The 202060-nt window shown below is 39.3% G+C and overlaps 1 protein-coding gene and 2 long non-coding RNA genes across 6 annotated transcripts; 2 read left to right on the forward strand and 1 right to left on the reverse strand.

The window, feature by feature from the left end:
* Positions 1–7312: 7312 nt before the first annotated feature.
* FBXW7 (F-box and WD repeat domain containing 7) lies at positions 7313–187393 on the reverse strand. 4 transcript variants are annotated; one of them, XM_048303624.1, is made up of 12 exons: positions 187070–187393; positions 108332–108889; positions 37810–37892; positions 34617–34758; positions 27300–27434; positions 22909–23032; positions 20945–21081; positions 19200–19313; positions 15942–16123; positions 14653–14878; positions 10401–10611; positions 7313–9365 (listed from the first exon to the last, which is right to left on the reverse strand). In XM_048303624.1, exons 2-12 carry the CDS (start codon positions 108818–108820, stop codon positions 9097–9099), a joined length of 2112 nt encoding a protein of 703 aa, XP_048159581.1. In that variant the 5' UTR covers positions 108821–108889; positions 187070–187393; the 3' UTR covers positions 7313–9096. The 4 variants fall into 4 exon arrangements, with proteins under 4 accessions (XP_048159581.1, XP_048159582.1, XP_048159583.1 ...); XM_048303625.1 differs by lacking the exons at positions 108332–108889; positions 187070–187393 and adding an exon at positions 40361–40535; XM_048303626.1 differs by lacking the exons at positions 7313–9365; positions 10401–10611; positions 14653–14878; ... (6 more) ...; positions 37810–37892; positions 187070–187393 and adding exons at positions 86670–86800; positions 140324–140588.
* LOC125325947 lies at positions 12939–20541 on the forward strand. The gene is made up of 3 exons (XR_007203624.1): positions 12939–13053; positions 13802–13921; positions 15351–20541. It is a non-coding gene; the product is annotated as an uncharacterized LOC125325947 (long non-coding RNA).
* LOC125325948 lies at positions 40405–47535 on the forward strand. Its single transcript, XR_007203625.1, has 2 exons — positions 40405–40492; positions 41737–47535. It is a non-coding gene; the product is annotated as an uncharacterized LOC125325948 (long non-coding RNA).
* Positions 187394–202060: the final 14667 nt, after the last annotated feature.

The raw sequence follows: 202060 nt of genomic DNA on the forward strand, positions 1-202060 counted from the left end.
TATCTTTCTCACTGAGTAAGCACAGCCATACACTCTGTGAGTATGGCATACACAGTTTGGGCTGTGTATTGATGGGAATACAGGGAGAGGAGGTTACCTGCAATTGTTAACAGTGCCATTAAGATGAAATGAAACAAGGAGATAAAAGATATGGGAATTTGGGTTTGAGTTTTATTGGTTTGGCTTGTTTTTCTGTGGGTTTTGGTTGGTTGGTTTGGCTGCTTTTTGTTCTGCAAAGACGAGGATGTCTTATCCGTGACTTTGTTGCTCTGGACACTGTGTCCTTCTTAATAGTTGCTTCTCCTTTTGAGTAATGTTGGTTTAACACAATGCAGAAGCCAAGGCTCAGATAAGTGCTGGATGTCTGGGGCTTTTTCCAGTGGCATATATTGTGTCACTAGAACAGTAAAATCTCAGCAGCACCAGGATAGTGTACCTGGTCCACAGTCACAGCCTATGCTGGCTCGGGAGCTTTTATTGCTTGCGCTGTCAGTGCACATTAAGAGTTAGTGAGCAACGTGCACTAGATTGTTTTAGACATGGGCTGTATATTATTCCTAACATCCCCTGACAGACCATGCTATCCCAGCTGTGCTGTGTTGGTAGCACCGGAAGGAATATCAGCCACCGTTATTGAGTTTGGAATATAGGTTCATTTACAGCCTCAAATTCTTATTTGTTATACAGAGCTTTATAAAATGGGCATCTGTGATGATGACCAGTTTCTGTCCAGAGGTGAATCTTCTAAAAGTTTGTTAACAAAAGTAACTTCCAAATACTGCACAGATTTAGAAAATCATGTGTTACCTATGTTTCCTAATGAGGAATGCTTTCAAGATTGCCTTTACACACTAGGTTTCCTTAGGAGTAATAAAACATAATTTTAAAATAAAATACTATATTTTGTCAGAAAGCAGAAGAGAGAATGCTTGATGAGTATTGAATTAGTATTAGCATTAGAGCAATGCTTCTTGCTCAGTTGTTTGTGAAATTTGTGGTAGACTAGTCTGTGCTTAAGAGGGCATGATCCTATTGCTGTTGGGCCATTTGAGTTATTTGTGGACCATGGATAGACAAACATTAGATGCAGACAAATAAATTAATTTTTCTGAGTGGTCTATATTTGCTTCTCATCTGGCTTATGTATCTGCTGTATATCTTGTATATACAGAGGGGTGTGAAAAAGACTCCAGCTTGCCAACTCAGATCTTGGAATGAGGGAAGAGAGGAGAGCTGGCTCTGACTGTTCAAAACAGAGATGTTCATGAACGGAGAATGATGAGGAAGATAAAAAATCTGGAAAATAGGGACATGAATGGTAAAACATGAAAAGAAAAACAGAGGGAACAGGACAAAGGAGGAAAGGAAACATAAGGAAATTGAAGTGAGATTGTCAAAGAAAAGGGAAAATAAGAGGAGTAAAATAGAGGAAAACAGAAAAATTATCTAGTTGTCAAGTCTTTTTTTAAATATGTAAAACTCTAAGTATTCCAAGAAGAGAATGCGTATGTATAGAAATGAATATGTAGTTTGAGCTTTTTTAAATTTAGGCTGTAGTCTTGAATTTTTCAAATCAAACTGGAGACCTGTGGGCTTAGTGGAGCCATATCCCATTTAATTGTAGTACAAGATGAACACATTAGTGGTATCTCACACAGGGCATTCCTCCTTCTTATTGCTCCTCTGCCCTGGGTTGTCCCTATTGTGCCATGTGGCCAACAGTGATAAATAGTGAGTTCTCAAGAGCTGATTCTGCTCAGAAATGGCTGCCTGTAAGCAGGTGAATCCACACATACCAGTTTCTGGGTTTGAAATCTAAAAGTGTGTGTGAGACTGAAGAGTGGACACAAGGAACATCATGTTACTGTGTTGTTTTGCATTACATTGGAGTATTTGAATTGTTGCAGTAGTCAGCAGAATGGTAAAGAGCATCCAGTGCATGCCTAAAGTGTGTGCTGAGTGGGCAGTAGAAACACAAAGAGAAAGATGTTTCTGTAAAACTTGTTTATTTGGGAAAATGTGTATGATTGTTAATTGAAATGCTCACTTCTGTCTACTACAGGAGGAACACCAAAGCAGACAAAGAGCAGCAAACAGGCACATTTTTGGAGCCCTATCTAGTCTACAGCTTTTGAATTCTTCCTTTTTCCAAAGTTTAATGTGAACATTTAAAATCAGCTCTGAAATGTATCAGGAAACTTCAAAGAAAAGGGCAGTTTGAAAAGAGAGGGGAATGTAGTACTCAGATCTGTATATCAGGGTAAAGGAAACATGATTTATACTCTTTCTGTATCTGTAAAGCTGTGGTATTTCTAGAAATTCATTTCAAACTGAAGAGCTCAAAATAGAACTCCAGTTTAGGGAGAGCGGTACTGCTCAGTTTACTGCACTGATATTTACAGCCATAATCTGAATCTTTCTGTCCCTTAGAAACCATCAATCCTCTCGAAGGTGTGAGCATCTTCTCACTCTGTCAGATTTGAATATTTAATCTAGAGAATGAACTTGAGTTTAAATGCGACTCCTTTGGCAATGGAAACTGCCTTTGAAGTTTTTGGATCTTCTACATTCCACATTTCCTGTTTTAAATTAAAAGAACAAAGCACTCTCAAATAATGCACTGTAAGCACCCTGCATCTCAGACATGAGGAACCAGACAGAAGGAGGAAGTCTGGGGGCATTTCATTCATCTTCCCATCAAACAATCTGCCCCAGGTAAGAGCAGTTCAGGTGAGTCAGAGCTAGCAGGGTTGGTTGTATCCTCAATTACAGGGCAGCCCAACTAACGGCTTCATTAAAAATCTTACTCTTGTGCTGTGTTGTAGACAATGATGAAATACGCCACAGTAGCCATGGTAGGATGTAAAATTATGATCTCTTGGAAAGCCTCCCCTCCCCACCCCACCCTGCCCCCCAAAAGCCCCAAATTGTTGTCATCTGCCCTTCTCTGAATTCCATAGGTCACTTCTGATCCAGCTTACATAGACCTTCCAAGGTTTGTCACTGTCCTTAGACCATGACTTCTCCCAGCTTCCAGGAGACAACACTTAGGATCCTGCTTAAACTGTGGAACTTCTTAGGATGTGCCTATTTTTCAGGAGTTGAGATAAACTTGAAATTTACCTAATTGCACCAGGTCTAGAACATTTTTTTCAGTCTAGACTCAGGCTGGGGATGATTCATGAGGTTCATGATGGATCTCTCACTCTGGGATGAAGGATGTCTTCTCATCTTCATGTACTACACCCTGGAGCATTCGGTCTTAGACTCGAGGTTGTGCTGCCCCTGTGCATTAAGTGGCAAAATGTACAGGGTAGATTCCAGCAGCATAGAGGACAGAAAGCTCAGCTTATCTTTCACCAACACCATTGCTACCACGTTAAGGCTGGACAAGATCAGCTTGTCTGTAGGGATCAGGGAGTTGAAGCTGTATCTAAGCAAGGCAGAGGTGAGGACAAAGGAGAGCTGAAGGATGCCTTTGGCCAAGTCTCAGTTGTCTCGTACAGTCTGTAATTTAGAACCACTGCTGAATTGGCAACCACTGTGATTAATGATTTCTGCCATCTCTACTTCTTGGGGAGATTCTGTCCTAGCTTAGTTAAAGATTTTATAAGACTCTCCTGTCTCAGCTGGGCTAGAGCAGCGCACTGCACATGGGCATAAAGCCATTGGTTCTTAGGCAACTGCAGTCTCACAGAGTGCTGCAGCATTTCCCCCGGCAGCTCGTGCTCCTGGTAGCACAATGCACCACTTCTTTGCCCTGAAGTACCACTGCAGCTGCTGGGCCAGTGGGCAACTTGAACAGGAAGCAAGAGCTTGGACTGCTGACTTTTTGGTGATCTGGTTTGTAAGACTCTCTCTCTCAGAAGGAACCTGGAACGGCTTTTATGTTAAGACATCTGTTGTATTTATAAACCTGCACTGATGCTTGAAGAGTTGTTTGAAAAATTGTATATGCCATTTTTAGATGAAGTTTGAGAATCCTGGTGGACATTATATAGATCAGACACTTCATGTATAATCATAAACATCGTGTATCATCATAAAATGCTAAACATCATTCCACGGGTATGTGTATCTTTGCACAGTGACAGGAATCAAGGTTATAGACAGAATGGCAGGAAATGGAAAGAAAATAGTATTCCCACTGTTATTAAAGATTCAGTGGTCAGTACAGCTTGGATATTACCCTTTAAGTAATAAAGAGTTTGTCAGAATGACAGAAGTAATTACTGGCAAGTTTTTCTTTATTATTACTACTGTTATTATTATTTGGCTCTTCTGTTCAATTGCACAACTTCATTGTTTCTTTTTCTGAATGATCAGGTGTTCACTTACTGGTAGAAAATTTTGACCAGACTGATTGTAAGAGATTAGCATTTCTTTTTAACCGGATTCCACAAGCTGATCAGAAGGACCTCTCCATAGGAATGCTGGAAGAATTGAAGGCAGCTGAGCTTTTTGCTTTGGCAAAATCTTGTAAGTGGTATCAGGTGGATTCTGTTGGGATGGGAGCTGGTTGCTGATTACAAGTGAGGAGCCAGGGGAGCTGTGGGAGAGGATCTGTTGATGGTTATGTCCACATCACTAATTAGTGCTGTGCAGTAGGAGCAGAAATATAATGCTAATTACAAAATTCTGGTCCTGAAAACCTCATGTCCACATGAATGTATTTTTGAGGTGTTGGACTAGTTCTGGTTTGGTTCCACATGCTCCTCCAGTGGCTTGAGTGCCTGGAGTGTGCTCCTGGAGAGCTGCTCCAGATTTAGTTACACCCTGAAGGAATCCTGTTAGGGGTCTCCAAGGCAGCACTGTGTTCTATTGGGAAAGCTGCTGATCTGAACTACAAACTGGTGTAGACATAGCTGTTAAATGTCTGGTCCTATCTCCTGAGTAAGCAAATTGAGACCACAGGAACAGGCTCTTGGAAGAAGTGGCAATACTAGTTCTGAGTTACTGTTGGCTAAAATCAAGGTCCACTGAGAATTATTATGTTACAAAAAAAATCTTAATATTGTTGACTTGGTTTCATATACAGGAGAAAATAAGGAAGCTCTTTCTAGGGCTAAAACTAAAATGGGAATCAGCATGAAAAGAAGAGAGTAGAAGTGCCAGGAACACCACTGCAGTTATGTCTCTAGGATAGCTGCAGTATTTTGACATAGCCTACGATGACTAAGCCACTGGATTTAAAAAGAGCCTGTGTACTGAGAGCATAAAGATGTTATAGTCTTATACAAGTATTCTTAAATGTTTTTATTTAAAAAAAACCCCAAACACTCCACCCACCTTAAAATCAAAGTCTAATTACACAGAATGAAGATGTCTCCTAAGCAGTCTCACTTGGAGCATGTGCTGCCAAATAAGAATAATTCATATGAAGTGAGCTATATTACGGTAAGTCAGCAAAAGGGGGGTGATAAGGGGGGTGTAAAGAGAAACTGCTCAGTTTCCTACATGTAACATGTTTACTAAAGGCCCATCTTTGAAATCCTGTCACTTTAATCACAAAATTTCTGCTTATTGAGCTGTGTTGTTCAGATGCCTCATAAGCAACTCCTACAAACCTGAACAGATTTCACAAAATTCGAAGTCTTTAAAGTCCTAACACAATTAACTTTGTAAAGTTTTTTTACTGAATGGGAAAGCTTTCTTAAAAGTATTTTTAAGTACTGTGTTGGTTTTTGTATTTAATGTGACAGTCAATCATATCTTGACTTTGCAGCCAATAGTTTATTTGAACCTAAATCTGTGATGAAGAAATCTGAAAATATGGTTTGCTTAACAAGTTCAAGTTAGTCTGCATTAATTTGAACGTTTAGATACTGCTGGAACTGCACCATCAACAGGAGAGCCTCTCAATTCTGGTTAAGCACATTTTCCTCCTGGTCTATTGGCTGCCTAAAATGTACTTGAACTGACTGTACACCTTGAACCGATTTGGATTTGTTAGTTTCCTTCTTCTGTCGTTTCCTTCTTCCATCCAGATTTGTACTCCTGCCCTCCAGCACAACATTACTCAGATACCTCTCATCCTCCCGCACCATCAGGCCAGCGCCTTCGCTCTTTGAAAACACGTAGTTGCAATTTCTACAAGTCATGGAAGAAAATTACATAATCTTAAAAGCTATTGCTCTGCTCACTGCATTAAATATTCATATTTCTACCCTTCTATTTCCATCTCCTCTCACAAGTACTTCAGCCCACACGGGTGCACCTTCTGCAATTGGGGAGCTCAGTCCTGGCCTGCACTCTCAGCAGAACCCAGCAAAGTCCTGGCAATCTTTCACTGCCATTTTAGGAAAGGATTGACTTTTTAATTGTTTTTACATAAATAAGACACAATCATACCTTTTATATTGTCAGTGCTTGCTGCAAGCTTTTTTTCTTAAGCACCAACCCAAGGAACAGATTTTTACAATTTGGAGCTGCTCAGTCACTTCGGATGGCTTTTTAATCTCGAGAGGCCAGATGGAAGCATGATCCTTCACCATTGCATGTTTTGCATAATGCAGGGATTGGAATTAAATTTTGTTTGCACATAGTCATAGATGTGTAAGTATATAAATGTTTTTCTTCCATCTATGCATTTTCTCTTCTAGTGTTTTGGTTTGGTTTTTTTTTTTTTTAAAGACAGCTTTCTACAGGGGAAAACTGTCACAAACAAGCAAATGCTATGCCCTGACAGAAAAGCTTACGCAGAAGAAAACAATGATTTTGGTCAAGGAGATTTGAGACAGAACCTGACACTCAAGTGCTAAGTTTCTGAGAGAGATGATGACTTACCTTGGTTTCAGGGCACTGATAAAACTGCTGTTGGACTGATGTGGAATGATGGGGGTTTTTAAACCATTTCTTCTGAAGCTTTATTTCAAGCTCTCCTACAATCCTAACTTTGATTTTAGTTGTATTTATGGATTTATTCTTTGCTGTCAACTGCAATCAACTGATTGAAATCCATAAATAATAAACATCAGGTTTCAATTTAAGATGCAGTAACGAGATGCTATTGGAAGAAGTTTTACGCACTTTAGCAGCTTTTTATAGCTGACTTCCCCCAGAGCAAGGTCCTGACACATTCCTCGTGAGAGGGAGCGAATGTCTTTCCTGCATGTTTGTCCAGACCCATGTGACAAATCCTACCTGGCAACTGAAAGAGAGGACACTCACACACCTGCTTACATAAAATGTCCCAAGCCATATTTTAGCATCTTACCAGTAAGATGAGCAACTCAACCTGCTTTACCCCTCATAGGATACCTAATATTAAATTAACAGCTAGAAAATAAAAAATTAAAAAAGAAAGACATACTAACATGAAAAAACACATTTTATTGCACTTAAGTTATAAGAAAATAAAATTTCTAAGTGAATCAAACCATAGACACAATCCCTTTAAAGGTTGTTTTCCTCCATCATGTCAGGTTGTTACATAACTAAAATTAACCAACTGGAATCTGATTGTTTTAAATCAGACTATAAATAAAACAAAAACAAAAACAAAAAAAGGAGGAAAAAAGATCGCCTAGGATACAGTGTTAAACCACTTTCACAGTTCAGCTTGAGTTGTGGCTCTTGGAGAATGAGGCAAACCATTTGACTCTTTCGTTTCTCATTTTGTTTGCATGTGACATCTTTACAAAAACGTAAGTTTTTGCTCTGTCAGTTCCTCCCAGCAATAACTGTAACAGTTGTTTTTTTCTCAAATACTGTAAAACACTAAGACTGACCAGCAACTTTATTTTAATTTTTGTATTTTATAATATTTTTAAAAAATTTTGTCAGTTTTTTTTTTAATGTATGTTCATTCCATTCACCACAGCCCTCACAAAGAAAAATTTCCCCACAGAACAGGCTGCAATAGCTTTGTTCCAAGGAATGTGTTTTAATTTTTGCCCAGAAAAAAGAAAATAAGCTTTGCACACACACTCAATTCTTTATTTGCAGGCAAACTTCACTCTTAATTGTCTGAAACTCTTCCACTCTCAGCCTCTTAGAGGCACAGTTGGCTCAAGTTTCAGTGGCAAAAAGTCTTTTTCTGTAACCAAACTAGAGCAAATTTGGAATTCAGTCTGGGACTAAAACGTCACAGCAGAAAAAAAAATAAAAAAAAATAATTTGCTTTTCTTTCTTTCATTTAGCAGCATAAATAAGTTTGGCCACTGGGAATACAGTACAGGGGTGGGACAACAATCCCGTAATTGAAGACCTACTTCTAGCACCAGCATTGCGAATTAAATCCATCAGAGGACTCTCAAAACCCAGGACAACTTGCCACCTCAGAGCAACTTATGCATTGAAGAGTGTAGATGGAAGCAACAGTAAATAGATTAAACAGAGGCTAATACTGTGATTGACATTGGCAATGATTGGCAAAAAAAAAAAAAAGAGGAATAAAGAAAAAAAAGAAAAAGCTCTGATAAAACTGTACAAAACAATTCACAGTAATATTTTAGCTTTTCCACACCAGGAATGGACTCTTTGTTTTTGTTTTTGTTTGTTTTTCTCATTGCAGATGCTCTCTAGTTTTTGAAAGTCAACCAGTGACTGCTCGTGGAGGTTGGAAGGGACCTTGGAGGGAGTCCGGTCCAACCGCCTGCTTGGAGCGGGGCTAAGGGACAGCGCGTTGCTCGGAGGGGCTGCCGGGACCCAGGGTGACCCAGGGGTGCACAAGCAGGCTCGCCTGTGCAGCTTATTTCAAGATCTTTGTGGTAAAATAACTTGTTAACAAGAACTGTAACATTTTTTTTTTCCACTCCAAATTGCTCAAGGAGCTTTTAGAGGAAAGTAAAGAAATTAATTGCACCTGGTTTCATTTCAAAAGTTGGATTTTTGCAAAGCTGCCCCGGTCAAAAGTGTAGCCTTTTTATGTGATGAGACAGCAAAAGCCTCTCTTGTCAGTTATAGTTTGTCATCTTTGTCTTCTCCTTCGTAGTCTGTAGGTCTTTAGGATCTGTTGCCCCAAGGCAACATCCTGCACCACCAAGGACAAGGGATTTTTTTCCTTTTTCTTTTTTTTCTTTTTTCTTTTTTTTTCAGGGGGGAGGGAAAGGAGAACATCGTCTACACGTTTGGACAAATTCATCTTTCTGCCCTTCACTTCATATCGACGTCAAAGTCCAACACCAGCAGCTTTGTTTCCTCAGTCCCGTTGCGGCTCCCAACTGCACACACCAGCTTTGTGTTAGAAGCTCTGATTCGCCACACGACGCCTCCACTTCCCCCACTCTCCAATGTGACTAGATTTCGGATAAATTCACCCGTTTTCAAGTCCCAAAGTTTTACAGTCCCATCGTCTGAGCTGGTAATTACAAAGTTCTTGTTGAACTGTAAACAGGTCACAGCACTCTGATGCTTGTTGGGACCTGTAAGAGTAAACAAAAACATTTCTATTTGTAATTAATTAGAAAGCAATGTCAGACAGTGCTGCATCTACAATAAATACCTTGCTATTTGCATACAGTTCTTTCCATCTACTAGAACTATTAGAGAACTATCTGTTTTAACTCCTGGGTTTGTACATTAAAAGGTACAGAAGCCTTGCCATGCTTTCAAAAAGTGAAGGCAGGTATAAAAAAATTCCCCACTATTTTCTTTGTCTCAGTGATCTTGTTGTGCTGTGTATCAGCAGAAAGGCAAACATACACTTGGGCATCCATGAAAATTAATTTAACCATCCACAATGAGGCGACCGCTGTAAGAATTTGTCTCCAAGTCCCTTTGAAGTGTTATTATGAGATTACTCCATCAGTAAATATTGACAGTTATATGCTGACATATAAATATATATGTTAAAGCAGCAGTCTGCTTTACAGGCAAATTTAATTTTCTGCTCCAGCCAGCACTGCTGCATATGATATATGAGAATGATATAAGACCTTTTTTGTGGGGAGAAACACAACCATGTGTTTGTGTGCATGATGCCTGAGTGGCAGCTGTCAACATGAAGGAAAAAAAAATTTTTTTACCAAAATAAAGACAACATCTTCCACTTGCATCTCTTGATTTATTGCAACAGACAGTGTACTTTGCCTCCTGATCCAATTAATCTGTAGGCTTTGAAACATTCAAGTGACCCTTAAATAAATACATTGACTGTCTATTTTGAGATGTAATTTTCTACATATTTCTGTGGCTTATTAGGCTAATATACCCATAGCAAATTGCCATCAGTCCAGACCATCTGCCTTTCATAATAGGCAAGTGATTTGAATAGATTAGATTAAATACATTTTGTTCTTCTAGTTCAGAAAAAGATCATACAGCTGTTATCAGAAAAATATTTAAGTTGTAAGTGGTCGGCACTTGTTTCTTTGTATGTATTTATTTTTTTTAATGCAGAACCTGCAGCACAGATCACTGTAGGCTGCTTGATTTACATGAAGGTAGTTTAAGCTTACCTTGCAATGTCTGTAAACATTGTCCTGTTTTAATGTCCCAGATTTTGACTGTAGAATCAGCATTCCCAGACACAAGTATATTGTCCTTGAGTTCCATTCCACTTGTGAGTGACTGGTGGCCTGTTAGAGTGTGAATGCAGTTGCCTGTCTCCACATCCCAAACTCGGATGGAAGTGTCAAGAGATCCGCTCACCACATGGATACCATCAAACTACAAGAAAGGTACATCTATTACAAACAGTTATATTAGCATCTTACAAAGAAGGCTATTAAGCATTTAATTGACTAAATGCAAGGTTAGATACTATATATATTCAGAATCTGCAGTTCAAAGTAAGAACTCAGTAGAGATGGCCACGTTTGATACTAGAGCAGGTGATTCATTGTCAGTGCAATTCTCTGTTGTAGACACGGGCTCTTGAGGGACATGGTTTGAAAAGAGACTCTGAGCCCCTGGTCTTTGAAATGTAATACATCTCCTTTAAACACAGCAGATCCTGACTATCCTGCAGCATGCAACAATAAGATACTTTTCCTGAAAAAGATGTTAACAAGCCAACCTTGCTTTTTACAAGTCAGAGGGACTTTAAGCAGGAGAATGACAACAATGTTATTCCAGAATCATCTACACGAAAGTCACAACATAGGGAAATGGAAGGAAATGTAATTGAAAAATGTGGGGTTTAGCTATTTTGTTACCCTAATTGTGTACAGTAAGGAAGTGTAACTTTCCAGTCATTTTAGGGAAAGCATACAGGCTAAGATATGAGATTCTTTTGACCATGTAGAGAACAGAAAGGTGGAAAATAACTTGAGCTATACTGACAATGACATAAGAGTCCAGAATTCTCAAAAAAGGAAAAAAGCAGTGGAATAAAACCAGTGGGCTTCAAGAAGGAATACTTAAAAAACCCGAGACTTCCTTCCCATGAGGATTTTATGTATCTGTTCTCTGAGGGGAAGAAGAGTTCAGGACAGTTGGCACTTTCTTAAAGACACAAACTATCCTGTGTGAAAGAAAGATGGGAAGTATTGTAAATTACTGAGACCCACTTGGCTAAACCACAAGGAATTGTACAAAAAGTAGAAACTAGATCAATAGATGTGTATAAAAGAGCACACTGGGACAAAACCAGAAAGGCAGGGCAAAACACAAGATAAAACTAGCAAGAGCCATTTCACTATTGTGTAAAAAAGTCCCAACCAAAAACAAAACAAAAGAACCACACCAAGAGGAAGGCCAAAAAAACCTCATTTATCCTCGGTGGGAAGGAAACACTGACTGAGGCCAGCTATTTAACTTTTTTGTTTCAGTCCTCAGCCATCCAAGTGTAGGCTCACAGCACTAACGCCAATGACAAATGAGTACAAGCTTTTGCTAGAATGGGGGAACAAAATCACATAAGGCAAGTTGTTTTAAGACAATCTCAGAGACATCTGCTACTATCTTTGAGAACCCATGGAAGACAGACAAGTTTCAGATGGCAAATACAGTTCCTTCCTTTATTGAAGGTGATCAAGGCATCAAAGGAGATGATAGGATAGGGGAATTATGGATCAACCAGTCTAACTTCAGTTTCCACAAGGACCTTTTAAGCCCTGAGTAATGTGGTGAGTAGCAGCAAGCACAGATTTGTGGGAAAATTATCTTAACCAATATGATTTTTTTTTCCTGTAATGGAGTAAAAAGCCATGTGAAACACCAAATGTCTTGGTTGTATTTTTACAAAGAGGGAGACAAACTTGTGGCGGGGACACTATTAATATTCAGAACTTTGTTCACAGTACTATTAGAGATACCAGAAAGTTTCAAAGAGGTCTGGCATTCACTATTTTCATTAGGTTTTGAGTGACATTTGAAACAGTAGAACTGACCAAAGGCAAAGAGTGTAGAAGTGAAAAGTGTGGAGATCTGAACTTGGCAGGGAATGAATGAAGGTACAGCTGCAGCCTGGGAGAAGGAAGGCTGGGCAGGAATCTTGGTTATATTTAAGGCAATCTGACACTCCTTGTCCATGTGGACTAACTGGTACCTGATAAGGCAAGGAACAAACCCAGTTAAGGGAACTCCACTATCTGGAGCCGCTGCTTTTTATAAGACCTGCAGAAAATTAGTATCTGAGATCTCTGCAGTCAGACATGGTTGAGCATGGCACCTAGATTCAAAAGAATGGAGAGTGACTGGCACACAGACTGCTTATCTGCTGCATGCACTGCATTCCTGGTGAAAATACACTAAAAAAGACCCTCTGGTATCTGAATGGAAGTCATAAAAAATAACTTTTCACTTCTAGCAAGCATTGATAAGACTTTGACTGGACCTGGTTTGGGTCCCCTGCTTTCAAAAGAGGATGGAAAATAATCTGTCTTCAGATAAACAGACAAGGAATGCCAAGTAGCCCAAAAGACTTGGGAACACTAGAGAATATTTTTCTATCCTAAAAAGAACTAAACCTGACTGATGTGACAAATTTTGAATTCCTTTCCCCCTTTCCCACAAACTAATCGTATTCCATGTTCATACAGTATTCAGAAAGAGAGCTTTAAGGCTGGGCATCAAGACAAATTGACGGTGCTGCAGTGAAACAGACAATGATTTGGATCAGTGAGTTATCCATGAACCTTGAGAATCTGTGGATTACTTCAAAGGCAGGTAAGAGAGTAAGAAAACGCAACAAGTTCAGTGGTCTTCAACTGCTGCACATAAGGATCTCTGGAAAATATTAGGTCTACACATAGGGAAACATTATGATATAACAGAACCTGCCATGGAGCAGGGATAGGGAGGACTGGCTTATTTCATCTCATTCTTCTATTTGTGGAAGTTCTGCTGTTTGGGGCTACTTCAGGCTGAAGGGCAGGAGACACCATGCAATTTTAAAGAATCTTTCTGTTCCAAACCTGTAAACACCTGTAGCCTCTAGCTTGCCCTCCCTGATCCCCTTCCCATTTGTTTCAGAACATATCAATGTGTAACATAACCCAATTCTTTGATCCATTATTACTACAGTATCAGAGCAAGACATAAATATTCGTACGCCAAAACAAGAGCCACCGGTGAAGATAAGGTAGAATAACTTAAACTGCCCCATGTGAAATACAATCCTCAATATTTTTGAGAGAGCAGTAGGTAGTACACCATTTTTAACTTACTTGCTGCTTGTCTAGAGAACACTCCTCAGCATATGAATGTAAGAGAAGGGCTGGAGTTTTTGATAAATTTTGCTACATATTTTTCGGAAAGGAAACCAATTAGAAACTTTGTTCATATTTAATATATTATGGTGAGATATGAAATACTTTACGAAAAATGTCTCTAGCACTGAGCCACAAACCAGAGCAGTTACATGCTGAATGCCATTTCCCAATTTTGAACTGTCTTTGTTGATTTCTTTTTCAAGTCCTGCCAGATTGTGGTGTGAACAGGCACAAGCATGAAATTAATTTCTTTCGCTTTTCAATGCCTGGAAGTGATGCTTTGACTCTATGAATGAACAAGATGATGTTTTGGGTTAGTAAAGGTAAGAAGACCCAAGACATGAGGTCTGTGTGTATCTTCACCAGCTTTGTGGGTGACTGGTGGGCAATAGAGAGATGCCACACAGTAGCACCATAATAACCTGCACCTACATTAACATGTTGCTGTTGAAAAAGCCTCACAGTTGTATATCTGGCCTGTACTCAGAGAAGAGGAAGTAAAAAGCTAGAGATTTACATAGGATCATTAAAATTTTAGATTCAGCTTTACTGTGAATTATAGTTTGGAATTGGAAGATGGGACTAGAAAATGAGGATAAACAGATCTCCATAAATCAGAACATTAATCCAATAGGGTTTTTGGCACATTGTCAATTGCTATATTCTCTGATTTATTTAAAACAGTAAGTTTGGAATTTCTTGGGGAAGGCAAAAACATAGCTCCAAAATACATGCAAGATTAAAAAAAAAGAAAATTCTGAACCAAACAACCCATTAATCCACAAAACAATGTAACTTGATAGTGTAGAGATTTGGGCTTTATTGTACTGGGTCCTTTATAAAAAATGCTACTGAAAAAAAAATTTCAGTTTCTAACTTAAGACAACATATACCTAGTGTAACAAAATGAAAAAGGGGTTTATCACAGATGCCTCTGTATTCCTGTGGTCTGTATAATTCTGTACTAGGTACCCACAACTTAATAAACAAGGTGAAATAAACTGACTTTAAATGTTACTTAAGGAAACTAAAGCAGCAGATAAAAATCACATACCTGTAATGAGTAGACTCTGTTAGTATGCCCTTGCAGTGTGTGCAGACAGGTCTCTGTCTCTGGATCCCACACTTTGACCATAAAATCATATGCACCACTTACAACCCTTCTGCCATCATATTGAACGCACCGAACTGCAGCGACGTGGCCCATCAGAACGTGTAAACACTGGCCCGTCTCTATGTCCCACACTCTCAGCGTAGCGTCTCGAGACCCACTGACCACTCTGCAGGAACGAGAAAACCCCTCTTGTACTTAGCAATGGACGTAAAAATACTACAACAATTTGGCTAAACTTGGCTACGAATGGCTTCTGAGTTTTAATTTGGGACATTAGATGGCATTGGTGTGCCAGCCGCCAAAGTGCTGGCTTGGTGTGATGTTTGATTAGGGTCTCAAATGACTGAGGTGCTCTTCTTCCTTGCTCTACTCACCTCCTCAGGATCTATTTGATACAATTAGCAATCAGTATTTTAAAAGCCACTTCATTCCTGACCAGCAAAACAATGCCATAAGAAATTCTGTGGACTGTTGTATCTACCTATGAAAGCTTAGGAACATGGTGAGCTCCAGCCAGTGCTATGGGCTTTCTGTTTTAATAACTGAGCTAACTAATTGTAACAAATAAACAAAGATCTTTAGAAATTTCACTTTTTGTAAAGTAACAGTTGTTCTGCTTGATTTTTTTTTTTTTCCAGTTTATACTTCTATAAGCTTTTTTGGGCAATAACAGAAATGAAATGGAGTGAACAATAATGGAATTTATATAGAAAAACCTCATCATTCTTCAAAAAAGAAGAAATGCAACCAACAGTCTCTGTCAACAGCTCCATACCACAGCCAAGTAACAGAGCTCTGCCAATGTTTGTTGAATCAAGACATGATTTACTGTTGCAAAAATTATGTTATAATCAGTTAAAATTTAAATAAAATACCGCAGTGACAATACTTAAAAGGTTATTTAGTAAAATGAGTAAAAGTTTGTAGCACTGACAAAAGAAGAAATTATTCAGTGTGGGAGACTGGATCACGATGTAAAAAAGAATTAGCTTTGCAATAACGCAGACTGTGACTTTTTGAAGTACATGACTCAAGTTTCAGTTCTTCATTTAGTATTCTTATGCTTCTGCTTCTATTAATCATCTCCTCCCTTATGTTGGTTTATGTTTTGCCTGGTCTGTGTTTCACTCAGTGCTGGATGGGGTCCCCAGGTTTCAGGAGCACTTTCTGTGAGCACAAGAGTGTAAAAGAAGGCCAGGCTGTGGCTGTAGCTCTGTGCAAAGCCTCACCTTTTCTCATGGAGATGCATGCAGCGCACGGTGGAGGTGTGTCCATACAAGGTGTGGATGCATTCCCCGGTCTCAGCATTCCAGACTTTCAACGTTCTGTCTGTAGAGCCACTGATGATGATATTGTCCCTCATCTGTGATGACCACACTCCACCTGTATGTCCAACCAGTGTTCTCAAACACTGAAAAGGAACATTTTCCTTAGTTACCCTTTTGACAGAGGGGAATGGAAACTTTAAGATAAAGCAGTCTTGGAGGTAACAGCCGGCTCTCATAGCAAGAGCCAGAAGACCCCTGGAGACTTCTTCCTGATTGAACAAAAAACCTCCCCTTTTTAAAAGATACTCATCAAATTTCTCTCAATTGTTGGTACTTCAACTATAAAGAATTTTTCTTGTAATCTTCCCCTTTACAAACTAAGCTGTCTTTCCAAATTTCTCAATACAAGGACATGTTTTGCAGCCTTGAGTCATTTCCCTGGCACTTTCCCTAGTCACTGCAGGATTTCCAATAGCTTTTTGAAGTGTACTAGAAGTGGAAAGAGCACACACTTGGTAGTTTTATCACCAATCTATAAACCATATATTTTTGTTGTATTTTTCTGTTTGTTTATCCAAGAAACACTGCACTCTCTAAGCCACAGCTACAGCATCACTCCTGAAAAATCATGTTTCAGACCTTCTTCAGACTTTACTGTTGCCCAGGAGAGAATCCCACACTACATAAGCACAGCCTCCCTTCTTTGATCCCAAACGTACAACATGATTTCTCACCATGTACAGACAGTGTTTGCTCACACCTTCTTCTATAAAACCCCTGTCGGCCCAGAACAATGGCTTGTCTCTGTCTCCCAGCCTGTTTTCCTTACAAGTAATGACTATATATGCTTTCCCACCAGGCAGCAATAAATGCTAATTAGCACAGACAAGGAAAGATCCTTGCAAGACTCCTCTAGAAACATACTCCATGAAGATTCTGCATTTACTTTAACAACATGATCTCTATAATTACCCATTTTCTAACCCATTTAAATATGTGCCATGTTGATTTTTGCATTGTTCTATTTTCTTCAGTCCTGTCGTGGGGATACAGTCTTTTAGTGCACACAGCCATCTACTTCTGCACTATTATTTTTATCAGTCAAACCTGTAACTGCACGAGAAAAGAGGTCAAGGCAGTTTGAGGATCTCTTTTGCTGTAATCTAATGCTAAGTGGCATTAATTGCTGTGGCCTTCCTTTAACTGTTAGTTGACTCCTCTTGACGCAGTCCAGTATTTTTTATCTGAGATAATGTATCCTAAATACCCAGTCTTTCATTGATGCATTTTAGCTTTCTAACTGTCCTGTCCTGGCTCTTCTCCTTGTGATCATACCTTTTGAAAATGCACTAATTTTAAGCCAAAGGTTACTTTAGAAAAAAAACTAAAAAACAAAAACCATCAAATACAGATTATCTTGATCAACTCTAATAAGAAAAACCATAACTTTGGTAGTTGTTAACATGTGAGTTTCTGCTGAAATGTTTTATTATCACTGCATGCTGTATTTTTATCACATGAATTTTATTCCAAAATATTTTTTCTGCATCAGTGACAGTATAGTAATTCCTGTTGTTAATACCTGCTCTTCCTAGCATCCTTGAAAATGGCTTGCTTTTTTGTTGTACATAGATTTTCTGTTCTTTAACAATTTTTAAACCAATCTTCTGCAATTACTGGCTCCTAGCTTAATTCACTGCTATCAAATCCATCTTTTTCAGTTCAAGGCCAATGTTCACTTCTACAGTTCTCTTTTTTCTTATTTCATTCAATGTGCTCATATTTTAAGAAATCATCGTGTTAAAGCAGTAAGAACACAGAATCCTTATTTTGGGCTTTACATCTGTCAAGGGAATTACTTAATCATGTTCATTTGCACAAACCAACCTTTAGGGTTTCTTTATTTTATTAATTCTTCAGCATCAATAAGCATGAGGGCTGATACAGCATGCTCCCATCTTTCAGACACAATTTCTGGTTCTCTTAAAGGTTTGGGGTAAATGGTCACACTAGGTTTTGTAATTACTTCCAAAAAATTACTGAGCAGTAATTGTTAAGTCATGCCACTGTGCTCAATTTTATATATTTAAGGGAACGTTTGCTTTTGGGAGTGTGGTATGTACAAAGGAAGTATTTTTCATTTGTGTTTAGGTTGCCCTTTTCAATTAAAATAGATGTAAATTTCATTATGGGATCCTTCATTAGACAGTTTGTTGTAGAGAAGCCAACAGCAGCAGGGTGAGGGTGCCTATGGCTCTTAATTTTATTCTTACCCACAGTAGGATTAACAATCCCTTCAAGGATCTTCTGGGCATGCAGTGACAAATGCTGAATACATCCAGCTTCAACATTATGAAGCAGATACGTTTTACATCTTAAACATGCTATCCTCAGCAGCTGTCCTGTTGTTTTCTATACCATTAAAACCAAGCTAAGTGCACACAATACCAGTTTAAAAGGAAAAAGTACTGTTTCCTCAAGGCCTTTTCGACATCCTTGGTCAGCCAGTCATCTCAAAAAAAAACCTGTGGGCTGAGTAGCTGTGATGTTCTAACATGACTGAAATGTTCAGTACTGTCTTTTTGATTGCACATATTGTTTTGCTTCTCTAAGCCAGAATTAAATTATTGAAGCTTATTAAATTCCTGCCTGAGCTGGATCTAATTTAATAGGAAATATTTAAACCTAAAGCAACTTAATTTTTTTTTTTTTTGTGGCTCAGCAATATAGTAGCTTGGAAAGAAAAACAAACTCTGTACTTGAAATCTGAGCCAGTAAAATGAACACTCCATTTCAAAAACTTGAAAACAATAGAAAGAATGCTAGAAGACAAGTGAGAAAGGGAGATCCAGAGGGGTAAAAGCAGCCTAAGTTAAGCTTTAAGGAAGATAAAGTAATGTTTCTGTCCAAAATCTTTAAAATCCATGTCACAAATGACTCCACAAGAATAGCAGAATTGCCAAGAGAACAAGGATATATGCCAGTGGTAACATGAGCAGCATTGCAATTTCACATCAAGGTGACTTTTTTGAACTGGAGGAATTTCTGTGTGGGAAAAGGCAACCCACATGTTTATCTGGTACATCTTCCAAGTCCTGCCCCAGAGGCCCTAAAGGGCACCCTGCAGCACGGTCTGATGGCACAGCAGCATTTTTGCTGTGCCAGTGCTCTCTGCCTGTGGCTCATTTCCCAAGGAATCAAGTGGAGCAGCCACCTCACCTTGCCTGTCACCGCTGACCACACTTTGAGCGTGTTGTCGTCGGAGCCGCTCACGATGCGGTTCCCGCAGAACTGCAGGCACGTGATCACGTGGTCATCGTGGCCCTTGAGCACCTGGCAACCAAGAACACAAAGCAACAGTCACAATTTAATGCAGGAGATTAGAGAGAAGCAGGAGAAACAAAGTGCTCTTCTGATTCATAAATTACAAAGTGCTAGAGTTGCTTCAGTAATAATAAGACCCCTTAATCCCGTGTGTCAAGTCCAATTTACCACCAGCTGGGACCAAAGAAGGTGTTTTCCTCCTTCCATGGAGTGATGCTGCATTGCTTAGCAGGCACACTACAGCTACTGCAAGCCTCCTAACAGCACCAGGAAAAATCACTAACAAAAGTGGGCTGAATTAGTAACTGGACATTGCTCAATTCCTCTGCAGTTACTCCATCTCTTTATTTTTCAGTTGAGTTACTGCTACCTTTTGGTTCAATCTTGAATAAAAAGGATGGGCTGATTGTTTGCTGAGTATTTGTATTTCAGTGGTGAACGCTGACTACATCTATTTTTTTTCCCTTACCAGCCAAGCATTGTATTGTGTTAAATGCCAGGCAGCACCAAAGTCAAAAACTAGAAAACCATTAACTCAATTAAATACAAACAAAAGCACCAATTTCATGTGCTGGGAATGTGGACTGGAATGTTGCTTTATAGAGGTGGGATTGTCAATGCTTGATTTTGGAAAAACTGTAATTCTGTATACAGCAAAAAAAAAAATCCTTAGCAGAATACATAGGATGAAGAATTTTTTATTTAGGATATCCGAACACTTTCCAAGATGTTCATTGAAATGAAATGGCATTTGGATAATGCCAGAGGCTGTAATTTTAATAATAATTCCAAGGTAACTTGATGTGGCATATCAAGGCAAGAAATACAGAACCGTTGCCAGAGATGTACATAAGTCATGGCCAAATAAACAGCAGGATACAGCCATAGGTTTTCCATGGGTATTCTTTTGTTCTTATTTTATTTTGTTGTTTTTAATTAAGAAAGCAGGTAAATTGCCTTAAAACCTTAAAAAGCCATGAGTATGGGTTTTCTTCACATTTCTGGCTGCTTGTTCATTATCAGGTTTGATTAGAGAGTTGCTATTTTTATTTACAAAAGGTTTGAAATATTGCTTCATATCTTCATATTGGAAAGGATGTAGTGATAAATATAAACGTCATTAAAATAATTTTAACATTCAGAAAACCCCCCCAAATCCTAACACAGAATGAAGTTATTGTCTTGTGCTGCTCAATTTAGAAGAATACATTTAAAAATAAAGCATGAATTGATCACAGAACAGTTGTGGAGTATTTTTATGTTGCAACATGACCCAGCTCTACCAATACATACATATACACTTATAGATATACAATATATGTGTCTGTATGTTTAAATATTAGTATTTCCAATCAAGTCTCTGCAATTATCTGTCTCAAAGAGACTGGCATATTTATAAGAATTCATTAAATTGTACAGAAATTATTAGAAGAGCAGTGAAAGAATTCTGCAGTATGGATCATAACACATTCCCAATATGGGGGTCAGATTATAATTTAAAGCGAAAATACAAATTATTTTTCTGGAGCAGTTCACTGCTTTTTGTGCATGGATAGACTTGTTTGTCCAAAGGAAAGAACCCAAGCCACGAGCTGATCCTGCTTTGTTCACGGCCCCGTGCACAGAGCTCAGAACCTCACCTTGGGCGATTTCAGCTCTCCTCGCCGCCAGTTGGTATCAATCCTGTGCTGTCTGATGTAGGCGCTTTTCCACGGACTGTGTATAAAGCCTGGTTTTATTACTTTCCTCCTTTTGATATGTAATGGTTCATCAATCCCTAAAATGGAATTTTAAAAATGGGGGGGAGGGGAAGAGATGAGGCCACCCCACAAAAAACACTTTCCCTCCCAAACCTTTACTGTGACCCCTGACATTAAAATACGGCAGAAATGTAACAACCGCCTGCATGCCAACATTTGTGTGTCAGTGACACCACCCTGCTCCTCCAAGATTTATACTCTGTCTGTCCTTGTCAGTTCAGCATAATCATTACCATAATCATGACTGAGAATGCTCTAGCTCATTTTGCCTTGCTGGCAACCTCCTAGCTTGAGTTTGGATCCCCCTTTCTGAGGCAATGCAGCAGAATATTGCCTTTTACAAATGGGTATTGTCCAAAAACCTCCTTAACCACTCCTATACTTATTCAGGAACAGTTCAAGAAGTCAACCTTTCTGTCAGTGGTTCTCCACTCTGGTCACCCATCTTTAAGTTCACTGTGACTCCTGGTATTAGTGAGCTTTTAATTACTTTCTTGATCTGAAAGGCTCAGTGCTTTTGGTATTGTCCTCTCTTGGCTGGAATTTAAGTATAGCTATGCCCTTTCTGACTTGACACTTAAGCAGCAGTGCTTTGTTTTAGCCTTGCTACTACAGATACAGCTTTTTTTACAATTCTCTCACCCTGCTCTCTTTTCTATGCAGCTCCTCTCTCCCCTGCATTTCATTACTGGCCGGAGTCTTGTCTCTTACCAGTATGTGGATTTCACTCTTCTGACTTTAGCCCCATCTCTGCCTTCAAGTCTTGAATTAAGGGCTCCTTCATGTTACTGAGCAGCTCAGAGGCTAAGCAGGCTGCAATACTGGTCTGCTTGCCTGTGCTCTCCTGCCTGGATGTATTTATTCTTACTTGTAAACTCACAAACGTAAGCTCATTCCCCTCTCAACCTTCTCCTTTTTTCTCACTCTGTCCTTTTAATGCATTTTCACTGAAATTTTTAAGAGGAGAATCTTTAGAGAAGATCCAGGAGGTTAGACACCTGCTTTCCATCACAAAAGAAAACAAATTAGTTTAGGTGCCCTTACAAATAGCCAGCTACAATTGACATTGTCATGTTTTTTGAAGCCTTTGCATCAACCTCTCACAAGTCTTTGTCTCCATACTCCAAGGCAGTCTGGACAGGGTCCTGTGTCCAAGACAATACTGCTCTGGGATCACATGTATGTGGTCTTACCCCCCCAAAGAGACTCCTTGTTCCTATAATTCTCCTTAAAAATAAAAGCTTACACTCTTCATGTGCACAAATACTTTCATGGGAGCCTTTTTTTGCCTATTCATATCAGTGCTGGACCACCATATCTTCTTGAATTGGCATGAGCAGGATAATATCCATGTGGCTAACGGACTGTGTGTCCCTCTCCAAGCAATCCTTCTCCCACTACCGCATGCCATCTCTGTGTTAATTATCCTACAAGTGATGTGAAATTACAGCAGCCCTTCTACCAACCACTGAAACAGTTTTTCCTCCATGTTACAAACTGCCAGACTATACTCCTATCATTTTTACATCTCAGCTGTTATTTCTTTTGGTTGCATTTTGAATAAACATAATCCTCAAAAAGCAAACCCAACTGTATTCTAAAACCATGCAACTGGTATACTTTATAAATAAGATACTCAAGCCTAAACTCTAGCACTCCATGGATTATTTCTATTTCCTGCTTTCAACAGAGATACATACCATGTAGCCCAAAGCATAACTAGCACTAAATCTAAAGTCACACGAATTGCCTTCGTAAAACTTTAAGCTTATTATGTAAATGAACTGCACTTTTTATGACAGCAACACTTCGACCATTACATCCATCATTTTGCTCAGCCTTACCCTCCTCTTTGCATTTCTCTCTCCAGAGAAGATTATCTTCAGCCAGAATTCTCCAGTAACGGCATGTCTGGGCTGCCTGCAGAAGGTCCCTGGGTTCCAGGAATGACAGCACATACAGTGCCAGCTGTAAAAAATAAGAAGAAAGTGTATTTTCTGCACTGCTTTTGAAGAGAAAAGTGAAACAACTCCATTTACTATCACACATCAGGGGCTGAAATACAGAAAATTGGAACGATAAATTATTAAACAATCTCTGAAACTTAAGAGACTCCAGTTTATTCCTGTGGGCATGTGGAAATGTAACAATCATCTTAAGTAACTAAATCCTTACAGATCATATCACAAAACGATTCTTGCATTTGCAAGAAAATAGATGTCAGCTGAAATACTTATTACATTTTTTAAAAATGTAATCCACATTACTTTGAATCATTAGAATTATTACCAAAGTAATTATGTCTATGTTCTTTTAGCTAACAATTATACCAAAAGTTATTTTGAGAGTTGAACTAAGAAGTACAGTGCTCGCCATGTGAGCAAATAGGGATGTGCATTGTGATGGGTAACATCACTCAGAAAGCCCAAATATAGAAAAGTAAATGCTACATTCACCAGGGCTCAGAAACACTCTGCAGCCGTAGGGAAGGCAGTACAGGTATCGCTCATTTTCTGTTCAGAATGCAAACACACTCCTGGGTGGAGTTACAAGGAGCTTTATGGATTGGGATGCAGTAGGATCAAGATATGTAACTTGAGTACAGTGTGCTATCAAAACCACATAGCAAATCCTAATGAGCCTCAGAAAGTAAATACGAGATGAGCTTTCCATGTGACAAACTAAAGTTGGGAAAATTCAGACCTTGTCTGACTGAGCTAAGCCATATAGCTTAGCCCCACAATAAAGCCCCCAAAATCTCCACCTATATCTTCAGATGTACTGAAGGCTTAAATAGAGACATGTAAAACACAATCCAAAACACAAGGACAGCTATCATTAAGGGCTTCTACTTGACAGCAACAATGCAACTCCCTAGGCATGGAAAATAAGTGTAAGATGCAGGGAAGTCACAGGAAATGCACAGAGTCCCAAAAAACTCTGCAGAAAGAACAGTATTGATAAACAGTGATGCAGAGAACTACTAACGTGCTCACACACTGGGGTCTTTGTCAGTAACTAACAGGATGCAGAAGCTGTCAAGGAAATCAGATCATCCACTTTTACTTCTGCTTGCCATGTATTTTGTTTAGGACTTTCAATTTAATTTTTAGCTGAAGTTATGAGATAGGTAGATAGATAGACATAAACAGAATCTGCCCTTCAAAGCAGCAAAGACTGAAATTTACTGAGGAAGTCATAACTGCAGGCTGTTGGCCTCAGGAGATTTTTGACCTTATTTTGTGAGAAATATTTACTTATTTATTGTTTTTTATTAATCTAGACAAGCCAGTGACTGAGCAGGAAATAAATAATCAGCATGTCACGACTGTTTGCATTTTGGTGGCACACACACCTTGTTTTCAAGTCATCACCTGCAGCTCACAGGGAGCACACAGGACTCCACATTTGAGGGACCTGTGCCTTAAATGATGTGTTAGGATCCTGTAGGCACCCCAGGCCACAAATCTGAAGAATTTTCTTCTGTCCTCACTCAGGCAGTCAGCATTTGAGATCTGTTGTAAGGCTCTCTATTACAGGAGCAACAAGTCCTTTTAGACTTTCTGTCTTAATTCCTGGCACGTGAAATTACTGAAGAAGTGTTGTTTCCTAGCACACATCACATAGACCTGCATGTGACAAAACTCAAACATGACACAGATCCTTTCCATTTTTTGCTGAATGTTCCTCAGTTGATAGCAGTTTGTTTAAATATTACTTGTCCTATATATACAGACACAGACATTTGCTAAGCTGGTGTTAATTAAACCTATGAGCCAAATGATTCTAAACCAGGTTAAATATGGATAACATTTATTTTAGATTACATTTATCTAAATAGTCATCAATGGTCAACACAGCCTGCAGCTGACTTTAAGATTAGTAGTGGATAAAAGATGACATCCCTTTGTCTCAGCTCATGGATCTAGTTATAAGAAAATTCCAGGTAGCAAAGATCTGACCTTTGCCTGAACTGGATTTAGGACTACTCTCTTGCAGTGTTAATAGCACCCAATAGTAAGTGGTCTCTTGCCTTTTTTTTCATTTACACACACAGAACCAACAAAATTTCTATGGCTGATTTCAGCAAAACTCTTTTATCTATTGGTTTCTTGACCTCATTTTCATAAATAATTCAAATAATTATTTCTAAAGTCCCAGCAAGAAAACAGGAGTATTTATTTCATATTAATTGTTTGACTGCATGTTTTCTCGGGAGGAAAGCAAACATTTCTTTGGTTATTTGGCTATTAAATTACTATCTTTGAATATCAGAAAATGGTTTTGAAGCAAAGCCCTCCTGTCCACATCATCTTCTTGTTCTGGTTTGGTAATAAAATCAGTGCACTGCATCCAACAGCACTGGAGATAAGTACAGATGTTAACGTGGAGTGACAACCCAAGGGAGCGTGTTTTCACAGGATGCTGGCTCCTCTAGGGAAGCCTCTTCACGGAATTACTGACCCCGACAACTCACTCGTGCCCCCACAGCTCAGTGCGTCACCCCCCGTGCAGCCAGCACTCAGCAGCTGGGGACAGCACTGCTGGGGACATCTGGGTGAGGGAAGAGCAGAGGAGATGGTGGAGTCAGCTCAGTGGCTTTTTTTAACTCGGGTAATTTTGGTGACAGTGACTCGGGGTTAGGAAGCAAAAATTATTCAAGCCAACTCCACTGGTGAAGTCAGCCTGTCATGAAGCTAAGCATTGCAATATTCTGGTTCAAGAGGCAGGAAACCCACTAGAAATAAACAAATTAAACATCAGTAGTTTACAATGGAGTCAAGAAATCTAAGTGAGGAAGTTTTACTGCTAAGTACTGTATCTTTTCTGAGAAGAAATTGTGAAAACTGAAATTATAGCATGATCTTTAGTTACAGTAAGTAACTAGATCACTGGTTGTACTTGAATGAGTATTGCCACAAAACCATGCAAAGAGAAATTGTCTTTGAGTTCCTGTTATCAATTCTCTATTAAATTTCCAGACTGAATAGATGCAGAAGTGGCAAAGTATCTTCTGTCTCTTCCAAATATAAAGTCTTTGTTGCCTTCCTCTGCCTCTGATGCTTTGGGCAGCTTCTCTAGAAACAGGGCAACCATGCAGAGGTGCTGCTGAACTCTTCTCCTCCCCCAGTGTCCTTTCCACTCCCTGAGAAGGTTGCTGCAGAAAGTGCTTCCCTAAATACTAATCTCATGTCCTGTGTACTAAGTTAATACTTGCTGCATAAATTGATTCCAACCCTTATAAATGCCAGCCAGCAAGGGAAGGCTGGGACACTTCCAGACTTGTGAAGATATGACAGTGTATTAAAGGAAAGAAGGGTTTTGTACAACTAAGTATTCGAAAATAGGATATATGCCAGAAAAGATGTCAAAGAACAGAGACATGAAACAGTCTTCAGGTAATAAAACCATGTCAAAGATAGCAACCAAATACAAACACCAGAATGACTTAAAAGAACTTGCTTTGCAAAGTGTTAGGAACTGAGACTTACCTCCCTAAAATCAATCAAGGTGAGAACTACTATTTATAAGCCAACTAAAATACATTTATTCAATAACTGCAGCAAACTGGCTTTATAACCCTGGATATCCACCCTCACATTCAGGTTGTGATGACATCACAAATTACTCTTGTGTGGACCGAAATCTAAATCTCAGTTTCTCTTTAACTGGATACAACATGATCTGATTTTCAGTGAAGGATTTACTGTAAGGTGTCTGCTTAATTACAGTTTGGCTTTATCCTTAATAAGAAGTGCTTTTCTGGGTTTACTTTTGGTTTATTTGGTGGAGATTTTAGGGTTTCGTTTGTCTAAAATAAATTCAAAAATAACATTAACAAAACACTCACCATGTAGAGCATTAAAAATAATGCTTACACTAACAGAATAATGTGCAGAGAGGTCTTACATCCAGAGGAAATTTTTGTGTGTGTGTGCCCTAACAGAATTAGCTCTCAAAAAAAAAAAAAGAGCACAATTGGCCCAATTAAGATACAGAGATATTTTTAGAGCTATTGGGATTTTGTTTAAAGGGGCCATCTGTATTTCCAAGTATCTCAATGCTGTCAAGAGATAGAGGTATGTCAATCTGAAATTACAGTAGCCATGTTATGGCAGTGTTCCAAACGGTGAACCTCTAACACGAGCTTACATCATTACAAAATTAGCACGGAAGTTTTCTAAAGATGGCAGCCAATGCACTGCAGGATCCAGTATTATCCTATAATTCTCACCTCTTTTGGGAGCAAGGAAATGAAGTCTCTTTGAAACTGGGGCTCTATCACTTGCATCATGTGTTTTACTTGGGTTGGTTCACAACTATCGATGAGCTCATCTAAAGCAAGTAACTTCTCTGGTCCGCTCCAGCTCTGCAAGGGAAGAAGAAGAAAGAAACAGTGAGCTTAGTTTAACAAACTGGTTTGGTTTATATCAGTAAGTGCCATTGCTGTGCCAATAAGGCAAATGAAGTTTCCTCACCGAACTATATACAAGCATATAAAAAGGCAGGAGATAAATGCTCATGCTAATGACACAAAAACGAGGAGTTAATCAACACAAAATATTCAAAATTACTACACTAATTCATAAGCTAAGAAAGGATTTGTTATACGCACACATACAGATTGGCAATTAAATAGATAATAATATTTAGTAATAATAATTAAATTAATTAAGCTTCTTTTGAAGTTGATGAAATCTACACACACGTTACAGACAACGGAGGGGTTGCAATAGAATGAACTCCTTTTCCCTATTGTGCATTCAAGTGAGATGATAGCTTTTAACCTTCATGTTTCATCTGGTAGACCAAAATCTTGAAATGAGAGGAAAGGAAAGTAAAAAACTTTCTCCAAAAGTACATTAGCTTACTGTCTGCTTATTACTACAGTATGTCCCTAAGTGACAATGTTGTAATTTCAGAATCCTGGCTATAAACCAATGCAGATTTTGTAAGTATCAATTTACACTTGAATAAACAGGGGATTTTGATTGGTAATTTTCTTACTCCACATTTTTACTAACGGGCACTATAAAATTTGAAGATTTTAATACAGCACTCAACTGGGAGCATAGCAGATTAGGAGCATCATTTGTAGAAAAAAAATAATAACTTAATATACTGCAGATCCAAAAATCATGTCTTAAACTCATCTGTGCTCATCAAAGAGCTTTGATTTGTTATGTGAAAACAATTTAAAAAAAAAATTACAGAAAAAAACAACAGCCACTGCTAGCTGATTTAGCAACAGAATTAGAGCACAAATAAAGCCTTAGAGAGAAAATGACACATCACAGTTTTTGAGAGCAGATTCACGTTCCTATTCTCAAATGTCTTCTAGAGTAACATTTACAAGTAAATTAGCATATACAAATGATATTACAGTTGCGGCAAGAGGCTAACTGAAATAAAAAAAAAAAGGCAAGATACATGGCAGATTAATACAGAAATCTTAATTGTAAGGTAGCTCAGGACCTTTACTAATGCTCTAAATTTCAGTTCCCTGGATTTGACTCTGACAATTCACTCCAGTCTCCACAATACTACAATGTTTGTGTACTGTGCAGTTTCTGCAGAACAATGAGGCAAGTGAAGAAGAAGGTGGAATTTCTGAAAGTGAATGCAAAGCCAGATAAACACCCAGCTTTACTCAAGGTAGAAAGATCACTGTGTTGCATCATTTCTCCCTAATTAAAACATCAAAATAACCAAATGTCAGTAGAAGTATCATTTACCCAAACAATGGCCCAGGAGACTTTCAGGTGACCCGAGTCTCTCAGGGCAGTGGAGGCAGCTCCGAGCTGAGTGAGCACCCTCCCATGGGACTGCTGTGGGAGCAGCCATGCACAGCAGCTGCCTCACCCCACTGCCACACTTTCACCCTGCAGCAAATGTGCACCAGGTACTGGACAGCCTGCCGTAATGGAGGAGGAAGTTCCTGACCTGAGCCTTTCCACACACCGTGTGGTAAAATTGGTAAATGGTTTAAGCTGGCAAGAAAACATTCCCCATCCACCTGTGTGCACATAGAGTGTCACACAGGAGATGAGGGTTTCCATGTCTCATACCCAATACCTTAGAATATCAAAAAGAAACAAGAATGTCTCAGCCAAAGTTGCAGCAGTGCTGTTGTAAACGGCATTTATTATAAATTTCTTTCAATAGAAACATTTGCATCACAGAGCAGTTCTTCATAAATCATGCACTGAAGAACTGTTTATCTCACCAACTTTCCAACTGCTGTTTGTTTCATTAACCCACAGCTTAGCTGGTGTTAGGTACAAACGTGTGCAATCTTTAATCTCATCTGTCAGCCGTGTTTGAATTTAGGAGAATTAAAAAGAGGGAAAGTAATACCTGTGCTACTTCCTCATAATAAAAACTTCCAAGGTCAGTCTACTCTCAATTTATAAGCAGCTACATTTACTAGAACAACTCTACCTGATGAGCACGGTTTGCTGTTGTGGCAAATGTTGCTAGCAGTTACCAAAATGTTATTGATTAATAATGTCACTGTATGCTATCTTAATCTGTAACTCTCTTACACTTAGTTGGGTTTTAAAACTTAATACAGATCTGGACAGAAAAGGGAAAAGATTCAAGAATGGGAAAGAGTTGTTAATGACTAAAAGCAGCACCCTCTTTTATCTGTCCATCATCATTAGGGGATGGATACAGGCAGCTTCCTACGGATCTTTTTAAGCAATCAACTGCTACAAAATGTTGTCTCTAGGACACTGTCCCCTCAGTTTTTCACTTAAGCAAATAAACCTCCAGCTACAGTTGGTAAGAGGTCTCTGAGGGAAATGTCTGGCATGGAAAATTGGGAGGAAGCTTTGCCAGATGAACACAACTGTTTGCATTAACGAAGACAAGACTAGCAAATTCTGTTTCTGGGCCCTGTAGCTTGATCCATTTGCACGAAAACTGCATGTAGCTCATTAGGCAGAAAGGATAAGGAGTAACTTGGTGGCTTTGATGAGAAACAACAGTGAGCAAATGTTGCAGAAGAGAAAGAAACAGTTTGCAAAGTTTCAAACCTTGCAGATAACCAGAGACTTTTGAGACAGGTGGCATTGTGACCAGACACCTTGGATTTCTACCACCCAATTCCCTTTCAAATTGAAGAACCTTGGAAATAAGATACTTTATCTTTAAAATGTTTTTGCTTAATTGTCTTCCTGTGCTCTCTTTGTCTTCAAAACTGAAATTTAATTTTAATGTAAAATTAAACGAAAGCTTTTATTATGGGCAGAGGTTCCCCTAGAAAAGGTAACTCCAGGATTCATTCACATAGCCCTTGGGAAGCCAGCAGAGCTGACTGACACTGCTCTTTTAATGACTTCAGAATCCTAAAGAAACATACACACTCTTTCCTCCCATTCCTCAGGGAGGTGTTGATTTGTCAGTCAAGGTCTTTTGGCTTTTCATACCATTTCCTCATCCAGTAAAGCAGCTGCTGCAACGATGGCACTTCCTACCTGAGAACTATCCCTTCTTTTCCCCCTTCACTACTGTGTGCAAATGTCATCCCTTTCTTACAATCAATATAAACATCTTTGCTGCTTCTACAACTTCCACCTCATACCTTCTGTCTAACCTGCCACCTGTTTTTTTATCATCTGTTTCTGCACCTCTCCTCTTCTATGACCTGCACTTTTCTATTGCTCAGCTATCATCTGCTACCTTCAATTTGTACAATTACAGCTTGTAGCAATTATATCCTTTTGCGATAATAGCTATATTAAGGACAATCTATTTTAAAGGGTTTAACTTCAAGGTACTGTTCTCCATTACTAAGTTCTGTTAATGGAGGTCTGTCATTACTGAGACCTGCAGAAGGGCTCTTCTTGGAGCCTGCTTCTGTCCAGCCCTTGGATCAGTTATCAAAAATCCTGCCATCCCCCACCTCGAGGGTATCTCAGTCTGGACAAAAATAGCACATAAGCACTGAAAGAAACACCATCTACATCAGCAAGTAGCTTGTCACATCAGGAAGGATTCAGGAGCAGCTGGTGCTGAAGTCCTCTCATTAACCCATATCAGAGTCCCAGTTCCCAGTGTGGTCCCCTGAACATTTGCAGCACGTGTGATAGACCTTGTCTAGAGGAGCTGTGACTGGTTCAGACCCTACATCCCTGCTAGAGGTTGGATAACGTAGCTTCTCCTGAAACCAGTTGAATTTGTATGTAACAAATCTGCCACGAGAGCCAAACCAGTGGGAAATAAGCAGGGAAGGGCAGGAGACCTGCTGCAAGTCTGCACTCCTCCTCTGAAACAAACCAGTAATGGTGACACAGCCAAGAGGGGGCATGAAGCTGGAGTGCAGATCTCTCCAAAGCTGCATGTAGTGGTTGCACAGAAACGCCAGCCCCTGACCTAGTCCCACCACAAGACACAGAGCAGAAAATGCTGCAATGCTGGTTATGATAAAATCTTTACTGCCTGCTTCACATAAGAGTTGGACTACCCAGTACATGTATTCATTCCTGAGCATCTCTGGAAAAATAAGAAATGGAGAATGGTAAGTAATTTGAATTTAGGTGGCTAAGCCAATTATTTATGTAAAAAAAAGGAACAGTGCTCTCGCCAGCCAGATATGGCAAAAGCATTTTGGACACTATCTAAACTGCTGTGAAAAAAATGCTTCCAATTTTAGGTAAAATGATAGCATTCACTAGTTATTCAAAGTGATTGCCTATATTAGTGTGTATGGAACAACTTTTCAAAATCAGTTTTCCATGAAAATTCCATTTCTTAACAAATTATTTAAATGAAAAAAACCAACACCCTACATATATGAAGTAGGAAGAATGGAGAGCTTAGTAATTTATAAAGCAAATACCAGCTCTGACTGAACTTAGCATCCAGCTGACTTTTTTTTTTCCTTACGGCAAGCAATTTGGTGACTTAAAACTTCTTGTAAAGGAAGAAATTTTGTAAAGATACACTGGGGCACTGGGTTTTAAAAACTCTAAGAGTGGAATTTAAAAAGACCTGAAGTCAAGAGCCACTGCAAAGCAGATAAAACAAACAGGCCTTTAAGAAATTAACTGGTTTGAATCTAATAAAATGCCTTTCTACTCTTTTTTCCAGACTTCACTGAAATCCATATACAACTTTATTTTTAAAGGGAAAGTGGAACTACACAACTGTTTCTCCCTCCTGCATTATTTTGTTACTTTCAAAATAATAGGCTTAGATCAACTATAAAACATAACAACAGGAAGTTCACATAAAAAGTAAAGTTAAAAAAACCCTTATAGATGTTCTTAAGTTTTCTTAATGTTTGCAGAGTGGTCTTGATTTTATCTGAAAAGATAACACAGGAGAAGGACTGAAGGCCAACATACAGGTGAGAGTCCTCTAAACAACTCAGTATCACTGGTCACTGCCAGCTTCTGTGCCAAAGAACGGTTTTACCTGAAACAGTACATATGTCCCCCTAACATGCCTTTAGAGATTTAGCTTTAAAATTAATTGGAAGTATATTTTTATATAAGATAAGAGTGCTATTAAGCTGGCCTAGCAAGTGCACAGTACAAGAAGAAAGCTCTCTCATTCCTATTTCTCTACAGGAAAAACTTTGTATTGCAAGAATGATGCTGCATGTGCCATTTAATCCTGCCCTTTGGGCAGAGCTACCTCCCCTATGAATGTGCTTTTATCATTTGGCTGTTTAGGACTTGCCCCTTTCATGAAACTCATGTGAAAAATAAGCACATAGAAAACGAGGAGGCAAGCAGATGTAACACTGAGATACAACCACATGACTCTGAAAGCTTTTCATTCTAAAGTAAGGGACTCCCATTTGTGAATACAATAAAAACTACTAGTGACAGATGTGATCAATAAGTGCTGCTCAATGATCTCCAGTTAGGAGAGAGAGGCCTCCCTCTCTCTCCCAATAGTATAGATCAACATTCAGGCATTTAGTGCTGCAACTAAGTATTTTGACAAGTTGAAAGTATCTAAACATGTAAGTATTAAACTACGTTCTCTGCATTACACACTGCACACATTTGTCTACATAGGCAAAATTTTCATGGGCTTGCAGACTACTATCCTAACCAAACAGCTGATAGCATTGCTCTTCCTGTCATGTGTGTCTGCACCACTGTCTCAAACACTTCAGACTTCCATAATCTTTTTAAAAAATATGTAACTATTGCTAACTATCAATCTTATGTAAAAATACGTTACACATTGTCAGTAACAAAATAGCTGTTGTTAGTAGAAATATTTTAACATTACAAAATGTTAAAATACAATGCAGTATTACATTACCATATGTATATGTAGTACCATTCAAATATGATTCTTAGGGGTTAAAAAGACATATTTCTATGAACAGTCTCAAAAAAGATACACCACAGTAATTAAATGTGAATATTTTTAAGAAATTGAATGATGTGTACAAGAATCTTAATTTCAAGCTTCCACTGGTTTAAGCAGATCATAAACGTGTAAAAATAAGGAGGAAAGACGTTCTACATTATTATTTTAACGTTCAGAACTGACAGTGATTGAGATCAATGGTATTATGTGGCAGCATGAATCAAGCCACTTCTGCCTGCAAAATTGTATGCTAGCTACCTGTATCTACAACATTGCTCTTCTATCTTTGCCTGTTACAGTAACTGAAACAATGCCTATATCTGTTAGTTGCTCCTTTTGAAAATGCTTTTAGAAGAAATGGTTTATTAATCAAGACAGGAAGACATAATATTTCCATTTTTCAAATCAATGACTAAGACTCATCTGCTTCTTAAATTACAGAACAAAATGTACAGTTAAGATCCCCATGGTACAGGTTGTGGACCAGAAGCAGAGGCCTGCCCCAAGCTGTGCTTGTATTAACATACACAAAATTGGCTCAGGTGCTCCCCGACTGGTGTCCAGGCAGATTTCAGTTTCAACCTGTGCAAGTGGTCCATAGCACTGTCCTTCACATCTTTTCTTTTGTCTACTTAAGTTATTTTTAGGCGTTGCTGAAGGGATTTTAAAAGATACGAAAAGCCTCTTCTCTCCTTCCCTCCCTTCAACTCTGTACACATGTGCTGGCTGACATGTTCAGTACACAGAGATCAGTAAAAATACACATTGAGTTTCCTTTTAATCTATTTTTGATAAACTTTTCTTTCTATTCTTAGAAGACACCAGACTTGTGACAAATCTAGTGCTATAACTGCACTGAAGAAAACCATGCACCAGTTTACTAGTCTCAAGTGAAAACGGCTTGAGGCCATGGAGGAAGCCATTACACATTGGACAGACTTTGCAGAAAATGTGAAAGCATTAAACAGGAAGGGCTATATTATTAAGAAAAAAGTGAAAGCTGTTATTTTTTATCAGTCTCTGCAGTAACTTGCTGAAACAGGGAACAAGTATTCCTTAAAGTTGATGCCCATTTGTTATTGCAAGAGAGCAAAAACTCAATGGCAGAGACATTCTGGGATGTATAAGGAGGACCAACTCTCCTGAAGCACTCCCTTACATAAACCATGGAGGCAGAGCTGCTCCAGGTATTTATTTCTGCAAGCATGGTTACCTGGAACATTTTCAGCCATTCCTGAAGGCCCGATGGCGGCTGCACGGATGTGATGCGGCGCCGCTGCTGTCCCTGGCCATTGGCTGCCCGCAGGTCCCCAAACGTCGTAGGTGTGGCGGAACATGGCACCAGCCCCGTGGTACTGCCATACAAACAAAAAGTGACAGCCATACGTAAAACATCAAGGAAAATTCACGAGTCTGTTGCAGAACAAAAAATCTAGTACATAATTTGCAACTGTTACCTTAACTCTTTAGCTTCATGTAAAAGCATTAATGTGAAGAATTTTTCTGCTGGTCACTCAAGAGATCGGTCCCTCACTTGGATAAACCTGCCTGCTTCTACCACTGCAGTGATAGCCCCCCAGCAAGGGGAGAAATAGGGATCACATTTCAAGGCTGAAAAATTATCACTCTGTTAACTGGCCAGCAAGCTGCGTGTAAAGATGCAGGTTTACATATTCCCTTCCTTGTCAGAGTATTTCCTTTCCTTCTGGGCCACACTGGTGCCTTCTGACTGGGGATGTAGGAAGCCACATCTCAGAGTTCCACCTGTATGTGAAATGTGCTAGTACTGCTTCATCTCCAAACAGAAAGGAAATAAGTATCTATTTTTAGGTTTTAATATATTTTGTTGACAAAGAGCTAGTAATATCAAGCAGTTCTGGTGGCTTAGTGGTCTGGAACTGGGCTTTGAAATACTCTATACAGTCTTTTAAAGTTTGTGTGTTGATGGAGCGACACAGGAATTAAGGGGGAGAGTGTGAAGTGAAAAGGGAAAAGGAGCCAAAGGTGCTCTCTGAATCACAGTTTGATTTTTTCACTCTGACATGTTAAAAACCAGCTCATTCATATGGAATGGAGCTTTTAAAAGAGCCGGGATTAAGCTACTATTGTGGGAGTCTAAAGAAATACAGCTGACTGTGTTTTCTGGTTTGGGTTTTTTTTTTGTTTGTTTGGTTGGTTGTTTTTTCGTTTTTGAGTTTTGCGGTTTTTTACATAATGTAAAGTACTTCGTTCACAGAATATCAAAGCCGTATTCCCTAGCAGGAAATATGGAACCCCAGTAGTATTTGCACAAGCATGAACACTTTAAATACAGTGTGAGACTCCAAAAAACCCTCTGCTCTTTTGTAGGATAAACCCAGCTTTTTAGTAGGCATGAGCTTAGTGGGTTTACTGATTTTTCAGTGGCTACAGGAATAGCTTTAAATGATGCAAGGCAAGTTCATTTTAATATTTACCTCATTATGCTCTACAAACATTTCACTCTACTCTTCCTTGTTCTGAAGGACAATCATAGCATGTCCTAACATTTACCCAAAGCGGTCAAGAAAAGTAAAGATTGGTTTGAGCACACCTACTTTTAACTGTTTATTTTGCTGAGTAATAACAGAAACTGGTATAAAAATACTGTTTCAGAGATGAAGGATCCTCTTAACGGCATTTGTTTACTGGCTTTACCTGTTATATGCAAACAGGTCAGTCAGCTGGTCAATTTTAGAGTGCCTGATCCTAGGGAAAATGGAAACAGGCACAAGAACTGCATCATTTGCCTACATTTTATTTAGATAAAACCAAATCAAAGAGTTTAAGAGAGGAGGATCAGATGTCTTTTAAGGATTTTTTATGACAATAACTATTCAAAATCCAAGTAATGCCAGTTAAAGGTATTGTTAAAACAAAATGTGATTTTACAGCTTACTCATTCTAATCACCTGCACAGAGATCCAGCACAAGGCCTATCGTTCAAGGTCCAAAATAAGGCACTTGAAATTAGCTTTCATTGGTTCTGAGCAGCATGTAGCCTTGACCTTGCCCCAGTAGAACAGTTATACTTTACTTTCTTCAGCTGTAAACTGGCTCTCAGTCAAAAACAAGTTATTCAAAACAGGATCTAAAAGCTTCTTTCCTTTGACTTGAGATTAAACCACAAGATACTTGTTTGTGCTTCATTTTTCCTCTATGTTTTCACTCCCCTGAAACAATGAGTCAGGTCTCTGTGGAAGCTGGACAAGTCCACCAGTTCCTCTGAATCTGACAGTTACACTTGACAAAAAAGTGTACTTTCTTTGTTGCTGAACCGCTTGCTCTTCTGGGAGTGCAGAGAACAGCGTGTCACCTGAAGAACTGGTGGCCAACAAGAGAGTCCTTCCATTAGACTGACTCAGAAATCAGAAGATACCCCCTTGAGGCTTGGGGGGATGTGGAAGCTGCAACAAGTTCCTCTCAGCAACAACACATTGCCTCCTTTACTCTGCTGCAGCATTTACACATCTGAAAAGCAACCCTAAGACCTGTTGCCTAACTTTTCACTCATCACCTGATAAACCTCTTAAAGGAGGAGAAATAAAATATAAACTACTTTTGAAGAGCCATCAGTGACTAAACAGTACTGTAGCATGTTCAAAAGAAGCACCAGAGAGCCTGGGCAGGCAAATGCAGTGCTTATGGGAGGGACGATGCTTATAGTGGGGAAAAAACGTAAAATAGTGTAAATTCAAACAGGATGGGAAGCAGTGTGACATCCAAGCACAATTGTTATGGCAACTACATAGTAAGAATGTAGTTGTAAGGTGTGCATCCACAGCCCTGCTCCACTACTGCTGCTCGTGGTTAGGAGTGCTTTACCCCCACACAGCACCTGACAGGAACAGCAGCAGATATTTGTGCTTCCTGGTACCATACAGGAGTAGCAAGGAAGGGGACCAGAACCCATAATACTTTCAGGTTGTAGATAGCAAGTACGTATGCGTTCCCGTTAAGATCAGATGGTCTGCTCTGCCTACATGAATTTCCATTCTCTCATTCCTGTTACCATAGCAAAGTGATACATTTGATCACAATTTTAATAGTCTTAGGGTTTATGGTTATGTCCCTTTTTAAAATCTGATTGATTTTATTCCCAAGAATGCTCCAGCCCTCAAAAAGTCTCTTAAGTAAATGGGCATGCTATATTTAGAATGAAACACAAACCTCAACCAAAGAAATGCAAGTCTGGCTACTTCATTAAAACTCATCTACAGTTCACATAATTTAAATTAGCAAAGCAGTATACAAATGCTGATACCACCTCTTCTTTGCTTTACAGTGCTTTAACATTAAGAGGAGCTTAATTAATCAGGCTCGGCAATTGGAAAGACAGGATATACGCAGGAATCAGAATCCAGTGATCTGTCATTGCATTTAATTACCTTGTGTATTCTGAGACTTTGCAGGGTTTCTTTCCCAGAGAGAAAGAACGGACCTCGGAGCCATGGTCCAACTTTCTCTTCATCTGTAAGGTGAGGGAAAAAGAGTAATAACATGGATTTAGTTACACGACCAACCTTACTTATGTGTACTTCTATAAAATCAACACATTTTTACCTTCTACTTTTATACCAAATTTCAAAAAGCTGACACAAAATGATTTAAAGCAACATTTTATTTTCTAAATTCAACAATATTTGATACATGTTTTATAGGGTGCATATACATATTATTGCTCTTTTAGGGCCCAAAATCTATTGGAATTACATTCTTTTAATTCCCAGATTTCAAATGTGAAAAAGTGTGCAGAACTGTGTTAGTTTATTTACTAAACTGTTCTTTCTCTGTCCTCCTGGGAGAGGAGGGAAGGAACTAAACCAAAGCCCTTGATTTTTTTGTGTTCAGGTTAATTGCTAAGTCTCTCATTGAAATGGTTAAATTTTAGGTAGCCTGTCTGCATTATAAACTATATTTATCTTGGGGCCTAAAAAAAAAAAAAAAAAAAAAATCAACTGTATCTTTTCCTTTGTCTATACTTTTATTTTAAAATTGTACATTGAAAACATTTATAAAACTACAATAAAACTGACTGACGGATTAACCAGTATTTTTTCAAGAACAGTAAGGATGAAAAATGCTACACCCCAGTCTTGAATGTCACCCCCAATTAGATATGATCAAAACCAAATAACAAGCAGGGCAGCTGCTAAAAGGGGAAGCCAGACTGCAAAAATTACCAAAGAGATGGAAACCAATGAAAGCCATTTTATCCAGGCAGACAAATAGAGATTACTTTCTACATATTTGGGTAATCTTTAACCACAGACTTTTGGGCTAAATGAGACATACATGTGCCAAATGCAACTTCTGAGTTTTTGTTGGTTTTCCTTTTTTTTTTTGAGATGTGATACACCACAACAGTTTAGCCAGCTGAAGAATGTTTACTGCTGTTTACAACTGTGAGCTGCAAAATACATAAACTACTGGTATTACCCTTCAGACTTTAGTATAGCCATTTGCTTCCTTTTTCCAAAATTTTGCATTTAAGACATAGTCTAAAAGTTGGCATCTTTCTTACACAACTGATTTGATCTTTTTTAATGTTGTAATATAATATAGTTATTTAACCATTTATTGTATCAGCCTGCCTACCTACCTAAAACAAAACACCCCAAGCCCAACAGCATTCTCTAAAGCTTATAGTCCATATACTTGTGTTGTGATTGTGGTTTTTATACCTTTAAAATACCCTCATGGCTTTACCTAAAAACAGCCACTGAAGATCTTGTGTTCTGCTTCATCAGTGGTTACACATGAAAGCTAAGGCTCCTTTTTACGGGAACAGCTACAACACAATCAGAAGAGCTTGCCTTGTAGCTGTGTTTTCTTGCCCGTGCCTCACATGGGACACTCCACAGCATTTCACCAGACAAGCACTGAGCCAGAACCGCCCTGAATGCTGCCGAATCACAAGCCTCACCCTCGCTGCTTCCCCACGCCCCAGGAGGAGCAGCCCCCCGTGTTTCCCCCAAGAAAACCAGGTGCAAGGATCACTGAAAAATAATGGATACCATCTTTTATTGCTGTGCTACATGGGTGAGCCATTAAAATTACCGGAAGCATAAGTAAGATGTTTGAGAACACATTTCAGGATTTGATGATAGACTTTTCAGAAAGGATTTTTCTTGTTCAAGGAAAATTTTTATTTCCAGCTTGCCTTTCTGAGAGGTTATCATCATCATATTCCTCTTCTGCTTCTCATAAGAGGGAGATGCAGTTTTGCAAAAGCACACCTTAAAAATAAAAAGTAGGAAGCCTACAGTAGAATAACCAGCTCTGGTGATTTATTCTTTTGCCTTAGCGAAGAAACCAATATGCATTATGTTGCCCAAAAATTATTTCACCTGTTTCTTTTGACTGGGGGTTTTTCAGGTATTTTAGGCAACTTTCACATGGGATCCACCACGCAGACTGACTTTCAGTATCTCAGAAGGTGCTAAGTAAATACACGGTCAAAAATGCCGTTTATCCTATGAAGAAGATAAAACTTTCTCTAAAGCAGAGAGGTCTAGTGACAAGATTCAGACATCAGTAAGGTCCCTGTGTAACCAAAAAACAGAAACCGTCGAGCAAACATCCCTCTAAACATTTCATTTGTCGCTAGGAAAACACAACTCCTTCAGACAACGTTTATTTATCAAAATGACCGAAACTGCAGTAAATCAAAAAAATTTTTTAAAAAAATTTAAAAAATGAAAAGAAGGGGCAGCAAACTGCATTCCGCATCACCGCCCGCCACCAAGCGCTGGCAGCGCTCCCCGGCAGCGCACTGACTGCAGCTACGGCCGGGCGGCAGCCCCCCGCCGCCGGCACGTCTCCGCCCGCGGACCGCCGGCGCGGAGGACGCGCGGCCCCCGCCCGCCCCTCCCTGTCCCCCCCGTCCTCCGCGGCCGCGTACCCGCGGCGGGGGGTGTGGGGGGGGCAGCCACTCACTTTGTAGAAGATCATCTTGAGGGTGCCGTAGAAGCCCATGGTGTCGGCGCGCTTCCCCTTGCGCGACGGCGGCGGCGCCCCGCGGGCCCGGCGGCCGGGCAGGCGCTGGCAGTACAGCCCCTTCTCCGGCAGGTAGGTCACCGCCTCCCGCGCCGACATGCTCGGGCACGGCAGGCGGCGGCGGCGGCGGCGCTGCTCGGCCCGGCTGGCCCGGCCCTGCCCTGCCCTGCCTGCGCGGAGCGCGGCTCCCCCCTGCCCGCCCTGCCCGCCGCCTGCCTCCGCCCGCCCCCCGCGCCCGCCCCGTCCCTCCCTCCCCGCCCGCCTCCGCAGCGGCGGCGCGGCACTGCGGGATGCGCGGCCGGGAGGGACCCGCGGGCCCCGCCGGCGGGAAACCGCCCCCACCCCGCGCAAAGGGGGAAAAAATTAAAAAAATCACCAGCGCTGTGGGGCTTTGGGGCTATTTCCCCCTTTCACTCTTTCCCCCCCTCTCCTTCTCCCGCACCGCCTCCGAGGCAGGGGCTGCCCCCAGCCCTCGCTCTGTTCCCTCAGTGCCACACTCTCCACGGTTTTCCAAGCGGGTGCAAAACAAGCTCATTTCCACAAATTATAATTATACGATCGCCCTCGGCGGGCCTGGCTGGACTCGTCCATGACTGCATTCCGTAGACAGACGCAAATTAGTCCTTCAAAAGTGCGGGTAATTTTAGAATAATTTGAAATGCACTACAGTTTTGCCAGGGAAAAAGATGCTGAAATACCCTCTATTGGCTAAACAATAGAATAAACGGTTTTTGAAGATTAGGAAAGACCCGAATCCAGCAATTATGTAATATACATTAAAATACTAATCCAGCGCAGAGCCGCGGCGGAGCTGTCTGAGGCAGGAGCGGGGTTTCCCCAGCAGGGAGGCAGGCAGCCTTCCCCGCGCACCTGGAACCGCCTGGACGCACACACGCTCCCCTCTCCCGTACAAGGCAGCTCTTGGGCGGCACCAAGCCATCTTAGCTCGGGCTTCAAATCCTACGCAGGATTCTCACCTGTATTTAAGCGAAAGCACAAGGAAAGCCCTTGGTAATTACTTGATAAAGAACGCTCCTTTTTTTGTCATTGTTCACATCAACAAATCTGTCCAGTTCACCCTTACGGTTCGATTCAAGGGCACTGAAGTTCCTGACATATGGCTGGGCTCTCAGACAGACACCTGGAACCCGCACAGCAGCTAGGCAGCTTGATTTTTTTAGTTTCTATAAAGACAACTCAAGAGACCTCAGAATTTTTTCTTTTCTCCCTCCTGCAAAGTTTTCTGCCCAAGTTCAGAACAGAGCATACCCTGAACATGATCTGAAGCTGCAACATTCCCCTGTAATTTTCCCCAGGTGCAGTGGAAACTGGAGATGCTCAGCAGCCCTCCGGACCGATGCAGAAGGAAACTGAAGGAAGCACAGTCCATTCCTGCTGACCTGAGGGGAAACCATCTTCTTCTTTATCGCCCTAAGCAGTACAAACAAGGTTCTACCTTTACAGAACACACATCTAAATGAATGGAAATACTTTCTGTAAAACCCATTACCTTCCTCATTAGTACTTTAAAAAAACTCCTATGTATTATTACTTAGCAATAGCTAAGTGTGGTGGGTGTTAGCACACCCAGATAAGGGGAAATCACTACCCCCACAGCACACAAGATTCTGCCTCTATGTGGTTTTATGTATCTCCCATCCAGCACTGAGTCCTCACAGTCTTTTTCATCTCCCAGTGAAAATGGTTCTGCCCATCACATCTTGGCATTTATGCCATTATCCATTAAACTGCAGTGCTGTATATTTTATGAGAACAAAATGGTCTTGAGTTGACTTCATACCTCAGATATGAACAGAGCTGTACATATCCCGGGAGACTATTACTGCTTTCCTTTGCTAGCACATCACATGCAAAGGGGAAGGAAAAAAAGCCACAGGCTGCCTATACACACTAAATAATCACAGGAAGCAAATTAATACTCAAATCATCAGAGTAAGAATGAATTTGAACATTATCGCTGTGAGGACTTAGAAGTACTTTATACGTGTGCTTGCCTAATGCCCTGTGATGCTTGCAGCTACCTCTGCCCCTTCTCCCACCAGTGAATGCACTTGATGCAGAGGGGGGGATGATGGCTACTCTTGCTTCAGCATAGCAGCAGAACAGGCAGGAAATCCCCAGGGATTAGCCTCTCCCCCAGCCCAAAGGCAAGTGTAATCTGACAGCATGGCTAGATTTATCTTTTGAACAAAATGTGCTTTGGAATTAAGCAGTCAATGAGTTGAATAATAATTAGAAATTACTATTTTCCTCTCTTTTGGAGTACTACTATTGCAGATTACTTCTCTTTTGATCATGATTGGCAGATATTCTCTCATGGTAAAAAAACCCACTGACTTAACTGCTAATCACTTTGCTACAGTCAGGACCCATGTAATAACCCCAACAATCCTTTGCTAATGGTAGAAAACTTGGTATGTCAGGTATTTAGTCTGCACAAAAGGTTTGGATTTTTTCCTAATTTTAGATACAGATATCACAGACAGATTTGACATTTGAACAGTGACCATCTTCCATCTAGCAGTCCGCCTTTCTCAGAGCAGAAAACAAATATTGCACATGGTTATGGCTCTGGCTCTGACTTTTTTAGTATTTTTCTCTATAGTGGTCCCACTTTTGATTATCCACAAATAAAGAAACACTACCTCTATCTCAAATTACGTTTGAAAGTCTCTGGAAAATTGCAAGATTACTCAAGTTGGGTGTCTGCTCTTCCCCCAAAACACCTGACCACAGCCTGGGTTCTCCCTGGAGAATAACATGCTCCACCAAAGGCTGAGGGCACCTACTGTCAGACTCCCACTCTAAATTCCTGTCTAGAAAGGACTTTCTACCTTGACTTTGAGAACTATCCTGTCCTCAGAAGAATTTAGTGTAATGAATGCACCACACTCTCCCTTGTAGGAAATTAATTAAGGTTTTGCAAAAGTAATGTGGAACTGCCTAACCTGGGAAGACTCAGGTCACACAGCTTCACTTTGTGCCTTGTGGGAAAATACAAGGGCGGAGGAATAAGACCCCAACCCTGCAGATGCTTTTAAGAACCTGACAGCAAGTAGCAAAGATGATGCATTAATTTACATCTCTACCAACATTTGAAATAATATTTGCTACAGTAACTTAATGCCCCAAGAATACTTAATGGTATAAAGTAAACATTCATCACAAATTAAGGTACACTGAAGAAGACTACAGTTTAAAGCAATGTTAAGAGAAAAATCAGAATTTGCCACGTTTCTTTCCCTATTTGGTATATATTTAATTTCAAAGGTTGGTCTTATTTTGTTTAAGCTGGAGATAATTTTTCAAGTTCTTAAAACCACAAACAACATACAATTCTTGACATTTAGAAAAATGTCTACACCAAAATTACATCGTTTTCAGTGGACACAAGTCCAATCTTATTTCCCGTCAGTACTGCCAACTCTTAATTAAAAAAAATTCACAGCATCCAATTCTTTTCCTGTTGGCAACATTTCTAGCACCTTTACCAGTTTGTCATGTGGCATGCTGTAATTAAGACCGTCTATTACTTCTAATGAAAGACTAGAATGAATTACAGAAATCACCCGCAGAGCTATATAATCCCCAGAAGAACGGAGATTACAGTGCAACAGACCAAAGAAACAACATTTTTTGTTGTTTTTCTTTTAGTTGGAGAAACATTTTTGAGTGAGGAGACCACAGGATGGTCTGGCTTGGTAATGACCAGTCAGCATTTTGAAAAAACACTGGTGCTTAAACCAGGGAATGCAAAAACCATAATTGGCATTTCACATACACACATATGTGTGTCAGGAGCATAATGTGTGCAGGAGGAACTGCAGAGCAATATGGTTTGGTATCTCCATTAATATTGGTAAATGCATCATTCAAGACAGTGCCAGAAGGGATTCTGTGTACTCTGCACATTTAGCAGACGCTTAGCAGACTGACTCCTTTAGAAACATTTCAGAGGGATTTTTGTGTGTTGTCTAATAGGATTGCGGGGTTTTTCTATCCAGGAAACCAAACATCCTAATTGGGAGGGGCCAAATCCTTAGCTGCGCAAGATTTGCCCTGGACACAGTGAAGATGACCCGGGAAGAACGGTCATGCTTAGTTGATTTTCCCTTTCTCAAATTTGGATCCACTTAGGCTTTACACACTCCCCTTCTGCTTGGTAATCTAGTTTGGGCAGCTGCAGCAGCCAGGACTTTGTCTTCTATATTCGACCTATTCATCCAACTACATACTTCATTTAATTTGCCAAATGCTCCCATTCAGGCAAGAATCTGGCCCCACAGAGAGGTACTTCTGCCATCTGCTTTAGACATTTAACTACAGCTTAGTTCAGGACACCTACATTTAAAAGCCTAAGTTCCCATTCAGTCAATGAGAAAGGCACATGCTACAGTCCAACACGGATAAGGTCTCAGAAAAGGAGAAAAATATTTAATATGATAGCAAGTGTTTAACATGTTCCAAAGTAGTTCAGGGTGGGCCTTTCCACTACAAAAAGGCACTGCTATTATTGTCAGATCTTTTTCCTTTTGAACTATTATGAAATTAAACAAGTGACCCACGGGGATCATAGAAGTCCCATGTTCTCACGGTTTCTCCTAGTTCAGTTTGGGCTAGGCAGCAGCCTTACAGGCTATAGATTTGAGATTTATTAGCGTCCTAGGTGCTGAGCTGGAATTATTTTATGGGTAAATTCCAGATCTATGGGGTGAGACAAAGGTTTAGCACACTCCCCAGTTAAGGAAAACTGGTATTTGGCTAACAAAGTTCAAGGGTACAGTGTATGATGCACCTATCACACAGGTGTAACTGTGTAGAATATATGATTAGTATCGATGCAGCAGAAAAGACTTGAAGAAATGAATTTAGTTGCACCAGTTTGTGACCAACAGCTGCTGCATTCCAACTATGAGGGAAGAACAAAGGCAACTTGGCTCCCTGGAAGCAGTTCAGATAGAGGCATTTCTGCTCAATTTATTTATAATGCCTGCAGCAAGCTTCGAAAGGTTCACTACTGCATGTTTGCCTCAACACAGTTACAGGAATAAATTTAAACGTATGATCTTGCGCTGTTCAAGTGAAGTACAAGCAATTCTGGACACTGCAATGTGCACTGATCAGCAGCTTAATGATAAGTGACATCTTTTTGTAGTATTGATGAACTTAAGGTTTGGGAGGAAGAAGTGAAAGCAAGAGTAACTCTATTATGGGAAGAAGGACACAGAGAGGCATTACATTAAGTTGCATGAAGTCTTCCAAAGCCTACTTAAGTGGAGTGGAGAATATGTATTATGAAGTGTGATAGGTAATACCGAACTGTTTCACTAACTGTATAATGTTTCTTGGCAAAGCATTTTGAAGACTGCTTTCAAAATGAAATTCCCCACACATGATTATCTATGATTTCCATGCAAAGGTACTGTAGTCAAACAAAATTGTAAAGAGACTTTAAGCTTTGTTTCTGCAGGGAAGGAAATGGCATCAGTAGCAACTGAAAAAATCAATTAATATTTATTTATAAATCCTGATCCTGTTAGAATAGTATGAACTTTGATTGCAAATACCATTTCAAAGGTATATATCTGTAGCAGAGATTTTCTATAAACCACTTTCTTCAAACACTTGCCTTTAAAAAAATAGAGTTCTAAATACATTGTGATAGAATTCAAAAGGTGTGCTAGTTAATGGCTGTAAAAAATTGCTTTGAAAAGGGTTTAAACATGAAGTGTATATAACAGACTTCAGCACTGGATACTTCTAATAAATTTCATATTATGTTTTAAGAGCAGGGAGATTTCACAGACAGGCTTAATGTAATACAGTATCACTGTGTCTCCAGCAGAGCAGAACTCCCCTCTGAAGGTCATACATCCTGTCCTCTTTGCTGGTTCCCTGTAGTTGGGCACAGAACTTGCAACATATGCTTCGATGCTTAGGTTATTTTAAAGGAGTACAGCCAAAGCTATCATACGCCCGTTAATGAAGGGAACAGATCCATGCACTCTTTCTTGGTGATAACACCAGCTTAAAGATGTCCCAATCTCACCTGCTCATTCCCGTCCCTGAATGGCTCTTGCCCTTATTTCTGCAGGAACAAATCTGTAGAAACACCCTGAGAACCAGATTCATTAACTGATGCAGGGTAAAGAGAGATGGATTAAAGTTTTTACCCTTGGGGTTTTCTTTTTTCTTTCTTTTAGAACTAGTCAACTAGTTTAAATTTCCACCATGCCCTCACAAACAACTGAGCCAGCAGAAGCAAATGAGCAATTCACAGGCAGGGCACAAACTCCTTGAGCCAGCTACACCACTGAGAAAAAGGTACGAGGAACTATGACTCGAGTGTCCCATGCAGAGAGGATAAGCCTATTATTTACACCTAGAGCCATCACTCCCTCAGCTATAGTTTCATGTGCATTTAAGCCAGCACAGCCACTGGGAATAAGAAAAAAACCAAACAGTTCCTGCACTTGTGGCTGCCCTTGGCCATTCATTTCTATGCTTGCATCGCCTTTTAAGGTGCCACCACAGCCTTCGTTGTATGGCTCTGTGGTCAACTATGGTGGCAACAGACCTTGGGTCATCTTTTTGCTAGGCTATTTTCCAGCCAGGTCAGATTCCTCATCTCCCTCACTGACCAGCCACACACACGTCTGTGCCTGCATAGCAGGACGTACAGCCCGCTCTCTCCTTTTTAACCTCCCCAAGCCCCCAGAAGAGCTACCTTACCTTGAACTCTCACAAAACTACAAAGGCAAGGAACTGGGGGGTTTGGGCTTTGTCCTCCCAACCCAGAGGACTGTGTTATTACCAGAACAACTTATCCACATTGAAAAAAAAAATTCAGTCTGTGATAAATGGAAATGGACACTCAAAGATTTACCACAAAACAAGCACAACAAGGTGAACCAGAGGCAGGGGGTATAATGCCAACCTTCTTTAAACATGTCATGTTGTAACTCCAGAAAGCTTGTCTCATTAGAACTATATTATTTCACTGAATAAAACCAATGAAAACAGAACGTTTTTCTTCCCAAAGCATTTTTCTTCTTGTTAAAGAAAAAGATAAATTAAAACAAAATATCAGTGCAGCTAAGCTTCCTGTTGCTTTTAATTCCCTGTGACAATAACCACATGCAAGTTTCCTACACAGAAATATACAGTTTGTTTTAAAACTAGCAATATTATAATCTAATAAACATTTTTTTTCATAGTGCATATTCATAAGGAGCAGAGTTAATATTGATAATACAACCTGCACTTTCACATCCTTCACTGCTTTCTGTGCAACAGGAACATTATGAGTTGCTTTTTTGAGTTTTGTTTTTACACAGTGTTGTAAGAGTATTCATTTTTCAAAGGAAGAAGAAGGTATTGCATATAATACATCTTGCAAAACATTCACTAATGGCAGCAGACCTTCATAAGAACTGCGTCTCCATTCATTGTGCTCCTATTAAAGTTAACTGTAATCTATTTATTATATCATTAAACTTAATATATTGTAAGATGAATTCTATTTATAGATGCAGTAATAGCTGCACTAATCACTCAAGTTCACATTGAACCAGGCTGTGCTTCTGAGCCGCAGGAGCGGTTGCTTCAGAGACCAAAGGACGTTCCTAAACTTCCTGAAGAGATGACCTTGCTTATTACACACTGGACAAGCCCGAGTGGCCCCGCAGAGCAGTCCCTACAAGCTGCTGGCTCCCACAACTGCACTGTGGAGGAAGCTAGCACCATGCATCCCATCCACTTTCCTGCCTTGGCCCACTCTTCTCCCAGATATCCTTACACACCACACCAGCAGCCAGAGACCACCTGGGCACAGGGTGTTCAGCTGGCACAATATGAACACAGCAGTACCTGCCTGGGCTCCTTGTTAAATAATTTTACCTTATATTCCTATTATAGTAATTTCACAGATTCTGCATGTGACAATAGTCCATCAAGTTAGAAAACTATGCACTAGAGACTGTTCTTAGGCACATAAAGCAGAAGCCCTTCTTGCTGATCAACAGATGACAAACACAATACAAAAAAAAATTAATAGGGATCAGTTCCTTTTTTCAGTACTTCAACAAAAGAGCTGAGTTGTTTTGTTTATATTGACAAGAATGTTTCCAAATTGGAGAAGTGTGCATTTCTGCCTTTTGAACGCCAGTGTTCAAACTGTTTTCACTCAAATATAAGCAGGTTGACAAATCACCTTTGTACAGAAGAAGAAATGTGTGTTTGGACTTGGAAGGCTTACCAAAAATGTCTGTCCTTTGCACTGAATACAAATAGAGGACTGGTATCTACTGATGTTTTCTGTTAAGTTTTCCTTTTGTTTTTTTAGAGATAGCTTAATTTTAATTGCCAAGAGAAGTGCTTGTTTATCTGGCATAATCTATACAAATTTATTTACAAAATAGTTTCTGTCATCATTTGTGGTACATGAGAATGATAAGGGGTTAGTGGTGAGTCTTTAGGCTACAGACAGAAGAATTCCTGGAATTACAGATTAAACCAGAAGGATTTAGGAAGAATGCAAAGAAAAAACTATTAAAAATGTCAAATCTTTTTTCCTACTTGTTTTACCTAAAGGGGGTATAAAGGTTACAAAGCCAAGCATTCAAAAGAATTTGAAACTACAGGAATAAGATGCTTCTACTCAAAAAAAGCTGCTTACCAAGACAGCCCTGTGCATGGTACATACCAAATAAGACACAGATTCTGTGGAAACAAACAACGTCTGAGGCTGTGATTTATTATACAGTGTTATCCACCTGTACATGTGCATCAGGTTTGCACAGGCAAACATTCCGAAGTTTTAGGCATGACATCCTGGCATCCCTTTTATAGCATGAAGGGAATTCACCCCACCATCTGGCAACGCATTGACTCCCTGTCCAGTGAGCCAGTGGTATGAACAGCCTGAGCCCCCAAGTGATGCCCCACCACTGTGGGTAGCCAGCAGTGAGGAATACAGCAGGATGCAAAAGCACTAGAGGAAGATGAAACACGATGTGCCAGGGCAGTTTGCTGGTAACAGAAGTGCAGGATCCTTGAGTCTCAGCTTTGGAGAGGAGATTGTTCTGTTGAATGTGCATGGATTTCCTGGGCTGTCTCCATCTTTTCCTCCTCCTTGTTTCTCCGTAAGCACCATCCTCAAGGTCCTCCATTCCCTTGCCCTGTGCTTTCCGTATCAATCTTCTGGCCCAGTAGTTTCCTCCTTCCTGCCCTCTCCACAGCATCACAGTCTAACCAGACTTATTGTCCCAACTTACAACTCCTTTCCTTACCCATCCTCGACCATGTTTTCTCCCTCCCTGGAATTCAGGACAAGCATTTTTCCATACAATGTTCAAGCATCTACAAGGCAGGGGACGTCTGGAATGCAGGACACAGAGTCACAGAATCGTATCAGCCTGGGTTGGAAGGGACCTTCAAGATCACTTCGTTCCAACCTCCCCCAACATGGGCTTCAATGCCACCCACTAGATCAGGTTGCTCAGGGCCTCATCCAACCTGGCCTTGAATAATTCCAGGGATGGGGCATCCATAACCTCTCTGAGTAACCTACTCCGGTGCCTCCGTACCCCCTGGGTAAAGAACTTCTTCCAAACATCTAACCTAAAATCTCTCCTCTTTCAGTTTAAAACTGTTTCCCGTTGTCCTGTCACTATCTGCTCGTATAAAAAGTGACTCTCCCTCTATTTTATAAGCCTTCTTGAGGAATTGAAAGGCCACAGTGAAGTCTCCCTGGAGCCTTCTCATGTCCAGGCTGAACAACCCCAGCTCTCAAAGCCTGTCTTCACAGGAGAAGTGCTTCAGCCCCCTTCAGCAGTATGACCTGGTAGAACACACACTCCTTGCAGCTCAGAGTGTCTCTGGAAATGGTCATTTTTCCATGACACACACTCTGCACCCTACCATTAAGTGGCAGTGGTGGCTATAAAAGGGAAAATTGCACATTATACCTGCTTGATCCAGCTTCCTTTTCTCACCCAACCCATGCCTATGGTAGAGCACAGAGAAGGGGATTTATTCCTCTTCCATGAACCCTCATGATTTATTGCCATGACAACTCTCCCCTGTCCAGAGGCCTGGGAGAGCCATGTGAGCTGGTTTCTCCTGAGTACATTCTTCCTGCAGTGGAAGATGGATGCCAAACCTTTGCAGAGCAGAAAGGAATGCCAGGCATGCCGGGGTCACACCAGATGCTTTAAAGGCTTGCTAACCCATTGTCATTAACCTTATGCTGTGCAATTGCATGTCAAAATGGGCTACAGGCAGAGGAAGCAGGCCAGCAAACCTGCCCCATCTAAAAACACTCTTCCCCAAACAGGTGCTTCCAGTCTAGAAACCATACAGTATGCTTGCCTGCCTCTACAAGAAACACAGCACTGCATAATTTAGGGTAACTAGTCCCTCATCCAGATGAGAGGTATGACAATTGCTAATAATTGGTTTTTTACACGGAATCTAGCTTTACCAGCACAGCTCTTTGTAACAGATGTTTCATAGAATGTGAGAAGTACGAAATAGGTGGCACATTTCACAGTGTTTCAGAGATATTTTCAAACAGTGCTACCTGTACAAAACCTAAGAACTACATAATAAAAAAAGAAAATGACCATACCTGTCCACTGTTATGTCTAAGCTTCTTTTGGGAAAGCATTTTGTTCAATAAAAGCTTATGGTCCCTTTATAAAGCTATAATATTTCTACTTGAATTAAAAAAACTACTAGTCAAAACCCCTGGTTTCTACCCTCAAGGAAAACTGCATGTTGCAACCTTTACATAACCTCAGACATCACATATTTAAAAACTTCTGTCAACTTGCCAGATCAATGAAATGGAACTGATGTACTCCCTAAACCAATCCATTCACTGTGGGTTAAATAGCAAGACAGTTAGCTAAACTCCTGGGTTTTGAAGCTTACAATTTCTTTATTTATAGACAGGATGGAGTAAATTAAAGATTTCAAAGTTTTTTGGTTTGCTGTTCCATCCACTTGCAACCACAAAATTAGATGGCAACCGTGGTTTTAAAGTTTGTAACTTTTGGAGATTCAGTATTGCACAAATCCAATTATTTAAGGAAATGTAGTCCATCTAAAGTTACTGATTTACCAAAGAAATGCTACAAAGTAAAATGTCTAGGAATAGTCCAAGTCACTGATGTGGTTGGTTGTACAGGGAAGTATCTTAAAACTATTATAAAGTTAAGAGGGAAAAAATGCAAAATATTGAAAACTATTATTTGAAATAAGTGCACGAGAAGAAGGATTTAAGATTCTGTAATAAAGCCTGTGCAAATATATGTCTTAGTTCCTATTCCTTTTATTTTGCTGAAAGCAACTACTAAAGCTTGTTATTAGCTGTAACATTGCTTAAGCAATGCCAGCAATGTTCTGACAAATCTCTACGGATTTTTTTACCCACTTTCTTTTTATTATCATACTCCATCTCTAATATTCAATCAGTGCCAAACCAGTTTATGTATGCCAATCTTTCTCACAGAAATGGAAAAATACCCTGCTGTATGTCATAGGCCTGCTGATGTGACAGGGAGAGACTGAATGGAAGTGGGAAAGGGAAGCGGGAGGGAGGAGGATGAGAGCACCAGCCTGCAGTCTGGTATTTAGTGAAGTCTCATTTTTTGATCAGAAAGTTGGCAGAAAATCAAAGTGCAGACTAGAGTTAGTTAGGTCCCTTGTAATTTTAACCTTCAACACAAGCTTTGCACATTGCGTGGACTCCTCTCTTTAGTCTAATTTCATACGCAGAACAAACCTGTGCCTTGAAAACTGGCCAGATCTTAATAATCCCCATTTTACTACCTACCTTCAACAAAACATGCCATGAGCCACTGACCAGATCATTCACTGATGAACCTAAATTTCAATTTCTATGCAGTTATTTAAACACAGCCCAGCTGTTAGCTGAATTTCCCCACTTAGACAAGATTGTAAAATGTTCACTTTTGTCCCTGGTAAAATCATAGACAATGTTTAGGAATATTTGATTAAAAAGAAAATTCTGGGAAGAACTCATTTGCTGCTTGTGTAAATATAGTTCCTCATTAAAATTTGATAACAACAGTCTTAATGGAATACTACAACCTCATTCATGCTTTTGAATAAAGTGATTTAAATTGGCATGAACACAGTTTAAATACACTTCTTCCCAGCTAACTGTTGGCAGCTTTTTAACGGCCTGCAGGGACAGGTATGACTCATGCCTGCTCTTCAAAAACTTTTTTAAAATGCAGATTTTTTTCCACTGGTCTATTGTGCTTTACAAGTAAACTGAAAGAGACTAAAATTAGAAGGCAGACCACTATCACCAGAGGGATTAGGAACTCCTAGGCTATGCTGATTCCAAATGCTGAATTGGTTGACCTATACTAGGGACTCTTTTATTCTGGTTCCTGCTAGATTTCTGGCAAACTTCATCCAAAGTCTCTCCTGGTTACAAATTATTTTAATTCCCTGTGTTTAGGAACAGCGGGTGGTCTCTGGATTCGCATGCAACATCGCTCCGAGCAACCATCATTCTCTGGTATGCAAGACTGAAAAAAATGAAGGTGTTCACCCTAAGTCAGTCAGCATGAGAACACTATGTGGTCACAAGTCATATGGCAAAGCTCTGGAGTTTTTAAAACAACCGCAGAAACAGCCTTTTCATGTGCCTTACATAAGGTATGCTAACACTTACTAATTCTGATTAATACAAAGACGGTTTGGTGGACAGCTAGTTTAAGAAGGGAATCCAACAGCCTCAAGTTTAGCCTGAGCAATCAACCTGTCACGGAAAAGACAGCAGAAGATACTAACCTTCCCTGTAATTCAGGCATTTTAGGTAGTGACGACTAAAAGCTAAAACAATAAGGTACATTTCAACTTAAGATAGGGATGTCAGCCTCCTTATCAGCACAGTCCTTCAAAGAGCCCTCCGAAATTCTCTTCCTTTGAGACAGACAAGCCTCACATCCATGGCAAGATGTGTGGGCTACTCAGTCCTGAAGAGCACAATAGGTGCTCTCAGGGTAGTATCCCTGAGAAAACCTGCATAAGCTTTGTGTTTCTGTATGCAAAATACCAAGGGAAAAAACGTTACGTACTTAATTTGCCATATGACATAGGAAAGTTAAATGTGACTCAGCAGGTGTACATACTGAGAAGCAAGAACATTAACACTAACTGGGATTTGTTCACTTTCCCGTTCATGATAGCTGGTTATGTTACCATATTATGTGCATCTAGTTTAGGAATGGTGGGTTTTTGCTTTTACAGCAGGTAGACAGCTGGCAGCTTTGTGTGGCTCTCTGAAAGCAGCTACAGAAACGTGACTAGTATGCTGGGTTCGCTGTTCAGCACTACAGGATAAACATGGAAAAGAAAAAAGAGGAAGACTCAGCCAGAGCCTGCATTGATCTAAAGCATGGGTCAACAGTTCCAAGACACAGAAAATCCAATTCATTTCCCATTTCCAATTTCCAGGGGACATCTATTACAATCTAAAAGGCAACTGTTTTGAAGAGCTGTGATACTAACACTATTTTCTAAGCAGAGGCAGTGTACACTGAGGTTAAAGAGACGGCTGTACCAAAAGAAATCTCATCTCAGAATTAAAAAAAAAGGTTTGAAAAACAATCATAATACCCCCTTCACCTCCACAAAAACTATACTTTTTTTGTTGCAACAGAAAGTGGAACTCTTAACTTGAAAGTTTAGCAGATGCCCAAGTACAAGAATGGGGATACCAGGCTAAGGAGCAGTCATAAAGGCTGTGAGAACAACCAGCATACCAAATCCAACCTTCTTGATCATCTGGAAGGGTATTTTCTATATCTGCAACTGGCAGTTAATATTTGTCTGGTTTTATAGCTACCTAAATATACAAATAAGCAATCAAAGTGTCTTCAGCTCTTGGGGAGAATTTGTGCTCAAGGGTATGTGACACCTAGAAAGATCCCAAGGAGTGGTTCATATACCCTGCATCTTTTCTCACTACTGAGGTACTGACTCAGCCCCTGAAACAGAATGTGTAACTGGTCTCCAAACAAGACTCCACCATGCAACCAGCCAGCTGACGGTGTCAACAAGTGAGTCAAAGGCTGCTGCAGTTTCATCCAGCTGGGCCACTATCACTTACACTCTCCAGCTTACACTCTCTAACAGAAGTCTGAGCAATAACATCTACATCTGAATAAATCCGGTCCTGCCCAACCAAAACCTCAGTCTAGAAGAAATTATCAACTAATTTCTTCCAGACAACACAAGAATTTCAGGAATGCAAATGAATCATTTTATGCCCCTGACAGGTCTTTCTAAACCTTCTAGCAGTTCCTCCAACTTTTCATTTCCCCGAAACAAAACCACAGTTCTCAGAAATATTCTGGAAGAACAGACAACTAAGAAAAAATTTCCCAGTGCTCAGATGTTAAGCCTCCCTCCCTGCAGCATTACTGTCTTTAAAATGTTTTTAAATGAAAGGGAAAAGAGGAGTAGCTTGCATTAGTTTCCAAATAATGCAGTTATACTACCTTTTATCTGTATGGATGCCAGCATGGAATTGCACTATTCCTTTAGGGGCCTTTGGGAATGAGGTGAGAATATTATCTTGATCTGCATTAAACCAGTAACTGAATTGAGTATATTTGCTTCTTCATGCTAAGCTAATTTCAAGAAGCTCCTAATTTGTTAGCACTTTTCGGAGCGATCTTGCAGCTGGAAAGGAAGAGAACAGACAGCTCAATGTGTGTAACAAAGGTTTGTCAAATAACATCAATATTCCTCATAATATGATTGCCCTTTCAAAGTAAGAACTACTCAGAGTTATGGTAAAGACCCCAGCTCAAAGGGACCAAATGCAGCAAGGGGCTCACAAGCTGAGGGCTTAACCTAGAGGTGAAACAGGCTAAAAACTTGGCTAGAAATCAAGAGTCCTTCTGTATGTTGCCATTCCCACCTTTTGGTTGTAAACAAACTCTGGGGCTATGGCTGGGAACACCAAGTCTGCAAGCCCACATTCTCCACACCAATGCATCTATACAGAGCAGAGAGGATGACTTTAGGTAACATCAGTAGAAAACCACAGTTGACAAGGAAATAAATCTTTCAGAAGAGAGGGATACTGTGCCTTTACCAGTTCAAATCCCATCTTCAAATCTATGTGAAGAAGAGCACTGAGAACCAAACATGCTTTACATCAAGAACAATTCTAGATCAGAGGCCCATCTGCTCCAGAAGCAAATGCCCACACCTCTCCACAGATAGTCTTCACTGTAAGACAGCATACCCTTCATAAGCTTTTCTGAAACAAACTTGTCAAAATCAGCTCTTGAAATGGCAAGCCATGGGCATATTCTCTGCTGGATATAGCTATACCAGAAGAGATTACTCTCCCCTCCTTAACAGATTTCAGTCAGTGAGCTAAATTGGCTTATACAACTATATATAGTAGTAGATCTTTGGCAATAAATGCACGTTTTTCCCCTTAAACAGGCTAAGAAGTGATGACATGAGCAGCTTAAGTGGCAGATTTGAAACAGCAGAAGTCTGCTGGCAGGATGCATGACAAATACCTGCAAGTAGCCCAAAGCATGGCAGCTTATCCAGCCAACTTAGCTGAGCTGGAAGATGACATGTTCACAGTACCAAATGGTCAGAATCACAGAAGCCAAATTACATCAGATTCCCTATCGGTAGGATAAGTGATCTGAATTCACTGGGGCCTCACGGTACTGCCAGGATTTGGCCCAACACTTTATAATCCCATATTACTGCTGCTTTAACCATTAAAACCTCCCAAATCCAACACCTGCGAGGAATGGCATACCTGACTTCAAGAGCAGCTTTCTTTGAGAAATTCTAGAGGCAATTGACTTAATCCAACATCAAGATATCTGTCATGAAATTCAGTTGTGTTTGCTATCCACTGTTGCAGTTACGGGAGCTTCTCCTGTACAGGCAGTCCCAGCTCATTCACACATATACACACTAAAATCCCCTATTGTGAGATGGGACATGCCAAGTCATCTGTTCCATATGTGTTTTCAATAGACAGATACACAAACAGCATTGCTAAAACACATTTTCATTATTCAGTTCAAAAGACAAGTTAGTTGAATAAATAATCCTTAATTTATCTTTTTCTTTTTTTAAAAGGTATCATGAGTTCTGTTTCTAGTGTTGCTACATGTGACTTAGTGCAACATCTTAGCCCTGTGAAGGGAAAACTGTAGTAACCTAACTAGAGGATAGATATGCCGGAGGTCTAAGTACTGCTAAGAATTACATGTTAGTAAATATACATGGCGTCAGCTTGCACACAGCTAACAGCAGCTGGTCGAAGTGAAGGCTTGGATTCATGGCCCCTTGCTTTCTCAGTGTATGAGACAGGTTGGAGAAGCAGCGAGAAACAGCAGCAAGAGGTTTAATACTACTAGCAGATAAAGCATAAACTTTTCAGAAACCCTTGATTACATGCTCTGAAGCCCACTCCACAATGATTCTCTTACTATCAGTCAGGACAACTAAATGAAACTGCACTTTTATTCTGCAGGCATAAAATGATAGACCAGAGAAACAAACTCCAGTAAATTTTATTGATGTATTTTGGAGGTGGTTTTGGTTTCACCAAATGGATAGTCTCCCAGTGAAATCATTCTGCTCAGACATTATTCATAACATGCATTTGTACTCACATAAGTTTCAACTTCAAAACCAACTGACTTTTATTAGTGAGGGTGTGTTCTCCAAACCCACTGATGAAATATCTACAATACATTCAAATCACACTTTTTTTTTCACTACTTTCCACAGACCTCACACTGCCACACCAATTCACAAGACAATTTTATAACAGAGCCCTTGCTCCTGCTGTACTGATGACAACAGAGCCTCTCTAGGACTGTGACTACCCTCCAGGCTGACACTTAGTTCTGCTGCACCAGTGCAAGCAGTGCCCACCGTGCCCCAGGGGGTAACAGGCTTTGCCTGTCGTCTGTCACTCTTCCTTTCCTCTGCAGCCCCCTGCACCCACCTGCAAATCACCTCTTATACAAACAGCCCAACCTAATCCACTCCAATCAAACAAGTCAGGCTGGCAGAGCCTTACTATTTAAAATATTTCATTTAGACAAACAACACTGCCGTCAGATTTGAGAGGGCATTTCCCTTAAACAGAGGGGATGTTTACCTGAGCTTACCTAGGCAAACAATCTGTAAGAATTCAACACGTGTTTATCAGTGACTGCAGTGGTGTAAACTAAACTCCAGGATTTTGCAGCTATGTGGTTGTGGATCGCTAGCATATTCCTTCTACCAGTTGTGCCATGGGAGCAAAGTACCCAGAAACAGCTGGATAAAATAGTACCTTAAGTTGCTACAGCTTCTTGCTAAGACTGAACTCTTTGCCAACAAAAGTGCTCCTTGCCCACCTGAGCTGTAACCAAGTGAAGGGTTTGGTTAGCAGAGAGATAGCAGGTAAAATTAGAATTTTCCAAGCCATAGGACTTTATGGTTACATCAGCAAAGTTACTACACAAGAGATCATCACTTCTGTGAAAAGTACTCTGGCAGAAGCAACCATGCTCGCTTTTTTGTCTAACCAGAAGACCTCTGTGTGCTATCATGAAAGCATAGTCATCATCCATGTACCTACCATGTGATTTGCCTGAAAGAGTACAAGCTGTCACAGAAGACAATACCCGCCCCCCCCCCCCCCCCAAAAAAAGGCCCTCAAAAACCAAAAAAATTCAACAAAGCCTAATCTGTTTACAGAAGTTGAGACCATCTGCTAACTGACCTGGAGGACACCTTTAAAGGCTGTATCTGCAAGGTGTTTAAGAAATCCAGTCATGCACAGAAACCTGCAATATGAAAAAATCCTGGAAGGCAAAGTTCAAATATGCAAAAAAGTACAAAGTCAAAGATGGTACAAAGAGTTTACAAGCTTCTCTCTTTCTCTGTGTCTCTTTTTTTAAACTTCTGTTTGAATACCTGTTTTTTTTTTTTTCCTTTTTTCTGCTCACTGGTAAATAAACAGACCAGGCAATTTCTTTCCCACCTATTTTATCAGTCATAATACTAAACTATTTTTTTGTTTGTTGCAGCAGTTGCAAGAGGTGAAAAGTTATTACTTACCTGAACCTATTGGATTTATTTAATAATTCTTTTATCAGTAAAAACATATTTTTCTTTAAACATGGTAGACTTCTCTTGAAAGTTTCTCTCTCCCCATAAACAATTTTCTTTCCATTTTAGCTGAGTTTCTCGTGCTAAGATGTTTGAAAAAGGCAACTTACACAAATATTAATATGCAAAATCCTCATGATAGTAATTACAAAAGTAAGTTTACAAAAGAAAGTGACTTTGTTTATAATCAGAGTCCAGAATTTAAATGCTAATATTTAAAAAATATATAGGAACTTTACCACAGGAAAATACAACACAACATCTACCTCAACTGTCAGAGTTAACTTTTCTTGTATGTTTGGAAAAGAAATCAAAAGAAAACAGTAGGAAAATAAATCAGCTTTGCTTTTGAGAGTTGAGAGTAAAGAACTTCCATATTTTTGTTAACCCATGTCATATTGGAATTCAGCCATTATAATTTATATCCTTTTAGAGTTCCAAAAATGAACAGGAACCTTACTCTCAGAACACCAGAAGCCATAAAGCCAACACAACAAAGAACCGAGAATGTGATGGAACAAGTAATGAGAGCGTAAATCTGAAGTTCGGTGCTTCTCTCCATTATCAGTGCATGGTAATTTTATGCTATTTTCTGCTGAGGCTCCTTTGAACAGAACACTGAAGAGTGATTACATGTCCAAACTTTAATAAAATGTCAAAATCCACTGCTTCATCGTATCTGCAATTGTGATGGATTCCTCCTACACATGGGATAAGAAAGGATAGAATTTTGTATTCATGGTGCTCTAAGTACTATGTTTTAAGTTGGGGCTTGATGTAAATCAGTTATTTGCCAACCAGAAAGTCATTATTATAACTTTACTTTTTAATTAAAAAGGCATTTTTCTTTTAAAATACAGCTTCAGATCTTGCATACACTTCTAGAGAATGAAGATTTTTAAAAATTTAGTGGCTCTCATCACAAAACAAATCCGTGGCCAACATCATGCGTCACCACTACAAGAGGGACAGAAGACAGCAGACTGGGTTCTCCTGTGTAGTTGCAACTCTGCTTAAACTCAAACAGGGGAAAACAAGCTGCAAAATCTCTGTTTTGGTCTCAAAGCTTCTCCCCTTTACAGGCCAAAGCCCATGCCTCCAAACTCTGAGGTCTGTCCAATATTGATGTTAAAAACAGCAGAGCCGACTGGGGTGGTCCTGCTTCCACCTTCCTACCTAAGGGGGTGCTATCAATGCCAGATGGAAGATGGAAACTACAGGCAAACCAGAGCCAGCATCAAAGATGCATTTGTCCTGCTCTCTGGAACTCCCACCATGTGACCATTTCTGCAGTCAAGGTTAACTATATCCTAACCTGCAGGCTAAAATTCCCCCACTTATTTTTCATAGCACTGATAACATCTTCAGACAAAGCAGAACCAAACTTCTAATATTGATTTCTCAATGTATTTTGGATGGACCCTCTTTTTACAATAAGACCACATCTGGAAACTTGTTACTCAAATTCCTTTTTTTACTCATCCTACTGTCTACAGATGGTGACAATAGTAGTTCTTCCCACTTACTATAGAAAAAAAGAATCACTCTCTGAGCTTCAGTAACCAAAAGCATCATAAAGATTGTATACAAGCTATGCAGTTCCCCTTGTAGAGGGAACAGATCAAAGAGAAAAAGTCTGTCAAGAATACACAGCTAAATGTTACAGCCAATCCAATGGTATTTAGTCAGCTTTTGCACACTGGCTGTTGCAGAGCTGAATAGCAAATCTTACCACAACTTTCTTGCCAGAAGATTTAGCTCTCCTACGAGCTGGGCTTTGATGCGTCAGAGAGGAAAGGATAATTCTTGTATTTTCTTTGGAAACAATGCAATAGTGATTGCAAGACATACTTGTCTGAATTAGATGTGTAATACCAAGTCTCATAAGAGACGCTCTGAACTTTTAAAGCTTGCCTGGCTGTGATAGGAGCTATTAAGGGGTCTGCTTTAATGGATAAGAAACAGGACAACTCCCACAGAGAATCAACTGGTGTTGTGCTGGAACAACTGAAAATGCAGTCCTACTGTTGCACTGGTCCTCACAGAGGGAGAAAGGAAAACAGTTCACATTAAGATCTCCAAAAGTGTCCATCCTGATTTTTGCTGAGAAATACATGAGTGAAGAACTTTGACTTCTTACATCCCTTCTGAAAGAACTTACTGCAATTAAACTGAGCATTCTTTTGTGTTCCCCAAGTGTAGGCAAAAGAACATTGGCATGTCCAAATGTTAATCACCATTTTGAATCTGATGGCACTGAAAAGAACCTTGAAATAACAGATCTGACTGGTGAGGCAGAAAAATGAAGCTAGTTCACCACCATCTTCATCAGCCTGAATAGCAGTTGTCTGTGTTAGTCCTGCTCTGAAAAATGACATATTGCACCTAGATTATTGCCAGCTTTGTGAGACAGCTCTCATCATCATCATCATCATCATCTTATTGCCGCCCCTTGCCCATTCCCCAGATGTAAAAAGGTCAACCAACAGCCTATGGAGTGAATTACCAGGGAGGATGGGTACCCACAGCCCAGGTGTCACCCCAAAATTCAATTTCTGCCTGGTAAACCATGCTGTCTGATGCACATTTCTCATCTGATTTAGAGCACACTCTGCAATAGGAAATTTCTGTCACCAAGAGGAAGGTGACTATCTTCCTGCCTTGGAAATAGCTGAACCCATGACGGTTATTACTTACAAATTCCTCATCAGATGATGTTTTCAGCTGACCAGAATAAATCTATTAGCCATAGTTTCAAGACCTCAGTGTCTCCCTGCATTGTAGCCAATGGAGGCTGTACTCTCACTTGTCCTGGTACACACTGCCTAAACTCACATGGACCAGAATAAGTGCTTTCCATTATTCACAGCTGACATCTGTCATAATAATTTGTCTGTCTGTTTCACAAATGGGGGATATCTTTGTATTTCTCATATTGTCTTCAGATGGCATAGGGTATTTGTTTCTTTGCAATTCCTATCTTGAATTAAGGCCATTTTCAATTCTTTTATCAACATTATTCTCAGAGAATAACTCACTCCCTGTGGTTTTCTTTTTCAATGGAGGCCTCCAGGCTGACTTCTTTGACACTGTATTTGACACCACCCCACTTACTGGAAACCATGATAGGCTGAAAAAATGCATCCATTTGATTCAGTTTTCCACTCACACATGTACAAAACTAATGTGAATTAGGACTTCCCTCCCTCCCAAAACCAAATGTAGGATGCAGCAATAGAAGTTACTTTAACGGTCACTAATCATACACACCATAAGAGAACAAGAGACGGGTTGGGATTACGCTAAAAGACTTCCTGGAGAGACTTTATAGCAATATGCTGTATAATTCCATTCTGAATTTTTACATAAGATCCTTTGTAACCTGAACATACTCCCAGGGATAACTCAAGACTGGAAGAAAATAAAAATATAGCACCTGTGACTTCTGCACTGCTTTACATAATATATTTCCAGGATAACATCCAAGAACTTTATTTAAACAAACTTATGGACAGCTGCTTGGTGACTCAACGAGTAAAATTGAAGAGTGGCACCAATGTAAAACTAGAGAAGGGCACATGTCAGCAAAGTGGATTACTGCAAGGTTGGTGAATAAAGCTATCAACCATCTTCCTGCAGGACTTTTACGCTGTTGCAGGTATATCTTGCCTTATGGTATTTCCACCTGCCATACACCTCATTATGCTTGTGTTTCATCAACACACACAAAGGGCCAACACCACAATAATTTCCTAATTATTTTAATTTGCCCCATTTTTTGGAGAAGGTTTCCTAATTAATATTAAGCGTCAAAAACTATTCCTCTTGAAGTTTCACTGAGCTCTTGAGTTTAAAGTGCAGCTGTTAAAACAGGTTCCAGGGATACAGGAGTGATTTTTTTTAAACTGGATAACTTCACTGGTTTGGATCATTTGTCCAAATCCCTGATGAGCTTTGAAGGCTGATGAGCACTGAAGGCTAATCAGCAGAGCTCTCCAAGGCAGAAATACTCCCAACAGAAAAATTGAGCTAAAAGTCTGTCTTTTACTAGGGAAGCAGAAAATCTTTTCACAGAAGCAAAAAACTTCAAGAGGACATTCTCTGCTGTCAGCAACTGACAATTAGGTTTTGCCCACAGATTGCAAACACAATGAAGCAACCAGTACAGGAGATCCAGGACCTCATCATGATGAAGACAGAACCACAATGTCTCTAAACACTGCAAAGTTTCAGTAATTTCCACCCTTTCTCTGAAAACTGTCTTTGATGTGTTCTCATTGCCAGTCAGTTGCTTCAGATGTTGATTGCTCATTACATTGATTTCTCCACTGTTTTCAGTTCACTGAAGGTTTTATTATGAACTTTTTTGAAACAAATCAGTATAAAATATCTTTAGTGGGATGAGGTTTTGGATGAAGCTTAATTCTATTTCATCCACAGTGGTGTCCGCTCTCCGTTTGCTTAATAGGAAAATTTCTTGTAGCTTTTAAAGCATCTATTACCTTATGGGCACTTTAGATCCTGCCACAAATTTTATCACAAAACTCATGTGTAGACAGTGTAACAGGCAAAGATAGATAGCTGGAGATCTCTGAGTCCATTCAAACCTGTACATCTGTTCTGAGCACCAAATGTTTATTAGCCATTAGGTAAACATTAGTCGTTGCATGCTTTATTTTTTAAATAATGTGGAAAGTACAAACAATACACCTATAAAAATTACAATGCAAAGGAATTCTGTACATTTTTCAAAATATTTAAGGTAGGAACATACAAAAGGTTTTCAGAGGCAATTCTCAGACTTTAAAGATGTAACTTGCTTTTCACAAATCTCAGTCATTTGAGATTCCCTACTACAAATACAAAGATGACATCATAGATCTGGAAGATTCTAACTTGTACCACAAATTTAATAATTTTGTATTTAGTATGAAAAACTTACCTATGCACTGACTTCTTTTACAGCAAAAGCTTAAGTTATTTACCATCCAAACACTCCCACTGAATTAGTTTTACACAACTTAATTCAAATTAACATCGAAGTTACATGATGCTTAAAAACATCCAGACTTGGATGATAAGTTCCGCGTTACCACCTATCCACAGCCTGAAAAGTGTCTAGTACTTTCTGCTATGGAAGAACAAACTGGCACAATAATTCACAGTTGTCCTTAATTTAGCTAAAAGGACTTCTGAAATATACTCACAGAGCCTTTTGTTCATCTCTACTCATCAAGCCACCTCCCAGGAAACCTAAAAAGGTTGGGCACAGTGCTGAGTAGGGTCCTTACTCAAGGAGCTGCCAACTTGTCACACGTGGACACCACGCAGCCTTTTTACCATGGCTCCCCTATGTTTAACTGTGACAACAGAAGATGCTACTGTCCCCACTGCAGAACCAAAGGAACAATAAATCCACTTTATGTGAAATTAGCTGGGTTAGTGCAAATCACCCATTTAAACTGGCTAAGCTTTTCTGGCTGACTGCTCCACATCCAGTGTGGGAGCTCTGCTGGCTCCAGTGAGACCATAATTACCACCAAAGGGGCAATAGGAACTTGCTTGGGGGAGATGAAGGTTTCCAGTGGCATGGATTTTAGCCAAGCGAACTTCTGTCTACAACCTCCAGCATGTGATTTTTAATCAAAGTAGTGATACTAGCACAGGCAGTTGCAGGAGGGCCTTTACAGTGACAGCAGCTCTTACATCTGCTCTTCATGCACCACAGACACATGTTCACTTGGCCAGTTAAAGAAGTTTAACCCCTGGGTATTCTACCACCTTTCTGCAAGAGGTTACTGACCTTAGAGCTCTGCTGCTCTTTGATCTTCTTGATGCAAAACATTTTCCAGGTAGCTTAAATCACTTTTGACAGCCTTTTAAACTTAACTAACTTTGCCTAAAGCAAGTTAGATCATTTATAGGATCCATCTGCCAGCAAAGCTGAAGGAAGGAAGTAACTTCTGGCATACTAGGCAGTACTGTAAAAAGAGGGAGAAAGCAGGAAGGTGGGCTGGAGGCAGAGGTGTGCAAATAAAGCCTCCAGGCAGCACAGCTGGATTCAGAAGACAACAGCTGTTCATAACCTCTTCTTGTACTTTCGTGTAACTGCATTTGGAGGCAGATGTGTGAAAGCCAAGTGCTAGAGTTTATAAAGTCAGGGGGTGGAGGGGACCTATCCCTGCTGCAGTAGCTATCACAACAGGCTCTTACTTTGGCCATTACTTTTTTTGCTGTACTTCAGTGCACATCAAAAATTCTAATAAATTACATTTGATTTAAAGAGCTTGAAGAAGTTGCAGTTAGTGAATTCCCCACTTCACTCTTGACAAACACAGAGTGAATGTGCTTCAGATGTGGAAGCTAACCAGTGAACAGCATTTAACTTGCAACTCAAAACATATATAAAACTGTGCTTAAATCTTCGATGTCCTCAATGTAATTTAGAATGTGATCACTAACTCATTCAAAGCAGAACTCCTCACATCACATTTTCCAAGTGTTAGCTCACACCATAGATAAGTAATGGTATTTTGCAGCTGAACAGTGCTTTTCTTCAAAATCTCTTAATGTTTTGTAACTCTTCTTGAAATAAAACCCTGGTCAACAGTTAAGTAGGTAAAAAGGATCTCGATTTCTTCTCTCAAGAACACAAAAATCTGGCCTAAATTGTACATACATCTGGTAACTGGTCTGGAATAAGAGGTTGTCTTCTCACTGCCAGGCACTGGCTTTACACACTACAACCGTTTGCTGTGCTGCAGGACCAACATCTGCAAATGAACCACGCCTCCTTATTATCAGTAAAGGAAGGTTTACGGGTAGTGGCAGTATCTTTCACTACCCCAAATAATACAGCTGGGATGGGGGAAAGGGAGGAGACCAAAATGTTGAGCTGATAAGGTTCCAGGTATATGTGGAATGGTATACATCTGAGACTTTCTGGTTCCCACTGAGCAGAAAGGGCAGTGTTAGTAATGAAGGAGGAGTTTGTCTCCAATGGGAAAGAAAGAGGTAACAAGGGGAAAGAACCCCAAGATTATAGCATCCAGTGAAATCAATAGCTCTATTGACTCTATGGTTTTATTGTCCCTGGCTCAATGCTTTGGAAAGCATTCCGTAGCTCTTCCTGGAGGATTAGGACTGAGAGGGTCAGAGACTGTGTGGGTACTCTGAGAAATGTTAACCCACCAGTGTTTCCATCCTTCATCAGCTGTCAGAGCACTCCATCTGTGCGAGGCGACTGCTTAGTCACCCCTGGGTGTCCCAAGGGGCTCAGAGCACTGCCGAAATGCACCAAATTCCAGAAGGAAGCCAGGAATTTGATGATCCTGTTACAAGGGCCATGCACTAGACTCACATAGAGCTGTGCTAGCACATACCAATTACCTTGTATTTCAGACAGTGAATGATTAACTTATATGTCTAAATGCACAACACCTGTTCTCAGCTTGCACTTAGCCTCATAATTTCCTGCTTCCATTGCAGGCCTGGAAGAGCAGTCCCAAAGCCTAAACCTTGTTTCCCCTTCTCAGCTATGGCAATAGAGCCAGAAGATGTACCGGCTCTAGACACAAACTTTGTTCAATTATCTCTTCAGATAACCTCCACCAGTGCACTGCTACCCATTCTGCTAGCAAGAGAATGGATTTCCACATATATGTAAAGGGTTGGCTTCTGGCAAAGGTTTATATAATTGTACATAATGCAGTTCTCAGTCACAACATCAAAGGGAAAATTATTTTTCCTTTCATGAGATCTGGGATTTTACTGTTTGTTCATTCATTTGTTTTGGCAACAGCCCTGATCACGAACACAGTATATACAATCCTGTGGGTTTTTTTTAAAAAACCCACAAACCAAATCAGGAAGGAAATGAACCGTAAAGTAGGGGCAGCAGGATAGTATCTAACATTTTTGCAAACAATCCATTTGTCACTTTCATGGACCTGGGTTAATTAATATTCTATAAAGGTCCTCCAAAAGCTGAATACCTCTCAAGTTCTGAATTCATGGGGCTGACCTTAGACTTTCTCAGAATGATTTTTAATGCAGTCTGTTATCAGCAAAACCCGTTTAAACACATGCCCCATCTGCCAGTACCCCATTTGCAAAAGAGCTTCTTATACTTGCAGACAGTAAAGCTTCTGCCTGCTTCCCTCTCTCCTCTAAATACCAGCTGTATGGTAATGAGCACAAACAGCTGAAAAATACTGCACAGTAACAAAGCTGGTACGAAGCGGGCAGAACAACGCATCCACTCAATGAGGCAGTTGTAGCATGAATTTAGCAGATTAGCTATTGAACAGGGGTGGGGGGAGGTTTGGAAAAAATGTAAAGGGTCTACACAGATAGCAAGAAAATGAAAAGAGACCAAAGGGGTGCAGGCTACCAAAGAAAAGCCCAATTTCTAAAGTACTTTTGTTGGAACTGCATGAACCAATTCTTCAAATTTTCTAAGGCTTACTCGTCCTGTACTAATGATATGCCAAATGGTATTCTGATCATTTGCAAGTTCAGTTAGTTTTTAAAGGAGGCAACTTGTTAATGAAAGTTTTCCATTCATTAACAAATCCCTTCATTGGCCAGGGGCGGGGGAAGCCCTTAAGAACAGGAACACACTCTCCCACTTCAGTCTCTGGTACTTTCAGCATGTGTGACCAACAAGCACCATATTATCTATTAACTTTTTGCAGAATAGCCCTCTCAGTCTATCCATTTCTTTGAGGACATTTTTTTAAATGCTGACAACATTCGCACTACCCTCCAGACGCTGACAAGCTTTTTACACAGTGAGCATAGAAGACACTTGCTTTTAAGAAAATTTGTGCGTAACAGCATTCAGCTGACACGCATACAAGGCATGCAGTTGAGTATTTGTTTATACAAGTAGCTAATTTGATAGACACTGTTTGCATAAAGTCTAAAAATGGCACATGCACTTTTGCACTTGAAATTGCACACATCTGTCTACTGGCAGATGTGAAAGATGCATGCAGTTTTGATACATAAAGCTGATGTGAAAATACAGGACTTCTTTCTTATTTGCAATTTCCCAACGGCATCTAGAGTGTTACTGCTGCTTTTGAAGAACTGGAGTCTAACACTTTCGAAGAAAAACATGGGAAAAGACAGTGTATTGACACTGCCCAAGCAAGTGCTCTGTCAAAAGTTTGATACATAGAGTTTGGGGGTTTTAAATTCTTAATTAAAAAGCCTTACTGTTACAATCCCTCAGCATCCTAACATTTGTCTTATGTGACAAGTAAATCTAGTTAAGATGTTTTGCAAAGATTCATCCACTAAGACATACTGCAATAAAAATACTATATTGTTTCTAAAAGTAATGAAGAATGAATACTTCTATCTGGGGGCAAAAAGTATATTTACTTCTAAGGTCATAACAATGAATCTCTTAAGAAAGCAAACAATCTTCTAACCTTTATACATTGCACTTAGAGAGTTAAACAGAACAAATCATCTATGTTACTGGCTTCTTTTCACTGGTGATCACAGAATAAACAAAAACAAAAAAGAGAAAGCCATTTTCTCAGGGCATGAAAGAACTTGTCATGCAGTTATACAATAGTATTCACAGATGATATTTTTATTGCTCATGTCTATCATAACCTGCTAATAAACAGAAGAAAAGCCTCCACTATTGACATTCACTGGAAGTCTCTACCTAATTTCAAATTTTAATGTAAGTCAAATCTATTGAATTTAGGTTAAAGAACATGTACTTTGATCTTTCCTGGAGAATTCCAGCACACATTAAAAATATTTTTCATCTTTTAAGCACCTTAAAGAACTAATAAAAATTTTATCAAAAGAAAAAATGGGTAACAGACATATTCAACATACAGAGATGCACAAAATATTAGTTAATGATTAATTAATCATAAATGACTTACTGGCTAAAAAAGTGTTAATATTCAGTCTATATTCTTATTATTAGTCATTACAATTATCAGTGATTCCCATAATTTTCTGTACTTAAAACTTAGCACAAATATCACTCAGTTCTTATTTTAATTCTGTTCTCTGAATTGTTTAATATGCACCAGGACGAAAGCTGTCAGCTTAAAAATGCTAAGCAAATTGAAGTGGTTTATTGTGAGAAAAGGTACAATACTTGAATCGATGCAAAACTTAACTGCCAGAATTACTTTTGTTCTTTCCAGAAACATGTATTTCTTCAGCTCATCAGCACTCCAGGAGGAAGGAATATGATACTACAGAGGGGCTGTTTGCTGTGCCACTAACCCAGGTATGCCTTGACATCTTCAAAAGAGCCTGAGCTGCTCAGTATCATTATTTAGCTTTTCAGACTATGGTCCTGGGGTGCTAAAGCAGCACCAATGAACAAGGAAAGCTCCACTTATTCTAGAAGATTTAAACTCGAATGGTGAAAGACTTTTTTGTATGTTCCGTATCAAATATTCTAAGACTCTGTATTTTATGACTTAGAAACAAAATTAAACATTCACAGAAACAAACCCAAAGTTGTCTATGAAAAAAACACAACATAAAATATTCAAAAATATGCAAGAAAATGTTTGTCACTGAAACTGGCAGAGCTACACTCAGTCATTTTTAAAGCTTAACCTCAAAATCTTCATTACACTAGCATTTGGACTGAACACCAACTACAGCAACCAAAAACATTGTTGTAAGAGAAGACTGGAGTGAATATTAGCTCTGTTGAGAAAACAGTGACATGAGAAATAATCACAGAATCATAGCATGGTTTGAGGTGGAAGGGACTTCACAGACCATCTAGCTCCAATATGCTTGCCATAGACAGGGATGCCACCCACTAAATCAGATTGCTCAAAGCCCCATCCAGATTGGCCAGGAACACTTCTCAGGATGGTGCATTCAAAACTCCTTTGGAAAACCTCCTCACCCTCACAGTGAAGAATTTCTTCTTTTTATCTTTTCTTCCTTACATCTGAGGATTATACCTGTACTCATTGTTTCAGAGAATACATCCCAAGACGATGACCCTTCTGTTTGCAATGGTGGTTTCAGGAGACATTGACAGAATGCCCCCTTTGGATACCAACTTATGCTACTGGATAAAAATATATCAGGCATCCTCAATATTTCAGTTCTGCAGGATGTCAATTAATTCATATAGAATGGTTGCCATTCGCAAGGAGTAAGTACTTCAAATGTACTTTAATACTCAAAGTGAAAAAAACAACCAAAACCAACCAAAAACCGTGTCAAAGTTGCTTTGTTGATACCCTTTTATATTTCAAGTCTAGCTGTACTTTGCCAGCATCTGTCCATAATCTTCATGTGCTTTTAGCATGTGGAAGCCTTTAAACTAACAGTCTTAAAAAACCCACTGAATAATATCTATATTCATGAGTATAAACAGTATCAAGGAGAAAACAGTGACTCATTTTAAATAACAATCATCTTAACTATTGATATTTCTAGAATATTTTTTTAACTTTAAAGAATTATCATACTTTCTTACAAGTCATGCACATATACACAACTGATAAAATAATCACATTTTAAACATGACATTCCACAAAAGATTGAAAAGATGAACACAGAGGAAGATTTATCAACAGCACTACACTGCCCCTTCACGTCCACTAAAGAAACAACACCACAAGCTGCATAATGTAAAAAAAAAAAATCACTGAATATTAACATAGCAACTACATTAAACTGCAAATTTCCTAAATTTTTCTATAGGACAGCTCCTTGCTCCCCCAATAAAACATACATACAATGGAGGAAAAGCAGAATAAAATCAAACTCTCACTTTAGTGGGAAAACCACCTCTTTTCCCCTTGATAGGCATGCTTAGACCTTTCCTTTTAAAAAAGGTATAAATTTTCCACCTTGATTACACAGTGGGTTAGAATTGATGAATAAAACCAATTCAGATAACATTTCTCTGGAAAGAAAAATAATTCTAAAATGGATATACTAAGCCATGACACAAAGTTTTATCTATAACAATAAAGCTTCTATGAGAATCAACTCTTAATGGCATGAGAAATTATTTATGAGTGTCTAAGCTATTTCATACCTCTTACAAATTTCCTCAACTTTTTAAATAATACAGTTTTTACCCCAAGCATCCTGTTTCTTCTAATTTAAAATTCAATTGCTATTTTGCTTGTCATTTAATGCTAAATGTGTTGTTCTGATAGATATATGGGTTTTTATTTTTGGTAGCATTAAGTAGAATGTCAGTCAGGAACTTCTGATTGACTAAAAAAGGTGTCCCATATCTCCATATATGAGGCAAATCTCTTGGTGTATCATTAGCACACTGTAGTGGTTTGGTCCAAAATACTCATTGCTAACCCATGACACACACGCATTCTGAAACCTCTCTCAAGCCAAGACAAGAACTTGCAGTTCCTCCTACCCCTTCCTACAGTATGACAAATTACCATAACTGAAGTACAAGATGACAAGGACCTTCCTCAACACCATTGTGATCCAAAATTATACTTTTCACTATTAAAGAAAAAGGGTACACAATAAGACCATGAAAAAACCATTACATTTCAGAGGTCAAATACATTTTTTAAAAGAAATAGAATGGTAAAATTGGCAATTTTTAAAAAATTAGGCTCAAATTAGTTTTTGCGTGCTCCAAATATTCATATGGTGCATATGGTCAGCATAGTCTTAAGTAGAAAATGTGCCTTAGAAACCTCTTTTGCTTATAAAATATCCTAAATGTATTCTGTCCATTACGTTGGTATGATAACTCTAAATAAATGATACATCAGAGTTCTTACTTCTAGGTGCTCTTTATTAAATCCATGGGACATTTTAGACATGCTATAATTCACAAGAACATCACAAATATTTCTCTGGGTGAGGCTAAAAAACCCACCTAGATTGACAGAGTCTGATGACAATTTAATTTCCTCACGGACTAAACCCATGTCTACCAGGCTATTCAAGTCACCTGAATACAAGTACAACCTTTTCAAGGAGGAAGAGAAAAATTAGGTTGGCCTATCAACAGTTACGAAAAAGGGTGCAAAGCATCTCTCTGAATTATGTGTTTTGGAAATTTATGCAGAGAAACTTCAAACTTCAGTGCAATTTGCATGCTTCACAATAATGGTAAAAAGGACGCTTAAAGACTTTCCTGTTTTTTGAACTTACAGCATTCCTCATCAGATTTTACTACATTATTATTACTGTGTCTTTGTGAGTTTACACATACACTACGTATTTCAGAATGCAGCTTTACAAGGACTTCTTACACAGCTTCTTAACCAAGGTCAGGGCAGGGGATCCCCTTCCTAACAAACTGCTACAAGAAGCAGTTTCTAATAAAAAAAAGATGATAAATAATGGCATGCTAGGTATAGCAAAAAACCACATTTTCCCACAACCATAAAGATAATATCCCAAGAATTCTCTACTAACAACAGGAAGACAAAATTCAAACTTTCTCTTCTGACTACATGCAAATAGAAACAGAGACTTAAAAGACAAGTTTGAAGTTGTTTCATAATAAATCTTGAAAAGTAGTTATTACAGTTAGTGACAGTATCTGGGCCATTATGTATTTTATTTTCTCCTCTGGCTACAATTTTTTTTACACAAAGTGTCTATCAACCCACTACCTTTCCCTTAAAACACATTCTGAGCTATGAAGTAAAGCTGGAACTCAAAGGAACCACCATGACCTCTTCAGGGGTTTCTCCTCTATGAAAGAGGCTGTGACAAACAATTTCAGTACTGGGTTAATTGAAAGGTTTTTGATTAAGAATAGGGGTTGTATTTCTATCCTACTAAAGGCACCTAGAGGTCAGATCTCTACAACTGCAAATAATCCAGCTTTGACTCTGCAAGCAAGGCATAAAACAAGATTAAAAAAAGGCACTATGGCATAGTTTGCCTGTCCAACACTTGGTGTCATGTCTTCTTTTTAAGAAATTAATGGATTCTCAGGTCATGATATATTCTTTCTCAAGAATACATTCTTGTTTGAGAGATGTCACTGTATAATGTACAGTGTCACTTTTAAGAATGATGTAAAGCTCTTGTCAACTGGGACTATCACCCTGGGAGTACTAAAAAATACCTCAATACCTTCTACCACTATGAAGATATTCTATTTTGCTGACATGCATATACACAAACAGCCACATTTTCAGCAGTACAGCTCTGGATGCTTGGGACTATAGCAACTCATTTTTCTGTTCCACCTTTTGTCAGTCTCACTTTCTGTATATCTCATGTCATTTGCAGCCAACAAAGCAATGCTGCATCTATGACACAAGCCTGACCAGTGTGGCACTGCATGGCTTCCTCTACCCTGTGATAACTATAATATTGCTAAACAGCCTCTGAAATTTGAACCATCTACCAGAGAAGCAGAAAATGCCATTTCCTTCGAGCAACCAGTGTAAAGAAACTAAACCACTGCATTAAGACCACAGAAGTGCAGCTCAGGTTGCATCTGCAGAAGATGAATCTCCCCAGTTTTTATTTAGAGTAATCTATCAAATGCTCCTGATCACTTTCAATTTTACTTTCAGGTGAGAATCAGATTCAAAGATATTTGCATTTTTATGAAAATAAACATGGCTGTAAATTGGAGCACAAACATTCTCATTCATAAATGAAGACAGAAAACACATTTTACAATTCAAATGTAGTGGCGATTTCTCATCTGCTTTTGTCTTCATGCTAGATGTATTCTGGACCAGGGACTAGTCTGAACATCCCACATGTCCAGCTCTTGAAACATTCTGTATTATCTCAGAGACCTCCAACTTCTAACTTGCTGCAATCAGACGTGCAGTCAGCATTCAACACAAGTATTTTTTTCCATTTCAGTTTAACAGAAAAAAACCACTCCTGTTTTCCAAGTCAAACAAGGAAAGACAAGGTTTCTTAGCAGCAGCTGTTTCCAAGTTTGGGGACTATGACAGCAGCCGTCCAAAAGGTGAAAGAAACAGAGAAAGGAAGGACATAAGGCAAGATTACCTTAGTTTTCAGATTTGTTTATAAAGCTACTGCTTACAACTATATCTTGGTTCTTGTCTCCCCTCTTGTGTGTACAGAACAGCAAATGCATATAGAAGATAAGCTGGGATTTTTTATTTCATTATTTTTTTTCCAAGATGTGAGGAGCAAAGGACTGAAGAAGGAAAATCAAGCTTCCTTATTTATAATACATTATAAGACAACATGCAAGGTTTTTCCCATTTAATATTTTTCCTATTAAAAATGGGCTCTTGTTTATACAGAAAAAATACCTGATTACTTTAAAGTCAGACTATAAGATAATATACATGGAAAGAAAAAATAATTTTAAAAAAATCTTAGGTTTTTTCTGCTGGATGAAAGTAGAAAATTTACCATTTGCCTATTTGTGAAAACCATTAATGAAGGCACACCTAAAAGAGGCCAGATAAAACCTTTGTGTTTGATATGGGTTTTGATATGTCTGTGATAGATACACACAATCTAGGACAAAGTCTTATGAAGCAGCACTGATGCTACCTATTGGCAAGAAGCTAGAAGGAAATCTTAAAACTCTCCCTGAAAGAAGAGCATCTGTATCTGTGTATGTATTCTGAGGACTATTATTAAGTAGTATTAGATAACGAGATACTACAACTCCCCAATTCTGAATGGAAGAAGAAAGGAAACAATTGCCTACCAGCTATAATATTGTGTAATACAGAATGAAAATTATATATTGTATTTTGTATTTTAAAAATAGACCATGAAGTTCACAAGCACTGTCAAAGGAATTCAGAAGTTCAGAAAGGTTTTTAGCATATTTCATAGTATCAACTGACATTCTTTCAGAAATACAAAGATGGTTGCATATATTAGATTTTCAATAGGGCAACATCTTTGTGATCTATGTCATTACATGCTTTGGAATGCCATATCCCATATCTGGCACATTGATTCTTCAAAGACAACATACGTTTTATGTCCTCTCTACTTGGAATGCTCTCCTAGTAAGCTTAAAAAAAATATATAGGAAAAAAAAAAAGGCAATTCTTCAAGTTTTCAACAGTGTAGTCTCAAGACTCCAAATTCATCTCCCATACATTCACATACCACCAAAACATGAACTATTTCTCAAAATTCTGTACAGAATTTATAACTCCTAGTAAAGAGAGAAATCAAAAGATGGACAAAAAAAAAAAAAAGCATGTGTCCCATGTTGCCTCACAGCGAGGAATTTCTTGCATGAAAATGCACAAGTAGGTGTCCTGACTATACGGTTCTGAAGGATAAGCAAAAAAGAAGAAAAACTCTAATATACAGGCAATCTCAAAGTAAAATTGAAGTGGAAAATAGTTTAAATGACATTCAAAACTACTACATAATATACTTCTTTATTTTTCAGTAATTATCATATGTTTCACCCCAGTGAAGTTTAATTTGTGTCAATGTAAGTACCTTTGTAAAAAGGATTCTCTTTACCTTCTTCCAAATACATTAATATACAAATACTGTACATTATGCACATAGTTGTTACACTATGTAAAAAAAAAAAACCCCAGACATTTTTGTATTTATATCATGAAGATTAGTTACTTCAGAGAGAAGACAGCTCAATTTAAAGGCTTTTTGCTCACTAACATTGTTCATGCTTAAGTAGTGCAAATTTGAATTACAAATCTTAAAATCACCGAGAAAACACAAGGCCTTAGGGCCAATTATTAAATAACATGTTTCAATTTTTCTACCAACATACATACACAAAAGACAGAATATGCTGAGAGCAAAGAAACACAGATGTCTCTTGAAAGATTAGTTTTATTAGACTTGCAGCACCTATTATGACTAGGTAGATATGTATAACCTCAGGGGGGCATAAATTGTCTACTGAAGCCCAAAGAATAAGCTGAAAATTTTCAGCAATTATGAATTCATATGGTCTGTGTGTCCACTGCAAGGGGCTGCCAATGCTACTTGTTTCTATAAATTAGATCCCACAAGTCAGTAAGACTCTTTCAGAGGTGCAAATTATGGGTTTTAATACTTTTACGTTTCAACAACTAGTGAGAATTTTTACTGCAGGTTTCCCTTCGTATGAGGAAGAGAGAAAAACTGGGGCAGGGGGCATGAAGGTTTGCATACCCACCTCTCCTCATTGCCATGTTTTCAGGAATTAATTAATTCCCTGAGGATGCCTTGGATGTCTTGAAGCGTTTACTTTCTCCACACACCAGAAAGAACAGGTCACTTCTGATATGAGCTCTTCCTAAATCAAGAAAAGTAAGGCTGGACCTGCTACACATGGCCATAAACGGACAAATATGCAGTATTTCTGGAAATTTAAAACATTCACTTGTGTGCTCAAATTAAAATGGGCCAGTACTTCAGAACAGGGAACTATTTCCTCTTCACCCACTCAGAAGTTTGGATGCCTTCCCAGAAATCTCAAGACTGGTGAAGGGCTTAGTGCTGTGCCGGCAAGACAGCTGCATCTGGATACAACCCTTCATGGGAATGCACAAGACAAACCAAGGAAGACAGGTTGAACAGATGTAATTAACGGAGGTGGTGCCAGAAAGTGATCCGTGTTAACCAGATGCTCCAAAGAAATTCCTCTCAGTAAGGCAGCACAAGATGCGGGCCATTTGGAAAGCTACTTGAGCCGTGCCAACAGATCTCATGGACACCCACAATCACTCACACAGCTTGGAACCAAGCAGTTCAAGCTGCCACCTCTTCTTCTTCTGGGAGGGAATGGCTACAACTCACTGAAGTTTTTTCCCCCACCATGACCAGGTCTTTATGCAACAAGAAAAGAGGAATGGACAAGAAGCTAAAGGAAATTTACATACAGCAAATTAATCTGACAATTAAATTGAATAATTCCAACAAAATTGTAACAAATGTTCTCTAACCCATGGGGGAGGGACATGGAGTGTCTTCAAAAAACATAAAGAAACACACCCCCAAAAAGAATCTACTTTTGCAATTTTAATCCATGTAATATTCATACTAATTAGGCACTGACCAAATTAGCTATTGCTATTCTAATCCATTTTCTTTCCAAAGTGAAGAAGCACTGCTATGTATGTGTCCTTAATAAATCTGGATATTAATTGCAATTAGTGTCAAATTTTCATAGTGCAAAGTGACCTCAACGCATAATGACATTTCAAACATGATGAGAAAACTAACCATTTCTATGAGAAGCAATTTGATACCATTAAAAAAATCCCAGTCAGAAATAGCACAGACACCATAGATCCTGCCATAGGTTAAACGGATGATGCAGTCTCGTTTCTATAATTTGTATTATTAGGGGTTTTTGTCTGTTAGATAACATTACCTATTTCTTGCATCACTGTGAATGGAAACTGCAAATAAGTAGCAAATATACATGTCTAATACTTTAAATGAACAGAAGCTTATTATTGTTTAAAACAAAAACATCCCTCCCAAAAGAGAAAGGTGCACAAGCATCTGTTCTGAATGCTGTTCAAGAGAAGAGAATTAGTACCCACTATGAGAGTTTATCTTCTGCCTGGAGATAATAAAGCAAGGGTAGGAAGTGAAAATTGGTTGACAGGTAGTACTTTAATACTGAATTTATTACACTTAAAGCTAAATACATGTATTTTGAAAATCAAGTGAAAATCAATTTTGTTATAATTTTTGTTTAGCATGATAGCTTATCTGGTTCTCTTAGGAAATACAGCCAGCTACAGACAAATCTTTATTTCTTTAAAGGTGGTGTGTGGGCAGAAAGGATTTCCCAGAACTGTTTGCAGGATAAGCAGAGAGATAAAGGACAGGAACCCTGTGGGTGTAAAAAGACAGGAAAGAAAAGAGAGATGCTGTATAAAAACTGTGTGGACAGAACTGGCACTATACAGTAGAGGACCTGTTCAACAGCTCGGTATGTAGACAGGATTTGGAGAAGGGAAGTAAGAGAAGGGAAGACTGTGAGGCCATGAAGAAATTAATGGTAAGAATTCGGTCTGAAATTTCACTAACAACGTACCATAGGAGAAATGCAAGATGGAATGTAGCAGTGCTGTAAATACGTTAAAATTGCAAGCATTCTTGCCAGCTGCTGCTGTTATCATGAGAAGTAATCTTGTGTTAGGGTTTATTAATAGCAGCATGCTTTGGAAGAGACTGCCTTTTGTACTTACAGAACACTGCACCACGCAGATTGTCCTAGAGCAACAAAATCTTAACTGTTTAAATATAGTAGTGAGTACCCAAACACAGGACAAGCAGCAAAAAATATGGCACTAAAAGTATACCAAAAATACCTTTGTAGCACTTTCTCTGCTGTTCTTTTTCAATTTCCAAAAAGTTAAATGCTGTTGGGAGCATATCCTTAGAAAGAGACCAGTATGGTGTCACCTACAGGTTCCTGGCCAATGAGCCAAAGGAACAGTTTTCTGTTCGCAGCAGCTAACAACACATCATGTTTCTATTCCCATTTTGTCTTCTGTCTTTCCTCTCTCCAAGGAGTAAAGTCTCTGTGCAGGGACAATTTTGCATACAGCATATCAGACTTCTTATATTTTTTTTATATATATATAATACTAATAATAATGTTTGCAAATAAAACCGTGCTTTTTAAACCCATGCCTCCGTACATAATGGGGGCATCTAAATCATGGGGAAAGATCCCACATGATACCATCTAGGATCAGTACGCTGCAACTGCTTGCCTTCATTGTATGCTAGCTACATTATAAACTTAAAAATGCAATTTTAGAAATTCCACAGGAAGTTATGAATATTAAAATACCCGGTCTCAAATTTCCTTGTGCTTACTTATTACAGATTCCTAAAATAATTTTTTTACCTACCTGCATCTTCTACACACAAGTTGCCTCTTTTTCACAATTTACAAATAAAATTCTATTTACTACCTTGCATATGCAAAGCCTTACACCACATACAAACTTAATAAACTATCTAAAATAATGAGTCATCTGAAACAGACAGGAGAGAAAGAAGCACGTTTCACCAAATACAACACAAAATTTTACTATCTTTGCTACATTATTATACTATTTCCTGAAAAAAAAAGAAGTTTCCCTAGCTCATAAAGAAGTTGAACACATTAGCATTTACCTTGTCTTAGGAGCGCCTTTGATACTACATATAAACTAAGTTGGGTTAAGGAAGCACTGCTAAACATAGATAATTCATAAGGGAAGAACATATACAGAAGAATGTATTTAGACTTCTAGCATCATTTATGTATTTTAACTTATTCTTCTTCTCGCTTTGTCCATTAGTTTAGGGTCAGCAGAATTTTGGTTGTCCTTCAATATATTAGAATATGATCTACAAAACAAGTGAAAAACTACCACAAACAAATCTTACTTGCCTACTACTTCCAACTGCTACAGTAGCAGCAGAATTATTAAAAACAATTTTACAGTATTCCCTTCTTGCACAGCATCAATGTTTTCATGACATATATAACCAGCACTTCCCTTTCACAAGCATTTATATTCGCAGTGTATCAAAAATGCAGTACAGCTTGTAACTATCATCTGATTTTTAAAGAAAAATCATTACCCTACTCCACAGACTGTATATTTTAGTATTAAAATCATGTCCATGTGAGGAGCAATTAACTAGAGATGTTTTTCTGAAATGTAATCAAACTACACATGATCACACAAATGATCTGCAACCATCTCAAACCTCTTACCAAGAAACCTTGCAATCAAACTGGTTACTCAAAACATATGTTAAGGACCAGAACAAATTAAAAGTACAGGCTCCCTTGACTAAAAATATATAAAGACAGGGAAAAGTCATGTCAATCCCAGTGCTTTTTTCTTGCCTTTTCAGAAAAATGACAAACATTATAAAATACCTGAGCAGCATGAAAAGACGCTGCTGTTGTCCCTATGCAAAACTGTATTTTCAAACAATATTATAATGAAACATGGTAAATAAGTTTTCCAGAAAAGAGGCCCACTTTTAATAGAAGATGAATATCACTGAGAAGGTGTAGGGAGAAAGCAGAATTACCAGTCCAAAACTAGGTGAAGGGAGAGTGAGATAGAGTAGACCAGAGCCTGAGACAGAGTTTGAAAGAAAAACACAGGCCAAGCAGTGAGTCTAGGAATGAGACGGGATTGTTGCTCTGAGGAGTGGAGCTATTCAAACTGGCAAAATCATCATTTGCTGACAGAAAGGGTTCATCACATAAGGAACAACAGGCAATCAAGGAACAACAACAGGTTGTGGTAAGCGGCAGAGATCCAAGAGCAAGATGCTAATGCTACGACCCTGTTTATGACTTGTCTGAGTGTCATTCTAGTTCAGTTTGACTTCCACTCAAAAGCTGGGGAACATCAGAACAAAAATCGTCAGTCAAAATTAATTTGCCCTCTTTGTGTTTCTGAACTAAGGATAGTCATGGCACAGCAGAGCAATATTTTCCTCACAAAGGATTCTTCCCCCATACCTGAAAAAGATCTGCTCAGGAAATTAAAGTGCCTTCATTTCTTGCAGAAGGACCAAAAGTGTTTACCTAGCGATAGAAGGGACTGCAAAAAGAGGAAAGGGAGACTCATAGTTAAAGCAATTGGGTTTCAAAGCAACACATTAAGTATTTAATTACACATTTCATGAGTTCCCCTCTGGCATGATCAATCAGCAAAGAGGCAGCTGGGTCAGTTTATGGCATCGTTGTTGTCTCCCATTCCCTCTTCTGCTGGATGCTATAACCTCCACAGTTTGAGACAACAAAACAGATGGACTTTAAGCAGGTAAAGACCTTTCACAAAGTCAGTCCAGCATGTTTGAATAGCTCAAAGTGCATGACAATAAAGGCTTCTAAAGACATCTAAACAACTGGGCACAAAGGAGTAAAATCGCCCAGGAAACTTTTATTCTGATACCTCCCGAAGGGAAGTGACTGACTGCATCATAACATGCTTTTAACATCTGCATTCCTGCAGTCCGTAACAGACAGCAGTGCTCATTGCAAGAGGAAATGGAAGTTTTAAATGCATCAAAACCACAAACACTTTAGCTAGTGTTAAATATAAATGAGTTTCTGATTGCTGCTTTTATCTCGGCCAGAAATAGGTAGAACAATTTAAATAACAGTGTTTCGCAAAGAGTCAGTATGGTGACAGAGGATCCCTGAATATTCTGAAAAAGCAGTCTTTGGGAGTACTATGATGGGTTGCAGTGCAGGTTTGAAAACAAACAAACACAAACATACACGCATCCCCCAAACAAACAACAACATAAAGTCAAGCAAGTTGTCCAACTATTTTTGATCCAGTACAGCAGGCTGGACTAGATATGCACAGTTTAGCTACCAATTTTATCTTTTCCAGGGGATACAGGGAACAGCTGTTTGAACAGCAAACTGAGTGCTTCCTCCTACAAATGGCTATCTTAAGCCCAGAGATTTTCTAACACCCCAGAGAAGGGGAGGGGTAGAGAGAAGCCTATTTCTGCCCGTATCTCACTCTACAAAGCCAAACACTGGCTACATCTGACTGTATCCACAGTTTAAAAGATGGATTTCAGTAAGGCTTGGCAGAATTCTTGTGAGCATTGCCTGGGAGACCATGGGACACTTCAGCTGAGCCAGGCTGAACCACCCCACCTTGAACTGACCAGAAAATTGAGGATCTGTACACTTCTTTCCACTTCTGTGAAACCTGTATTATTTCCTCTCAAGTACAGTACAGAATAAGTTTGTTTGCAAGTAAAATGAAACAGAGAATTGCATAAAGAAAACAGGGTGTAGAAGATAATTTTTAGACTTTCTCTGTTCCATATTGAGAAAATAAGTAGCATCTTGCTTTTTCTTCAAGGCTACCACTTCACACAGGAAAAACATTTATTTCCCTTGTGCAAGTAGATGAAAGGCATGGGAAGAGCAAATTCAGAGTGGAGACACTACATATATGTAAAAAAGAAGACAAAAAAAGAAGACTAAGTTCATTATCCAAGACTATTTATCTTCTAAAGGCATGACCCTCTAGGCAGAATGTTACAGAAGACTTAGCCTTGTTCATTTCTGTAACTATTCACTATTCCTTTCCTTCCACTCAAAACCATCTGCCTTTGCAGTTAACTTCCTTCTGCTGAACTTTTGAAGTACTTCTGTTTCCTTCCAAAGATTTTCCAAAACTGAAACACCGAAAAAATAAACACAAGAAGAAAAACCCCACTATAAATTATGAATTCAACAATTAAAATATCTAGACTATATTTATTGTGAATATTTGGAAATCCAGTGCAATGGACACACCCCTTTATGAAAAATAAACATAGGGCAAGAACAAACTTCCTTTCCTGTAAAGTATCAACTGATCAGTCTATGACCTGTACTTCTCTGACAAATTTTCTAACAGAATCAAGGGAAATTGAAGTAAAGGCTAAACCAATAGCTAAAGAAAGCTATTTCTGACAGCCACTCAAAGAGATATCTTAACACCAGTGGCCATAATGCAAGTTCCCGCCACAAAGCCCAGAAACAAAAATTCTCTTGTAGAAGACACAAGCATTTGGGAGTGCTCTGAAGCATTTGGGAGACAGACTCTGAAGACTACCTTTAGTTTTACATTAGAAAACGGTACACATATACATATTTATACATATACACATGCACATTTTCCACATACTTTTTCCTCTTCTGTCTGTCTCTTCTAACCAAATGCTTAGAAATTCCAAGGGAAATTACTTATTTTTCGTTTAAGGGGCAAATAGATTAGTGCTTTTTTACATTATTCAGAACCTGATCCAAACTCAGCTGCAAAACAGGGAAGTGTAAAACAGGAAGATATATCATTTCAGAGAAAGCTAAATAGTTTTTTGTCCATTAACTAACTTCTTACTGTCATCCATGAAATAAAGTGCTGTACTCAAGCAAGAAATATGATTTATTACAGAAAAATTCAGGACTACATTTCCCTGAAAAACTGAATGGACAGACTACTTGGCTGAACTGCTGGTGCAAACATTTACATAGATTTGACTGACAATGAAAAGAGTGCTTTGGTTGTTTTAACACAGAAATTAAGGGATAAAGAAACAAGTCCAAGTAAGTGGAGCTGTTCATGTCACATCAGTATTTTAAATACACTATTAGCATACCTGTCAACCAGAGGAAGGAAAAGGAACTGGGGTCTCATTCCAAGCACTCTAGTTTAGTAACAAATGTGTAAGACCAATGGATGCTCTTATATATGACAAACGCAGGCTGGTTAAAAGTAATGCTTCAAATGCTTTATCTTGTGTTCACTTAACATACAAATACATCCTACAGATGGAAGAATTTCATTGATGAACCAAGCTGATGAATTGCCAAAATTTGGTTGGATGCATTTTAAGGGTGAAACATACACACATACAGGAAAACTATTCTCAAAAAATGGAAGAGTGTAACAGAATCCTTGGTGTTTCTGGGATTACAGGCACTGGAAATGGATACATTTATTACCTTGATTTTTCCAGCTTGGAATACCACAGGGTGCACACTGAAACCCCTGCTTTGTAACAATTCAGTGCTACTTTAAATCACTTGAAATGAAGGAACACTGCAAGTGAACAAGTGACTCTCACAAATTCTCCAGCTTATTAGCACTTCTTAAAAAGTTATATTCAATGTGATAAAATAGCTATACAGCAAACTTCAAGAGGCTATTCCAAGAAAATTCAAGAGAAATTTAAAGGGGAAAATACCTTGTAAAACTAAAGAGGGAATAAATCTATTTGTTAAACATAGCTTTTCAAATAGTCGAGAATGTAAGAGTTCAGAAGGAAGAATACTTCTGTTAGTGGTTTAAGAGCATTATAAAGGAAAAAACACATAGTTATTAAAGAGACCAATTTTTTGTCAATTGACAGTATTTACCATGGCAAACCAAATGCAGCCCTTGATTTTGGAACACACGTGACATACGTGACCACCCTGTATGTTCAATGATCAGCTGCAGTTACATCGCACTGAAGAGCTAAATGATATCTGATATTTGAAGTGTGTACCAGCTAAAAGGTATTCATTGCTTCTTCACTTTATACTGCAAAATCGACTCCAGTGCCTATGAAAGATATTTCAAAGGCTAAAGAGGACCATGGCTTTGTCTACGTTTGATGATAGTGCATCAATGTTTTCCTTGACAGCTTTGAAGGAATACATACATTTACTGTGTAAGTAGAGTAGTTTTACAGCTATGCACTTAAGTTATTCTCAAGTGCGACACAAAGAATGCTAAGTAATACTATTTTTAACTGGATTCAGATTAGTGGTATTGCAGACAAGTGTTTTAACTACTTGAGCAAACTGACAAAATGCATAAGGGCAAACTGCTAAGTCCTGTGACCATTTATAGTGCACTTCTTGCTAGAAGCCCAGTATAACCAATGCAGAGGATGCAGAAGCTATGAACTGTCAGCTCTCATAACGGAAGTATTTTTGCTCTCAAGGATCACAGTACACATTTTAAAGATGTTTTGTTAGGTCTAATGTACAATTAAGGAGGGGAAGAAATGAGTTCAAACAAGGAGAAGGTCAGTATTACAGTCAGGTCAATGTCTGAATGGCCCAATCATACACTCTTCCCAAAAAAAGTTGGCATCGATATATTGCCAAGTCAATAACCTGGAAGAAAATGGTAGGTCATGTTCCAAGGCACATCAAACTTAGCTCTGAACATAAAATACTAAATAATTCAATGCATTACTTACTAAATGAAAAGTAGAATTTTTAAAAAATAAAACTAAAACTTGCATATTGGTGAAGACTTTGTGTCAAAAGTCCTATTTTGCATAAAAAGACTTTTTTGGTTGTTGTTATGTTTAACAAAAGAATAAATCTAGAAAACACAAGTATTGATTCTCTCATCTGTTGATAAGAGAAATTAGGTTGGGTTCTACTATGGGATTTTTTTTACATGCAGATCTTGTATGCAACCTCCGTGTGTTAGCATGGAAGGAACCCAATATGGTAATCGCTGGGAGTTACATGCAGGCTTTGAGTGCTGTAAGGCATGGGACTAAAGGTGGAGCTCCCATATTTTCCATTATCAGCAGCCATCATACTGAGAATTGTTAGTTTCAGAATACAAGATAAATTGATGATAGCTTAGCTGGTAAAACATACATTTACAGCACTTCTAAATTTTCTCCTTAGTCCTAATGCTAAAAGAAAAGTAGATGCTGAACAGCTTTCCAAACCCTCCTAGAAATAAAACATTAAACTGACTGACTGAACGGGGTGTAGGACAGGACAAAATGAGATAATTCTGGTCATTTTGGAACAGTGCAAAATCTTAAGAAGACTGCCTTAGATTTTGGTGGGGTTTGGTTGTTCTGGTTTTTTTTGTATATGTGATAAGTTAATGTCTGATCATATTTCTCATTACAGAAAATACACACATAAGACATCAGCATTAAAGTTCCAACAGTACACCATGTTAATACAGCCACAAAAAGACTTGTGAAGTATATCTACTAAATTTATCTTCTATACTGTATTCTATGCTTTATCCAAGACAAAGGAACTTAAAACTATGCAAACATATTCCAAATGTTTATTTTCAAGTAAACAGTTTCCAAATCACATAAAAAAAATTTAAATCACTCTATTAAAATACAGAAACTTACTTTATCACTTTCAATATTATGAAATGTTCCTATTCCATGTTCAGCAAACACAAATGCATAATATCTAATTTCAGAAAAATATTTTTCTGAAATGCACATGATGAAATATTAAACAGTCACGTGTGTGTGTGTATATATATATATATATATATATATATATATTCTAAATTTTGCATTGTTGCAGACTGACATTATGTTCCTGGCTTTCACTGCATGCCATGTACCTTTTACATATAAGAAACATTCTAGTACGAAAAAATCAAACCTTACAAGGTGATCTCATCCAATTTAAATTTTGTCTGGAACGTAACTAAGTTTGCTAAAAAGTAGTAAGTTGACATTCAAAGAAAGCCAGCATATTTACAAAAAGTGAGCTAGATTTAAAAACTTGCATCAATAAACAGAAACAGCAGTTATTCAGCAGCAAGAGAAAACTCATAAAATGTATTTTAAGAGCCACTTAATTCATATGGTTCCTGAAGCTGTAGTATAAGACCCGTGATAGTTTGTCAGACTAGGATTGTCTATATATAAACTATATCGCAACCTCCACATAGTAACATGCTATTTTTATTTTATGTAACAGCGAAAAATGCTATCTCCCTTACTGAGTTACAAAAGTATTAAAATCATATTTCAAGAATTCGTACTAAAAATGTTTAAATATTAATTAGTTTAACATTTTAAAATTCTCTAATATCCAACAAGTTGCATATGCCAGTACAATTCAGAACTGAGTTCAATGAATTATACACCAAACTACCTTCATGACCTAAAAGACTGAATAGCAGCAAAATACACATTTATGAGTGCACCTATTTTGTACAGCATTTGTTTTCACCTACATGGTTACAGCTATAAAAGAATCCCTGGCGTGTTCCTTTAAATGAGTAATAGCTAAGACAACATGTACAGATTTTAATTAAATTAAAGCACAAGAATTAATGAATTACCAAAAAGCTCCTGTATGGCACTCTGAGTGAATAGATAATAACGGACATAAGTACTTCCTCATGGAATGAATGCACCATGACAAAGCACTGAGCTACAAGCCAAGTGATGAAAATCCAAGTTTTAAAGACTTTTACACTTACCCGCCTACGGCAGAAGGGCAAGCCCTGTGCAATGATGCTGATGCTAAATATCTTCATCACGGTTTGGTGTGGTAGAGGTTCTTTGGCACTTTTAAGATCAACAGGAACCAAGCCATGGCTGATGGCAGTTTTCCCAGGTTTGGACATTTTATCGTTCTTACTTTGTCGAGTCAGTTACTAACACTGCAAGAACATTGCTAAAAACTTTGCTTTAAAGTTGCATGTTTTGGGGTTTTTTTTAAAGTTTCAGACTGGTGAATCAGCTCCCCACAGCCTGCTGCCTTTGTCTCTCAACGTTCTCCTGCCAAGTGTCCTGACCTGTCTGCTGCTCAGTGAAGTGCAAGCTATCCTAGTATAGACAGGAATTAAACCACCAAGGGGCAGGCAGACTGCTCGTGTCAGTCAAACAGCTGGTGGACCTCCCCTGCAATGTCAGAAGAGCCCTTCTCCAAAAAGGGATCTGCAGATTGAAAAAGAAGAAAATAATGACTGCCTGGAGTTTTAATAGACACAGCCACTTATACCTGCACTTTAAAGGAAGAATTTTCTTTTAATTTTGTTTTGGTTTTTTGTTTTTTTTTTGTTTTTTTTTTTTTTTTTTTTTTTTTGTTGTTGTTTTTTTTAACAAGTTGGTATTATGCTTTCAGAAGGGGAATCCAAGGAGATTGCAAGGAGATTCAGAGGGTAACAGTGTTGCTGCAGTATCAACTCTATCACTTCCCCAAGCAGATTTCTACTGGACTGCCAATAAAATTAAATGAAAAACTAATCTGGACTTTGCTCTTCCTCAACCACAGTCTCTAAAAACATAATATATTGTCCAAAAGTTAAAAAAGGAAATAAAAATGGGTTTTTAAAACTTGAAAAAAAATTAAGAGTCTCCTAAAAATTGGTACAAAACTTGTTAGTGTAATAGAAGTAGATGCTATCACTGTATTTTCACCTACATTATGATTTTTAGTTCCTTCCTCCTGGCCTTCTTTACTCATGTGCAGGTACTCCAGTCTGCACCTCCTCCTCTCTCCCTGCCACTGCAGGGGGAGCAACATCCGGGCAGCTTTGGCTCTAAGGATGCAATGGTACAGTCGCTTTCCCTCTTCTGGCCAACTCATTTCCCACAAGTTTGGGTACCAGTTTGCTCAGGCCTATTCATCACACCAAAGGTAAAGGAAGAGGGCTCTTCCTCCAAGCATCTCTTGAAGGATGTGGGGAGAGGTCTGCCTGCCCTTAGCAACAAACCTGAGGGCCATTTTTCAGGAAAAATGTTCTTACTCCACTGAACAAAGCTAGAACAGCAATGTCTATTACTCAGATTTTCCACAATTAGTTTACTTCCATTTTGAATAACCTCTTGATTAAATTAGCTTTCCTACAATCTCTCTATGTTCCCAAAATCCCTTTCCGGTGCCTATACTTGGACATGTTTCTTAAAACCATATTCATATTTTGAAAACATTTTGAGCAAAACTAAGTAGCAAGAAACAGAAGGCTGTGAAGATGTCATATGAAACTGCTGAGAAGAGATGCAGAAAACCATCAAAACCCTTGTACGAACTGAGTCATACAGTCCAAAACACAGTGAATAAATGACCATTAAGAAATCTTACAAGTCTCTTTCTGCACAAAACAGCAAAGATAATTAACCGTATAATTATGTGAGGGCAAAAGAGGGAGTGCAGAAATGCTTTAATGCTTGGAGCACAACAATGTAACTTGACAAAAGACAGCATTAAAATATGACTGTATTAGCATTTCCACTTAGCCCTTTGTTTCCCCTTCAAAAAGCCAAGCTGTAAGCATGTTTCATTTGCATATAGAGGGCCTCCCCGACCAAACATTTGCATGTGGAAAGCTTTTTATTAAAAAAAAAAAAAAAAAAAGAAAAAAAAAAAAGAAAAATCCCTAACATTTCATTGAGAGTATATATACATTCCAGTAAGCACCTACTTATAACACAGTGTTTTTCTCAGACAAAGAAGACAATCCTTATTTCTTTACAGATGTTGCATACAGAAAAGCTGGGTGGCACAGTATTTTCATGCACAGATGGCTGGTTTTCTTTTCTACCATCCCATTCAGATGTTATTCTAAAGCGCATTTAGACATACATTTTCTTCTAAAAGACTCTTTACATTTCTTACTTTATACTTCCTCCTATAAACTCCAAGCAGCAGTTTACCATTAGCCTGTACACAACAGTAATGGCATTACATTAAAACTTCATTCTGAATTATTTCATATTTTATACAAATACTAGGCTTTCATTTGACTGAAAATGCTTCAGAATAATTGTCTCGGAATCTTGGTTTTATTCAAATACGAAAATTTCACTTTAATCCAAAGAGGGAAAAGAGCAGCCTTTTGTTTCTACTTTGAATCACTAAAGTGAAGAACAGAACCAACAGCTCAAAAGAGATCAACTCACATACCCTACTGATGTATCATTCAAAAAGAAGCAACAGATCAGTTTTCTATTTTTGATGAACTGGTTACCATCTCGATTGTTCCAACAAAGTGTGAAGTTTACCAAAGTGTAATATATAACACATAATGTAATTATATAAACATGATTAGAGATCAGATCAGGATCAGATACAATATTCTGTACAAAGCAAGCCTTACTTTCTCCTTTAATAAATACTCAATATTTCATTTCATTGCATACAGAACTGTCTGTGTGCACTAAGAGAAACTGCTGGAATAAACTCAGTTTTAAGAGTCATTGCACAGGTGCTTCAAAGAATTTGAGAGTGTGGCAGATCACCAGCTGTTATTAGTTGATACAAGAACCTAGCATCTTACTACTTTAGAGGCTTCCTCCCCTCCTTTTTTAAAAAAATATTAGCTCATAACATATGTGCAAAACAGGAACATAACTTGGCCCATTTACAGATTTACATAAAACTGGGGAGTAAACAAGACTCAAGTATTGCATTCTCCAAGCACTGCTCACCACTCAACTTTCGAGTCACACGTTATTCTCACACCTCTGAAAACACAAAACTCGGTATTGTCAGCCCTTCTTCTTTGTGGTTTGAGATAAAGTCCCAGTGGTACATTGTTTTTTCGCCAGGAACTTCCAAACTATTCTAGAGTTATTCCACAGGGACACACTTCTAGCTGAAAAAAAGGATCATGTTCACAAATAGAGTAGTCCCCTTTCTATGCACATAAAGCCATGGCAAAATAAGGCCCTTTCTTTTGTCCAGTGTGAAATTGCAAAGCTAAATTTCATAGTTTACCACAGCAATAAAGAAAACCTTTAGTTCTTACCTGTGTCTATTTTACCCTGCTTTTTTATCATTGTCTCCCAGGAAAAAGACTCATATTAGCAGATGAGATCCTGTCCCAGTTTTACTTCCACGTACCATCACTCTAGTTATTAGTCTTGTATTTGCTACACATTACTGACTGTAGATATCACTGTCTTACAGTAATGTTTAAAGGTCACACGCTAATGCTGAACAGTTATAAACTTCTAATAAGTGAAAGTCCCTAGTCAGAAAATAAAAGACAGTCTAATTTAAGCAGTAAGAGAGAAGACAAAAATGGTGAAGGCTATCTCAGAAGTGTCAGAAATACATTGCATATAGCAGATATCACTTACTTTTGCATTTGTACAGTACATACATATTATAAATATAATTCTAATTTAAGCTTCAAATGTAAAGTTGAAGCAGCCACTCTGTTGCTTTTATCTTTAAAAGTGTGTATTTTTGCATTATATGGGGTGAGAACATGTAATAACATGACAAATGTGAAATTACAAAAATTTGAGCTTTAGTGCTTTGTAATACATTTTTGTAACATCCTGTTTCTAAATACATTTGGGTTGATTTCCAGTGGTGCTCTTTTTAAATGCCTGCCTGTCCTTTTAATCAGAAGATCACATTTGAAATGAGATGGCATAAAGTGCCTGAAAATATAGTATTTTTAAGCTCAAGTTAAGTCTGTCATGGACTTTCAACTGTAAACATAATAATCCAGAAGACTCTTGTTTCTTTTTGGCCAGTCCAGTGAAGAGAGGTGTCTGTAAAATGAAAGCATGTATAAAGCATCAATAATCTTTACACCTTCCAGTCCGAGTTAATTCAAAGTCAGCTTTTTAGGAGCTGCTTACCAGGAAGCAAATGTTACAAAATTAACTAGCTCTCGGTATACTGAACTCAGGAAGGCTATAGTTTTAAGACGTGGATCTAAGAAATTATTCCAACACCAAAAACCAGTTCATGCAAGCTTTACAGAGTTTTCTTCTAGAGTTGTTTTGCATATTAACATTACTGGAAAAAAACCCAAACAAAATCATGACATTTTAATATGGTGATGGAACAGTACAAGAACTAGAAAGACCTAAATGAAGTATTTGCAAGTATAGAAAAACTAAAATGCAGACAGCAAAACCCCACAGGTTCTCCACAGTCCTTAACATCGGTGAACAGCTGCCCTCAAATGGATAAAGCAGGGCACTGCAACATTTCAAAAGTCACCGTCTCAAATTAATCATAGTAACATAATACTCCTTTGAATATATTTGATAATTTATTTCCTAAAAAACATCTGTAGTAAGCTCTGCATAACCGTAGCATTGAGAATGTGCTTTAATTTACATTATACACAAGTGTTACTACTGACTTTATATTCATTTTGGTTCCTGACCATGCCTAGAAGGACTGAGAACCACTTTGTCAGCAAAGCACGGCAGCCTATACTACACCATTAACTACTTATCCAGTGACTGCGGTCCCAAGTTTATGTGAGGGATTTCTAATACCAATATATAACTAGTTTTCAAATTGCACATTGCACATTAGCCTGCTTTGTACAGGCAAATGAATAAGCTGTATAGATAAAAGGCACTGCTGTACAAGAGTTAACTGCAACTGTATTAGTGGTGCTGGAGAGATAAAACCCCATTGCTCTAAAATGCTTCTGTTGTATCCAAGTTTACCCAATACAAAAATCTGCACTTACAAGAAAACGTAACAACCCAGACTTCTGAAGAAGGTATAAAAGAAATCAATGGAAAGGATAATTTTGATCTTATGAGATCCAAATGTCCTTAAAAGTGTACACTTGAATAGTATGCAAAAGGGGCAAAACTACTAGCAGAACATGCAAACTGATGGCCTTTTCCATAGTCCATGAAAAAAACTCAAGTGTAAACCTGTTGTAACACAAGCCACAGAAAGAACGAAGCCTGGCTCCAGGTTAGATTATCATGCCATCTCAATTGCACTTGTGTTACACTACAGTTTTTCCAAGGCCTGTGGTCCCATAGTGTCAGCAGACCTACATGGAAGCATCACTCTGAACAGTCCAGCCACAGCAAAGCTTTATTTCAGGCTTATGGGTAACTGTGAGTGTTGACTGATAAATGGCTTCTATGGTGCAAAGGAAGGGACAAATGTTGACTGAACCTGTCTACATGATCACAGCAAAACCCAATTCCACAAGGATTCAATGATGCCTAAAGAGGTGATAGTCACCTTGTAGACCTCCTCCTCAGCAGTCTCTCCCTTTCCCACCTACCCTCTATTCATCTTGCAAACTTGTGTAATCTTAATCTCTCTTTGCCAAATGGCGTGAAAATTAGCCAAGAGATGTATACAGTCTGGAAAGGATGACAGACAATGACATATAAAAGTTTCAACTGCACAAGCCTTGTTTTCTTTGGCAACAAAGCTTAAGAACACAGTGAAGAATAATCCAGATTTTCTGAACTTGGATTAACTCAAATGATATTTCTTGGTTATAATTCAGGCTCTGAAATCATATCAAGGCATGGTCATTAAAAACTACTGTGATGAAAAAGGATTCTATCTAATACAAAAGAGCTACCTTACAGTTTTTGCCATGGAAGAGCAAGAAGGAGCTACGCCTTTTGTAACTGCTGGTGGAAGACAGTACAACTTGTATAACACTCCTATATTGAAAAAAAATTCTAAATGTCCGAAAAAATATAGATAAGAATGATGGTAAAGCTGCTGTCTGGCAAAACACTTCACATTATGCAAGATAGCATTCTCCGAAGTCCACTTGTCAAGGCCAGGAAAGATGAAATATCAAGTATATCAGCAAAGGGAGATCATCAGATAAACACACCTATTACATATTTTTCATGCCTATATGCATGCTCATATATGTTTAAGCATCCTGGCATTTGAATGTGAGTGCACAGAGAAATAAAATGAGACTCAGATTTGACCTACTGGATTTAAATACTTGTGTATTTAATACCAGCAGCAAGTCACACTAACCAATAGCAAGGGTTCACTACTTTTAGTTTCTAATTGCAACCACCAATTCAAGTGAGTTTGAATGTCACTCTGTAACAAAACAAGAGCTCTACTAGATCTGTTCAATCCCACAGCTGATTGTCTTTACAGCTGAAAGGAAACAAAAATGTCCAATGGAGACTCTAGCAGCAAAAAGAAGAAAACTTCTCCCTTCTAGCTTTGGCCAATTTTTCCAGCTCTTCCATAAACTGGCAGTAAAATTTGTCAGGCTTGTGAGGTCTGAAAGAACTCCAGTAAGTAGGATACCTGAAAATCCTCAAGTTTTGTTGTTGCTAAGTCACTTATCCACTAGATTAGCAACTGTATATACAGCTCACAAAGGGGCCAGATGCACGAAGAGACAGTTTAGAAATGGAGAGCAGTCAAAACTGCCACCTTTGGGCAAAACGAGCTATTAGATCACCTCTCTTTGTCCATGGATCCCTTAGCATGTAATGCTGGTCCCAAAAAGATGTCAGTGATGACAGCTTCCTAGGCTTCTCAACAAGTGCAGAATTCCATCTCAAAAGCAAGGGAGGGGAACTTGCAGGTACATGCAGCTATAAGCATACGATCTGCCCTCAGTCATGACAGTACTACCACAATAGAGCACATCTGCATTTGCACAAGATAATGGGTTGTAAGGTCTCATGAAATGTTTATGAAAGCAACATAGACTGGCTAGTAAAGTACATAATGGCGAGACTATATAATACCACTACTAATGATGCTATCATAACATTAAAAAAATACTTAACCACGAGCATCTAAAAAAAGAGAATTCCTACCTTACGTAACCATTTGAAACCAGAGGCCTCTATCATCTGGCTTTACTGTACAAGTCCCCTAACTTTACAAGTCCCCTAACTTTATTCCTGTATTTACTGTACTATGGGGTCTTGTTGTCATTGTCACTTTTTTTTAAACTACCTTTAAAGCACGTGTCTTCATTTCGCCATTAAATATTTCAGAAAACATTCCAGGTATGCGACAGAAATCCAGCTGCATCATCTTGCATTTTACAAATATTCCAGAAATGTCTGCCCAGTTCTCATTGGCTATAACACGACTTGTTGGACAAGCAAGTTTAACTCTTTAGCCAGTGTTGCAACAGCTGTTAAAAAGAATTTCTACAGCTGCTCTGCAGGAATTTATTTGCTGACCACTTATTTATGCTGGTTTTGCACCTTTAAATAAAGCTGAGACAAGAATTAAGAACTACAACAGGTAGAGAAGTCATGCAATATTTAACACTGGATTAAAATGCAAGCCAAATTCCCAGCTGAGAATAAGCTGGGGGAAGGGGAAAGCAGGTGGTTTTCAGCAAGGAGGCTGCTGTTATGAAAAGGGAAGATAGGAAACTGAAAAATTAGTTTTCCATACTGCAAAATTCAGCTTTTCTTATCGCTATATCACCCTTCCATGTAAAATGCAAGACTTTCAATAAGAAATTCTCTACTTATATACCTACACACACAAAAATACACAAGGCAATACTAAAATACTTAAAACATGTTTATCAGTTTCTAAATAATGTACAAAAAGCACTGTCAAAAATGAGGTTTGGACTTAGACCTTTCTTTCTACGTATTAAATGGGAACAAGAAAAAGCCCCAAAACATCAAAAAGGTATTAAAAATATTTCTGCCACCTTACACACCTAAACAATTTTTTTTCTTCCGTAGCGGAATTCTGTCCAGACAGTGTTTATTCAGCATCAAAAAAAAATTAAAACCCTGACAACACTCTTCAGATTAGCTACATTGACTACTACCAAGTTAAAAGGCCAAACAATGCAAAGTATTACAGTTTGTATGCTTGAAACAAAATGGTTTTCAAGGTTTTCTTTTGATATGAGACTATTTTTCTTACCAGCACTGTAAAATACATAAATACACATAAATCTAACAAATGCAACAACTGATTGTTACAATGGCATTCATTTGATAGTGCCAAATTAAGCTATATAATCCTTTTCAGCTGGTAAAAGCATACTGCAAAGGGGTGTGAGGCTATTTATAAACCTCAAGATATGTGAAGTAAAGAATGCTTAGAGCACAGAAAAAAGCAGGTAGGATGTGGAAGGGCTGGCATTCTTGACTGGTATGGTGATTGCCACCTGACCTTTGTTTTTCCTTTTTTCACCTTTTTCTTTGTTTTCCAGAGGAAAGGGCAGTGTGTTTTTATTTAACGAACACTGGTTTTCTCTGATTTGTTCAAATATCACTTTTATTATTTAAAATGCTCATACATATTTAATAGAATTTACATTTAGTATATGGTCAACTAAATCCAGCTTTACATTTAGGGGCATTCTGATACTAAACCCTGCCAAGAAAGACATGCAGTGCACCAGCACCAAATTCTGCCTGGCACAGTGTGGGAAGAGTCAGAGTCTGTCAACAGCCTGTCCTCCAAAACAAATATACGGGAATACCTGAACACACAGTGTGCAGCACACTTGCTCTAGGGCATGGAATACTAGTGGTTTACACCAAAGCCAAAAATTGTGCAGAAGGGTAAGTGCCTCTGAGTACCAACTGAAAGTGTCCTTCTTTTGGATGAAGCCCAGCTTAAAAGTCAAGGGACAACATTATTACATTTGGCACGAATAAGTGATCCATATTGAATGATTTTTGGTCTGATTTCTTCTATTTAGCTGTGTCGCTTCTTCTTTCTTTATTTTATTTTTACACATTCATTTTAATTAAGTCACTTATTTTCTGTGTGTTTTAGAAAATCTGACCAAGGGATCACAACTGAAGGAATTATGACATTGGCAAAAAGTGTGTTTATTATTTGTTGTCTTTTAATTATTTTTAGTACTCAATATATTTGGATCAATAATGATCATGGTAGCTGCCATCCTTAAGGGACACTCCATAATTTAAATGAGAAGAACAAAGGGTCTCCTGCCCACTTTGAAACATCGACTGAGTAAGAATGTGATTTGCACTTACAGGAAATGTTGCTAATACTTTACTTGAAAGTAGCAATGACTTCTGATGATGAATAAGGTGGAATTTATCCCTGCTGGCAATCTGTGGTGGCGATAAGTACATTTTCCACTTCACAGAGGCGCCAGGGATTGAAAAAATGTATTAAAATTTTATTAGCATTAACTGAGTAATATGTCATGACACAGCTGGAAAGTATAGCCATTGTCTTCCAAGACTGAATTACACTGAGTATTACTAAAATTCACAATTTGCTCCTTTCATACTATGCAATATGTGGTCTGGTAGTGAAGTCGGTAGAAAACATCACCTTTCAGTAAGAACAAGCATTAAAAGAAGCAAGGTTTTATGAAGAAATAGTTGGGACCATCTTGACTTGGGATAGAAATCTCTGTACTTCTTTAGTAATTCTGTCCTTCTCAGGTCCTCTCCCTCTTTCCAATTCCTCTTGTTACAAACTAAAGAAACAAAATTTAAAATTAGCAAGAGTAGAAAGGAGAAATAAGACAGAAGAACAGAAAAGATGCCCAACAGCAATGCTTTTTACTGGTTATTATCAAGATACCTATCTATGCACAAGAACTTGTGATTTTCTCCTTTAAAATCTCAGTAACACTTAACTATATGTAATATTACATCAAAAGTTATACCATACAGAGTCAAGGCACATAAAGTTTTGTTAACATAAAACACATTTTACAATGATTTGGTGAATTCCTGAACTTGTGTGGCCAGAAGAGAATGGGCAGAAGTCTCAAAAATTTTGCATGAAGTTTAGACAGCATCTACATTAACCACACTATGGAAAAAAAGGGAGAAGATGCCTGTGACAAAAAGAATCATTTCTAGAAATACCTGTTCTAGGTTTTACAGGGATTTTTATAATAGAAATTTCACCAATAAACCAAACTGTAAAACATTCACGTAAACAAAACATAACAGCTCATCAATAAGTCTACACAAAATGCACTATATCATTACTACACAAGCACAGCTGCATGCACAGATCAGACACCATGTACTCGCAAAGAACAATTCATGTGTCAAAAATCATCCTTTGATGATGGACATTAGATGCTGTCTGTTCAAACATGAGCTGGGACAGCTTGGAAATTTTGGTTTTAAACATTCTGCCTGTTCAGAAATTATTAAACTAGCAGAGAAATTGACATTGTCTAGTTTTTCTCCTTATACTCATGAATTTATAAAGGTATGAAAATACCTTCAGTGTGCACATTTTGCTGAATAGCCACATGTTCTGCAGATAATGAAAACTCTCCTACAGAAATAAAGGACATACTGTAATCTGCAAAATAGCTCTGAGTGAGAAACTTATCAGGAAAAAAATGTTAGTCCTGCAGCAGGTGTTAAACTTAGTTTTGGTCTTCAGATCAATTTCTATTCCTCCAGCCCCCTAAGCTAATTTCAGATCTCATGATTTTATAAGCACAAACATCAGCAAACGCAAGAAATTTACTGTTCATAACTTGTATTTTTTAAGCATACACTTCAAATTCATAGCTACAAGAATATTTAACAACCGTTTGGGAAAGGAGGTGTCAACAAAACCAAAAACTAACTCCCCAGCAAAAGTTTTACTTGCTCTACACTTTGATTCATCATTTGCATTAAGTTTTATAACTAGTAATACCAACTTCAGTTAAGCTTCAAACGGAGAAGCAGCTTAATACCGACACTCGGAGCAACGGCATCCACTGATAAATGCTTGAGTAAATACAGCTGTATCACTACAGACTGGAAATATTTGGGCTAACGATCACATCAGGCAATAGCATGTGCCACATAGTCAAGAACAACAAAAGGAACAAATGGCATATTTAAGAGGGGCAGAGCTCTCAAATGTATTTGTTAGACAGGTCACATATCCCAACAGAGTAAGCATACTGAAAGGATTCTGAAGCATGTTTGCATGATTTCTACTTCATAATGTTGTTGTCACACAATCGGTGAGTTGAAATAGTACTACTGCACATTTTTTTCTTTCTTTTCTTTGAAAAAAAAAGCTCATTTTCATTTTGACAACAAAGATGCAGACCAAAAACCACGTGGGCGCTGAACCGACACTGACTTCTAAGTCTACAAAAAAATTTGCAACAACAAGACACTGCTTCTGGTAGTTATCCTGAAGGCATCAACTTAATTTATTCTACATAAAGTAAACTGATATGGAAGTTTGAGTAACATACATAAGTAACTCCCCAATAATTACCTTTAGGGAGCAATGCATAAGCCAAGCAACCAAAGGACAATTCAAGTACTTTACCCTGTTTCTGCACACCCCTGCCCAAGGTGGCTGGCAACTTTCCTACTTTAGGAAACTGAACAACCAACCAACATAGCTACAAAAGAATTACACATATGTTTAGGAGAACATACAAGACATGTCTGGTAAGAACCACCAGGAAATGGAAGGTGTATGCTCTGATGTAGGCTTCACTGCAAAGAAAGGGCAATTGTATATTGTCAGATGCCTCAACAGAGACAACTGGCATGATCCAAAGCTCTGTACATTTATTTTCCAGCATGGCTAGGTGAGGTAAATCCCTTGACTGGAGTTTAAAGACTGACCTCAATTATTGGCACAGAAGTAGAAAATTGCTTGTGTCTTACTCAGCTAGGACTTCAGTCTAGTAAGCAATCTCTGTAATGAGAAACTAAATCAGCACTACCTCTTTCCACATTAAAAAAAAAAAAAAAAGCAACTTTCTGCAAAGAAGGGAAAAGAGAAAATCAATTAAAATCTACTTATTAAATAGAACTTTGTAGTACAAACTATGACCTAAACTGTCAGAATCAATGTTTTCTCTTAAACTACCTGTCTTCCTTCCTAGGCACTAAGATTCTTGATTGTACTCTCTATACAGAATTACTTCACAAATTATATATTAGCACTGTCCTTTAATTGTTGTAATATTTGTAAAAATCATACTGAAAAGTGGTAAGACACCCTACATAAAGAAAAAAACACAGAATTTATTATAAATTCCCTTAATTTGACTGTGACACTTTACAGTCAAACTTAATGACTAAGTATTTCAAGAACTTTGCATGAGAAAGCTGAACTAGATAGCAAAGTTCTTAGGTAAGCCACAAACTCTATCAATAATAACCACATTACTACACACATAGGCCACATAGCTATTGGCAAACTTCAAGATCCACTTACAGAGTAGGAAAAATTAGCAGAACGGCAATTATTTAACACATCAGTTTTATGTACAAGTGAAAGTGTAGGAACAATTCTATTTAGAAAATGCAGAAGCACAGCTGACAAATCATCATAATAATTAATTATAATTAATTTATGTTAATAATAAGTTAATATAGCCAAGTAAAAGCACAGCAAGTAAGAAGTACTTTTCAAACAAAACACTGGTGTTTGTAGTAAAGCATGCTGCAGGTTAGTAAAATTGGGGAAGTACCTTGCAATCTACAGAGAAACAAAGAATCTGCATTCCTTCCATGGATGCTTTAATATTTAACAAACTACATCTAATGACAGTTGTGTAACCTTGCCAAGTGATCCTGCATGCTTGGAATGATTAGCACTAAACTGTGGGGTATATAAATGAGAAAGAAATCAAAGGCTAGAAGTGTTGATTTATATTAATCTCCAAGTATGAATATTTCTAAAGTTATTACTGCCCAATACAAAAACAAGGCTCTGTATCAGAAATGTAAAAAGAAAATGTATTTTAAAACAACAAAACTTGCTTGAAAATAACTAAACTGTCATGGTAATGCAAAACTCATTCCAACTGGCAGTTATGAATCACAGAATTGTTGGAAGGGACCTTTGGAGATCCTCCAGTCCAGTTCTCTGCTACAGCAGGTTCACCTGGAGCAGGTTGCACAGGATCATGTCCAGGCAAGTTTTGAGTATTTCCATAGAAGGAGACTCCACAGGCTCTTTGAGCAGGTTGTTCCAGTGCTGTCACCCTCAAAGGAAAGTTTTTCTTCATATTCAGATGGAACTTCCTGTGTTTCAGTTTGTGCTCATCACCCCTTATCCTGTCCCTGGGCACCAATGAAGAGTCTGACCCCAATCTCTGAATACCTACCCTTAAAGTATTTGCATGCCTTGTTAAGATCCCCTCTTCAATTATCTCTTCTCAAGGATGAACAGGCTCAGCTCTCTCAGCCTTTCCTCATAAGAGACATGCTCCAGTGTCTTCATCATTTCATTAGCCTTCCACTGGACTCATTCCAGGAGCTCCGTGTACTCTCGTACTGAGGAGCCCAGAACCGGACACAGCACTCCAGATGTGCCTCACCAGGGCTGAGTAAAGGGGCAGGATCACCTCTCTTCCCCTGCTGGCAATGCTCTTCCTAATGCTCTCTGCGACACCATTAGCCTTCCTGGCCACAAGAGCACTGCTGGTTCAGGGACCCCAGGACCTTCTCTGCAGAGCTGCTTTCCAGCAGGTCAGCCCCCAACCTGCACTGGTGCCTGGGGTTATTCTTCCGCAGGGCCAGGACCTGCACTTCCTTTTGTTGAACTTTGTCAGATTCCTCTCCACCCAACTCTCCGGCCTGCCCAGGTCCTTCTGAATGGCAGCACAGCCTGCCGGTGTATCTGTCAAATCTAGTTTTGTACCATCAGCAAACTGCTGAGGGTGCACTCTCTCCCTTCATCCAGGTCACTGATGAATAAGTTGAACAAGACTAAATAAATGTAAAGACCATTTATTCACTTACTTGACTAATTGCACTTTAGTGGTGTAGTTCAGAATAACCAAGGGAGGAAAAATTTGCCAGTTCCTAAGCTTTTAAAGAGTGATGAGAAAGAAGTTTCAATTAGAAAGGAGAATCATAGGAAGGAATAAGAGAAAAAAAAATTGTCAATGCTTTTTTGTTGCCTTTTTTCAACAATCGGAGCAATTTTTATGTGTAGCTTTTCTGACACAGCTTTAAGCAATTACTTAGTTAAAAACCCTTTAAAGCATTAACTGAAAGGCATGAAGAATCTACATACCTTGCTTGTGATCCTTGCAAAAAAACAGGTAAAAATAACAATCTCTTTTTGTAGTGTGAAATTTTTTCTCTTTCTCCTGTGTACTCAGAGCAGAGAACTATACATTGCCTTCTCATCACACAAGCCCTCTGAAAAGAAGTTTAATACTGGTTCTTTTAAAGGAAATATTCCTACATCATTTTCTATACTGGAAACATATTTCTTGACAAATAAAAAATACTGAGTCCTTCTGTTCCAGTTACATTTATTCCCTACACTTAAAAAACATGCTTCAGGCTTTTAGCTGCAGGAGCAAGGAAAACCTTTGCAAAGGAAATCCGCACAAGTCTGCATGGGGCTGCAGCAAAGCAATAGCAGCCCCCTCTGCTGCTCAGAGGAGAAAAATATTAACACACACTTACAAATCACCCTCCACCTACACACACCTCAACTTTTGCCTAATGGCATGTACTGCCTGTACACAAAAAGTAAATCCGCTTCCAAGGATCAGCATTTCTGTAATCATCTTTGATTCCCCCTTATCCCCCTATCCTGCTTTTAGTGTATCAATAATTCTGACAATAAGTGCAGACTTTCACACAGGAGTCCTTTTCATTTCACATATGCACAAAGTACCCAGAGTAATCTGAGGTTTCCTCAGTTTAAAAAATTAATGCTATCTTTCCACACAAAGCCAAAACCCCCTGAAAAAATAAATCCTTCTCATCTCTGTGGCTCTATATACAAGCTTAGACCAGTCACCTTGCAGCAAAAAACTCTGTCCCAGCCTGCACTACTTAAGAAGGAAAGCTCTGTATGTGAGCACGGCTTTAGATTTGTTTCAGAACTGAAAAGATGGGTATTTAAGCTCCAAGGGACAAGTTTTCCTGTGGTACAGCCTCTTCCAGCCCACCCAAAGTCAATCCAGCTAATCTCTTGTCTTCCCTCCCTCCACTCTCCCATGTCAATAAACAACAAAGAAAAGGCACTCTTGAACAGCACCATTACTTACACACACGCTCTTGTGACTTACAGCCAAATGGACAGTATGGTACATAGCATGGCAGAGGATGCTGCAGTCAAAGTACACTGGTTTTACATGAAAATTAAACTGCTTCTCAGCCTTTACCATTGTTGTCTGTAATATATGTTATGTATTAAATCTATCCATTAAAAAAATCATCTTATTACCTTTAGTAATGAAGCAAAGCTAAAATATGACAACTGATGAAAGGGTATAAAAGTGTTTTTTGTGGTTGTAGATGCAACTATACACGAATTTTTAATCTTCATTTTAGCTAATCTGTTTTCTGTTTCCTCGGAAGCTCTGGTAACCAACAAAACAAGCACAACTCACAATCCTGCAACAAGCAAACCTGCATCTGAAGAGGAGACTAATTAGTGAAGTAATTGGACGGTTCTGCACGCACGAATGCCTGACCCGTTATGAGAAGTCACCATCACAATCCAAACAGTTAACACAGAAGTAATGTTTCACATCCATATAACCTAATTTGCTAAGTTTTATGACAGCCTCAATAGAAGAAAAAGAAATAAATGCTAAAGTAATAGAGGGTTGTTGCAAAGACTCTTGTTGAACAGTGCCTGTTGTCCAGAAGGATACAGCATCTCACATAAATGGGCTCCACCACTCCTTCAGAAATCCCTCCAGTCAAGCAGAGCAGACAAAAGTGTCTTCTGAAACACCGAACAAGAAAAATGGCTACGCACCAGCTAACAATCTTCCTCCTCTACCTGCTCACTTGGATTTTAAAATTCAGGTCCTTACATTTCACTCCTGTTAGTCAGATATCAAGTAGCTATTTTCCCTAACCATAGAAATCTGTGACAATATTTGCTGGAAATAATGGAGCTAATGCTTTTCATGAATTCATGTGTTTAATTGTTTTTTTAAAGCGATTATTTCCTAACTGAGGTGGGACATTAGAGACATTTAATATTAAAAACATGTAATGTTGAATTTTAGATTAAGAACACCTAATTGAACAAAGTTAGATTTGTAGGAGCTTGCATACAAGTGATCATGACTTTTTTCCCCACAAAACACGTCAAACCCAAACCAGAGATGAATGAACCTGTAAATTACTGTAACAGTTCAGAAACAATTTCTAAGATAACCCAGAAGCCAATGCTCCTCTCAATATGAAAGGCTTGCAGCAGTTCAAGAAACACAACTCATCTTAATGGGAGCCAAAAATGTCAATTAAAACCAAAACATTTAAGTACACTGAAGTCATTAATATTTAAAAACTATGAAACTGGGAGTTACAGGAACAGTTATGCAAACAAAGACAAAAAAAACTGGAACAAGTTAAAGACTATATGTATTATGATCAAAAATATTTTTTAGGAATTAGAACAACCAAAATATTTCAGAAATATCAAATAAACCTAATGATTTACAGAAAAAACACTTGTAAAAGTAAACAAAGTACAACCTGGATAACCCTATGCTGAAACCCAGGTGTCAGTACAAGAGAAAATAATGCACTGGCTGACATAAAATAGGATTAACAGGATTGATGAAATTTTCTTCCACAAAATCATGCCAGTACCGCCTCTGCCATAAACACCACTTTTGATAAACACAAAATATTGCTGGCATGATATATCTGCTAGTACTACAATTTCAAGAGTATGAGCACAGGTAGGCAAACAATTTAAATCTCATGTAAGCAAGAATGTTAATTTACATGAGCTATTTCACAGTGGCAGCAACTACCAGTAATACATTCTTGTCCTTGCACTGCAACAGAATCCCACATGTACAGAGGGATCAAAGGATTTAAGTGCAGTTGCTAAGAAACATGGGATGTAAGTGCATTTGTTTGCTTATGTGGTGGTTAATTGTTACCCAGCAGAATTCAATTAATACAAAATCATCACGGAGCACTGGAAATGGAAATGCCACAAACACAATGCAATCAGTGAAGAATCAGCATCAATAACATGTTTTTGTCTGACTACTATACATATTTACTTAGCTCTCTTGTGCTATTTAGTATTTTTAAAACAGATATGACAACATTTGATAAGACACAGATCAACTGGAGTAAAAACTAACAAACAGTAAAGTATTTAACATGTGAGAAATCTCTGGTCACTTTAATACAACTGAGCATCAATTCTCTAGGTACAAAGGACACAGGCCAACCTTATAGAAAAGAAAGCTCTCTGAAAAAGGCTTGCATCATATTAGGCAAATCAGTCAAACATGAAATCCCAATGCATGGAATTATTTGGTATATAAATAGGTAAATACATTGCATAAGCAAATTTTAACTGTCCTTGGCACAGTTGCTACTGAGTTTTAATCGCAGTTCTGATATCATAGAATCATTTAGGTTGGAAAAGATCTGAGATCATTAAGTCCAACCATTAATCTAACACTACTACAAGTCAAACACTAAACCATGTCCCTAAGTGCTACATCTACATGTCTTTTAATACCTCCAAGGACAGTAACTCAACCACCTCCCTGGGGAGCCTGTTCCGGCATTTGACAAATCTTTCCCTGAAGGAATGTATCCTAATATCCAATCTAAACCTGGTGCAACTTCAGGCCAATTTCTCTTGTCCTATCACTTGTTACCTGGGAGAAAAGGCTGACCCTCACCTGGCTACGCCCTTCTTTCAGGTATTTGTAGAGAGTGATAAGGTCAATCCTGAGCCTCCTTTTCTCCAGGCTAAACAACTCCAGCTCTCTCAGCTGCTCCTCACAGGACTTGTGCTCCAGAACCTTCACCAACCTCACTGCCCTTCTCTGGACATGCTCCAGCCCCTCAATGTCTGTCTTGTAGTGAGGGGCCCAGAACTGAACACAGCACTTGAGGTGTGGCCTCACCAGTGCCGAGTACAGAGGGACAATCACTGCCCTGGTGCTGCTGGCCACTCTAGTGCTGATACAAGCCAGGATGCCATTGGCCTTCTTGGCCACCTGGGCACACACTGGCTTATGTTCAGCTGCTCTTTACCAGCACTCCCAGGTCCTTTTCTGCTGGGCAGCTTTCCAGCCACTTTGCCTATGCCTGTAGCACTGAATGTGGCTGATGTGAGCCAAGAGCAGGATCCGGCACTCGGCCTTGTCGAACCTCATGCAATTGGCCTTGGCCCATCTATCCAGCCTGTCCAGACCCCTCTGTGGAGCCTTCCTGCCCTCCAGCAGATCAACACTCCCACCCAACTTGATGTCACCTGCAAACTGACTGAGGGTGCACTTGATCCCCTCATTCAGATTGTTGATCAAGATACAAAGATATCTGCAATTCAGGACAAATGTTCCCATATCAAAGTGCTCAGGGAAGTTTTGTTCGTAACAAGAACAAAAAATAGAAAAGTATGCCCAATGGGTATATTTGCCTTATTATTTACTTTTAAGAGATCTTCCAGGGAAGAACTTGATTTCTTAACATATGCGGATAAAAAACCAAATTTGTTAAACAGCTCTTCAATACAACATGAAAATAAAACGAAATTGTAATGGTCAAAAAAAGTCAGATGACAGGAAGAAGGCAGAGCAGAGTAAAGGTGAAGAAGTTTAAACACTGATGATAACTAACAAACTATTAAACTAGGCTTGAGAGACTTGCCTTGCTGCACAGTTTCCTGTTTGCAAACAGTGACATTTTTCTAAAAATAAGCTTTAGCTTGCACTGAAGTCAATACAGAGCAGCCTAATATTTTATGCAGGAAATCATGAAGGTAACCAGAAAGATCTTTCTGGATTCCTTTGTGGTGTTGGTGAATGCAACGAAGTCTCTCCTGAACCACTGTCCTTCTCATTTCAAGTGCCCATGCCCATTAGTCATAACATTTTCACAATATTATGGCAGCAATTAAATCAGTTATTTGCACAGAACAGTAGTATGAGGCAAGTATTTTACGTATTTTTATATATTTATGTATGTATTATATAAACATTATATAAAACGTAAGTATCTATAAAAATTCTTTTTATATAAATACAATGGGATTTATGCTTCTGATGAAATTTATCAGGTAGAACACAGCGAGCTTGCTGCTACTAAGGTGACAGGCAGCAAACCCAAGCAGGGTCCACTGTAGTGTTATGTGGGAAATATGATATTTCCTCCCTTAGCCACACACAAGTCTGCAGGTCAACAAGCAAAAACAAAGTCCAATTAAAGAGAAACTTTATTTAGTTTATGAGGAAAAGAAGACAAAGTAGAAGGACAAAGAACAGAGATATTAAAAAGCTAAGATGAGTTGCACAACAGCACCTGCAGAAGTAGCAGTTGGTATTTTGTCCAATCTCACTATTATCTCTCGGTATTTGATAGTGGTGAAAGTGTGCTGCCCATATGTAGAAGCAGAGCAAACTGTGTTGCATCAGGAATGCATGCCTTTGAGGAGACAGGTTTACATCTGACACACAAACATGAAGTAGGGCATTCAGCCATCACTCCCTATAATGGTGCCACAAAGCAAGTTTCACAGAGTACAGCACACAGCAAGGTAATTCAGCGAGAGTTATGAGAACTGTACTCGACTACATATGCTGAGAAACACGTCTGAAAAGCTAAAAATAAGTTCACCAGGTTCAAGTTCCTAGGATGAGTCTATCTTCAACAGGTAGAAGGAGAAATTACTTGTAAATACAGCTGACAAATGTGCTAACACTCCTTTTTTTTTATCAAAAGCAGCATATTAATTAGTCATGCTTATTTTTGCTCTGGTAATTCACTCATGCTCACACAGATGTATTTCCACAACACTTTGTAACATAGAATGTTCTCCTGTGGTTAAATGTTGGTTTATTAATGAATTGGTAACATTAATGTTGCATGTTGTCAGTTTTTATGTGTAGCCATTGTGCTGAGCAGTGCCAGCTCAAGCAGCTTTCTAACCTGTGCTGATACTTCAGGTACACAGTTGAAACTTACTAAAACAGACCTGCACTATGAAAAAATTCCCAGATATGGTTTGCTACCTGAGTCCCCAACAATTCTTGCAGAGGCACAGCCTGAGGACAGAGCACAGACAAAAATGGCCAGCCCTGCATTGAATATGCAGAGCAACTATCAGACCACACAGAAATTTTGCATCTGTACAAAGATATTTCAGACAGCTTCCTTCAGGCTAAAATGGCTTGTTTCAGTTCATGTCAAATACATCTCAAGAAAAGAAAGAAAAAGCTACATTCATTATTGAAGTCAATAAAAAAAACTTCAGAACTGACCACTGAAAATTACGCTCCGCTCTGCCTGTACATAATTTGAGTATAGTTACTTACAAAGCACTTCAACAAGTTTCCAACTCAGAGACTTAAAAACACATTTTTGAGTATAAAAATTTCCTCCATTAAATATTGTCCATACTGGATGCAAGTTATTATATGATACTCAGTAAGTCACACTAATCCAGGAAAACTAATGCATTGAAATAAAACCAAGAATTTCAGTTGTAAAATCCAATTCAATTATATGAAATATGACAGTATTTCACTCCAAATTAGAAAGAACATACTTCAGTACCTTGAAGACTAGAACTATAAATATAAAATTATATAAAAAACTCATGTGAAAAATTACAACTTTTCAAAAAGCAAAGATTTTAGCTGAGATACTTTAAACATGGGAGTGAATTGCATACTGTTGTTACTAACAAAAACATCGTTGCAGATTCCAAAAGCAAATGTTCATCCTATATACCTGTTCAGGTGCATCTTCAAGACTGATTATCCATCTCTATAAATTTATGTTCATACTCAACCTGTTAACTTATGTTAAATGACTGGTTTTTGTGGTTTTGTTTTACATCAGGTTTTAATTACATTTTTAAGTAAAATTTAAAAGGTTTTGTTTTTTGAAAGGTGAGAGGAGGCTAGGTGTTCTATTAACAATTAATGAGTAAGAAAAAGAAATTAGTATATAGGCTTAGGAACAACATTCTTCCAGAAGAAGGCCTGCTCCTCTTTCTTACTAGTCAATAACACTGTTTTCATTGTTTTTCTGCTCCTAAGAGTTAACAGAATTCCTCCTTCCCAAAGAATTCGGAAAATACAGTGAAGTATGAATGCACACTGCAGGCAATAACCCAATAACTTTCTTTAATCTAAAACATTAGGTGATATAAGTAGAAATAAAGATGAAGATTAATTTCCATATTCTTACTGCAAATCTGAAGCAATGACCAGCACACGGGTTCAAGGTCCTCACAAGCAGGATAACATAAGACATTATGTAACGATTTTCTAACTGAATGACTGGCTATCACACTTTCTTTAACCAGTATTTTGTCAAGGAACCCAGCAGGCCAGCAGGAAGACCTTCATGTTTCTATAATATTCCACCCTACTTTTTCATGACAATGTTTTAACCGAGATGAAATCAGATCTTGTCTAAGATCTTTTCAGATCTCGTCTGAGAACATAACACATGTACAATTGCTTACCTTTCCTTCTTGCCCACTTGGAGAAGGAAAGTATCATAAATAATGCCAGGAAGGTCTTAGGTAAAAATATTTATAAAGAAACATCTTGGTATTTTGACCGTAGTCATCAGAACACTATTCCTTAAAATATACAGTAGTATTTGCTCATGTCAAATGCATGCAAATATTTTGAATATTAACAGCTAAAATAGCATAGTTTTTGTGGAGTGCATAAATTCTTCATCGTAAACTCTTTAGGAAATAAAATCTTTGCTTCATTGTAAAACTTTAGTTTATGCTAAATATGCCATTTTATTTCCAAAATCCGAAGTTAGTGAGGATTAAGAGCACAAAAAAATGTAGCTTCTCACCTTTGTCTTCATGTAGAATGGCGATGACTGGTGAATGGGCAAGTCCATGAGGCTATTGGAATTTGTGACACTATTACTGTTAGCATGTTCATCTTCTCTACTGCTGTCATCAGACTGATCAAAATCATCACTGTCCTGGTCCATTTCCTCCTCCTCTTCCACCTCCTCCTCTTGATCACCAGCATGTTCATCATCATCTTCTTCTTGGTTACAAGTAGAATCTTCATCCACTGTAATAAGTCTATTATTATTTTCTTCTAACTGTTCCTGCTGAGACTCATGCCTGCCATCAAATCCAGGTTCTTCTCCTCCTATCTCCCCATTCCTCCCAATGTGCTGCTCCTCTTGTTGTCGTCTTTGCTGCTGCTCCTCCTCTTCTACGACCCGATTCATCTGCTCCTCATCTACTTGGCTTGAGGAAGCATTACCTCGAAGAGATCCACCAGTTCGCCGCCTCTTGCTGCCCACAGAGAGCAGTTCCTGATTCATTTCCAAAAGCCAGCTTGCTACTTCTTGGACCTTGGCTAGGCTATCTGAAGATGCAAATGCCTTCACATTCTAAGGAGATAAAGAAAAAGCAGAAAATTACAAAAGTTGTATTTTTTTATTAGATAAAGCAGTAAGACCCTATTTCACTTTATTATTCCTAGCAACTAAAAACTCCCAGGAAACAAGGAATAATTTCTACTTGACACACAACTAGAAAAACCCAAATAAACTGCAGGCAACTTTCTAGCAAGAGCATTATTTGTTCTGTCAAACTGTCTGATCATGGTCTCTTTAAGCACCAGATTCTGCAAAATTCAGAAGAACTAGTTGCCCTCCTAGAGAATCCACAAGAACCATTAACATTCATGCTAACAGAAGATACAAGTATGCAATACTACTTGCAAAAAATTGGACATGGATCATTTCAAACAGCATTTATTTTCCCTCTCATTTGATTACAGACTTTGTATATTATTCACAAACTGCTATTGGTCTTATGCCTTAAGAGAAGCATATTATCAGATATAATTGAAAGCTTCATTTCTTGTTATTCTAATTTCCTTTTAGATTAATAAAGGAGAGAACACCCATTAAAGAATACAGCTTTATCACTGCCAAGTCTTAAGTTGGCCAGAGAGATGCCCAGTGGTCAAAAGCAGACATCACTAGGCAGCCTGTACGGCCCAGAAATGGCATATACCTCACCTGGAAAAAAAATCACTGTTAGCAGTAAAGTTCTCCAAAGTCTAAGAAGCTACAATAATTGTTAAATGAGTCTCTGAGATGTTAAAAAAGGCCAAAATTAGGTGCATATTAATAAAAACTGAAAAATACTAACGTAATTTCCAAATTATTTATGCATTCAACTACCCACGTGCATCCAAGCAATATATAAGTACAGATGGCTAGAACACAGACTAATTCATTATTAAATTTGGTATCAGATTTCCAGCTATACAGCCTTTGAGGCTGGCACATCCAGACTCTGGTTTCCCTAGATTCCAGCAATGTTTTCAGTAGGTCAAGTCAGACACAACTCAGCAAGTAGTCAGATTCACAGGCTATGAAAGCAGTACATGAGAACATGTGCAGAGAGAAATTAGCTTAGAGCCACTGTCCTCGGGGGCCCACAGCCCACACACACCACACACTCAGCAGGCTACACTGTGAGAGAGAGATTCGGAAAGCACAACACCACAAATGCTGGAAGGGAGCACAACTTCTGAGTATCCTTGGAGTAGGAGCAGTAAAGGACATTTCCATGAGCACAGGACAATAATCTCTGAACCTCGACCACCACCACCATCACCCCCTCCTTTTTCTTAAGTCATCTATCTCTTACAGTTTAATTTTTTTTTTTTTTCAAAACACAAAACCTAGGGCCTCGGATGATGGAACAGATAAACCCCAACTTTTTTCCATTCACCTTATTGGTGATGAGGGAAAAAAGTACCAGAAACCATAGCTCTACTGTAATTTTCAGTGTGTTGTACTATAAAAGCCACAGAAACACATTTACAGATGTTTTTCAGCTCCTTCTCTGAGGAGGATTCGTAGCTGAGATTTTGCACTTCTCTGCACCCTTCTTCCTCAGGGAAACACTACTTACATCCCAAAGACAGGGTTCTCAAGTTTCCACGTATCTACCCAGGTGAAGATTCCCCCAAATAAAACCTTATAAGATCAATCACTGAAATATGTGTTCAAAGAAAGTATCCATTAAGTTCCAGTCAGTGAATGAGAAGCTAACACTAAAAGACAGTTAAGCTCCATACATTCAATGGAAGGAAACAGACTCTGTGCTGACGCTTGATTTTTCCATGGATAAAAAGCTTTAGGACACTTGGGTGCACATGACCCAAAACAGAAGCTAATGTCTCTGTTTTTATATTCAAGTGGTATCAAAACCAAATGTGTGTATTTTTCTATGTACAGTAAGGAGCACTTGAGAAAGATGCCATGAAGAGTACGCTTTCAGAGAAATGTTTTCACTTAACAGTTTTCCCCAAAGCTCAGAAACCTTAGCATGTGGGAGTGATGTTTAATAACATTTCATCAAAAGACAAGTTTGGTTGCACATATAATCTGATGTTATTAGAACTTATGTATCAGGCTTGCTACACAGTTTGGGTGTTATGAACAAAACAATACTACATCTTATTTTCTCAACTTGGAAATTTGAAGCACTAAGTAATGTAAAAATCTGTAGTAAAAAAAAAGCAAAAAAAAAGCTGAAGATGTTTACGTCTTCACAATCTAGCAATTCCAGTTTCCACTACAAATGTTTCTCTAAGTAGACATGAGTGCAGCTTAGAAGTTTAATTGCATTTTTTCAGTATCAGCAGCATTATATATGCAATTATTGGTTTAGTATGTACTTGATAAAACTGCAAATGCTGCATTTGTTTCAATAATTTAATACATACTTTCAATTGTATCTGTAAGCAACGAACATAAAAGGTCAGCTTTGAAACATTAATCAAATGCGAGAATCCGCTAAATGTTTAAGTGACAAAAATATCAGTGTTGTTACTGTTATTATACCCAAATAAAATTCCAGCCAATTAAAAATGTACACTAGTAGTATCATATATTTTTAATTATTCCTACATTTTTGAGTGACCATCAGTTCATGAAATTAGCTTTAGTCATTAGTGGTTTCCATTTTACTCTGCATCTGCACGAATAAACTCAACTTGTTTTTTCAAGAAGCCTGTAAAATACATTATCAAAATTTAATTACAAGCAGTGCTACATCAGAAATCATCAGTATGCAGAGAGGTGATGCATTTGCTAAAGAACAGATGGATGTACATTATCTGAGAGATTTGAAACATTGAAGCTGCCTTCTGTCATGTAAGTGCTTTCAGAATTAACTACTGTCAGCTAATACACAAGACACAATAATTTCCATATATAAGGTAGATAAGGAATAAGAAAGGATTATTATTTTGCTGGACAAAGTGTATTTACAAATCAGCTTCCAGAGAACTGAAATGATGTGTTTTCAGCTGATACAGTGTCTCCTTCATTTATACAGTCAGAGACTAAAATGACTCAAACCAGCAAAAATTCAGAAGAACCACTGAGGAAAACCACTGTTTTTCCTACCTGCCTCAGATCACATAGATTTTTTTTCAGACAGACACCAAAACATTGCAGTGCAAGACTTTGCATAAACATGAAAAACTCATTAAACTTGGTCAATGAATCTAAGTTGGCAATTCCCAGGTAAGTTTCTTAACACTTGCATTGCATGGGAAAACAAAATGCAAGAGACCCCTACGGAAAATGGAAGTCTCCAGACTCACCCAACAGTAAACTCAGAGCTGATGAAGGCATCCCACACTTCTATTGAAGACTGCATGCATCCCCCACCTCTATTGAATATTAAATGCTGTTTAAGCATAATTCTTCAGCTTCATCCATTATATTTTCACAGAAGGTAGATTATAAAAATAAATATGAACAACAGTTGCTCAAAACAAGAAATGTCAAGCAATACTAGAAGACTACAGGGAAAACTACTCAGGGTTATCTGCCACAACAGGTTGCATTCTGTACTGAGAGGATGACCACTTCACTTCCTGCTTTACTGCTGAAACATCTCTATCCTGCTAATACAGATACAAAAGTCGTTAAATATTTTTAACCTACAAACCCACTAACTATGGGAAAATGAAATTTCTATCAGTACTGCTTGTTTTTATTACTCCTTTTTTATCACTTGAAACTGCAAGGAATAAAGGAAATGAGGTGGATGTAGAGAGGTGGAGGTTGGGGAGTGGTGGGATTTGTTTTTTAACAAAATATAACAAATTGTGAAAAGGTTTTAAAGAATTAACTTGGAAATTAATGTATCAGACTAACTTGGATACTAACCTAAGTATCATGACAGCATTTCGTGAAAAGACAGAATAGCTACAGACACAACATGGTTTATGCACAGTGAATGCTGCTAGAACAAATCTTTTGAGATTACAGATTTAGTGGACAAAGACAATTGCACTAACACATAAACTTCTGTAGATATTTGACTAAATCGTAGCACTGTAGTGTATCTGAGCTTTTTATTGTGTTATTTAACTGTGCAATACTGAAGTGACGTAAAAGCAAAAAAGGAACATCCCACCCAAGCTAAGGATCTCCTCAGGTTTCATTTCAACATCCAAATCTACCTTCTGAAAAGAAGTATGAGACCCCTACAAGCACACTCTGCCCAAGACCGACACTGGTGCATTGGTCCTCACGAGCAATCAGCACAGTGCTGTAGGGGCAGATGTGCAAAGCTGAGACACAGCACCCACAGGATACCGGCTCTGGGAAGGGGAAATGACTTATTCCCAGAGCTGCTTGGACATCCCAAGCCTAAAATGACCCTCACAGTTGGAGCACACCTTCTGCTTTAGTTTCACCCAGAAGGTGCTTTGGGACAGCTGTGCTTCAACTCATTCTACTGGAGAGCAGGTGTGGACAATCAGGAATCAGACTTTAAAAGGTGCACTTGATCCAAACCCAAACTACCACACAAAGTGCAAATACATCTCACAAGCCAGGCTATCTAAGGCCTGCTAAGCCCGTTTGAAAAACCCCTTGCATACAAAGGGGATTTACATGCAGCATCAAGCAGGCACAAATAAGTAACACAGTTAATACTGAGACTGTGAACCGTGTTTTACTAAAGAAAAATATGTATTTGAGTATGGCCATGCTAGCTAATGTTGCAAAACACTATGAGCAAGACACGTACATGATGTATTAAAGAAAACAGTTAATTTATTGGTCTGATTACTGGCTACACAGTTTTATATATGGGAAAGATTTTGAACAATAGCAAAGTAACAAACCTGTGTTGGATACATTGCACAGATGAAGAAAATAAAAAACCTTCTGTATTTCATCAGCACGAATGAAACACTAATTTTCAGTAGCTTTTCTTCAAAATAAAATACATCATTAACAATGTATCTCGTTCTACAAGCATGCATGCTTCTTCTAAGAATGATAAATTACTTCTTCCAAACATATACATACCTCAAATCTCTCAGTCAACTCCATTATTCACAGCTCCAAGCTCCAGAACAAAATAGCAGCTAAAATGATTCCCTGCTACTACCTTACTATTAACCTCCAAGCAAAGCTCTGCCGACACTTAATAGAATAGCATGTGCAATGTTTCTGTTGTATTAGAAATTATCCTGCTCCTTTTTAACTATCTCAATATACTTTAACAATCAATAGTTTATTCAGTGCAAAGTGGCCAATGCAACAAACACTAAATGAAAGTGCTCCTCTAATTACTTACTTATGTCAAACATAAATCTGACAGCACACAAAAGAATAGATTTAGTATTCATTAAATTTAAAAAATACCACAATTAACATTTCCTGCTTAAATTTAATTAAGTCCAGCTGTATTTAATCTTCTTTTGCAGCCAGTTTTAATTATCTCCCTCTCCACTGAAATTCAGGCCCAGCTTTCCATATACCTGCTGAAGCTTTTCATCAAGTCCTGGTGTCCTGACCTCTCCTCCTGAATGTTTCTGAACAAAGACACTTCCAGGTTTCCCACCACATATGGTCTACTGTAAGATGTCTCTGCCTCCTGTTCACCTGCTTCTATTTAACCTCACAATCCTATTTCAACAGACTTTACCCCTTCTCTCCCTATTTCACCATCCAACTTAGTTTTTTCCTCCCAGGACTGCCTCTGAAAATGGCTCCCTCTCTAATCCCAGGCCTCAATTTCCCAATCCCCTTTAGCCTCCAGTGCTACTTTACAGTCTCGGACACTTTGCTTCATTCCAATCCGTTCCCCACAGAAAACAAAGAGATTTAAAAGAGAGACAATATCTGATAATACATTTGACAGAGCCACATCCCTGGCTATCAGAGGACAACTACACAGAAACCATTAAAAACAACATTTTGCTTTAACTCTGGGCATGAAAGACCTATCACGTAATCCTACCCTCTTCTGGCACAAATACATTAAGTATTTAACATGGGATAAAATATGAAATAGTACACAAAACCCACTAGAGAATAAGAATACAAAAAGCAGTTTAGAAAACAAGTAAATGCTACAAGAATTTACATATATTTAGCAGTATTTAGGCTAAGTGGCTCAGTAAGGAAATACCAGAGGTAGAAGAGAGATGAATAGACCTTTCTTGAGCAAGAGTTTAGAAGAAACAGTCTGAGCTACAAGCAGTCACATTCTTTAGATTATGATAGAGTGTGTATGATCATACAACCGCATACAAGGTTCAGGCACACACAAACACAGAACCTGGATGTGTTAGAGCTCATAAGGATTCCACAGATTCTCTTTGCAATAGCAAGAGAAGCATCAAATCTTAACGCTTTAAACCAAAGGCCTTTTCTTCCCTCTTTGTGCATTCTCAAAACAAGGGCTGCTCTGGCTAAAAGAGGGGATAATCTGAGTTGAAGTTGTAGCAGTTTTTAATGCTCTAGCACAAAGAACCACACTATAAAATGTACTAATAGAGGCTTGATGTCCAAATTAAAGCAATCAACATATAAGAGGAAGAGAGAAACAAGGGGATTTTTTTTTCTGCCAACACTTGTTTGTAAGTAACTCATGACCTTAATTCTTGTATTTGAAGTGTTTCCGAACCTCCTTGCATTTTCCTTGCTTCAAAAAGAAGAATACCATAGCAAATAATCAGTGAATAATGTCTTACAGAAGTTATGATTTTACCTTAAAATTTGACACATGAGAAAATGAGAATTACTGTGTAATGCTGTGGCAAGGATGGGGTGGAGGTAAGAGGGAAATGTGCAAGTGACCCATGAAGAAATTGTTGAAAGCCTCCATCACACAGTAATAAGAAAACTGCACTTAAAAAAACCCCAACAAAATTCTAAGTCCCTTTCCTCAAAGCCATATCCCAACTGAGAAGTTATTAATACACCAGTACAGTGTTATTGTAGAAGTGGGGAGCTCAAGTCACTCTATCAAGAACACTGTTCACACTTCTTAGCTCCCTGAAAGTCAAGACAAACAATAAAAGTCCAAAAGTTACTCTTTAATTTAAATTCTGTGTTGCTATGTTCTTATCAAGAACATTGAATGGATATAATCTAGAATAAAATCACTTGCATTCCTTAAAAGATATAATGGGAGGCAACAATCCACAGTAGGAGGAGACCTGTATTATGACTAATCTTACTGTGTTCATATAAACAATTATGTTATTTTCAGTATTTATATTAGTAATGACTGTTATGCAGAAGATGACTGGTTTGTCTTTTCACTAACAACTCTTAAAAGAAGAAGGATTAAGCTGCAAAATCTGACAAGTTAACTATCATGTGGAACTAATGAAAGGCTTCTCTCCCCTTTTCCTCAGAAAAGGAAAAGCTGAAAAAAAGCCTTGAATTATTTAAAGGGTGCCAAGTTTTCCAGCAACTACTAAAAACAAAACAGGCAAGTCCTCCATATAATCCTGCATGCTGCCACTCAATATCAAGCAGTGATTATTTTTCCATTGAAAGGACCTCTGAGGTATAAAAGCTAAGCACACAATTTTCAATTGTCTTAACCTTTCCACTTTGACAACTGTACCATTATTTGGGTTCTTATATTAAAATTTTTATCTCTCCAAATGAAAAATTCTTACCTCGAATACTAATGAATACCTGCTTATTGTTTTGCCCATGAATTAGATTACTACAAGAAGCCTGCACTACTACTGCTAAAGATCCAGCACAAGCATCCTTGTTTGCTCAATTTAGAACAGAAAGTTAATATTTCAGCCTCGCGTAAACTATGCTTTCTGTGCATACTAACAAGGCAGAGTTTCTTGCCAAAAGCAAACATTAGATCATACTTATAACAACATAAACAGAGTATCTTTAGCTACATTACTTGAGAAGCAAGTGGGCTGAAGAATTCTCAGTTTAGAAAACCAGGCAGGCAGTTTCTCATACGCCTTTCAAATTTGAAGATGCTGTTGTATAGCTACTTACCAAAGGCCAGAAGTGTACCAACAGAATCATCCCAACTCTTCATGATAGATACACATGTAACAAAGAATTTCTCTACAAAAAAGGATCACAAATCCTCTTACAGTACAAAAGGAGACTAAGTACTCCTTAAAACTTAACAGGTTTGGATAATTTTAGGTTTGAATTCAACCTTCTTTTCAAAAAGTAAGTAAACGAAGTTTGTGGCAGCTGTGAGGGCTTTCCAAGCTGGCCCAACATCTCCACAGTACTATGCATTCTGTTCTACTTTCACATGCCTTTCTGCCCCCAGACCAGACCACCTATATTCCCTGTGAGTCAGTTTTACAGCATCATCAACACCACTGCATACAAGGACCTTCCCAGCTGCCCACACCAACAACTGCTTATGATAGTTTTATACTGCTCACGGCCTTTCATCCATAGGAAATTAGTCTAAGGAGCAATGAGGATGACTCTGCTAGTCTGGCTTTCTAGTAGAGAACTTCAGTTAAGCTGTGCTGGAGTGTTACTGTGTTGTGGAAAAACTCTTCTGAATTAACACACATTAAGCCATAGGTACCAGCACATGGAACCAGAAACCTCAATGATGAAGTCCATTTTATGTGAACAGGTAATGTGATTACTATGCAGAAACAACTCCATTCTTCCCAACTGCCTAGGTGAACATGGATTTGATCCAATAGACAAGAAGCAAGATCCAATCACTAAGTGTTGAAATGAGAAAAATACAAATGGAATTAACTATGAGGATAATTACTCACTGTAATAGTTCACTAGGAAGACAGTAAATTCATCACTGCTTTAAGTCTTAAATTAGAAATACACTCCATCTTAGTTTAACACATACATTCAACAACTGCAGAACATGCAGCACAAGTGCAGCTACCAGAGCATGGTGAGCTGCCTGCCTCTCCCTGAGCATATACACAAACGAGAGCTGTTGTCACCTCCTCTCTGCTGCCACACTGACACAGAGGCAAAACGTATTACCAAACTGCTGATTAAACCCTGCCTGGTTTCAGTGCAGACTTATTTCCCAACTACTAGGCTTAACACAAAGGCTAGTGTTGTATGGCCAATACAGCCTTAACATAAATTTTTCTTCAGCATCCATAACATTGCTGAATGTGGCCCTAGGGCTGGGATGCATTTCCAGTGAGAAAACCTTAGCAGTACAGTATGCTGAACCACTTCACATATCCATTCACACAGACTGTTACCCCTCCTGGTGCTTCTTTGCGAAGCTGCATCGTAAGAGCGATACATTAATAACTTCCAAGCAGAGCTGCTCATTATTAATGCAAACTATTCGGAAGGCAAAAGCAAAACAGCATTTGGCAGCAAGACCACTGCCATTAAGACATTTGCCTGCAAACCTCAAAGTGATTTCTGAAGTACCCAACTGACTTCTCTGTCTCGGTTTCTTTCCTGTCCACTAATCATAAAAGTAATTTTGGGTGCATTTCCTGAAATTATAGGTTTTGCTAATAGTGAGTTGCAATTTTACCAGATGGCTGGCGTCCACTTCTAGCAAAATGGTAGCATGATTTCTTGCACTAAAACTACAATTCAAATGCTGCTGAAATGCAGCACAAACAAGCAGACACACAGAAGAGCAGAGACATCAAAAAACCAAAAAAAGTCATTTAGAACACAGGGCACAAAAGATGGACCAAAAAAGGTCATCTTTAACTGAAGTGGGCTAACAGACCTTGAGAACAAATAGCAGCTAAATTTAGTTGAATTTAAAATTAATTTAGTTACATGGAAACAGGAGGAAGGGCAGGAAATTAACACCAAGTACCAAATTGTCCCCTACCTCAGAGCTGTTTGAGAAAAGAGTTCTCTAATGTGGAACAACATACAAACAGATGGGAACATATATACCCTTCAGACTGAAAAGCATTCCAGTGGTTAAAAAAGTTGATGATAGCAGGATTAAAGCTGAGAAAAGTGAGAATCAAGAACTGTGACTACTATTAAAGAACGTTTTTCTTTGAGTGATTAAAACCAGTTGAAGTAAATATTCCTTCTTCAAGCAGCTCTTATACCACCTCTAATAAGCAAGAATAATCAACTCCCTTTACGCCCAAGAAGCTTCAATGCACAGAACAGCATTTTCAAGCCTGTTATAGTAATGACTAACGAAGTAAAGGAGAAGCAATGCAGGTTATGCCATGAGAAGTCCAATCTCACTATTCTGTTCAGTTGCAGGCTTCTGCGTCAGACTAACTTCCTAAAAATTATTATAAGGTTATGGTAAAAATTAAGAATATTCTACCAAGACTAAATAGCCACCCCTCAGTTTGAACTGTACAATTTTTTATATTATTCTAAGCATACAAGATGATGAGAAACAAGAGAAGAAGAATTAAACCTCCAAGTCTTTCCAAGTTATCAACAACAAATTTTACCTCAAGATCCACAATGGACAATGCTTATTCCAGGCTACTGCCCAATTTTTTTATTTTAATTTCCTGTTTTCAATTGCCCACTCTTTAAAAAAAGTCTGAAGGACAAGGCCAACAATATCCTGGGTGCATTAGGAAGAGCATTGCCAGCAGGGGAAGGGAGGTGATCCTGCCCCTCTACTCAGCCCTGGTAAGGACACCTGCAGTGTTGTGTCCAGTTCTGGACAAGAGACATGGAGCTCCTGGAATGAATCCAGTGGAGGGGAACAAAGATGGTGAAGGGACTGGAGCATCTCTGAGGAAAGGCTGAGGGAGCTGGGCCTGTTCAGCCTTGAGATGAGATGATTGAGATGTCTGTCAGTATCTGAAGGGAGCGTGTCAAGAGGATGGAGCCAGGCTCTGCTCAGTGGTGCTGAGCAATATGACACAAGCCAATGGGCAGAACCTGATGCACAGGAAGTTCCACCTGACCATGAGGAAGAACTTCTTTACTGTGCAGGTGACCATGCACTGGAATGGATGGTCCAGAAAGGTTGTGGAGTCTCCCTCACTGGAGATATTCAAGAACCCTCTGGACACAATCCTGTGCCATGTGCTCTAGGATGACCCTGCTTGAGCAGGGAGGTTGGACCAGATGACCCACTGTGGTCCCTTCCAACCTGACCCATTCTCTGATTCAGCTATCATGTAGTCCTATATGCTAGGAAAAAAAAAAAGTAGTTCTATCAGTATTGTTAAAGCAGATTGGAGCAAAAGGCTGTAATACAATATAGACAAAACCATTTCTTATTTGTGTTTTATTCACCAGTTATAAATCAAATCTCTGACATAAGAAAAGGTAGCTGGGGTCAGATTGGGGTAGAAAACATGCAAGCAACACAAGATACAAACACTGGTGTATTTTACCATTTTGGTGGGGAAAACTATGGCTCAGCCTTATTCCTGTGAAGTTGCTCTAAAAGAACAAGGAACAATATATATATATTTATGAAGAAAGTCCATCTGTTGGCAGTCCCAATTCATATCTTATAAAATACTCAGCCATGAACGCTAAATCAGATTTTTGCAGTATCTGCTGATCAATACTGTTTCCATCCTGAATGCCGTACTTTCAAAGATGAACTCCAAATTATGTACTTTCTTCCAGAAAGTCAATGAACGTGTTAAATGCCTTTGCATCAATATCTGATACTGAAGAGCCTGTGATCTGCACTTCTTTACTTTTAATAAAAGCAAGAAATACAAAGAGAAACATAAAGGCAGCATTTACCAGACTTGCTGAAATACACTGGTTTGTCTGCATTTTCAGCACCTTCATCAGTAGAAAGACATAAGTAAAACAAGGTCACATACTACCAGAACACAGCAGAACACATTCCTTTTTCTGGTGTCTAATTTAAAAGAAAAAGTTCCAAACCAATTACAGTCTCCACATGGTATTAAAAAAACAGTAAATGCCTTCTCATTAACCTCATATCTCCAGAACACTGCCTAGCACGCATTGGTTCCTAAGTGTTATGTTCTCTGTGTCACAGAGAATCTTTATGGCACTAGATTTAAAATCTGACCTTGCAGAACAAGGCACTTGCTGACAAACAGCATGAGTGAGTGCCAGGTTTGAAGGAAGATGATATCCCAGCCTATCTAAAAGAATCTGGCCCTGGTCCAAACAGACTCTTAGCAGGCTCCACTGGAGAAATGGAAATGGTTGCAATTATTGTTATTGATTTAATGCCCTTAATATGGCTCTCTGAGAATCTTATTTCAGTAACTGATTAAGCAGTATGATTCAGCAGCAGGGCATCTGCTAACAACCTACAGATACATAGATTTCTTTGCTCAAGCTATTTCTGGGACCAGGAAAGTAAGTTTTTGTATTTGCATGTCCAGAGGTAGATAAGAATGTAAGGTGGCCTACAATATTTATGTCAGGCAGGCATTCAAACTTTCTTTCCAATTCTACAAAACCATCAACTCTATATCCCCTGTTTCTGCTCTGCAACACTTTCCTAGCAGGAAAGATGATGTGACTACAAGCAGCAAAGAGAGCCATGCTCAGAGCAGAAAAGCACTGACCACATATACAGTTAACAAATAATTTACCTGAACTACCAAATAAAAGATACTGACGCAGACAAATATAAACAAATTTAAAATTAGAAACTGGGATCACAATTTGAATGGATGAAAAACATATAGAGATTCTTTTCCGTGACTAACGTCATTTAAGATGACATTAACATGTTACTGTTATCCTGTCACAGGTTATTTCCAGCAGAGCTTCACCAAATCAATTGAATCCCCCATACCTATTCCAGAAAAAAAATACTCAAATCAATTTAATCTCACCAGTTTCCTCTAACATATATTGTGTTGCTGGCACTGGGTTAAGAAGGACAGATATTAATTGTTTTAAGGACAGCAGATCTTACACCTTTCATCAGAGATGGGTAATGACTAGGGACCAATTAACATCTCACACCACAGCAAAATAAACACCTACTAATAAACTTGAAGCTGTACTCTTCAGTAAAAGCAAAGCATGCTCTACTGCTAGCATTATAGGTATAAACTTGACTACTGTCAGGAGTCTCACCAACCCACCAGTCTGCCACAGTTGGCATCATTTCTCATGCTTATGTGGAAAGAGGCATGCAGGGCTAGGAGAGTTTCTTCCCAACAATGGCAGCTGCTAAGAGGAACAGCCCCCCATGTCACCACCTTGGTCCACCTTTACTGTAGGCTAATCTACGTTCCTGACTTTTCAAGACCCCTGTAGGTGAAGAGCAGTCTCTATCTTTCCAAGACAGTGCTAGCAGAGTCAGCTGCTACATCAGGTGTATTGTGTTTCACAAAGGTCAGCTGCCGTGGCACACACCTGCCTTATGGATATTGGAGACCAGCATATTTTGGAAGCAAGTAGATGAAGTTGCTCAGGTCCTAGTGAAGTACTGATATTCAGAAGGAGAAATTTGCTAGATTGCTGGTAACAGGTGGAAATACAAAGCAGATGAGATCTACAATCTGTGAGACAAAATGGTTTGTCTCCTAAGTGCCACAAGAACCCACAACACAATAGGCAAGAGAAAAGTCAAACCTTGTTGACACGAAAGAATAGAGCTCTGGATGCACTGAACACACAAAGCACATTGTTGGGTTGGCTGTTAATTTTCTAACCTAGAAAAGCTGTTAAAAAACAGAATTAATAAAATAACTGATTTAATGCAAATTTTGAGGCCATTATCAAGCTAAGTCAGAATGTTGTTTTATCACTACTATGTAAGAGTGATATATGTGGAACAGTCCAGCTGCAAACAGTTGCATTTCACTCCAACTGTTTCTACTGATAGAATGCAAGATTGGATGACTTTCTGAATAATACATTGGTTGTTGATAGCAACAGCACCATCAAAAACAGGGCATTTATATTTGTTCTTACTGGAAAACCTGGCTGATTAGGTTATGTCCTATGACATAGCTTGAAGCCTGCAAAATGGACCTTACAGTAACTTTCTCACTGCAGCAGCCCAAAAAGGCTTTTAGCAACTGAAAGGCTCTCTCACTAAATAGCTCCATGTTTCAAAAGGTCCAATCCTCCACTGAGGAAAAGGGAATATAGTACAGGCAATATGAAGTTCAAGTCATCTCTCACAGCCTTCATGTCTGTGTCTATTTTAATTTTTCTTATAATCTACACATGGGCCTCCATGTTCTCAGATGCATGGATGATTAACAAATGGTACCATTCTGTCTGAAGTTTGAAGTCACTTTTTAGTCACCAAGACATAGGAGTCAGCTATTTGCTCAACTGAAGTAACGATTAGGTATGAAGTATAAAACGGTACAGAAAATATGGCTGAACTTTTTAAAGTATTTACATTTCCATTCTAATCATCTTGACACCTGGGAAATATATAGCACACCAATTTTCTTTCTTTCTTTCTTCAGTAAGAATCCTGGAAAGAAATTAGGCTCTAAGAAATCCTTTTATTTCCTGGTGACTTTTATCAAACCCAAGCAAGAACGTATTTTCTACTTGTAATAGTGCAGAGTTTATCTACTGAAATCCATTCCGACAGAGCTCATAGCCATTCTCAAAGGTATTGCAGTTAACATGGGGTAACAGCACCAATGGGATGTACAGATCAGCAGTGAGTAGATCAATATGTGTTTCCAAGATATCTCATCTTCATGGGTGGGCACTGACCTGAAACCCCCAAGCTCTTTTAGGCACTTCTGGCACATTTTTTCAATATGTTAAACAACTACTTTGACACTGAAGGTACCATCTGATACAGGAACATGGCTGTTCTCAGCAGCAGCTCCTGCATTCAGTGTTCACTTCTCTGCTAAAGAACTGACCATTTTAAAAACACTGATCAGTGTAAATTTATTGTGGTTCTTCTTGGAACTTCTGGCCCAAAGCCACTTCTCACAGACGGACCAATTAGTCTTGCATTCCTTGATTTTTGAGTCTCAGGAGTGCAGGGAGAGAGTGAAGAAAGGCTGCTGCACATCTGGCTTGGAGTTGAAACTGACACAGAGAGCAACATCTGCCACTCTCAGCTCTAAGGCTCACCAGAAAAAACAATCTGAACCATATCTGAACAGATATGGACCTGTTTTAAAGGACTTGTTACAAGTGGACAGGAGGTGGAAACCTAAAAGTCTGATCCAAAGTCTCTCCAGTCCCAGGTGATAAATTCACAAAACATTGAAACATTCCAGACACTTTTTCTGATGAGTCCTAACATCTGGAAAATGTCACAGTAGCAGGAGAGCAGGCTGGGCATTACCAGGTCTTTCTGTCACTGGTGAAGGAATAGACACTGGATGATGAGTGCTCCATCATCTATACCCCAGCATGGATCTATACCAAGCAACTCAGATGCAGGCACCATCCATCAGTGACAAATGGTTGACTTTGTAGAGATCACATTACCAACCTCAAAAAAGCATGAGATTTCTATGAGCTTGCACAGAAATTCTCTTAGTCATGCAACAGAGAAAAGCAGAAGAAATCTTCAGCAGATTTTCTAGCAGGACTTTTTTAAAATATAAAAAATCAACTTCAGAAGTGTGTCAGCAGTTTTTTAGCAGACGCTTTTGAAAAACCATTTAGTTGGTCTTTTTCCTTTGTAGTTGTGTGCATACAGTTCCAGTGGAAACTGAAATATTAGTTGAACTTTTTATACTTTTTATTTTATATAGAGATATACAAGAACTAAAACAAGCATCATAGGGAAACCCTAGATCATTGAATTAGATAAAATTGCAACAAAGCAGTCATATATTAAGTTTAAAATAGGTAAGGACTAGCAGCTAATAGAAAACAAGTGCTCAGCAAGCACCCCAGCATGCTTATTCTGCACAAGATTTATTTTGCTTTCAAAGCACACTTCCTGACACATTAAAATAAGCTATTTAAAGGTACTTCTGGAAGGAATAGGAGTGCAGACATACATGCATACATTCTTCCTGAGGCATAAGCTCAGCCTCCCACACCCAACCTGCTTATCCCTGCATCCAACCAGATCTCCTGGCGTATCTGCGCACATAAGCATCACTAATCCGCCTCAGTCAGAATGAGCCAGGTTAGCTTACAAGTTTAAAGGCTCAGCTAAGCAGATTCGTTTTGCCTGAAATAGATTAGGAAGCACTCACACAAGCAGTTCCACACACAAATTAGAGGTGAATAATCTCCCTCAGGGGCACAGGGCAGGCAGCATGCAGCCACAACATGCAGTTGGCAGAGAACTCAATGCCCACTATGGCCCAGTCACATTCACCTGGGAAAGTAGTAAGAGCTCACTTCAGATTCATGCTTTGTTCTGTTCCACAGTTTCCCCATGTTGATAAGACCCACCAAAAGTCAGCCAAGGATCTCAACCATTGTCTTAGGAAGTAGGTGGCATCTACAGCCTACAAAGTTTTATACGTAACACACATCTCAGAAATGGTAAGTACCATAGAGGTGATATGTAGAAATGAACTGCTTCCACTTCCCTTATTTAATCAGAGAACAAGCTGTAAATGCAATTAAAATGCAAAATATTTTCCAAGTGATAAAATTCTTTTGTTGTTATTTTCTTTGTGATAAACATACGAGGAAAAGAGTACTGGTCAATTGGAATTGCCAGAAAGATCCTATCTCACTATTCTAATTCATGGGCTTCCTGCTTCTTTAGCAGTCACTTATAAAAGTGAATATCCTGAGAAAGCTCATGAGGAGAGATAATTTCAAGGAAGAAAAAAAAAAGTTCATGCCTATATGCAGATGGCAAATTTACCACAGAATTTACTACTTGGACAGAGTGCTTTGCTCCCAACTTTACTCTCAATTCTAAAAAGGGGTTTTTTTTAAACTTCCTTAAGTTGTTCCAATAATCTCACAAATTTAACAAAATATAAGACAAGTCTGCAAATACACTGAAAGCATAAGCAAAGGTATCAATAATCCCATCATCAGTGGGTTCAAGGAGATGTGCTGTGCAAGGGCATATGTATTCCACAACCAGAACTATAAAAAAGGGTCTTTCTAAAGGTAAATGTTTTAGTGGTTTTTCTACCACTATATTGCATTCACATGTACCTGCTTCTGTTCTGCTACCACTTCTTGTTACTCATGCCTCCAAGAAGGTCTGAGAGAAAAATTTTTGCTCTAGCATTTTTTTATTTACAAGAAGAAAGCAAAGCAATCACGGAGAGCCTTGGATGCAGACATGTGGGCAGGACTCCTACACTGTTCAGGTTGATGACAGAACTTAGAGCACGCCTCAGGGAATGGAACATCATCAAGAACGTTCCTACCTTTTTCGTTTGTTTGGGTTTTTTGGTGTTTGACTTTTCATTTGTTTTCATGGAGTGGTTTGGGTTTTGTTCTTTTTTAGCAGATCATAGATGCATGGAAGAGATTAGAAGGTAGAAGAATTAGGAATTTTTATCTACAAAATGCAGTAATATTGTCCAGGAATACATGCTGCTCTTACCAAATCCCCATCAACAAGCAGCAAAAGATCACAGCTGAAACAGCTGAACGTAGAAACAGCTACAGACTTCTAATACTCACAGAAGTGGTAATAAAGTAGAAGAAATAAAATGCCAACTGAATCTTTTCTGTTCTGGTAGCAGCAGTGCCATACACTGTTTCAAGAGTGACCTGGAATCATCCAGCCATTAACACAAAACCCTCAAAAATCAACACTTGCAGACAATGTGTTAATTTTATAAAATACTTACTAAAGTTTAGAAGATGCAATGAGAGTCAAAAATACCTGGAGAGAAGTTTCTTTGTTTTGAAAAGCATCTGCAGCTGGATTTGAGCATTCAATTATTTGCTTCTGTAGTGACCACACACTCGGTGACCATATGCTTCAGTAGTAATGAACAACAGCAGGGATAGTGAAAGATGGTAACAAAGTAGTCTGTAAAAGTTCCACCTAAACTCTTAAAAGAAAATCCAAAGAAAGAAGGACATATCTTTCCAAGTGCTAACATATCCTAAAAAAGGCTGTAGGAAATGATTCTATTCCTGCTTGTTGACTTACTACCTCTATCCTCTTCACTATACTTTCCCCATGACTGAAATGCTCCGTGCTGCTCCTGCCTCAGTGCATTTCTGAAAGTCTACTGAAGTCTTTTGGATCTGCAGAAGTAAAACAACCCCAGATTTTGTTTTTCAATATGCACATTATCGCCTCCTAATTAGTTACCAGTAGCCTTCATGCCCAGTACATAAACATGAAATCCAAAAGCAGCTGCTTTTATTTGTCCTTCACAGGGAAAGTCCCTTCTCCAAGTACAGGTTTGACAAATATCAACCAGGATCTCTCACTATCAGTACATGCATTCCTTTCCAGAAGGAATAAGCCAAGTGGCTCTCATACAGTGGAGTCCATCATTTATACTGTCTAAAGAACAGAATTTGCTCAACAGAATTCACAAATCTCAGACCAAGGAGAGAAGATATACATTTAGCTGCTTGCAATGGGATTGATACGCTCCTTATGAGTTCACCCACTACTGTTTAAGAAAATTAGAAGCAGCAACACAGGAAAGAGGTGACTGAAAAATTGTGTTTTGAAAAGAAATTGCAAGGTGAAGTTAGAAGCTGCGTATCATAACAGATGTACATTCCAAGTACATGTGGCAGTGTAAAACTAGAAGTGAACTAAGCATAAGGGGATAGCAAGGGGAAAAAACGTGAAGTGCAGAATAAATTACACAGTCTTAGAGGAATTATAGATAATTCATTACTAGATACAGAGTAAACAGGATCAGATCTGTTCAGCGCCTGTAGGCAAGAAAGTGCATTATTGATTTACTGTATTATGCAAGGCTTGGAGAAAGACGACGACTCAGGAGTAAGTGTTCCAGCATATCAATTTTTATATTTAGTAACAGCTGAAACAAGCAGAAATGGACACTTCATAACATTAGTACTAGGTTGTTTATTTTATGCTTCAAGATAAATTGGCTTTGTGCACCAAGAAGAGGAAAACTGTCATAAAGGCCAAGAACTCAATTCCTTAATTTAATAATATTTAAAGCTTCTCTAACAATGGAGATGAGTCCAACCAGCATTGTCCTTGCAGCATACTGTCAATATTATTAGGACAAGAATTACATAAAGGAAACTAACAAGTAAGATGTTAAACCAGTCAGCCAGTGAAATTCACTAATCAGACTAACTAATGTCTAAAGTAGCTGAAGTGCTTATAAGGAAGTATTTTCAAAGAGTGTTCATCTCTCTTAACTCCTTTTAACTGACATACCCAACACAGGCTGGTGTAAATCCGTATATGATCCTGAAATGTACAGGTTGCTAAAACCCAACTCAAGTTTCACATCATGTGAAAGTTGCAGAAGTCTATTTACCTTTGCACAGGACTCTTTGCCAAGTCCTTTGGTGCTGATACGACAGATCAACAACGGGATCCAAGGAGAGTTATTGATGAAATAAATGAGCAAAAGCAAATTCAAAGTAGAAGATTACAAACAACAGGCACTCTCATTGTGACTAGTAGAGACAAAAAACATTACCTTGGGACAGCAATCAATTTTATAGAATTAAAACACAGAAAATACCAAAATAATGTCTTTTTTTTTATTCTAATGAGAAAATGCAAAGACTGTACTACAATCCTTGCACAAAATTTAAATAGAATGTTCTATTTGTGACAGTTTTTGCCTGATACCAGAAGCTGTTTGTCAGTCATCAATACAATTGCTAATATAAACCAAATAAAGAGACAAATGTCTTCCCATATTAACAGTACCTGCCTATATTTATAGCCATAGAAAGTTTTAAATGTGGAAAATAATGGACTCATAGTTGCAGGAATATCAATCCTGCCATTGTGATAGACAGCCTGTCAAGATGCAATAACCACTGTATACTTACACATTTAAAAAGCAGTCTGAATTTATACAGCAGTGTACCTGCCTTCCTCAGCATCAAGGCTATCTTAACTGGCCTCTGAGAACTTGCTTTTTAAAACTAAAAGTGTAGTTGCATTCAAATGGCATGAGTAAATGCACAAAATCTGAGGGTTTGTGAATAGAGGTGGCTAAATAAAAGTGCAAAAATAGCAGTGTGTCCTTACTGTTCCCTCCTCAAAAAACTATGCCAACTACAAGTGCAAGTGAAGTTTGACACCATCTGTCACCTAATTACACCTTATATAATATATGTCATCAGGACATTTGCCATAGCCATCCCTCTGCAAGTGATGGCACAAGGTTTCAATTGTCAGCTACCTACATTTTCCTGCTCATGGAACCAGTCACAATCATGTGTAAAGGCTACATGTACCGACACAAGACCTTTTCAGACTATGGCTAAAATAAATTCGTAACAGACAGCCAAGGAATTGCCATCACTTCTTTATTTCTCAGCTCTTCCCATAAGCAGGTACTGCTACTGTGCATTATTTTCCGTAATTCCTACACTTAGAATTTTAATTCTGAGAATCAAACGTCAGCTACACACGCTGGAATAGCATCGGTTTCACTGAGTAAGTGGAAATCTAGCATACATGAGAAATTTTGAAAGTGTGATTTTCTACATGAGCAGACAAGAGAGGACAACTAAGAGTTTGTTCCTTAAGTTACAAGAATCTGATGGATTCTTGACTGGGTTTTAGCATTTCTGCAACTCACTATTTCACAAACAGCCACTCTGTGCACTAGCTGTGATGCAACAACTAAGGTCCAAGATTTGTCTTCCTGTGCTTACAGCAATCAAACCTCCTGCCATAAAATGAGCTAATACCTCTAATATATTAATACACATTTTACATCTTTGCTCTCTCAGAACAGGGTTCACGGCTGGTTTTCCTTTGGTGGTAGTGAGGAAATTGTTTGGGGATTGTTTTAGATGCCATGGGATCATAAAGGATCTGAAACATTCCATAACCCAAGTGATTTTTGCTACCTTTGTGGGGTCATTGAGTCAATGTAACAGCTCAGAACAATTAACTACAGTTTCCAACAAAAATCACTATACTTCTTTGCCTACATTTTTTCACAGATGGAAGGCTGCTATTTTACTTTATTTACAAAATTAAAGGTCCACAAGAAACTTGAAAGTGGACTACTACTGGGAGGAAAAAATAATTAATGTAACCATACCAGCAATACAGAATAGTGATAAGATTAATGTTATGTGTTGCATAAAAAAGGTTTGAGGAAGACTTTGACACTGAAACACATAAAAAATCATTATGTTCTTCATAAAGAAGGATGCCTCTTCTGTAAGTTTGTCCCCAGTGGAAGGTACAGTCACCAAATGGCCAGACTCTTCTCAGTTTGGAAAAGATTACCTCTGCATTTCTAGTAAGAATCAACCTGGAAGGTAGTTTATTTTTTTCTCCTCAGGCTAACAAATATCCTTATGTGCAGCTTTATTATTTTCTCTTGGAATTCAATGCATTTAGAAACTCCACAAAGATAGAGTACAGCAAATACATGTTAACTACTCCTTCTTCTGAAGGAAAAAGTGCCAAATGTGCAAAATGTTAACCAAGATATACAAAGTACTTAAAAATCAACCCGTGTACAGGTTTCAGTGCACTCATTTGATCCTAAGAAATTTTTAATGAGAAATTTAAAAGGCAGTGTGTATGTACACATAAGCAAGATAAAAAAATCTTGGTTACAACAATGGAACAAAGAACTTCTCTGACCAATAAAACTTGCAAAACTTAATCAGTTTGTAACTGCCAGTTGTTGCTGCTTTCTTGAGCTCCCAAACAAAAATTGACACCAAATCAACTGCAAGTAAATATATAGACACATACAGATATTTAAAATAAATAAATAAATAAAATTGAGCCTCAAACATGCATAAGCAGCAGGTAGAATCTTTCCATATAGTTCACTTGATAGAGGCTAAGTGGTTTGCCAGTTCATGTTTTGTTTCAAATTCAGCTGGCTCATCACACTAACTGTGATGCTCTGCACTAACTTAGCAATGTGCATGATTTGCACATTTTAACATCTTGAATTGCCCATGATATGCAAGGGATCTTTCCAAGTAGAAAAAATAATTAGTGACCAATCTTCCATCAGTAAACTACCACTCAAAATTAGGGGTTGTTATACCTTTAAGATAAATAAATTACAGAATTCCTTTCCCAGCTCCTGCACTTATCCTTCGGTCCACGTTGTCTAGCTGTTTCCTTTCTTCTTCAATTTAAGCCACTTAACCAAAACCTGCTCAAGAAAAATATTTTGTTGTCACTACAGATACTGTGGGAAATAGCTGTAGCTGTGGGTGGAAAGCAGATGGAAAATGCTTTGGTATACATTAGTTATGACATGTTCAGGAAGTCTCTTCTACACTCCATCCTGAATTGTGAGTATGGGCATAAGCATTTAGAGGAAGGAAAGGTGTAATCTGCATCCTCTGGGGAGACTGGGGGCAGGGAGAGGCACAAACTGACTATTACTGACAACTATGCATCTGGGAGGCAGCACAGTAGGAAATGGAAAGCAAACAATGGAAGTGACCAGGCAAGCAGATGGAGCCAAAAAGCTTGGGGGAAAAAAAAATAATCAAGTGACAGCTGCATTAGTTGGCACACAGTTCCCAACCGTTGGCAAAGACACTGCACACGTACTTGTGAAGATGTGGCACAAAAGAAACTGAAGCAGTAAGGTCCAAGAGGCTACAGAGACCATTTTGTTAAATGTGTTAAAAAGGTAGGGAACGGTTCTGATTTTTATCCCAAGTCCAGATGAGAGAATTTCCGCAAGTCACTATCTTCCTTGTGCCTTATTTCTCCAGTTACATGACATGGGGATCACGTTTTTAAGGTACCTGGAATACCCCTACAAATGTTTTGCCATCTTGCAGTCACTTGAGACTTTTCTCTGTGCTTTTCTCACAAAGAAAATACTATGTGGAGAAAATGTGACCTAGTGGGAAAACTGCTGAATACACTCTGAGGAGATTTTGTTTCCATGCTCAGATTTGCCAGGGGCCTGAAGAAAAACCTTCATCTTTTTCACTTTCAGAGTCTGTTTCCCCATTTATAAAGTGATGTTTATTACATACACTTCCCTGAAAAAGAGCTTTGAAAAAGTGAAAGGTAAATAAAGAATCAAAAATGTCATTACTTTGTGAACCCAACTTCTTCCCGCATTACAAGTCTCACACTCCAATTTCTCCCCTCAGGGTCCATCAACATGCCCACAGAATGTAAACAAGGTGTATTTACACATGTTTTCTAGACTGCTCGATGCAATGGTATGTATGTACATTTCATAGCGAACTCCTTTATCTTAGCAACAAACAGGTGAAAGAGTGATTCTGTCAGAGGCCTGCCCAGCAAAGTCAGCTATGATGAACTTAACTGTGATAGCAAGTTCCTGTGAAATCCAGACTTGTATCTGTAGCAATGTAGCGTAGCTGTGCTTTGAACTCTGACAACTCTGACTCTTTAAATTTAGGTTTTTTGAGCATTACATCTCTTCCTTCTTCTTTTCACTTTTTGTTCTCATTGACAGTTGAGTGTACTGGTTATATGTTTTTTTTCCCTCTAGCATTTTCCCATCCCAGGAGGGCCTGATGACCAGGATGACACCTACCCACAAACCACAAACAAAGGAAAAAAAATCAAAACATCATAAGGTCTGTATGTCAGGATCAGTTAGAGGAGAAATGAAAAAAGACACATCTGCATTATCAGAGCAAAATCTGATGAGGGAGATTCAAACCAGCATTTCTTTCTCCTCACTACAGCATTCTAAGACATCAGGACAGAACAACATAAGCGATGATGGATTCTAGGATATCAGCTCCTAGGTGTAGTCCTGCTTTTTCCATATAGTTGTTAAATTTTTGGGAGAGACATGGAAATAATGCAGGGAGCAGACCCTGGTGCTCGGGCATCTCTTCGCCAAACTCAGGGGAAAGTATATTAAGCCTGCAAAATCATATTCCTTCTGCCTTTCTCTCCTTATCCTTAATCACACAGTGGCCTACACACCACAACAGAGATGGAAGATGCCCCCACTCGAACAATTTCTCAGTGCTCTTCTAGAAAAGGAAGAGATGAGCACTTACACCCTTGCAGGTACAAGCAGGAACTGAACCCAGCCCTGAGTGCTCAAGCCATTCCCTTTCCCACAAAGGGTAGGGACTCTCACTACCACCATTAGAGAAAAACCAAATCAATCCTGTTCATTTAGGCTCCCATGATTAGCTCTGTGCTCTGGGCTGTGAGCCAGCATACCACAGCCTCAGTCTGTAGTATGAGACACATTCTTTTACAGTAGCTGCTTTACATTTCTAAAATAAGGAGAAAATACCCCTCTGCAAACACTTCTTTCTCACGTGGGATCAAACATTTGGTAAGTACAAAAACACAACACCAGTGAGACAGCCATCCTTCATTCTTGCTAGGTCCTTCAGTCAGAGTAACTGCAGGCTTGGGAGAAGGGGAAGAGGAGGCAGGGCGAAACCAAGACAAAGAGGCAGGCAGGTTCAAGAACTGCTGTAGGTCCCTTAGAGAGTCCCAGAGGAAGAGAGCATTGAAATCCGCTGCTTTTTAGATGCTGAATGGCAGTACCTCAAGTAAGGAAAAAAGCCTTAAAAAATAATTTTAAAACAGTAGTTGTAAGCACACATAGTGAGTCTGTGTGTAAAAGAGGTTATATAACCTTTCATTAAGTCAGATTTATCTGAATAGTTTTTAATATAGTGAACTCTTACTGACTCACCCTGAAGGCTAAGATCTTGCTATGCTTTTCCTCAAAGCATTATTGTCAGCATTAAGTCGCTGATAAAAATGAGAGATTTCATATGTAAGTGCTGACACAACCCTAACTACAGAGTTCTGTGCAGCATACGGCACAGCTGTAATTAAAAAGACAGCCTACATCAAGTAAAAAGCTTTACCACAAATCTTTTTAGTGGATCAATACAATATCATCAGTGACATCTCAACAGGGATGATAAAGGAAAAAGGGGCTTCCTACGGAATTAAGAAAACTTATATGTATTTATTAAAAAAAAAAACCTCTTGAACTCTGTGGAGAAGAAGTTGTTAAATTGATACTCTAATTCTAATATTAAATACAAAGAGCATAACATGTCAATATGTGAGATGTTTGTTTCTCTGTCTTGCACTACAGTGCAACTGCAAAAGTATTTAAGGTAACACACAAAACACCACGAAAACTGAAATAAAAACAGTACTGAGGAAACAATTGTTTAAAAGCTTCAGAACAGAAGTTTAACAAAATCTACAAGAAACAAAGTCTTCACAATTACTTTACCAAAACAATGAGCAGACCATAGCATTTGGCTTACAAGGGTGCAAGATATTTTCAGAAAAGTGTTGCAAGAATGACCAGAACAGTTCACACCACGTGTTTTATTCTTTATGTGTCCCTGAACACCATCTCCCAAGGTTGAATGTCAACAAGTTCTAAGTCACAGCACAAAGTCACAATAAGTAAAGTCTACTACTTAGAAAAACAAATATTCATAGGAACTAGTAGGTAAGAAGTTTCTTGGAGGGCCTTTCAAACCAGCCAAGCCAAGCACACAAACTCAGTTTTGCTCCAGTGATATTACTGCTCAAGAACCTGAAGCTCTCTGTTGCTGTGATGACATTTCCCTCTCCATGGCTCATTGCTGCCTTGTGAAATTCAATGAGTAAAATGCAACCTTGGAGAAGGAGGGAACAGGGGGGAGAGTTACTAAGATTTTATATGGAAAGTTGATCAAAATTGACAACACTTAATTTGAACCCCAGAATCTCATAGTCTTTAATACTATTAACAGGACTGTGTGTGGTGTAGCACTTGTAATAGCATTTCTAAGAAAGCAATTGTACTCAAATCAAAATTTGCAACGTCAGCCTGTTGGGATGAAGAAAAAGTGTACCATTCTGGTAAACCATCCCAATTATGACTTTTAGGAAATCTCATTTATTTCTGAAATTGATTTTTTCTAAATTCTGCTTTGAGCAGGAGGACAGTGCAATGGTTTTGCTGTCTCTTACACTGCTGTTCTTCTGATAATGACAATATTGATGCCAGTAATAACATTTTACCACAAAATGTTACTGTTTGCTAGGTTGTCATCATTTTTCCTGTTTTGCCAACAGGAAAAAAATTATGTACTGAAGGAAAAGACAGAAATTACTTTAGCTTGATAAAGACCCAGGAAAATCAAAATACTACTATAGGATCTTTAGAGTTAATAGATGACAATGCAACAAGTGCTAGATTAGGGCTTTGTGGGGAGAACAGTCTGAATCAAAAGAATGAGCAGTACGATTTAGCTCTGAATGCTGAATACTGTTACTGAACCTCCATCTTGGGGTTACAGCATGGGTACAACCCTGTGCTGTGCTATGCAGATGGTCGGAGTAGATAACCACAATATTTCCTCTAACCTTAAAAATCTGTATGTCCTTTTTCCCCTGGCTCAGTTCCTCGGCATAGTCTGTCATCTCCCACACACAGAAGGCTTCCTCCCTCTTGGTTTTATGTTCTTACCACCATCTCCACATTCAAATACCACCAAGAAATGTTCTTTGCCCAATTATTCAGAAGTCTGTTGCTATTTAAACTTATTCTTCGGAGTATTCACAGGCCATTTTACCATGTCTACCCTTCTGATTACAGTAGGACTCCTTTTCTGAACATGTAACACCATGCACCTCCAGTCTCTCCCCGTTAGGCCTGCAAGACTCCTTCACTGTTAAGCTGCTGGCAGAGAGAACAGCCCACCTGTGCTGAGAAGGACCAGTTTAAAATGAACAAAAAACCACCCTATAAATCATCATTCTTTCATAAAAATCATAGGCCATCATACTTCAAAATTTAGCAAAGTCTTCTCTCTCCAGTTGTAATTACACTAACCTCTTAACACACAAAGTGGCCGTAAGATGGCACAACCAAATAAGCTGCAAAAAACCGTATCTGCTTGGCTAGCTGAAATACTTCATGACTTGTTCCTTGCTTTTGCTGTACCATACAAAAAACAGGGAAAGTAGGTATCTCCATAAGAAACAGGAGTTTCAGTCTTCAGCATCTGTACAATACAGCATTTAAAGATAAAAATCTATTTACAAGAAGAATTAACTTTAAATTTACTAAAGGTTTTGACCTAAAAAGACCTAATTGTTCTCTTTTTTAAATTGGGTATATCTAGACTGATATTTTCATTTCATTCTACGAAAAGAATACTTTAATTTTTATTTTGGGGGGGCGGTTTAAACATTATTCTTAGCAGAGCTAAATTTAGCCATGTGGGAGTCACCAGATTCCCTTTAGACACATCTGAACTCCTATCTAAAATGCAGAATTATGATCACAAATTATATTTCTTAGAGGATGAAGCCTGACATTCAGATTCCATAATAAATTTCTAATGATACCAATTTGGAGGGCAGCATGAAACAAATAAGAAAACACAAATCCCAACTATAACACTTGTCCATGTGTATAAATGCATACACACTGCATGTTATCTGCAAAAGTAAAACAGAATCTGTGATTGGCAGCTGGGCAAGATTCATACATATATAGATAATAAAAAAGTGGCTTACAGCAATGTTTTCCACCTTCAAATAAAACACCTGCCTGTTTCTAGTTCCTTATAACTTACTGCTTCTCCCCTTAATATCCAATCTTTAGCGTTCTCAAGTCTTCGTTCAACTTCACACAGTACTCCTTTTTTTTCATATTCCTTCTCCACTATTGGTACTTTTCCAGTTTAAGATGAGGGCTTTAAATGCAAGAATACAGACAACTACACTCTTATAAAATAAGCATGTCTGACAAATTTTGAAGAGCAAGATATGTCATGCATCCATTTCCATGGTCCCATTATTTTATTCTGGACTTAAGTCAAGTTAGGTTTAGGTGAGACCCTAAAACAATCTGCAATTGCCAGCAACCTAGTATTTATCTGTTCCTACTGAAATCACCTGGAGTGGAAGGGGAAGCTATTAATCAATCTGGTCAATTCCTCATTAAGTAATCAGATGCAGAAACCCTCAACTGATCTGGAAGGTCAGGCAGAGCGAGAAAACCAGTTTAGAAGATCATTATCTTCTGTCTGTAGCTACACAGGCGTTCAAAAATAGCAATGCTTTTCCACTGTATTTTTGGAAGGAGATCAGTAAACAAAAGTATGGGGTTTCTCCTATTGTGAATGCTTGTGACCAATCAGTAACAGTTCTGGGTTCCACAGAAGCTGGTATGGTTATGCAAAACAGCACATACACACAAAAACCTAGTACTATGATATTTCAGGAAAATCAAATTAAACTTGACAGCTGAAAAAGCTTCCAGAAGACATCATTTTGTCAAGTATTTCTCTGCGAAACACTTCCACAGGTTCTGTTAAAACAGGTAAAAAGTAAGCAGAAGCACCAATTTTTATAAAATGGATATAATTATCTTGATCCTTTTTTTTTTTTTTTTTGGTTGGTTGGTTGGTTGGTTTTGGTTTTTTTTTAATAAAGGCATCAAATTTGTTAGAAGATTCCTTTTGCTGACACTTTGGGAGACACTTTAAACATACAATATTTTAAGTCTACAAAATTGTCTCACTAGATGGTGTGCACAATTAAACCAATTTTGCAAATGTTGAAGCCTAATGACCAAGGTTAATTTTCAACAGTGAATGTACCATTTAAGACAAAGCCAGTTTCTTTGTGATTTTAAGATACCATTTTACTATAATGTTTACCTCGATGATTCACATGCTCAAAGTCTCATTCTCATGACAATTTCTTTAGAAAACAAATCCTATTCAGGGCTATTGTAGTGGCTACCACTACAAATATCTTCTGGCTGAACAGTAAGACAGAAACACTCGTTTTAAATCTGGCAAAGTGCAGGCTTTTGTTATTTAAGCACCAGAGCACCAGGAGGTGCCAGGACCTAAAATAAAAGTGCTGCTGCACATAAGGACCAGCTGTCCCATCCACCCGGATGTGACTGTGGGGCGGGAGCTGGGAGGCGACACAGGGGACACAGTGGGTGGCCATGGGCAGGGGCACCTTGGACTGTGTTACCCAAGGGTCACCGACACACGCCAGAGGCATTTTGGTGAGTCTCCAGTTGAACTTTTAGACTGCTAAATACAACTTCAACACTACTGATACTACTATTCAATTAGCTCTATTACTCCTTCTGCTCCCCTAATGCAACAGTACCTGCAGCACATATTTATTCAGTGCCATTTCAGAAACATTTCACTCTCCATAGAATAACTCTTTTCTCTTCCCTGCCCTAGTTACAGTTTCACACAGTTGTATGTTTTCAAGTGCAAGTTTGCACACAAAACACCATTTTACAAAAGAGCTTATTATCTGCCTTCTCTGAAAAATGTAATTCTTTTCAACTACTTTTGTCACTGACTTACACAGATTTTTCTCTTGAACTTCAGAACTTAATCCCCTAGCTCTTTATCATCATGTTTAGAATTCAAAACACAGCAGATCACATCAACTTTCTTGCAAATACTTTTATGATATACATTATGGTAGCAAAATTTCCATGTAGTAAAAACTAACCTTGAAAAAGATGTATAAAAATAAAAGCAAAGTAAAAGCAATCTATTTAAGCTTATTTTTCTCATCACATTAACTTCTTTAAATGGAAGTGATTTTTAATTATTCTCTCTCTTAAGCTAATAGCTGTGTTTCCTACTGCCTGTTAAGGCAATTTAAAATAAATAGCTGAAACACTGTGAGATTGTTGGCTTCACATGCACCTTTTTAAAAGTCAAATCACTAAACTCAATAATCACTAAGTTAATCCTGCAACTGGAGCTCAGTGAAGTGCTATCCCCTAACACCATCAACACCTTTGAATACTACTCCAGGTTCAAAAAACACTCTTGGGCTCATTCTGCTACTCCAACACAATGACCAGTTCTTCCAGACTGAAAAAACATATTGTACACTGGAGAAATAGGAATCTGGGTGTGTAAGGATAGGAATTACATGTGTAAGCTGGTGAGATAGAAACCTATTTCTACAAAGGGACTCATGCTCATTTCACAATGTCAAAAAAACCAAACCAAAACAAACACAAAAAAATGTAAATACAAACCCAAATCAAACAGCCAATAAGAATACGAATGTCAAGCCATACACAACAGGAGCAAGCGCGGCAATAGTATATTCTCTTTATAAATAAATAGATGTAATAAAATAAATGAGTGACAATCAATTTTCTTTTAGTTACCTTCACTGAGGTATAAATGGAAAACAAAACTAAAATCAATTGGTTTAAATCATATGTTTCCTGCTCACTGTTTTTTATCAAGAATTGGCTGAAGGAGCTTTCCAGTTTAGTTTAATAATAATCAGGTTCAACCATTTTTAATCCAGCCACCTTGATTTACTTCAGGCCACTGAAATCACTGCACATACGATCAGTTGAGAAATTGTTACGTGTTTGATCCTAGGTATTAGTTATTCAATCTCCTACTGTACACTGCATACTGATGTCCTCCAGCCAAAGCAAGTGTCATCCTCTAAACTTCAGCCTAATGAAGTTATGTTTTGACTGTTTCTTACTTCAAGGTCCCTGTGAGACATTTCTACTTCCTGATGTAATATTTTCCCTATCAGTTTTCACTCCAAAATAGGCACAACAGCAATGAAAATCCATTTAATACCTCAATGGTGTTTTTTTGTATTTAAGTTTTCATTATTATATGATTATGGCACATAATGGTGATCTCAAAAGGGCAAGTTCATTCTTTCACAATAATGGATAAAGACTTATGACTTTTCTGAAAGTAAAAAGAACTAGATACAAGCTATTAATACTCACTGTAACACACTTTGTACTTATACTACTCTCCAGTTAAACTGCAGATGCATGGTGTACCATGTATCTTGAAAGCTCTTGGAGTTTAACAACATGTTTCATCAGCCTAAAACAAATTGATTCAAAAAGTAGACCCAATTAAGCTCCCCAATTTAATTCACTGGATCACAGCTCCTAATGGCTTTTTCTACAGTAAAATCCATATTCTGATATGGAATGGTTTTTGTTTACTTCAGTTTGGTTTGTTTTCTAATTAGAGCCAGATTTCTACTTCCAAAGTATAACATATTAACAGAAAAAAATCCCCAGCATTTAATAGCAACCCATAAAGAACTGTTCTGTACTCTCCTCTAGGCACAAACTTGGACTACGTTTAGCATGGACCAAATTCTCGAGGAATGCATAAAGCATATGTGTTAACGTATTCTAAGTGGCCATCAGGAAAGGGGACAGGCTGGCAAACGAGATGTTACATCTTTGAGCATCTAGCAGTTTCAGAGCAACTCGAGGCTGCAATCAAAACATCCATTAGAGTGCTCCACGTTTCAGAACAAGCAAGCAAGTGGTTGTCAGTGCATCCAGTAAATCACCTGATCCTATTACAAAATCAATTACTGCAGCACATTTCTATTGCTACACAACCTGATAATGGCAAAATGATATTGGATAGCTACTCAAGGTCAAGAAAACTGCCAAAAATATCTGAAATTTTTCTTTTTATCATGTAAATCCAAATTATACAGCATCCTTTTAATGGTATAGTTAAAATTAAAAATATAATTACCTTCTTCGGCTGATTGAGACATTCAATGGATAGTCTCTGCAACTGCTCTGATGTATGACTGCAAGATAGAAGATTGGAGCAGCAGGTCGAACAGCCCAGCCTCTTCATTAAAGAAGAAATAATGCTGCAGCCACAGCCACACATTGACTTGCTCATCAGACGAGTTTATTCTTAAAGAAATTGGGACCAGTACTGTCCCATAAACACTCAAAATTGGCCAGCTGCCTCATTCTGCAGCTTCCTGGCTGAAATTAAGACTGCTAAACAGAGAGGGAAGAAAAAAAAAGAAAGAAAGAAAAAAAAAGGAATGTTTCTCAAAAAAAAGTCAGCCAGTCTCATCAGCAAGTAATACCTCGCATATAAAAAAGGGGTACATTTTTCCCTCTGCTCCTCTTTGCAAAGTAAGCTGCTTTGTAAAGACAGACAGCTGTCTAAGAGAGGAGCAAATTCAGGGATGGCAATCTCTCCAAACTGCTTGCTGACTACTCCTTCACTGGCTCTTGTCACTTCCAGTCTGTTTTGCCCTCCCCAGCAGCGCAGCCTATCCAGCCTGGGCCGTGGCCAGAGGAGGCTGTGCCAGCCCAGAGCCGCCCGCCCCACCCCGCACAGCCCCACGCGCTCGCCCACGGACCCGCCACGCCACAGCACAGAGCAGGTGCCTGCCTGCCTGCACACCTTGGGGGCTGCCAACCTGCTGAAACGCCTCTGCTGGAAAAGGACCTTCCAATTACACACGGGGGTGACAACGTCTGACTGCTACACTCCCAGACTGACTACTTGGAGCATCTGGGAAACGGGGGAAAAGTCTTCTTGGAAAGTCAGAATGCATGAGAAAAATGCTATCCAGGTCTACCAGATCCTGAAATAAGAATGGCTGCTACAAAGCTATGGGAGTGAGAACAACATCAGGAAAAGCCAACACAGATTTAAACCCAGGAAGAAAGAAGCATGAAAGGATTCATAGTAGAATGTCCAAAGGTACTGCAACCAAATCTCAAAGCAAGTTAGAGGCAGATTGTGTAAGCAGCTTTAATAAAGTCTTCAAGGAGCTCTTTGCTCTGAGAAAAACAAAAATTGCAAAACTAATTCAAATGAGCAGTGAGACATAAACAGGTCTCCTAACCTTTAAAAAGAAGTATACTCAGCTCAAAATACAACACTTGATACCCCCCCAATTTAATACACAAAAAATAACTTACTGCCGGAAAAATTTTCTTGTTTGCAAGAGATAATGATGCAGTAACTGTATACTTTTTGCCTTTTCATGGGGAAAAAAATGCAAATAATATTGTAAAAAGCTCATTTTAATTGGTTTAAGATGGTATGGTATGCAATACTATTCTTGAAAGTAGAAGGTCTCACATTAATACAATTGCTTAACCTGATTACGAGATAATCTGACTTGAAATAATTGTCACTTGCATTTATAGAGCTATCAGTGCTTGTTCAATAGCATCCTTTTTAGCAAAAGGTTAAGAAAAACACAAGTGATGTGAAAGCAGCTGAAAAGAACTTCTTGCTTTCACAATGTATTGAAAGCTTAATTTCTCTCTTGCTCTCTCCCCTCCCCTTTATTCCCTCTCTCTTCCCCCCTCCCTTTCCTTGGTTTAAAGCTGAACTGAGCCTCTCCCTTCACCTTGCTCTGCCCTTTTTATATTTATGTTCCTATTAAATCGATTTCCAGTAGTACCTATATACAAGCATGCACAACAAATTGAACGGTAAAAAAAAAACCTTCCATAGATAAAGACTACAGATGCAAACAAGCAAAATAATGCAGTAACCTTTTACTCGCCTGCTGGAGGTACTGTCTGCTGCATAGAATTTTAAATCCTCATCTGCAGATGCAATTGAGCTGGCATTGCCAAGGACTTTGCTCTTCCCGTGCTGATTCTACATGGCTATTCATCGAAAGAGCACGTTATATTGAACATTTAAAATAATATCAGGTGAAATTACTTAAATGTCTTGAAAGGAACCAACTTCCAAAAAAAGCAGCTATAGCTCTGACCAGCCACATTTCAGAGATATCTCAGACACATTACTGAAGAAAGTCTTATTGCTGATGCATGCTTGCCAGCAATGTGCAGGATGTGGAAGCAGAGAGAGCTAATGAAAAAAATTAATACACAGATTTAAAGTGCAAGGATCATGCTCCAATGCTCAACACTTCACATATCCTGCACACCACAAAAATCTCTTTACAGAAGCATCTACTGTTTATAGAGCTAAGAAAATGCTGAAAGCAGCCCCAAAATCCCCTTGCTTCAAATCCTGGTCTCTCAGTAGACTACAGATGAGTTCTTACACAAGTGTTCTTACTGTACCTGTATTTCTAATATAGAGACTAGCCTTTTCCTCTGGAAGCATGTAGTTAAGGATTACACAGACATACTTCTTAACAAGAAATAGACTAAAGGAAAGCATCAATATTTGGGATAATGGTTTCAAGCCTAATAGGGTTAGGAAGTACAAGGGTACTTCACTAGAATTTGTATTACTCTGGGTAGAGATGAAGTGCCAGCAGTGCAGCCTGCTATTTATTATTTATGAATCCTTCTCCTCCTCAAGTCAGCTTCCTTAATGTACTATTGATCCCCTGGTGCATGCAGATAGAGCCAGTGACTGACAGCCACAGTTTCATAGAAGAAGTATCTGCAACACAAATTCATATCTTTAAGAATATTAAAGTAATTTTACTGGGGGGGTTTCTATCTATGGACAGCAGAATTGAAGTCCTACTCATAGTGACACAGTTAAGAGAAGAACAAACTTTTTTCTCCTCACCAAAAGCATCCTATGGTGCCACCTAAAACATGAAGACAGATTTGCTTAAATTTTACACGAGTGGTACCACTATATTTTGTTTATTTTATTTTTCTTGTTTCTGATCAGTAAAACTTTAAATTAAACTTTATTCCCCATGTTTCACCTGAAATTAAAATTTCTTGCTATGAATCTTTTTCTTGTCTCTGTTTCTAACTAAAGTATTAAATGTATCATGTTCTCTGTAATACTCATTGACAGGACAGTCATGAACACAACATCCTCAGAACTGTGGTTACCTTTCAGAATACCAGCAATTTTGATCATTATCTTAGCTCTCATAACTTCCACAAACTTGGTCAAATCCAAACTTTAAAACAGAGCAGTGTTGTTTATGGTTTTAAAGAAACATTTATCATGCTAACAAAGCTTTCTTGCAATATTCTTCATCACAAGCCACAGACTGTTTCTTTTAAAAAAAAAATGTAAAGGAGACATGATTTTATGCTAAGGCCATGCTTTCCTGCATGCAAAATCTCAATAGGCAAGCAGCCAGACGCTCTTAAGCGCCGATGAAATATCACTTGGACACAGAGGGGAAAAGACAGTAGACTATGAAAAGTGTAAGTAAAAAAGTGCAGCTTAGATATACATACAGAAACAATATATAAATTATGAAATATAGTTACTGAACAAGTAATCAAATACAACTTTGAACCTGTGGAAAGTAGCCTGTGATTAGTAATGCACAATTAGGACAAAATCACTGTATTATATAAAAGACATTGTAAAGTTTAAATGTCTAAACTTATTGCAGAGTTCTAAACATACAACACAGCTGATACACAGTAAGATGCTAAAACTGAAAAAAGTCAACTGGTTTATTTGTTACATATTTGGAAAAAAGCAAGAGAATGCAAGAGAAGCTATAACTTCAATGGGTTTAGAAGGATGGAAGATACCTCTCACAACAGTTAAATGAGTTTAAAGGCAACTCTCCCAAAAGACAGTTGGAAGCACCAGAGACCCTGGAGCTTGCCACAGGATATGGCCAACTCCCCTGCTCTGTCTGCAGCCAGTTCCACTGCCTTAGAAAATAAATCCAATATGCACAGCAGCCCCCTTCTCAATAACTGGCCAAGAAAAGGGTTGGCTGCATGCTTCCTTCAAATGAATGGATCTTCTCAAAGTTATGCTCAAATTGTTGCTTAAAAAAAAACCAAGCTGTTTTCAATACATACCTAACTTTATTACTAGAGTCAGAATATATTTGTTTGTGCAGAGCAAAAAATCACCACAAGATCAGAATGTAGGCTTCTTGAAAGGGAGATGACAGCAATCTGAATGAAGTTTCACAAACCTAATTAAGATAATAGAGGAACTTGTAGTGCTATAAACTCAACCTAAGCTATGTTTTTCTTCAAAATCCAAAAGCTGCTTCATATGGGTGCACATAAAAGAACTAGGACTCCTTTCATACGCGAGTACAATAGGTATACAGGTAACAGATAGCTTCTAATTGAAGATTTGCTACTGGTAATAAAAACTTTGAAATCCTACATTGGGAGAAGCAGCAAACTGCTTTAAAAATTGCATCATCTGCTGAGCTCTCAAGATTGCAACTTAAAGATCTGAAAATGGTCTTTGGGTATTTGAGTTCTCATGTCAGAGATAATAAAACAAAACAGAAATTTAAAAAACACCATCACAACAGATGAGTACACTGCCCCTCTACAGACAGATTTCAAAGCAGTTAAAAGAAGGATATATGAGGGCATATCCAATTTCACTCAAGACACAATGTAACAGAAGTGGTGGTTTTCAGCTTCATCAGCTTTTCTCAAGGCCCCCTCCATCTCTTTGGGGTGGGGAGAGATGAATGGGTAATCAACCTCAGGCTCATTCTTTCCCCTCTTGCACAAGAGGAATCACAAAAAAAAAAAAAAAAAAAAAAAAAAAAGGCATTGAAAAAGAGAACTCGTTGTTCCAAAACCGCAATTTGTACAAGCTTGTGCAGGATAAACACTGGCTGCACCTCCTCAGGTCCCCATCTCGCACCTGACTCCCTTTGTTGATGACAAGTTTTCTAACAAAGTCTTTCTCACTCCATGTGTTCAGTTGCCTTTATTGCAGGCGAGCAAGAAAACAAGCAAGAGAAAAACCCAAAACCAAAACAAACCCTGCAACATCACCAACATTTCTTTGACTGTGACTGAGTGATTCCTCCAGCCCCTGGTTCCGCCCCTCTAGCTAACTTCCCTCTACATTGCTCTCCAGAGGAATTATATTTATCTTCTCATCTGGTCTGACTACCTAAGTAAAAAAAATCACACCTCTTTAACAATTCCCAGCACCTGCTAAAACAGGAGAACGTCCTTTCTACCATCTTCCAGCTATGTGAGACAATAAAAGGTTTAGTTCACACAGTGAGTACAGTCAAATGAGGGCAATCAGCGTGAGGCTTGTGAGGACGTCTCCTGAGAGAGCAGGAGATGATCCAGTGGCAGATTTCTGAATGCCTTTTCTAGTGGGCTTAAGAACAACAGAATTCATAATTTGGCTTGGGAGCTAAAATCACTTAGCTTGAGTGGTGCTGTTGATAGACATGTGGTTGCTGGCATTAGACAGGAAGCCTACACTTGAGTCATGAACACAGGCAGCAGCAACCACTCGCACCCAATTAGGTATGGAGCTGTTACAGCTAAATACAGGGACATCTGCACAGGAGCCCTTCCTCTCCTCCAGGAACAGACTTACAGCTTTAGTAGTCTCCACTTTTCCTTCTCTTCTTGCCGCTTCCATAAAAACTACATGTAAAAGACAGTTTTCTGCACAGCACCAGAAACAGCTGAAGATTATAAACTAACTGAATACAAAAACTCAGCAATCATTCAAGTAAAGAATAAATTCATACTACCATATATTACCTATGCATTTTCAGTATACTGAAAATATTACATCGAAAGTATTAAAAGTTGTTGAACATACGGACATGTGCCTTTTTTTAACTGATGGTGGTTTTCCTCCTTTAGAGTTTTGGGGAGGAGCTTGGGATAAGCATTTAGCTGACTCCCAGATTACAACCCAGTGTTGAAATAGTTAATATTTTCCTCAGAGGTAACTCTCAGGGCAAGCACCAAATGTTTCTTTCCTTCAGAGCTCTTGTTTCAGGCTAGCTGCTTATTAAAGAAGGAAACACTATCAATTTATGCTTGGTACTTCTTTTTTAAGGTGACTTACTTATGAGAGGTACTCCTTTTCAAATAATGGCAGTGAAACAAAATCCCACAACACTGTGAAAGAAAACTGACATCTTATGGAAAGAGGGATGTTGCTACAACACCTTAGCCTGCAACAAATACCAAGAGGAAGCAAGTAGCTTGCCATCTACTGCAAATTTCAGAGCCACCCATTTCCATTACTACTGACGGAGACAAGAATGAGGACAACCAGCTTCTCAGAACAGACACACCATCACCTCTGTCAGGATGGTGAGTTTTCCCCAAGCAGCACAGGATAACAACCAGGGAATTCCTGCTACACCCTTGGAAGAGAATGCTGCTGGCCTGGTAAGGCACAAATATGAGTCTTAAATGGTTGTTTTCAAACCCTTCATGTAGCATTGCCAGAAGTAACATTGCCAAGACTTTGTATGTGACCCCTGGTGTCTTTGTTTCCCTGGGGCATATGGGGAGGGATGAGAAGTAACAGGGACATAATCTTACATTTATGTGTCACAAAAGCCTAATGTTTACAGAATATCAGCAGACTGACACTACTGCCTCTTCACAGGTGGGTCCTGCTAAGTGACAAGGAAGGTGTGACTCCACTCCTTCCCTGTTACTGGAAAAAATACCACATCATCCAGCAAGGTGTATTTCTGGGAAGAATGGGCAAAACACAAGAAGTTATCAGTGGCAAAACAGTCAACCATTCGATAAAGAAAATATCATGTCAAATCACACCATAAAGCAAGACCTGCAATTCTTTTTGTTCGCTGTAATTTCAAGCAATATTCAGAATTAACACTCTTCTCAAAATGCAACTTACTCTCATTCATAATCTAGGTGTTCACAGAGCTGCAGATAGAGGTTAGATTAATGAAACTCAGTTTTTCAGCAACATTTTTTGAAAATGCAAAAACAAGCAAAAAATAACACACCAAAAGCAAGAGAGACAGAAATTTTCCATGTCTGAGTGTGAAAGACAGCAGACCTTCACTTTCTGGTTAAACCAGTAGGAATATTTCAAGTAGTAAACCTTACAAGCCCATTTCAAAGTTCAAGAGAGAAGGACAAGAGCCTTATAAAGATCAGTATTTCCACTATATCTCATGTTAAATCAAGAACCACAACAACAATGGAGCTATTCTAATCCTCTATGCTCTTCAGGCTGCGTGAAACTAGTGCATTGGCCTTTATTATGCTTGAGACATAAAAAACTCAGAGAACACTGGCTACTTCAAATAAAAGCTAACAACATTAACATAACCATTATCAAAAAACAGATATTCTTTCCCTGTTTCTCAACTCTAGCCCCACCTGCAGGCTTTCAGTAAGGCAAAATATTTACTATAAATATTACCTTTTGCAATACTCTGTCTGAAGTCCTTATTCACTGCCAAGTGCATTTTCATTAACCCTTTGGAAGCCACGGTCCAGATCTTTCTGCACAGCATTAGCCATAGCTACAGTTAATACAATCTGTATGAGTGAATCACATGGGAAAATGCTAGCTTAACACCAGTAGGTTATGAAAGTTTAAAAAACTATTTTTACTTTAGATTCAAGTTCATCACAACACAATTATGTTCTATGGTACTGTTAGCTTTCTCAATAGGAGAAGCTGGCTGCATGTAACAGCAGAAAACATTAACAGATGTTGACGCAAGAGGGAAAAAAAGCACTTTGCCTGTTCACTTTTTTCATATGAGATCATCAATCTGGTAATCCCCCTTAAAGAAGGGAAAATGTGTCCTCCAGCTAAAAAAAAAAGTTAAGGTAATCCAAAGCTGTAAGTCAGAGAAAGTGGGCATTTTGCAACCTGTACTTCCTAGAGGATACTCCACATTTCCTTAACAAAATGAACTTCATCTCTAAAAGTCAAATAGATAAAAATACAAAATACAATCTAAGTCAAGGTAAACAGAAATTACACTCTTTCATCAGCCTCCTCCGAACAAACAAACCTGCATATATTTAGATGCAGTGCAGAATTTTTTCACAAAAATACGTAGCATACCCATTCTTAAGCTGAGGTTGAGGGGCAAGGAACAACCTATGAGGACATTCCATTATTATGACTGCTGTATACAGAATCTCTTAATATACTTTCTACTACTTTCATCTATGCCAAAATCAGAGAGTGATACAAAAAAGATCTGAAGCAATGGTTAATCTTTCCTAAACTATCAAATGTATTTATCAATTTATTTGCAGGACAGAAGAAAAAGGGCAATTAGCTTCTCCCTACCTCTGCATGGCATGCCATCCATTTTCTACACAGAAAAATCAAGGTATTATCATGCATGAGCTATACCGAGACAAGCAACAACACAAGCAACAACAGCAGTACAGATGCTTTAGTACAAGCCTGAAGTGTGTGCCAGAACTCAAAACCAGAGGCAAGTTCCATCCCTAATGACAGTAGCTAAACACACACCAGCACAGGGCTATTAACTCCCACTACGGTCACATCTTGAATTTTACTGAACTAGAGCAGCCCAGTGTCAGTACTCACAGCAGGGAAGTTCACCTGAGGCTGCTGCAGGCTGACAGGCAATGGCAGCAATACCACTTACACTGGCTTCAAAAACATACTTCATTCCCCTCTCAAGTGTTTCCACCCCCATGACACCCTTGGCCTTGTGCTGGCACAAGAACCTGTGTAGATTGCACAAGCATTTTAGATGTTATTGAGATAATTAGTTTTATCCTGCAACAATTCTGAGATCTAGATCACTGCACAGATGCTCCAAAATTTCTAGAACTCATGAGTCAGAAGCTGATCAGCAGAATTTATTTCAGTAACACTGCCTACTTTAAAGTGCTCAGAAACTGTAGCCTAACACTAGTTTCAATCATAGCAGTTTTGTTGCTTATGTCAGGTTACACAGCCAACGATTCCTTGTTTCAAACTACTCTCCCTCCCATACAGAGGGGAATACAGAGGTATAATTGTTCATTTAGTTGGACAGGGAAAAATAAGAATATTGATTTGGATAAAAAACACAGGAAAAAAAAAAAAAAGAAGGCCACGCTTCATAAGATGGCCAATCTAGACAACTCTGCTATGCTGCACATGACTTTATCACACAATACAGAGGGAGATGGTGACATGGAGGGTAGAATACAGCCAGGGAGGAGATTGGGGACATTGCTGTTTGAGACAGCAGGTTTACCATAGGAAATCAAGCACAACCAAATCCATGGATGTCATATAGCACACTGATGAAATAATTTGTTGCTATGTTCCTCACTTCCTTGTCAATAAAACTGGACTAATGCTTACTATGCTTAGGGCACTTGGGTAAAGTAAGAAAGTTAAAGACTAAGTTATTTACTTACTGTATTATTAATGAGCAGATAGAAAAGGAAGGATACAATTCTTCCTGAAGGCAGGACAAGAAGACGACAGCTAATGGGAGAAATAAGTAGCTTTTGTTTCTTTTCCTGGGACCAAAGTTTAGGAGAAATAGTTGTTAAGGGGTTTGACATGCTGCAGACAGCTTGCCAGGGAGAAGAAAACTCAAAAACTGTGAAGTCGTAGCAATAAACATTCCAAACCCTGCTCAGAGGAGGCTTGAGCTGGATGAGATCTGATGTGCTGCTTAAAGCACTCCAGGCATTTAATTGTCCACAGTTGCCATTGCATTAGTGCAGCAACTGGATCCACCATCACAGGGGAAGAAGAGAAGAGCTGACTGAGAACAAGCACCCTAGTGATACAGAATGATCAGCCATCAATGTAGCATCCTAAATAGACTTCATTCTGTATTACCAAAACAAGGTTTTACTTCTGAATTACTACTGATTCTTCTGTTTTAAGGCTCGTTATTTTCTTGTATGTTAACAACATTTAATTAAGATGTGAAAGACCAATTAAGCAGTCAGGTCACCTGTGCACATACAGGGAGCCAGGTTTTACATATAGGCATCCCTGCAACCACTTCACAGTAAGCAGCTAGAGCAGATAAAGCAAGCCATACAAAGTCATGAAAGGTTTAATAACTTAAAATTATTAACTGAAAGTGGAAATACAAGAATCTTGCAAAATTCGCATCTGATTACATGCCTTTTAACAGTTTGTATTTTTATAATTAAGACAAAGTATTCAATTTCTCTACAGTTCTGAAAATCTTTGGTCCCAGAACATCCAATTTACAAGTCATCTTTAGAATATATGGCTTACTGGTTTTCAAACTTCAGGAACTACTTTCTCCCTAAAGCAAGATCAAGATATGGTGCATAGTACAGTGCATCCCAGGCAATCCATTCCCAGTTTAGTTTCCTAAAGGTGATACTGAAAAACGTAAAACAGGATAGCACTGGATCTTGTTAGACCAGCTGATGTTTTATTGTTTGGCTTATTTTTCATTGTTTGGGGATTCATCTTTTTCCTCTTTCAGTTAGTTGGCAGTGGGTGAGAAGGCGACAATGACACCAAGACCTTTTAGAGCATAAAAAGGGTCAATCGTCATTCATTTGTGTAGTTGCCATTCAAAACAAACCTTATTTCATTTCATTTGTTGTAGCACTGTAAATAGAGTGCTTAGGGACACAGTCAAGGTGAAGTCACAGTTAGCTCATGCTTTTTTTTTGTCTGCCATAACCTAACTAAATCAACTTCAAGTAAATTAAATGCTTTAGTTAGTTAATCAGTGTAAGCAATTTAGCAATTTCCATTTACCCCTAAGAATTCACACACTAGAAAATTCCACTCCCTCCCTTTTTGTTAGCTGGTCTAATAAGGGATATTTCTCTTCTTTCCTCTCCTGCCCCTCACTGCACAACAAGCCTGGTTTTACTCACTCTTCTATCCCATCACAGCTGCAATGCTGTTACGATTTGCTGCATTCACTCCTCAGGATGGCTAGTACACCCTGTGTCTCACGCATTCCACAACAGAAAAATTTCCAGTAATTCCAAAACTCTTAGGCACTAAGGTTTTGAACTGGCATGAGAAAAATTAGATACAATCTGGACACAAATATTGAATTTCTCAGTGACTAAAACTGAAATCAACAAGACACGAGGGAAAGTTCTCTCACATGTTTTCTTGGAGATTTTAACTGATGTATCTCAGGCCTTCTAATTGATATATCTTCAGTGTTTCAGTTTTACATAAACAATAAACTTCTATATTTCATTAGCTAGGAGTGACTTGGTCAAAACATGCAAATACTATTGTCTGCTGATGTTTCATATGGACACCAGTGGTACAGCCAGAAGCATGTGAGGAGTACAAAGGATTATAGAGCCCTGAGAGTGACAATAAGGAACTCTGGAGCACAGGTAGATTTTTATTATCAATCCTTCCAGTCAAATGGATTTGAAAGGGCCAGTGGAATCTGGAAAATCACCAAATGGTTCCAGGACTGGCACCCCTGCCAGGGGCTACCTAGACCATGGGACTTGCTTTGAGAAACCTGGATCTCTCAGGGGCTGATGCACTCCATCTGTCAGAGAAGGGGAAGCGTATCTTCAGCCATAGCCTCACCAAGCCAGTGAAGAGGGCTTTACTAACAGTGTCAGGGGTGGGGAACTTCAATTCATCCCACTCACACCAGTTTGATGCCAGTGCCAGCAAGAGATGCCCAGAGCCTGGAGCAGGATCGCAGGTCAGTCAGAGAGCATCACAAGGCAATTCCAGCCACTTCAGCCAGTAAGCTGGCTTCATCATGGGCCCAGATGAAATGCCTCTATGCAAGCACAGGCAGCATGGGGAATAAACAAAAAGAGTTAGCTGTGATCTTCTTGGCACCATGCAGATGTTGTGGAATGGCTCCTATGACTGGACTGTTGGAATGGAAGGATACAGGCTCTTTAGGAAGGACAGGCAGGGCAGACAAGGAGGGGTATTGCCCTCTACATTAGTGGCCAGCTGGAGTGCATGGAGTTCTGCCTGTGGATGGATGAGAAGCTGATCAGGAGCTTATGTGGGTCAGGATTAAAAGGAGGGCAGGGACAGGTGACATTATAGTGGGGGGCTTCTACAGGCTGCCTGGTCAGGAAGAGTGAGTGGATCAGGTCCTCTATAGACAGATAGGACATGATTCATGTTCACAGGCCCTAGTCCTCATGAGGGAATTCAACCACCCCACTATCTGCTGGAGGCACAACACAGCAGGACATAAGCAATCCAGGAGGTTTCTGGAATGTGTGGGTGATAACTTCCATCTCCAAGTGACAGAGAAGCTAACAAGAAGAGGTGCTGTGCTGGACCTTTCTCTCAACCAACAAGGAGGGGCTGGTGAGGACTATGAAGCTTAAGGGCAGCCTGGACTGCAGTGAAATGGTGGAGTCTGAGATCCTTACGGCAGCAAGTAGGGTGCACAGCAAGCTCACTGCCCTGAACTTCAGGAAAGCAGACTCTGGCCTCATCAGGGATCTGGTAGAATACCATAGCATAAAGCCTGAGGGAAGAAGGACCCAAGAAAGCTGGCTTATATTCAAGAACTGACTCCTCCAAACTCAGGAGAGATCCATCCTAAGGATGAGGAAATCAGGCAGAAACTGAAAGCCTGCATGGATAAACAATTATGTCCCAGACAAACTCAAACACAAAAAGGGAGGCTACAGAAGGTAGCAGCAAGGACAGCCTGGGAGAACAGCAAGGTAGCCTGGGAGGAATACAGAGAAGTTGTCTGAGCAGAAAGGCATAACCTTAAGAAAGCTAAAGCTCCTACAGAATTAAATCTGGCCAGAGGCAACTATGAAGACAGAAATAGCTTCAGTAGATACATCAGTGATAAAAGGAAGACTAGGGAAAATGTGGACCCCCTCCAGAAGGAAATGGGAGACCTGGTTGTCCAGGACATGAAGAAGGCTGAGGTACTCAACAACATTTCTGCCTCAGTCTTCACCAGCACATTTTCTGTTGCACCACCTGAGTCACAGAAGGCAAAGGCAGGGACTGGGAAAATGAGGGACTACTTGCTGTAGGAAAAGATTAAGCTTCAGACCATCTAAGGAACATGAAGGTGTGTGTCCATGGGACATGATGAGATACATCTATGGGTCCAGAGGGAACTGGCAAATAAAGTGACTAAGCCTCTATCCATCATATTTGAGAAGTTGTGGCAGTCTAAAAAAGTACCCACTGACTGGGAATGGGGAAGCATAACCCCATTTTTAAAAAAGGGAAACAGGGAAGACCCAGAGACTTATAGGCATGTCAGTCTCACCTTCATGCTCAGGAAAATCATGGAGCAGATCCTCCTGGAAACTATGCTAAGGCACATGGAAAATAAAGAGGTCACTGGTGACAGCCAACATGGCTTCACTAAGACCAAATCATGCCTGACAATTATGGTGGCTTTCCACAGTGGAGTTACAACTGTGGTGGATGAGGGAATAGTGTCTGAAGTAATCTACCTAGACTCGTGCAAAGCACAACAACCTTGTCTCAAAACTGGAAAAACATTTATTTGACAGGTGGACTGCTCAGTGGATAAGGAATTGTCTGGATGGTGACACTCAAAGAGTTGTGGTCAACGGCTCAACGTCTAAGCGCAGACCAGTGATGAGTGGTGTACTTCAGGGGCTGGTATTGGGACCAGCGCTGTTTAACAGCTTTTTTGGTGACCTGGACAGTGGGACTGAGTGCTTCCTCAGCAAGTTCACTGACAACACCAACCTGTGTGGTGTGTTCAACACATTGCCACTCCAAAGGGACCTGGACAGGCTTGAGAGGTGGGGCCATCTGAACCTTGTGAAGTTCAACAACGCCAAGCGCAAGGTCCTGCACCTGCCTGAAGGCAACCCCAAGCACCAATACAGGCTGGGCAGAGAATGGACTGAGAGCAACCCTGAGAAGAAAGACTTGGGGGTGTTGGTCAAGGAGAAGCTCAACATCACCTGTCAACAGGCACTTGGCAGCCCAGAAAACCAACTGTATTCTGGGCTGCATCAAAAGCAGCATGGGCTGCAGGGCAAGAGAGGGGATTCTGCACCTCTGCTCTTGTGAGAATCACCTGGAGTGCTGCATCCAGCTCTGGGGTCTCCAACTTAATAGGTCCATGATTCTTTTAGAACAGAATCAGAGGAGATCCAGAAAGATGATCAGGGGGCTGAAGCACCTCTCCTATCAGGACAGGCTGAGAGAGCTGAGGTTGTTCAGCCTGGAAAAAATGAGGGCTCTGAGGAGGCCTTAGTGCAGCCTTCCAGCACCTAAAGGGGGCCAACAAGAAAGCTGGACAGGGATTTTTTATAAGGGCATGTGGAGATAAGACAAAGAAGACTGGTTCTAAACTGAAAAAGAATACATTAAGATTAGATACTAGGAAGAATTCTTTACTGTGAGGATGATGAGGCACTGGAACAGGCTGCCCAGAGAAGTTGCAGATGCCCCATCCCTGGAAGTGAAGGTGAGGCTGAATGGGGCTTTGAACAACCTGGCCTAGTGGAAGGTTCCCTGCCCATGGCAGGGGGAATCAGAACTAGATGATTTTAAGGTCCCTTCCAACCCAAACTATTCCAGGATTCTGTGATGAAAGACACTGAATATTAGTCTCCCCAGCTAAGCAGACGTATCTTTGGAGCATGTCAGATATGCTGAAGATTTTTAGGAACTTTCCATGTTACCTTCAGGAATCTGAAAGTCATACTTTCTCAGCTTTCCACTGAGTTTATATTCCTAGCCACTAGTTTTTCTACTCACATTTTTAATGCAAAGTTTTCAATTTGTGTGCAATGTAAATCAGTCACATATTGAACCCATTAGCCAAAATATTGTGGCACTGAGAAGCAGAAAAAATTGTATAATCAATTCTAGGTACAAATGATGCCTGTAACTACGTCAAACCATTCTCCTCACAGTTTTTAATTCCAAGATTTTATTTTTATTTTAGCATTTCATAAAGTTCAAAAGTTCACACAAATTTAAAGAAGCATTTCCCTTAAATTTTTCCCATAAGAATCATTTTCTATTGAAGTTTATATTAAGCTAAATATTTCATCATCCTCCAGTAGCGGGCAAATCAGCATATACTTCACAACTTCAGTTAAAGAGACAACTGCAAGTATGTTATTAAATATTCATCTATTTTGTGCAACTGAATTATAGAAGTGGCTTTCTGACCCAAACTAAATTGGTGCTTGTTTACCTTAAAAATGCCTTGCTGTAAGCTGCAGCAGTTGAGGAACTGCTTCATAAGCAGCTCAGTCCACAACACAGACAGAGATGCTCCGTTTTATCATCAGCTCTCTCAATTAAGACCATTCCAGCAGGCAGTCTCAGGACGAGCTTAATCCATGAACTATCCTGCAAAAGCTCTCCTTTTGCCACCCTGCAAGCAGACAGCAGTGGCCACCATCAAAACAGCCAGGTTGTTGTGTGTTGGGGCAATGACAGATGCTCTTCAGCTTTATCTCACTGGAGGCAAGTCACTCTACCAAAGGCCATTCAAGGAAAAAGACTACAAGCAGCAGCACTTTCTTCACAAGCATCAAAAATTAAGGGCTGGCTATCATATTAAATCACTAGCTGCAGTGTTCTCATGCAAAAAGACTTTGACAGCTGAAGAATAATTTGCATTATGTTTAGCTCTGGAACAAAGTGGAGTAATATGCATGAAGAAGCCCCCTGGAAATGTACTTGTGGATTCCCAAAGAAAAAAGGAAAAAGGTACATGAAGTTACTAATTTGTGTTGTCTGAAGTGCCAAGTTAAAGAACAGAATTATAAACTCAATTTGCAATTGGTATCTAATTAAGTTGCTAGAAAACACTCAAGATCATTCTCTGCATAATAGTTTATGAAAGTACAGTTTCATTTAATTATTCAAAATGCACCTAGCTTAAGTTTTTAACAACAGAAAACATTACACAAAAAGATAAAAAGATTTTTAAAATGAAGTTCCAAAGAGGATGAAAAAAGAAACAACAACAAACCCCAAACACAACACTGATTAATCAGCACTTACTACAACCACTTAATCATCAACACAAAAGCTGACTTTCCCAGAAAATTCTATTAAAAAAAAAAAAACAAAACCAAAACCCATTACTTTTTCACTGAGAATACTGAGTGAAGAAAAAATTGGGGTGTTAAATTTGTAGAAGAAAGCCACTTGTCAAGTTAAACCAGAGACAACTGGCAACTTGCTGGGCAACTTTCCTTTTGCACCTTTTTAATTAAATATGTCAAATCATCAAAAATTGATTTTTATGAAAACTCTTTTGGAAATAATTAAAGCACTGTTTTAAGTTACCCTCCTTTTATTGCAAAGCATTATTGATGACAAAGTTAACAATGAACACAATTCACAAACCAAATAACACAAGCAACAAAAGGTCCTAAGAAGGATCAGTCTTGATGGACAGATGAAAGCATGGAGGCTGCAAGAAGGGGATGGTATTCCCAAAGTGAGTGTGACCCTTGGCCAAACCCATCAAGAGCACCTCCCTTTAAAAAGCTCATTCATTAACTTCCAAGGGCTAACAATTCCAGTGTCTTCCAGGAAGGCAGCTAAGAGCTTTGCCAGTCTAGTCACTGCTGGCTGGCAGTTGAAGGAAAGGATGGGAGGTGTCGGTGCTCCCTCCCACAGCTTAGATCTCCTGTGGGACCAAAATTCCAAGTTTTGGAGTTCAACCTGCTTCATATTAGCTAGCACAAACCAAATAAGAATCTTCCATAGATTCTAAAATATGAAGGATTAGTTTTAGCACTGGACAGAACAAAGAGTATTGACCCATAATTATACCCTACTCCACCCATGGCTTCAATGAAGGCAAACTTCTCTCCATATATCAAAAATTCTGACTAAGATTACCTTTGAAAGCTATAACTCCTGTGAAGACAAGCATCTTCCTACACTTATTTATACCAGACAGAGCTGCTTATACTGTACCAGTGCTCAAATTTATATGCTTCTACAGAAGGCCAACTGTATTAATTTTCATGTCTTAAAATGAATAGACTAGAAATATTTTCAGGTACTTTCATACGTTATGGGCCTTTTACTGTCATAGAGAAGTAACAAAGATATTTTTACTGTGCATAACTGACAATGTACCCTGCAGAGAGCCTCTCTGGCAGACTCTTCTTGGAGACAGATAGTGATAGGATGAAGGCTACAGACACAAGTTGCAAGAACAAATATTCTGACTATATGTTCTGAAAAAAGTCTTACATCACTGCCAAATACTGAAACAGGTTTTCTAGAGAAGCTGTGGAATACCTGTCCTTGGAGATATTAAAAACTTACCCTGGATAGCAACGCCGAGCAACTTTATCTAAGCTGGTCCTGCTTTGAGGGGGGGTCTGGACTAGATGACCTCCAAAGTGCCTTCTAATCTAAATCATCTTACAGCACCATGAAAAAAAATCGCCTTATGACTCTATGAAACTGAAAGGAGGATTGGGGGGGAGGGGTGATGGTGCTGGTGGTGTCAACTGTACTGCACTGTAGAGCTATACATTAACATACATATACCAGCATACAGAAAGCTGTCTGATTTTTGCCTGTAAAAAGAAAAGGGTTGCAGGAACCCTTCTTAATTTTTTTTTAGACAGTTCACTGTCTCCCCAGTGTTCTTCTGGTTTAGCTCCTTGTAATCAAAATTGAGCCTTTCCAATGACAATAGTCAATATCATCTAATTAGCAAAAATTTCAATCTCAACTTTTTTATAAGAAAGTCATCACTTGCTTTTACAACAGAAGACTGACAGGCCTTTTTAAAATCTTACCAAATGAATTGTACTCAGTATTTTAATGATTTAGAGTTGATTGCCAAAAGAGGGAAAAGCCATAAAAATTCATAAAAAGTATAAGCAGTATTTTTTGGATGCAATGAAAGCGAAGATGGGCAACCATACAGACATGAGGCCAGTAGCTACACACTCAGGACCAGGAAGCTTTTCGTTCTGCCGCCATGCATGTGAACTGAAGCAGACCCCAGCACTCCATCCACAGTAGAGAGACAGGGAAACACAGGATACTTCTGATATATTGGTTTGGTGCTCCATTACATTGATAGGAGTCAATAGAAGCTCATTTGCTGCTCTTTGACTCTCCATTGGGTTAGTCCTTCAGCACTGAAGCTCTGGCCCCTACTACTGACTAGGGAGCCAGATTTTCAATCTCCCCAGGAAAAGAAAAAAGATTAGACTAGTTTAGACTTAAGGGATTCTCAGGAGGTCTCTAATCCAACCTTCTATTTAAATGATGGTTCAATACTGAATTCAGATCAAGTTGCTGAGGGTTTTGACTAGTCAAGTCTTGAAAACCTCCAAGGACCTGGTGGAAAGTTTGCATGTTGCAGTGCAAGTCTGTCGATGTATATAAAAGCTTACCAATTAAGGATATAAGAGAAAGGAAATACTGTAAGCAGAACTGAAACAGAATTCAATAAATGTAAATGCCTGTGCAATTAGAAATGCAAAGGAGTCTAGTGAGCAACTGATTTTCAAAAATCCTGTCCAGTTTTTAGCAATAAAGTGTTATATATTCACACTGTGTGAACACACGGAGGTTTTATATTTACAAAAACAGCACAGAAAAGATTTCAATATGGACTGGCATAGAGCCAAACACAGTTGGCACCAACAGTCATGGTATCTCCTCCACCGCCTCCTGGAAGCATTGCCCAAACACTTTTGAAATGGCTTGTTGTACAAGAATAAAATTCAGCATGCAGCAGTAGTCTGAGACGATACAGCGAGAGCAAAACTGCATTTGTAAAGGCCTGATAAAAGGACACTGCAGCAATCACGATGCCAGATGATGAGAGTTTAACCATGTGCACAGAATATGAATCTCATGTTTTCTGCAGGAAAAATGAAGGTGATTTCATGTGTGAAACAACAGCAGCAGTTTTGTCCTTTGTGGAGGCACACTGTCTCTAAAACCTCTATTGAGACAGCATGAAGTGATGCTGCATGGGAGACCACATCTGTGTTTCTGGCGGTTTTTCTGTCCAGCAGGCTGCTATAAATACTCAGCCCATTGCTTATTACTGATCCTACCAGTCACACATAAAAGGACCCCTTCCCACTCCTGTAAAAATGCTGTGGGGTGGCGTTTCTCAGAACATTGCTTGGTCTGGCATAGCCGCACCAGCAAGCAGAAGCAGAGAAGGAAGGACCTGCCACTGGGAGGAGCTGTAGCCATACACGATTTTAAATCCTTGCCCTCCACTCGGGACTGAGAACCTGCCAGGAGTTACCATCCCTGCAAGCCAGGTTCTGCCAGGAAACCAGAGGCTGCCCGCTGCAATACTCCAAACTGACTGAACAAGCACAGAGAAGTAATTCTGCGTTCTACAAAACAGAAGTCAGACTTCTGCACATTAAAACAGTCGATCGTTTGTGTTCTTCTCTAGGTTAGTCCACAGTTTTGTCTGAAGCTACACTGTCTGAACAAGTGTAGAGAAACAAGTAATCCAAATACAAAAAAGGTACCAGCTTCCCTGAATCCACAAGTGTGAAAATCAGTTTCTCCATAATGCTGCTTTCAACAATAGATGAAGTATTGCAAACTAAAAAAAAAAATTTAAATCCTATTGATGTTTCTCCCTTTGACCACACCTTCACTAATCAGAAAACAGAAACACTTCAGTATTCACCACATTATCCGTGAATATAGGGAACAACAATGGCCAGACCCTTGGAATGGCAGCTTACAACAAAAGACTGAAAAAGATGGAGCTTAGTTAGAAGGAGAGCTTTTTTTTTTTTTTTTTTTTTCGGTGACTGCCATGTAGCACAGCATAGGAAAACCAGCAAGGTTCAGCAGGACTCCTTTCACAGCACCCTCTCAGGACACAGCCAACTGCCCCCCCTGCTGCTTTCACCTCCTCAGCCTTGATAGCAGGAGTGCTCCAAATCCCTACAGCATGGATAAGGACAGGCCTCAGCCATGCACGGCCCTGCTGGCATCATGGTCCCTCCTTGGCAAGATGCAAGTTACCCTCGGAGCATTGTATCGCCAGGCAGAGCCATTCACTGCCACTGGTAATGACTTTAGATGCAGCTGTCTCACCACTGGATGCTCGCATCCACCGCCACTGGCAATACTACAGAGCCACTCTGGCTCCAACGACAAGAGTGAGGAAAGGAAAATACCACTCTTTTAAAAGCAAAAAGCATGTGTGTATGGAGGAAAAAACCTAATTGCTATTTGTTCTGACTACAGTAAACACAGAGGAAAAAAAATGAAACAGTTTAAAGAAAGGTGACACTGAGAAGGGGGCAAAAAGATAGGGCAGGTCTACAGATCACAAAGTGGCAGAAGAAACTGGCTATGAAAAACATGGACTTTCCTTCACTGGCAACTTAAAAAGAGTTCAAAACATTCCATTGGGTCACAACAGTTCCAAGCCACACTACCGGCTGGGTAAGAGTGGCTGGAAAGCTGCCCAGTGGAAAGGGACCTGGGTGTGCTGCATACCAGCAGCTGAACATGAGCCAGCTGTGCCCAGGTAGCCAAAAAGGCCAATGGCATCCTGGCTTGTACCAGAAACAAGTGTGGCCAGCAGGACCAGGGCAGCAATTGTCCCCCTGTACTCAGCACTGGTGAGGCCACACCTCAAATCCTGTGTTCAGTTCTAGACCCCTTGCTAAAAGGGCATTCAAGTGCTGGAGCGTGTCCAGAGAAGGGCAATAAAGCCAGGGAAGAGTTTGGAGCACAAGTCCTCTGAGAAGTGGCTGAGGGAGCTGGGAGTGTTTAACCAGGAGAAAAGGAGGCTCAGTAGGGAACTCATTGCTTTCTACAAGTACCTGAAAGGAGGCTGTAGCAAAGTGGGGGTCAGTCTCTTCTGCCAAGTAACAAGCAATAGGACAAGAGAAATTGGCCTAAAGTTGCACCATGGGAGGTTTCAATTGAGTATTAGGAAAAACTTCCCTGAAAGGGTGGTCAGGCATTGGAATGGGCTACCCAGGGAAGTGGTGGAATCGCCATCTGTGGAAATGTTCAAAAGGTGCATGGATGTGGCACTTGGGGACATGGTTTAGTGGTGAATATGGCAGTGTTCAATTAATAGTTGGACTTGATCTTGGAGGTCTTTTCCAACCTTAGTGATTCTATGAGTCTAAGAGATGCTGGTCTATATACAGTAGAATTTTGTCTTGAAGAAGTCCAAAGTCCCTTCTGCCCCTAATTTCTCTTAATGAGCACATGTGGTAAGATAACAGGAAGTCAATACAATTTCTAGTGACATTTTATCCAGGACCGACTGCCACCTCACAATTAGCATTTCAGTAAATACATGAGAACTTAGCAGAACAGCTGGTAGTGCTCTCTAGTGGAGATAAAGGAGGAAATGCTGCAGACTTCATGGCCATTGCGGCTTCCTGAAACAGAAAATAAACTCATTTCACCGTATTTTAATCACAATTCTCTGTAAACATTAAAAATGCCATTCCAAGCTGAAGAGGCAAAAGCAGAGTGAGTCCCATCAGAACACAGATTTCCTAAATATCTACAAAAGATAAAGGTGGGTTTTCCCTTCATCAGTTCAGCACATTGCTTCTTATCAACTTACTTCACTACAGGCATATGACAGAAGAAAGACCAGAGAACATCATTATGCAGTATTTAAAGTGTGCTTTATTTTCCACATCCAAAAGCAATATATACTACAGGTAACTACTGGAAAGCTTAAGGTAGATGGATGATAAAACAGAACACGGATGAAGTGGAGCCCCTCTAGTGTACTCCTCTATAACTAACATCACAGTTGACAGAAAATTTTGCAATAAAAAACTTGACTATCGGGAGTCAAGGAAGCTAAAAATCTTGCAAAGAACTCTGACCAAGACCCGCATTTTTGAGTGCAACACTTTGTGGACAAAACGAAAGAGTATCCTTACCACACTGACACAGGCACAGGATCTCAGCTGCATATTTCTGAGATCTTCTGGCTCCCAATCCATACACAATGCAAAATCTTCATGGTATGCCAAAATTACTTTCTCAACAGTACAGTTACACATCCAAAGCGGAAGCGAACACACTGTTTTAGGTTTCTGTCAAGATGACCTTGGATTCAGAGCTAAATCTTTAAGTTTCTGGTGCTGCCTCTTCCTTTTTATTTTGAAGGAGGAAATGAGACTAGTGAATACCTCCTGTGTGATGAGTGAAATTTTGGATCAAAGTGGATGCTAATTGTCAGAGCTGGTAACACAGAATAGAGTAGGAATGTAGATACGATCTTTTCTGATTTTAAATACAGTAATAGAAATTCTAAATCCCAATTAAGTCCTCAGTTCTATCTGTGCAGCCTTTAAGCTTTCAAATCAAAATTTAAAAGGACATTTTCAGTGCAATCTGAATTTATTCTTCATGGTTATGTAAGTTCAGTTCCACTGAACAAAACTGAACAAAAGTCAGCAACTGCTGGACAAGGAGGAAATTATTTCAGCAATTTAGCAGTAACATGAAGAAAATAAATGGGTGCCACAGCATACATATGAAGCTACAGTGAGAAAAATTTCAAGTTTACAAAGGCACAAAAATTTAAGCTATGGTCACTGTGAAAGATTAAAAGTTATTTGTGCATTTTCATCACCATCTGTCTGCACAGGCAATCATAAAGTGGTAAGGTAATGAATTAAACTTGTCCTGTGTGAAAGATGGAGACGGTTTAACAGATCTATGAATGCCAGTGGATGTGATTAGGATGGCTTTGGTGGAAACACTAAGCAACAAAACAGCCTGCACACTAATTCATCTGTTCTCTCAGTTTTCTTTAAGAAAGCTTCAACAGCACCCCTGAGGTGCCTCTTTAATCAGTTAACTGAGGGAGAAGGAAGAAGAAATTTTATACAACCTCACACCAAGAAATACAAAACATTACTAGGCCATTAATGAAGTATTTAACGTTGATCTTTTGGTCCCATCAAGGGCTCATTCTCCCAGAATCTGTCTGAAACAACCCCAGTGATACCTTGTTTGTAAAGGATTTTTCTTTTAATTTTTTATAAACATTGGAATACCCAACTTTTCAGGACGCAACAGTTCCCATGAGTAATTCACAATAATCCCAAATGGTTCCAACACAATGACCCAAGCTACTCACACAATAATTCTGTTTTGCAATTGGAAGAGAGAGTAAACACAAACAGCGAGGCATTTTTTCAATGATGCTTTCAGAGACACAGGCTCACCTCTCTTGGTAGGGGTAATCAACGTAACATTATCTTCTCTCAGACTAAAGAAAAACTACTGCATAGGGAAATTATTACTTCTGACCTTGTATATCAGTCCTTTAATGGCTTACAAGCTATTAAATTAACATAAAGTTAGACAAACTTATCTCTGTTATTGTTCTAAGGCAGTACTCTCCATGCCTGTCTTCAGAGCAGGATTTACAAAGAAAACTCACAGAGCAACACAGATGCAGATATATGCAGAAAGGCTGCTAAATTTACAGCAATGGGAATCTGCAAAACCAAAAGAGGTAAGGTGCCAAGTGTTCTATGAAACAGCTGAAGAACATAGCAATCAGTCTCTGATAGTAAGGAGGGTTTGCAATTTTATTTTCTGCTTAGTTTAGTTTGCATAAGATTAAAGAGCAGTGTGTCAAAGCAACTCCTAACAGTCCCGAAGGTCTTTCAAATTCTTTCAACAATCTAATTTTAGGGCCAGGTATGGAAAATTTGCAATTCTGTTTATTTACCTTGTACCAGCAGCCAGAATAAATTTTGACAGAATGATTTTCACTTTCTGGCAAGTATAACATCACTGAAGCAGACAAACATCAAGAAATTCCTCAATATGGTCTCGGATAGAGTTTCTACCAAAGGTATCTAACATTTTTTCTATATTCATATAGATGTGTGAGATGAAAAAATTATGAGAGACACAAGTAGAGTAACCATTCTGGTCTACAAGCACCGTACTTGTCATTCTATTGTACACCCAGAATCCAGTGGACTCCTTTGAAGCAGTTGGTCCATTCATATATATATATGAAAATATATATATATGGAATTTCTCACTTATGTAAATTCAGCTGATCCAGGCCTTACCACAGTGAATTACCACAAGGTACAGGATAGACAGGCAGCTGTTGAGACAATCTTGAAACTATTCTCAGTGAAAACATGTCTCAGGTTCTTGGTAACCTGCATACAGCCACCCAGCACTGTGTATCATACTCTAGTAAATGGAGCTACTCAGATTAACAGTTAAGTCTGTGTCTGCTTCCAGATTCATATGCAGTACTGTTAAGCCGTCCTCCAAGATCTTTCAGTTCTGTGGCTATCTAAATATTTTCATGATATTAGTATTTAAACAGGAAAATAAATATTGTATTTATTACATGTATCATCCTATCTTAACTGGTTGCAACTCGATTCTTTATAGTCCATGCCAACAGCTAACAATAGTTCAAGGTGAGATATTATCAGTATAATACTAAACTCCTATCTCACAAAAAACCTAAACCAATAATAACTTAAAAAAAAAAAAAAAGAAAGCATTACTCTCAGTGTTAGCAAAGCCAGTAAGTCTAAACTTAAAAAAGACAACTCTAAAGAAGACATCAGGCACCTTTTAAAATAAGAATTTTATCAGTAACTTTATCCATTTCCCACAACCAAGACCGTATTATCATTTCTAGCTTAGCTATCAACTCAAGTTTGGCCCATGACATAACATTCTAACTACTAAGAAAGAATAATGGAAGCATTTATGAGAAAAGGAAGGGCTGCTTGCTTTATACTTCCCACTTGTTTGCTAACAAAACATTCTGCCTGACTTTATAAAATAGCAGCAGTCAGAATGAACAAACAGAAAAGAATTAAAACTTAAATGGGATACAGTACTCTCCCCCAGTAAGCACCATTTCAATAACAAAGCACAAAAAGGGTAAAAATGAAACTGACTTTAAATTGACCAATCTTGTTAAAAAAAAAAAAAAAAAAAACAACAAAAAAAAAAACCACCAGAAGACTGTATTTGCTAAAAGAATTCTATTTTAAAAATCTAAGGAATATTTCCTTCCAAAAATCTGGATGTGCTTCATACCAATTCCCAAAACCGAAATAAAGGAAAAAAGCCAATCCTGTCTAATGGCATACTGCATGCTAGACCCTCCTTCTGCCTGTTGTTTAAATTGCTCCAGACACCAGTGTCCACCAAGACGAGGTTCCTGCAGCTCTGCTTCTGCTCATGTTCAGGGACTGTAATTCTACCCACACAAAGCAGAAGGATCCCATTCCTTCATGCAGTGGTAACAGGAGCATCTGTAACATGTACTATTTTTAGAAGCAACTAGTCCACGGCCAGCTGAGAGGAACGAGGAGCTGGAGACCAGGACACTGATCTGCCGGCTGGCTGCTGCTGTATCTGACTCAGAGCGATGTGCCAAGCTCTCCCTGCCCTTCACTAACACCTACATCATGGACTCTACTGAGAAAAACTTGCTAGAGCCATTTTTTCACATCTCTTCAACTTGCTTCAAGATCTCCTGGACACTCCGGACAATTTTTGCACATTTCCAGTCCCAGGCAGACAATGCTTTGTGGGTTACACTCTGGTGATGTCTGCATGCTTCTCTTTGCAGCTCGCAGGCTTGAGTATTTTGTAGACAGCTCAAGGCTTTGGTTGCATCACATGATGGCAGGTGCCAAAACCAAAATTTAGCTCTCTAATTCATACACATACTCTTAATCCCGTTCAAAACGTCTAAACTTTCTTACAATTATTTTGACCCACAGGAAGATATGTGTATCTGAGCACCAAATGATTTCCAGGCTTTTATATCTTGTAAGAGTTCAAAATCATTCTTCTTATCTAAACTGTACACTGGCAATTGGAGTAAAGCACTAGTTCAGTAAACGATAATTCTAGCACAAGAAATTTTCAAGCATTAAAAAATCAGAACATCTTCTTGGCTGTTCTGCGAAATTCATTTCAGACACAGGGATTGAGCACCATTTTAAAATAAAGCATGAATGGGCCATCCTACAGATCTAGATAAGGCACATCCCATATTCAAAAGAAGAGAGCAAAGTCTTAACATCTCCTCTCAGAAAATCAAGCATTTTGGTAAAGTTTTTACAGAGTACCATGAAACTTTAATGTGTATGTCTCAAACACTGAGAAAGGCAAACACAGAGCCATTCAAGAGCCCCACTTATTTTTAGCTTAACTGTTGCCCATAGGGCACTATAGAGACTTTTTTTTTCTTCTCTCTGCCTTCAACCCCTCAAATAAATCCCCTTTATTGGATTATGGATTAATGCAGCAACTATAGCAGTAAGCTGTTTCCATGAGCATGAGAAAACATAAGATGTGTACCATTAAGCAGAGTAACATCTCACTTGGAACTTGTGGGTCTGTCTTGAATATTACATTCATTACATGATGACAATATATATGTTTCATTAAATATATTTTGAACAACATCAATAGCATAGAAATTTAGCACCTGCTAAAACACTCCCACAAACACTTTATTCATATAACTACCTATTTCCTTAAAGCATCTAATGTCCCGTAAATCTACTAGCAATTCATTTTAAGTCACTGCTCCCATTAAACAATTAATAGCTATATGTATGTTGAAGAACACACTAATTTAAGATTATTATGTAAATTACAGGCTGCCCTTTTAATGCAGAATGGTGAACTACTGATGCTGCTTCATTATCACAAAGAAATTAAACTGTATTATTATATTGACATCACAAACTTTGATCCCCTGAAACAAACACTCAGAACAGCACTTACCCAAAGACCTCAAAACATCTGACAGATGTGTACTCTCATTTTATAGAGTATCATGCATAAAATGGAACAGTATGCTCTTGAATAAGAGAATTTCAGACAAAGTCAGTGGCAGAAGCTAGGAATAGAAACCCCAGTTCTTCCAACTATCACACCACTGCTCTGTCTGCATTTCCACCTCCAAAAGACTGATGAAAAAGGCAGCTACATGAGTTAAAAATAACTTCTGATTAGCAAGGCAAAAGCTCTACGAAAACCAAACAAGCCAGAGTCTCACTCAAGGCTGAACTAGAACCAAAACTGGGGAAACAAAATGTTGTACATCCAGGTTAATGTTTTGCTCAAATTAAGTGAAACTGAGTTTTCTAAGACAACAATTTTTGTCCAGTAAAGCATTAGAAGCTCTCACCTATAAAGCTTCTTCTATTAGTCAAACTGATGTAGCTGAACAGACTAGGCACAGAAAACCTCCAGATTTTAAAAGGACAGAGAACAGCCTTCAGAACAACTTCAAGTTGCGAATATGAGTTCTGATTTCATCTGGGCTATGTAAATTAATATGAGGAGGCTGAAAACTTGTGAAACGGAGATTTTTCTAGGAAGATGGCTGAAGTTTAAAAAGCCTTTGTCTTTTGAGAAGGGCAGAATAGACAACTACTATTTACATTCTGCTATTCACTAATTACTGAAGATTTTAAGGAGTGGGAACATTTAAGCAGTTTCATGAAACCCCTTTTTTGAGGCCATGATAGTCTACACAATCCCATACTTAAAGACACAAATTTGTCTTCTGAATGTTCCTTTAGGCCCACCTTGGTTAAACTCCAGCTACCCATTTTCTCTTGATACCTTGCTTACCTAAAAGAATAGAGTGGTTAGGTCTCTTCCATTTGTAGATGTGTGCTCACTTGGGTGCTGAGCAGTTATTTACTTTTCCTCCCTTTACTCCCATAACAACATTTGGTGGCCTGTATTGAATATATTTCATTCTGGTGTGTGAATATATAAGACCCACAGATTTTGTTGATTTTAGTGGGGAGGAGAACAAGTATTTACCACAGGATGGTGAAGATTCATTGGCAAGCTTCGCATTTGCTGCTCTGCAAGGCCTGGTACTATTTGATGCAAATTCACCTAAAGAAGTTTGGCTCGGATCATGATCTTGATAGTAGGGGATTATTAGGAAGCTAGGGAAAAGTGTTGAAATTTCTTCCATATACCATTTCCCACTATAGCTGGTAATGTTCAATCATTTTCTGTATAGATTCCAAGCCACAATGCTAAGCCACCACAGGGATTTTTCTTGTTGTATTGCAGCCGATTCATGCTTGACAGTCAAAACTTTTACTGTTTCTCTTGAGGAATAGTGTTCTGAGGTACATGCTTTGAAAGATGAATATCAAATGCACTCTCCTTACTGCAGATGCAGTGATAACTAAGAGCTATACAGAACATATTTAACTGTATATTGCAGATGGCTGCTGGTTTTAAAACAAACAGATGTTCATAGTATCTTCTTTCTTCAATATATGCAGTTTGTGGGCTGCCAGTCAATATTGAGATTGATGTTTAGGAAGTTGATACTGATGAAGAAATGTATAATGAAAAAGCTAACTGCAGCACAGTTCTAGACAGCTAAAATTCTCCAATTTGTTTTATTACTTTACCTTTACTTAAGCTATCTTTCCAATGAAAACTGCATCAGAATTGCCAGTTTTCTCTTACATGTACAGTTGGCATCAATTGCTATCACGTACTCCAGTTACAGATGGGTGTGCAGTCATAACATCAACACAGCTTCAAAACCAGTTCCCCAACAGTGGGCTCTTAAAACACAAGTTTCCATATAGTAGTATGAAGGGTTAAAATGTTTTATTTGAAGCCCCACAACCTCTTCAATTCCAACACTCATAAGGATACTTTGAACATAAAGAATTTATATGAGTTGTGTTTAGTCAACTGCTGCCATGCTGACTATTCTTACAGTACTTTTATAGTAACTGCTATACTGTCAAAATCCTTGGGTACCTTAATTGAGTCTAAACAATATTGAGGACATAACCTTCAAAATTTGCACATTGGGAAACTGAGGTACAGACACATCAGCAAGTACAGAATTGCTGAGGAACATCTTTGAGTATCTGTCAGATAGGGGTGCTAACATGACCTGTGGAAGGGGCCATTCCTTTAAAAATCCAGGCTGACTCAACTAATTTTTAAGCTCACAAAGGAAAAAAAAATATTTTGGAGAGGTATAAAACTACAACAACATTAAAATGTAAAACAAGGGTGGGAGGGCAGAACTGGACAAGCAAAGGGGTAGAGGAAAAGAACTGCAGCCAAAACGAGACACAGAGGAACGACCAAGACTGTGATAGAGAGCAAAACAAACCTCTGAGCACATGCCGAAAGGCCAGAGAGAAAGAGGAAAAGCAGGGAAGGCAGTAACCAGAAGAGCCAGGCAAGAGGAAACAGCGTACTGTGCAATCAACTATCCTACCCAGCTCCTCAAAGGAAGGGGAAATGAAAAAATGTGCTTTTTTTCTGCTCTTAAGTTTCCTCCATGCAAATTCTACATTAATGACGTTTTGATGCTATAGGATTAAGAAGAAAACTAAAGAAAGTTCAAAGCTACTTCCTCTTAATAGCACTGTTGAGCTATAGCTGTTAACCAGAGCATGATGGCAACTCAGGTCCACTCCGAACAGGATCAGCAATGCACAATCTGAACACATGCTCAGTGTGGCTGCTTCTTCTCAGTATGTTCTTATGAAAGCTCACCCCATCTCATTCCTAATCTCAGAAACAAGTTTATAGCAACAGGTGTCTCAAAAATGAAATCTTGATGAATTTATGCATGGACAGTTTCACTGCTTGTCACAGTTTCTCCCAAACTGTTGCACGGAAAACTTGCTTTTCCTGAGGAATTAGGAGCATATCAGGGTACAAAACTGCTCCATGACAAAAATAGTAATTCAAAGACTTTATTTGTATTACAAATAGAGTTACTACTATAAACTAGACCCAACAACCATAACCACCAAGCATACAACACAATACCTTGTAACAAAATTCAGAGTGTAACTAAAGTGCAAAGTATATTCCAGCAGCTGCTCCCACCAAATGACAAGTGCAAATCTGCAAATCAGAAACCAGCCAGCTACAGAACATCCATGCTGCACTGTATTGCCCCATCCTTAATAAAGAAGTATTTGCAGAGAAGGATAAATTGGTTTCATACAGTGCTTTCATTAGAGAGAAAGTCTCTAATCCTTTTAATCATGATTATAACTTCATGTGTTATATAATGTAAATAGATCTGGCAAATCTATCTGAATCTGGCACTTCAACTGCAACACTGTAATTCTAGTTACAGGAAGATGCTCATCTTTAACAAGCAATATGATAGGTTTTTAAAGCAAGCTGATAATTACAAAAATGACTGCTATGTCATCCCACCTGATTTAACAACCTTTCATTACAAAGACATCAACTTTGAGAGCTAATTATTATCGTTAACAAAAGTCTACAGCATCTAACAAATTTCTTCTGTGTCTTAAGCATACAGCCAGGAGAAAAAAAAGCCATTTGCTCATTTAAATAAACTATTAGGAAGTAATTCAAGAAATAAAATAAGGTCACTTAATTAAGCCACAGGCTATGGTTAAGTCATGTGTGTTAATCACTTAATAAAACAAGTCAGACAATCAACAGTAAAAAAAATTTTTTTTGAAGACTAATACTAATACACTTTCAATTCAGAACTAAATGAGTACCTACTTAATATGCTTCCTTACAGTTACAACATAAATACCTTCTTTCTTTACATACAGGTTCCATGAAAAACAGCCTTCAGAAAGTCAGTCCTGCCTTTTCTTGTTTCAGGTGGCTCACTATACTGAGCCACCTAGCAAGAAAAGCAACAGAGAGGTACATGGTCCCTTGATTTTTACGTTGCTGAACTCAAGACACAGCACTGCATTGCTCTTTTCCCTGCACACTTTCCTTCTTCACAAAAAACTTTTTATTGTGCTTTAACAGAAGGTCAATGGCTATCACTTCTCTACTCCAGCACAATGGTGAATTGAAACAAGAACCCATAGCTGTTTAGACCGACAAAGCAACCAGTATGTCTAAGCCAATAAAGCGATTTGTTCATTAAAGCTACTAATAAAGCAACCTTTTGTTAGTCTATGAAACATCAGAAACCTCATAGAATGCATTTAACTATGCTTTCTTAAAAATCACCAACTCAAAAGTTCTTAAATCTTTTAACTTCTCCACTTCCTTGAACTGATAGTAAAATACCTTTGTGTTGACTTTTCAAAACACAGCAAGTGCGATGTGAACTTTCCTGCCTATTCATCAACAAAAACGTTTAGGGCTTTTGGTGAAGAGATTCTCCCCTGACAAGAGCTCAAATTCATCATATTAATGGCTCATGTAAAGCTTCCTATGGAACACTGACAAGCTGTAATAGTGATCACCACAGTTATACAAAAGAACAAAATCATTCAAGGGGTGCACTTGGTTTGGATCGAAAGATTCACTTGGATTTGACAAACAAAAATGAGAAGAGCTGTAGTGAGCAAAGATCAAAAATGCTGTTAGCACTTGTACCCATTGCTTTCAATTAAACTGAAGCAAAGTCTGAATCTGAGTCCCCAGCACTCACTGTTGCTGTGAGGAGAGGGTTTGTAACTATTCTCAATAACCACCAGCACTAACACGACAGCGGCCACAAACTTCCTCCAAGCAACATCAGTATTTTTGCCTTGACTTTAGCTGCACAATACCAGTAATCCTTGAAAGCATTAAAATGAAGTCTCCTCCCTTACTCACAATTTCTAGACTTGCTTCATTAACAGGTAGCTCCATTATTATGTGATTAGAGACTGGGCCACCAAAAAGGGAGGGGGAAAAAAAAAAAAGCAGTTTTCCATCTAATTACCATCAGCTAGACAAAAATGCCAGGCAGGTATTTCCTCTAAACCTCTATATTTAGAACCTGTGAAAGACAATTTTACCAGCAGCAATATATAAGTATCGAAGCTACACAATGTGTTAACACAGGAAATAAAGCGAAACAGTATGTGAGGGGAGAAAGTATAATGTACTCTTACTCATATTTAACAGTGAAACACCCCTCCTCCTAGAAACAATCTGAAGTCATTCTTCTGCTGCCATTTCTCATCTGCATCTTTTTGTCAAGCACAGCTCAACTACTGGATTTTTTTAATATGCCCAATAAACCCAAGCAAAAGAAGCAAGTTTCATCCTTATTACTGCAATTTCTCCAGAACAAGATTCCCATTTGTTACACTGGATATAGCATTTGAATTTTCAGTTAAAGTTCCTGTAACAGAATGACAGTAAAATATTTGTTCCCACTCAGAGATATTTGCAATCAGACAAAGTTCTATCCTTTGCTATTCAGAAAAAAATAATCTTTATTTATAAAATAAACAAGTCTACTATCTAGGACAGCGATAGCATCCCTCCCTCTACACTGTGACTCTCACTATCAAGGCATGAGATTATATTCTCCTTCTGGAATTAAGTGCTTATTCTAACAATAACACTTCAATAGCATGCGAAACTTTTCAATTAAACAGTTGTCAAGCAGCCTGATAAGGCACAGAAAAACAACTGATAGCTGAAACGAGTCATACAACAAGTTTTGCAGACTTCCTAGATCCTGCCAAGCAAACACTTAATCAGTGAGTAGCCAAGAGGCAAACAAATGACTATTAAAACTCACAGCAAAAAGAGACAGATAATTTTACTTAATTGTAAAGTTTTGACCATCTTCTAAGGTTTTCACTTAAAGTTTTTTTTGACTTTGGAGCCCTTTACCCACTATTGTACCACTGACATGCGCTGGCAAAGAGAACAGCAGGACAATAACTATTGCAAAGACATTAGTTCTAAAGAGAGTTACACAATGCTTTTTTTACATCCTCTTTGAGAGAGGATACACATGACTTTCAAACAGCAATTAAAAATAAATTTAAACACAAAACTTTCCTATTTAAGTTCTAAAGTCACACTTGGCTAATTCTCCCTGCCCATACCTGATCAGATCTTCCAACAATTCTACAGTCTAATATTCATTTAGGCAGAGAAGATTTATACAAGAATCAATCAAGAATGCTACACACTGCCTGGTATTTGTGCTCAATTGCACATTTCAGTTTGCTTAACTTCCAAAATTAATCCTCTCCTTCAGTTCAATTCTACTCCTCACACAGTACAAAGTCAATGGAATTTATGTTCCTAAATGACTTAAGCGTACTTGAAAAGTCCCACTCTTCAGAGATTAACTTCTTGCTCTTACAAGTAAATAAATAGAAGCTTAGACTAACAATTTTTTATCAAAGGAAAACTGACAATTAGTTCTTTTCTGAGGCAACAAAAGTACATGACTAAGAAGTTTGACAAATTTACATTTGTAGCTACTGATGCAGCAAACATTATGCAAGCACATAGCTTTCTACAGGTATTGTTACAGCCAAATCTAAGTGTATATTCCAGTGACTGCAGGATCAGACCTGGATTTCATTTATCTTCACCTGTATTCCAGAAGAACTAATATGATAGCCCACCACTAGTGGCAACAGAAAATTAATCACTGAGTTAAAATGCTTCACAACTATCTTTAGATTTTTCCTCCATGATAGCAATCAATTTAACACTTAAAAAAAAAAGCTTTAAAAAAAATTAAAGTTATTTAAATAACTTACATAAATAATAACTAGTATTTTAAATAAACACTGTAAGTTACATGCCTTTAACACCTTAAGACCTAGAGCTGTAGCTTGCAGAAACCTTCTGTATATTTCTATAAATAATACATTCTTTAAATATATACACTTATAGGAGTGTTTAAGAAATAGACTCTAATCTATTCTTATAGATTCTTATTCCCAAACACAATCTATTCTTATAGGTCTCCTACAAATCACCCAGTTAAATAAAGGCTTTAGAGGCATACAGAAAACCAATAAGGATTAAATTTACTTTTCTTCACAAAAGTGCTCACATGGCATGATAATAAAACTGAAGTTCACAATGCACTCTTAAAACCACAGACCAAAAGAAAATTCCAATTACAAGAGCTGAATTTTTGTTTGCTCTGCCTGGTTGCAACAGTTGTAATGCTGACATGGGAAACTTGCTATTTATCATTTCAGATAGATCCTAGTGTTTCTTTATTTTTTCATGATCCATAACATTAGTAGACTGAAACTTCAGAGTTCCTAAGCTGATATTCTAACCACATTAAAAGATGACCACAGGAACAACTACACAGGAATTGCCATTTCCTAGAGACACAAATGAGAATTCCTCATCCTTACTTTAGGACCCATCATTTTCACAGGGTCAAGCAATTCTTCAGCAAAAATCCCCCCAGTATAGCATAAATTTCAGCTGCAGTTGCCACTCATAGGGTTGACTTCAAAGGTGAAACAGGAGTAAGCACTGGTACCCAAACAGCACCTCTACATTTCTACAAGAAAAATCATGTAGTGAAGAAGCATCTGTCATCTTACAGAGGTGAGCTCTTACAGCAAAAACTGCTTAAATATAGAAGAACTGGGACCTGAAGAAATGGTCTCTTTAGGAACAATGATCCCCATTTCAAAGGACTATGCCAGAGGCAAGTGACATGAAAGGCAAAGGATAGTAGTTGTTCATTGCCCCCTGCAACAGAAACACTAGGCAGCAGCTAAGGAAGCTAGGAGGAGCCACCTTCAAAACATGAGTGACTCTTCAGGCAACAGCCAGCAGATCTGTAGGATTAGTTGCAAAAGGATGCAATGGAGATGAAAAATTTACACGAGTTCAAGAAGAAATTATACAAGTTCTCAGAAGAGAAATCATTCAAGAATTTCTGAATAAACAGAAACAATCTCTGGCTCAGAGATCCATAAACTGAAAGTAGCCAGAAAACAAGCACAAAATGAAAAGCATCTAAAATTTATCTTGTTCTCAATGTTCCCCATGCATCCACTTACACATTTTTTTAAGATGGATCATGTGAAGAATTAGGGAACTTCTGGGTTCCTGGACAAGATTTTCTCTTTGATGGCTGTCAGACACAGGATACTAGACTAGAAAGAACACCAGTTCTGCCAGTGTGATCCAGTGGGCCAATTCTTCTAGAATACATTTAAAACTATTTAACACAATTTAAAACAGAACATTTTAATTAAAATATAGAAAAAGTATTTTAACTTTTGGACACCTCTCCCAAAACTGCCATCTTGATAAAATATGTAACACTCAAATGTTTTAATGAGCTTGACCTTTCAATCAAAATATTAGTTACAAAATTATATCTCTACTGGAATAACATTACTGATTATTCTCCACTAAAACATCTACAGCAGTTTCATGGCTTTGCCTCCTAGACACTGTGTCTGTGTAAATGTTTACTGGGCAACGGAATGGTTCTACTACTGAACAGTTCCGGCTGCATTTTGCTCCTGAGAAAAGCTAAATGACTTACTTTGGTTTTATTTGAAGGTTGTTTTCCTTTCTGAAAACTGATACAAAATAAAATAGATGGAAGAACATGTCACAGGCATCAGCCTGTTCACTAATTAGGGAGACCTCTATAGCCTGTTTTCTCCCTTTCCACTACACATCTCTCAGTGTTTCTGCCATCTGAATTCAACATCTCCTAGACACTGCATTCAAAGTCTAAGAAAGACTACTTGAGCACGTAAGTTTCTCAGCTGCCACCACTCCACTACACAATTTGAGGGAGTAGAACAGAGCTAACAAACCTAAACCATGAACACCTCAGCTGGAGAAAACATGGCACTTTTGCATTTTCTCTTTTTACTAGCAGAAATCAGAACTGAGTGATTCCATAGGAACAAGAAAAAAATATATTTATAAATAACAAAAAATTATATTCACCTCCTGCTAAAAATATCTAGTATTAGAATATGAGAAAACAGAGCACTTACCTACATTTGAAAGAGCCAGTAAATATGATTTAACATGTTACAAACAAATAAGCCTTTCATGCATAGCAAGCTAGCTGAAACAATTGTTTGGAGAATACGATTGTAAAACATATGCAGGTTGATATCAGAGAATTTACACAGAGTGGTTTCTGGAAAGGAAACTATGATTTTTTAGGCCAGTAGAGTTTTATAATAACAACAGTGAACTAAGGAGAAATTGCTTAAAAAAACTTTCAAAAGGCCTCCCTCAAAGTCTCAAGAGGCCATTAAGTAAAATTAATATTGGCGTTATGGGAAAATTTGCATTTAGATGCCAGCAATAAAGCATCAAAAGAAAAAGCAGTAAGTGTCTGTTAATTTGCAGAAAAAAAGGGTTAACAGCAGAAGGCCACAGTTCTGCACTAGAACTCCAACACATATTCCCTAATGGTCCAGAAAGCAAAAAGTGGCAAAAGTGATTCATATAAAAGCTATTAAGGTTAAGATAAGAGAAGGCACCTTGAGAATTCCATGTAGTCTAACCATGCTAGATAAAATTGGAAATACATGACAGACAAAATAATCAACAAGGTATTGTGTGTCCGGGTGAATATTTTACTCACCAACTTCCTGGATCTTAATTGCAGATTCAAAAAGAAACATGTTGACTCCTGATAGTCCATAGAAGAATAATACTCAGTTAAAAAAAAAAAAAATTAGGATGTGTATTAAATATTTTGAAGAATATTACAATTGGTACATTACAAACTGAATACAGCATTTTAAATAGGCACTTTGTATATATATAGCACTCCTGGGCAGGCATACTGTAAAAATGGTTTGAAATGTAGTTAACTAGAAGTTTAAAAAGGTGAAATTTGGTAACAGGAATCTTAAAGGGGAAGCCAAAAAATCATTAGAAAGTTTGGGTATGCTGATTGTAACAGAGATGCAGAATAATATAGAGGAAAAGGTACAGGAAAAAAAAACACCAAGAACTTTAACTGGATTTTTATAACAAAAAGAATATATTCAACTAAATTGGGGTTAAAGCATCACAAAGAATGTAAAGAAGAACTGTGAACTACTTGAAGCTTTATACGTGAAACTTTTCAGTGGCACAATCACCTTTCCAAAAAGTGATTCTGAAAGGAAATAAAAAATATACATGCTTTAGAATGAAATCCTACTGCTTTTCTGGAGATGGCAACTGATAGGCAGAGAGAATACTACAAAAGTTAAACTCTCAGCTCTACAATCAGTAGAATTCTTGAATGCAAATGTTTTTCTCTCTTTGGCAGCTGCCACTAAGCATACACATAGCTCTGCAACCATCACAGCACATGCTGCCTTTACTCCAGCTAGCGGGTAGGTTATATGGGGAGTAGTGTAATAGTCAGGCTGCAGGATCTGACATACTGTGATAAGGGAGGTCACAGGAGATAATAGGACAGTAATCAGGACTGTTACTGCAGTGATGGGATACAGCAGCAGGCAGAGGACACAAATCCACAGGAAACTAGGTTTTGTTAGCTCCACTGCTCACAGAATAATTTGTTTCCCTTGTGTTTTACAGATTTGAATACCAATATTTCTGTACATTGCAGCTTTGATCACTGTGTTAAATGTAGCTCTACTGAATAAAGGATTCTTTTGGCCAGATTGGCATGCTTATGACTGTGATATGAAGAGAAGTTGAGGCAAAAACCTTTGAAGATCAAGTACATGCTCTATTTTATACGCTGAATTGGCAGTAGTAGCTGAAGGTGGTTTATATCACGCATATAGTTTACAGCATGATACATAATACTTCTGCAGTTTAGTATGAGGATTGTAAACATTTTTAGATTACTTCAATTTCTCTTGCTGTTAAAAGGGGCAATACCACTCTCTCCTTACTGAAAAGGCTAAGAAGTCAGGCAGCAGCAGCACTCATGTTGCTTCACAAGCAGCTGGATTTGAGAAGCAGATGGCACAACCACAAAAATGAGGAAGGAACAGGGGGAACAAGATCAGCCCTTTTGGCTATAGCCCATACTCCACACTGGTTTCAGCAGATCATCAAACCACAACCATGAGGTTTCAGGGCACAGTTAAGCTGATCTAATGGCCAGCCAGTGCCCAAAGGATTCGCTGCCAGCTGTGCATCCCCCATGCCAGCTCTAACGCACATTCCATATCACACTGAGCCAACTCAATTTTATTTTTAGTTCTCTTCTCACTTAAATTCAGGAAACTAAAATGATAAAAAACCAAAATTAATTTGAATAGTCTTGACAAAAAATTCGATTAAACCAATAGCAAGTGCAGGAAGAGATATGGGTAGGAGAAGCTGTTTGGAGCCATTCCTCTCAGTAGCAACTAAGCAGCTCAAATACAATATGAAATGACAACCCCATAAAGGACAAGTGACTATAACATCTCAACCTCTGTGAGGTTTGAAATTATCGTATGAAGAAAGGCTAAAATGTTTAATGGCAAGTTTCTCCTTTTTAATCTTTGCTAGGTCATGCCTAACCTACGCAATCAATTTTGTTCCCACCACACTGCAGTGTAAACAAACAACAGCAATGAGAAGGACCAAAACGTTAACATTTCTTTTGTGCCACTAAAGAAGCTTTTGTTTTTCCAGTCATTCCCAGCACCCTTTTGAAAGGTTCCCACAGCCCGTGTAAACAGCCACAAGCTGAGTGGGATGACTGTACGTACCTCCTACATAGGCAGGCAGCAACCACAGCATGCAGCTCCCCTCACTAGACAGCCACACACCCACCCCATGACAGGGGACAACACCCACCTCTACCCTTCAAACAAAACTCCTGCCTGTGCTCCTGAGTCACACTGAGTGCTATCTAGTGCTCCCACCAGGCCAAATGTCACTAATGGTGGAGCTGAAGTTTGACCCTCAGTTATTTCACTATCAGCCCACCTATTTTCTGTAGCACATCAGGAATTTTTTTATTTCAAAATATTCAAGCATAACAGTGTTCAAAGCACAAATAACAACAGATTCACCATGGCAATAAGCTATAAAGCTGGGAATACAATACAACACCTGAAATCATAGAATCAAAGAATGGTTTGGGTTGGATCTTAAAAGTCGTATAACTCCAACCCTTTTGCCATGGGCAGGGACACCTTCCCCTATACCAGGTTGTTCAAAGCCACATTCAGCCTGACCTTGAAGATAGGATGAAAACACAGGACATCCTGGAAACAAATTAAATGTAACTGTGCATGTCAAAGTTGTTTCGCTACAGCAAGCCATGTCTAAGAACTGCCCCAGTTGTAGTGCACTCAGGTATGCAAAACTTGCAAATTTAAGTTAAACATCTGGACAATCTAAGGAAGCAGCCATTATGGAGATAACCAAGGTTATTAACAAACACTGCTGCATTATAATATGGCAAAATGTAAAGTTCAGCCACCTGTGTATTAGAACCCACCTAAGATATTATTAGTAGGGCCTCTTTCACACATAGAATCACTCCCCCGAAGACACAATGTGAAAACACAGAATGACTACCATGTTACTAAGGGGCTACCAAAGCCTGCATGCTACTCTTGAAATGGTTCATGAACATCAAGCGGCCCTTCAGGGCCATGTATCACACAGCTGGTAGTGTGGAGCAAGTGCAGGGCAACACAAAGTCCAGCAAGCTGGAAGTCAAGCAGTGACCAAGTCTAGCTCTTACTCAGACCACAGACAGCAAAGTCAGAAACCTCTGCTACCACAGATAACACAATGAACACACCATGAAAATGGAGGTATATAACTGCCCCCTTCCACCAGAGGTTTGTCATAAGGTTTGCGTCTGCCCCATCTTGGCTACACAGACAAGTTTAAATACAGGCCAGGTGGATGAAGCATAGCAGGTTGAATCATTGTCTCCCTCTTCCTCAAGTCTTGCAGTGAATAGCAAGTTAGGAGAGAAGCACGGTGCCCCAAACAAATTGATTATTTTAAATTCATTCCTGCTGAAAGAAAGAATAGGGCCTGCTATTTACGCATGTGGAGAAAGAAACAGTGTCAAAAGTTTCCTGGTTAAAAAAAAAAAAAAAAAAAAAACCACTGAAAACCACAGCAACTTTGCCTTAGCACGATTTAAAGGACACTGAAGATACCCTCAAGATCTATAAAAACTGTCACTATTGTACTCTGTAGTAAAGAAAAAAAAGAGTAACCTGTCATTGCAGTGATCCACCCACTCAGAGAAATGCCACAGATCTGCAGACATACTCATCAGCTCTGGCAACAGCAGATGAAACTGCCACAGCAGAACTCAGAAAAAAACATTAAAAATAACTTAGACAAGGGTATCTCCAGGATCACAGTTTCAGGGCCCTTTTCTGTTGTGCTAGATCATCTCTTGCTTTGAGTATCATTGCATGAATTAAAACAAAATGACAAGACATAAACAGCAAGAGAAGTAGATACTCATAGCAAGCTGCAGGTTTACTGGCCCAAGCTCAGGGCCACAAGTAACACAGCTTAGCAAAGACATAGACAATGGTGAAGCAAAGGTGAAGACATCCTGTTTTCAACTGAGATTCAACACTATGCCAAGCTGTGTGGGGTCACATTTGCCACAAAAGATGAGTAACATTTCCTCAGAGAGGTCTGAATCCATAGCTGTAGTTTTGGTTATTGGTATTTAATGGTTATGGCCTTGAACACTAAAGAATTTAGAATATTCTAAAGCCTTATTAGGGAATGAAGAAGTCAATGAAAGCAATGTACCCACTACTGTCAGGTCTAGCAAAGAAATGCTAGATTTTGCAGCTACTGCAATCGCTAGCGAGCAACTTCTCAAGCATGAAGTATGCTACAATGCTGAAAAGGCTTGCACTTGCCAGGGAACACACTGAGCAGCTTACCCTCCTAATAAGGGAACTTGGGGAAAAGCTTGAAACCTTTTCTTCCCCATTGGCTTATGATGCTTCAGGCTTGTTAGTCATTTAGTAAGACAAGTAGCTTGTCCTGAAGTAGCCTGTTCAGTTCTGAAAACACTGTGACTATTTTCATTACTGCAGATATATAGACACACATTCTATCCCATAAAGCATATCACATATTTTACATAAAGACAGTAATAACCTTTCACAAGCAATTTTGCAATACAGCAAACTAACTCCTTATAAGCATAGGCAGATCCTGCATGCTAGAGCAGATCTAAATGTAAAGTTTCACCTTTAAGAAAACATGGTAGACTTTATACTGAAAATCACATGCTCCAAAAGTATCCACCAGCATCTGTGGGAACGCAGAGCTAATGCGTGCAGTAAGGACATTATGACAGTCAAAGAGGGCAGAGTTTAAGTAGACACTGTCAACAACACACACCCAGGGTTTGCAGTTCCTGTCCTTCTGAAATTCACAGCAGTTGCCACAACCTACAAGAACATAAAGCCACAGCTGAGTAGCTCTGACTCTGCATGACCGAATTAAGGAGTTCTTCAATCTATCAAAAGGACCCACCAAAACTTCACGTGCAATTGCGTCGCCACTACCACCCTTAAGTTCTCTGATAAACCCACCACAGAAACACACAGGAGAAGTCTCTGGTAACCTGCATCATGTAAAGGTCAACTCCCACATTCCAAGCCATCCAGAGCAACATTTCTAAAGAGCAAAGTGCTGAAGAGGGAGAACAACAAGCTCTGACACTGGACCAAAAAGCTGAGTAATAGGAGAAGGGTACATAGGAACAACTACAATGATTATCTCAGGATCAGTTCAGATTTTTTATTTTCAAAGAGAGACTCGTGTAAAGAGGGAGAACTGGAAGGGAAAAGGTTTAATTTATTATTACAGCCCAGGATACTGGAGTGGCAAGACTCATTGATTGAGGTTTATGAAGAGTTTAAGAGGAAATCATTGCAACTTTACTGCAATCGTCCTCTAACCTCCCACTCACCACAGCTCCAGCTCCACAAGGCCAGGTCTCACCACAGCACATGCACACCTCTCAGCTCCACCCTAGGGCAGCCCTCCTGCCTCAGTAAGGAGCCAGATCTTGTGCTTAGAAAGTGTTCAGCAGTACACTCTACCCTCTGAGTGCACTTCATCTCAGCCTGCCCATGCTGAAGAGTTCCTAGACTTCCCAGTGCTACTTCTCCAGAGAAGTATCAGGCAGGTCACGCCATCCACACCACTGAAAGGTTTTCAAGCAAAAAAGCACTTCAAAACATTCACACTTTGGACAACTTTGAATAGTCAGCCCTTGAACAGGACACATTACTTAACTACCTCAGAGCTGTCCCTCTGCTGTAAGCAGCCACCCAGTCTCAGGTCACAAGACAAATTAGATTCACCTAGGCCAGCTTAGCCAGGCACCGCCTGTAACAGGCTTCCCCGATACTGGAGCTGCTAGAAAGCAGTCTTGTATGATGGACCCATCAGAAACACAGACCATGTAATTTCAAGAAAACCCATTCCTTTCCCCTCCACATCCCAATGACCCCTGCCCACACAACATCTAAGGTACATCAGTATCTTAATCAGTTTCATAACAATGTATTTGGGTTACAAAAATCCAAACAGCCCTCAACCTCTTAAGAGAGTATTAAAGGGAAACTGGTTTTCTTTTTTTAAATATAAGCTGTGGTGAATAGCATTGCAAAATGTATCCTACTGGTGTAACTCTAAATTACAGCCAAAACTGAAAACAGCATATAGTTTTTTGTTTAGTTGGGGTTTTTTGCTTGGTTGTTTTATATTTTAATTAAAACATCCCTCATTTCTCTATTTTATGGCCATATTTGTGGTTGGTCAGAAAACTAGACAAATTCTACTAGTTTATAGTGCAACAGCCACCACTGATCATGCTGAAGGGATTCAGGCTGGGAAAAAAAGAGCTGTTTGAGAACAAGTCTTGCTGTTGCAGCTACCTGTGAGCACACAGCTACTAAAACCATCACAGCCGAAGTGTGCCACCAAAGCAGCACACACCAACACTCTTCATCCTCCAGCACAAAGCAAAGCCAACTGTCCCAGCTTAAGACTCAGGCAAAGCTCACTTGAACTAAGCAAGCGAGTTTTGGACAATATTTCACACACCTCCTCTTACCAACCACCGGTGGATGTTGTATTCTCTAGCTGATGGTAACATCTTCAATTGCCCCAGCAAATGGGAAAAGATGTCTGCTGGTAGGTTAAACATGACATTATAGAAAAAATTGCATTGTTTCACCCTTGTAAAAATAACTGCAATTATTTCAGAGGACACCGAGAAAACAAAATAGAGAAGAGCTACTGAATTACACAGATCTGTCTACTTAGCAAAAATGAGAGCAGTCTTGAGGAGATGAAAACATATTTTTTGCTATAGTGAGCATGAACAAGACTGAATGCAGTAGTTCCTTTGACATTCCTTACTTTTGAAGTACTTGACCTTACAGACATAAATCATGTTCACATTACTAACAAAAAAACCCATCAAGGATCTATTTGAAAGTACCTGACTGCAGTGTATGCACTGATACAGGACAAACACTGGAGTAGCTGGCAAGAACCACTGGTGGAAAGACCTAGGCAGGATTCACAACATTACAACAGTTTAATTGCTCCCATTCCCTCTTCCTGCCCAAGAAATGACCCCTCACAAGTGAGCCACAATGCCTCTCGCATTCGTTACAGCGATGTTACAAAAAACATTTTGCTTATGCAAAGTTCTCAAAGAAGAAAAGCAAATGTGTACTCTAAGACTTAAGTAAGAGCCTAATCAAGCTGTTTTATTTATTTATTGATGTTGGCTGAACAGAGAAGGGAGCCAAAAATTGATTACTTTATTATTTCACCAATAATCTTTATAAAGTGAAAGATGGAGAACCACGTTTCATTTTCAATTAAATGCAAAACTGTGACAGGTGAGCAGTGGACAGGGATTTAATATTCTTCCTCCCTCCTAACATCGGAATAAGAAGGTACCCAATATACCTGACATGTTTATTCAAAACCAGTCGCTTCAAAACAAGGACTTGTCCACTCCTCCCTCAAAGCCACCAAACACGTTCACCCAAGAGGAAGCCACTAAGGGTTGCCAAATGTACAGAAATGACACAGCCCTAAAGTACACACTGATAGCAACTGGAAGGGTGTTCTAGGACGGGGACCTGTAAGCACCTAGTGCTGCCTACAGTCTTTTGCAGACACCCACTGCTGACCACTAAGACACACAGGAGACTGGGCTAAACTGTCCTTGTTTGATTTAGCCAGAAGAGCCTGAGTAGTAACCACCACAAAGCAAGACCAGTAAGTTTGTTGACAATAAGTCAGCTTCCATGCCTCCATGGTTCTAGGTCTTCATCAGACAAATACCTGAAATCTTCTGTAGCCTTTGCTGTCATGAGAGACTATCTTGATGTCCATAGCAGTGATCCAGGTAAACAGATTTTGTCTATCCCGTGAATAGATACAGCATTTCAGTACTGAACCATCCATCAGTTTCCACAAATTCACTAAAGCACAATACCTTGTTGTGGAAGAGCATTTTCATGAGCAATTACACACAATGTTTATCGTGTCTTTCCAGAATTACCTGACATACACAGTCCACATACAACAAGGCTGAAGCAGGTCTGCAGGCAAGGTCTTTCTGCTACTTCTATTTCAAATGTAATGTACATATAGTCAGTTAACAAGCATGTGCTCTTCACAAAAAGATTCAGAAGATTAAACATGTTCATTAAATACAGCCTGAATTTTAAAAACTCTGTTTACTTCAAAGAGACAGAAGAGTAGCATTCCTCTCTATTTAATAACATCGCCTGGCCTAAATCATCACGCACCATTCCTTTCTTTTATTGATTCAGAGACAACAAATTCCATTGAAGTAATTAACAGAACTTTTGCAAAATACCATGTGCGTACATAATAAAGGGAAGTAAAGTTAATTTGTCAGTCTCAGTCTAAAGATAAAAAGGAATTCTCTCCCTAAACTGAAAAGCTATTTATTGTAAAATCTTTCCTAACAGTTAATGGAAATGAAAATCATATACTTTCTGATAAACATTTGTTTCCAAACAGACACCGTTGTACTAGTAAATTATTCAGCTTGAACAAAGGACCTACACTGATTAGATATAAACTGCAATAGGAGGAAAAATCTAAACCTTGACAAAAATAATTTCAAAAACATGAAGTGATAGATCTTTTTGAGATATTTATGAACCTGGAACACCAACAAGAATGCATAATTGCCATCAAGTGACAGAACTGGGCTGCCATTAACAACTGGATAATGATGGAGAAGGGGAAGATTTAAGTTTGGGACTAGGAAGTGCCTTAAAACAAATGTAATCACCACATGAAAAAAGGACATCATGTCATTTAGCTCCTGTAGATATTAAATACAGCATAGAATTGACCATCTCCTTAACACTGTGTCCTGAAGAGAATGCACCTTCCTTTCCTAACCTTTGAGTTCTGCAATCAAGAAAAGCTAGGAGTGAACCAAATCGAGAGTTCAACTTCTTTTACACCCCTTTTTAAAACAGCAGTGATGAGAGAAAGCTTAAGATAGGGAGATACTTCAGACTAAAGAAAATGAATGTTCTTACCTTCAAACTTGGTCTCAAAATGAAACTGTGAAAGATCAGGTGCCCTGCCTACCTTTAAAATTCCTACCAATGTCTAGGTTTTCCCGAGTTTTCAGAGCTGTCTCCTTCTCAGTGGAATGTACAACTACACAACTGGGAAACAGGCAGTAACTGCTCTCAAAAGTGTAGCACAAACTGAAGGACAGAGCAAGCATCCATAGCTGGAATTCTGGAATATGGCCTTCTGTTCACACCCATGTATTTTAGAGCTTCAGCAACTGTGTACATTTCTGCTACGTTTTATTTTCCTCTGCTTTCAATTGCATCTGTTAAAGAAAGCACAGGAGAGCAGGCGCCTAGCAACTGGCCCACAGGATGTTCACAAGCTGTACACTCTTCTTTTAATGAAAAACCAGACAAATCCTACAACCTTCCCCTTCAAAGTCTTTCTAGACTCCTTCCAGGAAAATGTGGAGAGGACTCATGCAAACAACAATTTCCACACAGAGTTACAGTTTCTGGATCTCTGTCTGAACACTGTCTCATCAAATAAACGACATTCAACCTACTCCCTTCATTTTTTAGTTCATCCTCCTCATATGTAACAAATTACTGTATAAATTTAACACCCGAATAGTACAATTTAACACTAGCAGACACAGTTGTTTCCTCCCTGACAAACTACTGAGGTGTTTTTTTCAGTTAAGAGGAAGTTAAGATACTCTATTAAAACAATTTAAGTTTTGATACGGTTTTTGCTCAGCGGGAAATTATGCACGCGTCAGAAATGCTAAAAAGCAAAGCAAAACAGAACCCAAGCAAAGAGAGTCCCATTCCCAAACGAGACCCTTCGTTCCCCAGTCACGGAGTAAGGTCTGGAGTAAGAGCAAGAGCACTTGCTCGTGCCTCGTGAAGCAGCAGCTACTCCGATAAACAGGAAGAGCCAAAACTACTCCTGGCTTTTAAAACGCATTAAAAATACTTTACATGGAAACTAAGCAACTCTTTAATAACGTTTTTCCGCGACAAGAAGAGCTGCATTTTCCACCCAAGTGTTATGTAAATGAGCGGGCAGGAGGCAGCCGCGGGGTCTGTTAGGAGCCACTCAACCCTATAGAGAAAAGAAGGAAAACGGGGGAGCGGGGTGGGGGATGTTTGAAAGCCTCGGGGCTCACAGCACCGCGGCCGTGCGCTCCGCTCCCAGCCTTGCACAACTTTCCGCCGCGGCAGTTCCGCTCGGCTCCCCGGGCGGGGACGGGACGAAGGGGTCTGAGCCCTCCGGCCGCCCGCCCGCCGCCTTTGTTCGCGGGGGCCGCCGCTCCCGGCACAAAGCGGGCGGCAGAACTTGCGGAGGAGACCTTGGCCCTCCCCGGGGGCCGCGGCGGAGCCTCCCTCGCCCCGTCTCCACGGCGGGCGGGAGAGGCGCGTGGACCGCGGGGCACCAGACCGTGCGCGGCCGGCAACGTGAGCCGCATGGGAAGCGGCAGCGGCCAGCGCCTTGCCCCCCGCCCCGGCCCCCTGCCCGCTCCGCCGGCAGCCCCGGGGCACCCAGCCCCTTCCCAAGGCGGCTCCTCCCGCTCGCACTCACTTTTCGGGACGGGCTCCGCTGGGCTCTCCCTCCGCTCGCGGCGCGCGCGCCTTCCCGCCGGCAGGGCGATGCGGTCGGCGAGGCGGAGCCCCCCTCCCCCGGCGGGAGGGGGTCCGCTGTCCCCCCTGCCCCGGGGCTGCCGCCGGGGGCCAGGTGACTTCAACGGGGCAGGCGGGTCCAGCCCCCCCCCCCGCCCCGGGCGGGCTGCGGACTGGTGGCCCTCGAGGAATCCCCCTGGTTGCGGGTGTCCCGGCGGCGGATCAGGTGCGCCGCCGCGTCCTCTCACATGGAGCCACCGCCTCGCCGCCCCTCGGCGCCCCCCGGGCCGGTCCCCGCGCCGCCGCCGGCCGGGAGGCGAGTGGCTCGGGCCGCGGCCCCCGCCCCGCTCTCCCTCTCATGCACTGCGGGCGCCGCCGGGCCCCGGCTCCAGCGGCGGGGGGGCCGTCAGGGCCCCAGCCGGGCGGCGCGGCGGGGCAGCCGGGCGGCGGGGCTCGGCGCCGCGGCCGCTCCGCTCTGCGGCATGTGGGGGGAGCGGCGGCGCGGGGCGCTGGGCGGCGAGGCAGGGCCGGGCCGGGGGCGCCGGGCGCGGTGAGGGGAGCGGCGGCAGCAGCGCCCCGGGATCCGCTCGCTTCCTGCGGCGCCGGGAGGGGGCGGGGAGGGCGGGCGGGAGAGGGAGCGAGCGCGGCGGCGGCGCGGGCGGATGACAGCGGTAACCCGGCAACAGGGCCCGCCCCGCCCCGGTGGTGGCGCGGGGCGATGATGCCGAGGGCGGGCGAGGCGGAGCCGCGCAGGTCCCGCCGCGGCCGCGCGGTTCAGCCCGGGACAAGGGGGCGGCCCCACGCCCGTCCCGCCCGTTCCCGCCATGGGAACGGCCGGTGCTGCGGCGGTCCCGGTGTGCGCCGCTCCGTGCCTGGCCGCCGCTCGGTTTGTCCGGGGACCGGCGGTGGGAAGTGCTGGTCACCCTCGGTGCTTCCAGAAACCGCAGCTCACCTGTCCCCAGCAGCACTTTGTCAGTCGAGCACCGAGCGCCGCGATCCCAGTAACGGGAGTAATGGTTACCCCGTCCCTGCTCTCCGAAGGCTAAACCAAGTATTAATTACAGGAGCCTCTAACAGAATCACAGAATCAGTTCGGTTGGAAAAGATCCCTGAGCTCATCGAGTCTAACCTATGGCCGAACACCACCATGGTCAACTAGATCATAGCACTAAGTGCCACATCCAGTCATTCCTTAAACACCGTTAGGAACTCCACCACTTCCCTGGGCAGCCTCTTCCAATGTCTAATTACCCTTTCTGTGAAGAAATTCCTTCTAACGTCCAAGCTAAACCTCCCCTGGTACAGCTTAAGACTGTCCTCTCATCCTGTCACTGGTTGCCTGGGAGAAGAGGCTAACCCCCACCTGGCTACAGCCTCCTTTCAGGCAGTTGTAGAGTGATGTGGTCATCCTGAGCCTACTTCAAGCTAAACAACTCCAGCTCCCTCAGCCACTCATCACAGGACTCTTGTTCCAGTTTATTGCGGAGTTGTGGCCATCACACAGAAACCCCACTAGGCCTCCTTTGGTTCGAGATGCTGAATATGGAGCACTGTTCAACAAACGACAAGGTAAAAACGGAATGCTTAATTGTCAATCATTAAGTGTGTGGGAGGCCGAATGTAGCACCTAGCCTGGGTGCTGAGAAAAGCTTAGGCCTAAGGAAGAAAGGAAAAAAGTGGCATTTGACTGTGTTGCCATCATAAAACACATACAACAATTGGAAAATTAAGGTTACTCGTGTACCTTAGGTCTGGCGTTTTGTTCCTTTTGAGTTGCCATGTCTGGGTATCCCCAGGCAGACGTTGGCTGCCCTGCCCAGACCTCACGCCAGCTCTGGGCCGTGGGCTGTCTGACTGAACTAAAAGTCTTCCAATTGCCCACTAGCTTTTTCCTGTCTGCTATTCAGTTTTAATTCTGCCTCTTATTCTCCATCATCTTCTGCTTGGTGTTTCTTCACCCTTTCCTGTTTCCTTGTTTACCTGATTTTTCTTTTCTCGTGTATTGAAAACAGATGTTTGAGCTTACGTGAGTCTCCAAACCTCTCCCATGTCCCCACTGGGACAATGCAGCAGAGAAGCACTCTCACTCTTGAGAGCTGCAGGCAGGTGCCTTCCTCACCACCTGAAAGTCCACACAGCCATTCTTGCCTAGCTTATGCTTTTTGTAACAAATTGGCAAGGGGTGCTTTTGCAGACGGCAGCCTCCTTCACTAGTGAGCCCTGCTTCCCCACAGAACATCACTCACATTTTCCACAGAACGACAAAGCAGCCCTGAAATGAGTATGTAAGTAAATATATAATCAGGTAATTGATTTTTTTATTCCTGGAGCAGGCAGGAATTAAGTCTGCATGGATAATATTTTCATTTTGGCAAGGTTTTTTCCCCCATAAGTTTACAAAAACGTGCATTTTTTGCCCTCTACAGAGGAAATAGCAATGCTAAAACTTTTATATCTACAGCGTGGATCTCTGCCCCTTGAGCTAAGAGTACACAAGTCTCTCTCCTCTGATCCTATCCATGTCAAGGGGTTACTGGTTCCTATTTCTTGGATCTATTGCTTATTCCACTGGCTTTCCATTAATTGTGGTGTTGTCTCTGCCAGTTGAATAATAAATTCACATATGGGTCAGATATAACTGGGATGCTAATACTGAGTACACATTACTTGGGGCTGAAGGAAAAAGTTGGCTGTCTAATCAGCATAGATCACGGACAATGGCAGATGCATCGCTCAAGAAATGGAAAATCACTGCTCTGCCAGCACTGATGATAGTGCTCAGACTGGCTGAGGAGTTAATGAAAATGTTACGATTTTTTTATTAGTCACAGATTAAAATGGTTCAGCGTGTAGTCTTTAATGGAAATGTGGTCATGACTGACTATACTTCAAAGAGTAGGGACAAAAATAGGAACTGTACTGCAGATCAATGCATTGGCAGAACTAATCACACTGTCATAGGCCAGACTTGAATGCCACCATACAGACAGTTTCAATAAAACTTATTTTAAAAATAACACACAGAGCAATTTTAAGTGGAACTGTATTGTTTTCAACATACAATTCAGTGAGAATGCAAAAACCTTGCCAGAGGTTATTACTGTGCATGAAATCATGACAGAGGAAGGGAAACACTGGGGCTTTTAAGCATCCTGCCTAGAGGCTGAAGGGATACTTGCTGTCTGTTTGGATGAATTTTCTTCCCGGGGTGTTTTCAATCTTGATGAACTACCACCTGTACCAGAATTTGGTATCAAACTTAATGGCAAGACTGCAATCTATCAACAACCTTGGTAACGGAAAAGATTCCATGCTAAAAGGCATAGAAAATTAGGTGATGATTTGAAAATGAGAGTTAGCCAGGAGAGAGAGTGCACATGCATGAGTAACAAATCTGCTATAGAATTGTTATTATAGAGGAAAGCTGACCCATAGTATCATACTATGTCATCTTTAAAATGCCATAAATAATAAGGTGAAATAACCAAATGAAAGGAGCACATTCGAATACTAAACTGCCATTTAAAAAACCTGCTTAATTTCCCCATATTTCTGGTTTTATCAGGCATCTATGACAGATTTTCTAAGCTGTTTACAGATCAAGGGAAGAATAAAGGATTTCTTTGTGTGGGAAAACATGGACCCAAATGATGGTAATGCTGAAGAAGGCCTTCTATACAAGGTTTAGTCCATTTTGACTAATGCAATTTAAATTTAAATCTTTATTTTCTATTATATTTTTTTAAACAATATTATTATATTTATTATTACATTATTTTCTCCACGTGTTTACAGGTAGATATATCCTAATGGCTGGCAGTGCCGTGCATCCTACTGCCTGCAGGAATGAGAATGGAAACTGAGCTCTGTCTCGGGCGGATGCTTCAGTTTCTCTAACCTGCCCATACCTGAGGCTGCATGTGTCAGGGTTTGGCATGGGAGAGGCAGGCAGCCCACATAATGGGGTCATCAGTGGTGTGCACATGTGCGGTCCTGGACTGGGGAGGTTTTTCTGGGGCATAGCTGGTGCTTGAGAAACAGACCCTTTAGCAAGACTCCTGTGAGCAGGGAGTTATGCCAGATGTGAAGTCCTGGCTTGCACCATAGTGCGTATCCATGTTCTGGATCCCCCCTGCCAAACACAGACCATAGCTATGGGGAAGCTGTGCTGTTGTGCTGCTGGTGTAGGAGGAGGCAGGCAATGGAGCAGGGGACACCAGATCAGCAGCTGTTTTAATCACGGCTTGTTCTGCTGGGTGAGAAAAAAATCTCAGGTAGCAAAAGGGGCAAAATAAGCAAACCTCAAGGGAGTAGAGCCACACTTTCTGTTGTTAGTGAAATGCAGATTGATTCACCGTCTCCAACTTCCCGCTTTGAGCTGCAGTGCTTAGGCTACACATGAGCTGTCAAAACCTTACTTAAAACTAAATCTACCAATTCAGACTGCCTACTGCCACTTCCTAAATGGTATGAAACGTCCTCTCTACCTGCTTCATGTAAGGATATAACTGACTTGAGGTAAAGAAGCAAAGAGCTCCTTTTTTTTGATAGGCAATCTTCCCAGCAAAGACACGGTTTGTTCTACCTTTAATTCCCTACAAATGAAACTGCTCTCCTGGCTGACCTTGGGAAGGTCATTTTAAATACCCCCATGATGGGATTGAAACTGTCTCCTTCCCAGCAGACAGACATTTGGTTTGTCTCTCTTTTCTTGCTGTTCTTTTCAAGAATGTTTTTAGAGTCACTGGTAAGGCATCATTCACATTTCTCCGGTGGCATTACTGAGTACTATAAAGTTGCGTGCAAGCACATTGCACCAGACTTAGACAATAAAATCATGGTTGTACATAGAGCCTATTGCATTCAAACAAAATAGAGGGGATACAGCAGAAGTAATAAAGAAAACAAGAATGAAAATCTTTTTCATCTTAATTCCTGTAGGGAGCAGGTCATCATGGACATGCTGAGCTCAAGCAGGAGTTATAATGTATAATCTTCAATAATCTTCAATAAAATGAACAGATAAAGAAAAAAAGAGCTATACAAGAGATGTAGTCTAACACTTCCCAGTTGCAGATAAAAAGCCTGGAAAAGAGACAAAATTTCCAAGATATGTAAGGCAAATTTTCATGGGTGCAGTCAAAGAACTGGACTCTATTTCCCAAGCCTCCTCCCCACTTGGGAGAAAAAGGGAGTAAATTTACTGCAACAAACATTGATGAAAGTTTAGCCGGACATAACTACAGCAGTTCCAGGATCCGACTGCAAGTAATGATAGAGGACAATGCTGCGACAGCATCGGCTCAGAGAGCTGATAGCACAGATGATCTCATCAAGAGGAAATTTCAATCTCAAACCCTAGGTCTTGGTAGTAGCAAAGCATCCTTTACTTTGGACATCTACATATAAGTTTCATAGCAATAATACCATATCAGAGAGAGTTTGTGAATTCTTACCCTGACTCAGGAAAATGGCCTCATTTTTGATACTTACAGAGATGATACAGTGCAAGACCTTTGGGATTTTTCTTCCCTTATTCTATTGCTCCATTTCTGCTCATTCTGTTACAGGCAGTGTAATGGTTTTAGCAGAAGTAACTTATAAAAGAAGAGAAACAGTACAATCAGTGAGAAAGCTGGCAAAAGACCATCTATACAAATATACTAGTTTCAGTGATAGAGTTAATTACCTTCGTATGTCTGGCTGTAGCTTAAAGCAAATATAACTAGAGTTAAAACAGCTCTGGCCTAAGTGTGCCACATACTAATTTGCTTTTAATGCAAGGGTGTTGCTGATGTTTTTCTTTTTGCACTGAATGCAAAATTGTACTTTTAAAGGACACAGCTTTAAGCAAAAACATGGGGTTTGGTGAAATGTTTTTAACTGAACCCCAGTTTGACCTGACCTGTGCAGCATTGCAGGCTCAGATATCCAGTCTTAGAAACCTTACAGGTAGGTTTTTCAGTCCATTACTAACACCCATGATAACTCACTCAAGTGAACCAATTTCTGAATGTTCTCCAAATCCACACCAAACCACCAAAAAAAGTTTGTCAGGTCCACCAAGGCCATGATTACACCAGGACTAAGCCAGCACTAGAACTGGAATTAATTGTACCCTGGCAAAATCAGGGCAGACACAGCAAGGGTAGTGCAAATCAATGTATTGGCAAAACTGTATTGGGCAGCATGCCTGAAAGCTTGCTACTCACAAGTCTCTTGCTGCTATTGGACTTGAAATTCATTGTAATAAAAAGAGAGCTCAGATATCTAAGGCCAGCTAATTGTCTCATAAAAGGAACAGAGGGAAAAAATTCACACAGGAAAGCATGCAGTCTGTGCCTCTGGCAAATACTAATTTACAAAACATCAGCCTATTTATAGTATTTGTCTAAGTGTGTGCTTGAAGTTGAAAGTGTTAGCAACTTTCTTCTATAATCTATATTTAGCCATGGCAGCCTGACTGTCATGGTAAGCAAAGAAGGTTTGGTGGGAGCAAATCCTAATAAGGTATTCCCCGGTATTGAAAATAACTGAGTCACAACTGTAACATTTAAACTATTTATAATTCCATTAAACAACAGTTCATAGGAAACCACTGTGGAAACCTGGTGGTAACATCACTGTTTTCTGCTAGGGATTGATCTTAGTGCTGAATATCCCCATGCTGTAGCAGAGCACAGTTTTTTTTCCCAGAAATTTCCTTAAATTCTTGTTCATGTCTTCAGTGATAGTTCTACAAAATTTAAGAATCATTTCTTGACATAAATCTGAATACCTGTATTTCATATTTATTTCAAATACGATCTGGCACTGTTCTGCTCTCCAATATAATTAATATTTTGTTCAGCCATTCTCCTTTGGCCATCAACAGCCTTCCCCCCCCCCCCACCCCCGAATGGCTGCAGTTTGTAAGAGAATTATTCAGGAAAACAGTTTCTGCAAAAAGGCTTGCTCAAATATAAAAAAGACAGGGATAAAAAGACATTGGACTCATGTATTCAGCTAAATCGCAGAATACCTACTGACTGTAACAGGTGACACAAAATTCTCATCAATTAAAGTTTTTGGAGCCATTTTTAGTTTTGATTGTAATATTTGTCTGTAAAATGGGACACTGACATTTTAGCCCCCTGCCACCTGGTCCCCCAAACTAATAAGGTCAGTGGAACAGGGTTAAAGGAACTTTCCCAAAGTCTACCTGAGACAGACAGCTCTCATTTTATCTGAATTAGGCTATTAGCACTGCCCTGGAGTGGCAACAGTATGTCATCAAATTCTAGGCTTTGAGTCTTTTTTGCTATTACATTTCACAACCAAAAATACTGGCAAATTAATATAGGCCTAGAACTTTATTTCCAGTACTTTTCATGCTCTCCAGTTAGTAACTTGTTTACTGTGTTGTTCTCTTTTCCTTGGGAGTTCATTGTTATTTCTCCCATATCTAAGCAAATCAAACTCTCCCATTACTGAAGAAAACACAGCCAGTTTCTGTAATTGTGTTGCTCCTGAATAAATCATCATTAACTACTTATATTTCAATCATGATATTTTAATTACATATGTACATACAGAAAGGGAGGAAAAGCATAAGAGCAACTTTTAAAGTACTTGGCTATGTACTAGAAAAATCAAGATATAGCTGTTACACAGAATTGTACAATAGAATCTGAAAACTGTACAAATTTGGCAAACTTTATGAAAAAGAATTATCTTCCTCTCTTCGTGGTGTGTTCCAAAATAATAGTTTTAGTTAGCCAGTCATGCTGCTACCCTTTTGTATTTAGCTTCAGCTAGGACCCTAAGGAAAATGGAAAGACAGAAAGGTTTAACATTTTATACTTGCACAGTGCTCTTTGGGATATTTTTTCAGTAACTCAGCAACAATTTCAGAGAAAGTGATTAGATTTCGTAATGAAAAGGGGCTTCTGCATGGCAGGGTTAAAGCCCGATGCTACACTTGCTGGCTTCCTCTAGAGAATGCTTTTTCTCATCAGGTAAGCCCAGATCACATTAAGTCCAATAGCAACTAAATGTATCAGGAAATAGAGACATTAAGCACATAGGGAATGCTAAGCTTTGAAAGTATCTGCATCCAAGAGCCCTACTTCACAGAGAGAATTCCCAAACTTTCTTTTCGAAAGCACAACCAACAGACATTACGCGAGGAACCAAGCAGACAGCTGTGGGTTTGTTCTTCATAGCATAGCTTTACTGTAGGCAGGTGACACAAAATTTTCTAGAAGAGAGTAGTGTAGAGGGCTAAATAGACTCCTAGGGATGACCCTGGTTCAAGGGAGGGGAAAAAAATGATACCATGAATTTGTGTTGAATACTGTCTTTTTATGCTGAAATTTCCTTTCCTGCTGAAAAAGGAAACCCTGAAGAGAGAGGGTGTTATTGCCCTGACAGTTGCTGTGATGAGTGATCCCTTCAGATTATGTTCCACCTATCTCACATATACAACTTAGCAGTGCAGTATAAATCCTCTTTCCAAAAGGGAAAAACTAGAGTTCTCCAAATGTCAGTGGGTAAGATGGTTTTAAAATACAAAAAAAAAAAAAAGAAAAAAGAGCGAGAGAGAAAACACATTTTTGATTCCCTAGTGCTTTTCAAGAGTTATTCTGAAGGTCATCAGCACATTCAGAGGTGATGGTTCTGTGAAGGCTATATTATGCAATGTAGAATGCTTTAAAAATTTTAATTAAAGAAACCAGACTGAAAGCAGTTTCTTATTAGAAGTAAATAGTAGTCTTGGGTGCCTGAGAGGGAAAGCTGAAGGCAATTCCAGGATGTTCAGAGGCATTTCATGTAAGTCTCCAAAAATGTAAAGGATTCTTATATAGTTGGACCCTCTTACTGACCCTGTTATTATAAATGCTGATTATTTTCTATTTTTGAAATGTGTTTATGGGAATCAAACTATTAGTCTGAGTATCCTCAAATGTGGATCTCATTAACAAGCTGTTACCACGGCTCTCTTGACTAGTAGCTGGTATTCCTTTGGGTAATATTAACAGCTGCAATCAGAGACTGTTAACTATTACCCAGATTAAATAGCTTGTCATTCAGATTTATGTAATCAGGGGGGAGGAAATAAGGATGAATTCCCTTCTAGCATTCACAGGTCAAATATTTATTGTCACTCAGCGAGTATAATGGGCTTGAACCACGTCATAAGCTTGAACAAAGGCAAGATAACATAATATCTCTTCTGTAGCTCCGCTCGTTTCAGGTTCTTCACTGTTTCTATTAAGCAAAGCAATGAGCCTATACATGTTATTTTGCAGAATTACCCTTTAGCAGAAGCACTACTAGAAAACAACAAAAATTCCTCAGTCAGAACATCTTCTCAATTGTCATCTTCACTGATGCTCAGAAGGCTACTGCCATACAATAAAATTTCTCCTAAATCAGCAGGAAACCTCAAGACCCTTGTTATTTGTACAAAAAAAAATGCCTAGAGTTGTTATACTCGATCCATTACATGAATATTAATTGTGCTGAGAGCCTTAATCTAGACAGTTCTCAAACTTTGCAAGTGCTGTTCAGCATTGTGCTCATCAGGCCTCCCAGGAGCATGCCTCAGTGACACAGAACTGAAAACACTTGCTGCAGCTCAGGAAAAGCTCCTGCTGGTTCCTGACACTGCTTGCAGTACCTCTGTGCACACTTTAGCAGTAGAATTTGGAGTGGACAGGAGTAGGAAAAAGCACAAACTACCACATACAAGGCTGTGGAAGAAAAGCAGCATGCTAAAGCTCAACAGACAGCATTGCTGCTTTCCTGTGGGAGCCCAGGCTGCAGCAGGAGCCTTTCCTTCAGCCTCTGATTTGGTGTGTTAATGATGCTGTACACAAAGCATGATGATCCCTAGTAACTGCTGCTAGACAGGCATGGCTTTCTGGATTCTTGTTAATGCTGCTACCAAAAAAACCCCATCATTTCACTGTCCAATCAGCTAGGCTAGCCAACCTGAAAAGGTGAAATCACTTTCAGGGGTTTGGCTTTTCACTCAAGGACAGAGGAGTAGTAAAAAACACTTTGGAATCTCAGACTCTGAGACTTCTTTAGAAAAGTCATGTCTGTATTAGTTTTGTCGCCTGACTTGGCAGCAGAAACACAGGCTGGCCTTCCCCCATGCAACTGCAGAGGACAGGGCACTGAGTGTCATGCTGCAGTTTTGGAGTGTGCCGGCCCTGGGGGCCCCTCTCACCTCCTGCTGCACAGCCCTGTCCCCAGCCTCACTGCGATAGCAGCTTTTTGTACAGCCTTAATAAAAAACAGATCAGAAATAACCCTTTCTTAGGAGGTTTATTTTGGAGCTCCGTCAGCTAACTGCTCCTTTTTCTTCTATGATGTGGTGATGCTGGGGGCTGGTGTGCTGAGCCCACCTGAGAGCAAGTGACCGAGGAAGCAGGAACTTGCCAAACCCAGCCCACAGCTGAACCTAACATGGGGCAGGTTGTGTTTCATTCCCAAAGGCTTCACTTGGTTCTTTAAATGGTTGTTAAAGCAAACATAACACAGAGGTTCCTGAGCTGTTGGCAGAAGTCACTTTGACCTTGCTAGAGCTAGGACTTCACCCATTTAAATAAAAAGGCAATCCAATATGTCACGCAGTGTTGTCATCAACTTACCTGTCCCACGGCGGCCACAAAGCCTTCCAAGCTGTATACATCCTGATCTTCTAATGCAGAAGCTGAAAGACCATACATATCTTAACTTTTACTTTCCCCCAAGAAGGAAAATGTGAAACTCCTATCAATCACTTGGATTTTAAGCACTTGATATTCAGGGCTGAGTCTCTGGCTGGAGCAGGGAGAAGCTTGTGCCATGAAATTCGAGTCTGTTCCATGTCCTTCGGATCTGAGATTTAGTTTTGTCTCTACTTTTCTTTCAGTGTTCATATTCCATACACTTTTTTTGGTTATACCTCCAGGAAAGTCACTGAGTATCTTCTGATAAATGCTGAATTACATACTTACATCTGCATTTGTGCTTATTTCAGATATCTGTAGCTGTAGTTCCTAAAAGCTCAACTACATCAACAGAATTGCAGGTGTGGCTCTGATCCCTGAAGGTATTTACCAAGTCAGAAGGAGAGATTTATAACTCTGACTTCAATAGTGCTACACTGATTTACGTCAGCCAAGGAGCCTCTGTGTGCTGTTTAGAGTTATCTGCTTGACAACTTGTCCATCTTCTCACATGATTCAGCTGTTTTCTGTTCTTGGGCTCTAACCTTCTGCACATTAGTGGGTGTCATGGTAACTACGGAGCAACCACACGTAGTAGGCTAGCAAAAAACCAGAACTGCTGAAGGTTAAAAAGTAACTGGAAGAAATATTTCAGTAACGTAAAAAAAGAAAACAAACCTCCCCCCATCCCCAAACATTAAAGACACTCCAAACTGAACTTTGTGTGTTTTTTCGGTAAAGTAACCCAGTGGCAATAAATGAATAGCACAGCTGGAACATCTAACACCGGTGTGATGGTTCAGTTAGGCATGTTGGCAAGCAGCAGGGTATGGGTTCAAATTTGGACAGTCCTTTTGCCTACATGGGAAGGAGACTGAAGACAGCAAACTCTGAAATATTTAGGTTAATGTTTTGACAGGTGTCTGTGGCCAGAGAAGTAAAGATGAAACTTGCCTTTGCACAGCTAGGAAGTGGATAAAATCTTTTTACAGCACTTGTTCCCAACAGGAATGTAGAAAGTGCACTGGGAGCTTGCTGTGGTGTGAGTTTGAAAAGAAGCTCTAGGGTGGGATGCGCTATAGGATGGCCCACCAGGTGGCTGGGGTGCAAGTTGGGGATGGGAGGTGCCTGAGCAAAGAGGCTCATTGTGAACTTTAATGCAGTGTGATATGTGCTGAGGGATTGCAAGTCTCAAAAACACTCATTCAAAAAAAGCCCTGGCTCCCAGTTCAACTACTCTTAATTTAGTGACTTCTAGATAGTCTAAAGATAAATGGAAGTCAAGGCATGAGTCTGGCCTATAACTCCCAGATCTTGGACTTTCACCTGTGCTGAGATCTTCTGGCCATACCCATGTGTGTCTTTGAAAAAAAGACTTTTTCCAGGTGCAGAGAAGACAGTGCACAGGAGGCCTCTTCATAACTGCAGGATCTTAGGGATGTTAGAAACTCTTCTAACCATGTCTCAGCAAATAAATGTCTCGACTTTAGCCAATATGATGGTAATTCAGAGTTCCTAGGTCATGGAGGGGAAGTGAGGTTTCATCAGAAGAAGCCTTAGAATAACAAATGTATCCTGATCCTATGTCACTTACCCTTTTTTATTTGAAATGTTTCTTATTTCTGCTTTGCATTTGTCTAGCTCCAGCTTTCATCCATTGAATATTTTAATATTGACTATAGATTCAGTAACGCTCTATGGTGAAAATCTCCCAGTGTTGAGACACAGAAAATGCTACAATTTCAACTGAATATGTCACATGACAAGGCAATATCTGAAAAATATAATTATTTTTTTATATATAAACATTCTTCACTAAGGCACATTTGTATCTGGAGAATTGCAGGCTTTGTCTAAGGCATCTGTCTGGAAATATCTTCTAATGGCATCCAATCAAGGCACTCTAGAGCTCTAGGCACATTCAACGCTGAAAGAACATTTACAGGGGTGAGGAGCCTGAAGAGCTTCTCGCAGGTGCTGTAATCAGAAGCCCTTTTCTCTTTCTGTGTTAGTCACTTTCATACTGAACAATTTGAAATCACTGTGTTGTTCTGAGGGTTTTTTTCACAATAAAATTAGCAACTGCTCTGCTTACTTTCTATCAGTCACTAGAAGCTACATGCCTATATATAAAGGAAGCTATCATGATGTGGGGATGTCATCTAATTTTGGTGCCTTTTTATGGAATAAGAATTTATTGAGGCAGCAGTTGGATTCTTTGGCTCTTGCTTTTCCCCTCCCTCTTCTCCTGGGCTGTTACACCAGTGTCTTTCTTGCACACTGCCTTTTGGATGTGAACTCAGCCAGCCTTGTCTTCCCACCTACCCCCATCCCAGTACTTCCCTTGGGTTAACTTCCAACTGCCTTCAACAGTACAGGTGGACACATTTGCCTCTACCTAAAACATATTGGTTTAGGCATGATCTTGGGTTTGAAAATGTGTAGCTTTAACTGGAAAGGAGTAACAACCCTGTTGGTTTTCTCTTAAAACTAATGATGAATACAGGCCTAACCATGCTTGTGCAATCTGTATATAAAGATCTTCTTCTCCCCCATCTGCTTGTAGACATCCTCTGACTCTGTCTTTCAAATGCTGCTGGTGCTGTGAATTTGAAATGTTCTCTCTGCCACTCTTAGCTGCTCTGCTCAGGCTGAATCCTGTCAGTAATTCCCAGCACTGATGGATCAGGTGCTGAAGCTGTTGGGTTGGGTGAGAGGAGGTGTGTGGCCCTACTCTGGAAGCTGTGTGACCACCCACCCTGGCTGCCCAGGAGGGAAGGGATGCAGCTGGAAAATCACCACACTGCGGCTACGGGAGGTGACCCTGCCTTGGGGAAGGGGGTGGTGTAATGCCTCAATTGCCTTTGTCTCAGAAAAAATGACAAATTGAATTCACAACTGGGTAATGATTTCAGTATCCTTTGTAGGGGTGGAGTGACAGAGCTTTAAGCCATATTTCTGCTTCTCCCCAGTTTAAACCTAGGAGGAGTAAAACCCAGCCCCAGTATAACCTGGCACAGACTCCATCCTGCTCTGAATTATCCCCTGCTGCCAGAAGAGACAGCCAAAGCTCTCTGCTGCAGCCCAGTGCCACTCCCTATGGATAATCTCGTTGCAGAGTGAGGTGAAAGGGGAAGAAAAACAGAGCAGCAAATTATGCCAGGAGGAAAGCTTTGTTATATTTATAAGGCAGCTGGGTTAGGAGCCAGGGAGTGAGATGCTCATGCAGTAATGGAATAAATTCTATAAATGTAGTTTAGAATGGATGGGAGGATGCAAGCAATTAACTTGTTTTATTATTTTTAATTTCAGCTTTATATTCAAGTGTAAAATATTTTATATGCACAAATGCAAGAATATGCAGACTGAAAGTAAAAACAATATATGTGAATTTTCATATTACTCTGAAAGAGGTTAGAGGTTTATTGCTGGAAAATCACTAGGGGAAGTGATTTTTTTAAAGCAAGAAAGATGCAGGCCATGTCTGTCTAGGATCAAGGACTGCGTTAAGACAGCAGGCAGAGAAACATCAGGAAAATAAATAAGGCTCAGAATTGCATGCAAGAAAACAGCAAACAAAACTGTAAATTTGTGGTCCAAAGTAAGACAAGGGTAATGAGACTAGCAGCTAGTGGGAATAAAATGCTTATGTGTGTGGATGAGGTCAAAATGCTAAAAAGGATTTCTAGAAGAGAGAAAGAAATCATTAGGCATTTTTAATAGACTGGGAGGAGGGAAAAACACAGATATTGGGCAGGGCAAAGAGCTGAGGAGTGTAAAATTACAAACTACTGTGAATCAGCTCTCCAATGTAATGTGGAAAAGACCCTAATAATAAAACTGTAGATGTCCAACCAGTGTGTCTCCTGTGGGGACAAACTCCCCACAGCTCCCCATGACTCCATGCCTTTGTGAGGTTTAATGAATGGGGGCAGGCAGAGATGGGATGCAGTGAGCCGGGCAGGGACTGTGCCAAGGCTTGCTTGTCAAGTCATATTTGCCACAGGGCTGCAGGGTTGGAGCTTGAGGAGCTCTGGGACTGACTGGGGTGTGGAGGCACTTGCCAAAGCCCCCCAGGCTGGTGAGCCCTTGGAACAGCCCTGCCTGGACAGGAGGAGGGGGCAAGGTGGCTGCTGCTGGGGCACCCCTGCTTGGGTCACAGGGGTTGCATCAGGGAACAAATTGGCTCCAGAGCTGGCATAACTGAGGTGTCAAGTGTCCCTGGTTTTAAACAACTTTTGGTTGATTTGTTT

This window comes from Corvus hawaiiensis, chromosome 5 (assembly GCF_020740725.1).
Source record: "Corvus hawaiiensis isolate bCorHaw1 chromosome 5, bCorHaw1.pri.cur, whole genome shotgun sequence".
Classification (NCBI taxonomy): domain Eukaryota; kingdom Metazoa; phylum Chordata; class Aves; order Passeriformes; family Corvidae; genus Corvus; species Corvus hawaiiensis.

What these genes read in the sequence shown, in the direction of transcription:
- FBXW7 (XM_048303624.1), bottom strand. Translation starts at nt 108,820, where the DNA reads ATGAATCAGGAACTGCTCTCTGTGGGCAGCAAGAGGCGGCGAACTGGT. An exon ending in AAAGTCTCAGAATACACAAG is followed by an intron (nt 34,759 to 37,809) that starts GTAATTAAATGC and finishes TTTGTATGGCAG; the next exon opens with TACCACGGGGCTGGTGCCAT. An exon ending in AGAGAAATGCAAAGAGGAGG is followed by an intron (nt 21,082 to 22,908) that starts GTAAGGCTGAGC and finishes ATTCCATTTTAG; the next exon opens with GGATTGATGAACCATTACAT.